Source organism: Botrytis porri, assembly GCF_014898465.1.
Source record: "Botrytis porri strain MUCL 3234 chromosome Unknown BPOR_008, whole genome shotgun sequence".
Lineage (NCBI taxonomy): Eukaryota > Fungi > Ascomycota > Leotiomycetes > Helotiales > Sclerotiniaceae > Botrytis > Botrytis porri.
Window position 1 is genome coordinate 73,269 of NW_024066082.1, and position 263,862 is coordinate 337,130.

The 263,862-nt window shown below is 40.0% G+C and overlaps 62 protein-coding genes across 62 annotated transcripts; 29 read left to right on the top strand and 33 right to left on the bottom strand.

Moving 5' to 3' along the window:
* Positions 1 to 3,316: 3,316 nt before the first annotated feature.
* EAF01_006199 (uncharacterized protein) lies at positions 3,317 to 5,017 on the bottom strand. The gene is made up of 2 exons (XM_038914453.1): positions 4,313 to 5,017; positions 3,317 to 4,237 (listed from the first exon to the last, which is right to left on the bottom strand). The coding sequence occupies exons 1-2, from the start codon at positions 4,717 to 4,719 to the stop codon at positions 3,916 to 3,918; spliced, it is 729 nt and encodes a 242-aa protein (XP_038769408.1). The 5' UTR covers positions 4,720 to 5,017; the 3' UTR covers positions 3,317 to 3,915.
* Positions 5,018 to 21,724: 16,707 nt separating this feature from the next.
* EAF01_006200 (uncharacterized protein) lies at positions 21,725 to 22,736 on the top strand. The gene is made up of 3 exons (XM_038914454.1): positions 21,725 to 21,809; positions 21,943 to 22,085; positions 22,140 to 22,736. The coding sequence occupies exons 1-3, from the start codon at positions 21,781 to 21,783 to the stop codon at positions 22,151 to 22,153; spliced, it is 186 nt and encodes a 61-aa protein (XP_038769409.1). The 5' UTR covers positions 21,725 to 21,780; the 3' UTR covers positions 22,154 to 22,736.
* A 732-nt stretch (positions 22,737 to 23,468) lies between these two features.
* Positions 23,469 to 24,620, top strand: EAF01_006201 (uncharacterized protein; the record flags this gene model as incomplete). Its single annotated transcript, XM_038914455.1, has 1 exon — positions 23,469 to 24,620. The coding sequence occupies one exon, from the start codon at positions 23,469 to 23,471 to the stop codon at positions 24,618 to 24,620; it is 1,152 nt and encodes a 383-aa protein (XP_038769410.1).
* A 555-nt stretch (positions 24,621 to 25,175) lies between these two features.
* On the bottom strand, positions 25,176 to 26,995 carry EAF01_006202 (uncharacterized protein; the record flags this gene model as incomplete). The annotated part of the gene is made up of 3 exons (XM_038914456.1): positions 25,176 to 26,232; positions 26,332 to 26,828; positions 26,882 to 26,995. 3 exons carry the CDS (start codon positions 26,993 to 26,995, stop codon positions 25,176 to 25,178), a joined length of 1,668 nt encoding a protein of 555 aa, XP_038769411.1.
* Positions 26,996 to 37,120: 10,125 nt separating this feature from the next.
* On the top strand, positions 37,121 to 37,706 carry EAF01_006203 (uncharacterized protein; the record flags this gene model as incomplete). The annotated part of the gene is made up of 3 exons (XM_038914457.1): positions 37,121 to 37,238; positions 37,289 to 37,421; positions 37,529 to 37,706. 3 exons carry the CDS (start codon positions 37,121 to 37,123, stop codon positions 37,704 to 37,706), a joined length of 429 nt encoding a protein of 142 aa, XP_038769412.1.
* Positions 37,707 to 38,865: 1,159 nt separating this feature from the next.
* EAF01_006204 (uncharacterized protein) lies at positions 38,866 to 39,266 on the top strand (the record flags this gene model as incomplete). Its single annotated transcript, XM_038914458.1, has 2 exons — positions 38,866 to 38,898; positions 38,955 to 39,266. 2 exons carry the CDS (start codon positions 38,866 to 38,868, stop codon positions 39,264 to 39,266), a joined length of 345 nt encoding a protein of 114 aa, XP_038769413.1.
* A 332-nt stretch (positions 39,267 to 39,598) lies between these two features.
* On the bottom strand, positions 39,599 to 43,258 carry EAF01_006205 (uncharacterized protein; the record flags this gene model as incomplete). The annotated part of the gene is made up of 1 exon (XM_038914459.1): positions 39,599 to 43,258. One exon carries the CDS (start codon positions 43,256 to 43,258, stop codon positions 39,599 to 39,601), a length of 3,660 nt encoding a protein of 1,219 aa, XP_038769414.1.
* Positions 43,259 to 46,627: 3,369 nt separating this feature from the next.
* EAF01_006206 (uncharacterized protein) lies at positions 46,628 to 47,447 on the bottom strand (the record flags this gene model as incomplete). Its single annotated transcript, XM_038914460.1, has 3 exons — positions 46,628 to 46,937; positions 47,025 to 47,135; positions 47,209 to 47,447. The coding sequence occupies 3 exons, from the start codon at positions 47,445 to 47,447 to the stop codon at positions 46,628 to 46,630; spliced, it is 660 nt and encodes a 219-aa protein (XP_038769415.1).
* A 272-nt stretch (positions 47,448 to 47,719) lies between these two features.
* EAF01_006207 (uncharacterized protein) lies at positions 47,720 to 48,257 on the top strand (the record flags this gene model as incomplete). Its single annotated transcript, XM_038914461.1, has 4 exons — positions 47,720 to 47,767; positions 47,827 to 47,841; positions 47,956 to 48,172; positions 48,232 to 48,257. 4 exons carry the CDS (start codon positions 47,720 to 47,722, stop codon positions 48,255 to 48,257), a joined length of 306 nt encoding a protein of 101 aa, XP_038769416.1.
* A 1,339-nt stretch (positions 48,258 to 49,596) lies between these two features.
* EAF01_006208 (uncharacterized protein) lies at positions 49,597 to 53,660 on the top strand (the record flags this gene model as incomplete). The annotated part of the gene is made up of 3 exons (XM_038914462.1): positions 49,597 to 49,659; positions 49,722 to 50,238; positions 50,287 to 53,660. 3 exons carry the CDS (start codon positions 49,597 to 49,599, stop codon positions 53,658 to 53,660), a joined length of 3,954 nt encoding a protein of 1,317 aa, XP_038769417.1.
* Positions 53,661 to 54,588: 928 nt separating this feature from the next.
* EAF01_006209 (uncharacterized protein) lies at positions 54,589 to 56,181 on the top strand (the record flags this gene model as incomplete). The annotated part of the gene is made up of 2 exons (XM_038914463.1): positions 54,589 to 55,161; positions 55,270 to 56,181. The coding sequence occupies 2 exons, from the start codon at positions 54,589 to 54,591 to the stop codon at positions 56,179 to 56,181; spliced, it is 1,485 nt and encodes a 494-aa protein (XP_038769418.1).
* A 1,362-nt stretch (positions 56,182 to 57,543) lies between these two features.
* Positions 57,544 to 58,674, bottom strand: EAF01_006210 (uncharacterized protein; the record flags this gene model as incomplete). The annotated part of the gene is made up of 3 exons (XM_038914464.1): positions 57,544 to 58,096; positions 58,177 to 58,210; positions 58,266 to 58,674. The coding sequence occupies 3 exons, from the start codon at positions 58,672 to 58,674 to the stop codon at positions 57,544 to 57,546; spliced, it is 996 nt and encodes a 331-aa protein (XP_038769419.1).
* A 1,848-nt stretch (positions 58,675 to 60,522) lies between these two features.
* On the bottom strand, positions 60,523 to 61,774 carry EAF01_006211 (uncharacterized protein; the record flags this gene model as incomplete). Its single annotated transcript, XM_038914465.1, has 2 exons — positions 60,523 to 61,340; positions 61,399 to 61,774. 2 exons carry the CDS (start codon positions 61,772 to 61,774, stop codon positions 60,523 to 60,525), a joined length of 1,194 nt encoding a protein of 397 aa, XP_038769420.1.
* Positions 61,775 to 64,321: 2,547 nt separating this feature from the next.
* Positions 64,322 to 66,099, bottom strand: EAF01_006212 (uncharacterized protein). Its single transcript, XM_038914466.1, has 2 exons — positions 65,600 to 66,099; positions 64,322 to 65,496 (listed from the first exon to the last, which is right to left on the bottom strand). The coding sequence occupies exons 1-2, from the start codon at positions 65,909 to 65,911 to the stop codon at positions 64,546 to 64,548; spliced, it is 1,263 nt and encodes a 420-aa protein (XP_038769421.1). The 5' UTR covers positions 65,912 to 66,099; the 3' UTR covers positions 64,322 to 64,545.
* Positions 66,100 to 67,006: 907 nt separating this feature from the next.
* Positions 67,007 to 70,414, bottom strand: EAF01_006213 (uncharacterized protein; the record flags this gene model as incomplete). Its single annotated transcript, XM_038914467.1, has 4 exons — positions 67,007 to 67,173; positions 67,294 to 69,751; positions 69,804 to 70,347; positions 70,404 to 70,414. 4 exons carry the CDS (start codon positions 70,412 to 70,414, stop codon positions 67,007 to 67,009), a joined length of 3,180 nt encoding a protein of 1,059 aa, XP_038769422.1.
* A 1,796-nt stretch (positions 70,415 to 72,210) lies between these two features.
* Positions 72,211 to 73,228, bottom strand: EAF01_006214 (uncharacterized protein; the record flags this gene model as incomplete). The annotated part of the gene is made up of 4 exons (XM_038914468.1): positions 72,211 to 72,475; positions 72,587 to 72,908; positions 72,980 to 73,101; positions 73,179 to 73,228. The coding sequence occupies 4 exons, from the start codon at positions 73,226 to 73,228 to the stop codon at positions 72,211 to 72,213; spliced, it is 759 nt and encodes a 252-aa protein (XP_038769423.1).
* An 809-nt stretch (positions 73,229 to 74,037) lies between these two features.
* EAF01_006215 (uncharacterized protein) lies at positions 74,038 to 74,846 on the top strand (the record flags this gene model as incomplete). The annotated part of the gene is made up of 3 exons (XM_038914469.1): positions 74,038 to 74,099; positions 74,164 to 74,457; positions 74,609 to 74,846. 3 exons carry the CDS (start codon positions 74,038 to 74,040, stop codon positions 74,844 to 74,846), a joined length of 594 nt encoding a protein of 197 aa, XP_038769424.1.
* Positions 74,847 to 75,240: 394 nt separating this feature from the next.
* Positions 75,241 to 76,937, bottom strand: EAF01_006216 (uncharacterized protein; the record flags this gene model as incomplete). The annotated part of the gene is made up of 3 exons (XM_038914470.1): positions 75,241 to 75,919; positions 76,124 to 76,448; positions 76,574 to 76,937. 3 exons carry the CDS (start codon positions 76,935 to 76,937, stop codon positions 75,241 to 75,243), a joined length of 1,368 nt encoding a protein of 455 aa, XP_038769425.1.
* A 934-nt stretch (positions 76,938 to 77,871) lies between these two features.
* Positions 77,872 to 78,147, top strand: EAF01_006217 (uncharacterized protein; the record flags this gene model as incomplete). Its single annotated transcript, XM_038914471.1, has 1 exon — positions 77,872 to 78,147. One exon carries the CDS (start codon positions 77,872 to 77,874, stop codon positions 78,145 to 78,147), a length of 276 nt encoding a protein of 91 aa, XP_038769426.1.
* Positions 78,148 to 81,104: 2,957 nt separating this feature from the next.
* Positions 81,105 to 82,999, bottom strand: EAF01_006218 (uncharacterized protein; the record flags this gene model as incomplete). The annotated part of the gene is made up of 3 exons (XM_038914472.1): positions 81,105 to 82,232; positions 82,287 to 82,672; positions 82,729 to 82,999. 3 exons carry the CDS (start codon positions 82,997 to 82,999, stop codon positions 81,105 to 81,107), a joined length of 1,785 nt encoding a protein of 594 aa, XP_038769427.1.
* A 3,666-nt stretch (positions 83,000 to 86,665) lies between these two features.
* Positions 86,666 to 87,469, top strand: EAF01_006219 (uncharacterized protein; the record flags this gene model as incomplete). The annotated part of the gene is made up of 2 exons (XM_038914473.1): positions 86,666 to 87,339; positions 87,388 to 87,469. 2 exons carry the CDS (start codon positions 86,666 to 86,668, stop codon positions 87,467 to 87,469), a joined length of 756 nt encoding a protein of 251 aa, XP_038769428.1.
* A 2,984-nt stretch (positions 87,470 to 90,453) lies between these two features.
* EAF01_006220 (uncharacterized protein) lies at positions 90,454 to 92,010 on the bottom strand (the record flags this gene model as incomplete). The annotated part of the gene is made up of 1 exon (XM_038914474.1): positions 90,454 to 92,010. One exon carries the CDS (start codon positions 92,008 to 92,010, stop codon positions 90,454 to 90,456), a length of 1,557 nt encoding a protein of 518 aa, XP_038769429.1.
* Positions 92,011 to 93,651: 1,641 nt separating this feature from the next.
* Positions 93,652 to 94,724, top strand: EAF01_006221 (uncharacterized protein). The gene is made up of 2 exons (XM_038914475.1): positions 93,652 to 93,848; positions 93,914 to 94,724. Exons 1-2 carry the CDS (start codon positions 93,764 to 93,766, stop codon positions 94,576 to 94,578), a joined length of 750 nt encoding a protein of 249 aa, XP_038769430.1. The 5' UTR covers positions 93,652 to 93,763; the 3' UTR covers positions 94,579 to 94,724.
* Positions 94,725 to 95,622: 898 nt separating this feature from the next.
* EAF01_006222 (uncharacterized protein) lies at positions 95,623 to 96,177 on the bottom strand (the record flags this gene model as incomplete). Its single annotated transcript, XM_038914476.1, has 3 exons — positions 95,623 to 95,847; positions 95,872 to 96,023; positions 96,147 to 96,177. The coding sequence occupies 3 exons, from the start codon at positions 96,175 to 96,177 to the stop codon at positions 95,623 to 95,625; spliced, it is 408 nt and encodes a 135-aa protein (XP_038769431.1).
* Positions 96,178 to 96,318: 141 nt separating this feature from the next.
* EAF01_006223 (uncharacterized protein) lies at positions 96,319 to 96,855 on the top strand (the record flags this gene model as incomplete). The annotated part of the gene is made up of 2 exons (XM_038914477.1): positions 96,319 to 96,430; positions 96,494 to 96,855. 2 exons carry the CDS (start codon positions 96,319 to 96,321, stop codon positions 96,853 to 96,855), a joined length of 474 nt encoding a protein of 157 aa, XP_038769432.1.
* Positions 96,856 to 97,892: 1,037 nt separating this feature from the next.
* On the bottom strand, positions 97,893 to 98,510 carry EAF01_006224 (uncharacterized protein; the record flags this gene model as incomplete). The annotated part of the gene is made up of 1 exon (XM_038914478.1): positions 97,893 to 98,510. One exon carries the CDS (start codon positions 98,508 to 98,510, stop codon positions 97,893 to 97,895), a length of 618 nt encoding a protein of 205 aa, XP_038769433.1.
* A 1,765-nt stretch (positions 98,511 to 100,275) lies between these two features.
* EAF01_006225 (uncharacterized protein) lies at positions 100,276 to 101,767 on the top strand (the record flags this gene model as incomplete). Its single annotated transcript, XM_038914479.1, has 3 exons — positions 100,276 to 100,747; positions 100,851 to 101,669; positions 101,748 to 101,767. 3 exons carry the CDS (start codon positions 100,276 to 100,278, stop codon positions 101,765 to 101,767), a joined length of 1,311 nt encoding a protein of 436 aa, XP_038769434.1.
* Positions 101,768 to 103,222: 1,455 nt separating this feature from the next.
* EAF01_006226 (uncharacterized protein) lies at positions 103,223 to 104,739 on the top strand (the record flags this gene model as incomplete). The annotated part of the gene is made up of 5 exons (XM_038914480.1): positions 103,223 to 103,331; positions 103,489 to 103,862; positions 104,142 to 104,294; positions 104,363 to 104,428; positions 104,536 to 104,739. The coding sequence occupies 5 exons, from the start codon at positions 103,223 to 103,225 to the stop codon at positions 104,737 to 104,739; spliced, it is 906 nt and encodes a 301-aa protein (XP_038769435.1).
* Positions 104,740 to 106,423: 1,684 nt separating this feature from the next.
* EAF01_006227 (uncharacterized protein) lies at positions 106,424 to 108,855 on the bottom strand (the record flags this gene model as incomplete). Its single annotated transcript, XM_038914481.1, has 3 exons — positions 106,424 to 106,442; positions 106,599 to 108,666; positions 108,771 to 108,855. 3 exons carry the CDS (start codon positions 108,853 to 108,855, stop codon positions 106,424 to 106,426), a joined length of 2,172 nt encoding a protein of 723 aa, XP_038769436.1.
* A 9,141-nt stretch (positions 108,856 to 117,996) lies between these two features.
* On the bottom strand, positions 117,997 to 119,250 carry EAF01_006228 (uncharacterized protein; the record flags this gene model as incomplete). The annotated part of the gene is made up of 1 exon (XM_038914482.1): positions 117,997 to 119,250. The coding sequence occupies one exon, from the start codon at positions 119,248 to 119,250 to the stop codon at positions 117,997 to 117,999; it is 1,254 nt and encodes a 417-aa protein (XP_038769437.1).
* Positions 119,251 to 120,352: 1,102 nt separating this feature from the next.
* EAF01_006229 (uncharacterized protein) lies at positions 120,353 to 121,744 on the top strand (the record flags this gene model as incomplete). The annotated part of the gene is made up of 1 exon (XM_038914483.1): positions 120,353 to 121,744. The coding sequence occupies one exon, from the start codon at positions 120,353 to 120,355 to the stop codon at positions 121,742 to 121,744; it is 1,392 nt and encodes a 463-aa protein (XP_038769438.1).
* An 859-nt stretch (positions 121,745 to 122,603) lies between these two features.
* Positions 122,604 to 128,837, bottom strand: EAF01_006230 (uncharacterized protein; the record flags this gene model as incomplete). Its single annotated transcript, XM_038914484.1, has 5 exons — positions 122,604 to 125,912; positions 125,962 to 126,972; positions 127,021 to 127,124; positions 127,177 to 127,888; positions 127,941 to 128,837. 5 exons carry the CDS (start codon positions 128,835 to 128,837, stop codon positions 122,604 to 122,606), a joined length of 6,033 nt encoding a protein of 2,010 aa, XP_038769439.1.
* A 659-nt stretch (positions 128,838 to 129,496) lies between these two features.
* EAF01_006231 (uncharacterized protein) lies at positions 129,497 to 131,629 on the top strand. Its single transcript, XM_038914485.1, has 5 exons — positions 129,497 to 129,802; positions 129,853 to 130,135; positions 130,227 to 130,774; positions 130,826 to 130,959; positions 131,016 to 131,629. The coding sequence occupies exons 1-4, from the start codon at positions 129,594 to 129,596 to the stop codon at positions 130,854 to 130,856; spliced, it is 1,071 nt and encodes a 356-aa protein (XP_038769440.1). The 5' UTR covers positions 129,497 to 129,593; the 3' UTR covers positions 130,857 to 130,959; positions 131,016 to 131,629.
* Positions 131,630 to 133,185: 1,556 nt separating this feature from the next.
* Positions 133,186 to 135,018, top strand: EAF01_006232 (uncharacterized protein; the record flags this gene model as incomplete). Its single annotated transcript, XM_038914486.1, has 2 exons — positions 133,186 to 133,310; positions 133,386 to 135,018. The coding sequence occupies 2 exons, from the start codon at positions 133,186 to 133,188 to the stop codon at positions 135,016 to 135,018; spliced, it is 1,758 nt and encodes a 585-aa protein (XP_038769441.1).
* A 1,287-nt stretch (positions 135,019 to 136,305) lies between these two features.
* EAF01_006233 (uncharacterized protein) lies at positions 136,306 to 139,914 on the top strand (the record flags this gene model as incomplete). The annotated part of the gene is made up of 3 exons (XM_038914487.1): positions 136,306 to 136,627; positions 136,712 to 137,655; positions 137,707 to 139,914. 3 exons carry the CDS (start codon positions 136,306 to 136,308, stop codon positions 139,912 to 139,914), a joined length of 3,474 nt encoding a protein of 1,157 aa, XP_038769442.1.
* Positions 139,915 to 143,253: 3,339 nt separating this feature from the next.
* EAF01_006234 (uncharacterized protein) lies at positions 143,254 to 147,277 on the bottom strand (the record flags this gene model as incomplete). Its single annotated transcript, XM_038914488.1, has 2 exons — positions 143,254 to 145,013; positions 145,072 to 147,277. The coding sequence occupies 2 exons, from the start codon at positions 147,275 to 147,277 to the stop codon at positions 143,254 to 143,256; spliced, it is 3,966 nt and encodes a 1,321-aa protein (XP_038769443.1).
* Positions 147,278 to 147,786: 509 nt separating this feature from the next.
* Positions 147,787 to 149,061, bottom strand: EAF01_006235 (uncharacterized protein; the record flags this gene model as incomplete). Its single annotated transcript, XM_038914489.1, has 4 exons — positions 147,787 to 148,053; positions 148,108 to 148,407; positions 148,459 to 148,859; positions 148,914 to 149,061. The coding sequence occupies 4 exons, from the start codon at positions 149,059 to 149,061 to the stop codon at positions 147,787 to 147,789; spliced, it is 1,116 nt and encodes a 371-aa protein (XP_038769444.1).
* Positions 149,062 to 150,455: 1,394 nt separating this feature from the next.
* EAF01_006236 (uncharacterized protein) lies at positions 150,456 to 151,387 on the bottom strand (the record flags this gene model as incomplete). The annotated part of the gene is made up of 2 exons (XM_038914490.1): positions 150,456 to 151,259; positions 151,316 to 151,387. The coding sequence occupies 2 exons, from the start codon at positions 151,385 to 151,387 to the stop codon at positions 150,456 to 150,458; spliced, it is 876 nt and encodes a 291-aa protein (XP_038769445.1).
* A 2,531-nt stretch (positions 151,388 to 153,918) lies between these two features.
* On the top strand, positions 153,919 to 155,632 carry EAF01_006237 (uncharacterized protein; the record flags this gene model as incomplete). The annotated part of the gene is made up of 2 exons (XM_038914491.1): positions 153,919 to 154,321; positions 154,506 to 155,632. The coding sequence occupies 2 exons, from the start codon at positions 153,919 to 153,921 to the stop codon at positions 155,630 to 155,632; spliced, it is 1,530 nt and encodes a 509-aa protein (XP_038769446.1).
* A 4,851-nt stretch (positions 155,633 to 160,483) lies between these two features.
* On the bottom strand, positions 160,484 to 162,179 carry EAF01_006238 (uncharacterized protein; the record flags this gene model as incomplete). Its single annotated transcript, XM_038914492.1, has 3 exons — positions 160,484 to 161,359; positions 161,433 to 161,753; positions 161,802 to 162,179. The coding sequence occupies 3 exons, from the start codon at positions 162,177 to 162,179 to the stop codon at positions 160,484 to 160,486; spliced, it is 1,575 nt and encodes a 524-aa protein (XP_038769447.1).
* Positions 162,180 to 164,001: 1,822 nt separating this feature from the next.
* Positions 164,002 to 165,372, top strand: EAF01_006239 (uncharacterized protein; the record flags this gene model as incomplete). The annotated part of the gene is made up of 4 exons (XM_038914493.1): positions 164,002 to 164,127; positions 164,182 to 164,786; positions 164,836 to 165,303; positions 165,357 to 165,372. The coding sequence occupies 4 exons, from the start codon at positions 164,002 to 164,004 to the stop codon at positions 165,370 to 165,372; spliced, it is 1,215 nt and encodes a 404-aa protein (XP_038769448.1).
* A 335-nt stretch (positions 165,373 to 165,707) lies between these two features.
* On the bottom strand, positions 165,708 to 166,618 carry EAF01_006240 (uncharacterized protein; the record flags this gene model as incomplete). Its single annotated transcript, XM_038914494.1, has 3 exons — positions 165,708 to 166,087; positions 166,176 to 166,493; positions 166,558 to 166,618. The coding sequence occupies 3 exons, from the start codon at positions 166,616 to 166,618 to the stop codon at positions 165,708 to 165,710; spliced, it is 759 nt and encodes a 252-aa protein (XP_038769449.1).
* A 699-nt stretch (positions 166,619 to 167,317) lies between these two features.
* On the top strand, positions 167,318 to 168,901 carry EAF01_006241 (uncharacterized protein). The gene is made up of 4 exons (XM_038914495.1): positions 167,318 to 167,829; positions 167,876 to 167,928; positions 167,978 to 168,390; positions 168,444 to 168,901. The coding sequence occupies exons 1-4, from the start codon at positions 167,661 to 167,663 to the stop codon at positions 168,694 to 168,696; spliced, it is 888 nt and encodes a 295-aa protein (XP_038769450.1). The 5' UTR covers positions 167,318 to 167,660; the 3' UTR covers positions 168,697 to 168,901.
* Positions 168,902 to 172,686: 3,785 nt separating this feature from the next.
* Positions 172,687 to 173,298, top strand: EAF01_006242 (uncharacterized protein; the record flags this gene model as incomplete). Its single annotated transcript, XM_038914496.1, has 1 exon — positions 172,687 to 173,298. The coding sequence occupies one exon, from the start codon at positions 172,687 to 172,689 to the stop codon at positions 173,296 to 173,298; it is 612 nt and encodes a 203-aa protein (XP_038769451.1).
* Positions 173,299 to 177,775: 4,477 nt separating this feature from the next.
* EAF01_006243 (uncharacterized protein) lies at positions 177,776 to 178,260 on the top strand (the record flags this gene model as incomplete). The annotated part of the gene is made up of 2 exons (XM_038914497.1): positions 177,776 to 177,790; positions 177,925 to 178,260. The coding sequence occupies 2 exons, from the start codon at positions 177,776 to 177,778 to the stop codon at positions 178,258 to 178,260; spliced, it is 351 nt and encodes a 116-aa protein (XP_038769452.1).
* Positions 178,261 to 179,909: 1,649 nt separating this feature from the next.
* On the bottom strand, positions 179,910 to 183,033 carry EAF01_006244 (uncharacterized protein; the record flags this gene model as incomplete). Its single annotated transcript, XM_038914498.1, has 4 exons — positions 179,910 to 182,270; positions 182,334 to 182,416; positions 182,472 to 182,612; positions 182,664 to 183,033. The coding sequence occupies 4 exons, from the start codon at positions 183,031 to 183,033 to the stop codon at positions 179,910 to 179,912; spliced, it is 2,955 nt and encodes a 984-aa protein (XP_038769453.1).
* Positions 183,034 to 185,994: 2,961 nt separating this feature from the next.
* On the bottom strand, positions 185,995 to 187,345 carry EAF01_006245 (uncharacterized protein). The gene is made up of 2 exons (XM_038914499.1): positions 186,666 to 187,345; positions 185,995 to 186,613 (listed from the first exon to the last, which is right to left on the bottom strand). The coding sequence occupies exons 1-2, from the start codon at positions 186,736 to 186,738 to the stop codon at positions 186,423 to 186,425; spliced, it is 264 nt and encodes an 87-aa protein (XP_038769454.1). The 5' UTR covers positions 186,739 to 187,345; the 3' UTR covers positions 185,995 to 186,422.
* A 2,420-nt stretch (positions 187,346 to 189,765) lies between these two features.
* On the top strand, positions 189,766 to 190,128 carry EAF01_006246 (uncharacterized protein; the record flags this gene model as incomplete). Its single annotated transcript, XM_038914500.1, has 2 exons — positions 189,766 to 189,879; positions 189,984 to 190,128. Exons 1-2 carry the CDS (start codon positions 189,833 to 189,835, stop codon positions 190,126 to 190,128), a joined length of 192 nt encoding a protein of 63 aa, XP_038769455.1. The 5' UTR covers positions 189,766 to 189,832.
* An 800-nt stretch (positions 190,129 to 190,928) lies between these two features.
* EAF01_006247 (uncharacterized protein) lies at positions 190,929 to 192,736 on the top strand (the record flags this gene model as incomplete). The annotated part of the gene is made up of 3 exons (XM_038914501.1): positions 190,929 to 191,711; positions 191,779 to 191,894; positions 191,947 to 192,736. 3 exons carry the CDS (start codon positions 190,929 to 190,931, stop codon positions 192,734 to 192,736), a joined length of 1,689 nt encoding a protein of 562 aa, XP_038769456.1.
* A 6,835-nt stretch (positions 192,737 to 199,571) lies between these two features.
* On the bottom strand, positions 199,572 to 203,588 carry EAF01_006248 (uncharacterized protein). The gene is made up of 4 exons (XM_038914502.1): positions 203,132 to 203,588; positions 201,350 to 203,024; positions 200,721 to 201,292; positions 199,572 to 200,657 (listed from the first exon to the last, which is right to left on the bottom strand). Exons 1-4 carry the CDS (start codon positions 203,476 to 203,478, stop codon positions 200,102 to 200,104), a joined length of 3,150 nt encoding a protein of 1,049 aa, XP_038769457.1. The 5' UTR covers positions 203,479 to 203,588; the 3' UTR covers positions 199,572 to 200,101.
* Positions 203,589 to 203,850: 262 nt separating this feature from the next.
* Positions 203,851 to 205,567, top strand: EAF01_006249 (uncharacterized protein). Its single transcript, XM_038914503.1, has 2 exons — positions 203,851 to 204,281; positions 204,408 to 205,567. Exons 1-2 carry the CDS (start codon positions 204,133 to 204,135, stop codon positions 205,147 to 205,149), a joined length of 891 nt encoding a protein of 296 aa, XP_038769458.1. The 5' UTR covers positions 203,851 to 204,132; the 3' UTR covers positions 205,150 to 205,567.
* A 681-nt stretch (positions 205,568 to 206,248) lies between these two features.
* On the bottom strand, positions 206,249 to 207,403 carry EAF01_006250 (uncharacterized protein; the record flags this gene model as incomplete). The annotated part of the gene is made up of 1 exon (XM_038914504.1): positions 206,249 to 207,403. One exon carries the CDS (start codon positions 207,401 to 207,403, stop codon positions 206,249 to 206,251), a length of 1,155 nt encoding a protein of 384 aa, XP_038769459.1.
* Positions 207,404 to 210,182: 2,779 nt separating this feature from the next.
* EAF01_006251 (uncharacterized protein) lies at positions 210,183 to 215,839 on the top strand (the record flags this gene model as incomplete). Its single annotated transcript, XM_038914505.1, has 6 exons — positions 210,183 to 210,542; positions 210,831 to 211,889; positions 211,966 to 212,523; positions 212,574 to 213,244; positions 213,529 to 213,567; positions 213,972 to 215,839. The coding sequence occupies exons 2-6, from the start codon at positions 211,087 to 211,089 to the stop codon at positions 215,837 to 215,839; spliced, it is 3,939 nt and encodes a 1,312-aa protein (XP_038769460.1). The 5' UTR covers positions 210,183 to 210,542; positions 210,831 to 211,086.
* A 4,426-nt stretch (positions 215,840 to 220,265) lies between these two features.
* On the bottom strand, positions 220,266 to 221,369 carry EAF01_006252 (uncharacterized protein; the record flags this gene model as incomplete). Its single annotated transcript, XM_038914506.1, has 4 exons — positions 220,266 to 220,497; positions 220,692 to 221,118; positions 221,183 to 221,306; positions 221,367 to 221,369. The coding sequence occupies 4 exons, from the start codon at positions 221,367 to 221,369 to the stop codon at positions 220,266 to 220,268; spliced, it is 786 nt and encodes a 261-aa protein (XP_038769461.1).
* Positions 221,370 to 237,034: 15,665 nt separating this feature from the next.
* On the bottom strand, positions 237,035 to 237,622 carry EAF01_006253 (uncharacterized protein; the record flags this gene model as incomplete). Its single annotated transcript, XM_038914507.1, has 2 exons — positions 237,035 to 237,437; positions 237,516 to 237,622. The coding sequence occupies 2 exons, from the start codon at positions 237,620 to 237,622 to the stop codon at positions 237,035 to 237,037; spliced, it is 510 nt and encodes a 169-aa protein (XP_038769462.1).
* Positions 237,623 to 239,488: 1,866 nt separating this feature from the next.
* Positions 239,489 to 245,368, top strand: EAF01_006254 (uncharacterized protein). The gene is made up of 2 exons (XM_038914508.1): positions 239,489 to 242,370; positions 242,417 to 245,368. Exons 1-2 carry the CDS (start codon positions 240,108 to 240,110, stop codon positions 244,888 to 244,890), a joined length of 4,737 nt encoding a protein of 1,578 aa, XP_038769463.1. The 5' UTR covers positions 239,489 to 240,107; the 3' UTR covers positions 244,891 to 245,368.
* Positions 245,369 to 245,772: 404 nt separating this feature from the next.
* On the bottom strand, positions 245,773 to 247,432 carry EAF01_006255 (uncharacterized protein; the record flags this gene model as incomplete). The annotated part of the gene is made up of 8 exons (XM_038914509.1): positions 245,773 to 245,826; positions 245,935 to 246,038; positions 246,257 to 246,719; positions 246,780 to 246,818; positions 246,874 to 246,879; positions 246,933 to 246,968; positions 247,047 to 247,139; positions 247,229 to 247,432. The coding sequence occupies 8 exons, from the start codon at positions 247,430 to 247,432 to the stop codon at positions 245,773 to 245,775; spliced, it is 999 nt and encodes a 332-aa protein (XP_038769464.1).
* Positions 247,433 to 248,091: 659 nt separating this feature from the next.
* Positions 248,092 to 250,669, top strand: EAF01_006256 (uncharacterized protein). Its single transcript, XM_038914510.1, has 3 exons — positions 248,092 to 248,737; positions 248,788 to 249,808; positions 249,909 to 250,669. Exons 1-3 carry the CDS (start codon positions 248,306 to 248,308, stop codon positions 249,929 to 249,931), a joined length of 1,476 nt encoding a protein of 491 aa, XP_038769465.1. The 5' UTR covers positions 248,092 to 248,305; the 3' UTR covers positions 249,932 to 250,669.
* A 1,461-nt stretch (positions 250,670 to 252,130) lies between these two features.
* Positions 252,131 to 253,485, bottom strand: EAF01_006257 (uncharacterized protein; the record flags this gene model as incomplete). Its single annotated transcript, XM_038914511.1, has 3 exons — positions 252,131 to 252,184; positions 252,292 to 252,384; positions 253,141 to 253,485. 3 exons carry the CDS (start codon positions 253,483 to 253,485, stop codon positions 252,131 to 252,133), a joined length of 492 nt encoding a protein of 163 aa, XP_038769466.1.
* A 2,970-nt stretch (positions 253,486 to 256,455) lies between these two features.
* Positions 256,456 to 258,681, bottom strand: EAF01_006258 (uncharacterized protein; the record flags this gene model as incomplete). The annotated part of the gene is made up of 5 exons (XM_038914512.1): positions 256,456 to 256,896; positions 256,982 to 257,397; positions 257,511 to 257,574; positions 257,878 to 258,199; positions 258,254 to 258,681. The coding sequence occupies 5 exons, from the start codon at positions 258,679 to 258,681 to the stop codon at positions 256,456 to 256,458; spliced, it is 1,671 nt and encodes a 556-aa protein (XP_038769467.1).
* Positions 258,682 to 258,718: 37 nt separating this feature from the next.
* On the bottom strand, positions 258,719 to 259,108 carry EAF01_006259 (uncharacterized protein; the record flags this gene model as incomplete). Its single annotated transcript, XM_038914513.1, is given in 3 exon segments — positions 258,719 to 258,888; positions 258,983 to 259,022; positions 259,040 to 259,108. The coding sequence occupies 3 exon segments, from the start codon at positions 259,106 to 259,108 to the stop codon at positions 258,719 to 258,721; spliced, it is 279 nt and encodes a 92-aa protein (XP_038769468.1).
* Positions 259,109 to 259,692: 584 nt separating this feature from the next.
* On the bottom strand, positions 259,693 to 259,893 carry EAF01_006260 (uncharacterized protein; the record flags this gene model as incomplete). The annotated part of the gene is made up of 1 exon (XM_038914514.1): positions 259,693 to 259,893. One exon carries the CDS (start codon positions 259,891 to 259,893, stop codon positions 259,693 to 259,695), a length of 201 nt encoding a protein of 66 aa, XP_038769469.1.
* Between the last annotated feature and the right edge of the window lie 3,969 nt (positions 259,894 to 263,862).

The following is a 263,862-nucleotide window of genomic DNA, read 5'->3' on the forward strand; positions in this document are numbered from 1 at the left end:
CGCTCTTAATGGAGGACCCTGGACTGGGTGTCCTACGTCGCCGGTGTTGTTCGCGTTCAACTCTCCTTGGCGCGTGTTACGTCTCGCGGACGCCTTGAACGTGTCGTCGTGACCGTTCTTGCACTGATCAAATGTCACTGTCTCTTGTGACCAATCTATCTTAGGATTGTGTGCCTTCAACCATGGCATCCCTAGGATGATTTGTTGTTGGCCCAATGGCACAACGTCAAGCTGTATAACCTCTGAATGTTGGGTTATGTTCATTTGTACTGGTCGTGTCTCCTGTGAAACATTCCCGTCAGATCCTGCTAGTTGTCCGTCAACTAACTGCAATTGGTAGGGTTTTTGTTTCTTCTGGAGTGGAACTCCCAAGTACTTTGCAGCTTCTGGTGCAATAAAGTTTCCTGTAGCCCCTGAATCTATCATGGCTTGCTGTATTTGTCCGTTTATTTTGACCTTGCAGTATATCTGTCCTGCTTGTCCTGTAGCATTCAATTGCTGGGTAACTTGTTTTTTGTCTGTTTCATTGGATTGTTGGTTCCTTGTCTTTCTTTTCTTGGGGAACCATCCGGTTGCTTCTTTATCTGATCGATGGATTCCGCAGAATTCATCATAGCAAGCAGTCCAGCTCATCATCGCGTGATCTGCTGGTATCTCTTCCTTAATACATTCTTCCGTTACCGACGGTGATGGGGTTCGGTAATACTCCTGTTCCCACAAATCTACTGCATTCATACCCTCTTGGTTTCGTGGTAACTCATCCAATAATTTCCGGAATTCTTCACTGGTGAAGGTCTCAGTTTCTTCGGTCTCAGCTGGATGTTCCTGGGATACAAAGGTAGCGTTAAGTTGGCCTTTGCCGAACTTGGGTTTGAAGTTGCCTTTCTTTCCTCCTGTCTTCTTACTTCGGCAATCCGCTGCCCGGTGCCCTGTTTTTCCACATTCAAAGCATAAGTTGTTTTCTCGTCTACGTTTCTTTTCCTGATCATCATTCCTGTTTGCGTGGTGCGTGGCGTCTAACTCCATAGGGTCTCCGTATCTCTGTGGATTGTATCGTGGTCTACCCTCGTTCTTGCGGTAACGCCCTTGGTTTTGATTTTCTTGAGGTTTGTATGATCTTTGGCTTTGCTTAAATCTGTAGAGACGATCGTCGGCTTCAATAGAGTCCTTGATTAAGTCGTTCAAATCATTACTCTCGCCGTCTCGGTCTAGTTCCAATCGTACTTCTGGTTTGAGCCCTTTTCGGTAATGGCTCATGATGGCGGTCTTATCCCATTTGGTCATTCCTGCATATCTTCGGAACTCCGTAGCGTACTTGAGGGCTGATCCTGTTTGCTTGATGTTAAAGATCTTTTCCTCGGCTATCTCTAACTCGTTGGCGTTTCCGAAAATCCTACGGATTTCTGTTTTGAACCCTTCGAAGCTCTCGAAGATTACTCTGGTAGGTTTCATGCGGTATCGCTCGCTGTTCTCGAAGTAGTCCCGCAAGTATGGCTGAATCCATTTGCCTGCTTCTCCTCTGAGGTATGATACGGCCCATACACTCTTGGATTCCTTTTCGGTAAACTTGTCTTCGTTGAATCTGAAGTAGATTTCAAGTTGCAAGAGGAAGGTGTCGAGTTCCTGTCGACTTCCTTGGTATTTGTCTGGTAAGGCAATCTTGAGTGTTTCGTTGATGGTAATTTCCTTGGGAGCATCGGTCATCTCGACATCGTCGGTGTCGGGTGCTTGTGCCTGACTGCTCGCGGATGCACTGGTGGGTGCCATATCGTCGGTTGGTATTGAATCGGTACTTGAAGCAGAAATGGTGCTCAAAGTGTTACGGGAGCTGCCTCTAGGGTCACGTGGAAGTGTCTAGAGATCTCTCGAGGTGGTTTAGACTAGACTTCAAGTAGGAATTCAATAAGGTTGTAACTGGTTGCAATTCTCGTAACTATAGTAATGAAACTAATGATTGTTCTTGAGCACGAAGCTCTACACTGTAATGAAACCCATTCCTTTATATAGACCTTCGTTCTCTGTGCTCAGTCGGATCACAAATGATCCCTCTGATCCGATCAACTGGATCACTAATGATCCCTCTGATCCGGTTACCTAAGCGTCGGGGTCACGTGACGTCTATTGTGGCAGACCATCGTAACAATTAGGCCTTTTTTAATATTCTTATTTTAATAACCAATCATTATTTTAAATAAAAAAAGAATATTAAATAATTATATGAAAATAGATTCTTAGAAATCTAGTTTTTATATAAATATTCCTATTAAATCTTAGAAAAAGTGAAAATTGTTACGATTTTCATTACAAAATAGTTATTTCTATAATAACTACTTTATAAATTAAATTTTTCTTAAAATTAATTAGATTTTTATAATTTATATATAATTAAATAATTTATATTAAATTTTCAGAAATTTTAATCTATAAATAAAAAAAATGCACAATTACACACAAACGAATTTTGTATATAAAATAAGTGGTGCACGTACTGATATAATGCACGCACTGATAAATTATGTTAATTAAAGATTGAATTCTAGTTTTGAAAATAAATATTATTTTATAAATATCAAATATTAATTTTAGATATTAATAAAATTAAAGAGATTTATAAAGAATCTGAAACTAAATCATTAAAATCATTATTAAAATTTATAAACAAATTAAATTTCAAATATATATTAATTTTGATTGATTTATTAATAATGAATTTTAAAGTAAGTGAGTTTTAGTATCGAAAGATAAGAAAAAGTGCTTTGCGCACAGACCCGGCATTCGTCAAAAACACGAGCTCGTATAACGTGGTTTATCAGTGAGTGGGTCATATCAGTGAATGGGTCATTTGAAAATACATCAAAATTAGGTCTTTTTAAATATTCTTATTTTAATAACTAATCATTATTTTAAAAAAAGAAAAGAATTTTCAATAATAATAAAAAATCAACTTTTTATAAATCTATTCTTTATATAAATATTTATATTATATTCTAAAAAAAGTGAAAATTGTCACGATTTTCGTTACAAAAAAATTATTTTTATAATAACTACTATAATAATTCAAATTTTTAATAAATGATTAAATTTTTATAATATTTATATAGTTGAATTTCAATATTTTCAGATTTTTTCAAATTATATTATCAGATAAAGAAAGTGCACGGTTACGCACAGACGAATTTTGTATGTAAAATGGGTGACCCATCCACTGATATGACCCACTCACTGATAAACCACGTTATTAATAAATTGTTTTAGGGTCTTGAGACATGTATGCAACTGCAACTGCAACCAAGCGTAGACAAATCACTTCGAAGTGCACAAAACTTACCCCATTCCTTGACACTGATTGTTTGAAGGAGTTTACATATGTATAACAGCTCCAAAGCCAGCAAGGTAAAATACCTTACTTATCGTATCGATATACGACGACAAGGTTCTCACAGACGATTTTATATTGGTGTACGGACGGGTTTGGTAGAAGTGGAGGAACGTTGCATTTGTGAGTATGAATTGGCATTGTGACAGAGAAGGCGTCAAAATGCTGCGATAATTCATAAGCAGTATAAGAGAAGTAGAATGGTTTTATCAAAAACTTGGTTCAACTCATATTTTAATTTGGCGATTGGAAATATAGTTACAAGGTGTCTTTCATCATCTTTGACCAGCTCTCTACCCAGCCATCTTTCTCGCAGCATCTATCTCTACCTCTACCTCTACGGTTCATCAAACTCAATTACCTGTCGAAAGTCCTAGTTTTCGTAATTTACTCGGCATCGCAAGCATCATCTTTTCCAGTTAAAGCAGAGGTGGAATGAGGAACGGCGACATTGGTCTTTGCGAACCTAGGTGCTACAGCAACAGAAGAGGTCTTGGCAGATGTAAAGTGCTTGCAACTGGGGAGGCGGATACACTCCCCTAAGCACCTGGAGCTGGCATGCTTGAATCATCAGCTCTCTTGCATCCAGTGTTCTTGGTCAATGCTGCTGGACATGCGACTTGTTTGAAATTGACAGCTGGGTTATTAGCACCTTTGAACCAGTTGAATCTGAAGTTGCAACCTGGTTGAAGGGCAGCTGGGAAGGTTGCGCAGGCGGAAGCGGCGGAGACACCACCATATTGTGCACCCCATCCTGAGGGAGGAGCACCGAATTCGGTTGTACAACCATTGAAAATTCCAACACCTCCACCTGGGATAGCCAAATCAAATTGGTTTGAGCCAAGATCACCACCGGTGTTACTACATTCAAGGTAATGTTAGAAGACGAATTCAGGGGTAAGGAAGTGATATGAATGGAAAAGGGATTCAACGTACGTAGCTTGAACAATCATCTTTTTGCCAGCAAGAGCAGTGCTGGTGAAAGTCAATTCATAACAAGCACAACACCACGAAGCCTCGCTTCCACCAGCAATGTGAACGGCAGCATAACCATATGCCAAATTATCGTTAACTGCCCAAGGAGATTGGGTTGAGCACATGTAGGCGCTTCCACCGTTGCATCCAGATGCAGCATTTGCAGTAGGGTCTGAGAGAGGGGAGTTTTTAACATTGCAGGTTCCGACTGGTCCAGAGCCAGATTGGAGAGTAGTTTTGCCAGGCCAGGCGCAAGATGGCTTGCAGCAATCCCAGTAACGAGTGGTGGTACCAGAACCAGAAGCTTGAGCACTGGCTTGGAGAAAGAAGGGGAGGAGAGCGACGAGGGTCTTGATTGGGAGCTGCATTTTGAATTTGGTTGTGTGATTGAAAGGGTGGGTAGAAGTTTTTTTGATTTGGTTTCGGACTGGAAATTTAGATATGTACTTGAAAAGAGTGAATGAACTTGACTTGGAGTTATATATGAAAGGTGCGAAAGGCTGTCGAAAAAGGCGTGATATTCAACAGTGGACGTGAGGAGCAAAGGTGCTTAAGGAAGTGAAGAAGAATGTGCTGATGATGGGGAGAGATTGTTCCTTATAAACATGTAGGCATACCCTAAAATTGCCCAGAAGGTTTTCTATTCATCTCTCCGATTGCATGCTGGAAATAGTGGCGTATGGAAGGACCGGTAATCGACTCGAACTTCAAATGAAAAGCCAATTGAATGACGGCCAAAATAAACATACCCATGATCCCAATCCTTATGACAGACAAGAGTTAGATGACCGTTTGTTCGGTTCTTTCGAATATGATGAATTTAGTTTAACCGACCCAGTAATATATACTCATGTACTTTAAGGTTGGGTCTCCTTAATTATCTCGTCGTTGGTCCCTGCATATAGTTTTTGCGGACTGTTATTTGGCAATTGGATCATGCCAAGTGATAGGGAGAAAATCGATTAGCTGTCTAGACTCCAATGTTTTCTTGATCTGCTTAGAAGCAAAAGCAAATTGGGAGATTGAAGTGGATTTGTGACAAGCTATACATCCTGTATGAAGTATTGTTGCTTTTGTAACATAAATCTAGACTGACTCAGGATTATCCGTATTGGAATTGAATTAGGCGCTGCTTCATTCTGAATTTTTCAATTTAAGAAGAAAAAGCCAACAAGTACTTTTGTTGATATCCAAACTCGGTCAGGTCATTCCATTCCATGTAACTGGAGGCTGAAGTGAGTGTAAACTTCACCGTTAACTCAAAGATGAGATTGAATATGAAATCTGTGGCATAGTACCTAATCTCGTTTCTTGATTCTGAACCTAACAACAGGAAGCCGAGGGAAGCTCTACGGAGTACATCGTACTCTTCGCCACCCCCACCATGAATACGCGCATTAAGGTAAGCACTTGATTATAATAATAAATTACAAGGTAAAGATGAGTATTATAATATGAATAGGTTGAATTCCAAGTTTTTTTTTCAATTTCTCAAAACCGTGTTTCCTAAAGTTATGCATATGAAAAACTCTTTAATATTAAAATAATAATTGATCTAGTATTAATTCTATATTAGTGCTTATAATAGAATCTCCTTTTTGATATTTTCGTTTTTGAAAGCTTTACAACTATTTAGAGATTTAAAGCTATTTAATAGTAAATTGTTATTATACTAATATTAATTTAAAGCCTTATTAAATCCTATAGTAATAGACTAGTATTATAAGAATTATATTCTCATTTTATAAGGTTTAATTTCTTTATGACTCGAAGAAAGTTATATTATAATATAAAAGTGTTAGAAATCTATTCATGAATGCAAAAATCGAAAAATAAATTATTTCCCTTTCCTTATTTTAGTAATATCGATTTAGTTTTAATAAAGAGATGAGTTATATTTAATAGTTTATATGATTAATTATATTTACTAGAGTCATCTTCTTCAGTAGATTTTCGTTCTCGAAAGTATATAAAACCTAAACCCTGAAAAATTTTGAAAAGTTTTTGAAAGTTAAAGAGGCGGAGCTCCATTAGCTTTCCGATAGAGTATTATATTGAAATCGAAAAGATTCTAAAAAAATTAAAAACTCTATTTCCTTCCCAGTTCGTATAATCAATTGTGTTTAACAGGGTTGTCTTCCTCTTTAGGCTTTCGTCCTCGGAAGCTTTAAAACCTAAAAACTATGAAATTAGAAAATTAGGAGTTAGAAATCGATAGCATTCCGCTAGTATGTTATGTGAGAAAAAACTAAAGAGATCCCGAAAATCCCGAAAAGTCATAAAAGTCATGGAAATCCTAGAAGTCTCGAAATCATAGGAAAGTTCTAAAAGATAAAATGCGGAGTTCTATTAGTTTTAGGCTTTCGTCTCCGAAAGCTTTAAAACCTAAAACCTAAAATCTAAAACCTAAAAACTATGAAATTAGAAAATTAGGGGTTAGGAATTGATAGCATTCCGCTAGTATATTATATGAGAAAAAACTAGAGATCCCGAGAATCCCGAAAAGTCAGAAAAGTCACGAAAATCCTTAAAGTCTCGAAACCCTAGAAAAGTTCTAAAAGTTAAAACACGGAGTTCTATTAGTTTTCCACTAGAATATCATATTGAAATCAAAGAGATGTTGAGAAATTTCGAATTGTTGGTTCGAGAAGGATACGGAAGACATAGCACTCACAATATTCGTAAATCCTAAATGTCTATATTATATTCTATCTCAAGAGCTAGCTAATTATAAAAAGTTTATAGGTCTTATATAGATGTTATAAGAGAAGCTAGTCTTTTTTGCTTTCGCTTGAGGCTATTATATCCCATATTTGCTAAAGACTATAATATAATAGCTAATAAATTGAAGCTATTCACTAAATCCTAATGATCAGTGTTCATACACTGGAAACTCTCTCTTATAGTTTCAATTCATAACTTTACCAGAACTTGCGGGCAGATGGGTGACCGAACCGTTAATGTATGCGTCGCAGTTCGACCTCTGTAAGATAGTATTCTTTATCATTTATAGAATAATCAATTAATTCCTGAATATTGAGATTTCAAAGTAGAAACACATAACTAAATCATTAATAAACGGGATAAACACTTTTAGATTAAGAGATAAGGCCCCAGCTTATTACACACCATCCTTTTTCATGACAAAATCCCTACAAAAATGTTGTTTTCCTATATAAATTAATTATTTTTATAACTCTTTAACTTTTTGAAGAATTGATTTGAAAATTATATATATAAGAAATGACTATATAAAGAATATTCAGTTTAAATAGTTCTCTGAAATTATAAAAATTGATAAAGTTATAGGTTTTCAAAGTTAAAATTTTTCAAAATTTATAACATGTAACGCTTTTCCCATATAAAAAAATCACTTTTTTTAAGCTTTTTAATATTTTCAACTTCAAGAACCTATAACTTTATCAAAAAAATAACTGGAAATATTTCATTCGTTTTTTTGAATTATTTTAATGATTTTTAATCTGAAATATTATTTTTATAAACTTAATTTATAGTTTAATTAAATTAATATATAGTTGAAAAGTTGAAAAAATGAGGGTTTTTGGTGTGTTTTCGCTTAGTGTGCGATAAGCCGGGGCCTAAACTCTTAGTAATAACATTATTAAGATTGTTATATTTAAATTTGAGTCGATTTATATTTATTAGATAGAATAGAAATAATATATTTGCTTTTATTATATTCTATTTTATAATATTGAATAGAAACTTTATTTAAAAGGAATTAATAGAAATAATTACTCTAATATTATACTAAAGGGGGGGGGTAGGTTTTTATATCTTTTTCCTATCTACTTCATTCAATTAGACACAGATATGTTACGACGGCATCCAACATACCGCGTCACATGACATAAATTACACGTGATGGAGCGTCAAGGAGCTTCAGCGCTCCTGGAGCGCGTTGCGATCCTTAACGATCCAACATATAGGAGAGGTCCTAGGGACCAGGAGAGAGAACGAAGGTCTATATAAGGGAATGGGTTTCATTACAATGTAGAGCTTCGTGCTCAAGAACAATCATTAGTTTCATTACTATAGTTACGAGAATTGCAACCAGTTACCAACCTTATTGAATTCCTACTTGAAGTCTAGTCTAAACCACCTCGAGAGAACTCTAGACACTTCCACGTGACCCTAGAGGCAGCTCCCGTAACAAGATACAGGCGCATCGCATGGTCTTAGTATAGCTATATAGATCAAATCGATTATGAATTTACTACTACTACTATTATACTAAACTATTACCTAATTAGTAATAATTTAGTTATACTTAATATCCTTAATCTTTTTCTATACTAAATATTAATTATATTTAATAATAGATCTTCAAACTACACCTATATCAATCATAATTCTAAAGAATTTATTCATATAATATCTTTTATTACTTATATCTTATAACTATTAATATATTAGTACTTACTATATTATTAAAAGTGATTATTATTAAAGAATCGTTATAGGTACCTATTAATACAAAGAATGCTCTGAAAACTTCTTTAATGTTGTTATTATTAATAAAATATTAATTAATAAGATAACGTAACGTATGGGGAACTCGGACATATGGGGAACTCGGACACTTTTAGCCCATCACCAACTTGAAACCGCAATAACTTTTATTATGCATACCCAATCACCTTCTACATCTGCTCAAATTGAAGAGAAGCTTCAAAAGGCTATAATTTCACTTCAATTGAAAGAATTTAAATCAATTAGAAAGGCTGCAGAGCATTTTGAAGTCCCTAAGTCTACCCTAGCTGATAGGCTGGCTGGGAAGAAAACACGTTCCCAAACCCACGAAATGGCTCAAATTCTTTCAAACGCAGAAGAAAATACTCTTGTACGATGGATTTCACGACTTACCATCACTGGATTCCCTGCTACACCTATGTTGGTGAAGGAAATGGCCGACGAAATTCGTCTTCGACGCGTTCGGGTCGCGTCATCTCGAAATCCTACCTCGACAGAAATTCCACCTATAGGCCACGAATGGATCTATAGATTCCAAAAACGACATCCAGAACTTAAAACATGCTATTCACGTCAATTAGAGTCTAATCGGGCTAAAGAAGCAACTCCGGAGAATATTCAGGCTTGGTTTGACGCGTTTCGCACGCGTCTTATTGAGCGAAAGTATGAATTAGATGATATGTATAATATGGATGAAACCGGATTTGGAGTTGGAAGTACTCAAAGTACGCGCATTATAGTCGATTCTACTCAGAAATCGAATTGGAAAGTTACAGCTGGCAAGCAAGAATGGATAACTGCATTTGAATGTGTCAATACAGCTGGAAATGCTCTATCACCTATGGTCATTTTCAAGGCTCAGAATACGAATTCTGCATGGATTCCAAAGGACACACCTCAAAGCTGGCAGTTCTCTACTAGTACAAATGGATGGACCTCAAATAGCCATGGATTAGAATGGTTAAAAAGGGTTTTCGAACCAGAATCCAAGAAAGTGTCAGGTGACCGACCTCGACTTTTGATCATGGATGGCCATTCAAGCCATATTACAGGTAGCTTTATTGCTTTCTGTATAGATAATGATATTGATTTACTTATATTACCTCCTCATTGCTCTCACTTGCTTCAGCCACTTGATATTGCGGTGTATGGGCCAATGAAACGATATCATGCTTTAGAGGTCGATCGATATTCTCGAGCTGGTGTAAAGCGAATCCAAAGAGCTGAATGGGTAGAACTCTTTCAAAATATTAGAAAAAAAGCATTGAATTCTTCTAATATTAAAGCTGGCTGGAGAGGAGCTGGTTTAGTACCTTTTGCCCCACGAAAAGTACTCGATTCATTACCATTTAACTCCTCCCAGCAACCTTCTACTCCACAAATGAGAACCCCCAATCAAGACCTAGACTTGTCTATACTCAGGAGTTCTCCTCCAGATGGAACAGAACTAAGGCAAGCAAATCAGATCTTTAATACAGCTCTAGCAAGCAGTGGTTCTCCTGCATCGCCAACTCGTCGATATGCCAAGAGAATGACTAGGCTTGTAGAATCTCAAAATGCTGAGATAGCCCTACTTCGGAAACAGCTCTCTGATGCTCAGGAGGTAATTGAGACTCGAAAGAAAAGAACTAAAGGCAAAAGAGTCAAATTACAAGGTCAATTTGTCTTTAGTACTAAGGAAGTATTGAAAATGGTACGTGAGGCGGAGGAAAAACCGAAGGAGAAAAAGCCACGAGGACGGCCACGCAAACGCCCAATTGAAGAATCAGAAGAAGAGATTGAAGAAGAAGAGCTAGAGAATAGTTCAAGTGATTCGGAATTGGAATTGGAGGATTGTGTGGCTCGTAGAACAAGATCGCGTGTAGAATAATTGAAAAAGTGTCCGAGTTCCCCATATGTCCGAGTTCTCCATACGTTACGTTATCACAAATTCATTCTTTTTGAAGAGAATTAATAATAAACATCTAAAATAATCAGATTAAGGGGAGCTATAGGAAATCTTTTATTATCATATATCAAAAAACAATGAGGATCAGATTCTGTTTCTTTATAAAAAGATTAAAAAAGAGTACTATATTTAGATTCAGATTATATTATTATTATTAATAATAGGAATAATAATAAAAATAATTTAAGGGATGTATTAATACATCTTATAAAAAGATTTACTTAATAATAAAATCAAATCAGGAATTAGCGCCATTTATCTAAAAGAAGAAGAGCCTTAGCGAGTAATATTAGAAAATGAGATTATTTAGAATAATAAAAAAGAGTAAATTATACTATAATTGAATATTATAGAATAAACAGAATAAATATACTACAAAGTCAAAATAAACGGATAAATACAATAAATTATAATAAATTTAAAGACTATAGGAAATTTTATTATATCAAAAGTTATAAAGTACTTAGAAGTTTTACTTTAAAAAAAACAAAACCCCTATTAATTATAATTAATTGATGAATAACTAATAGAATCTAACAAGAATGTTTTACAGAAGATACAATTAATATGAATAAATATAACCTAATATTTGGAGATTATATAGCTTGATATTATACTATTGGGTCAATAACAAATTATCTTAGGAATATTATAGTTGAAGGTATATAATTTCAAAATAAATTAATTATAAAGAACAGTAATATTTAATCAATATAAGAATAGTTATAATAATATGTTTAAAGTATTTATAAAATACAATATACATTAAGAAGAGTTGAATATAAACAATATTAGCGATATAGAACATTTAGTTTAAGATTCTTTATTAAAAGCAAAAACTAGTATATCTCCTTTATAAATATAAAAGCTAATAATATAGCAAGAAATCACAATTAAGGTAAAAAAGCTTATAATATTAGAACAATACAAGAAATACAAATATGTTTTCAAAGAATTAGGGATTTATAAGACTTTATTAGAATATAAGCTATAAGATTATGAAATAATATTGAAGGAAGACAAAATGCTTATATACACCTCAATTTATTCAATATCAGTTGATAAGCTAAAAACGTTTAAAGAATATATTAACAACAATTTAATTAAGGGATAAATCAGAGAATTCATATTTCAAATAGTAAATCCAATTATATAAATATCTAAAAAAGATAATATTAAAAAACTAATTATAAACTATAAAAAGCTTAATACATTTATAAAGAAAAATCGATATTCATTTTTATTAGCTATGGAATTAAGAGATCGATTAGACAGAGTAATAATATTTATTAAAATGAACCTATGAAACAGATACTACTTGATTAGAATAAAGAAAGGTAAGGAATAGAAAACCGCTTTTAAGATAAAATATAAACTATATAAATATTAAGTTATATTATTCAAATTAATAAATATACTAGTTATTTTTATAAGACTTATAAACAATATATTATTATAATATCTAAATATTTATTATATATATTATTTAAATAACATTCTAATATATTCAAATAATAAGGTTTAATATATTAAAGATATTAATAATATTTTTGAAAATTTAGTTAAAGTTAATTTGCTATATAAACCAAGCAAATGTAAATTCCATATTATAGAAACAGAATTTCTAGAATTTATTATATCAAGCTAAAGATTCAAAATAAATAAGGATAAGGTTAAGGCAATACTTGAATAGAAATAATCAAATATAATTAAAGAATTACAATTCTTTTTAGGATTTATCAACTTTTATTAAAGGTTTATTAAAGGTTATTTAGGAATTACAATATCCTTAATTAATTTAATTAAGAAGAATCAAGAAAGTTTCGAATAAATCATTAAGATGTAGAAGTTATTTGATACACTTAAATAAGTAATAACAAAAGAACTAATACTATTAACATTCAATCCTGAAAAACTAATCATAATAAAAACGAATTCCTTAGATTTTGCTATAAATGTAGTTTTGAGTTAACTAAATTAGAATAAGAAATAATAATCAATTACATTTTATTCTCAAAAACTATTATTAATTGAATTAAATTACAAAATATATAATAAAGAATTATTATTAATAATTAATATATTTAGAAAATAGTAAGTTTATTTAAAAGGATTAAAATATTTAATATAAATATATATAAATTATAAAAATTTAATTTACTTTATTATAATGAAATAATTAAATAGATAATAGATTAAATAATTAGAAATTATAATCAATTATAATTTTAAGATTTTATATATTAAAGGATTAGAAAATACTAGAGTTAATATTTTTAATTAAAAACTAAAATATCAAGAAAATAAATCGTATGAGTTATATATAATATTCAAGAAAGAAGGCGAATTACTAGTCTATAATATATTACAGCTTATAACTACTTATATATTAAAAGATAACCATTTCAGAAACCAAATCTAATTACATTATAATAAGAATATTACAATTATATATATATATAAGATAGTAGAACTAGAATACATAATAGAAAACAAAACTATATACTTTTATAAGAAAGTATACATTCTGAGTCAAATGATTAAGGAATTTGTAATAGAACAATATAGATTATTAATATATAAATATTAAGGGATTACAAGAATATTTATAAGAATCTAGGAAATTAGTTATTTCTTATAAATAAAAACAATAATTAAAAAAGTTATTAGAAATTATAATACCTATATACACAACAAGTTATTACAATATACTCTATATAATTAACTTCAAATCCTAAATATATTTTCTCAATTATAAAAGTCTATTACATAGGACTTTATAATTAAACTATTATTCTCAAAAGATTTTATTATAGGAATTAAATACAATATAATATTCAATATAATAAATAGGCTAATCAAATTTATATATATAATATTATGTAAAGAAATATAAGATATTGAATAATTAATATATATATTTCTTAGAATTATAGTAAGTATATATAAAGTATTAGATAAGATAATCTCGAATCGAAATAAGCTCTTTACCTTGAAATTCTAGGTTATCTTATTAGCACTTATGAATATTAAAAAAAAGCTATTAATAACCTTTTATTTACAAATAAATGGTCAAATAAAGAGAATTAATCAAATAATGAAAATATATCTTAAATATTATATAAATTATCGATAAAACAATTGGGTAGAGCTATTACTTATAATATAGTTTATATATAACATATTAGAAATAAAAACCATAAAGATAACATTAGTATATGTTAATTTTAAGTTCAATTCTAAAGTATATTAAATATTAATATTATAAGAAGTTAATACTAAATCGATAATAATATAAATCAAACAATTAAAAGATTTATAAAAACAATTCATTCTTAATTTAAGATTTATTTCTTTTAGAATAACAATCTATTATAATATAAAATATAATATAAAATCTATATTTAAAGAGAGGGATAAAGTTTATTTACTATAATGGAATATTAAAACTAAAAGATTAAGTAATAAACTTGATTATAAAAAACTAGAACTATTTAAGATTAATAAGATAATAGGAACAATTAATTATTAATTGAAATTATCAGATATAATAAATATTTACTCAGTATTCTACATATTCTTGCTTGAATTAGTATTATTAAGAATACTTAATGTATTATTTATAGAAATTGAATCAGTTAATTTAGAAGCTATATATAATATTGAAACAATATTAGATTGTAAATATATTAGAGATAAGATTAAGTATTTAATCAAATAATTAAATTACCTATATTCAGAAAATATATAGGAACTCAAAAAGGATTTCAGCTACTCTAAGAAGTTATAGGCATTCCATCTGAAATACTTATATCTATTAATAAAGTCTTGAGCTTAATGTTAAACAATAAAGGTAATAAAGAATTAAAAAAATCGAAGAAAAAAGAATCATTAGGAATGAGTATGATTATAACATTTGCCTTTTTCTTTTCCACACATTCTTTTTTCAATCTTTCCTTTTCCTTTAAAGCATCAAGTTCTTTTAGCATACAAACATTACAACGAATCATTTCTTTCTCTCATTTTTACAGGAAAGCCTGTTGTTTATATAAACGAAGGATCTTAACCATGACCTTTTTCTCTTCTTAACAAAGGCATTCTTATTAACAATCCAAAGACTTATAGATCGACATAATTTCAGGATTAGGAACACAATAACCTTTTTTATTACGAATATATTCAGTACAACATCTCGACTTAGAGGTATCAACTAAACAATAATAATCAGAAATAATACATGGTAAATAAGAACCTTGTTTAATACTAGAACATTTAATTCGATAGGCTAGGGAAATAACAAAGTGTATAGAGGTTGATAGTACTAATGGTATATTGTAAGAATAAAACAAACATTCTTTGAAATAATATATTAATATAAGGAATCCCGCTATATAGACGTTTGGGACAAATGTTAGTTTAGAAAAGGGATAGTATTACGGAGGTACTTGTATTACAATATGGATTATAAGATAAACCTAAGGCTTTAGTATTAAGACTTACGGAAATAATACTATAAGAATAATCGAATTAAAAGATAATTAAAGATAATAATAATCAAATGAATAATTAATAATTAAAAAATAAGTACTTATCTTTTGTTATTATTTATTCTATAATGAGTATAAAATAAGCAGAAGTTATAGGTTGATTAAAGAGTATAGATTAAATAAGTAATAACTTTATTACAAAGTTATAGAGTAAATATCATATAATTAGGAAATCGATTTATCGAAATCAGCTTTACGATAATTGACTTGTCGATTTATAAAGTATGAAGATCTATATAAGAGAATGGATTTCATTATAATATAAAGCTTCATACTCAAGAACAATCATTAGTTTCATTACTATAATTACAAGAATTACAACCAATTATAACCTTATTGAATTCCTACTTGAAGTCTAATCTAAACCATTTCAAGAGAACTCTAGATATTTCTACATGACCCTAGAGGCAGCTCCCGTAACATATTTATTATTAATATAAACTAATTTATAGTAATATTTCTGATTATTATATTTTAGCGATGAATTATTAAATCAATACTTAAAATAAAAAGAATACTTAAAGTGTTATAGAAACTATCTTTAGGGTTATATAATAGTAATTAGAGATCTTTTGAAATGATTTAAATTAAACTTTAAGTAGGAATTTAATAAGATTGTAATTGATTATAATTCTTGTAATTATAATAATAAAATTAATAATTATTCTTAAGTATAAAGCTTTATATTATAATGAAACTTATTTCTTTATATAAATCTTTATTCTATTTGAACAACTGGAATAGCCGATTGCTTTTAAAGCGTTATTATTCCTAAGCTGTTTATTATGAGATATTAATCTTATAACTCTTAATATTCTAGTTTATTCTTTTATCCTGAGGCTAATCCTCTAGAATCTTATTAATTTTAGTGAAGTTTTTTTGTTTATTATATTCTGCCTTTTTAAAATCTATTATCCTAAAAACTATGTTTTATATTTCTAGAATATCCTGTAACTAATATTATATATATACCTAAAGCTTTTCTAAATGCTTAATATTCTTTAGTAGATTGTAATTAAATTACTAAGGCCTATAGTATTATTATAATCTATATGTTGGTGATTCTATAGCCTGTTATTAATCCGTTGTAACAATTTCTTTATTAAGAATAGTATTAATTGTAGAAGTGATTATTATATTAATATTAAATCCTTAGATTAAAATGAATAATTCTAATTATTAATAAAAAAAGATATTAGTGAAAACAACGATTTTAAATCCTTTAATAGAATTGTCTTTTTATTATTTAATATACTTATTTAATATTATAATATTGTCTTTATTAAATTATATGACTTATATTATTATAAATAAATTAAAAGATATTTTGAGTTGATATATGATTATAATATATTGATTATATATAGAAATATACTTTCGAACCTTATTATATATATTATTATTGGGACTACTTGAGGGGGGGAGCCGTCAACTCGAATCATCATATATAGTATTGTATAGACTATATAAAATGAATAATATAAATTGAAATGATCTAGAATAAGGTATGATTCTTTCTAATATATATATAATAGAAAGAATTATATGATTCGCTTAAGTATATGATTGTATATTTTAAATATAAATAGAATTTCCATTTATAATGAAAATTCGGAATATATAATATAAAGAGCGAATTGTATTAGCTAAACCCATCAAAATCTAAAACTAACCTAAACTAAAAGCACTCTTCCTCTTTCTCCTCCTTATCTCCTTTATTCTACAATTAAGCTAAGAATGAGGGGAAGGGAAAAGAATGAATTGAATTGAAATTGCATATAAGTGGGGAAGAGTCTTATTTGCAAAAGTAAAACAATCGAAGAGGGAGAGAGGATGTTGAATTAATTCGATTAAATAGGATATTCATATTTAATTAAATTTTGAAAGAATTGAGAATAAAAGGGGAGATTTAATTATTATATAAGAATAAATAGAAGTAAACCTTTCTTCTATTTCTTTACAAAATTTGAAATATAGGAGATTGAGTTGTCTTCTTAATAAAGAAATAACGATCTAAAGTTTGTAAGATTTCAATTTCAATATATTTTTTTTAAAAATATAAATGAAGATTGAATTCGTATAGAATTTTGAAGTTATTTTATTAAATAGCTATTTGTATTATAATAAGCTCTTTAACTTTATAACCTTTTTCTTTTGTCCTTTTGAGTCAAATGGATTAGATTTATTAAAGATAATAAACAAATCTTTTTCTTTAATTTAATAGTTATATGAAGAAGAGTGTTTTGGATTATAAGATGAAAAAGGAGGGCCTAATAAAAGGGTTTTAATAAAAAAAGAAGCAATAAAATAGTTCTTTTCATATAATAAAGGAGAATTTCGAATTCGAAAAACATATTAAATTCTAAACAGAAAGTAATGGATATAAATTGAACTATCGATTTATCGAATTTTATAAATATAATAATCTAGTTTATAAATTAATAAATTTGTTTAATTCTAAAGAAAAATATAATTATATAAAGAATATAGTATTCTAATCTTTTATACAAATCATATGTAAATATAATCTAGTACAATTTTGTTTGTTTTTTTAAGAATATTTTATCGAATGGTTTAAATTATTTTTTTCATTTTTATATAAATATCTTATATAAAACCTTAAAAAGTAATCTAATTTATAAATATCTTTAAAAAAAAAAGGTAAATATTAATTAGTATCAAGATTATTTGGGAAGAAGGAGTCGTTAACTTAAATCACTATATACAATATTATATAATCTATATAAAATGAATAATATAAATTAAATTAATCTAGAATAAGGTATGATTCTTCTTAATATATATATAGTGGGAAGAATCATATGATTCGTTTAAGCATGTGATGGTACGTTTCGACAATTATGAATATTTAAAGATTCTTATATTACTTTTTCTAATTAAAATAAATATTATTACTCTTAAGTATAAGAATAACATTATTAAACTTTGATAAATAATTATAAATAAGTTTCTTATAATCCTTGATTATAAAGTTAGCTTATTTGAATTATTTGTTCTCAATTTACATAAACTTATTATTCCTAATAATCAGTACTAATAATAAGTATATTATCTATTAAAAGGTTTATAATATTAAATTCAATGTTCTAATTATTAATATGTAAAAGGTAGAGGTTATATATAGATTGTCATATTTTAAGTTTTTTATAATAATAAATATAATATATTCTAAATTAATAATTTTTTATTTTCGGAATATTACATGATAGATTTATAATAAGTAAAATCATATTGATTAATAGATTTATTTCTTTCAAAGTATATATATAGAAAATGTAATATATATTTAAGATCGATTGAATATATGTTTGAATAATATTACGAATATATATATTTATTTCACTTTCTTTTCAAATACTTATAACCAAAGAAATTTAAATATATTAATATAATTACTGAATCGTTAATAATTATATAATTCTTTTTTTCCTTATAAGGAAAATAAAAATTGTATTTAAAAACAAATCATTTCAATTCATATTATTCATTTTGTATAGACTTTTATAATGCTTTATTTAGTAATTCGAATTCGACCTCCCCCCCCCCCCCCCTAAGTGAAACCAACAGAATAATAATAACAATAAGAATTAACGTAACGTATGGGGAACTCGGACATATGGGGAACTCGGACACTTTTTCAATTATTCTACACGCGATCTTGTTCTACGAGCCACACAATCCTCCAATTCCAATTCCGAATCACTTGAACTATTCTCTAGCTCTTCTTCTTCAATCTCTTCTTCTGATTCTTCAATTGGGCGTTTGCGTGGCCGTCCTCGTGGCTTTTTCTCCTTCGGTTTTTCCTCCGCCTCACGTACCATTTTCAATACTTCCTTAGTACTAAAGACAAATTGACCTTGTAATTTGACTCTTTTGCCTTTAGTTCTTTTCTTTCGAGTCTCAATTACCTCCTGAGCATCAGAGAGCTGTTTCCGAAGTAGGGCTATCTCAGCATTTTGAGATTCTACAAGCCTAGTCATTCTCTTGGCATATCGACGAGTTGGCGATGCAGGAGAACCACTGCTTGCTAGAGCTGTATTAAAGATCTGATTTGCTTGCCTTAGTTCTGTTCCATCTGGAGGAGAACTCCTGAGTATAGACAAGTCTAGGTCTTGATTGGGGGTTCTCATTTGTGGAGTAGAAGGTTGCTGGGAGGAGTTAAATGGTAATGAATCGAGTACTTTTCGTGGGGCAAAAGGTACTAAACCAGCTCCTCTCCAGCCAGCTTTAATATTAGAAGAATTCAATGCTTTTTTTCTAATATTTTGAAAGAGTTCTACCCATTCAGCTCTTTGGATTCGCTTTACACCAGCTCGAGAATATCGATCGACCTCTAAAGCATGATATCGTTTCATTGGCCCATACACCGCAATATCAAGTGGCTGAAGCAAGTGAGAGCAATGAGGAGGTAATATAAGTAAATCAATATCATTATCTATACAGAAAGCAATAAAGCTACCTGTAATATGGCTTGAATGGCCATCCATGATCAAAAGTCGAGGTCGGTCACCTGACACTTTCTTGGATTCTGGTTCGAAAACCCTTTTTAACCATTCTAATCCATGGCTATTTGAGGTCCATCCATTTGTACTAGTAGAGAACTGCCAGCTTTGAGGTGTGTCCTTTGGAATCCATGCAGAATTCGTATTCTGAGCCTTGAAAATGACCATAGGTGATAGAGCATTTCCAGCTGTATTGACACATTCAAATGCAGTTATCCATTCTTGCTTGCCAGCTGTAACTTTCCAATTCGATTTCTGAGTAGAATCGACTATAATGCGCGTACTTTGAGTACTTCCAACTCCAAATCCGGTTTCATCCATATTATACATATCATCTAATTCATACTTTCGCTCAATAAGACGCGTGCGAAACGCGTCAAACCAAGCCTGAATATTCTCCGGAGTTGCTTCTTTAGCCCGATTAGACTCTAATTGACGTGAATAGCATGTTTTAAGTTCTGGATGTCGTTTTTGGAATCTATAGATCCATTCGTGGCCTATAGGTGGAATTTCTGTCGAGGTAGGATTTCGAGATGACGCGACCCGAACGCGTCGAAGACGAATTTCGTCGGCCATTTCCTTCACCAACATAGGTGTAGCAGGGAATCCAGTGATGGTAAGTCGTGAAATCCATCGTACAAGAGTATTTTCTTCTGCGTTTGAAAGAATTTGAGCCATTTCGTGGGTTTGGGAACGTGTTTTCTTCCCAGCCAGCCTATCAGCTAGGGTAGACTTAGGGACTTCAAAATGCTCTGCAGCCTTTCTAATTGATTTAAATTCTTTCAATTGAAGTGAAATTATAGCCTTTTGAAGCTTCTCTTCAATTTGAGCAGATGTAGAAGGTGATTGGGTATGCATAATAAAAGTTATTGCGGTTTCAAGTTGGTGATAGGCTAAAAGTGTCCGAGTTCCCCATATGTCCGAGTTCCCCATACGTTACGTTACTATAGTTTTCGTAAATAATAAAATTATTAAAAAGATAAACCTTCAATTAAAATGTTATTCAAATAATATATACAATAAATATCTAAATATTATAACAATGTATCATTAATAAATTTTATGAAAATAACTAATATATTAATTAATTTAAATGATATAACTTTGAGGCACTCTAGAGGACCGAACGATCTCCGAGCGTTTGAAACCATGCGATGCATATGTACAAATGAGATCCATCGAACAGATCTATCGAACGGATGTATGTCGATGTTTCAATCGTTCGATAGCACCCGTTGTCTCGTAAAGTATCAAGCTTTAGTATATCTCGCAATAGATGAGCTGTGGTTAACCATTCATTATACGCTGCGTAATGTGTAGAAGCTATCAAAGCTGCAAAATGAAATGACGCTCCGCTGGCTCTCCGAGGGCCACTGCCATGGAGGCAGACTATCTGAAAATAGATATCAAGAATTGAACGTTGCCTATCTGCCTGTCGATATCAATACATAAATCCATACTTGGTAGATTATAATGAATATATAAATGATATCATGTGGATGCTGATATAGGTAAAGCGAAAATAGATCCGCACGTGATCTGATCATTATCTCTTATCTATCTGTTATCCCTGATCTCTAACGCTTCACGCCCTCTCATTCGTCCATTTTCCCAATTCTGGGGTAAGTACGGGCCCAGGAAAGATACTAGCTTGAATTGGTCAAGGCCCGCGTGCTTTTTCAATCGTGGTACGAGCTTCTAAACTTATGAGGTCAACATCGAGGCATTTCACTTTCACATCTTCCGAGGTCTCCTTCATCCGCGATTTCAAGTATCAACCATCAATCCGCTCACCCGCAACTCATTCGTGGAACCATCTTCCTGTTCATTATTCATATTCAAGTAAAGATCAAAACAACAAGAAAAGAATTGTAAAGAGCAATACAACACAAGACAAACCCCCGAGAAAGCAGCAAAATGGCGCCACCAGCTCGAGCCCTCTTCTTGTATGTTTATTTCCCCCGTCTCCCTTCATTTCTCGTCTGCCTTGCTATGTACTCGATACTTGTTATCTTCAACTCGATCGTTTTCATTGACAAGTGCTACCAATGTACACATGTGCTAACTTCACATTCGCAGACGTCAAAGATTGATTCTTGGTACCTTTCTTGGTGGCGGAGCTCTTTTCGTCAGTATGAAATGGAAAGCCGTCATGCAAAGGAGTGAGGCCGCGAAGATTGCTGGATCAAAGCAGAATTTTGCTGTTGCTGCTGCTAGAAGCGGTGAGACGTTGCAAACGCCCTGGATTGGTGATTGATTACTGACTGACGGTGAAGGTGGTGGAATTTGAACATTCTTAATGGATTCGATCGATGACGAGTCAAAATTATAAATCGGGAGAAAATTGGCACACACGGGATCGAATATTATCCCATGGCAGATATGAATAGATGATAAACACGCACATACAAATGAGGTTGCATCAAGTTCACGATGAAACAGAAGAGACATAGTCTAGGGCGTTTGGGAATCATTCTGGTGACGAAGAGAAAACCATACAGAAATGCCTTAAGCCGGATGATAAGATCATTATGTTACTCCCAATCATGACATTTGACTGACATGCTCGTACTGATAAATATTCTGAACCTTCCCAGATACCATTCCTTTCCAACGCTTCGCCAATGGGTTTCTTTTGGGATTTTTGTCTGAACAGGAAACTCATGTCATTCAAATGATAACATGAGAGTATATCGATTCGATCTATAGGAATAGGAGGAACAGATTCCGAGCAGAAAAAATACAAATTCTGTCCCGTCTAGATTCTACTTGAGATCAGGGGGAGACACGCTCATGCACAGTGTAAAGTTACCTTCAATCCATTGACATGGACTTCACATCTTTCAATTCCATCACGCAAGTTTGTCAAAGACAATTCGTTATCATCTCTCTGTCTCCCTCCCGGCTTCCTCTTCCTCTTCCTCTTCCTCTTCCCCTCTCTCCCTCTCTTCCTCTTTCTCTATGTGCGTGTGTGAGTATCATTGGAATATTCTAAAATGTGAAGCATTCCTTGACACCTCAGGCTTATGAATTTGAACGTCACAATTTTCCATGGTAAATCATGATTGATTGAGTTCTGACTTAGCGAACACTAATAGGTAGGTAGTACACTTCAGAGACTGCTGAGCTAATGTCATTAGCCTGGCGCACAAATTCAATTGACCAAATCTTTCAGATCAAATCTACTTCTACCTACATTTCATATATATTTCCCTTCTCCCTTCAATATTCTTCCTTCTTAATTCTTCAATCATTCTTTCTCATTCTTCCTTCGTTCTTCATCCATTCTTGATCTTTCTTTTATATCCGTTTTCTTATAACTTTTATTTAATACACTTATAATTCTTTGACCTACACAGGATCAATCTCATCTCACAAGTTTTCTACATTATTCATTTCTCTCCAAATATACCACTGGGTGGTCAATTGGCTCTATTCCTTTTACATGTTTCTGTTCATTTAATCATAACTATTGCTCATCATTCTCATCTTTACATCCCTCTTGTATATCAAGATAGAGAGCGAACAGTCCACATTTTACCAAACCAAGCAGGCACCTGGGATTGATATCTCATCATATCGAAAAATCATCAGAAAATTTCATAATGGCTTTTAATCTTCCTGTAGAGATATGGTTGTCAATATGCGATTACTTACCTCCTATATCGGCAGCTGCTTTCTCCATATCTTGTAAGTCAGTATATCATAGTTTGAAAGGTCATTCTACCCAAGATTTGAATGAAGAAGATAAGTTAGCACTCCTGGATTTATTGGCTACTGAGGATGAAATCGGCTGCCCATACTGTCTTCGTCTACATAGTATGTCAAATGCAGCAAAATATAGCTTGCGGTCAGTGAAGGAGAGAAGCCAGATCCAGAAATTGGCTCCGTGCGTTTTATCTTCCTTCAAATCTCTAAGTCATAGGCCTGCCAAAGTTTCTGGTGTTATCTTCAAAATGGCCATGAAACGTCATCAGTTAAAGCCAGAATGCGATGAGCTGTTGAAGATATTGTCAAGGAATTCATCAACTCCAGAGATCGATAATAGTGATGGTGTGTCTTGGCAGATTCGGACAGATTTTAAGATTACACGAGGCTTGATGATCTATCGTAGACAGGAATCGGTCCTTTTCTCAAATCTCATGGTCGACAAAGATTCTTGGCACGTAGACATTGAGGTTTGCGCGCACCTCACTATAGCTTTGAACGCAGAGCGTGCACGGCTTTTGGACTTGGGCAATAAAAGACTATTAAATTCCTTCTCGGAAGTATTACCACTGCCATTTTCACAGCTTCCACATCACATTCAAGCATCACAAACTCCCATACCAGCAAGACCAACATGTGTCCGATGGCAGACGATAGCCGGTAAGGCCAATAACAATCCTGATTTCAATTGGCCAACTCACAGCACAAGAGAACCTTTGAAATGCGATGATTGTCCCACCGAATACTGTCTCGAGCTTGACTTTAATGACAGCCGAGGGGTTTTTGCAACAGTCACTACGTGGGCTAATCTAGGAAGTGGGCCTCATGACTGGAGGTATTCAATGAGAAACGTTGAGCCACATGCTGCACATGAGCGTAGTTTGAGTCGAGGCAAAATTTGCTATGACTCCTCGCATCAGAGCCATTGGTCTGCTTTTCAGACTGAGGAGGATGGAGAGACTAGCTTGCTTTCATCGGAGGAAGATAAGGAGAGGATGTACCAAGCACAAGTTGACGGCGCTATGTCTTCCGATGAACAAGTTGATTAGACCGTCTGGTGTCAGAAATCTCTACATTATAATGTTTAGTTTTGGTCATCTGTCCCAATTTGGACACGGATCATGTCATATTGATGAGATGGTTTTGGATTTTCAGGATGGATAGACAGAGTGACAGGAGCGGTCACTCTATGATAGTACGAATAATCAATTGTTTAATTTTAATTCCTTGACTTTATTGTTATGCAGTGATCATGCATAGTCTGAATAGAGGGCATGTCATTTCCGCCTCGGTGCCAAAGTTACTTTTTCCGTCCGATTGAAATATGCGAGACTAAAAAAGTTCAAATGTATATTCAACTAACTCCTTGGACCACACGAACAAGACATGCAATAACTTCGGACTGAAATATTATATATAAATTCTCAATATCTAGTGAAAGCAATTTATCTTCCAAGGTGGATCTATTATCTGAAGCCCTTTGAAAAATCTAGATGGGTACGATAATGCAAGGCTTCTGATTGTCGAGTTGCTATCCGTCCCATTCGAAACACTGGATATAGAGAATAACGAAATGTTCAGAACGACGTCTTACAAAGAAAATATTACGCCGATGCCTCACCCTTTCTGAACGTCACTCTGCAAGGAAATCCATCTGCAGGATGGGCAGCTCCTCCATCAACCTGATATGATCTTTCTCCGTCTATTTCTTTGATCCCCTTTTTGTTACCAAATTCCTTATCCCATTCTTCATAAGCGTCTCGTACATCCAACTCTCTCACCACCATGGACAATATAATCTTCAACTCTATCATGACCAAAGCCTGCCCTATACAATTCCTTGGTCCTAGCTCAAAGGGTCTCCATGCTCCCTTTGTATCACAATACAATTCATCGCCCGGTTGTGCCAGCCATCTCTCGGGCAGAAACTCTTTGGGACGTACCCAATATTTCGGATCATGTTGGATTGGCAAGTGGAGCGTGTATACCATGCAATGCTCAGTCGGATATATATTTCCCTCTTCATCAACCAAGTCTACACCTTTCAGTCCTTGTCTAATACTCGATGCGGGTGGGAAGAGACGAAGACTTTCTTTGATGACAGCGTTTGTGTATGGCAATTGATTGATGAGATTCGAATCCCCTTTGATAAATTTCGGAACAGCGGTAGTATCAGTTCCAAATACTGAATCGTGTTCTTGGATGAGTTTTTCGAGGGCGGAAGGATTTTTAGAAAGAAGATAGTAGCACCACGATATGGCACTACCGGTTGAATCATGACCGGCGAAGAGGAGGAGTCGGATGTTGCGGGTAGCGATAGTGCGGAATTCCTGGTCAAGACTGGTTGCATTGAGTCGAGCAGGATCAGCCATGTAGTCCTCGATAACTAGATCAATGATTGATTTGAAGGGTTCTTCTTCTTCGTCTGAATGACCATTTGTTTCGGAATTCTTAGATAGCTTGTAAGCTTCAAAGCGCGTGTCAAGTTCTACGTTGATATACGCATCCATTTTCCGACCATTGCGCCACTCTTTGATTGGACGCACGAAATTGAGCCATTGAAGAGGGTTTACTTCTTGATTTGCAAGTTTACTTTTGATTTGATTCAACATGGTATCTGCAAGAGGGTTGTAACCTCTCTGCGCGTTAAGCTTTGCGTTCCTAGATTGTGTTAAAATGTCTCACTCGACTATTTTGACTCTCCTGTTCCACGCATGCCATCTTTGTATGCAGTGAATGTAGCGGTTTGAATTGACTTACAAAGCAGTATTTCCAATCAAATCAATCATAAATCTCAAATTAATCCCATCTAGTTCAATCATCTCCCCACTTCTTGCCTTTTTTCTTAATCCCTCCGTATAGATTTCAGCCTCATCTGTGATACCAGGAACCAAATTCATTAGATACTTGTTGCTGAACCCCCTGGCGAAAAGGCCTCGTAGATCCTTCCATTCATCATATTCTGCATCAAACATACTGATGCCACCGGCGATACTCCAGAACCAAGTTCTCAGAGCATCAGGCTTGCGATATGCTACCGGGGTAGATTGCACAGCTTGATTTGCGAGGAGCGGAGAAGTGATGATTAGGAATGGGGCAGCGAAAGGATATAGATCAAGGTAGAATGCACCATTGCGGGAGTATTTGCGGGCGAGAGCAGCGAAAAGGTATACTTTAAGTGCATCTGCTGGGAAGCCTTTGATAACATTGGCTAGCTCGATAAGATGGCCAACAAGGAAATTATGGGGTGGCATTGGCTGAGAGGAGATGTTAGTGTAACTGATCACGTTTGAAAAGGGAAGGAACTTACCAAACCACGAGCTGACAATTTTGTGAAAAAATTCCGCGTGGTATATAGTTTGGGTAGAAGCCATAGTAGGAGAGAAAAAAAGGATAATAAAATCGTAGTCCATATCAAGCCCATGATCGCGTTTTCTCCCGAGGGGAGGCAATCAATCTGGAACTTCTGGATTTTGTACTTGGAAATATCCAAGAAGATGCTGAAGAAGACAATTTAATGGGAGCTGACGGAGCGGCTTGAAGTGATGCGATGAAAGTACTGGCAATGTACGTACAAAGTTATTCTGTAAGCGCCAATGATGATCTGAGGATAATGTAGTCTCACTGAGTGTAGTGTAGGGGACACGATCACAATAACTATCTGTGAACGAAACTCAAGTCATCACACCCAAAGACCTTTTGACGAGGCAATTGAGTTCAATGTAGCATTCCCATCTTACTGTGTCTTCCAGAGCATAATAGAATGTAACCATATCGTCGCCAGAGTCTTCAGAAAAATGCGGATCTGGCACGTTCCAACAGTGATCTACTAAAAATGTCGGAATGTAAATGGATAACCCTGTCTTCACGTAATCGAAGAAACGAGCGGAAATTGAGTGCCCCCAGGGAGAACTTCAATAATTCGGGTCTCTCGCCAATATTATATTATGTACAGATAATTCTAACAATTGATATAAAGAAAGCTCACACGTTCGTTTGGCTTCTTCAGATGTTGGTATATAATTTGAAATGAATTTATAATCCAATTAAAAAAGTCCTTCGAGAATGTACTCAAATTCCGCCTGTATTTTTCGCTTACGCAGCAGAACCTCTTTATCTACATTCCCCTTATGACAATGTTATTTTAGTATTAGTAGAAAGTGTGCGACTCCATTGCTGAGGAAACAATGTTTGTCCTCTTGTGCTCTGTAATTTACTGACTTGGCACCGTGCTAGAGACATCTAGCTTCGGAGCTGCGACTGTTACATAAATTCTTGCCCCACGATCGCGAAATTCTACAATCCGACTTCTGCAGGGGAAATAGGTTACTGTCAAGTAGGATTGGGCATTTTCATGATATATAATCTCGCATATTCGTCACTGAAATTTAATATATAATATTAATCAAAATCCATTATTTTTAATATAAAAAGTAAGGATTGAAGAGATTTATTGAAGATATTTTGAAAGAAAAGTTTTGAATTAAATTATTAAAGATTTATTAATTTTGTTTAAAAATTGTTTTTAGAAAGATTCATACTTTTAAAAGTTTTAATAATATTTTGAATTTTAGGTTTTAAAATAGTATCAAATATAGCATTATTTTTTAAATTTAAAGTTAAATTCTTTTTCAATTTTTTATAAATACAAAAAAGAAGTTGTTTTTTTCTTTTTATAATTTATAGTATTTATGAATTTATATATATATATATAAATATCCATTTATTTATTATTTTAATAGAAAATCGATTTTGTAATTTAATTAATAGATAAAGAAAGAATATAATAATAATAATAATATTATTATTATTATTAAAAAAATGTAGGAGATTAAGATTAAAATTTTGAAAGAGATTTTGAATATGTTAAACAAGATAAATGAATTTGATTAATTGAATTAATTTATTAATTTTTTTAATAATCTAAGCTTTTTTATTATTTATTTAAAAGTTTTTTAGAAATAGATTTATTTTTATTGATTTAATCAACTTGAAAGATACATGAATAATTTTGGCATAATATTTGATTATGTTCAAAAAGTATAATAATATAGAAATATGTATTCAACCCCCGGTTTATATAATCCGCCCATCCCTACTGTCAAGAGTAGTGATTAATTCAAGTTGAAGCTTCTCTTGAAGCTTATACATGGACTCCGGAGTAATAAGAACTACACTTTTCAAGCATGGGAAAACTGCGAACTCCATAGGAAAGCTAGAGCTTACCCTTATATCGTATAGATGGACGTTTAACGTTCATCCATAGCCATCTCTTGTCGATCTTGTATGGGTGTGATTTTCACATTCTAGATTCAAAAAAATTCTCGAAATCTATCACTCACGGCTGGATCGATCCTTAAGTCTCATAACCCCAATCTACAAGGCCATCAAGCTTAGTTGAAACACTTTTACTTATGTTTGACTTCGGGTCTCGAACAACGCCATCGATTATTAAAGTTCTATCTCTATCTCTACAAAGGTAGGTCACTTATTTGAATGAGATTCTCAAATTTCGCCGTGGAAATGAATATTGAGAAGGGTGTATGTTTTTAGTATCCTAGTCCTCCGGTCCTGCTGCAAGGCACAGAGTCAAAGTAACTTGAGCACACCAGTCCACACGGGATTTCATCCACAGCTGAACTATGAACTTCAAAACTCGGCTGAGAACACTCGTTATTAGAGCATTTTTTGTTGAGCCCAGTAAGTATAATCAGGTAACGAAAACTCAGAATCTTCCGGAAGTTACCATTAGACAGGTGGTGGTTGACATACGTTCTGGAATACAAGAATACGATGTCCGCACGTGTTCCGATAAATACTTTCCATTGCAGATGAGATGGAAGTACTCTTTCGCCTCTAGTTCATCTGGTAGTTGAGAACCATCATCTACTAACATTAAATCCTTTTTTAAAATCATATATCAAACAAATATATAAGTTTCTCGAAGAAACATATGGATAGGCATTTTAGGAAGCTTATAAGTGAAAATCTCGAGAATCTTATTATAATATAGTGATTCGTTCATATCGTTTCATTATGAGATTACATTGAAGGTGTTTTTGAAAGGGAGCGATTGAAATAACAACACGCTAATTGAACTTAAACCTAATAAGGAATTGAAATAAAGTATGTTCAAGATTAGGTTTATATATATATATAAAGAAATACTACAAGGTTTATTTAAAGCCTTATGTTTTAATGTACGAGGCTTATAAATCATATTTTCTTTTTCTTTTTAAATTATAATAAATCATTTGTCTTTACTATCATATAATATTATATTTCAACGTTATTCTTTATTCGAATTAGCTTCATTACCTTTTACAATATTATATATAAAATACAATTTAATTTAACTAATGATTGATAATGTTTATTTTATATATAGATTATATATATCAGCGTAGAATAGGGAATAAAAGATGGAATCTATTCTTATTAGATTAAAGAAAATAATGGGGAGTGTAATTGTGTGTTTAGTAAGCGGTGGCTTTTTTTGTATAAGTATGTGTTTTCAGTATGATTATATTTCTGTTACGACAGACATCACATGACACATTCGCGTGTCACGTGAGGGAGCCTTGGGGAGCTACGGGCTCCAGGAGCATACGGATCCCAGGGGCTCCAGAGGACGAAGGTCTATATAACAGAATGAGTTTCATTATAATATGGAGCTTCGTGCTCAAGAACAATCATTAGTTTCATTACTATAGTTACGAGAATTGCAACCAGTTACAACCTTATTGAATTCCTACTTGAAGTCTAGTCTAAACCACCTCGAGAGATCTCTAGACACTTCCACGTGACCCTAGAGGCAGCTCCCGTAACACTTTGAGCACCATTTCTACTTCAAGTACTAATTCAATACCAACCAACGATATGGCACCCACCAGTGCATCCGCGAGCAGTCAGGCACAAGCACCCGACATCGACGATGTCGAGATGACCGACGCTCTCAAGGAAATTACCATCAACGAAACACTCAAGATTGCCTTACCAGACAAATACCAAGGAAGTCGACAGGAACTCGACACCTTCCTCTTACAACTTGAAATCTACTTCAGATTCAACGAAGACAAGTTCACCAAAAAGGAATCCAAGAGTGTATGGGCTGTATCATATCTCAGAGGAGAAGCAAGCAAGTGGATTCAACCATATTTACGAGACTATTTCGAGCATGACGACCAGGATCGCATGCAACCCACTCGAACAATCTTCAACAGTTTTGAAGGATTTAAGACAGAGATTCGTAGAATCTTCAGGAACTCCAATGAGCTAGAAGTAGCGGAAGATAAGATCTTCAACCTCAAGCAGACAGGATCAGCATTGAAGTATGCTACGGAATTCCGAAGATATGCGGGAACAACCAAGTGGGACGAAACCGCCATCATGAGTCACTATCGTAAAGGACTCAAACCAGAAGTCAGACTGGAGTTAGAAAGATCTGCCGAGAGTGTAAACTTGAACGACCTAATCCAGGACTCCATCGAATCAGATGATCGTCTTTACCGATATCGACAAAGTCAAAGATCATACAAACCCCAGGGAAATCAAAAGCAAGAGCGTTACCGCAAGAATGAGGGAAGACCACGTTACAATCCACAGAGATATGGAGACCCTATGGAACTCGACGCTACGCACCACAAAGGTGGGAATGATGATCCGGAAAAGAAACGAAGACGAGAAAATAACTTATGCTTTGAATGTGGGAAAGCAGGGCATCGGGCAGCAGAATGTCGAAGCAAGAGAACAGGGGGTAAGAAGGGCAACTTTAAGAATAAGTTCGGCAAGGGCCAACTTAATGCCACCTTCACGCCACAATTGTGTGCTGTTAGCATGACAGGGCTAGCCACGCCACCACCAGCTTACGAAGAAGAAGAAGAGGTCGAAGGCCTCTCATGGGTAAACAAAGACCCGCAGTTAGGAGAATCATGGTCTATTCGAGAAATTGACCAATGGAACCGTCGCATCTGGAGATTTGAGAATACCGATGAAGGAACCATCAACTATGACCTCAGTGTAGCAGACGCTGAGGAGGGTGAATCCTACGAGGTTCGGTACGTCGACCAGCACCGAATCCTATGGTTCGGGATCACTACAAACACATCCTTCGTGGAAAGAATTAGTGAAGAACACCTTCAATGTCCAGGCCAAGGGGAGCTATGGGAAGTATTCTACTACCATATATCTGAGAGAAATGAGAGCCAGACTCTGTTTCTTTGTAGAAAAGTTGGAGAAGAATATTGTGTCCAAGCCCAGGCCATATTACCACCACCAGTCGTGGGTACAATAATGAGAGTAACTCGAGGAACCTCCCGATACACCTTATGGAAAGACTTACTCGATGATAAAACTAGATCAGGAACGAACGCCGTTTATTTAAAAAAAGAAGAACCTCGATGGACAACATTGGATGACGAGGTCATTCAGGACAGCAAGGATGATCAAATTACACCACAGCTGAATGCTACAGGACAAGCAGGTCAAATATACTGCAAGGTCAAAATAAACGGACAAATACAGCAAGCCATGATAGATTCAGGGGCTACAGGAAATTTTATTGCACCAGAAGCTGCAAAGTACTTGGGAGTCCCACTCCAAAAGAAACAAAACCCCTACCAATTGCAGTTAGTTGACGGACAGCTAGCAGGATCTGATGGGAACGTTTCACAGGAGACACGACCAGTACGAATGAATATGACCCAACATTCGGAGGTTATACAGCTTGACGTTGTGCCATTGGGCCAACAACAGATCATCTTAGGAATGCCATGGTTGGAGGCACATAATCCCAGAATAGATTGGTCACAAGGAACAGTGACATTTGATCAGTGCAAGAACGGTCACGACGACACGTTCAAGGCGTCCGCGAGACGTAACACGCGCCAAGGAGAGTTGAACGCGAACAACACCGGCGACGTAGGACACCCAGTCCAGAGTCCTCCATTAAGAGCGAAGGCCAGTACACCTCCTCTACAAATGCAGAAGCCAACGACACGGCAGGAAATCGCAATCAAGGCAAAGGAGCCTATGATACCAGAACAGTACAAGAAATACGAACATGTTTTCAAAGAACCAGGGATCCATGAGGCTTTACCAGAACACAAGCCATGGGATCATGAAATAATATTGGAGGAAGGCAAGATGCCTGTGCACACCCCAATTTATTCAATGTCAGCCGATGAGCTAAAGACGCTCAAAGAATATATCGACGACAACTTGGCCAAGGGATGGATCAGAGAATCCACGTCCCAAGTGGCAAGTCCAACTATGTGGGTACCTAAGAAAGATGGTACTAAGAGACTAGTTGTGGACTACAGAAAGCTCAACACGCTTACCAAGAAGGATCGATATCCACTTCCATTAGCTACGGAATTAAGAGATCGATTAGGCGGAGCTACCATATTCACCAAGATGGACCTGCGCAACGGGTACCACTTGATCAGAATGAAGAAAGGCGAGGAATGGAAAACCGCTTTTAAAACAAGATACGGGCTATACGAATATCAAGTTATGCCGTTCGGGCTAACTAACGCACCAGCTACTTTCATGAGACTCATGAACAATGTGTTGTCACCATACTTAGACACTTGTTGTATATGCTACTTGGACGACATCCTAGTATATTCAAACAACGAGAGCCAACACATCAAGGATGTTAGCAGCATCCTCGAAAGCTTAGCCAAGGCAGATTTGCTATGTAAACCAAGCAAATGCGAATTCCACGTCAAGGAAACAGAATTCTTAGGGTTCACCGTATCAAGCCAAGGGCTCAAGATGAGCAAGGACAAGGTTAGGGCAGTGCTCAAATGGATGCAGCCAACCACAATCAAAGAAGTACAGTCCTTCTTGGGATTTGTCAACTTCTACAGAAGATTCATCAAGGGTTATTCAGGGATTACTACACCCTTAACCACGTTAACCAGAAAAGATCAAGGAAGCTTTGAATGGACCGCCAAGGCGCAGGAGTCCTTCGAAACGCTCAAACAGGCAGTGGCCGAGGAGCCAATACTGTTGACATTCGACCCTGATAAGCAAATCATAGTGGAGACGGACTCCTCAGATTTCGCTATAGGGGCAGTTCTGAGCCAACCAGGTCAAAATGAGAAATAGCAACCAATCGCATTCTACTCTCGAAAACTATCACCAGCCGAATTGAACTACGAAATATATGACAAAGAATTACTGGCGATAGTCGACGCATTTAGAGAATGGCGAGTATATTTGGAAGGATCAAAATACACAGTACAGGTGTATACGGATCATAAGAACTTGGTTTACTTCACCACAACGAAGCAGTTAAACAGACGACAGGTCAGATGGTCGGAGACCATGGCCAATTACAATTTCAAGATTTCATATGTTAAAGGATCAGAAAACGCTAGAGCCGACGCTCTTAGCCGAAAACCAGAATACCAAGAAAATAAGTCGTACGAATCATACGCAATATTCAAGAAAGAAGGCGAATCACTGGTTTACAATGCACCACAGCTCGCAGCTACGCATATATTGGAAGACAACCATCTCAGGGTCAAAATCCAATCACATTACGACAAGGATGCTACGGCTATACGCATACACAAGACAATAGAACTAGGGTTCACGATAGAAAACGAGACCATATACTTTCATGGAAAAGTATACATTCCGAGTCAAATGACCAAGGAATTCGTGACGGAACAACATGGGTTGCCGGCACACGGACACCAAGGAATTGCAAGAACATTTGCAAGAATACGGGAAATCAGTTACTTCCCACGAATGAGAACGATAGTTGAAGAAGTTGTTGGAAATTGTGACACCTGCATACGAAACAAGTCATCACGACACGCTCCGTATGGCCAGCTCCAGACCCCAGACATGCCTTCTCAGCCATGGAAGTCCATTACATGGGACTTTGTGGTTAAACTACCACTCTCAAAAGATCCTACTACAGGCATTGAGTACGACGCGATACTCAATATAGTAGACAGGCTAACGAAATTTGCATATATGATACCATTCAAGGAAACATGGGATGCTGAGCAGCTAGCATATGTGTTCCTTAGGATCATAGTAAGCATACACGGAGTACCAGATGAGATAATCTCGGACAGAGACAAGCTCTTTACCTCGAAATTCTGGACTACCTTATTAGCACTCATGGGTATTAAGAGAAAGCTATCAACAGCCTTCCACCCACAGACAGATGGTCAAACAGAAAGGACCAATCAGACAATGGAAGCATATCTTAGATGCTATATAAATTATCGACAGGACAATTGGGTAGAGCTATTACCTATGGCACAATTCGCATATAACACATCGGAAACGGAAACCACAAAGATTACACCAGCACGCGCGAACTTTGGGTTTAATCCTAAAGCATACCAAACACCGATACTACAGGAAGTTAATGCCGAATCAGCAATAATACAAGTCGAACAATTAAAGGATTTACAAGAGCAGCTTGCTCTTGATCTAAGATTCATATCATCCAGAACAGCAGCGTACTACAATACGAAACGTAGTATGGAACCTACGCTTAAAGAGGGGGATAAAGTTTATTTGCTACGACGAAACATCGAAACCAAGAGACCAAGCAATAAACTCGACCACAGGAAACTAGGACCATTCAAGATTGATAAGGTAATAGGAACGGTTAATTATCGATTGAAATTACCAGACACAATGAATATCCACCCAGTATTCCACATATCCTTGCTTGAACCAGCACCACCAGGAGCGCCAAATGCGCCATTTACAGAAATTGAACCAGTCAACCCAAACGCCATATACGATGTCGAAACAATACTAGACTGCAAATACGTCAGAAACAAGGTCAAGTATTTGATCAAATGGTTAGACTACCCACACTCAGAAAACACATGGGAATTCAAGGAAGATCTCAGCTGCCCTGAAAAGCTACGGGCATTCCACCTGAAGTACCCACACCTGCCAATAAAGCCTCAAGATCCGCTTCGGACAACTCAGGCAAAGAAGAATCGAAAGCAAAGGAGTCGTCGATAGGACCAGCAACAGAGGCAGACGTCATTTCTTTTTCTCTCTCAACACGCTCTTTCTCTAGCCTTTCCTTTTCTTCCAGAGCATCAAGCTCATCCAAATATTTTAGGCCACGGTCAGCCATTTTCTTCCTACGTTCGCGAAGAAATTTCTTTTGTTTACGAAGGCGAACCACCTTGGCCATCGCTTCTTGGGAAGCCGCGACCGCGCGCTCTTCCTCTTCATCCAATTTCTCTTCTTGACGATCTAGGGAAGCCCAGTCAGAGGCACGAGGAACTTCTCGATCCCAATCATCCTCCAGAGCAAATTCAGCATCACAAGAAACTCGGGAGCGCACGCACTCCGAACAACGAGTCCTTTGGGGATTGCCGTAATCCTTAACACAGCGCAAACCTTGCTCACGGCAATGAGAACACGGAGACATTTCGACACCACAGGAATCAATCAGCTGAGCAAGGATTAATTGTTCTTCACGTTTTCTGGCTGTTATTCGAATTTTATTAACAGTTGACGACATAGTTAAAAGACAAGGAGGTACGGTACGATATGAACATCATGTGGGGACAGGTAGCACTATATTAACGCTTGGGACAAGCGCTAGACTAGGAAGGGGATAGTGTTACGACAGACATCACATGACACATTCGCGTGTCACGTGAGGGAGCCTTGGGGAGCTACGGGCTCCAGGAGCATACGGATCCCAGGGGCTCCAGAGGACGAAGGTCTATATAACAGAATGAGTTTCATTATAATATGGAGCTTCGTGCTCAAGAACAATCATTAGTTTCATTACTATAGTTACGAGAATTGCAACCAGTTACAACCTTATTGAATTCCTACTTGAAGTCTAGTCTAAACCACCTCGAGAGATCTCTAGACACTTCCACGTGACCCTAGAGGCAGCTCCCGTAACAATTTCGGGGAAATAGAGGAGTTTGATTGGCTTGAATATACTGTAAAATTCGAAGAATATAACTTTGAATTATATATAGGTATAAAGAAAGTAAAAGTTGATAAGGAATTATATGATATTGAATTAGATAATATATATATAAGGCTGAATATAGAAAAGTGATTAGAGTAAATTAGAACTAGATTCTTTAAATTATTAAAATACTCTCATTCATTGGAATCGATACAAAAAGTTATTATTATATAGAGATTTGAAGATTGTTTAAGTAAAGCTACAAACACGTTGATTAAGTTTTCGATTAAAGATTTCATTTTAGAATTGTAATGTAGATTGTACTTAATAGAGTTTAGTTTTCTTAGTGTGTTGCTATTTCAATCGCACCCTTTTGAAAGGGGGTCGATTTTGACGAGTTTGATGCCCCGCTTGCCCCGCACACTATTCCGCCCTCATTATATGAAGTATGCGAAACGTACATACATACCTACGTGTAAACCCATTTAAATACTATCTTTACATTGATTAATAGAATTTTATACTATACTCTCCCTATTCCTCTAATATCAATCACATCTCAACCCCCTATCTTATCCGAATCTCATATCAAAAGCCCAAAAGCTATCCATACCTGAAAAGATGGAAGGGACATGTCTCTGCGGCGCCATAACCGTAACAATCAAGGATTCGGAACTCTTCTCTCGTCCAAGAGGTCATTTATGTCATTGTCTGAATTGCAGGAAGACAGCTTCCTCAGGTTTGTGGGAATATCTCAACTTATGAGACAACAATTGACAATGAGACCAGCATTCGGAAGTAATCTCACAATCGAGAGTGAAAAAGTGACGATTAACGGAGCGGAAAATATGAATGTATATGAGGACTATGATACCTCGAGCGGAAAATGTGTTAGGAGGCACTTTTGCAAGACCTGTGGAAAGTGGGTTCCCATCCCATTCCATTGCCAGTTCATATCTCCGTTTTATATCCTTTGAAGCTTCTTTCTCCAGATCCAATTATGAGTGGATTTGTTAACAAAATGCATAGTCCAATTCAATCAATCGCCGAAGCATATCCTGGCAAAACCATTTTGAAGATGGGAATCTTCGAGAAAGTCTTGACGCCAGAATGGGAGAGCTTCGTAAAGGATAGACGTCCATGGCTACCAGCATTGGAAGGAGCGTTGCAGTTCAAGTCGAACAGTGGTGGAGAGAAAATGCAGTAATAATGCATGGTTGTTTTGATATCGAGTTTAAGGTATACCGTATATGGCTATGGATAAAATGACAATAGGTGGAACGCTTCATTTGCCATGAAATGTAGGTCATATTTCGATAATCTGAATGAACATGCATTTTCTGTATAAAATTGGATAGATGTCTCAATGATTGACCTCAGCAGACATACTAACTAGACCTAAGGTTTAGCTATGAGCTCCTGTTGATTTACCCCATTTCTTCCGTTGGGCACTATGCTGAGTTGCTCTTCAAACATGCAGTTAAATTCTGATTTGGTTGGAGTTCTACCTATCTTAGAGCAGGATGTAGTAGAACAGTTCAATTCCCCACCAACTTCTGCCTTGTGGAAATGAAGCCTGGGACAAGTGTCGTGGCATACAATCGAGTTTGCCACGGGAAGCGAGTACGATCGTTGAATATGGACCTTGTCGACCTCATTCTCCTTCAAGCGAGACTAGGTCAGGCGCAATCTCACGCTCGAAATAAGATGCATCAATCAAGGCTTGATGAATCAAACGAACTCTAGGCAACCCCCTCATCTCTACGTAATGAACAAAGCAAGATGTATAACAAGAAAAGTTTATGGTACTTATATATCTAACTATAAATCTTGCTGTATTTAAGGTATTCAAGTATTTTTTACATTACAGCGAGAATCAATAAATACAGCAAGTATTAAAGAATGAGGTATTACCTATTGTCTCAAGTGTCAAGGCATCATCGTCACCGGCGTTTCTTCGAATGGAGCCAAGGTACGGCTTTCCCCAATTGATTTTTTAAGATGTGACCAATCCGGTCAACCTTACTGGTAATACCCAGATAATATGAAGATTAATTGCGCAGTCAAATTCTATGTACAGGTAGGAACCTCCTCTTTCTAATCGCATAATCAATCGAATGACTTTTGGCACTTATCTGATATGCTGTTTGGAAGGATTTCAGAATGCGACTTCTTCATTTGGCGAAACCTACGATATCACCGTCGTTCAGGGTCAGAGCATTCGACTAGCTTGGGACTAGGAATTCATAAATAGAGCACCTCTCCTTCATTCCTTTCGTTCCCTTTTTCTTCATCTTCATGCTGTCCATCCAACAATTTTCTGTGCCAAATTTTCCTTTCAAGTCCACGTCTTCGATACAAGCATCATGTTTCAGATCTATAGTACGGGCCACCAGATAGTCAGTTTAACCTTCTTTCTTCTAATTACATTCGCCACTAACAGTTTGTCTTGTAGATATATGTTAGCCCTGGTACTACAACTATAAACTTTGGTGCCCCCCCCATTCGACGTGGACCCCTAAGCTACAATTCCTTCAGATTCATTCTTCATTCGTTTCATGCCAACATGTCATTTAGAATCGCCGCCAAAGACGTAAGGCTGCTGCCAACCCTCATCGCAAAGCCATTGAACCCTTCATCCAAAATTGTCGATATTACTGCCAAGTCTCCCGAACCGATCACTCAACCTGCTGACGAGAAGGTCTCTGATAACGCTGAACTTGAGAAGAATGTGGGTGGAGGAGATGGAATTGACATTGATGCATAGAGTTTTGGGGGCGAGGACATAACACACTAGATGTATCTTAACTACACTTGCTGCCAATACAAATCTAATATTCGACCTTCCCAACCGTCTTATAGATGTAATATTGATTGAAGACTGAGGTAGACTTGCGAACAAGGAGCATTTCATCAAGCACTTGTTTCTCCCACAGATATGCATCGTAAATATATCCGTCATCTTTCAAGGGCCAAACACAACATGAAAGTATGTGCCCTGAAGATATCAAAATTCTTCCATTATATCGCCGTATTTCTACCTAAGCTAATAAGCCCCATAGGTCACCATATCGTACAATAAATACAGAGGCCCACTCCTTAACCCCAAGTTCCACCTCCACCGCTCCTACCCTGCCTCTTTTGCGCACTCAACCTCCAATCATCTTCTGCCGCGAATTTATTATGAAGAGGTTGAATCCTCTCTGCCTTCTTTCTCTTTGACAATTTCCCTGCATCCGCCACCTTGAAGAAACTTGGTGCCGCACTCACCAACCACTTAGGATCAATAGCTGTTGTGCAATGCATGTATTCTTTCGTCGTCATTACAAGGGTATGATAAATAACCCATTCGGCTTGTTTACCGAAAAGAGCGGACGAAGGATGTAAGTATACAGGTGTGCTTTCAATCAAAGTTTTGTATCCTTCCTGAGGATCCTTTCGAGCAGAATTTCGGAAGAATCCAGAGCACAGTGCTTGTCGAACTTTATCTGTGTTACGACCACAAGATACAATGGGATGCTTGTAACGTTCCATGATTTTTAATAATTGATCGCGTACATCTTTTGCGCGCTTCATACTTCGTGCTTGTATGAAATTTTCGAAACACCATGGACTTGCAAATTTATTCTGCTTCCAACTGTTGTAAACGTTCAAAAGTGTGAGATGATCACCATGAGGATCGTGAAACTTGGCCTTTTTCTGATCCGCCTGGGCTTGTTTTTCCTTGGGTCGATAAAATATAGTTGGGATGGAAATCATAGCAACAATGCTAAGCAATTCATCAGAGCAACCGAGGTCAACAGCTGCAATGAGAACTTTTGAAAGAGATGGTTCCATAGGGAAATCTGCCATCTTGCGACCCAAACGAGTAAGAAGTCCTTCGTCGTCCAATGCCGAAAGGGCATACAATTCTTCCAAGGCTGTCAACATAGTATTTGTGGGAGGTGGATCCATAAAGTCGAAATGAAGTAAATCATTGATGCCCATAGCCTTCAACATCAAAATGGTCGTGGACAAGTTTTGTCTCTGAATTTCCGGTATACTAGTAGGCAACATCTCAGATTGGAAAGCTGCTTCCGTGTAAAGACGGAAACATTTTCCTGGGCCTGTTCTTCCAGCACGTCCTGCACGCTGTTTGGCCTGTGCTTGGGAAATTGGGGTAACTATCAACGAGTCCATACCGAGTTTGGGATCATAAGCATTCTGCTTGACAAATCCAGGATCAATAACGTAATAGATATGGTCGATAGTAATAGAAGTTTCGGCGATGTTGGTGGCAATCACTACCTTTCGAGCTCCAGGGGGTGCAGGGTCAAAGATCTTGCTCTGCAATTCTGTGGGAAGTGAGGCATAGACAGGAAGGATAATTAATTCCGGAACACTAGGTCCAAGTGCTTTCATACGCTCGTAAAGAATTTCACAAGACGTGTCAATTTCCTCACTACCAGTTAAGAAGAGCAAAATATCTCCAGGAGGTTCTGTCAAATGAATTTGCATAACCGTAACCAGAGCAGCATCAAGGTAATCAGATTCAGGCTCCCTTGAGTACATGACCTCTACAGGGAAAGTTCTACCTGGAATAGAGAAAATGGGACACTCGTTGAAGTATGACGAAAATTTGTCAGCATCAAGAGTTGCAGATGTGATGATGATTTTCAGATCTGGTCGACGTTTGATCGTTTTCTTCAGTAATGCAAAGAGAACATCTGTAGAAATGGTACGTTCGTGAGCTTCGTCCAACATGATAACCGAATATCGCTTTAAATCAGGATCCATCAGTACTTCTCTCTGCAACATTCCGTCTGTCATGTACTTGATCTTCGTGGCTGGACTAGTACAATCTTCGAATCGAATAGTGTATCCAACCTCTTGACCAAGCTCGCAGCCAACTTCTTCCGAGACACGCTTTGCAACTGACATAGCAGCAACACGACGAGGTTGGGTGCAACCAATTATGCCATTGTTAGCAAAGCCTGCCTCTGCTAAATATTGAGTTAATTGTGTCGTCTTTCCCGAACCAGTATCGCCGACCACGATCAAAAGTTGATTCTCATGAACAGCCTTGATTAACTCGGAGCGGAACCTAAACACTGGGAGCGACTCTCTTTGATCTTTGATGGACATATCCGTGCGGCGACCTAGAGGTTCATTCTTATTCTGAGTAGCCTTCTTCCAAGCAGGTACAACTTCACTACTGGGTGCTTGTTGTTTTGCAGTCCTAAGATCACTAGCAAACTGTCTCTGGTCTGGATTCGCCATCGGGTCATTCCATTGTGCAGAAAGATCAACCTTCGCTCCATCTTCCGTAGCTTTGTCTTGAGCTTCCTGTTGTTTCAGTTCCCTACGGTCTTTAGCTAGAGTCGTACCTGCCATAGCGGCGCGATTAAGTGAACCATCAGGAGCCTTTACGACTCTGATTGGAGACAACTCCAAGGATTGCTTCGTTTGCCCGGCCAAGAAAGGAGGCTCTTCTTCTCGAATCTCAATATCAACATCTTCTTCTAGCTCCATTTCACCTTCGCCGTTCAGTGTCGCATTATAGTCTTCGTCTAGATCTGGGTAATCCGATGCTTTTACCACGCCGGATGCGATCAGTTGTCGAATCTCCCATCTTTCAGGAGATGTCATTCTCTTCTTGTTCTTCTTCGAATTTCGCAACATTTGTCCTTCGAATACCGGCACAGGCTCATCAATTAAACCATACTCATTCTTGCTACCAAGAGGAGCACTATTAGCCCCAGAATGAAATTTCTCTTGAGGGGCCAAATCCATCCCAGTTTCTTGATCAACCTCCTTCATTGAAAGTCCGATTCTGTTGCTCTCCACTTTAATGACTTTGACCTTGACAGGTTGGTTTCGCGAAACCAGATCCGACGGGTGATTTACTCGTTGCCCTTCCACTAATGCCGAAACATGCACAAGCCCATCAACCTTTCCCTTTACACCGTGTATATTAACGAAAGCACCGAAATCCTTAACACTAGTGACATGGCCGTCATAAATCTTCTGTAAAACAACTTCATCGTCAATTTCAGGAGTGCGTGGTCGTATGTAATCATCATCTTCTCTTTTCCTCCTACTACTTTTGTGACTCTTTCGCGTCCTCCCAAATTCGTCTTCTTCATATTCGTGCTTTCGACGCCTCCTTGGTTCATCTCCGGACCGTGATCTAGATCTATGCCTATCCCTGCGACTTCGTCCTCTGTCATAACCTTGATCTGGACTTCTGCTTCGTTTTCTGTTTGCTCTCTCAAGTTTCATCGGTTGCGCCTTGGGTGCCAAACCTTCTAATAATGCCAGGGTATCATCGACAGGCTGCGCCTTGGGTGCCAGACCTTCTAATAATGCAAGGGTATCGTCGATCGCATCAGTTCCATTCATCATGTGGCCGCTCGAGGATTCGTCTTCGTCTTGCCATGCCGGTTTCTTGTCGGGTAATGCCAGACCTTTGAAGACCTTCGTTTTCTCTTCGACTTTGAGGTTCCCGTTTTCAGCCAATGCGCCATTTCTCCCTTTGCTACCTTTGAACTTTGGATGCATCGTCAAGACCAGGCGATCCACACTCTCGACTAAACTTTGAGGAAAGTCTCCGCCGATTGCCTCGAGCTTCTTCTGGAATTCTTCGAGAGAACTGCATTCTGTACGTTGCGCAATAACGAATTCGGCGAGGGTTTTATCGCTTATTCCAAGATGATTATGCAGTTCAGAGGCCACTCTCTGGACCAAGGAAAGGATTTCGAGAGATTCGAGGTCGTCCATTTCGAAGATGGCAAGGTGGGTATTGCTGCTTGTCGATAAACTTTCGAGATTCAGCAATCAATGAGACGCCGAGGCGCGGTTAAACTTATCTCGCTAGTGAAACAAGCGCCAATCTTAGAGAGATCTCAAACTTCACTCCCCCCCTTGTCAATTACTATGTGTTATGTAACAAATCCTGTGAATTTATTCGAGCATACCTACCTACCTACCTACCTACCTTGACGGTCTCTTCATGAACACTCATGGGTATAAAAAGTATGAAGTAATTGTGATACAGGAAAGTTCCTAAAAGCCATCTATGAGCCGTGACGGATATGTAAATGCAACACAAGATGCGATGGCTGGAAAGAATTGCTTTCTATAAGTTCTATCTTTATCTCGCTTCTTGGAAGTTTCAAGAAACAGTCTTGAATTGCAAGTATAGTGTAGTACTGGTCTAGAGAAAGCGGTATCTAAGACAACTAGGTAGTGCCTATTCATTGAGACGTAATGCTGAAGGGAGAAGTTCAGTAATTTTTATATTTGCATGAATAATTTCCAAGCACGTCCAAATTCAAGTTTGTAGTACGACCTTCAAAAGGCATAAGGTATACCACACCTAGCATACTCCTACGTCTTGCTTAGTCTTTAGGCAGGAAAGACCATGATCCTTCACACCAACAAGAATAGATGTGAAAGTCTTGCCTGAAGACTTTTCTGTCAGTGGCTTGAGGTGACCGCACCGGCGACAACGAGCATGCAGCACTAGCCTCGTTGTCTCTCTTAAAGCTTGGTACCAAACGTACACTCCGCCACAGAGCCACTGTGCACACAATTGTTATAAGTTTTGAAGGGCACAATTTCAGGACTGGCTATGGAAAATGGGTGGGCAATTTTCAAAATCCGGTACAACATATACTAATTCCTACTAGCATTGATGAGATCTCACTAGAAATCTAACATCAGTTCGTGTCCCACATTTGCCGGTCAGCTGCCCCTCTGTCTCTTTCACTCACCAGATGTTCGCAATGACCTTCGATAAATTCGGGCACTTTCTTATGCCGAAGCACGGAACTTGTATGTGAACTCAGAATTACTATTGCACACGAATGTTTCTGCCTCAAATGTGCTCCTAGATCACCTTGCAAGAATGGCACCCTCATCTTTGCTGCCTTCGCTGGTTGCATATTGGTTTGCCACGGAGCTGTTATGTACCACTAGTTAGTTTTCTTTTCCTTCTTCTCACCAATATAAAAAAAAATTGACAATGAATTATTGCCACACTTCTACAGCCAGCTGACAACATATTTCACTGTCCAACGCCCCATTCAAGTATGCATTTTAATACTGGTTAATTCGAGTTTGAACAGCTGTACCTTTTTGGCATCCGGCTTAAAGAAACATGGTCGAGGCAGACCGTAGAGATGTGAATCCCGGATATAGTGACGTGGTGGAGGTAATATCGGGATCTGTAGGTGAGTGAATGAATCAAATATTCGGATCCCAGAAAATACTATTGATTGCATCGAGATTTCCAGAGTCATTGATATGTCAATTGTAAATAGCAGATGGCAATCGATGTGTTTTCCATGATCCGGTACAGTTGGAACATGATCATAAGTTCTTGATGCCATAATGTCAATACCCAGAATATTGTGAGGAACTTGGAAGATGCGGAGATTGCGGCTGATATTCAGATGATTCGCAAACCTCTTTCCAGGCACTATAGAAACGACGGCCATACCCTCCTCGAATCACGTCATAGCCACCACCATACTCCGAGCACATCACGCTGAGAACCTCGAAAGCATAAATGATGAATATGTTTGCACAATCTAGTCTACGTTCACCCTTTCGAACCACTGGGGCTCGTTCGCATCCATCGAGCCCGCAATTCCATATTTTCTCCTTCATCCTCATATTTGAGGACAAAAATTCATGAAGTCCTTGCTCGATGTTGTATTTTCAAAATTTGGCTAACCATGATACTGCTTGTCCTAGAAAGTACAGCAAAATTCAGCATTGACGTTAACCATGGGAAATATGATGTGCATTATTGAAAATGGTATTTATGAAAATATGCGATGTGCAACAAACCACTTTCTGATATCACTAGCGCTCATTAAAGTTCTTCGCTTTTTGGCTTGATTTGATGACCTGATATTGAGAGATTTATCTTTAAGGGCGAATATCTACTTTTTCACTCATCTGTTCGGGATAATATTGGAGTAGGTTCTTAATTTTGCTTTTGGCATGTCAATCTAGGGGAGTCTCTTGACTTGCAGATTGCTTTTGAGTGACGATATATGAATTTGAAAAGACGGTCGCCTTTTAAGATGCGACGTGCAACAAAACTATTCTAATGTAGCTGGCGTTCTTTTAACTTTTGGAATGAAAACTTTATTTCATATCTACTAAGTTGCAATGTTTCACTTTGAACATGAATTGTGAAGACCATTCTCAATTTGGCGGTTTGATTGATACAGGATGGTGTAATTTTGCTTCTCCCCATGCCATATATGTGATTTTCAAGAGAATTGAAGGTTTATAGAGATTTCTATGTGGATTCGAAAATCAGGCTCATTTCAAGTGCGATATGCAACGAGACAGACATTGTCATCGCTTGTGGAAACTCTATTTCCAAGTTGAAGAAGGGTAAATCATCTATTTGGCGCTTTAAAATCTATCTTAAATGTATATAGTATTATGTACTTGTAAGTTCTGCAATATAATTTTTTTTTGCTTCTTCCATTAACTAGTATATCATTTGGAGCTTTGCAGTGAATTGTGCAAGTCTGAAGTAGGTGGTTGAAGGGGGGCCTACCTTGAATTATGCGATATGCAACAAAACTTATTGTCATTAAGTAGTTGAACTTTCTTTAAGCCTTCTGTTAGTCTGGCTGTGGTAGCGGCAAGTGAGTATTTTCTAGAAAGTGGGAACTAAGAAGAACCATGTTGATCATGTGAAAAGGTCTTCTTGACTCACTTCACTCTTGATCACTTCCTAGTAGTAGAGGAAAGGAAGAATGTTATGATGAGTAGAGAAGAAGTTATGAAAAAATACAACATGGCGACGAATGGTGTCGGGGGCAGAGAACTGCGGGATAACGCGCGACATCAAGGACATCAAGTTCCAGAAACAGTAGAACTGAACAAGTACTTGCGTCAAATTATACGCCTTAGCTAGTCTGATGGTCCTCGTCGTAGTTAGTTCGACAATGCGTAGGAGAATCCCAATGTTTTTCGCCACTTTCGCTGAACAAATAAGGAATCAATCTTAAATGCATCTTCGATTCAAGCAGCTAAATATGTCTGCCTCGCTCATCCGGATATGTACAGTCTTCCTTCCCCCAGGCCCAAATTTTATCGTTTATTCTCGCCATAAATGCTCTACTTTGTCCGGATATGCTTCAACTTCTTATCACTCCATAAGAAGTTGTTTGCATATGCCTTTGGCGCAACCTTCCTGACATTTGGCTCTTGAACGAAATACTCATAACCCTGCTTCTCTGCAAACCTAATCGCATCCTCTTTGGTTTTGAAGTTTACATGTGTGCCTTGCATGAAATCGGCCGATGATTGCCAACCCATGAGAGGATTTTCCCAACGGTGGCCCTTGGACAAAATATCCCAGTCCATGCGCCAGTGATGACCATGCCAATCGCCAGATTGTGTGGCGGTTTTAGCTGGTCGATAGATGCTAGATAGGTTTGTATCAGTTATTTACTCGGGAGTTTAGACATTGGTGTGATCGTTATGTTAGGCTTGATGCTGATGGCGAACATACCGGACTGTTCGAGCTTGCAACTCGATAGGAGCACCAGATAAAACTGCAGCTGGCAGAACTTCTCCCTCTTCACTACCATTCATAACACGCTTTGGGATTGGTGTGAACAATCTGCCACTTTCCCATCAGTAACTGTCCTTCTTTCCAATACAATTTCCTGTTGCATTCCCCTTGGAAAACTCACGAAGCAGCTTGGTCAACCTCCACTCCGTAATCTGGTTGGTTATGCTTAACCAGTGTATCCTTTGATTGTGGGTGGTTGATCAACGATGATTCTCCTTCTTTACGTTTAGGGTTTGGCATGTTCGTAGGTGTGATAGGAACGCCAGATTCGCATCTCACCCCATTTGGTATAGAGCGCATTCCAGTAGGAGCTGTTGCGCGCAGTAATCGCCCTGCGATTGAAGGACGAAGGAGTGACATATTGTGTATAGTAAGTCGCAATTGAGGGGAAGATCATAGGATGTTTGATTTCGAGGTTCCTTGAGGCTCCGGGTTGTGCTTACATAAGCACACTAGACTAGTGGAGGCTTTCGGAACGAGATTTGAGGGAAGGTTGAAGACAATATCATTTCACCGTTCCTAGATTTCATCACGACGTCAGAAAAGGTATGTGTTATTGTTGAGCATATAATTAATGACATCTCTTGTTGCGCGAAGATCAATTGGGCTGATTTTTTGTGGTAGTCTTCAAGATGAGTTTCGTTACACGCAGAGCTCTTTCCACCCTCATCCCTCCCAAGGTATATCCTCTATACCCCTCCATACTTCTCACTCATGAACCGAACTAACTCGAGACTAGGTTGCTTCTCCATCTGTAAGTCATATCTCTCCGCCAACGTCTTTGTTTCCCTATTTTTCGGGCTTTCCATCGTCTACCACAACCTCCGAAACACAAGCCGCACCAATATCATGTCTAACGGTGGGTTAGGGACTCGGAGCTGCCAAAGATGCTGCCCGTATGCAACGTGTAGTTAGCTTCTACGAGAAACTTCCCCGCGGACCAGCACCAGAGGTTAAGGCCAAGGGATTGTTGGGTAGATACCAAGCCAAGTACTTCGGAAAGAACCCTTCAGCCACACCTATCATTCACGCCTTGATCTTTTTGGTTGGTATTGGTTATGCTCAAAACTACTACTTCCACTTGCGTAAGCCTTTACATCTTTGTATTTCTGTGAATTAATAGACAACTAACAATACGGGGCAGGTCACCACAAGAACAATGCTCACTAGATGGATGATCAAGGAGAGAGGAAGGTCGATGGAGAACATACGCGGGCATTGTGTTACTTAGGTGTAAATAAGGAAAGGAATAGATGAAAACCAGACAAGCCGTTAGTTGGATCTCATGCGTTGTGGTCATTATATTGGGTGTGACGCAACTTGTGCCCTTAAGCAACCCTAGCGATGATCACCATGTCTGGTAGAAGAATCCATTCCAACTTGACAAGCCAACATTTACATTTACATAGCACAGTCATCATAGGCAAGGCAGTGGCTACCACACGTACCTCTTTCGAAGCCTCTTGAGATTCATTACATGTTTGCATCCCCTCCATCAAAGTTTTGAAGGATCTAACAGGCAATGATCCCGCCAGAAGTATGCTAAACTGCGCCCTTCATTTCACATCATTGCCTTTACCATCACAGCCATACCTTATGAACTGTCTTCGACACACTAAAATTTTGAAGCAACTGTGCCGTTGGAGGAAATGAGTTCAGAAACAATTTAAATCTCATCACTACACCACGAAAATTGACTGGCTCATTGCTTTTCGCAATGTAACAGTCCCGAGGTCGCATGTGTCACCCCGAGTTTGTCCTATCTTTATGTTTTGGGTTATCTCATGGGTAGAACAGCCGATGTAGCTGTGACTCCAAACCCGTAAGATAATCGCATTGGAGTTGTGAATATAGAGAACCTTACCACCTGACTTTCGTTCGATAGTAAAACGATGAGATGAGTATATTCATTGGAGGGTACCTATGTATGCTAGTGTATATTCTTTACTGCATTGATCCAAATTCGAATTGTATAGAATTTTGTCATATTAGCAAAGATAAAGAAGTGATATATGATTGATTCACAACATGACATTACCAAGGGTACACACACTGACCTTACTTTTTGTTCATATTAAAATTCACTTCAGCCTCGAGGAGGTTCAAACGCTAACGCTTAACGTTATCACGCTACTGCCTAAATAGGTTAGAATCACAATTTGAATGGCCCGTACCTTAAACATCGACATGATACATAATAGTGTCCGTATCGTATGAAAGTTTCCCGCAAGAAGATAAATCAACATCAATACTTCCTCCCATTGACTCCTCCCTTCCTCTACCTCTCCAGATTCCAGTTACCTAAGATACAAGATATTGCGACCGCTTTTATTGAGGATATCTGACCTAATTTGTCGCAAGCTAACCTCATATTTACGAAAACGAATTCCCCCCCACCATATTTACATCTTCAAGGTCTAGAATAGAAAGCTTGTATATTCACGGAATACGATCGGGTCAACGTATGCGCAGTCACTTCGATACCAAATAAACATTTTGAAGACGTATGATGGCAACTGAAGCTACTCCTCAGAACTTCGCGACGTCATCTACAACTCCTGATCATGAGCTGGTTAGTCTATATATTCAATGATCCCTTGCAGTTCATCGAAAAAAATGCTGACATGCGCCTAGAATACTACTGAAACTAAGAGTCAAGATGTCCCCTCCGACAAATCTCTCTCTGTAGATGGAGCGACTGCCGACAAAGATGGAAGCAAACGAGATTCAGATTCTCTCGAAGTCACCAACAATAACTCGGCGGAGGTCAGTATTAATGGAGGATCGGATACTGAAGCTACAAAAGCGGAAACCTCGAAAATTGGTGATGACAAAGCTAGTCACATTCGAACAACCTCGACCCTTAAAAAGCCAGTCCCATCTTTCAAAGCAGTTTCAGTGAACAAGACATTTTTGGCATCGAAAGCTTCCACGGCTGCAGTCCCGTCGAAGGTTGGAGACAAAGGTCCTACAGTTTCTAATACTGCGCCAACGACTTTGACGGCTTCAACCTCAACTACACCAAAACCTAGATTGGTCGCAAAATCAGGAAGTGGCCTTCGTGATTCAACTCCACGAACTTCAGCTACCGCAAATGGTGGAAAAGCTGGTGGCGCTCCGGATGCAAGTGCCGTGTGGAACAAAAACAGACGTATGTTACACAATATGTTGAAAGGGGGAACATTCTAACACAAGACAGCTGCTGCCCCCCCCGAGCCGAAGCGATTTACGGATGAAGAACTCAAGCAACGTTATGGTATTCATTTAGCGACTAGATTACAATCCGATGACCCTGGTAAGCAAGCAAACTGGGCAGATATCGACGATGATGATGATGACTGGGCACCTGAATCAATTGAATGGACGGATGGCACGAAGATTACTCTACCGCACGCGGATGATGCACCCCCTCCACCTCCCGAACCCGTACCGGAGCCTGCGCCAGTTGTGAAGGAAATCAAAAAAACCGAACCCGCACCCAAGCCATCAAAATCACCAGCACCCCAGGCGATAGCTGCCCCTGCTCCTCGACTTGGGTCCGGAAAAGCCGGATTGGTGCTCAAAGGTGCTCCCGAAAAACCTACTCTCGTTGCAAAACCACCTGGACCTCCAACACCTGTTAAATCTCCATGGGCCCAACTTCCTCCAGTTGAAAAAGTGGCGCCTGTCGCAATTGATGCTCCCCAACAATCCTCACAACAATTTCAGCAAAATAGATTCAATCAACGCGATCCTCATGGATTTTCTGGTATGCCACAACCAGCTGCGAAGGAAATTGCGGCCGATGATTTCAGCCGAACATGGAGAGAAAGCAACGCACATGCTAATCGGGAGCTCTATAATTCTCAATCTGGTCGGTATGAGCCTGTTAATGAGGGTCGACGTGGGGTTTCTAGATCCGATGGACAATCTCGTGGTCCTGCAGTCCTCCAACGACCATCGCACCAAGATGGGCCCGCAGAGCCATCCGCCGCTTTTCAAACTCATCACACGAGCGCACAACAAGGAAACTACGGACGCCGTCGCACTTCTTCTAATGTTAGCGGGGGGAGTGGAAATTTTGCTAGGCGTATGAGCCGCGGTCATGATATGCCACCACCTCCCGAAATGTTAAACGCACGCAGAGGCTCATTGGCAGCTGTGAGTGATGCGCCGTCTTCACCAAGAAATTTCTCACCGTCTGGTCAAAATTATCCAAACCAGCAACATCAGCAACGAGGTTATCAGAATCAAAGCCAACCATGGCAATCACGCGCATCTCCAGCTGTTAGTCATGCATCTCCTCATTCTACTTATGGACAACTCGCTTCAGGTTCAGGTGAAATTCACATGCATGGTCAAGGTCCGCCACAGGGCCCACCAGTGGGCGCTTCACGTGACGATGATGCTTTGGAAGAACAAAAGATTATCATGAGACGAACCCGTGAACTTGCGATCAAGAGGAGACAAGAGGCCGAAGCCAAAGAGGAGGCTGAGAGAAAGGAGCGCATTCGCATTAAGCTTGAAGCAATGGGTCCACCTCCAGAGAAGAAGAAGGTTAAGGACGAGCCGGTCAAAGAAGAAAGCGTTCCTACCTCAATTCAAGCCCGCGAAGCAAAAACACCTGTTCTGGCTAAATCGACGGAAATAGAAACCTCTAATGATGCCCACGTGCCTAAATCGGAAATCACGAATGAAAATGATGATGCAAGACACATTGAAGGAAACTCTACTGGCTCGGATTCACGATCAAATGGTGTCTTCCAGCCCAGTACTTCGGCGCCTACGCAACAAAACATGCCCGATAACCGAAACTCACAATCATGGCAGAGAAATTCAGCTTCAAATTACCCCGCTGATAGATTCACTTCATGGTCGGCTGCCCCCCCACCACCACAAAATTCATCTTCGCGGATTTGGGGACCTCCTACAAATGAAAAAACAATCGGAAACGGTACTTTTAACCCAGAATTGAATAGGCTTCCTGAGATGTCTCGCCAATCACTCTCAGATATGCCTCATTCATCCGCTCATCCAGGACCAATTGGACCACCAGGCGCAAACCGCGGTAATGGTTCTTATCAGGCAAATCGTGGTCAAAACCAATACAATTCCCGACCACCTCCAATCGGACCTCCATCGGCGAACATAGTGCCTCAGCCAGCAAGATCATACGAAGATGAGCAGCGAAAAGCTATGGCTAGACATGTTTGGGGCGGCGTACCTGATAGGATATCACAAGAGGATGTAATTCTTCATCAACAACACCAGGAGGAAATGGAGCGCAAACGTGAATTAGAAGCAACTGGAATTGTTGAGGAGCTTCCTCAGCCAGTCTACGAGGATACCTGGAAGCAAGTTACATTAAATGAAGATGGCACAAGAAGTAAGACGAAGAAGGTTTCGACTGCTTTAGTTGATGGAAGATCGTCGACTACTTCAGTTTTGACCGAGAATGCTTCTCGCGGCAATGCTCGACCCGATTTGTCTCGAACACAGTACAATAATAATGCATGGCCGGGTCAAGAGACTAACGCATCAAGTACACATCGAGAGTCGAAATTCTTCCCAAGCCACAATCGTGATCTTCGCCTTGAAGAGTTGAATGGCCATGGTTTTGAACGATCATCATCACCATCTCCACCTCCACCTACCATGGCTGGTCACCCGGCTTATGATAGCGACTTTGCACGCCCACATGTGGCTCTACCACCTCCATTACCTGTGGTTAGATTGCCACCTCCGACCATCGTTGCACCGCTTGCTCCTCCTCGTCCAACATCTTTTGCAGCCGCAGCCGCAGCCCCTGCAGTTCCTGCCATCAGTCAAATTCCTGGTCTGGCAGCCCGTCAAGGACTCGCGCGAGCTGGAACAACTTCTTACGACATTCGTAGAGGTGCACCTTCATCGACCCAAACAGGAGAATGGAAGGAAAAAATCGATCAATTGTTCGGCAAGAAGTCTCCACCAAGAACTCATGCTCTTGCCGTTGATTCGTCCAGCAGACGCGCATTTGATCATTCGTCAGAGTCACATACTTCTACTGCTACCGTCGTTTCCCTCCCTGGCTCCGTCAACGATAATTTGATTGGCGAACAAGAATCACTAGACACAAAGCCGGCTGCGGAGGAATGTTTTGAAGAACAAGAGATGGGCTCGCTGCCTGTCATTAAGATTCCACAAACCACGCCACCAAATGCCTTTCAACTTGCTCTCCCTCCAAGAAACATTCCTCGAAAGTTCCTCATGTCTGATACAACCTCCGCAGAATCAATGCAATTTCCACTGGAGATCAGCAACAATGCCGGTTCTCTTACAATTTTGCTACCCGGTCAGGAAATGTCTAAAGTGGTTCAACTTCTAGCATCTCGAACTAGAAGCAACCCGCGACGTGGACGCGGCGGATCAAGACAAACTTCGTCAACACATCCAAGAGGTAGCCGTGGTGGAAGAGATACCAACAATGGCTCTTCCACTCCTCGTGAAACCCAACCTTCAAATACAAACAATACTTCTGGACGTGGCCGTGGTGGAAGAGGATTCGGGAATAATACTAGCTGGAGCCGCCATGCTGCCACACCAGTTCACACTTAAGTGTCAGGATAGTTCAAGACACGATAACGTTCATAATATTCTTTCACGGATATTGAACCTCCAACGTGTATTTATAGGAACAACCTTTTTCTTTCTACACAGCACCACTTTTTTTCTTCAAGATATCTACACTTGTAACTTCAAAACCCTCATGAGTGGGTTTTTGTCTCGTCAGCGATCATTAAGCAATTCGAGTTGCATTATGGATCGCAATGTACATTTGCACGCAGTCATGACTTGCTTGTTACTGTTTTTCGAGAGGCATAGGCATAGGTTTGGATGACATGAAGGTCATTATTTACGACGATATGAGGGGTCACAAAAAGGGATCATCTGGACATTGAATTATTCATGAGGATTCCTAAGAAACACTCAATCATAAGTACTTCATTGCAATATGTTTTGCTCTTTGGCTGTACATTCGGGATGACAGCAATGCCAAATGGAAATGGCTTCTTGACACAATTTTCAGATGAATAAAATACTTAAAATCATGAAAACATATACAAACTTTTGATGAGAAACTATGAATATGATGTGATGTCTATGTGAATAAAAAAAGCGGTACATTCAATCACCCAACTAGAATCATAAGGTTAGCAGCTTAGTTTCTTTCGCGGTGAAATGATACCTGGACAACAAGGAGTCTTTGTTACTATATTTTCAATATTGAGACATCCAAAGGCAATACAAACACGTAGAAATGATTTATTGTTATACATTGCCGATTACCATTTCCAAGTACCCTTTTGTGTTGTCTCTCTTCCTATTAACGTCTATCATCGTTGATCAGCCCCCCTGCCCCCCCACTTCTGTTCGATTAAAGTTGAGGGGCGCTGGATGAGTCCGTGCGCACATTATTATATCATACCATCAGCTATCAAACATCGAACATCTACCTCAACAACCACATTACACAACGTCCATCATGACCAAAAATCATCCCTCAGCCTCTACGTCTTTGATTAATCCACCAAAGAAACAGATTAATCTACTGAGAGGATGGCCTCACACTTCTCTTCTTCCCACTTCGTATATTCAGAATGCAGCAAATAAAGTCCTTACCAACCCAGATCTAGCTAATCCGGGATTGTTGTATGGACCGGATCCAGGACCATCAAGTTTGCGGGAGAGTGTTGCGGTATGGCTTCGAGAATTTTACTCTGAGTATTATCCTTTCTCTGCCTCTAAATTAGACGAAGAAAAGAACAATCGGGCACCATTGAGTGAAGATAATCAAGGCACACAGACAAGTCCAGAAGCAGATAGAATATGTATTACAGGAGGAGCATCGCAAAATCTAGCGTGTATGTTACAGACATATACAGATCCACTAGTTACCAGAGTGTGGATGGTTACGCCTGGATATTTTTTGGCGGGAAGAATCTTTGATGATAGTGGGTTGAGAGTTAGAGCTGTTGGGGAGGGTGATGAGGGGGTGGATTTGGAGGAATTGGAAAGAATGATGAAGGAGGCGAGCAAGGAGGATAGTGGTGTCGAGGTATGTTAGGTGCTTCACGTGATTTGAAAGATGTCAATGGCTGTTCTGGAGTTGTAAAATTTGGTGTATGGCAGAATGGCAAGGAATGAGGCTAACCAACGTGAATAGCCTATTAAAGACTTAAAATCGAGAACATGGGGTAAGATATATAAAAATATTATCTACTGCGTCCCAACCTTTTCGAATCCGTCTGGGAAAACAATGACACTATCATGTCGCACTTCTCTGGTTAAATTGGCTCGTAAATACGATGCATTAATCGTCACAGACGATGTCTATGATTTTCTCCAATGGCCCACTTCATCCTCCTCCTCTCATGCTCCTCTCAAAAAAGCTTTACTTCCCCGCCTCGTCGATATCGACCGTACACTCGAACCTATCCCTGATGCAGCCAGTTTCGGAAATGCAGTAAGCAACGGCTCATTTAGTAAAATAGCGGGACCAGGTGTTCGAACCGGATGGGCTGAAGCAACTCCTAAATTCGCGTTAGGGTTGAGTCTAGTGGGTAGCTCGAGGAGTGGTGGATGCGCAAGTCAATTGACTGCTACTATTATTGATCAGGTTTTGAGATCGGGAGATTTGATGAAACATATTGAGGGGGTACTTCAACCGGCTTATAGGGAGAGATGCGAGAGGATGATGAGTGCGATTAAGAGGGAATTGGGTCCATTAGGTGTGACGGTTGAAAATACGGGCATGAAATCGGGTGAAATGAAAGTCTTTGGAGGCTATTTCATTTGGTTGAATTTGCCAGGTGGAATAGATGGTGATTTGGTAGCGCAGATGGCATTGGAAGATGAAAATCTTGTGGTAGCTAAAGGAAGCATTTTCGAGGTGCAAGGAGATGAGAGTGTGAAGTTGCCTAGGGGATTGAGACTTTGTTTTTCGTGGGAGGAGCCGGATGATTTAGAAGAGGGTACTGTGAGGTTAGGGAGAGTTGTTAAGAAAGTTTTGGAAGGAGGTGGCCTAAGAAGTGGGAGTAGAAGGGGAAATGGAAAGAGTCTTGCTGAGTTCAAGTGATTATGATAAGATTAGAAGCAGGGGTTTTGAATATCATCCTCTCTTCAAGAAAATCGGCTTCAGTCAATCTTTAGCGAGTTGTTAGATATCAGAATCCAAGTCCTACACATTCCTAAGATTTAGCGGTGTATGATTACTGCCAACTAGGCTCACCTATCTATCAAGCGACAACTCAGAGTCTATCGATATGACTGTCGATTGCATAAGGAGAATTAATGCCATAGCTATTCTCAAGACAAACTTGTATATAATAGCAATAATGCGCTTTATTGAAGGATACCAAGGTGCCAGTTGAAATACTATTATGCTTTGAAGTTGCAAGTGCAGATACTTCAAAAATAGATGACGGAGACCATACAAAAAGATGATTCTAGACGAGAGTTTTCTTACCTGATTTTCAGAAGACAAAGTCTACAAAGGCTCGAAAATGGCTAGGTTGATTGAATGTTTTCGGTAGCATCTACAAGTACCTATGCAGAGCAAGTAATATATGACTGAATCAGTGAACTTTAATTAGCCTCAAGAAAAGATCGCATGTGTGATGATGTTTCATTCTGGCTATTTTTTCCACGCATCCATATAGCCCAAAGAGTGCAACCCCATTTCGAAGAATAAAATAAGTCCAAGAAGGAATTTAATATTAAGTGGCATTAGCCCATTCCCCAAAAACCTCAAATATGAAGCGATGGAGTTAAATCTGTCCCTTAATTACCAACTAACTGTAGCTGTAAAATCCGGAGATGAGTATCCGCTTAGAACCATCAAGACAATCATTTTGAGAATCTCGAGTGCATATCAGCTCTGTTCTATTTTGAGGAAAAAGGGTTACATATGAGTTAGTGGAACGAATCTCATCTCATGGAGACTATTGATTGTCATACATTGGATCCAAGAAATGATGGAGATTTATGATGGAGCTAGCTGGAACAATTATAATAAAGCTCTAATACGTCCTTCTGGCACACATCTTCATGTGGTAGAGATGTAATTGCATCTTTCTACTGGTGAAATAGACTTTCATCGAAGCGATAACTTGCACGTCTTGAAGTGAGTTAGAAATGAATCTGATACCCTACTATATACACAGAAATCAAACTCTATATACTTTAAGCATGAATCTTCAAATGCGCCAGCAATCATGGTAGCGACTGCACCTCCCATCCCGTCTTCGTCTTCGTCTCATATAAAAGTCTACTGGACAGCCACAAAACGAGTGCACTAGCTGTCCTATCTAATCTCATCACGTCATAATACTCAGCATGAATCATCGGCCAGCAACTCATACACCCTAGAGAATTCAATCCCACATCCCCAACTTAACTCCAACTCTTCTAAACCCCCCTCCCCCTCCTACATAACCCCCTATTGTTGATAAACCTTAACCGAGTTAATCAACCAATAAGCCGGCGCAAACACCGACGGATTCGCCCCTACATACGCGTTACAAGTACTCGCAAGACCAGCGCAATTCCCACTAGACCAAACCGATCCCGCCCAGTCCCCACAAAACGTCGTATCGAAAACGATTTGCTGATTCGCAAAGAAACTGTCCATATTACACCCACTTCCTCCATTGAATGCGACGAGGGGTAATCCCCAATTACCCGTTACGGGTTTTCCGGCAGTGACGTCGGCGGGTACACTGCCTCGAGGCCAGAACCAGACGTAGATACCGGAAGATTCCCATTGCATGGCATAGACGCCGCCACCGACAGAGTTGAAGCCGTTTCCGTAGGAATTTGCTTTGTTGGTAAGCACACTGCAACCGTTGTAGCCACTGTTGGAATTGCAATTTGGGTCACTTAAAGTGATACCGGGTTGGGATCCACCTGTGTTGATTACGCAGCCGGGTCCGGTATGTAGGGTCATGCTGTATGTGCCGGCGAGGTTGACACCCTCGATGACGTCGATTTCTCTAGGCTATGGTCAGAATTGCAAGTGCGGTGGAGAAGTCCGGTGATAAGCGAGAGAAAGGAAATATTCAAAGAGACTTACCCTCCATATGGCCAATTAGGGCCGACGAGCCAAACTAGAAGCAAGTATTAGTCAACAATCTCACCTAAACTTTCGAAAGAATCACTCACAAGCTGGCCAGACTCCGCAGATTGACCCAGGCATATGAGCAATATCAGCAATGAAGAGACCATGATTATATGCCTTATTACTCGTAAGTCTGACTGATGCACGACCAGCTGAAGGGTTAACCGTTTTATGATCAACACCTAAGTAGACTTGGCCATTATTGGTATTGATCAAACCTTGTGCCGAGGCAGCTGATTGGGATTGATATGATACATATCCATGAGTAGGATCTGCTGCTGTGAAGAAGCTAAAGGAGGAGAAGAAGTTGGCAGAGTTGTAGGTGTCCTTGAGGTTATAGGTAGCACTTGCATATTGCTGATAGGTTCCTTGAATATATGGGGCAAGAGCGGTAATCGTGAGGGGTAAGGATAGTAACAGATTCGTATAAAGGAAGCTAGACCGAGGAGACATCTTGATTGTTTAAGGATAGATGTGTGGAATGGAGATGATTACACAAGCATTCGCAGAGGCTGTAAAAGCCAGTGAATATTACGCTTTAAGGAAGGGAAATTCAAGAAATCAAGTCAGAAGGAGTGTAAGATCTGCCATTAGAAAATTCGAAGTGGATAAGATGAGCACTTATATGCTCACTGTAGAAAAAGCTATCACCTTCCCAAGACGAGAATGAGTTTTTAATTCGATCACTTGCCATGAACCGCACCACCGAGTCTAGAAATCATTTCCGTCTTGTGAGTGTAACATTCTTCCTTGTTCATCAGAGTTACAAGAGAAACACAGCGAGGTATTGCGACGTAATCAGAGTATCTTCTGATATCAAAACCATGTAGGAAAATCCGGGGTAGTGTCCCAATAGTCCGGACTTCAGTGGGACATTGAGAAACTTCCAATTTCTCATTTCAGTTGAATGATTCAGATAATTCGGGGTACTCCACCTCGACTGAGATATTCCTTTCTTTTTACACAGAAAGTCCTCAGTTGATGGAACAATTCTGAACATTGTATTTCCTTCCAGACATCAAGAAGTTGCATTCAGTCCACTCGTCCGGACTATTTGATGCTCTAATCCGGGGTATTTGATCATCTCAATTCTTGGCACGTCAGGACCTGAAGGACTCAGTGTTCATTGGCTGAATTCCACTTTCCAATTTGACTTGCAACATCCGAATCCATGAATATTATGCTGGAGAAGAGACGGAAGGCAGAAGGCAGGCAGTAACACATATGAGTGACCAGAACATGCGAACACTGTTCCCACGAATGAAAGTGATAAGAAGACTTATTATATCTCATCGTTTACGCCAGCATCGCAAGCCACAGTTTATGTAGTTCGATGTTGATCGTTTCCCATGTATACTTTTTTTAGTTAAGGGGTATAGCTACGGAAGATTTATAACCACTTGGAACACAACGATGTGAGGCTCAGCCACTCGACAATCTGACAGAAGTAACCCGAACACCAAGTGAGCCCTGCAGAAATTACAGATTACCTATTGAATTGCCAAATGAGTGTTGAAGATTCCGTTTCAAAGAGTGTCAGCAGCGTAGTATCGATCTGTGAATTATGCGTTGTTTACCCTCGTGAACCAAATTACCGGACCCTTTTATACATCGGCTGATATCTTCATCGAGTAGTTCACAATCATTTGATCGTGTATTACCACCGAGTATAAGTCCGAAAGATTTATTTACACTTGTCTTGTTCTTTCTTGGTATTTCTTGACCATGGGGAAAGATCCTAGAAAACGCGGGGATGTAAGACCTCGGTAGTGGTTGTGTGTGGTATCGTGGCGTTCATGGCATGAAAGGATACTTTGCTACTTATAAATTTAAGCATATTATAACCCCACAAGTAGTTCCTTACCGTGCCGAGTATATCGATCCTTCCGATGTACCGGATTCAGTCTAGTTCACGTTCCCGTTCATATCTAGTGATAGGTATGGGTTGTATTGATTGTTTTAGCGGAACTGAGTCTTATTAACCTCATAAAATCTTGGTAGTGATTCTCCTTCTCGGCGCAGTAAATAGATCTAATTACATTCTAGGAATTGATCATGAAGATCCGATCACATTAATCTTGCAAGGCCGAGAACGGTTAGTTGCAATTCCAGAGAAGTCCACGGGTATCATAGTTAGATGCTTATTTGGATACTTCTCTTGAACTATCAAAAATTAGTGAGAAATCTTTTCAACCTTACTATTTTATTTTTATTTTTTGGTTAAACTAATACTACACGCTGGTTTCAAAGCACTATTTATCGCTGTTGGTCGTATAATACTTCCACCCCATAACCAATTCATTATGGTGTCCAATGATCAGGTCCATACCAAGCTGGATCATAAAAAGTACGTGGTTGTACACCTTCGCTTCTTTCATTCCTTAAATGACCACGACTAAGAGAATTCAAAGGCAAAGTTACAGCCTCAGTTGGATCTTTAGCAAGGGCAATGCAACTACACATAGTATCCTCGTCACTATCAGTATCAACAAATCCTCCCATACAAAGTCTAAATATATCATCGGTCAGAAGATCTTCATGCTCTTCCAGCCTTGGCTTCCTCCGAATAGGTCCCCCTCTAATTCCATCCATTTCCCACAACGACCCATCTTCCCCCCTCACAAAAGCCACAAAATGCCGGCTCGACTTATCAAATTTTTCTGTTGATGCTTTATCGCCCAAAGCAGCAATAGTCTGGTGAGCATATTCGAACTTTTGGTCATTATATAACATTATTGCTCGGTCGTCAGGCCACAAAGGAATTGATTGCTCATAGAGTCTAGATAATATGGTATCGGGGAGAACATATCTATGGGCCGGTCCATTTAAAAGGCAATGTAAGAGACCCATAGAGCCATCAGCATCAGCAATGGCTTGTTTGAACCAAATCACAGGTTGTTCAGGCCCGCTCCCTTTATAAGGTGCTTTTGCCATTTCTTTTGCACGTGTGATTGAATCCCAAGTAGATGTGAAGGGTATGGAAAATAGAAGAGCATAGACTGGACGAGGTATATTCTTGAGTGAATCCGGTTCGGCAAGTGAACAGAAATCATAAAACTTGAGAGCGGGAGAAAGCCCAAGTTTAATGGCAAGCGCATTCATCACCTCTGATTTGTTCTCTGCTTGAATGTTAATATGTTTTAACAAGAACGGATGAGAATACAACTGTTTCCATACCGATTTTCGTAAAGGTCAGTCTGTTGTCCATGATTCTTGCACCTGATGGTCTTGAGATTATTCGGGGAGTCAGATTCAGAGAAGTCCCAGAATCGAAGTCCCTCGTATCTGGCGGTATCAGTACTGCTTTCGAAGAAGCCCCAGGTTCCGAATCCTGGGACCCCAGTGGTCTTGTCGGGAAATCCTCAAGTTCCGCATCTGACGATACCAGTGTTTCTTTCGGGGAACCTTCAAATTCCTGTGCCATTTTAATAGTAACGACCTTATCTTTTGGATCATCGAGATCCATCTTTTGAATCGTTGGCAATAACATATTCAAGTCATCATCAAGATCAAACACCGTGTCTATAGCGACTCTCTTCGGATTGAAGGTCATGATGAAAAGAATGTATAATGTGGTGATTTGCAAATCTACTTAATGATATCGTATTGTCCAGAATTGCTGGATCTACAATGTTGATTTGAGGAGTAATAGGTGTATTGCTGGTGATTATGACGTTGGGATAGTATGTAGAAAGTAGGTATGATAAAAAGCCATGTCACTTCCTTCCTCTTTAATAGATTCTCGGAAGGGTTTTAGTTAGTCTACACATTTTCCAGAAAGGAAGGCTCAAACGACTTGCTAGAGATATTTTTTCAAATATGCCACCTTGAATCAATTCAATTTTCATTCATGACATACACCCCGAATTATTTACACTAGAACCACGTCAATTAGATCATATATCATTCAACCATAATCATAGTAACCTTCTCCCGTATAAAACAAAACTAGTACCGATCCATGGTCATCAAACCTCATTACACATAAATCATTGCCTTGCACCTTCCACTTTACCAAAGCACAATTCTCCCCTCTCAATTCTCACCCCAATTCTCCTTTCCAATCTCACAGCAACCAGCAACCCCAACCCCAACAAACCCGCCGCCAACACAAACCCACCCTTCTCATCCATCCAGCCCCTTAAATCCCACCTAGAAAAATCCAAAAATCCACCATTCCCACTCATCCCCTTTGCGAATCCTAAACTCCATACCCCAAACAAGCACCTACTTGTTCCAATATCCCCATTCTCACATAGTATTTTTCTATATTCGATCTTCCAACCCATTTTCCTTTACAGTTAATTCCATCCACTTCCGATTCCAAATTTTGCAAGACACTTCGAGCTGTAGATATATATCCCCTATCTCCCACATATCCTCTTCCTCAAAATCATCCAAGCCTCCTGAGCCCAAATCAGAAACCAATTCACTCCCCCAAGCAAGCAAAGCAACCTGCACCGGACTCCCCGCCACGCTTCCTCCAATCGCCAACCAGAATACTGCTCCTCTTGTCGTTGGAAGTGCCAAGAGTGTTAAACTTATAATATTAGCTAACAACCTCCATTTTAGAACTAGAAAATCATTATCCTTATTGCATTCTTTCTCTTTCTTCAATTTCCTCTGGGGGGGGGATCAAAGGTCTAGAGGGAGAATTGTTAATGTGTTGAAATTTTGTGGAGTATATCAAATTCCAGCTCTCGCTTAGACAGACGACTTGAAAAGGATGGATGAGGAGGTACATAAGATTGGATTTTATACACAAGAGGAAATGCTTAATAGAAGCTTATGCTAGCAAATAGAACATGACAAGAATGAAGTGCATCTGACTAGATAAGATGGGATGAAAGTAATGTAGTTACACAAGCACAGGCACAAGTATACAGGTACAAAGTAAGAGTTTGAATCATTACTCACTACACACTAAACGATTTCGCAACAAAATCCCTATAAAAAAGCTGTTTTTTTATATAAACTATAATATTAAATAACTTTTTAATAAATGAGAAATAACCATTGAAACTTTGAATTATAGTATTTAATTATGATTTAAATCAGAAAAAATGATTAGAATATTACTCGCTATTTTTGTAATTCAAAAAGAAAGCTTTAAAATTGAAATTTTTCAGAATTATTAACTTGTAATATTTTCCTTATACAATATAAGCAATCTTTTGATGATTTTAACATTATTCTTTTTTAAATTATAAAAATCTTATGAGATAAAATAATAATAAATAATCAGCAAATTTTTTAATATTACTTAATCGATTCTTAATAGATCATTAGATTTTTATTCAATTTCAATTATATTTAAAGGGAAAAAACAGGGGTTCAAAACTTGGAAATATAATCATTTTTGGTGTAAAATGACCTAGTGTGTAGTGAGCAATGGCCTCAACTCTTACAACGGATTTCGAAAGGTAAGATCTTACATTCCCACGCATAGAGCACACTCCACAAAATAGACACCGACTCGCCGATAGCAAAGCATGCCTTCAGCAGAACAAGGTGTTCATGTATCGAAAAAATCGATTCTGTATTATTCCAACTCCCGCTTGATATCCATCTTGCCCCTCGGTACTCCACCAACTCCTCCCTCACTTCCTCTCAATCCCAATCTCAGCCTCTCTCAATCCCGAACCTCCACCCCTCCACTCCCAACCCCCAATTTCCAACTCCCATCTCCCCATCTCACAAACAGACAAACAGACAAATAGACAAACCCACAAACCTCATACATCCACCAGCTCCCCTTCCAATCAAATCAAATCAAATCAAGAAAAAACAACCTACCCCCCTACAAACCCATACCCATACACACTACCAACTACACCCACAAAATATGCAAGTAACATCTCAGCTGAAAATCTCAAGACGACGCACGACTTCGCTTTTGTACCATTTTACTGTCATGCCAACATCAAGAATCTCAATCTGATTCTTCCTTGTGAGATGAGATGCAAACCTTGGAGAATAGAACGAAGATTTGAAAACCGAAAAAGAAGATCCGCTTGGTCTACTGTAACCGCCCCCCAAAAAAGTATTCACATCTACATGCTTCAATACAAAACGACAACAGCTGATATCAGAATCAACCTAGATGATACATAATTCCCATTTCTAATTCTAAAGCTTCGAATTTTCGTATCAATGTTCCCTTCCCACCGGATCAATATCCCAAGAATGTCCATCCCTCTTCCCATCTTCCCAATGAAAATGCTTACATACAAACATACATACAATATCAATACCACGAAACACAACACTACTCCAAAATCTATCAAGTGCTCTTCCCTTCTCTTCCCATCTAGACTCTCCACCCTAAATACCCAACCATCCCTTCCCCCTCTCATAAACATAAAAGCTCACCGCAACCATCGGCACAACCTTCACATAACCAATCGTCAAGCCCACAAAGAAACCTCTCCACCCCCTCTCCCTAACAATCATCCTCGCCGTCTCCCCAATATGCAGCCTCCTCCCATCTCCCACCGTTCCCCCAACCTGCATTCTCCTCCTTATCACTTCCAACGGATACGCGCTCGTTTGGGACACTAATCCTGCTACACCACCCGCGAATAATTCCGCCCACGATCTAAGCGGCGCGGGTTTATTCTCCGCATAATGTGCTGGTTTCGGAAGTGTCGTATACTGTTTGATACTCTTGTGTCTTAACAGATCTCCCGCGGTATCATGCGTTAAAAATGACATTCCAGCATATGGCAACATTCCCAATATCGTTGCCGAGAACCCTCTGTAAAAATTTGCCAATCCACTTTTGGGTACAATAATCTGCACCGCATTTTCTGCCCCGGCAACTAGACTTCCTGCTCCAGTCGTAGTAGATAATTTAGGCTGCGGCGGAACTTCATGATATATCCTCCTACAAATTTCCCCCAACCCCGCGCTCCGTCCTTTAGTCTCGAACGCTAATCTAACCCTCATGACCTCCAGGGGATAGGTGAAAAATACACTCGTTACTCCCGCCAAACTACCACTAATCAATCTTCTGAACGGTGTCTCGTATTCACGTTTTGGTATGATCGCTGCGCGGATTTGTTCATATGCTAGAAATTTAATCGCAGCGTATGGAAATATACGGAGGATAGTCGCAGAATGTCCGCGAAAGAGTCCGCGCAGTCCCTCATCGCTGTGAATGTCTCGCATGGCTGTGATGTAGCCAAACCAGGAGCCGGTATATTTGGCGAATTGAGGGTTGCTGGCTTGGAAGAGGATTTTTACTCGGTCGAGGGGGGCGACTACGGTTTTTGCCTGGGGTGAATATTGTTAGCTACATCGTTCTTGATGCTCAAGATATTTCTTCCTGTAGAATCCGCAGATAGAACTCGCAGAAACTTGTTAAGAGAATACATACCGCACTACCAGCCAAACCCCCCGCCAACCCCGTTCTCCAAATATAATCCCAACTTTGTTTATTTCTGATCTCCTTCCCCGCAGTCTTTGACCTCCCCTCTTCTCCAAGTCCCTCCTTTTGCCCCATCCTCGACTGCTTATTCCCCAATACTACCGTATCATCATCCGTGGGACAGATAGCTGGCGCGGATTTTCTCCTCCCATCAGCGACTGCGCTCGCCATTGTTTCGACTGTATTGTTGTAGTTTGTCTCTCGTGATCCGTTCTGTTCTGTAAATATATTTGTTGAGCTCGATGAGGCATCCTTGGTCATATCATTCCCATTCGTTTGATTCTTATTCCTCTCTTCTCAATCAATGTACCATAACGATTTCTCTCATTCCATGAAGCAAAGGTTCTTTCAACACTCCATCTGTAAAATTGCAAGTTATATGCAGAATCTCAAGAGGCCGAATTGTTCGTAGTGTTTTGAAGAGAGATGTGTATATGTATCGTCTCTATTTTCTGTTTACACTCTTCTGGCTGCACCCTTCACCCGCAAACGTCATACTAGCGCCGTACAATGGGTCGGTACTCGGTAATCTTCCCCTCGCAGAAATGAATGCGTATATGGATGTTGATTTTGCCATCACCAAATATACACTTCAAAGGGTTGAAATATTGCTTCACTACTCACGAAAATTACGAAAATTAGATCAAAACAGAGAACTTCACTTATTATCATATATTTTCTCTCGTGTAGACAACGAATCTCATTCTTCAAGACCGAATTGTTCCGTAAATCTTTTTCACACCTGTCTAATAACATCGAGACCAAATTCTCAATATCAAACCTCGGGTCTACGGTATTCATCGGCTTAACTTTGTGAGCGTGATCGGCCGAGAGTTGATTCGTTAATATTTCCCCAGATATCAGAGAAGAGCATGCTACCTATCTAAACGTCTAGCTAGTAGTCTGCGAGGAATGGATGAAAGTTGATCGATTGTCAATAAACAGTCTATCTACATGATAGTATGTATCAGGAGAACTCCAGAGATGAGCTGAAACGTCAGAAGAAGAGTGGTATTTGCAAATTCAAATATTCGTATACATCCTCAAACTTTTTCATCAATGTGAACCACCCACCCTTATGCCCATTCCCATTCCCATTCCATTTTCATGCCGAATACCTCCTGTAAAAACGATAGATGAAGCAAGTAATCAATCATCATCGACCAACCCATAAAAGACAAAATGGACCAGTCATCACACAAATTATATACGTTTTTCCAACTCCCCATCCCCATTCCTGTTTCCATCCCATCCGACCCAACCAACTTTTTATTATTATAAAGATTCACTCCCTGCCCGTCCCATATGCACTTAATTCATCCATCCATCCATCCAATCAACACAATAACTTTTACTTTATACAAATGCCCTCAACCCCCTCAATCCACTCCCCTTTTTCTTTTCCTTTGGACTACTCTTTGAACTTTCTTCTGCACCACTCCCACTTCCCTCTTTCCTCCCTTTGTCTTTATCCTTTCCATTATCCCTATCCTTCTTCACTGCTCCGATATTTCCAACTCCTCCTGTTTGAACGTTAGACAATGATTATAAAGATTCAGAAAACACGAGAGAGAAACTATCATCTTTCCCCAACTTTGAGTTCAATGTACGATTTACTAGATTGGAAATATGAGTGTACTTACCACGACCATAACCCCTCATTTCACTTGCCGGCTTGACCTTTGGCTTGCCCTGGGCTTCCAAAGAGTCCCTATCACTACTATTGCCATCTCTACTCATCGTCCCGTCCGAATGTGACGAACCTGGCGCCGGATCGAAGTTACTTGAATGAGAAAATCTACCTCCATAAAAATCCGGACTTGGAGGTGTACTTGTGGGCGTTGACCTAAATGCATGGCCTGATGTTGGGCTGTGAGAATCTATCCTAGGCCGAGCAATAAAACTTGATGTGCCTGTGAGTGGAAACGTTGCTTTAGGTACAAGACTTCCCGGCCTCGTCGAATCTGAATAGCTATGAGTTAAGCGACGATGATCTCTTGGAGGAATATGTGGTCCGGGGGATCCATCAATACTCATAGGTAAATCAGACACCCTATCTTGTGCGGTAAGTGCTTCCAGGTGGTCTTGCTGTAACTTGGTATATCGTTTCAAAAGATTAGAATGGGCTTTCTTCATATCATCCATGCGTCTTCGCGACCCAGCTAGTCCCTCATCAATAACCTTTTGTTTTGCAGGATCGATTTGTTTATAAACAGTTTGGTTGGCGTTTTGTGCTTCTTGAACCTCTTTCTGGAATTTGACAATCAATTGTTGTATTTCCGCATCCTTGGCCTTTAACTTCGTATTGAGGATCTCGATAGTATTGTAAGCTTGTTCTTCATCCTGCTTCGCCTGGTCCATTTCAACTTCTCGAGCTTCATATCTGCGTAACTTCGTAGTGAGCTTTTCAGCCTCGATGCGCAATCGCCCTAATTCTTCCTTATTTGATTCCACCACTTGAATCTCTTGAGTAGCATGAGAGACCTTGTATTCGGCTTGAACGACCAGCTGCCTTAAATTGTGTATATCAATTTTTGAAGCAGATAATTCACGCTTTAACTGATCGCCCTCCACTATCCACTTCTTTTGTTCCTCCTTCAATAATCGCAGTTTAGCCGTCAAATCAGATTCCCATTTTCTAGAATGATTTCGACTCTTGTCGAATTCTTTCTTCATTTGTACCATGGATTTCTTGGCATCTTCCAGCTTGGCTCTCAAGATTTTGTTAGAGTTGATCAAGTTCTGAGTTTCGGCTTCGACTCTTGCTTCACGGATAGCCTTTCGACGAAGTTGTCCAATATGAGTAAGATGTTGCTGTTTAAGATAGCGTTCAAAATTCAAGTCATTTTTCAATAACATAATATCTCTCTGTAAGTATGCAAATTTCGTAGAATCATTTGTCCCGGGTCTCAAAGAAGGCGAGCGAAGGGCGTGTGCACGGGTGAGTGATTGTAAGTATGAATCAACATGAGAAGTATTATCTTGGGCATGATGACTCAACGCAAGTGATTGCACGCTATCATTCGTCAAAGTTTGATAGATGCCACCTCTGATTGAGCCAGCTCGTTGAGAATCCAGCATATCTTGTAAATGAGTGTGTGAAGGCGACGTAGCCATGGCTGGAGGTAATGTAGGACTATCTAATCGCCTTTCCGGTCTCAAGATAGGGGAGTCCGCAATCGAAGGCATTGATTGACTTGTGAAGGATGCCCTTCTCAGTACAGAATTACGTAGTGCTTCCGGTGACGCAATGGTAGGTGGTCCAGCGAATCTCCAACTCGTATGTCGGGATTGAGCAGGTGTGAACGCATTGTGTTCTGTCAGTGGTTGATCTGGAACGTCGGCATTAGTGTCAATGTGTAGATTTGGTAATTGTGATCTTGATAATGGAGCTTGTTGAGCATATCCTGGTATGTATAGTGCCATGCATTCAGTCACAACATCCGATGCTTCACTTTTCATCCATCGATGTGTATCTGATAATTCCTGATCAATAGTCATTGTGAAGAAATTTGGATGTAAAAGATGGAGTTGTCTGAAAGGTTCAGATCGTTGTCTTATTTCCATAGGTTCAACTGCGAATTCATTGGCTCCTGGGAATCCTTGATGCCTTAGGAACTTTTGAGGTTTTCGAATGTAACTCATGAAATTCATCGGATAGAGGCCGTAAAGAAATGTGTAATAGTGCAACAATTCCGGAACTGACACATCTTCCGAATCCAGCAAGTAAGATAATTTCGTCCATGAACTTGTACTGTGAGTACTTTTGTCATCTTGATCGTCAGATACCGAATTGTCCTCATACTTTCGTTCCCTATCCCAAAAAAGCATTCTACTGTAGATATTGAAAAGCGCAGGGAGATGCTTGGAGAGAGAGCTTGGGATGTGAGGTAGAAACATAATCAAAGCTGTCATAGCCAATGATACCACTCGAGTCGAAGTATCGATTTGTAAACATCGTAAGAGATTCTCGAAGAGAGGGGTTTGAAGGAGTTGATGTAGATGAGGGGGTTGATGTCGAATAAATTCGCATAGTAATGAGAGAGCGAGAATTCGACTGTCTTTTTTGACGAAGAATTGGTTGATGGCAGTTAAGAAGTTCTATAACTCGTCAGAATTTCACCTCCATTTCCAGACAATGTAGTGTACATACCTTTGGTCTCTTCCTTCCAAATGATATAAGTATACTCCTTAATTGACTCTCGATAAACTTTGAATTCTCATCAAGGTTTGTAGCGATACTGTTACACTTCGCCAACCAAATAGAAATTAAATTCTCCGCCACAGTATCTGAAGTAGTAATCGTATCATCTAGATGATCCTCGTCTTCGTCGTAAATAAGAATATCCAGTAACGTATTCCTGGCTTCCAAAGCCAATCCTTTCTCTTCTCCAAGATGACTCAATACTGGTATACACAATTTGTCCCACCATTGTAACATTCTACCACCACCTTTTATCGAGGTTCGTAGTTTTCGCAGTATGGATAGAAAGGGGGCAAAGCGGGTAGGATGGTCACAGATATCCTTTTCGTAGATGGAGAGCAATTCCTCCTGAATTTTGGTGGCGTCGGATTCATCGTGGGTAGGATGTTTCTCAAGGCAGGTATGGATAATTCGCACAAGGTCGTCTGGAAGTGGTAATCGGGTAGAAGTTGTTACTGATGTTTTGATCGCTTTCGTTAGGTCCTTGAGTGAACTGTGTTAGATATTGTTAGTCAAAGACATATCACCGCGAACATGGGAATACCATACCCGGAAGACATCTTGTCTTCTTCATTGATAGCCTCTAGCAAATAATGCTCCTCTTGAATGCTTTACCAAGCTTTTCTGTCATGCCTCTAAGCTCTTCTAAGATGCGGGGTCCAGATCCTCTATGTATGTCTATCTTTTTTTTTTTTTTGTTCTTCGAATCCGTCCGTCCGTCCGTCTGATGAATCAATCAATCAATCTGTTAATCAATCAATCGGTTGGTTTCAATTCCTTATCATGTCATATTATGGAAGGAAAAAGGCACCGTCTACCACCTCCTCGCTGGGCACATGGGGAGTAAACTCATTGAAAGAAATCTAGAAATAAAATTCCGGTACTCCTATGCAACAAGGTATCGTAGATCATCTGCAAGTATTCATGTTTGGGAAAAAGTGGTGCGGAATCTGGTCAATAATCTTTTGTTGCTGACGTTGGAAAGAAAATGTCCCTCAAGTACATGATTCACAAGGGTTCACCTTATTAACCTCACCTCCGCCTTGCAGGAGCTTCCATCCTTGTCCATTTATTTTTTCTTTCTTCATGGAACTTTATATGGAGAAAATTGATTTAATTATTTATCATTTGTCCTGATAAGATGGAGAAGCGAGCGAAAGAAAGTGTGATGTGGTACTTCGTAGTAATTACTGTAGTAACACTACCGTATTCTTATCGCCGAATCAGCTGACGGGAAGGTGGTTGTGATAAGGAGACAAGTTTGTATTAATAAAGATGCACATATGAGAGATCTCACGACGTCAAGTACCTGATCTTGAATTTCCTATCATGTGGATTGAACTGTGTGATATCCATGTGGCATGAAACATGAAATAAATACCATGATGACAAACAAGTCTGAGTAATCCTATCTACTTTAATAAGTGAGGGGAGGGGAGGGGAGGGGAGGGGTGGTAAAAGGTTAGGTGTTAGGTCTATACATTATACATTTTCATATCTACTACTTGATTAATCAGTAAGTATCCTTAAGTTAGAACGTTTCGTTACATCATATAACACAATCAACCCTCTAACTTCCAACTATCATGCCAACCGAAGAACTCGCTCGCCCTTAGACCTACCTCCAGGCCAATTCAAACGACACATTCGTATAGTATGACAATCCATCTATCCATAACCAATCCAGTAAAATCCACAATACTCCATCAATTTCCCTCGTGTCCCAAACATGCATAGCCAGAGACAAACCCTTCAGGAAAAAGAAATAGGATAGTCGATGATATTGGTCGGTCCTTAGCAGATGTTATGGCGGGAAAGAATTCAGTGGAGCGGATAGCGGGAGCGGGAATGGGAGCCGGGACAGACTGTATGTATTAGGTACCTACCTAATATAGAGATTCCCCATCCCATCTTAGCATAAATATTAGGTTATATCTATAGTAGTGATGGTCCATTAGATATGCGTTGAGCACCGTGAATGCGATAATTGGACACAATCTAGTGTATTCTCGACCTCTTTGTTTGGGTGTTGTAAGAAGAAGAACTTGCAGATTCTCACTTCCTCCCATGATTAACCTCGAACTAGAGTTCCCTCTGTTCTTACTCCCGTCGCTTGTTGTGATTGCATATAGTGTCATTTCGGATCGGATTTCATAGAAGTAGTCCACTTGCATGTCAATCTTTCGTACCATGGTTTGAAATTCATAAATATTCATTTATTCGTGTTTCTTTACGCTCCTCCTCTATAGAAGCTTGCGTACGACTTCCTCTGAAGATTTCTCTTCCCCGTTACGTCTTTCACTCTTGTACCCTCCTAACTCTCACAATTTCAACCTCAACCTCATTCTCGCTTTCTTTAAATCAAATGCTCATCAAACCAGGTCACAGCCTGGATAAAGGCCTGTTCCTTGGCATATTTCTCCACCTTCTTGCTCAAATCGCATCTAACCGAGAAACCATGGACAGTTTGACTGTACAAATTGATTTGATAAGTAGCGCTGATTTCCTTGAGGATTTCTTCTGATTTGTGACGTTTCTCGACTGGGAAAATTTCGTCGGTTTCAGCGGCTGCGATGGAGAAGGGTCCCTTGATTGCACGGAGTTCATCTTCTTCGACGAACCTTGGGAGTTTGTTAGCTTCTTACTTGAGGGTTGGGATTGAATTTAGAGTATTCTCGGGAATTGGATACAAGGAAAGGAAGGAAAGGAAGGAAAGGAGATGAAAAGCATACGAAGGATGAGCAACAAATCCCACATCAATACCCTTTCCTTCAGCCATGAATCTAGCAACATATTTAGCACCAAAACAGTATCCGACAGCTCCAATCTTGGCGTATCCCTTAGACTTCAAGAATTCAATGGACTTTTGAACGATAGGATCAACTTGTGGAAATGTATGTGGGTTGTTTCCATCAGAACCCTTGGTCAACCATTGCATGATGTCGAAACCTTCAGGAGGATTAAGAGACATTGGGTCGCCGTTAAAGAGATCGGGGATGATGGTGTAGTAACCGTTGGCGGCATATTGATCAGCCATCAATTGGGAGTTTTGCCCTGGTGGGGGGGAATTTCGATTAGTTGCTTGACATTGGAATCATTGTGAATATAATGGAGGAAATACATACAGATACCGAAGACATCTGGAAGGTAAAGAATAGCAGTATCTTTGTGAACCTTTTCTTTAGGCTCAGCAACATAGGTCTCAATGGTATCAGCAATCTTGATAGTAGATCCAGTTGGTGTACCCCTGAGATAATATTTCCGTAAGCTTCACATTCACCGACCCGAAGCCCACCCAGAGCTCATCGAGAGGATAAATCTTACTCGTGCTTGACACCTAGAGTACAGCATCTTTGCGGTGGGTTTGAAGCCATTTTCAATATGTATTGAGGTTTTAAAAGGTAGATTGGAATTCCGATTTTGATGTAAAAAGGTGAAGAAATCCACAAGATTATTGATTCAAAAGACAACAGCAACAATCGATACCTACCTACTTATAATAAAAAATTACGCAGGCACGCATAGATCTGGAATGACCCAATCTACCCCTCCACTACAGAGTAGACTGGACTGTTTTACTACTAGGTGGAGCCGACGGGGCCATTATTGTAAATGCTTATCAAATTCACACTTCACAACTGGGAAGGAAAGAGGTTATATCCGTGGCATTATCTCCGTGGCATTATCTCCATCACCGTGGTATACTTCGTAATTCCGAAGGGAGTCATCGGAGTAATAAAGGATTGCAAAGCTCGCTTTTCGCGGTGAATGCTTTTGTAGGAAAGTCATTGCGGGAAATTGTGGTTGATGCGGGAAGGAATCGTGAAGATCAATAAAGCCATACGATTGGTGATTTGCTATGAGATACCTATCTAGGTAGTACCGGTAGACGGGTAATTAATGATGGGATGGATGACGGATGACGATGATGATGATATGTGAGAATAAAAGTCGTTCCGGGTTACTAATAAGGAAAGTATGAGACATGATTGGTGGACGTGCACGTGTTTATGAAGCAATGATTAATAAGCAACACAAGAGAACCTCAACACCAAGAGAAAGATACTCGCGGTAAATTGTGCTTATCGCGTCAAACCATCCTGATAATATTTCCCGCGCTTAATTTTATCTGATACTGGTGATTTCACTCAAATAGCTTCCAATCCCAAGATCCACAGCAACAATGGCAGCACCACTTGCAGCCGTCGCTCGAGCGCCCAAAATGGGTCGCAAAGAAGTATTTCTGTACGCTTTGCCCTCACCATCCCGCTTCTTGCCATCTGGAAACTAATTCCTCTTCCTACTACAGTCCCAATTTCACAATAACTCTTCTCCGCACACCAAATTCACCACCCTCATTCGCTTCCTTTATCGTACCCCTCAATTTGAACAAGTTGGATTTAAGAGATTATTTATGGAATGCATATGGAATAGAGGTTCGGGGAGTACGAAGTTATATCCAAGCGCAAAAGTTGAGGGAAGGGAAACCAGGAGCGAAAGTACCAACGCCTAGGAAATGGTTCAGACCGAGGAGTATCAAGAGGATGATGGTGGAGATGGATAGACCATTTGTGTGGCCTGAAGAACCTAAGGACTTTTCCGAGTATGTTTTATTTTCTATTTTGGAGGATTTCTGCATCTTTGGCGGGGAAGTGATTGGTGTAGTGGGAGACAGTCGAGGGGATGGAAGTTCAAAAGATAATATCAGATTGGGAAACTGGAATACACAAAGGCTAATCATACGGTACTCATAGTTGGGATCAAGAAGGAGTCAAGAAACGTCAAGAATACGAACAAGAACTACAAGCAAGCCAATATCCAGATGCCAAACAAAAGCCCAGCAAAGATCGTCTATCAATCGCGGAGCAAGCAAGGAAAATCTTGCAAGGAAAGGAGAAATGGGCACCTACGAGAGATACCTGGATGAATGTAGGAGAGGAAGTTGAGGTTGAGACGGATGTGAAGGTTCCTCGTATTGGAAGACGGGAATAGATGAAGATTTGAGAAAGTGTAAGCATTGATCTTTGGAAGAGCATGTATATTGCGAGATACATTGTATGAATAATTCATTGAATGGGGTATATGAAAATGATGAATAAAAAAACATCTATACACCAACCCATTTTGGCACTTTTGGTTCAGGGTCTCTTTTACCCACACAAATTTCCGTTGTTTCCCACTCGCAACTGTGTTGAGTCCTTGGGGTTTATACCCTGCATATTCTAGAAAGAACTCGATGGTGGTGCTGTACCTGATCAGAATCTGCTTGGCTGCCTTGCTCAAATTGTCCAATTTGTACTTTGACGAATTAACATTATTCATATAGTTTCCCACCTATATCAGCCCAAACGTATTTCCGAATTCGACAATTGACGTGTCTCTCCGTTCACCCTCCATGGTTCTTCTCATCTTTCCTATCCTGCGCATCCTTCACTTCCAATGCCTCATCCTCTATTTCATCAACAATATCATCACAGCCTTCCTCGACAACCCAAGCCCCATCATCCTGAAAGTTCAAAACTTCGTTTCCCCACCCCCACCACCCGGCCGTAAGATTCCTCGCGAAGATTTCTAAGCCTCTATATTCTTGCAGTCCTAGCAGTTGTTCAAAAAGGAACCTCAGATTAGGTTTTCGTGAATGTAAATCTGGGACTCCAATTATAATTCTTCGTTTTGTGGGAAGATTTGAGATTTCAGCTTGGAATGAGGTTGGTGAGGGTGAGGGTGAGTATTGATTTAATCCCTCAAGGTCGTCTTTCTTCTCAACATTCAATGTATCATTCCCAGCAGACTTCTTAAATCCTGGGTCTCCTTCCCCAGCACTTTCCCTCTCGCCCTTCTTCCGTCCCACAAGTAAAATCTCCCATGGCTTCCTCCACGTCCCTGAAATCTCACACATCGGTTCCCCACTCGATGTAACTTTAAGCCAAATCCATTCTTCTACTAATTCAAGACCCCAGTGGTCGAACATCCCTCCTTCGTCCAAGAGCATGGAGCGGAAAGCGGGTTTATTAGTTATCCATATTCCAAAGTAGCCATTGTTTTCTATCTTATGACATGGTAGGCTGTATTTGGTGAGTATATTTAGCTTGGGACTTTGGAAGAGGGTGGGGTTTATAGATTCGGATATTAAATGATGATATATATGCAAGAAGAGATGTATATCCAAAACGCATCAGACAAGATAAAGTGTAAAATCAGGGTAAAATCAGGGTAAAATCACAGCCAAGGGAGAGCGTCGAGAGGAGAACAAGGAACTAGAAACTTACGATCTCAATAGACTCTCTATCCCTCCAAATCTCGAAGCAGTAGCATAAGAATCTTTCCGTAAAGCAGATCGATTAGGCCAAGGTGGATCGGCAATTATCACATGAAACTTCGGAAGGTCTTCAGATATTTCCACATTGGAAGAAAGATTACTTTCAGGTATATTGCCATATATCATTGTAGATTTAGGTGGCATTGTCCCCGAAACTCCATCGATATCAACGCGTTTTGGAAGCTTGGAGACGTTTTCAACTTTGATGACGTTCTGCAGAGACTTCCCTGCTTCTTCTGGAGCCGATTTCCTCTTTCTCTTCCTCTTCGATTCCTCTAAATTTTGGCGATGTCAGTCAACTTTCCAAACAAATCTAGAATTTAAACAATTTCCTAATCATCCTAAATCAGAATGAATAAACAAAAACAGAAAAATATAAAAACAACCTTCAAAAACTCACCATTCTCTCCCCAAATCCTCTCTAAACAAACTTTGCCCTCCCATCTTTCATCCCCCGTCATCTCATCAAGCGCAAGTTGAACATAACGCTCCAACATCAATTCTTCAATCCTTTTCTCTGGAGCATTTCTAAGAGCCTTTGCAGATTTGGGTTCAAGTGATGCATAGGGCTTATGTATTGGTTTACAAGATATCAACCTCTTCGCGGTCTTTGGACGCGTAGTGTGTTGTTCGGAGGATAGTGATTGAGCATCTTCGATTGAACGTGGGATGTCGATTAAGGTGACGGTTTTGCTGGAATTTTGATAAAGGATGTGGGATAGGAGTTCGGATGTTTGATTACTTGGAACTGTCGACTTGGCCATGATCCTACATAGCTTTTCGCATCAATGGAACTCCTCCATAGATGTAAGGGTTGTATCACGTGATGCGATATCAAGTCAACCATTCGCGAGATTTGTTCTTTGTGGTTTGGCTTCAATCCGTCACAACATGTTGATAGCACCACAACTCTAAATGATATTCTGTACGGTCTCAAACTACTGACAGTGATGTACTCCGTTTTGAAGTTTGATTTGAGTATTCAGTGTTAGAGCTAAGGTCTCGTTTCTGACACATTCCCCACAATGGAGCTCGAGGCCTCCCGCCGCGCGCCCTCATTGCGAATTAGCCTTGAACATTATCAGTATACCCACTAGGTAATGCCAACAAGCTAAATCGATTGAGGCCAGAGTAAATTTCGAAGTTTGGATTCTACGACTAAAACGAAGGCAATTCCTGACACACACCGTGAATTCTGTCAAAATGGAGTGACTTTGAACGTATTGAGGGCCTCCAGTTATATATATACATAAGGCTCTGAGTGACCTTGCACACCGGGATGTCTTCTTCTTATTATTCGAATATACTTGTACCTTCAAGAGGTCATTTTCGAGGCATCTGAAGGACCATTGTCTTCTTGTCTTCTACTCACTGGATCTATCTTCTGATTGTTGACCTTCAGTTTCAACAAACAAAAGTTACCTACTTTCGTGCCATCAATCACGTTCATACTCGGACACTTCAAAATGAAGGTTCAGGGCTTCCCCTCCACTCTATCACCAGGTCTCCTTAGCATTCCTTTGGAGCTTCGCACAGAGATCTTCAAATACTGTTTGGGAAGTCGCATTGTCTATAAAGGATTTAAATCTTATACCGATAAAAGAACCACACTTCTACAAACCTGCCGTCAGATTTATGATGAAGTCAAACATACTATCTTGCCCACTTTTTTGTTCCATTTTCGCCAGTACTTTCTTTATGGTCGATACACTTATTGGATTTCCAGTGTCTACCATCTCTCAAATTCGACATATTCGTGTTAGAGGATACCCGTTTTCGGTAGCCACGGATTTTGAATGGTATAGCGAGAGAAATTACAACGAGAAACGAGGAGTTGAGCAGAAATGCGAGGAGGAAGATGATATGGTCGGGTGGGATCACAAGAACAGGGCTTTCGAGGCATTTACCACTTATCCAATGGCATACACTCTCTCATTGTTTCCCAGGACTACAACTCGACAAGTTGATAGTTGAAGACCTGCATCATGTTGAAGGTCAATACGTGGGATTTCTGGCAGATGTTCAGAGATACAACGAGATTCAACCTTTAATTCGGCAAAATGGATGGAGGGAATTATGGTTTTTGACTTCAACAACAGATTTTATAGAAGAGGGGAATGGTGGATCATATCGATTCGAACAGCCAGCTGGATGGGATAAGGTTATTTAAAAATAAAAATAAAAATAGATGGTGCTCGCTCTAGCGCAGTGTGTAAGATGTATGCCGTTGAGAAGTATGGGCAGGACGAGACGCAAGAAGAGGCAGACGACACAAAACAGGCCACACGATAGGCTTGGGAGATCGAGGACTCAGAAGTCAGATTGCCGTGGATAGAGATCCCAAAAGATGACCATCACGGCCCGCAGCAAGCTTTCCATCGGCAGGTACTCGTTGTCGTGAAAAGGGGAAAAGAGGCTGATTATATGAATGACGGGAGCCATGAGTGTGAGAAATTCGAGGCATTGTTTGATAATATGACTTGAGATGAGATCAAACAGACCAACTACCGTCCGCCTAAACTTGAAACAGCTGCTCGTCTAGCCCGGTGGCTCAATATATTATGTTAGGATTATTTGACTACGATTGCTCCAACACTTCGTTGGAGAAAGGCGGACGATACGACTTTTTATTTGGTATGGGCATTATAATTCGGGTAATCGAAATGATGTATGTTCATGATTATACTTCAAATTAAATCAATTCCTACAATCACGATGTAACTTTAGGTATTCGCCAAGAAAAGTGACATTGGATATTGACCACTTTGGCCGAAATCTAATTCATCAGGAGAGTTTGCCTTCTTCCGGGACATTAGAGACCACTGACCACAATCCCTTCAACACATATAAATTCATTTCTTCTTTCTTTTCAACCAACTTCATAGCCTAATCCTCGCATATGCAACTCTGTATTAAGACCCGGGAAAGTTCTCTACCGGTTGCTATATGTACCCCGGAACACCGACATTGAAAGGTGTGCCCCGCATTGCGGAGATGCGGGGGGAGCGACATTCTTGATGACCCTTTCAGAATGTAACGACATTGTTCCCTGTATTTGCCAAAGCTTCTAAATGAAATGGAGATGTCCTTATTCAGTACTGTATTTACACCCGCCAGCATGGATAATCAATTAGGAAGTGTTTGGCTAGCACCGGTTTATTCACGGGCGACCCCCATTCATCTGAACTTTAATATCACTACGAGTATAGAATGAAGAGATGCTCGAAACATTTGCCTGTAAATAGTCAGAGAAAGTTTCGTTTCATAAGTTTCGACATTCAATAGGTTTTCACCATCACTTCTCCTCGCTTATTCCTCCCTATTTCTTCCCACGCTATGCTCTCCCACTCCCGCTAAAAATGGCCTAGTAGTCCAAACAACTAGTGGTGAACTCCACGGCTTCATAAACCAAACCAAGCCACAAGTTCGTCAGTTCCTAGGAGTACCATACGCTGAACCTCCCGTCGGAAACTTGCGATTTGCAGCACCACAAACGAAAGGTAAAGGATCCGCAGTTAACGCTACAACGCTCCCTCCTTCGTGCATGCAACTTGCTAGTAATAGTTCGACGATATATACAAATATTGTACCTCAATTTCTGATTAATGGAGGACAAAGCGAGGATTGTTTGCATTTGAGTATTTAGGCTCCTACTACACCGACTAATCAGAGTCTTCCTGTGTTTGTGTACATACCAGGAGGTGGATTTACAAGTGGTGAACAAGATTCGCTGTACAAAATTCCGGATCAATGGGTTCAACAAACTCAATGCCATATTGTGGTTGTGATGAAGTGAGATTTTTATACTCCTCCTTCCGCTGATATATCTGTGCTGACTATAGCCTAAAAGTTACCGTGTGAATGTTTTCGGATTTCCAAATGCAAAGGCTATTACGGAGCATCGAAACCATAGTTTACTTGATCAGAGAAAAGCGTATATCCATTTAGCTCTCCTTGCATTATCAAGTGACTAACACATTTCCAGAGTCGAATGGGTTCACGAAGACATTGTCTCATTCGATGGAGATCCCGATCGCATGAGAGAATGTAGGCTTATCAACATACCGCTACCAATACACCGGTAACTTTACCAGCATTTCCCTCTACCTTGGATGGGCGCATACCACAGCTGTATATTTTTGCCCTCTCATTTCATCTAGTTACCTCCATCCGTCCCACTAACAATCCCAGCCGAACCCCCTCTCCTCTTCGACACACATTATCTATACCGTGGTAATTCCACGCGTACGAATACGAAGTTGTGAACACAATGCAAGCACTGTGGCTTTCGTTTGCAAATGATCTATAGAAAGCACTATTGACGAGTGAGATAACGTGGCTGGTGTATGACAGTGGGCAGGATAGTATGCTTTTATTTGCGGAGGGGGATGTGAAGACGCAATTTGTGAGTGGGGAGAGAATTGATGGGAATGGTACTTTTTGAGAAAGGAGGGCGATGATGAAGGAAATGAGGTATGTTTTGATGGGACTGCGATGGAATTATTTTGACGTGGAGATCTGTACGATTATCACATAATTTGGGGTAATATGAATGTCTATTTTGGATACAGAATTACGTGTCTTCAAAGTATAAAAGCAAAGAAAATAATTTGATCAAGCAAGGCACATTGCAAACTGATAAGATTCAAGTGAGGTTCATGAAAATTTCATTCCCTTAGTATGCCCATAAACATAATTTCCTCCAGTGATTAACTATATACATCTTCGATCAACGACATTATCATACGTAATACCCGTGCAGACGATGCTGCTTCCCAAACGCCAATATATGCATGCATTACTTAAATCCACTCATTTATCATCCACTGCTCTTATCCCTATCCCCTTTTGTTCATATCGTATCGACATATACTCATTCACCCCTCTTCTCCTCCTATTCAGTCATCCCTAGTATAAAGCTAAGCGAAAGCTTAAGCGTTCATAATCTCAGGCTTGTTTTCATGAGCAGCAGTCTCGGGGAACATCCTCTCGTCATGCTCCAACATTGGTCGACCAGCCATCTCACTCTTCTTGATATCCTTTCCACCCTTGGTCAAGAACATACGATCGGTATCAACACCGTTGACACCTTCGGCACCAAGAGACCTGGGGTCCCAGCTGGCGGATGTCAATGGGTTGACGTGGAGAACGTACATGGTGTCAATTTCCTCCAAAGAACGATCCTTGGTCTCGATGACGAAGAAGAATACAATCCAGAAGAGAGCGAAGAGAGAACCGGCGAAGACAAGACCATAATAGTAATCGATATCGTTGGTGATGAAAGTGGTGAAGAAAGAGATGAGGAAGTTGAAGAGCCAGTTGGATGCGGTAGCGAGAGCCATGCAGGAAGCTCTGTAACGGGCTGGGTACAATTCTCCGACAATAGCCCAAACCAATGGTCCCCAAGTGGTAGCGAATCCAACAATGTAGATACATGTGAAACAGATGAGAACGGCACCAGGAGCCTTGGCATCGGCTTGTCCTTGGATTTTGAAGTGACCGACGAAGGAGTAGATCAACATGCAAACGAACATCTCGGCAGCACCAACCATAAGAGCCTTTCTGCGACCGCAGTTCTTAACAATCCAGAGACCACCAATGGTAGCGACGACGTTGACAGAACCAAGAATGATAGAAGTAACATAGGAATCAGAGATACCACCAGACTTGAAAATGGTAGTACCGTAGTAGAAGAAGAAGTTAGCACCAGTCAATTGTTGACCAGCTTGAAGAACCATCCCGAGAAGTGTACGGTACAACATTCTTGGTCCGGTGAAAATTTCGTACCATGGGTGATCACCACCTTCTCTCTCGGCTGCGAGCTTACTTTCGATTTCGAAAATTTCGGCATCGATGAGTGGGGAGTAAGGGTCGACACCGTTAAGGAGAGCCATGTTTTTGCGGGCTTCGTCTTCACGTCCAATACGGTATGCGAAACGAGGAGATTCAGGCATGAAGAGGACAGCGGTACCGAGGAAGATGGCCCAGAGTGCAGAGAGACCGTTGGGAATACGCCATTGAGCACTGTTGGTGTAGGTAGAGTGAGTTCCGTAGTTGATCTGTTTGGTGTATCAGTAAATTAATTTTCCTCCCGATAAAGAGTTTTGACTTACCATGTAAGCAGTCCAGATACCAAGAGTAATCAACAATTGATAACTGGAAACGACGGCACCACGAATGTTCTTAGGCACAGACTCGGATTGGTACATAGGAACACTAGTACTCAAAGCACCAATACCCAAACCAGCAGTGAATCTTCCCATGGCGAATTGAACCCAGTGAGTAGTTGAAGTAATTTCGATAATAACACCAATAATGTAAAAGAATGCGGAACTGGAGATGGTGTAACGACGGCCGATTTTGTCGCAGAGGTAAGAAGATATAAGACATCCAACGAGAGTACCGGCACAGAGAATGGCGACAATGGTTCCTTGACGGACAGCAGAGAGTTCGCCATTTTCACCAAATCGAGCTAAGAAATCGGACATTTGTACGAAACCTTGAATTTTTGTTAGAATTTCATCGCTCCTGCACTATATTGGAGTGAAAACAAACCTGAAATTTGACCAGATTCATAACCGAACATGAAACCACCAATAGACGCGATAGCACCAAGAGTAATGGCCAACTTAGTGGCTGGAAGGTCGTCGAGTGCTTCTCCAGGAGAGACATCATGATGTTCTGGCGCAGAACCATTTAAGGATCTAGCGACACGAGGAGTATCGGCTGGGGTGTGTGCTGCTGGTGTTCCCTCTGCGCTGCTGAGGTTTTTGTCAGAGACAACAGCTGACTCTGTAGCCTCCTTCTTCTTATTGAACATCCCCATGATTGCGGTTCTCTAGACTTCTATTGTGTAGATATATGGAAGTTTAAGTATTGATCAACAGCTTTTCTCAAAGGCGCAATGATATAGCCCCAGATAGAATGAGAAGTTGAAGTGTTAACGACGCGGAGAATGGAGAGAGGGGGATATGGGGATGAAGATGATTTTATATAAAAACAAACAATCGGAAATGGTAACGGATGGGTGTGGAGCACGAATCCGTCAAAATATCTTATAAGGGGGCCCCGAGGTGATGCCTCCATGATTTAGCCCACATTCCCATCATTTTGTCATGCGGACCAGATAGAGATTGGAAAAATGACTCTGGCCCCCAAACTGGGGAAGCTAGTCAAAGAGGTCTCAAGACATTGCAAGATTTTTCTTTAAGATGGAGAATGTTACCAAAAGAATGTTTGGTGGTGGGTGGAGTGAAGAAAACAGAGACCTAGTCAAAGTGTTCAATATTAGCCATAGCTCCCCGTCCCGCTAGTCAGCACATTGTCAGTGGTCACGACAGAGTAGGGTATTGCTTGTACAGCATCGGGTTTTTAGAATTTAGGAAAATAGACGATTGCAGACCGTGATTGGTATGATGGCCACAATGGCCGAGAGCCAAATGGTTTGATTGTCAAATCAAACCAATATGAAGAAAATCGGGTCCATCTTCAAGTGACGACCGCGATAGCACCGAGTACTAAAGAAAGGAGCGTTTAATCCCTTATTGTGGGATGTTTTGTGAAATTATGAAATCCGATTGATGTATGTTTGAATCATGTTCATTTCTACGTGGCACTTTGATCCTAGATCAACGGTTTCGTGTCATTGTTGGAGCATAATGAAGAATTTCCTCACATATCACGACTTTTGAAATGCCGTCTGAGATATCAACACACAGATATGAGGTCGGAGCATTATGATGATTTGCCGATATCACTTGCCCCTTTATGGACTAGACATGTCGATTGAGTGGATATTGAGGCTCAAGGCTTGTCCTTTCGGATAGCACGATCCTCACTTCACTTGGAACGGCTTAATTCCTTGGACCCATAAAAACAAGTAAAGCCTATGAAAATTGAAGGAAAAAAACAAGGTTCCACGAGTTTGCGGCGGGAACGAAGCGGCAGTCAAGAAAGGTTCAGCCAAGCAACTGTGATCCGACAAGCGAGTGAAAAAAAAGGATTAGATTTGCATGGCATAAGGATCTTGAATTGGCGCCCGTCATCCAAGACTGCATCCTTTGAGAGGGCTGCGTGTCATGCGTATATCGCGTGTTTCTTGATATTGTTTTGGTTTCTAGAGCCGAGCGGATGAAAAGGATAGAGTGGTTTCGCAGAAGAATCCGGTTATTGAGTTTTCCCAATTAGCCATATAATTCTTTTTCTCTTATCAGTACCCCCCGAGGACTAACCGATTGAGTCGCTCATCTATTTCCCAGATTAGCACAGATATCACCCAGAAAAAAACAAGGCGGACTTCGTTTTTTTTTGTTTGTTTGGTGAAACCCACATGAAAAAGGTCATATTTCGGTTTTATTTCAACGACAGCCCATTCAAAACTCCACCTCGTGGATATTCTCTCGGCCATACTTTCATCTCCAGAGATCAATCATGTAACGCATACCAGTGTGAAATCTCCAGACAATCAATATACGGATACATACGTAATTACCATCCAGAAATCCATGAAATTCGGCCGAGATGTGTTGTTCGATGGAATTCTTTTCTTCTTTTTGTGGTACCACGGCGACAAATGTACCACATTGTCGCCCATGGGACCTCCTCATTTTCTCCCAACTTTGGATACCTTTACCCATGGGACACGAGAAATGGAGTATGCAGTTTGGGGTGTAACACTGTACTCCGTGCAATCTGGATTCTCGGGGCCCCCCCTTTTCTGACACCTTTGATGCAGATGGTGCCGTGATGCCGGCGGGTGGGAGTGGACGACAGTGACGATATACATTTCGGGGGTTTGCTTCAAAGTTGATGAATGAGGAGATTCTCGGAATCACCCCACCGATGAATAAGTCATATCACGTGAGATCTTCAAACCCCGAGTCATGTTTGTTGTGAAAACTTTTTCTCTTTTTTTGCCTCCCTCGCGTGAAAATCTGTTCGCGAATGTGTCTCGTCTCGAATATTCATTCGGATGGAGTTTAACAGTCAAAGAAAAGTCTTGAGATCGAAGGACTATGATTCGGTTATTTCCGTACACTTTCTTTGACATATGGTCCCAAGCTCTACGACGTCTACGTACTGGAAATCCAAGTCGCAGTTGCCGATTAGCGAAGGTTCTTGTCGATTGAGTCATTCCCTTGAAATCCATATTAAATAATCTCTTTAAAAAAAATGTAGATAAAGACATAGGGGAATCTTATTGTCGTCATGAAATATATCTACTTCGTTTCTGGTTGAATTTTTATAGAATCTAATTACTGATATCAAAGTGATCAAACCTGGCGTGTTTTTCTCACATGAAGAGCCAAGCCAACAAAGCCACACACCATTGCCCTGACTATCAATCCTTAGTTGCCGTTCAAGTTCCATGCTAAAATCACTGTATCGTTCTAGAAAACACCAAGAGTCTGGTTTCTTGGACCCTTGGAATTTGGCGGTGAGTTTTAGAATTTTGCATGACTTCTTGGAGTTCTTGTATCCTTTAGTGCATATAGTCGCTCAAAATAGAAGTGATACCACAAATATTAAAGGAAAAAGAGTGAAGCGTTTTAACTGGCATCGAATATCCATTGGAAACATTGAGTCTTTTATTGCGATGTAATTTTCTTCAGTAAAGTCTGCGACAAAATCATTATCATCATCGTCGTCGTCTCCATTGCTTCCCTTTATTAGCATCCTCAACACTCAAAGATCCATGGGTCCCTTACCACATATATAACATATAACTATTATGCCTCTTTCACATTATTGTATGCGTTCTGTAAGCTTAATGGGACATTCGGTATAATGCATCAAATTGAGGAAACGGGACAACTGGTTTCCGATATTGAAGCCATTGGAAAGGGGTTTGAATAAGTATAAATATGACGGTAACCCTTTTCTTTAACCATATACCGCAGTTTCGGCATTGCATATGTCAATCGGTCTGATACTTTGTATCCTTAACCTATGGACTTTCTGATATAAAGGCCCCACTCGGTATGTATAAGTGAGGCTAACGAGGGTCGGCAATCAAGCTTAAAAAGATAGATGAGAGACTACCCTCTGCCTTCTTATTGAAGTACAAGTTTCAATTGCCAGTTTTTCATTGCAGAATACTGTAATTCTTACAATGTAGTAAGCTTATCGTCAATGGAAAGATGAACAAGACAGCAAAGGGGTGGGCATACTTCCAGGCTACGAGATTGAGGACATATCAATTCTTTTAATGATGGATCCCACCAAATAACTCGGGTTGTATCGAAAGCTCGATGCATCTTTACACATTAGGAATGAATATTGTTATCTTGTATCGTACTTGGAAGATGATATTCCATAGATAAAGAATAATGGGTTGTGGTAATTTTGTATTGATCGTTCTTGCCTGCAAGCGAATCGCCGCCAACGTCTTAATTTGTACCTTCACTACCTCACTCTTTTTTTGTCACGTCGCAGTTAATCACTTCACCCCCAACTATAATATTCCCAGGAGAAAAGCAATTATAGATCAAAGATGTCAGACTTTTTGAGATCTTCATCAATTTCTTCTCCTTCTACTCGTTCTGCATTCTCTAGACGTCGATTTGTTACTCTTAAATTAGCCGACCTTCCATTAACCGCTTCTTCATCAATACCCCCACTATCAACTAGGGCTTCAACAGCGACTTCTTTATCGGTTGGACCTTTGTCCGTTGGATCATTACCAGCCGAACTTCCACTCCCATCAATTGAACCTTCATCAAAAATATCGATTTCAGGTAGATTTCCATTCCCTGAACCTTCATTAGCTACATCCTCATCTTCCGGTACTCAATTACTTGAACCTCGATTACTTGAACCTCGATCTTTGGGAACCCGATTAGATGGTCACCCCATAGATGGTCCGGACTACCAAGTATCAAATGGATCAAAACCTGAAGTATATCACATTGATGTGAAAACATTCCCAACTGCTTCTCCATGTACTGTCTATAAGTTGCCAGCTCTTGGATACGATGCCTCTGATATAATTGCTGTTATTGGAAAGGTGCCGGGTTGGGCGACTTTGAAAGTGATGCTTGCCACCGCCGTGCTAAAATTTGGGAGATGTGCACAACCCCATCTACCTTCAAGATTTTTTCTGAAGGTACAGAAGGTGTCTTGGGTACCCATGAAATTTGAGAAAAACTTTATCGAAAGGCGGAATGGGTACGTTTCTATCATCTCTAGCTTTATTGCAGTTTTTTTCTATTCTAGAATCTGGCTGTGCTGCAATAAAACCCTGAATTTTTCCGGTTGTTTACAAATTAATCTGAGTCTTGAGATCGACTTTTTTTAAGGATACGACAGACAGATGAAGTATACTATAAACCCTATCTTGCTTTCAAATATCGACCAAGAAACATTTGATAACCACAAGAAAAATTTGCAGGGCGCCATTGTCTAGTGTGCCTGTGTACTAATTTATCACTTTCATTGCTACGTGCTGTGCATGTGTACGCGTACATGAATCTTCTCCAAATCGTATAAAGAGTAGAGCGTGTGTCAAAATCACGAGCTCGAAAACAGACAATAAATAAGGTGCATGTCGAATAATTAGCGAAGTTGAAAAAGGGGCAATGAATTTTTATTCTGGTATTAGTTATCAAGTGAAGAAATCAACAGTAAGAGATTACAAAATTTAGAAGACTTTAGAGCTGGGTTTGGATTGTGATGTGTGAGAGATGTTCTCGAGACTTACATGGAGGTCTTTTTCTTATGAGAAGTCAAGAGCAAGGGAAAGGAAAGATTTAAGCATTTGGATATATGACGGAAGGGTAGTTTCCTGCGGGATGAAATAGAATCGGATAAGGAATAAGGTAAAAAACAACCTAATGACGACGATTACGCATTCTCGTTTTCTGACAGTAAACAAGTCCGGAATGATATCGACTAGATCACGACACTGACGAGGCGGGATATGGAACACCAATTTCCTTCGCACGCCAGTCCCAGTAGATTATCCGACCATACTGATGAATGAGGTCAGATAAGTCTGGTGTTGATGGAAGCCATTATTCCATTTTTACGTAGAACTATTATAATCTACGAGAAATTCGGATGAAAGAAAACTTCTATTTATAGACTCTACTGGTGAAATAAAGACTTGAAGGTTCGAAATGTAATCTTACAAATTGTTGAAATATAGGAGCTTCGATTGGATACACCCGGCCATACTCAATAGAAAAGGAACCGATTATTCAAAACAAGATGACAGATGGTAGGTAAATGGCAATACGGTTCCATGTGGCGGAGGTTTGAGGAGCATTTAACCATCTCTGAGTGTTTGGCTTTGTTATTCTCGTTCTGAGGGGTATTAAATGCCGTGTTGAGAATCTCATCTACTTAATATTTGAGAGCCTCAAAAAGTATTGATAATTGACAGCGAGAACAATATGCGACGATAAAATGAATAGGAATCTGATCCGATAATTCCCACTCCCTAGGTATTCACAGTAGAAGGTATAGATACTTCAGACGATCCAAATATCACACCTAGAATCACAGTAGAAAATTCCAAAAAACCACCCTGATAGCATGGCACTAAACCCGCAGTCCATCCAGTCACCTCGCCGTCCTCTCTTATCGTAGACCATTTCCTTGATTTTCATTCAAGATGTAGGAGATTGTGAGAGATAGTGGTAGCTCTTATATATCAGGAACCTTGAGATATTGGTTTGGGTAGAATATCATCAAGTACCTACGTAGGTAGTAACACATGTTGAAGAGACTCCACTTCCCCCGCGAATTCACCACGTCTGTTACCCCTCCCTCCCAGGAAATCCCTACTAATAAGCAGCCCTAGTAAAGTTCATGATACACAGAAATCTCATACCGGAGCTCTGTACACCCATTCACTCCCGAAGATTCAAATGACAGGAACAAAGTAAACAACTCTGTAAACCTAAACTTAACATCTCAACATATATACGGCGTACTAGCACCAAACACCAAATCGCCACAGCAGAAAAAGGTAAATTGAGAGAAAGCTCGAACAGGTCGCCAGCTCATCACTTTTCATTCTTTCCGTCAAATACCCAACGATAAAATCCGAAGCGAAAGTAACAGTAACAATAAGAATAAAACCCAACAGAACCCAACCAAACCAACCCTGATATCAAAAACAACAACAACATCAATCAACCCACTAAATCATCGCGTCAGCGACCTGGTGATCTGAATTCTCGACTTAACCACCAATTCATAAAGAACTATTCTATACCAGACCCCTAGAAATCTAACAAGAAACACATAATCCTCCTCCAACCTCGCAACACGTTGATTCAACTTGATTGTTCCGTGAAAGAAAAGAGTGACAAGTGAGCTCCCGAAGTCATTTATATCAGTACAAGGCGAGTATGTTGTGATTCACTCGGATCGATTTATCATAATAGGTATCTGCATAACTATTTCCAGATTTCAGATTTCGAGATCCCCACCCCGCGAATTGCAACCAGCCAACCTCAACCAATCCACAATCCTATACCAACCCTTCCTTCCACTTCTACCTCCCCCTCCATATCCTATTCCCAGTATACATACTTATATAACCCCCCACCCCTCCTACACCACAAACCCCAAAGTCAACCATATACGGATATCTAGAACGCTTACTTGTTCTTCGCGGTTAGATAACCCTTGATCTCTGAGTAATTTAGTATTTGCCCTTCCCCGCCCCCCTCAATCAGTCAGAAGGGATCAAATATCAAACCGAAAAAATGCTTCTTCTAAATTTCTAGATAACAAAAAAGACAAAGAAGTGAAAAAGAGACAACAAATATGTCTTGTCGAATTGTCGATACAATAGAGGGAAATGGTTACATAGCGAAAATGTCAATTGGGCATAAAAAGTCAACAAGAAATAGTAATGCCGATCAGACGCCGAACGAATGACAATAGAAAATGATATTTGGCCTTACTCATACGCGAATCTTCTCATCTCGGACCTATGTAGTATTCACAATTCCTACAATGAATGAACTGTATAATGCGACAGTACTCCGTTGAGTAAAGACATGACTGAATGACAAGGTTTGTAGCATGGGAGTGATATTTTTCACCAAATCAAGGGACTAGAAAACATGAACGGCGTGAAAGGCACAAGAGTCAAAATATAATACTCAAAAGACAAAAGCGCTTTTTTATTATCGGTATATTAATGTACAGGAGAATTATATGTAATCGCCACAAATCATATCATATCATATCATTAACCTCATCCACCAGTTGCAACTATAATACAAAACGTTATTTTTTTTTCCAGATCCGAGGACTTAAGTCCATTTAACCAGCTTGGTACATGGTCAAAGCAGCCACATGTGGGTTGACATTTGATAAGTTGAAAGCAGTGTAGGTTTGATTTGTATCGGTCAAAGCCAAAAACATAGTACCGTTGATAGCTGGATCACCCTCATAAGTGGAGACATCCGGTTGGATAGTCATAGCATAGTTAACACCATTTGCCGATGAAACATTCATAAGAGGTGAATATGTGACATTTAATTGGGAAACCCACATTGCCCATGATGGTGTACCAGCGCTGGTGGAAGTAACGTAAGAGTTATTTGGTCCAACGGCTTGACCGGGGTTATCCCATTGAAGGTAGACCTCGCGTCCTGGGTAGGAAAGAGGGATAGATCGGTTTTGGGAGATAGATGCTGAGCAATCAAAGCCAGTGACGTTATTACCGACACATGAGTCGATTGGTGCCAACTTTGAGTCACTTGGTGCAGCAGGACCAAATCCTGCAGTCTCGTTGAAAGCAGTTTGTGTGGCATTACGACGAGCGATGTTTGGTTGGTTGAGAACGGTAAGTTGTGGGAAGTTCTGCCAGACAAGACGCTTGGAGTTGGATGGACAAGAAGAAATATATGGTGCGAGAAGAGTCCACGCCCAAGATTGAGGAATACCAGTTTCGAACCAAACTGGCATAGGGAAGAGACCAGCAAATTGACGGAAAATCATCTGTTGACGAGCTTCAGTCGCAATGGATTGGTCAAGAAGTTGTGCAACTTCACGTGAATCGAGATGAGCTTGGAAACCCCATACTCCAGACTCTCCATATCTAGTAAGCTTTTGAGTAAAGTCAAATGCTTCAGTAACGGTAGTGAAAGGATAGTTGTATGTGCATTGTGGGGTTGCACCTCCTGGTCCTCCAAGTAAATTCGAAAGGAGAGTAGCATGACCTGCTTCTTGATCGGCCATAAACTCGATGAGGAATCTATCGCTAGGAGTGAGACCAGCAGCGGTGAATTCTTCTTCGGAGAATGTGGCTAGAATGTTATGGAAGAGATCGAGTTCAATCCACTCTTGATAGAGACCTAAGAGAATTGATTGATAATCGAAATCAGACTGAACACGATAGACTGGCTCAGTGCCATTGGTTCCTAGACCACCAGCTGGCTGGTATGGAATTGGTTGAGGCTCATGAAGTGTACCATCTGGTACATATGTTGTCTCTGCTTGTCTAGCTGGCAGGATTGGTACCTCGCTGGCAAGTGCGATGGTACTTAAAGCTCCAGTGGTGGTAGGTGTACCACTGTATGGGCCATGGCTTGTGACACCAGTGACTTCAGGACTGATAACTGGTGCGACTGGAGCAGTGGCACCTGGAATTTCTGATGCTGGAATTCCAGCAACTGAAGCGACTGATGAAACTGCTGCGCTGTTTACAGCTGGCTGTTGATTGTAGGAAAAGACGCCGAATGGTGAAGCAGATCCGGAAGCTGCTGGAGCGCCTGTAGCAGCTTGAATTTGGCCATCACTGATTTGGCTGATAGAAGCTGGAACAGCTGCGACCGCTGCAACAAAGCTAGCGGTGATGCCTGCCTGATAAAACATTTTAGAAGTTCAATGTGAATGAACAAGTAAAAGGCAAGGAATTGTTGCTTGAATGAAACAAAAGCTCAATGAAAACAAGTAATTGATATAGAAATTCGATTGCCACGAGAAAGCTAAGGAGCTTCATGACGCTTGTCATGGAAAGCTCTTGTGGAACTATGAAGTAATGAAAAATAACAAATACATCTTAGCGTGTCACAATCGTAACTGCTGATTGGTTCCAAGAAAAGCAGTTTTTAACAAATCGTGGAAATCTCCAATGTCATCTTTTACGTCAACACATTAGACGGAGAAAAGCTGTAGAAAGCGGTTTGGTACATGGTGGTACGCAAGCGGTGGGAAGCTCTAGTCTCGGCATCGGCATCTAAATCTTGGTTATGGGAAAAAAAGACCTTAAAACGTGGAAAATGCACGGGTGTCAAAGATTGTGTAGCAATGATTCGATTGATTGATGAAAGGGATTTACTCCGCTCTTGATAGATAAAGGGGGCGATTGACTGGTTGCGCCAGGAACCAGGAACGGTCAACAAAGCCTTCTGAGGAGTAAATGTTCCGCGCATATAAAATATTAGCAAAAGGGACTCAGTCGAACGAAATTTCCATATCAGAAAACTGGAGGGACATAGAGAATCCGCCTCAAGCTGTGTGAGTATTGGGAAAAGGTGTTATGCTCCATTCTATGAAGAAAGCTAACAAGGCTAGAATTCGCGATTCGACATTAACGTCATAGCTACTTGTATAATCTCCTAGAATCTTTTTAGTGACTTGATGAGAATGTCGCTAGGTGCTGTGCAACAAAGTTGTGCCCCGTGGGTCACAATATTGCACGTTCTCAGCTAATAGTCAACCCCAGAGTCCTCATTGTATTTTGGACCTAACGGCGGTGCGAGAGATAGCGTTGAGTTAGTTTCCTGTATCCAGCTAAATCTCTTATCGAGATACTGCTAAGTATTCTGCATCATATCGCACTAATTGATGATATATCGAAAACTCGTTTTCGGACCTGATACTTGCTTTTTTGGTAAGCATTTTGCAATCATTTGTGTATGTTTCTCCACCAGTACTCGAACCAATATTTCTGTGTATGTATGAGTTTTCAGTACAAGCCAGTACCGGTATAACTGCCATGGAGAGCAGACCGATGTGGCGAATTCCGAACCTCGAACTTTGTCCGATGTTATGGATTTATGATGAGATGAAATTGCCCCATGTAGATGATCAGCACAGGGAATTCAAATCTGGTTTTATCAAATCCCATTTATTTAACAAATGCCATAACATCAGCCGAACTGGCGGTCGATGACGCTTTGAAGTTGATTTCTAAAAGGAATTCCTTGCCGATAAGTTATAACGCTGCGTTCTTGGATCTGCAAAAGACTGTGCGAAAGACTTGACCATGGGGGGGAAGAAGTATTCTTACCGCGCCAAAGGTCTTATTACTCTCGTTGTACTCGAGTAAAGAATGAGGAGTGGAATGGCAGAGAACAAAGAGAGAATCGTCAATCTTGACTTGATAATCAATAAAGATCTTTGAGATCTTTGAAGTTGTGTTCGTGATTGATATCTTTTTCCGTAAGTCCTGCTTGTTTGTGAAATGAAAATCCTGAGCTACGGAAAGATGGTGAGGTCGACTTTAGCCGAAGATAATCCGTCCTCATTATTAGAGTCAAGCATGAGACGACGATAATATTAATTTTTATGAACATCTCATCATTCCCACCTCCAAAGATATATCGATTTCGTTGTATACCACATGAGATTGACGTCGAATCTTCTTTTTCGTCCCTCACTCCTCAAAATGGCCCTTCATCCTCCCCCAAATAGCTCGAAACTCATTTGTAAGTTCTACCAAAACCCCTCCATCACTACCCACCTACATATCTAATCAAGAGTCATACCACAGTCGCACCCGCCAACGACAAAACCAATGCTCAGGCAGATCAATTCGTAAAAGGCGCACTCGATCGTAAAGATCTCGATTCCAATCCTCTGACACAATTTCATTCCTGGTTTTCCCACGCACAAAAAAATGGCGTTTATCATCCAGAGACCGTCTGTCTCTCAACTGCCAGTTTACCTTCCGGTCGCGTATCAGCACGTATGGTATACTTGAAAGAATTAGATGCAAAAGGAGGATATGTTATATATAGCAATTGGGGCACGAGTAAAAAGGCGAAAGATATTGCGGAGAATAAATGGGCAAGTCTTACCTTTTGGTGGCAAGAATTGGAGAGACAGGTTAGAGTTGAGGGGAAGGTGGAGAGGTTACCTAATGAGGAAAGTCAGGTCTATTATGACTTGAGGGCGAGAGGTAGTAGGATTGGTGCTTGGGCTAGTCCGCAGAGTCAGGTATTGAAGGGAAGGGAGGAATTGGAGGAGAGGGTTAAGGAGGTTGAGAAGAGATTCGAGGGTCAGGAGAAGATACCAGTGCCGGAGTTTTGGGGAGGGTTAAGAATCATACCGGAGATGGTCGAGTTTTGGCAAGGGAGAGATAGTAGGTTGCATGATCGATTTCGATATGAGAAGAAAGAGGATGGAGAATGGGATATTCAAAGGCTAAGTCCGTGAGTTGGGGAAAGTCAGAGATGTAAGGATTAAGATGTGTACAACACCACTCAATTGAAGTATTACCGTTTACATGCTGACCACAGAGCTTTATAAATTCACTGTGCACTGTGTGCTTTTTGTTTTTTGAAATTTGGGCAATACATAGCATTATCGTTCATTTTCCACAGAAAGTTCTGTGAGCAATATCAAGCATTACTTCCTTTGTATGTTCACGTCATCGCTTGGATGCCGAGAATCTACAATATAACAACATCTAATGTGTCCTCTGTCACATACGACCATAGACTGAAGAGAATTGGGCATCCCGTCCGCTCTGCCATACACAAGCTTCAGATCGGTGGATTAGTAGTTGGGTGGGTGACCACCAGCGAATCCCCACTGTTGTATGTTATCTTTTTGCTTCTTTTTGCCATCTCACCAGGTTTGAATATTATAACTTTTTTTATTACAGAGAATAAACTGAACTCTGTCTCCTAAGATGATGACATTTATATAGGTATATCTCCAGACAGTTGCATCGATCGTTCCGCATAAGTAACACCATACTATCCACTGCCCTTGAGACAGCTAATAGCCAACGCAATCGCCCTCAGCAGGGCCATCCCTCTTTTTACCCTAGGAATGTTACACGCTCCCGGTGGGGTAGCCACATTATCTCTCGGTATAGCAAAACCATGACCACACCGATTTAGACCAGTAGACTTCCTATACAACGGTCAATTTATTCTCCTTCCCGAAATTATACGATTCGGTCGTATATTCGCGAACCAAGCATTTACAATCACCAGTGATGAAGCTGCCATTGTCGAGCGCAGCTGTCTTGATATCAAGGACTGTACTGGTGATCACCCACTACATTTTCCTTCTGTTCGGAAGACGTGTTTGCCGCTTGGCTGACTTTGTTGATATGGCTTGAATAATCAGCTTTCGATTGATGTCATCAGGGAAGAAGTATAGCTCGTGGAGAAGTAGGTAGCAACCGAGACTAAGCATTTTATACGATACGATACAAAGAGATCTATTGGTGTGCCGCAATTTATATCGTCAAATTTTGGGTATGCATGCATAAGCATCATAGCATTGGTATCGCAGAAGTGCATTTGTGTTTGTGGTCCGTCGATCGATTTGTTGGTTGGTATATGCAAGAGGTTTCTTGTTAGGGTTCAGTCCGCTACATTGTTTTATCATGGTCACTAGATGGTCTTCTGGATGAACATCGATAGCAGATGATATATCGGCGCCTGTTGAAACTCGGGGGATCATTGGTGGCTGGTACAATCATATTTGGAATACCTTTTTGACGGCATCTTTATGTTCGGGTAGGAAGTATTTGTCAAAAATAGTATTGTGTGTAGCCGTATTGCTGTTGAGGCCCTGGTTTACAATATATACCATGTCTTCAAACGCTTGGGCGAGTGCATCCTTTTTCGTGTTGTCTGGACCATCTGTTGGCTAATTAAAGACGGATAGTTGACGACGAAAGATATGAGCTGGGATGTCTGATCGCTCACCTGCCGCACTAGCAGTCAGTAAGAACCTAATCAAAGAGACGAATCACCGTCTCATACCAGTGTCATTGTTCGGTTGCGCCGCCTGCATTATTATAGCAATTGGCTTATATGTGCTAGGTATATATATATTGTACGTGTTTAAAGCATGCATCATCTACAGATCCAATTATTCTTTTGTTTGTTTATATCGGACTCCACTCAGTCAACTTCATTACATTTTCATCAAAAAATGAACAAATATCCTCATCGATTCAACGGCCAGCGATGGCAACTTTACACAAAACCCAAACTCCTAATTACAGCATCAGTTTGGTCGCCTTCATCTTCACTCTCAAAGTCCCGTGAACAGCCCGTCATCATCGATCTTACAATTATCCTCACAGATTCCACATAAACCATTACAGTCAATATCAATGATATTTTCCTAGCACCCGACAGAGGAAATCCCGTCAGCAGTCCCTACAGTCTTACTCATAAAGACACTGGTAGACAATCATCCAAAATCTACACGAACATCGGTTTAGCTACCACCAAAATTACTATCAATCCCGATAATGATATGGTGAATATGTATCCCGGGAAATCTTTCACCACCCAGGTACGCATTGGACTTGATATATTCTCCACTGGAGAGATTAGGGCTAGTACCATTGCGGATCCATGTCTTTATGCATCACCATTATCTTGCTTGAAGGCGGGAGAAACTTATGAAGTGGATTATCTTCTGAGAATAGTGGTAGACCAGAGATTATGTGTTGAGCTCTAAGGAGTCGCGAGAGTACCGTGCAAGAGCGGGTATAGTGGTGGAATAGGTTATTGGGAAACCATTAATTTGTAGATGAAATGATGTTCATCTTATTTTAGGTCCGGTGGTGAAGCTTTAAAGTAGAGTGAGCGAAACGACCTGAGATTATGATTGAAGTAGTGATGAAAAAGAAAATTAACGGAGAGGTAGATGGTTTGTATTTGAAAGATTATATAACTCTTGCTATTTTTTTTTAAATTCTGATATCGCTGATCTTGTTTTTCGCAGCTAATGGTCATGGGGAACTTTGTCAATGCAAATCGGTTTGAAGTTAAGTATACATATATGTACAATTTTCCACTTGGAAAAGTACAACAGGGAAACTATCTACAGGATATAGTAAGGAAATTGAAATCAGATTAAGTGCAAAGATCTTCGTTAACTGGGTTGCAGGAGGGTAATTGTGTGATGGCGAGGGCGATAGAGGAATACTAGTAGATGTGTAGTGTACAATACTGGAATCAGTATTCGGGATACCTGGATGCGGGCCTGGTAGATTTAATCATGTGATTCACCTCTTCTCCCGTTACCGTTTCGTATACGGACTTTCAGTTGAAGCTGGTGTATGGTAGATTCAGGAAAATTGGTCATCCTATCCGCTCTGCTATCAACAAGCCTCAAATCGACGAAGCTAGTAGCTGGATAGGTGACTACCAGCGACCCCCAACTGTTGTATATTTTAGTTTTTCTTGCTTCTTTTTGCCATTTCCACCACTTTTAGAGGTATCATGTCTTCTTTTATTATATTAAATAGTAGAGAGATTCTACTCGTCATCTTCACTTGCAATGAATCAGTTGAAGAACCTCGAAATGAAGAAATCGAGGAAATACAAGGATCTATTCGTGGCTGATCTTCATAGTACCCCTTCAACTACATTTTCCTCCCAGAATTTCGAAGCTTGAATCAACTATATCAAGCAAATTTTAAGAACAATAGAGCATCCGAGAGACATTCCAAACAAAATTGCATCAAAGCAGACCTGTGGGATCTCACCATCTTATACTTCAAATTCCGCCCCTTCACTTTCATAGTCCTCTCTCAGAACATTGGCTTCTGTCTTCTTTGCTTCTTCCCTATCCCCAACCAGAACATGCATCCAGTAACCCTTCGCTTTCACCACATACTTCTCACCACCCTTTAGTACAACTTCTGGAGCTTTTATCTCGATCTCCTTTGTTTCTTCAGCACCCGCAGCGATAGTAATTATATCATCATCCGAAAATACACCCTCTCGTGGCATCTTTCGATTAAGTTTTAAACCTAAACATGGAGCGAGATCTCTCGTGGCCAACGATTTGAATTCAAAAATTCCCATAGGAACAGCTCGTAGGTCGAAAGGGGTAGACCATCTGAGAAAGGATACAGTTTGATCTGATGGGTTACGTAGTGTAACTTTCAGCTTGATGATTGGTGAATCTTGTGGCTCGCTGTCGATTGTAGTAATGTCTGAGATTGATATTTGAATGGGAACATTGTGTTGATTTGTCGAGGGTGATTCCATTCTGATGAATAAGCCGCACAGTATAAGAGCGACAAGTATAATGATAAGCTTTGGGTTTATTGGGAATCTGCGCTGAGATGGAGTAATCGGATATTGTTCTCGACGATGTAACATTTCGCAAAATTTCTTTTTCCGTGAGTATGAGGAATGAGATACTCCAACAAATGAAGAATTGTCTCTTTGTTTGGCAAAAGCCAAGATAGACTATCTCAAATATAGAAGGTCGGATATTGAAGTGTGGGGTTGTTCCCGCACCCGCCACAACTTTATCCGAACGGTAGTTTCTTATCCAGATCAAGAGTGATCAATGTAGATGTTCTGCATGTCGGAATGATTCATTGGTTGTCGTCCCTTTGAAGTGGATTTTTCTTCTTGTTTAGTGACAAGTGAGAGACCATGATTTATAAGAGCGCAGATAAATAAAAAAAAGTCGAGATCCGGATAAATGACTGAACATCTTAATCAAGAGGATACATTATCAACCTGTTGAAATCCCGAGTCCAAGAACCTTAAACACTCGAAAACTTTACTCTCCATTGGTTTACCCATCTTTGCTTCTTTTCTACCCTTGTACACTCTCGTCAATGGTCGAGGCTTTGATTGAGGATCATATCTCTTTCTAGAAGGTGAAATCGAGCCAGCAAATATATAAAGACAACCGCCAAGCCCATATCTTCATTGAAGCCAAGACACACATTGTCTTGGTCTTTCTTGGATTTCTCAGTCGCTTGCAGTCAATGGTCAATCAATTGCCAAAAGTAGGCATTCAAAAGTTCAACTCCCGAGGCCTAATACCTCAACTTCACTTGGCGCTCGAGTGCTACCTTTCACGTCTAATGAAACGGCATAATCTTACATGAAAACGATAGAAAATTTGTTGATCGATTTCAAACTGCTTGGCCGCAGTATTCCAAGCGCCCGCATATCGCCAAAAGCTTCTAATATATCGTCTAAACTCGATAAACTTGGAATCTACCTAGTCATATTTAGTCTAATATAAAAGCCTTATCTTATAAACTAAAATGAAAGGAATAATTTTGAAAAACTTTAATAAATTATTATTAAATCAATAATTATTAATTTACCCTAAAGTTGATAAGTCTAATAATATTCAATAATAACAATGAAATTAAACTAAAAAGGATTTTCATTTTTGATTATAAAAATTGAGGTTCTATAATTTATGTGCTTTTGATATATGAATCATTGGAAAAAGTAGAAAAAAATTGGATTTCAAAAGATCTGACTAGGGAGATTGGCGAAATGCTAGGCTTAATACGGCTAGGTAGATTCCGAGTTTACTGAGTTTAGACAGTAGGATGTCTTGGCCTGATATCTAGTAACAAATTTCTCTAGCTTCCTATCTCGGTTAAAAGTTCATTCATCTTGACAACAACGACAGTTTGATTCACGATACTTGAGCACACTAATCATAATTCTGAAAGATACTTCCAATCATTCATTGCATTGGCATCGTATTCAGAGGCAAGCACATGGATCATGAGTGGAATTATATTCTTCATCATCACATGGGAGCTTGAGAACGCCAGTGCAGTTCACCGATGAGGCAGGCAGATTCGAATTTCGGCCGAGAAATTATGTGAAATGACGATCTGTTGAAGACAATAGATGAATTATTCTTATCAGTTACTCCTACCTTCCATTTATGACTACAAAGATCTATGTACCGTATTCTACGGCGGGAGAAGTCTTCCGAACTCAACAGTTCGAAAAGGAACGATGGTTAGTCTTAGAAGTGTCTATATATGAAGGGTCGATTTCCTTCAACTTCGAGTAACTCATCATCATCTTCAGCATCTCAAGTCTCTGAAAAGATAGCATCATTCTGATCTCTTCTCATCCCTATATTCAATTCAATATGCGCACTTTCTCCAAGATTTTGGCGATTGCCAGTTTAGCTGCCATCGCCAACTCTGCAGCTGTAAAGAGGCAAGTTACAATCTTCCAATTTTCCAATTTCTCATTCTCTGGGTTTCTGTTCAGCAAGGAATGGTCTTATACACCGAATTCATGCTGCAAGTTGATATTTTTGGCGCATTTCATTTGGGGATATTCACCTCATTTGGGACGACAACTCAGAAAATCAACTTGTTATATCGCGGACATCTCGAATTTCTCGAAACATCCGAGTCTTGATGATCGCTATAGCAAAAATCAAACTAACAATGCTTCTAGAGATAATGATGTCCTCGAAGTCACTTTGGTTGCTGGTGATAATGCTTTAGTTCATGCTTCTGTCAAGAATGTTGGAACTGAAGACTTGAACCTTTTGAGCTATGGAACTCTCTTCGACACTGCTCCAGTTCAAAAGGTCAACGTTTATGAAGGCGGTAAGTTTCCAGTATTTTGATTGCTCAAAATATAGTTCATGAATAGCTGTTCTCGGTATTTCATGTCTTGTATGTTCAAAGATCAAGAGCTAACATAAAAAAGAAACTGCCGTTCCATTCAAGGGAGTTCTTCGTTCCATTCAACGCACAGACTTGGCCCCAGAGGTTTTCCACACTCTTGCAGCAGGTGAAACCTTCGAGACTACGTTCAACGCAGCCGAGGTTCACGATCTCTCCACCTCAACCTACACTTTCGTAGCTGAAGGTGCCATTCCTTTTGCCAAAGCTGGGTCCACCGAAATTAGTGATTCCATCATCTTCAAGTCCAATGCCATCACTGTTTCCGTCGATGGTGAAGCCGCCAAATCCGTCGCAAAGGCTATCCCAGCCTCCATCGACCGCAGAACTGTCCTTCAATCAGGTTGTTCCACCACCCAAAGATCCCAAACCACCCAAGCACTTTCCTACTGTGCTTCCCTTGCTAGAGCAGCCTCCACAGCCGCATCATCAGGCTCCGCTACCAAGTTCAGCGAATACTTCAAGACAACCTTAGCTAGCACCCGCTCCGTCGTAGCAGCTCGTCTTAGCGCTGTCGCTTCCCAATGTAGTTCCCTCACCTCTGGTTCTACCAAGTACTACTGCACTGACATATACGGATACTGTGAATCCAACGTTCTCGCCTACACCATCCCATCCACCAACGAGATTGTCAACTGTCCTATCTACTACTCTGCTCTTCCAACACTTTCAGGCACTTGCCATGCACAAGATAGAGCTACAACCACTCTCCATGAGTTCACTCACGCACCTGCTACCTACAGCCCAGGAACTGCTGATAACGGTTACGGATATGCAGCTGCTACTGCTTTGACCAGTGCAAGAGCTGTCTTAAACGCTGATAGTTACGCTCTTTATGCCAATGGTAGGTTTTTCTATTCTTCCTTCTTTGATTTTTGTACAAGAAATCGATTATTTGAATTGTTGCTAATTATTAAAATAGCTATCTACGTCGGATGTTAAATCTGAAATGATTTTAACATCTCCAATGACTTTGATATCCAAAAGACGGTCCAAATATCAAGCTGTTATGTTTTATGATGGATGTTGTGACGATTACCTTCACGAAGTTTCTGGTTAGTGCTTGGGAATAGATTGATGAGGGTATACATATATATATATATATTCTAGCTTCAGTCAAATCTGTATATCTCATCGGTTAACAAACCCTTTATGGTCTTCGCTTTAATAACCTTGCTGTTCTAATTGTTGTGTCATATTTGCAATTATGATAGATTTGATTGATATTCTAGAGGCTGTAGGCCTAGGTATAACAATTTATCAAAATACGATCTAATGGCTTTGTACTTCGAAACCTCCCTTGGTAATTTGTGTGTAGTTTCGTCGATTAAGGAGACAAGCGAGGAAAGAGAAAGCACATCATTCTATACCTAGGGAAGACTGCAAAGCTTCATACTTCAAACAGAATTGAACAGAATATCCTTAACTCCATGTTCCACAAATTCCACTGCCGAGAACCTCTACGTCTCATCACATCTTTGAAGTCTTGAAGTCTGAGTATGTACAACCACGTGCTTATCAGACAGCACATTAGAAGTATATAGCACATGATCATTCCAACCACCACCTTCGATAACCACTCAGTATTACTACGAGAGCACTAGCTCTCTTCTTGAAGCTAGATCCACAAATAGCAGTCGACAGCCTCAAGCATCAACTTAAACCGTTCCTCCCCATCTCACAACCAGTCAACCTTACAAGTTACAACCACTTAACGACCTCATTCCTCCAAACCGCACCGCATCAATCCTGCTGTATCGCCTTCGTTTGTAGATTTCTCATGCACCGAAATCGATTGTGGTGTCATTCTCAGAATATATGTACATTTCGTGGCTATCTACATATGCATCGCAAGGCTTGGTGTTAGTGAATACGTTATTTCAATATGCAACGATGTCGAATTAAGTTGCAGTGGAACGTGGAATCAGGATTTTCCCCGCACTCTCGAGAGGCTATTGATTTTTCTTCCCTTTGAATACACTATTGTTCCCGCTCGATCAACTTCACCATCAATCTCGTCTTCACAGAGAACAGGTATCAACAACCGAGTTATCCTAAGCATCATTCGGTTACTTCCGCGGAGTTTAAATTTCATCACCCATTACCCACTTTGGAGAATATGCCATGTCACTGGAACAGATATTCAGAAGGAGGATTAAGTTGCGTGAGGGCGAAAGTTCCAGGAAATATTTATTGCATTCAGCGTACGTCATCCAAGCCCATAATCTCCCAGTCAAGCTTTTTATGGACTCTATTCTCTAAATTTTAAATTACTGATCATTGAGATAGACAGATGTGCAAGATGTGGCCATTTTATTGAACTTCCCTCAACTTTTTGTTCTGAACTTAAGTTTTTTGCTTTGAACGTTAAATAGAGATGTAAATCACTAGGTCGATATGTTGATCGTGGGAATAGATAAACAGCTTGGCGGCAGCACGACTAAATGTAGCAAGACTCAATGCACCAGACCTGCTATAGGTAATGGAATAAAATACTGCTCTCACCGTAAGTGCCCAATTACAGCTTTTGGTGACCCCCTATTCAGAATACCGCCCTCGATACTGATCAAAAGATAGATAAATACCACGATCAGAATTGCAACAAGCTGAAGTGTGCTAACATTCCATGGTGTTCAGAGCGTAAGGATTCACTTTCTGTCAAGTCAGAATGAAATTTAAGACTGATGTATTTCCCTTAGATTCAACATACATCAGATACAACTATTATTCCTTGAGATTTGGCAAGACGATAACTTGTACTGCACACAATTGTCAAGAACTTACTTGTGGTAATTGCCAATTCGATCTCTCAAGATCTTGTGTAAGCCATAAGTGTCATTTTGATGGGTGCTTGAGGAAAAGGTATGCAGACCATCGCGTATACTGCGACCTCCGTAAATGCGCCATTGGCTCACACTGTCTAAACTTGAAGGAATCAAATAGAGGGAGAATATTTTGTCTGTCTCATAATTGTGCTATATCAGGGTGTTTAACATCTAGAATGAAGGAAGCAAATCTTTATGAAGATCATGGCCGTGTAAATTAGGTTCGGAAACTCACCAACTATCAATGGAAGTGAATGAAAATGTCTAATCTCAAAGTTATATAGCTAGTAACTGAAACGAAATAAATACATTTTTCTCTATACATATTCACTTCCCATACACGCAAGTAATCTAAAATCCGACCCTCACTTTAGCTGGACTAATTTCCTTCTTCCATTACAATCAGCACTTGATCACTCCAAAAATTTCTTGCCTCACCTCACCTCACCGTCAATTCCGCTCTCCATCCTTTATAAGAATCAAACCTCAAGTATTCATTCTTCCCAACTCCCATTCCACTCCCCCCAAAAAGAACCAACCAACAATCAACCACCTCAACTCCAAAATGCCCTGTCATTGGCAACCCCGCGGAGAAAGACGCTGCAAAGGAGCCAAAGAACTCGGAACCATTTTCTGCGATCAACGTATGTATACCCTCACTCCTATCTATCTATCTATCTTTCAATCCCAATCTATACTGATCATCTCAAAGATCTATGCCGCAAAGAAGGATGCCCCGAGCAAATGCTCAACTACGATACATAGTGGTGTGAAAAACGTACGTAGCATTCCCCTTAAGTCCCCTTCCCCTCCCCCTCTCCTCCCCCTCTCCTCCCCTCAAATCCCCAAAACCCAAAAAACTAACCCCCTCTCCCATCCACATAGACTCCCCCTGCACCCTCAAATCCTGCTCCACCCCACGCCACCACTCCTCCCTTACCTGCGTCTCTCACAAATGTCTTTTCCCAAAGTGTCCCTCCCCGCAATTCCTCCCCTCCAAATACTGCAGCGGGCATAAATGCCACATGGACAACTGTTTACGGATGCGCACGCGCACGAATCGATTTTGCGATTTGCACGAGTGTTTGATGGGGGAGTGTTTGAGTTTGAAGGATTTTACGGGCGGGAGAGTTTACTGTGGTTTGCATAGTTGTGGGGTGCAGGGGTGTTTGGAGGGGAAGGGGAAGGGGCATGGGGAGTTTTGTGAGGGGCATGGGGGGGTGAAGTGCTGAGGTGATTGAGGTGATTGAGGTGATTGAGGTGATTGAGGTGATTGAGGTGATTGAGGTGATTGGGTTTGTGTATCAAGGATTGGGGGGGGAGTAAGAAGAAGTTGTTTAGCGATAATGGGAACTAGATATCGAATGAATAGAACTGGAAATCATCACCTTTGAGAGGAGATATACAAATCTAAGAGCAACTTGAGACACAGGAACTCAAAACTAGAGGCAGGAACTCATAGAGATACAGAAGAAGTCTATACTTCCAATACTTATGTACAGACTTCACAATACCCTCAAAACATTCCACCTAAAACCTCCATTTCCCTAAGATTACACTTTTCTGAGTTCAGTTCTCTTCTCTACAATACTCGATACCGTTTCTGAAATTTTAATAAACCTCCTCAAGTCAAGATCGTAGTCCAACAGAGACGCGGGTATTAAATTCCCCCCCCATGTTTCCTCTGGTCTAGACAACTAGCCATCCGATCTGGTCTATTTCTCGACATTCCAGTTGTGGTAGTTGTTTCCATAGCTACGCACCGAATCTCCCATACAAAGTACTCAATTAACCAAACGGATTCTTGTACACAAAATACGATATAAGATATCTCATACCATTCAAGCCGTGCCATCGAATTCGCGACAGTCATCAAATCAACATTTCTATACAGATCGCTACGATAATTCACTCCAAAGCTCAAAACCATACCACCCTCCCTAAACTAGGTATCTATACTATCTACTTATATATCCCCGACTTAAGTAAACAATTTATCACTAGGTATATAAAACCCAGCTTCTTCTTCATAACTGAATTTTCCCTAATAATCATCTCATCTCTCATCTCTTATCCTATCTCTCATTCCTCATTCCTCATTCCTTATCTCATCTCATCTCTCATTTCTTTCCCTTCCCTTCCCTTCCCTTTACCAAACTCATCGATCTATTGTATCCAATATACTATACTAACAAGCAAATAATAATTTGAATTCCCTTCTCTTCTCTTCTCTTCTCTTCTTCTCCTATCCCGTTTCATTCCATTACACCCCCCCGTCTCCCTCATCAACAAAATGATCAACAAATCCCATTACCCCCTCATTTCACCTTCCTTACTACTCCTCTCCTCCTCACCTTGAGATTCGCCTCAAATCAAGTATCTTACAATGCATACATACATACATTCACCATCCATCAATAGAAGTTGTATTAAATTGATTGTTTTATTCTTCGCTATTTCTTGTACATACAGATGTATATGTACATGTACTTAATCCTCCTCAGCCCCGATCTTCACTTCCCCTCTCCCCCTCTCCTAATGTCCTATCTCCTCCTCTACTTCCTCTACTTCTTTCCTCTACCCTCTAGTTCTCCTTTACTCCCTCCTCTCCCAATTCTCACATAAAACTGAACTCCAATTGCTATTCCTATTCCCAACCTTAATCCTATTCCATCCCATTCCATCCAAACCGAAACGCCAAGAAATGAAACAATGGTATCGGAAGTAGAATTTATACGTCCACTCGTTTATTCGTTCGTATTTATTCGTATTATTAATCTGCTTTAATCGCACTGTCATATTATTAGCTTCATATTCTCGATGATATCAACCTTACCATAAGCGAACATATCATCCGTTCTTCCTTTTTCTTTTGGAAAAAAAAAGGATAAGCACCATGTGATACCTACACCAGACAGGGAAGAAAAAGAAAACTTTGAATAACTCACCCATAAACCCTTCTCACAAACCAAAAACTGGTCAAAAATCCTACTGTTCCCGTCGCCAATCCATAAGTAACAGCCACGACTCCACAATAACTAAAAAACAACATTCCACTGACAAATCCTTCAATATGCAACCTTCTCATGTAAAACCACACACAATATGCCATAACCCAAACTGCTGATCCACCTCCTACAAGGAAAGAATGCCACCACCAATTGTAATCTTCAGCACAAAGTTTAATGTAAATGGTAACGATTGTGACTTCCGCAATGGTGATCATGAGAAGAAGAGTGATGAGTGAGAGAAACCCGAATACGTAGTAATAACCACTCTTATCTTGCCAAAGTGATTGGAAGACAAAAAGAAGCTCGATGAAGATTACTGCGAAAGGAATGAGACCAGCCAGGAGAATTGAAGAGGTAGAACGGATATACCAAGGTTGAATTGGTACTTGACGAGGGATAATAGCCGTTTTTGTTGGGGATTCCCATGCTCCGGAACGCATGTAACCGTAGTAAGAACCGGCATAGACGAGAGGGAGTTGGATGCAAAGCCATAGAAATACAAGTGCGATGAGGGTACCGAATGGAAGGGCAGTACTAGATGCTTGGGCCCAGACGAATAAATTGAGGATGAAGACTAGAGAAAAGAGAAGACCGGGGAAGAGAATCGCTGTGATTAGCGTATTCTTGCGCCAATTGAGACCTCCAAATGTTTTGTAAACACGCGCGCTGAAATAACCGGAGAAAACGCCTGCGAAGATGAAAAGACCGATTCCGACACTGATGAATCCACCACGTAAACTAGGGTTCAGTATACCTAGACTACTTAAAGAAAGTAATCCAAAGGCCATGAAAACGAGTTGCATTCCAGATCCAATCAATGGTGCTAGAAGATACCCATAAGGAGGTGGACGGAAAACATCTCCATGAAGTAATTTCCAACCGGTAATATCTTCTAGTTGCTCATCATCAGAAGAAACGTCGGCATCATTCTCAGTATCAACCTGATCCAACAAACCAAGTCCAACTTTTTCCCCCGTTTTAGGTGATCTCGCTCCACTACCAGGTCTAGATCTTCTTTTTGGTTTCAATTTTCCATCTTCTCCCGAGACATCCTTTGTATATGCTTTAATATCTCCTCGAACGGTTCTGGCTAAGATCATAGCAACAATGCCACTAAGAAGACCTGAAATAATCAAAGAATTGACAATAGCCAACCAATGAATTCTTGATCCTTCCTCTTGGTTAACAAAGTATAGATCCCATCGATTTCTCCATTCGACCTTTTCATCCTCACGGAAATAGACAGAGTAGGTGTATGGAATCTCCATTGTAGCTCCATCATCTAAATCTATTTCCTTTTCCGGTGGATGATATGATGAAAGTGGGTATGCGAGGGCGGATGAAGGATCGGTATGATTCGGGGCGAGATATAATTCAAATGGTGTATCGACATCATTTAAATCCGCAGGACATCCCGATTCCACTCTGTTATCAGGTCCAACACTCTTGGTATAAACTTCGAATCCAACAATAACCTTTCCACCCTTTTCTCCATCCTTTCCTGGAGCTTTTCGATATCGGAGAACGATTGTAAGATGATTGTTGATGAAATATCTCGCTTTGCCAGTTTGGGAAAAATCCTTATAACCCAATTTGAATCCAGCAGCGTAATACTTCTTACTTTTATCTGCTGTCACAAAACTCGTTGCTCCAGGTAAATTGTCCACAATCCATTCCACAACATATCCATCTTTAACTAATTCTTTTGCGCGCTTAAGATCTCTTCGGGTGACCGTTTTGGAACAGAGGAAATTACATTCTTGATCCTTTCCCATAACCAACTCGATATCGGATTGTGTGATTCTGTCCCCTCGTAAGACTTCGCCGAGATTCAATGATATACTTTGGCCGCTGAGTAGGGAAGATCCGGCATGACGGACACCGGTTGGAGGACAGACGAATGGAAGATCGTAGTAGGCATATTGTAATTGTGTATTATCGGAGTAAACCTTGTTGACTAGCAAAGGGATTGCCTCGCTATCTTTGTAACTTTTAATCGACCAGCCTACACAATGGGAGAACCGTTAGATTGTAATCCGGAGTTCAACATCTAGCAGATCAGGGGATGAGACGGGATAGGATGGGTATGGCAGAAAGCGGCAGACATACCTGGTATGTAAAACGCATCTGTTATTGAAATTGCCAGAAAGAATAATAACCAACTTCCTATCCTCATTGAAGAATTGGTAGCCATATTGTTGATGTTATCTTGTCCAATAAATTGTTCAAAGGTGTAAGTCGCTCAATAAGAATTTGAATTTCCCCCAGGTTTGAAGTCCGTAAGGTCCGAAAGATCCGTAGATGTCTTGGGATGACACTCGCACCAAATGGAGTTGTCGAGATTGAATTGAAAATAGTCTTCTTATCGATGAAAGAATGTATTGATCGCGTGTTTCTTGTCTCCTTCTGCTTCTCTTCTCGGAATGAAATAAAAAGCTCTGTTGATCACAACTACCTCTTCCTTCTTTCCTTTTCCCCCTTCTCTAATCTTTAGCCAAGATGCCGTATCGCCCCTGTTGTTCCTTCAAGATGGATGCGCAATGGCATAAAGCGTAATATGGGGATTGGGATTGTATTTCAGATAAGAAGCTTAAAACCTACAAGGATTAAGTAAAGTCCTTATTAATAACGAGCGCAATTGGTACAAAGTACCTCTGGTGAAGAATTTAAATCGTGATGAAGGTGATTGTGAAGTTGTTTTCTCGTGAACGAAAGGAGATGGAGACGGAGGTATCGGTGAATGAATTATATGACTCGATGGTAGAGGATTGAAGAACAAATACTCCCTAGACGATCAATATTCTCCACCCAAACAGCTTGAGCGGGTTTGGAGTGGGAGGTATGGCAAGGGGATGGAAGATGGAGAGATCTAGAAGGATCACGATGGTGTGGTTGGTATACGATATACACAGTAAATAAGAGTAAAGAGTACAACAAAGAGTAGATATATTCACGTTTCCTTCTACGTGATTAGTACGGAACGTATTGTCATATCTATGGTTGTATTGCTATGGAACAAAATCCGATGCATCCATTCATTTATCCATCTACGGAGAGAGGATTCTTCCATTCATCTATCCATTTATCCATTTACAGAGAGAGGATTCTTCCATTCATCTAGACCTTTCCGAAACAAACGACCTTCCCCTTTCCATGGATCCCGAATATATCGGATATTAATCGTTAGATCTCGGATAGATATTGTTATAGAAAATGAATAAATTGATAATGACCAATTGGAAGTAAGCCGAGATATTTGTTCATTCATTTCCCCTATGTATCTATTTATGTACTAATATATACATTATGTATTTATGTATTTATATAACTATTTATTTACTATTTATGCGTTTATGTATGGATTATTATATATTCATGTCTAAAAATAGTCGTCATTACGACACGTGAGATGTGGAACTCCTGTCTTGTCTTTGACCATCTCTTGTCCCGAGCCTCTTTAGATCGAAAAACTTCAAACACGACGACAACATCAAATCGTCAGAATGTCTTCATCTCATCTCTTTTCTCTGAAACAAATGACATCCGTGTTTGAAAACTATTTGTTTATCAATCTTCCCGTCAGAATCTTCCGTCATCCCGTCATCACGTCTCAACCCATCACACATCACGGCACAGCATGTATCGCTTGCAAAACGTACATGTCCGAATGAGCTTAGGGATGACGAATCTCATGCCTGTGCTTGCATATCTACTACGCAGTTCATGTCGGCGCTTTCAAACAGGCCGTAGATCAAAATTTGGAGCGGGAGTACGCAATATGTGGTTTCTAGAGTTAGAAACGCGAATAATATGTATGAATATTGACTTGGGTCTTTCGTATTGCCACAAATCGTATCTTATCACGGGAGAAGTGGTGAATCTGGATGAAAGATTGACTCGAGGCACACTGTTCCTCATCTTAGAACGGACAATGTGGGCGATGTAATATGCGTTTTCTCGAATCTCGATAATTATTCATTCCTCTCAGGTCTAGAACTTCAAGTTGATGATCAGCACCTAACAGAGCGAAACGTTACATTGATAGCCCCTCGAGAGCCCCCAATCAATTGGTAGAGATTTCAACATAAAGTTTCTTACTTGTCAATCTCTATCCTCCATCTTATTAGTTTCTATCTGTCGCCTCTGATCTTTTACCCGTCATGGTATGGTTTTGTTGTCGTTCACGTGATATGTTTCTCGTAAACTCATCTTCTTTCGGTTGCTATTTGTCTTGTTGCACGTCTGTTTCACTTCTAGCATACACATCAGAGGGATTCTCCTTGTCTTCTATTGAATCGAGATGAATATTCTCTTCTGACCCTCGTGTATAGCACGTGATTGCTGAATTTGCTTGTATTCATGGTACATTGCGTATCCTGGGATTTTCTCACCGTTACGTTCTGTAAAAAAAGCAATACTTAGACAAAGGATAGTGCATTGCCGGTGCATTACCGGTACATCACCGTTACATCACCATTCGATGGCAAGTGCGCCGAATCTTAAAGACCATGTGTTCAGATTGAAACTACTCTTTCGTCACACAATTTTCACATGATAGACAGGGAGTCGATCATATATCGCTTTCTCATCAGCTCCAGCACAATGATTTCAATTGCCACCTAGGATGTATCGGCTGTGTATATCATAGCGACATAGTGATAGATCATCTGAAGCGTGGGTATTCACACAAGAGAACAAGATCTTGGCGACACATTGCCCCTTGATTTTGTACTATACACCACAAATAAATCCCTCCAGTCCAATGAAGATGTCAGAACTCGAAATACAGAAAGATCTCCGCTCAGAGTCTTCATCTGTCAAAGACCAAAGACCGAGTTGACAGCAGATCAACAGAAGTCGTATGTCCCCAAACCTATTTTGCATTAGCTCTCGGTCTTGTCCGACATTTTCTCTCCTGATTTCTTAGGTTTGACTGTTCACTAGAGAGTTTGCCTAGATTTTGGATAGTTATCTTGGTATGATGTCAAAATTTTATACTTTGAATGGTCTCCACTCCGTCTGAAGAGCGCGAGAATAGTTTCTGTTCGTCTATTTCCCACTGATTGTCTCTTTATTCCCGTTAGCTAGAGTTTTGAGGATGATCATCTAAAGATATCAATGCCGCTATATTCGAAGCAATCTACAATTAGCGGACGAAATTCGAAACATGGTGTTGATATGAGGTCGAATTCTCTGAGCATAGGGCTATCAACACTAATTAATCATGATTCGTGAATAGATATACACTTATGACTCCGCAAAGACTCAAAGTGCCCAAGCTTTATCGCTCTCATTAGATCGACCTAGATCACTGATTTTCAGCACTAAGAACAAAGGGTACTAGTGTGAGACTTTATGCTGTCTATCATATTCCGGATTGTCATAAGCTTGGTAGTTCAATGCCATCTCAAAAGCGGATACATATCATGAAGATTTTAGGGGGCCGGTACTCAGATCCGTCCTTGAGCCATCCTACCATGAAAAATATTATGTGAATATGCAACGCACTCACTAGAAGATAATTCTTCATTCAGCTTATTGTTCGAGTTATCGATTGTGATAGTCAAGATTTTCAGTATCAGGCTAGTTGGCGGGAATAGATTTAATTTATTTATTGGACGCGTATGTTGTAAGGAGGATGAGGAAGTACCTTGCAATATTTCAAGTCCTTTTGATCTCCTGTTATCTCCCTTTCATTCCCGTTAGTGGGAGTTGCAGAGCGGTAGATATTCATCTGCCATACCTTTGATATCGTATCCCTCCACTCAAAGCATAATCCTCATAAAACAAAACATAAAAACAAAACATATTTCCAACGTTGTACTCAATTTTCAGGTACCCGAATGCAGATGATTCAGCCTTACACCACATAGTATGTTAGTAGATTTACGAAATCACATGGTCTACATGTCAAAACTTGTTTAAAATGCGCCACCCGTTGCTTATCTCTTCATAAAATCCATCGCAAAACTAGCAGCCTGAGGGAATCTTGTTAAGGATATCATGTAGAAGATTTGTTCGTACATGATTACCTTGTACTATACATGTTTGGTTAGACGGCTTGTATAATGTATTATGAAAAGCTTGTCAAAGAAGATCATCATTGCAACCTCGGATTGGCCGTTCTTTATCCATAATTCTTTACTCCTCGCTCTTCGACCTCCATCTATCATTGTCATCCTGGACCATATCCTCCACTCACAAACAACTTCGTACATGGTCCAATAGGAAGTCCCACAGCTTTCGACTTAACGAACTAGATGACAAAGTATTACTATACAAACCGTTACTGTCCTTGTGCATCATAATGTCTTTCATTTAATTTACAGATTCAGATCGATCGACGTTGCATTAGTGCAATCTCAGTCTTCCATGTATTATTCATCGTATCCTTCTCTATTAAATCTTGACTTTTGAAGCCCAAAGTTTCGGGGATGTATTTGCGTATCGTATACATGAACTCTATCACCACTCGCAAGCAAATGCACTCCGCAACATCCTTCGATAACCGTTCCATACCAAGCTACTAGTGTCAGTACAGCTGCAGGTATATATTGTGTCTAGAGCTAAGGACAAAATGTGAACCTTCAAGCTTCGGTTGTACCCATTATGTCACGAGCCACGCCATCCGCCATAACCGCGTGAGCTAGATATGGAATTTCTGTCGCATACTTCAGCCTATCATTGTCTCAATGTACAGTAGTCATACAATGATCAACAAGTTCATCTACCAAGTCTAGAAGCTATAGCCATTTGCAGTTGGCCAATGCTTGTACCTGCGTCTGTGCGTGAACTTTCTTTAAGGTTTGTATTAGTAAGGTTTTTGGGACTCCAATCGTTCGTGTAACCGAGATGCAGTCTTCCAATCAACCTAAACCCAAATGTTTCTGCACCCCGACCATTCTGCGCCTTAATCATACATTCTGCCTAGTGGACCATCAACCTTAGAAAATCATCTAGTTTACAAACGCCCGGCTTGCTTGAAAAGTTTTTAGATGCACAAGCTTCATACAAGGCCAAGCTTATTGACTAAATATTTTATAGTTTTCACGTACTATGCTTAGCAAACGCATCAATCAACAGATGACTTTGATATGTAGTCAAATTCGAGATCTCTCAACTAAGGCTCGATCCTGGGCACGCAGACTCCGAAGCAAGCGCCATGAAATTATTGTTAGTGTGTGGATAGATATTTCCTTGATATCTAGAGCTTGCGATCGTTTAGTCCTTAGCCAAGTGAGTGACACATGAGTATCGTACGGTTATGGCAAAGTAAGTATTGGATAGAGTTTCCGTGCCTGAAGCTTGGAGCATTCAAACGTGGTATTTCTTTTTTACTTATATGGCATGATTTTCCTAGAAGAATGGGAAGACCATTTAAGTTCTTACTTATACCCGTCGATATATTTTTGGAAATAGAGAATTCCTTTTGAAATCATATCATTCCAATACACACAAGTTGAACACTGAATCTCTTCAATCTGAAATCAAATTACATCCCTGTGCACAATCAAAATGCCTTCCTCATCATCATCATCGTCATCGACGTCCAATATCCAAAAAATAAAAAAACTCTTGTAAGTTCACCCATGCTATATCTTTCCTCATATTTGACGCTAATACCCACCCTCCAGTAAGCTCAAATCTCTATCTTCATCACGCTCAAACTCGCGCTCTACAAGTCTATCCACAAGTCCATCCAGCACCTCTCTCCACTCCCCCCATCCCTCACCCACCTTCGACTCCAAACCCCGCATCCACTCCTCCTCAACCATAACCTCCATCACCTCCTCCCACTGCTCGCACTCCTCCTACTCCACCTCCCGCAAAGGATCTACCTCCGGACTCTCCACCTCTGGTCTCTCCACCGCAGCAGCATTCTCCCTCTCATCCTCTAACCACACCATCCTCGAAGACTCCCGCAATTCCATCGATTCTCGGAATCGCATCGCGGGTCTCGGACTCCGCGGAAGTGGGATTGGTATGGCGATGGGTGGGGAGGCAACTAGGTGTAATAGTCTCTCATCGATGATTTCGATTGGGGAGTTAGAGATTGAGAAGACGGAGACGTTTGGGGTGGAGTTTGAGGAGAGGGGGTTGGGTTTGGATTTGGATGAGGAGAGGAGGAAGGAGAGGAGGAGGGGGAAGGTTTGGGAGGGAGAGTTGGGGTTGGGGCAGTGGATTTGTTAGGCTTGGGTTTGGAGGTCTCGCTTGGGTTTTGAGAGAGGAGAGAGGGGTGGGGGAGAAATCAATTCTTGGATTGGAAAGCATTCATTCATTCGTGATAATCTCACAGATTATCAATTTCTTTTGTCACTTTTCTTTTTTGTTTGGAAGGATAGCGTCGTCATCGTCATAGCTGGATGGATGACAGCATGGGTCTTAATAAAGACCGGAATTGAGAAAAAAGCATGGATGGATTGGATATGAATATGGATATGGATATATAAGTATCAAGGGCTGATTACTTGAGTATTGCATTGATGGGATGGATTGGACGGGATGGGATGGGTACATCGGACTTTAATCGAGCCGATTTTTATTTTTTTGCTTTGTTGTTTTTGGGGGGGAGAGAGGAGGAGGTTAGGATATGGAAGGGAAGGGAAGGTGGGGGGGGGGGGAAGTGGGATAGGGAATGGATGTTATGTATTATGAATATGATGATAATGCTTTTTCTTAAGATATAACATTTGAGATTATGTGATTATGTGATTGTTATGTAGTTCTTGATATGAGGGGGATGGTGATTATGGCTGAGGGGTTATGTGTCGAGAGTTGTCTCGAGAGTTATCACTGTACTTTGGAGATGGAGATGTAAATTGGAAGGAAGGTGGTATAGTATTGTGATATGTATGTATGTATGTTTGTATAGAATGGTATATTGATTGACATATTACTAATGAGTGATTCTTGATAGATAGATAGAATAGGATAGCATAGGATAGCATAGGATAGATTGGAATGGGATGCCGGGGGGGGGAGTATATGATTGTGGGTTACTATTGGTTACGGGGTTGGTAGGTAGGTACGTATGTGTCCAGGTATTTCATTGGAAGAAAGATTCTTTGGTAAAAGCGTAGGAAGGAAAATCTATTGATTTCTTTACTTGTGCTATTTATCTTTTTGAGTCCTTCCCTGGAGAAAAGGAATAAGAGGAGACTTTAAGGCTCATATGGTTAACTCTGACTTTAACTCCGAAGAATGATATAATATGATTTCTCCATCTAATACCTAATTTGGCATTCTATGACACGGTACAGTAAAATAACATCACTATCTAACCGCATAAAGAAACCCCGCAATCTCAGGTTCGAAAATCCCATCTCGCACTAAGTAGTCTGCGGCTTCTACAAGCCATGATTGACAATCTTTCTGGGTTAATTTTTTTGCCTGTTTGGGTTTGTGTCTTGGAGGAGGAGGGACGTGTTAGTATGGTATGGTAATGTGTAATGTGTAATGTGATGTGGATGTGAATATGGAGTAATCTGCTGTGGTGGAGGAGGGGGTAGAATAAAAAGTCTCGTTCACTCGAACAGAATTAAATAACTAACATAAAAAATCTCACAAACCTCATCTCCCACAGAATTCAACGTTTTCCTCGGTACCTCTGCTTTTTCTACACTTTTCTCAAATGCACGAATCGTTCGATCGTACATATCTGCATCCACATCCGTCTCACAATCCTCCTCATCCAATTCTTTTCCCCCATCAACCCATTGCAGCGGGATCTTCTTGGTAGGAATATCCTCCGTAGTATATAAATTGTACCCCTTCTGTATCTCAAAACGAAATCCATTCCTCACATCTCCGGTGATGTGGATACGAAAAGGGGAGCGGATGAAATAGGCCCAGTGGTCTTTATAGGGGTGGCCGTTGCAGGTGAGGAGTTTGGAGAGGAAAGTGTTTGGGGGGGTGAGGGGTGAGGGTGATGGATTGGAAGGTGGGTTTGTGGGAGTGAGGGGTTTGGGAAATGGGGGGGGGGGGAGGAGGAGGGGGTGGTGGTGGTGCAGGTATTTGAGGAGGGATTTATGTTTTGGAGATCTTCTAATAATGGACTGGAGTGATCAATCTCTGTTGATTCACCAATTATCGTAGAGTCCCTATTCTGAACGGGTATATGAGAAGGGGTCTGAGAGGTCATAATGATAGCATCAATCTTTTCAATGTCGCCAATAAGGTTATGTACACATTTAACAACGCAACTTTAACCAAAAAATCCGCGACGGTCGAAGTTCGAACAAAAGAAAAAATAGCTAAAGAAGTGGCACAACCCAAAAAGTAAATAATTCTTGGAAAAAGAAATTCAAAAATTCCTTTTCAGTAGAATTTCTAGGCAGTCGTTAATCACTGTAGGTTAAATCAGCCTTATAAAAATGGGTCCTGATACTGTACTGTCCGGGATAAGCTTAGGTTAAGGGGTCCCACAAATTTGTGCCGTGAATGTTGTTGGCGCTTTTGCTTTACATCACTTATGTTATGTGGCTCGTGGGTACGAGTATGTGTTTTGGGGTTTTTTGGATGGTGTTTCTGGGTGATGTGATTTTTGGGGGTTGAGTTAGAGGGTGTTTGATGTGAAAAATAGGAGATTTAGTGAATGTGAGGAATTGAGTAGATGAAGGGTTGAGAATTTTGAAACAAGATGGCATTGATATAAGCGAGCGGATTTCCTACATCATTAATCCACAAGAAAATGGTTCGATAATGCTGCTCATAAATTCTCTAATTAAACCAATATTGAGTGAGATAGTATTTAAAAACAAATCAAATTTCACTAAGCTATTCAATTACAGCGAAGCCGTTCCAGATTTTCACTTAGAAATTTTTGCCGAATTATGTTCATTAGGTCTGTTTTTTTCGGTTCACCAATCATGCGAACACCAAACCCTAATTTTAAGGAATATCATTGTCTGGGCATTATCCGGTATATTATATATTATTACACAATGTGAGAGCTTCAGAACGGATTATTTGCGTTCCGTTCCGTCCCGAACGGGTAGAAAAATACTATTCCGGTCCAGAAAATGACGTATATAATATCTTCTTAAAAATCTTATGTTTCGCAGATTATGATTTTCACTATTCTTGGACTTTGTTTTGTGTTCAAGAAAGAGGACATGGTTTCCGAATAATTGTCCAATCTATTACATTACTATTGACATCCGCTATTGATATCTGTAGGTGCTATGCAAAAATGATATAAGTACATAAGGTAAAGTGAAGAAGATTCCAACTCTCAATTTTGGAATCATCCTGTTACAAAAAATCAACTTCGAGAATTACAAAAAGATAAACGTTGTTCCCATTCCAAACTCCAAAAGTGAATAGAATCGACAATTTAGTTTTCAAGAAGATGCTTTCTTTTTCTCTCACGCAATAAATCAAGAACGAGTCGAATTTCATGAATATCCCATACCAAACAAGACGATTCTAGAATCTTTAGAACCCATTCAGACTCTATAGGACTTGTCGTGCGCGCCTGAGCAATACCCTTAGGATATAGAAAATTGATACATGCTAGACGGTATGGGCTTACGTCCCTGTGATTCCTCCAGTAGTTGATCCATTGATCTTCATTCCTCTCTACAGGCAATGCCACGAGACTTTTGTCTACCTCGACATTTCGTAACAGTTGCTCTTCTGCCCACTGCTTTCGTGCGTTCTGTTCTTCTAATGTCAGATCATCAATCATGTCCCTGAGAAATGAAATGTTCCCGTTAGAAAAGATGCCGCAATTGATGTCTGTAGCCTTGAGAACATAGAGGCCGTTCCAATCCAACTTCGCACATTGTTTCGAATCGAGATGCTCTCTCAATGGCTCGAGAAGTGACATTACAGTATTGAAGCTCGCGCATTCAAATTTGTATCGATCGTAGTCTTCATCTTCTTCTATGGGGTAGTCACGGTCTGGCTGAACACACAGGCTGAGCTCGAGTATTTTCCTCGTTCTTGGTGTTCCTCCCTCCCCGTTTCCCAAAATTTGCCCGATAACTTCTTGGATTCTCCCCTCAAACAGTCTGTAAGAGTCCGCGTCCTCAGTTAAGAGTGAGCCAGCATAATCCCCAATACTACTGATGTTCAACTTGATGCGCCTGATTTGACTGCCTTGATGAACTAAAAAGTGGTCCAATCTCTGTCGATCACTTTCACTTCGGCCAGGGTGATTTTCATGCTCATTCTGGGCCAGTATTGCTTCGAAATTGAAGTCTGCCGCTTCTACTGTATCTATCCAGCCTCCGTCCGATTCGTAAATCTCAGGAAATCCCAGATAATCAGATTCCTCGAGGTCCAGTGTAATCGGAATGAGCGTTTCTCGATAAAATTCTGGCAAAAGTCCAGCTCGCACATCCTTGGACATCGATAGCATATTGAGTGCATCCTTGATATGTCTCGTTTGAATTCCATAGTTAGAGAACCTTGAACTTTTGTCTTGAGCCTCCTTGAGAAGCCGTTTGAATATAGTTTGTGAAACTTCGCTTGGAAGATTGAAAAAAGTCAAGCGTTCGCTTCTCTTTGGAATGGAAGCAGAGGTCAGATTTGAGTTTTCGCTACGTTTGTTGGTGAGATTGATGATTTCATCCGAGGAAGACATCTTGTAAATGTGTGAAATGATAGGAAATTATAATATGATACCCGCGTATACAAGTATGAGTAGATACGAGTGTGTAAATGTCTTTGAATGTACGAATAAGTATGAATATATGAACGTATATGAATACTTGTGAACGTCTGATACGGAGATGTCAAAGTGTAACAGAGGAGCAGGTAATCTATTGAGAGAGAAAAAAAGTGTTGAAGATTCTCATATGTCATTAGAAAGTTGAGAGAAAACTACACCTCATAGTACATTTTTTGGACATGTCTGGTTCAGACCGGAGCATCACTAGTCTATAAATCGATCAACTAGATGGCACAGATCGAAACACTCTAAGATTCCTAGTGTACTTATCTTTCAATTTGTTGTCAAATCGTAGACTGATATCTCGGATTCTGATCCGATCAAGCACACAAATGAATAAGTGGAAAATGAAGCATGAAATGAACACACAGAATGATTTCAATACCTAAGATATCCATGATCAAATCCAGCCAGATTGTTGGAAACTTAGATATCACTGTTCTTGTCATGAACTAGTCATGACTTAGGAGACCTAGCTCCCAGACTAAGTACATGAGACAGTGTGAGCTACCCCAGGTTTTTTTTTCGAAAGTAGAAATTTGCGGGGCGCTCTCGGCAAACTAGGCGAACTTGGCGAACCATAGTTGCACGTGATTGAATTATGTAATCACGGACTTCAATCTCTCAACCTCGGCATTGCAGCCTCGCGATACATTCAGACATTGAGAGCTTCTCATTAACAGATTCTTATAACATTCAACTTCATTTTCATATCTATCTATAATGTCTGCGGCTGTTTATTATGCCATATGAAATGCAAATAGTGTCAATTTTAATATCTTTCAATATTCATCTGATAGTCTCGACGTTGGCGTCTCTCTCAACTACAAGCTCATCACAATCGAATCGCGAAGTCGAGAATTGAATTCACACGAACTTATAAGAAACCCACGAATTTAACTATCTGCATTGTATATCAAAGTCTGCCATTGCAACTCAGACTGTCTAGTACAGCTTCTTTGAACCCAAGCAGCCATCCAATATCTCACACAACACACCTCACCGCGCATCCACAATGTCTTCCGAACCACCCCTCGACCCCTACAAACCCTCCCTATTTGAACTCCTCTCCTCAACTCAACTTTCATCTCTTCTTCCTCCATCGCTGCACTACCTCCTAACCGTCGCTACCCATCGACATCCACGGCATCTCCTCCCAATCCTCAATTCTTTCCACGAACTCCACGCCCTTCTCTTCCTAGCAATCGAACACCACTACCTAACAACCTACTCCTCCTCCTTCGTCGAAAACTTCTACTCTCTAAAACGCGAACGAGCCTTACCCCCTGCGATAGGCTCCTTAAAATTGACTGCCGAAGGCGCCAACGCCAGTCTACGAGAAGCAACAAAACTCACAACAAAAGATGTATGGAAGAACCTCGCCGTCTTGGTCGGAATCCCCTATCTCAAACGCCGTCTCGATGAATCCGCAGAAATAAATGCACCTCGCGCTCTGCTCGGCGCAAATTACACCCGCATGCCACCAAATCCTACACTCCGCCAACGATTTCTCCATTACTATCGCTGGTTTCTTACAAATGTATACCCCAGCGTCAACGCCGCGTATTATTTTAGCATCTTAGCCTTCAATCTACGCTACCTGTTTTCCAATTCCAAATCCGGTTCAGGAGTTTACTCCGACCCCTTTCTCTGGCTTATAGGCACTCGCATACGACGATTAAGTCAGGCAGATTTCCAAGCATTCGAAGCTCTTGCAAATGCCCCTTCATCTACGACACCAGGAAGTAATTTGGGTATAAGAAGTTTGTTGGATCCGAGATTAGCCATGGGAAGATTAGGGGCTGGATTGAAATTGTTGTTACCAACGAGTATTTTTGCGCTCAAGTTCTTGGAATGGTGGCACGCGAGTGATTTTGCGAGACAATTATCGAAGAAGGCAACGGAAGGATTGGAGCTACCACCGCCTATCATTTCATACACACCATCTGCCACTACTCCCTCCAAACCATCATCCTCATCAAAGCCAGAAATCGCATCTCCAACATCCCCAGAAGATAAATCCTCAGAGGAGCCCACCAACCCACCCATCTCAACTCTCACCCACCTCCCCATCTACGTTGTCCCTGCGCCTTCCTCAAGCACCGAGTCTCTCGAAAACTGTCCGATCTGCTTGCAAGAAATCACTACCCCGACGGCTTGTCAAACGGGTTATGTATACTGTTATACTTGTATTCATCGTTGGATCGAGGGGGTGCATGAGTTACAAGAGACGTTTATGAAAGGAGGAGCAGAGGTGGTAGCGAGTGGTGAGAAGGAAGATAAGATGGAGAAGGAGATATATAGGGAGACAAGAGAAGGGAAATGGGAAAGTGGCGCGGGTAGATGTGCGGTTAGTGGAAGGAGGGTTTTGGGTGGTGTGGGGGGGCTGAGGAGGGTTTTGGTTTAAGGAGGAGGATACATATTGGAATGGAAAGTCGGAGGTACGAGATGAGGTGAGATGAGATGATACGCCTCCCCGAAATTTCGAGATCGTATCATACCATACCATACTATCATCCGTGGTCATCAAGAGAAGATACGAAAACCCACAACGAGACGAAATAATGTCCCTTTTACAATTTTTTAGAAAGCGAAGCAGGAGCATTTCAAATCGGAGTTTGGATCTCATGCCATGTAAAGTCACGAAATTAATAGCATTCTGGCGTTGCATTTCAATTTCACTTCAATATTTACTGAGATATCACATATACATATATAATGAAACCATCAAGTCAGTCAAAACCCAGTCACCACCCCACAAATACATAAAGAGAAGGTTAAGCTATATCTCTTTGCTATTCAACTATCATTGAAGAACAGGCTAGCTAGCTATGTATTATCCATGCTGGTATGATATAACCTAAGTGAGGAGAACTCGCCATCATATCGCGGCACACATCGCATCTTATTGTGATCGATGAAAAAATCGGCCGTGTCCTCTGCAGAGGATATCTCATGTAAATATGCTTTCAAGCAAAAACACCTCATTGGATCGAAATAAGAAGAAACTCGCTGGTGAAAAGCTTTTGGAATATTATCGTGTCTTCGCCCCCCGCTCACTAGAAATCTAAGAAATCATCTGGCCGTAAAAATCATGGTCGTGAAATTCGTGTCGTGAATTGCGAGAAACTCAATGCTGTCTACCCATCATCGCAAACAAAAGGCTAAATCATGTCGAGCTCGTATCGTGATCGTAAGATCGTGCTTGAAGTATCGAAAATCTCTCCGTTGTTGTTGTTGCTGCTGCATGCCTATAACTTCACGCTTCAAATCTCCAGCAATTCTTGTTTTTGTGCTGTCAAAGACCCCGCAGCTTCATTTGCCCTTTCACCTCCATTCAAATCACCCTCAACTTCCTTCAAAATACTGCCAACAACCTCTTCTCGATATCCCATACTAACCCCCTCCATCCCATCTTCACGCTCAACAAATTCGACATTACCCTCTTCATCAAAAACATCCCCCTTACATGAACATCCGTATTCTTCTCTGAATTCTCGGACACTCATCCCCTCCAATTTTACTAAGGCTTTCCTAGCTGCTCCTACCCTAGCATATCTCATACTTTCGGCAGTGGCAGTTGATACTACCTTATTATGCACAATGACGCCACAAATCACAACGTTCTTTCTACCATCCTCTCCAGGTACTTCCTTACTGACTGGTGCCCAGTCTTCACATCCCATGTTCTTTTGCAAGAAATTTGTTAAGAAAGTGGTTGGATGCTTGTTAGCATAGGTATCATAAATGCTCATATCATCAAAGTACCATCTAATATGCATTTCAAAGAATTTTTCAACTTCATCGTAGTCATACTCAGAGTCGACAAAAATGACACCAACGAATGCTTCTACGATATCAGGAAGACATTTAGGAGGTTGACGAACGGCGATCCAATAATCACGAGCGTAATCATCTTCTGCTTTACCAGCTCTCTTTGCGTCTGCTTTGGCTTGAATGAGGGCTTCATTGATATCTGAGGAATAATCTGCAATCATTTTTTGGACTTGAGAATCGAGTGTCAGAAGATGTTTATGGAAGCCTAATTTAACACAAAGAGCTCCAAGAAATTGGTTGGATACCATAGCCATCTTGTGCTCAGTGAGCCACTGAGGATCTTTGGTTGGATGATTGTGAAAAAGGAAGTTGACACATGCCATATCGAGCAGCGAATCACCCAAAAATTCGAGACGTTGATAACAAGGAATTTGTTCGTAGATGAACAAGTATGCCGGATGGATGAAAGCTGATCTTAACAGGCGTGGGTGCTTAAAATGATATGGATGTTTCGACTCAACTTGTCTTGCCATATCAATTTGTGCAGCTGTAGCTACGGCAGTTTGCCATTTTGGTTTCTCATACAATCTGTAATAATCAGACCATACAACAGCATTGTGGTTGTCACTATTGACGACTTCGGTAACGGCACGAACTGCATTATCCATGGATTTGCTTTCGTGATGACTTAGTAAAGCAGCGCCAATCATTGCTTCACAAACATCTGCAACTGACTTATCACCGAGCTTGTGGGTATTTGGTGCCGTGGCTGTCTTTCCTCTTAATAACTCGGGACCTTCGGGATACCAAGCACGTCGGTTGAAGGCTGCTGACCGAATGTATTTGTAAAGCTCCAGTTTCAAAGCCGTGTTGAACAGATTTTTGTTGCAAATCAGACACATACGATCAACATGGTAACGAAATTCGTCACTATCAGGGTTCAGACCGTATAGGGATATTGATGTTCCCATCTTCAGGAAACAATCCCCAAGAAACTCCAATCGTTCATAATTGTTGCCCATTCCTCTTTGAAAGTTTGTTTGTTCCTCACCATGCTCTCCAGAATTGTCGGAATCTTTGGTAACAGCTTCGAGCGCAAGATCAGGACGAATGTCAAGATGTAATAAGTCAGTTACTTCAAGAGCAATGAGATATGATTCAACTCGATGAATGATAGCAGGCAAAAGATAAGCCATTGCAACCACAGTAGTTGGAAGAGGCGATACCTTTAACGGTTCCAGAATAACAAAACACTTCTTTGAAGTCTCGACCTCTCCTCCATCAAACTCATCAAGTAAATTTCTTCGAAGTGAAATGTAGGTTGCTTCAACAACAGGCTGTTCTTCATCAAAAGTTCGTCTTGTTCTAGCTTTTGCCCAGAGACTACAACTATACTCCATGATATTACTATTGTTCTTTCTAGCTCCGTTCCTGGGGGCTGTATTTGGTGGGACTGGATCTAATGGTTTGTATTCTTTTGTGATACCAACGGACCACAATTTCCGAGATCCATCAAAAGGATCAGTTATAAATTTGTCCTTGAAATAATCATCGGGCTTTCCTAACCATGGCTTGTGCTCCCATGGTTTATCGGCTTGCTTGTTCTCAAAATCTTGGACATATTCAACTGTCTCCCAATCAATTATTGACATTGGGATTTGTGATTTCCAGTCGACGATGGTGTTCCGGCAGTTGACAGGAACTATAAAGTAGGGCATACTATCGGGGTCTGATTTGTAGGCTTTACTGAACACATCTTGGAATAAACATAGGGTGAACATATTGACTTGGTCAAGCATGTTTCCTTCGAGCGTAATTGAGGAAGCGAGAGGTACGCACGAGACTGGAGAGTTTCGTCCTCCTCCGAAATGAAGAACAAATTCTGGCAAATCAGGCAAGGGAGATCTTGTCAGCAAGCCCAAGGGTTGAGATACTTTGTCAAGACTATCTGGAGCTTTGAGAGACAAGACGGTCATATAAAATATGCCTTGTTTCCCCTTGGAAGACCATAAAGTTGGTTTAGTCTGCATATCATAAGCTTCTCGCTTTTTTCCATCCACAGCCAAAAGTGCATTTCTCATCATGTGTGCCGATTTTTTGAATGTAGAAAGTAGGTAGTCGTTGATGTACCCTTTCTGATGCAGAATAACACACGTTTCAAAGGCTGCGGAGCATTTGGCCACTTGCTTGGTTGTTGCTGGTCGACCAATTGCTCCACGAATAGGTGCTTCTTCTGGTAAGATGACCTCACAAATAAATTGCTTATCAACAGTTGTGACGACATAATCCACCCGAAGAACCGACTCTGGGGCTCGAGGAAGTGAGTCGACGAAGGCGGATAGGACTGTTAAACTCATTCTATAAGTAAGCTTTGCGTCACTATTTGGAACAGAGTAGATTCGGTGGCTTCGTTCCTTCTTAAGGAAGTAATCCATATTGAAATTGTTTCCGGTCAATTTCCTATCTTCTGGAAGTGCAGAAGCAAAAAGCTTTAGCATTTTCTCATGCTTCAAAACCTCTTTGATTGTACGAATCTGTTCCTCGTTGTGGTTCTCTACCATGTGGTAATACCTTGAGTTGACATGCCTAGCACGACCTCTGGATTGAATGTACTGAATGACTGTATTGTACAAATCGAATCTTACAACGAGGTTACAGTCAGGAATGTCGAGACCTTCTTCAGCAACTGATGTTGCGATAAGGCAGTTGATTTTGCCATTGCGGAAATCATGCATGGTGAGGGTTTGCGATCTAAAGGTGATGTGCATTTCTCCGGCTGAAGCAGACGTAGTACCAACCTGTAAGAGTGTTATAAATTATATTCAGTGAATAGAATCAGTTACATACCAGCGGTGCAACCTTTAAAAATGGTGTACCGGCTTCAGGTGTGGAGAGGAGCGAGGCTAGAAGGCGTGCGGTATATCTTTCTCTGACAAACACAATACACTTGTCATTGGTGGGCCGCTGGAAACGATCTTTGAGGATACTTAGAAGAGCGACCACTTTGGTAGATAAATTGTTCGAATAGTGAAACTTTGTTGTAAGATCATCAGATAATCTTGATGCAAAGTGAGGTGGCTCGAAAGTGTGATTTTTGACAATGGATTTGGCTTCTTCAAGTTGTTCCTTGCGCTTCTCTAGCACTTCAAGTGGCTCCTGGACTCTTTTCTTATGATGAGCCTGCTCCGTCTTTGCTTGTAGTTTCTTAGACTCTTCTTCCTGAAGACAGAAAGTCCAGATCTGGTCAACACACCAAGATCCTAGAGTCCTACTAGCTTCTGTCCCGAATACAAATGGCTTCCGAAAGATAGGATTGTCCTTTAGAAGCGGGAGCATTTGAAGATAAAGAGGAGTATTAAATTTCGGGCCCAACGGATCATAGTAGGCAATAGTCTCAGGTTTGCCTTTGATTGAGTATTGCAGCAAGCTGGGATCTTCTGCAGTGCAAATTTGACTCTGTAACAGACCTTCGAGTTCCTCAGCAGCTTTCTTGACATTATCTCTAGCATCTACAGGTGATGCTGTCATCCCAAATATCTTAGGCAGAGCGAAATCTTTTCCCGTGTCATTGCGATAAAAATCCTTAATAATCCTGGCATAAGGATGATCCTTCTTTGCATGGTGGGCTTCATCGAAAATTAGCAGATTTATTTGAGCCATTGTAACAAACGAATGGTGCAAGCATTGACGTAAAATTTCTGCAGTGCAGACAATGACCATGTTCGCATCCATTCGTTTCTTCCACTTTATGTGATCGGACAGATCAGTTCCCGTAAGCCCGCAGATCATGTCTGTTGGCTGATTGAGATTGTTTCTGAGTACCGAGTGTTGTTGGTGACAAAGGGTCACAGAATCAACCTTGTTTAAATGTTAGAGTTGATCTATCAAGTATTATGACAGACTTACCAAGAAGAATGAAACACGATGAGGCTTGCCAATAGCTCTATCTTCAAGCTCTTGGTCTATGATCCACCGAAGTAAGAGAACTGCAATGAATGTTTTGCCAGACCCTGAAAATATTAGCTAGATTGAAACGAAAAGAACGACCCAAGAAGAGCTTACCTGTATCAAGCACAGCTATAATGTTCTGTTTCTTTGCCTTTTCAAATAATTCAAGTTGATAGTCCCTGGGGCTTTCTATAATATGCTGTTTTTCTGCCTGGTCTATCAACCACCGAGTAGACTGAATCGCTTCATCATTCGCATGTGAAATCTTTTCCGTCTTTGGCTGTTTATTAGCTTCCTTGAGAAAAATGTCAAATATGGCAGCATTCTTTTGCTTTCGTGCCGAGATACGTTTAATATCGGGGATGGCTTGGTTCATGTCCTCTTCCTCTTCCTCTTCCCCATCCTCTTCGACAACAGGCAGATCTTTTTGGTTGGAACCTTGACTATTGTCTAGAACTCTATCATTTGTGTTCGAATTATCAAGAGAAGAGGAAGGTGTATCGTCAACCTGGTGACTTGCTTGATGCAAAGGCAGCCTAAGCTCTGCGAAGACATCATCGGTTGTTCTTGTAGCAAGTGCAAATGGTGCAGGGACTTGGTTGATTGGCGACAAATTAGCAGAATGTTTCTCCAGAGATGGTGAATCAAGCTGTAAAGAAATGTTTCCAGAAGGAATTTCGTTTCCAGAATTAAATGGTACAACAACGGGAGAACCTGCCTCGTCATTTTTGGCGTGTAGAGGGACTCCAGGATCTGGCATCTTAGAGCTTTTGGCTGAATTAGGGGCGATTATTGCAGACTGCTGTGCAGGAACCAAGTCAATGACCTGTTGAGGACCCAGTTAGCCAATACGGAGAGTCTGAATACATAGAACTAACCGTCGTCGCAACCACATCCGCATGGTGAGGACCTTGTGACAACACCATCTCCGCGGTCTCAGCAAGGAAAGGTTTATCAAAGGTATTGGCTTGAGGTATACCTATTTTGGAAACCTCTTGAAAGCCTTCGCACTGGTGAGTATTGATTATAGCTTGTTTGAGTATCTGTGAATTGAGACCTTTTGGGTTTTCGATAGGAGAAGGAGTCCAATTTCCCTTCAACCCCTCTGTTGTGCGGGGCAAACTTGAAGAAGGAAAAGGATTCAATGATAAGAACGCGGTTGAACTGAAATTGAGTTTTGAGGCGTGAATTTGGGCGAGGTTTTTAGCTTTGGGAATTTCCTCTTTTGGCAAATCCTGCTTTGGGGGAGTGAATTGGATAAGATCAGGACTTGAAGATCTTGAAGACTCCTCTGGTAAACTTGCTTCGGGCAATGGTATAGTCGTGTTAGCAATCGGCGTGGAGAGGCCTTGCCCTAAATTAGTGAAAGATTGTTGAGCAAACAAACTCGAAGCTTGAAATGAACGAGAAGATTTATTAAAGAGTGGTCTCTCTGACTTCCTTAAGGGAGGTCCAAAGATAAATTCCACTTTGCTATCAGGTGAAAGAGGAAGAGAACTTTTGGCATCACCTTGATTGCCTTTTGAAGTTGATTGCAATTGGGTAGAACGAGAAGATAGGGAAGCCTTTTTGAGACAACCACTGTTGACATCTACTATAGCATTTCCATTGCCATTTGCAGAAGGTATATTATCTCGAATTGTATACTGAGTGACAGAAGAAGACAAGAGTTCAGATGGAATGGCAGTAACAACATCATCAAATGATAAAAGGTCCTCTTCGTCTAAAGGAGCTATTTCTTTTCTTCCTGCTTGTTGATTTCTATTAGTTTCCATTGTTAATGCTGTAGAATTGTTTGATGTTGCATTCATGCACCTCTCCCAGCGCATGCTGCAGGGTGGGATGAGGTCTATAGTGCAACACTGGTAGGCCGAAGTCAAAATATAGAAATGATGAACAAGAAAACAGGAAAAGAGGAAAGAGGCAGGAAAAGCGCAACTACACTGTTAAGGGATAAGGAGAGGGTTTTCAAGATGCAATAGATATTTGCAGAGTGATGAGAGGTGAGAGGTGAGAGGAATTGAATTCTTGCTGTCTGGTTGTGATATTGAGAAGAAGTGAATTTCCCCTCCATGATAACCTTAATCAAGACTTTTTGCTGCTGATAAGTTTCTTATCATCTGTGGGGCGTCATTCACTTGTGGCTGAAATATGCTAAAGATCTTTCCCCCGATTTAGAAAGAATGAAGATATATAAATTGTAGCAAAGAATCGTATAACGAAAGCGCGACTGTTGTTACCCGATTAAGCTATTCTTTGAGATTCATCTACTATGTAGAGTGCCTACCAGGTAGATTTACTTACCTATTGTGGAGAAATTTGTTACAGATCTGCCAAATTTGATCAAATCAGGAAGGCGGTCTGACATCCATCGGAGGCGGCCGCATTTCTCCAGCAATTTTGGGCTTTACAGCTAATCCCCCACTACAACACCACACTGTTGCCCTGAAGCTCTCCCAAATTATTCATCGTATACCTAGTATCTCCCGACTACCCCCAAATCCGCAGATATCCTTGGAATTAACTTGAGTATGGCAGATAGTTCTCTCAAAACCCTCTTCAGTTCAGCAGAGCGCCAAAGACTTGCTATTGAATCATCATGGGATACAAATACAGAAAAATATCAGGACGATGTTGCGAGTGCGCTCACTGCATACCAAGAATGTCGGCAGCTTGCAGATAGACTTGCATTATTCAGCCCAAACGAAACTTTGGAAGATATCAATTCTAGTGATATACAGTATGTTCATACGCATGGATTTAGGGCAGTAAGCTGATGACCCTGTTTAGATATTTGGTCATTCCTTACAGGATCGCAGATTTGGGTCAACGTCTTTCCACAAATACTATTGATCGAAAAGTAATTTTGCAAGAGGCAAAAAAATGTTATGAAGCATTTTTAACTCAACTAGGATATTATGAGATGCTATCTACTGCAGAAAAGAAGTTGTATGCTGAATATCAAGAATCGCCATCTACGTTCTCAACCATTTCCACCACAGATCCAACTGCAAGAAGGAATGCAAAAATCGCAAATTTTAAGATGGAGAAGGAACTTAAAAAGAAGCTGGATGTATGTGTCGCCGGCTTACGCAGAGTTTATTCTATGCCGAGCAGCCCTCATACATATCTTCTGATTTGGTGCAACATGCTAACAATTGTAGTTTCTGGCAGCAAATCCAGCCTATCTACAAAACGACGAAGACGCCATTCGCGAATTAGAAATTGCTAAACTATCCTTGTGTTCGCACAATGCCTTTCAATCACTCGAATCCATCAACCGCGAACTCGAGATCTTGGCTATGGCACCTGTGGGACCACAAGTTCCCCAAGGTCAGCAATCAGATAACAGAGAACGAATTGGAGGTTTACGTGGACCAGACGCAGGATACTCGGATCGCTTGGATATGAGAGATATAACTACAAATAACAAAGGGCCAATCTTGAGTACCGGAGGGAAGCCATTACGGCCATTTACTCTGCTAGAAAGTAGACAAGCATTACAAAAGGGTGTATTCAGACCAGGGCATAATCTACCAACCATGACGATAGATGAATATCTGGAAGAAGAGAGAGCGAGAGGTGGTATAATTGAGGGCGGTGGAGAGGCAAGTGGTATTATACCTGAGATTGATCCTGATGATTTTGAGAAAATGGACGAGGAGACCGAAAAGGCTAGAAGGTGGGATGAATTTACAGAGGATAACCCAAAGTAAGTTGGAGCTTTTCCAGTTTTAGGAATACACACTAATGATGTCTCTAGGGGCGCTGGAAATACCTTAAATAGAGGATAGGCTAATGATTAATGAATGTGATACCAGTTGGGCTAGGCATCGATACCTCTGTTTCCATCTTACTGCCAGGCGGAGATATTGGTAAAATGTGCATCCGCTGTCGGTTTGTAATCACATACAGTTTCATGCTGGATTATGCAGTTCTGACATGCAAGTAAGCTTCAAATTAAACTTCGATCCGAGTTCTATCTGCAAAGCTGTCAAATTCGACCGCAATACACGTTCAATTACCAAAAGCCTGTCATTAAGCAACCTCGTCATCACATCACGCGCGTTACTCATTTGCTGGTCAAAAAGCTCATCACATTTCGTGTAACCTTGGGCATCCATATCAGCTTGCCATCTTAATCGTGGCCCTTTAACATTCATCTACCATTCCCATCGTCCTCGGTCGTGCATTCATTGATCCGGACTAGACGACTATCCTATGTGTTGGACAAATGCTAACCACACAGATCAAGGAACATTCCGGAGTGCAGTCGTGAACTGTCCATCTTATAATTCATGGGCACTCATTAAAACTGAAGTACTGCGTGCCTGCTTCAATTATGTTCAAGGCCTATAGGATGCATTCATAGTCCTCGAATTCTTAACGATAAACTAACCAATAGGAATCACCACCGAACACGACGGTACTCGGCGGACATCTAAGACCTAAATAAAAGCTCCCGCCACTGGGCGACATTGTAGGCTGAGCTAAGGTCGAATGTAGATCACGTCCACCACGACTATAATATTACGAGCTATTCAACGATCTCACGAAGAAAAGTATCTATTTATCTGGTTACAAAAACCAGTATCATGTGTTTATATATGCCGAAGGAAGCATAAAAAGAATGGAGGATTAGCACCAACATTTTTCAGAATGCGCTGCATTACCAATAAAGGTTCCTGTCATTAAGTACCCCCCTGGTTGACGTTACAGCGTTCGCTTCGGCACCTCGAAGGCGTCAATCGATAGCCTTACCTTACATTGTAGTAACGGCAAAATTTGGTCCGCCACTGGAGACTGGAAGGCTATCATACGATAGAGTAGATTGGTTCAAATGGGACGGATTCAGCTTTAATCCCGCCTTTATTATTCAACGATTCAATAATGCACTTAAGAACCAACGTTTGGTTGTGTATAGCAGTCCTACCATTTGTTGTTATCGTACCTCAACTACAACCCTTGTCGAAAGAAGAGGAAGGAATCTACTGCGGTCACTCATTTTCTATCAATCCCGATGACCGGGAATATTGTGGGCAATGTAACCTCAGCACCAGAAGCGAGCATGCGCATGCGATTCCATCCGGATTAAATGTCCTGCTCCGTATAATGCTGAGCACCCCCCTCAACACCAAGAGCCGCGACTTGCCCTCAACGTTTCAATGTTTCATGCTTGCTGCATGCTTTTACTTCTCGTATTTGATATTTTCTGACCATCTTGTACACCACTTCATCGATTTGGTTTGTGGGCTTTATCAAATGGATGTACTGCGCATGCTGACAGCTGGGGTGCTAAAGCGAATGTTTCAAGTAGATTACCGCGTTTGTTTTCAGATGGAATCGTTTCTATCGCTATCGGAAAGCAATCCAAGTGCGAATACCGAGAGTCATCATTTGTAGAAGAAAGTGATACGATAGCCAAATGCAAGGTATTCTAGTGCTTACCATGATGCATTGAGGTATCACAACTTCACAAGCAGTCTAACACGCAAGCAATTGATGCAATCAAACTACTGCAGCCAGAAATAATAGGGTTACAGTGTAGACCCGCCCCGTATCCACCCACCACGTTTATTCCTTATTCGTCGCTATTACGAGGATGCATGATTGGCATATTTAATCCTTCCCACTGAGGTTAACCCTTTGGAAAGATCGACAGGACATTTCTCTCGTATCTTGTTGGTAAAGAATCTTTCTTACTGGCTAACAAGACTCAATCATGGATCATATGTCGGTCCCAACGTGGGGGTAATTGAGAGCTCATTGGTGGGGGGAACTGAAGCTTGAGCAGTAAGCGCTTGTGGGGACACTGGGGAGGAACCATCAACTCGGGAGGGAGGGTGAAAGTGGAAAATGTGCCAAGCATGGTCTAAGGTGGATGTCACCCTCTTAGTGTAAGAAGCACAGCTTGAAGATGGTGTGCCGCAGGATCGAATGGTATATGTAGGTGCCCCCGTTGAAATTAGTTCGATTTTTATGGTTCGAAATTCTTTCATACTTTTGTTGCTTTATAACACTCATGTTTGACATGTATAAGCAGAGTGAATGAGCTGCGAGAATACGATCGAGCAACCAGAAAGCTGATGATATGATATTAATCGATAGCCGGAATTTGTATCAATGGCAAACCAGATATTTGCTCTTCCACAAACGTGTCCGACATCAACTACGCCAATATCACAACCCAGAGTTAGACGCTCTCGTGCGAGTAAACCAAAGGTCAAGACTGGTTGTTTGACTTGCAAGTATGTTCACCGCCACTCTTGTTCCAAATCATGTTCATTCATACTTTCCAAGGCGATATGCTGAACAAATTTCAGATCACGAAGAGTCAAATGCGATGAGGCAAAACCAGGTTGTATGCGATGCGTAAGATTTGGACATAAATGCGAAGGTTACGCCTATCTTCACAGATCCAGTGTGAAGCCCACTGTTGGAACCAGCATCGCGCCACGAACGCTGATACCAAGAACTGGGTATCTGCCCATAAGTCCGGCTACTTCCCCCACTTCTGTGGCTTCCACGATCTCTTCTATCTTATCGCAGCCAGAATCTTCCGCTTCTCCACCCTCGACATGGAGAGATCAAAGTGCTGAAACATGTTTCCGAAACTTTGTGAGAGAGATTACGGAGAGTTCAGGTCACTTTGAAGTTTGGTGGGGTCTCATATTCTCTGGATGTCAATCGTCGTCGCTCGTTTTCGATGCTGTACACATGATTGGATCTCTCGATTTGCGACCGAAGAATCGGGGAGTTCATATAGGAACCTTCAGACACATGGCCACTTACCACGAATATTGCAATACGAAATGTTTGACGAAAAATAGAACAGTGCCATTTTCGGAGGGACCAGGAATAGGCGCAGGAATCATTGACATCGACGTGGAAAGCAGAACAACACTTATTACCCATCTACTTTCTAGTATGATGGCTAGAGGGAACGAGGTCATTAGTCATGAAAGAGTCTCGACTATGTACTTGGGATTGAGAGCACTTCGTGAGTGGGTAGTCAGGACATATATTCCCCAAGGTGGCCGTCTCGGATCGATGTCGGAAACTGCTTGTTTGAAATGCTTTTGTCGCTTGGAATCTAGAATCTTACGATACGCGGATGCAAAACCAGAACATGAAAGAAGGACAAGTCTAGGAGAACCAGATATTGAAATGATGCCGGGCCGATTTTCTAATCTTACAGAGGCGAAGAATGATTTGGAAAGGGTTATGGTGAAAAGTATGGAGTGGTTGGCTTCGACTCTTAAACGACATGATTTTTCAGCATGCCACAATGGCCAGGAAAATAGTTCTCACGATAATGGATTATTCTTTGATATTGATCCTAAATTTGAGGAGGTGAAAAGAACATTAAGGGAATATGAACGCTGGAATCGATCTTTCTCGCCTCTTTTTGAAGACCGCCAAAAGAAATGCCAATCCAACGATAAATTCCACTGCGATAAAGATGCGGATTTGTTATTGGCATATTTGTTAAGACTGAATTGGCTTTCCGGATACATCCTCATTGCTTCATCTAATCATCTTAATAGCCTTGACGTTGCCAAAGGAAGATTTTCAACGCAATTACAAGAGCTAAAAGAAATTGCTAAAATACTACGCTCAACCCCGACTTGGAGGAAAACTTTAGAGGAAAACGGAGATTTCGAACTCGCAACTGTGATACCATCGATGGTTGTGGGATGGGATGTTCGAGATAGAGATTTAAGACGAATTGCAGTTTCGATGTTGTTGAAGGGGGGAAAGTATGACCATTTGAGTGGGAGGGGAGTAAGAGGATTTTCTGGGGCGGTGGGGAGAGTTATGGAGAGATTGGTGGAGATAGAAGAGGATGGGCTAGAGGTGGATAGAGTTCTAGAGGAGGGTGCATCGTTAGCTGAGGAGACTAAGTGTAGGAATATCGAAATGGGATGGGATGCGGCGGCGAGAGTGGCTTTATGAGGTGCTGTAAGGGAAATCCGAGGCGATTGGGACTACCGGGATTTGAGGGGAGGAGAGAGATTGTTGTTCAATGTTAGTTGGGAAGAGGGGACTGAGGTGATGTATTGATTAGGATGGAAGTATTGGAAGATTGAGATAACTGTAAAGGTTCCAAATGTTATAATGGGATGGGATGGAATGGAATGGAATGGAATGGGACAAATTGGGGTAGGATAGGATAGGCGTTAGATATCATGGGAAAGCGGGGTCTATAGATTTATCACGAGGATCCACTTCAACACTTTACAGGTAGTTTATCAGCCAAAGCATCGAACCTAGATTTCTTAGAACTTAAGATTACTTCTCTATATGTAAATTTCACTTGCTTGTACATTTTATTAGTAATTAGTACCTATTCAAATATATACATCCAATTCTACAACACACGATTTTGATAACTACATCTAATCAACATAAATCAACACATCTGTTTTCCATTCCTAGATCCATCATAGATGCCATCCGAATCCAAACCCACGTTCAAATTCAACGAAGATACAGTTGTTCAATCAATCCAACTGAGGCTCAACTAAAAAATGACGGATGCTCGCTCGGTCGCAATCATCAAACACACTATGCATCATTGACAGGCTTACCATAAACCCTATAAAGTCTGTGGCTTGTGATCGGATTAGCCCTCTTTACTAATGGCTAGGTTTGGGGATCCCTGTGCTAGCTAGTCTAATCTAGCTTACCCCGCCTTATCACGTTGTAGGTAGCTTGATTCTTTGGATGAATGGTTGGAAGAAGGCTTACTCTTTTTCTTTCGAACGGTGTAGAATGGATTAGAGTCCTGTTTGTTGATTCAATCTTATTCATTTGGTTGTGATGTTGTGAAGATATACTTTATTCGGAATCTTTTTGATCTTTGACCTCTTTTTGTTTGATTTATACTAGATGTCGTTTTGACGAGGCGGTCGTGTTGTTGCCTAGATTTACATATATCTATCTTTACCTCAGCCTGGTTGATTTCTTACTCTTACCACGGATTTGGATTCGTGTACTGGACTATCAAATACCTTGGATTGGAGAGTCTAACTGATAATTCATATTGCTGGCAATTGCCACCAACTGTCATCACTTTGGCGAGACGGTCTCATGGTTGCCTAGATCTACATTTACCCTCAGCCTTATTGATATCTTACTCTCGCCACATAGCGAAACCAAGTATCATCTCGTAACTTCAGTTGGACGACCAAGTCAACGAGTTTACTCTCATTCACTCAGGCACTCCTCTCAATAGCGATAATGGAAGCCTCCGGATCCAACAACAACCGATCTACTGCTGGAGAAATCATCTCGAATGCTTCCCATGACATATTCGAGTTTTCCAATATGGAAATTGAGAATGCTGATTCGAAAAAGGCAGTTATCAAACAATCAACTACTAACGAGTTTCGTGAAGGATCAAAGCTTCTCGGGGAAACAGAAAATATGGAACGGAAAGATGAAGACGAAATTCCGCTTATGACATTCCATGATAGATATCAAGACGGCTTCAGATTTCCAGGTCAAATAGATCAAGTGGATCAAAGTATTGGTCAAAAAGGTGACCCGAGTTTAAATGATGGTGTGTATCTTTGAGTAAATCATACTTCACATCTGCCTGTCCTAATAAACTTTAATTCTATACTAACGAAATACCATCAAATAGTGCGACCCCATTTGACTTCAGCGTGGGGGGCTGCGGGTGAGCAACAACGCAAAGCTCGACAAGAGCTACATGAAAGAGATCACAATGCAGTCGAGTACAGCAAATCGCTTTTAGATGAAGGCGATACTCTGGTGTACGTCTCATATCCTGGAGGCATTACTTTCTACGACTCCAGGGGAGAACCACAACCATACAAAATTTATCGAGCAAGTAGCGACAAATTAAAAGCTCTTGGTTCAACCAAATTCTCTCGGATGTTCGAAGAACGGCCACAATATTGGGTGAGAAAAAGAAAGGGCCTTCTACATTATCTTCCAGAAAATATCAGATATGTGATTGATCTTACACCACTAGAAGAAGGTGACGAGGCAGTCGAATTGGTATCAGAGTTATCCTGCTCTCCAGGAATCAGGAATTGGTACTTGGCTGAAAAGCGATGTGGCGTCGAAAAGCATCTGGTTGCCGGTGATGATGATATTCCTGGACCTGCCATTGTACCAGCTAAAACTGCCGAACAGTTTGGATTAAAAGTCCCGGTAGACGGATACATAACCTTCCTTGCTTCACAGTCGAGAATGAACTCGTCTGTCAACGATAAATTTGTCTTTACATCTTTGGGTCGTACGAACCCTAAAGAGGATACTTTTGTTGATGGTAAGTCTGTCCAAGATTCCAATATGCAGAGAGCGATTAAGAATAGCTTGGAGGATAGTCATTTGTTTATTGGGCCTTCGGGAAATGCCCCGGTGGGAACTGCTCATGATGACTCTACCGAGGTAGCGGGGTCAAAGAAAAAGGTTCTAGATTATTGTCCGATCCGTCATCGATTTGGAGTCGAAAATCTTCTTAGGATCATTCAAGGTAAAGCACCTAAACTGGATTCGGCGCCTAAAGTATGGACACTATTTGTTTTGGCAAAGTATTATGAGTGTACAAGTGTTGTGGTAAGGGATCATTCCTTCATTTCAATATTTTTAAGTCTAACTTTATTTCAGATTGACTACATAACCTCATGGATCATGAATGGAAACAATATCAAATTCCTCGAAGTTCTTCCCGAAGCCAGTATAAACTTTGGGCTTGGATTAAAATCACCCATGATTACAAGAGCTGCGTTCTCAATTCTTGTTTCTGAAGAAGCGCTCAATGTGGCTTCAAGAACTTTTTGTGAAGGTCTTGGTAGGCGAGCAGACTACAAGTATCTTCGACCTCGTGAAGAGCTTGATGAAGATTTATGGAACGTTATTCAACATGCCAGTCAAGACTTCTGTGATCGTGTTCAAAAAACAATTACCGATTTGTTGGATGAAAGAATGGCATGGTTTTTGAAACTTCCAGAGTACAGGAAAATTTGCAAGTTTGAAGACTATTGCTATAAGAAAAAAGATAAGAGCAAGAAAGACGAAGCCATATACGAGAGAAGAAAGACGGTTATTCAGCAGTTACTCGTCAATCTTCGTCGATTTGTTCGAGGGAAAATTATTACTTGTCTGAATCAAGGACTAGAAGTCTTTGAGATCACTATGGCAAGTAAAAGTCAACGCGAAGCCCAATGGGAATTGCATGCATCTTCAGGAGTCGAATCGATTGAGGGTCCAGATCCAAATTACATTTACAACGGTCTTGGTGATCGTGAAAGAGTCTTGCTACCACATTTCTGGCGTCGTCTTCGAGATGTCTTTTGGGAGGATGATTTTCAGAGCCCTAAACTTAACTTATATGATCCGCAGCTAATTCGCTCAGGCAAAAGTCTTGTGGACAGAGATGATATCCGCCTGATAAATACTTGCGACCTGGAGATCTATGCCAACGACTTTAATCGTGAAGTGAGCCTTGCGATTAATAAGGAGAATTACAATCCATCGTCACCCTCGAACCCGTTACCTGCTATCTCACCAGCTGAAACGAAGAGCCTGGATGAAGACAAACCTAATTATGCATTTATGAGTGCATATAACCAAGACCATGCATATCATCAGGCACGTCTATCGGGAATCAGAGCATTAGAACTTGAGCTTGCCGAATTTGATGAGAAAACAGATGATACAGCATCAAAATACTCCGTCTCAACTGACGCTTCGACTAAACCATCACTCAATCTACCTTTTCGCTCGAAAGGGAATAAATTTGCGGTCGAAAACAGAAAGAATGAATATGATCTTAATGCTCAACCGGGACCTTCAACCAAGGCAAAAGAGAAGTCGAAGAAATCTGCACCAAAGGTTCTCGAGAACTTCTTGCAGCATATGGGACAAAAATCACTTGATGATTATAAATCATACAGGGCCGCTCCACTCATAGGTGTCTCACACCCAAATATGGACACTGGTTCTGCTATGCTATCGAAAGATATCCCAAACTTTACCTTCGCCAATACATCCACACCCTTCTCCGCCAACTCCAACCCTTATCAGCTAAGCGAATCTCCTCACAATTTCAAACTCTGTTGTTTCCTCGACGAACTAAAAGCTTACACGGACCATATTTGTCACTCCATACTCTCTAAATCAGACGGATCGGAAAACAACATGTTGACAGATACATTGCTTTGTTTGACCGATAAGGAATGGCAGTATTTACCGCTTTGGGCAGGAGGGAATGATGATGGCAGTGGTGGTGTGACGAGCGCGGACGTACCACCCGATTATTATTCTAATGTGGGAGGATTGACACCGGGAGTTATGTATAAAGGGTCTAGGGGATTTGTGGGGGTGGGGACAGGAATGGGAAGTGAGAGGAATAGTAGTCTGGATGTTAAGAATGGGAGTGCGAGGACTGAGACAGAAACGGGAGCTGGGAGTCAAGCAGGGAGTCAGATTAGTATATCGAGTGATGATGACAGTGGAAGTGATACGGGAAGTGTTTTCTCGACAGGAAGTTATGATATGGCTGCTATTACGCCCACGGGAAGTGGAAGTGAAAGTGATTTCGAAATTGTTAGTTCTGGAGAAGATGAAGGGGTAGAGAGTGGTGATGATTTTACGATTGATGGGGATAGTGTTAGTATTAGTGAGAGGGAGATGTCGGATGGTGAATTTGATGAGGATGATAGGGATAGTGAGAAGGGAAAGGGGAAGGGAAAAGAGATAAAGGATGAGATGATGGATGAAGATGGGGGTGATGGAGAAGATGATATGGATTGGACGGATCAGGAAGATTTGGTAGTGGAAGATGATTGGGAGGGTTCTTTTACTGATTTGTAGGGTAGAGAAGAGGAAGGTAGGTTTGGAAACGATGGAATAATGAAATTATGATGGGATGGGATGGGACAGGGAAAAAGAGAATCGGGGAACTGGGTAGCAATGATACAATGAAATATACGATATTATTCACCGGGGCAATGACAATATAGTATCCCAAAAGCGAATTTGAACCTCGTGACAGAAAGATATATCATGATTCATAATTTAAGAAGGGATCGATAATCAGTTTGCGGGCATATGTTAACTAGCACTATAAAGACAGTTCATATACTCGAGTATAGTTATAAAAACTTTAAAGTGTGATATTCCAACTTTAGATCACTCTGGATTCTGTGAAATGATACCTCTCCCCTTTTTTCCCCGCCATTCTTTTGATCTTTTTGAAGTCAACTCTGGATTCGATAGTTAAGAATAGCTTGTATTATTGTAGAATCTGAAGGATACTGCTATGCTGATATTCTTCTTAAGACCTCGACTTCGAACTTGTAGTTGAGATGGAGAGAGTGAGATGTTGAGTTTTTATTTGATATGTTTGTTAATGTGGATATTTAGGATTGATGAGTTGATGGCTTTATAAAGGATAAATTGATGATGGATATGATTGGAGAGATGAGTAGCAAAGTATCGGTGTTGGAAAAAGGATTTTGGGGAGATGAAGAGAGGTACGCAGTGCGAGGAAGGCATACTTTATTTTGGGGATTCAAAAACTCAGAGGTTGAGGATAGGATGAATTTGTGGTTTTTACTTGTAAATTAGTAGAGTGCAAAATGCAGTACTTTGTGTTTAAGATTTAATCAATGGTTGTTAGTTAGGTGTAGCAATGGTAAAGTACATTTTATGTGATAACATCCTTTAGGAATAGATAATAAGCTAACCTGATTCTTTAGGATAATCGAATTTTTCAATTCAAGATATTTGGCATACAGTTCTTCTGAGAACATCGCGAAATTTGATAGGGAGATGGTTCGTCCCAGCAAGTACAGGGATAACTCTATAATTTCCTATCAAGATCAGAGCTCAAAAGAACGAATATCGTCTTCGATACAAACATCACAGAATTAGTACGCATACCTACACATGGTTATCTGTCTTGGTACTGTGCCTGATCGGCCCCATTATGTAAAAGTGATGACTGTTCGTCTCATCCCTCGCTCTCTCATCTAACTATAAACCTGACAGATCACCACCCATCCCAAAGAAGACCACGAATATCTTCCCATCGCCCCCGTTCGCAAGCATCCCTACCCCTTCTAAATCAAGCTTCGCAATAACCGTAGCTGGGTCTGGTCGCGCGGCCAACAAACTCTCCTCATCACCACTCTTCCCGAACCCTCCTATCTCAAGATCGACGAATTCTATGAGGTCCCCTTTCTTGCGCTCAGGGAAGTCAAGGATAAGTACGGTATTTTATTATCCGTTCCGGCGAAGCATCGTGGAGGTTTAGCCGAGCTGAAACTGCACATTCGTCGTCGAGATTCGGAACGCGATTATGAGAAATTATGTCGCGGTGTGTAGAATGAAGATGGTTTACTCGAAACGATGGGAAATCTAAATTTGGATTCTGAGGTCGAGAAATTGGGTTACTCGTGTCAGATCTTTTGATTCCCTTCCCTAGGCGTCTACCGACATGGTCACTAGATAGGTTTCATATTGTAGTATACCATGGTGTATCCATAGATATGTATTTGTTCGATGAACTGAGCAGATAACTCAGCTTCGGCTTCGAGGAGCTTGTTGGTGTGAGCAAGAGGCTGCTAGTTAATCTAGTATTGCTTGCTTGACTATGCAGTCATTCTGGTTGAATAATAATGGCATGCTCGGAGAAAGGAATCGGGTTTGAACACTTGAAATGAGGCATTGTGTGGGATGAAGGAAGAGATGGATGGAATTAAATTACGAAAGGATTACATCCGTTTGATAGGTTTCAAGATATTAATTTCGTGCTTAACACATATAAACTCTTTTACGAATTCCCCTGAATGTGGGAGAAATTCGGTTACAGTTACATTCACCACATATAATTTTCTTGATGTAGAAGATATTTGTAGCTATTCGAGAGAATTACTATCATTACTCAGTTCAACGTGAGAATTAATCCACTATGAAATGTTTGAAATGCAAGAATCACTATCTACATACGTCTTACATAGTACCCTCTCTGGATTGTTTGATCCGCTTGTCCTTTAAGTCGGGTACCCTACTTTCGGGCCACCTCCCTTTTGGGCCATTTTTCGTACCAAAAATGGAATTTTTAATTTTCTTATTTATGAATAGAATTTATTAAAAATTTATATATATATAATTTAGATCGTTTTGAATCTAATCTGAAATTTTTAGATTTTTAGGATTTTTTTATATTAAGATTTAAAGCTTCAAAATATCGATTTTTAAATTTGTATGAGAATCACATATAAATTTAAAACTTTTATAAAATCTTTAATAACTTTTTAATAAAAATTGCTAAAAATAAACTAAAAAGTTTTATTATAAGTTTATAGTATATTTACTTTAAAAGATAAAAAAAAATAGAAAGCTTCTTATAAATAGATATTTAAAAGAATACCCTCAAAATTATAGGGATTATTTATATTACTTTAAACTTACTATATACTATATCTCTATATTTGTTAATTTTTTTTAAATTTTTTTTTTTGAATTTTTATATAAATTTAAGTTCAAAACTTTCAAAAAGATATATAGTTTTCTTTTAATAATTATTGTTAAAAAGTTATTAAAGATTTTATAAAAGTTTTAAATTTATATATAATTCCTATACAAATTAAAAATTCAATATTTTAAAGCTTTAGATCTTAATACAGAAAAATCCTAAAAATCTAAAAATTTCAGAATAAGCCTAAAATAGCTTAAATTATATATATTCAAATTTTTATTAAATTAAATTATATATTGATAGAGATATTAATAAGCCAAAAAAGCGATTTTTGATATAAAAGGGTGGCTCAAAACGGAGGTGGCTTGAAAGTAGGGTGGTCGATTTATTCGCTATATAATCCAGCGGGAAATTGTGTATAGATACAAACTGGTAGGTACGCGTTCTATGGTTTACTTTAATCCTCCCCATATACGAAAAATCAAGGAGTTGCGCGCTTAAACCTGTTTTGAAAACTTCAGACGGATTTTTGGTGTAAGGATGAAGATTGCAGAAAGGATCAGAAGAACGAGTAGTCTGAAAGTCTGGACGAGAGAAAAGATGGGCTATTATAATAATTCAGTCTAGTGGCATTCAACACACACACAAAAACTCAAACGAGTCAAAGATGCATTTCCAAGACTTCAGATTATTATCCACTGATCCCCCCCCCCCAAAAAACCACACTATCACAAACTTCTATTCAATCTTTTCCCCTTCTTCACTTTCCCAGTCTCAACCTCACCCTCACTAACTTTCCTCTTCTTTCCCCCAACCGCCCCATTTCCCCCCGTCTTCTCCATCTTCCCCGTTTCCCCCTTCCCCAACCCCCTCACCAACAACTGCCCCGTGTAAACCGGATACGGATTTCTCGTCTTCCTACTCCCCCTCAAACTCACCTCCTCTCCCACTCTACCCATTTCTTGAATCGGACTCTCCTGCGCGATCTCCACATCCGGTATCTCTTCATCTTCGCTTTCTACTAATGTCTCGACTTTATGCGGGGGATCGTATTCGAGCTTTTCTTTTGCGTGACTTTTCTTTTTCGCGTGCGCTTTAGAGGTAAGTCGGATGGTTATTGAAGGTGCGGGAGAGGGCGATGGAGCGGGATTTTTTGAATCTATTTCTTGACGCAGGGAAGGGTTGTGTTTAGGTTGTGGTTTGAGGGGATTAGGGGACTCTAGTTCTTCGTCTGAAGCTTCGGAATCGGAGCGTTGAGGATGATAGCGTGGATCTCGCGGGATCTTTGTGATATTTTTCTTTTTCGGAGATTTGGTTTTGAATGTCCTTGACCGGGGCTCAACTGTGAAAGGTGGAAGTTCAGGTTGTAAAAGTTCAGTATCCTCAGTTTGTGTTTCCATGCTTGTAGATGTAGGTGTATCTGTTTGTGTTTCCGCATTTTGCTTATGCGTTATACGTTGTGCTTCCACTTTCGCCTCCGCATCTTGCAATTGTTTCTGCAAATTTTCAATCTCCCCCATGCTTTCTCCAGCCACAATTTTCCATCTCGTAATCTCGACTTCGAGATCGGATAATCGTGTGGAAGTCTTGATTGAGATATCGAGAAGCTCGGTCACTTTTCCTTCGCTGGTTCGGTGTAGTTCGTGAAGTCTCTTGATTTCTTCGCGGAATTGTTCGTCTTCGTTTTCTCTTAGTAGGAGAAGTTCGTGTAACCTCTCGATTTCTACTCGGTATTGTTCTTCTTCTTCATCTCTTAATTTCTTCAAGAACTCAGCCGTCTGTGTTTCACGAGCTTTGAGAAGATTCTCCAGTCTTTCGGCCTCTGATTGCTGGGTATCTTTTTCCAGTTGTAAATCTCGAATTCTCTCTTCGGCTTTCCTGAGTTGTTCTTCGAGTTGTGTCGTTTGCGTCTCGCTAGCTCGAAGAAAACTTTCTAATCCATCAGCTTCAGCTTTATTTTCATCTTTCTCCCGGAGCAAGTCTCGTATTCTTTCTCCATTCCTACTCAATTGTTCTTCCAATCCCGCAATCTTCGCATCCTTCGTACCCTCACTCTTCATCTCCTCCTGTGTCGAATGTAAAAGCTTAGCGAGCGCCGCCTCCCTCTCTTTGCTCTCCTTCAACATTTTCTCCAAACTCTCAAGCGCCCAATCACGTTCTCCATCTTTTTCTTTCCACTCATTCATTTTCAATTTCAATTCCTCCCTTGCCTCTCTCAATAGTCTCTTCAAATTATCCCACGCCTCTTTTTGACTCAACGGTCCATTCACCAAATCCATACAATCCTCCAATCTCCTCTCCGCTATCTCCGCCTTCAACCCCTCCTTTTCATCTTCCGCTTCCCCCTCCGCAACATCATATTTCTGACATATAAGCTCCACCAAATCATCCGTATCTTTAAGCTGAACTTTCAAATGCGCAATAACTTCCGGATCAGTAGCATTCGGATCAAGAGGAGATCTATGTCTATTCAATCTCAAAGATTCAACTCTCGGATGCGTATTTGATTTATTAAATGATAACCCAATATACTCATCCAATCTCACTTTCGACTTTTTTCGCCTTCTTCTCCGCAGATTTGATATCGAATTGCGCTTTCTGAAGCCGTTTTTCCAATCCATCAATTTTCCACCGGAGTCTCGCAATCGTTTCTCCGTTCTCCAAATCCATGTCTGTGAAGGGAAGTTCAGGATCGCGATCGGGATGTCGTTTCAGGGTGTATATTTTCTGCTCCAGAATTTCATTGTGTTGCAAGACGGTCGTGAGACATCCCACCGCACTCTTGGTAAGACTATTCCTCTGTATCGTTTTATTCATCAGTTTTCGCTTCGTTTGGTAGAGTTCGATCAATGCTCGAGCTAATCTTGCGCTCATTGAGTCATCGTGGACATCACCGGTAAGGTCCTCATATTCCATGTACTTCTCTTCCAGAAATCTTTCGAGAGACTTGGTTTTTTCTTTCTCGTCGCTCAATTCACGCTGGCATTGTCGGTAATTTTTGGTCATTTCCTTGCATTGTTCATATTTTTCCTCGTTGGGATAGACGTTAACATCGAGTTTCTGGGATAATTGATCCATGAGTTCCTTGATGGATGTGAGATTTTCCTCCACGTGTGATTCCTCCATAGCTAGATCTCTTTCCTTTATACACCATTCGAGCTCCGCTCTAACTCTTGTTAACTCCCTCTCCGCATTGAAATCGTTTGTATTTTCAGCAATACCAAATGCCAATTGTTCTCTCAATCCTAATGGACCATCGATTTCCTCTTCCAATTCCCCCACCCGCTTCTTAAGAAATTCCCGCTCCTTGCGCAATTCCGAAACTTCTTCAGCATCGACATCAGCACCCGTCTCTATCATCTTCATCACTTCATTTTCTGCCTCCTCATACAATCTCCTGTAACCATTCGAGGCATTTTCATTTGCATCATGCTGAGTTTGTGTGAATATAAAATCCTGTATATCCCCCATATCTTTCTCCTTCTCCTTGCTCCTTAGATCCGCCAATACCTGCAACTGTTTTTCGAGCTTCCGATTTTGTCTTCGGAGAATCTTACGTTCCTTGTCCATGATATCGAGTAATACCATTCCCTCTTTCCTCTTAGTCTCTTTGCGTTCACGATATGCTTCGAAATGAACGGGTGTCAGACTGAGGATTGCGCGTGTTACGTGTGCCATGTCATGATAGTGCTCAAGACGCAGGTTCCTTGTCTCGAGTTCTTTGATGCGGTTGACAAGTCGCTGGTAGTGAATATCTCTGTCTTTGCGATAACTTTCCAGCGATGTGTCGTTTTCGTCTTTTTCGATACTTTCTTTTAGAGTTTCTTCTTCTTTTTCTTCGTCTAGTTCTTCGTCTTTTTCGCCATCGCCTTCTTTCATTTCCATATCCTTTTCTGAATCTTCATCTTCTACCGATTCGATGGTAGATGACTGTTGTCTCAAAGGAGAAGGGGCATGCAAGATTCGTCTACTGCCTTTGAAATTAGCACTACCTAGGCCGGCACTGGGACTGAATCTACCAGGCGGCTGCTCTGAGGGCCGCTCTGGTGTTCCTCTCTGTGATGTGTCTTCTTTCGACGTAACCTCTTTTGGCGTAGTACCCATGAGATTCTCAGTCAAGATCTCCAATTGATGTCTGAGATCATCCCTTTCTGCCATCAACACATGAATTTGTTCTATGAGAGCCTGTACTCGTGCACTCACTACTGGTGGCGTCTCCGACACTCTCGCCGACCTACTCCTAGCCTCTTCCTGTAAATGCTGTACATGAAGTTCTTTTCCCCTAATAACCTCCTTTGCTTCCTGAAGCTCCTCTGCAATCCTATCTCTCTGCTGCTCAAGAGAAGCATCATCCAATTCTCCTTTCTTATCTTTCCCCTCTTTCAAATTTTCAACTTCTGCTTGCATTTTCGTCGCCATCTCCCGTGTTTTCACAACCTGCTCTCCCAATTCTTGAGTCTTCCTCTCTGCCTCAAGTTTCTCCCTCTTCAACACCTCTAACTGTCCACTCATTTCTCTCGTCGCATATTTTTCCCCTTCATCGAAAGCTACATCCCTTTCATCTCTCACCTGTTTTATACGATCTAATCTTGTTTGCGATTCCTCTTTAGCCTCGAGAAGCATACGATTGAACGTTTCCAGTCTTATACGAAGAGATTCATTTTCGCGCTGACAAGCTTCCAGAGGATTTTCTTGGAGATGCCGGATATGCTCTTGGGTAAATTCCGAGTGGTCGAAATTGTATTCCGACATTTTCATGAATGGCGGGTAGATATGAATGATTTCTTGCGAAAATTCATCTTTCTCCAAAAAAAATTGCGTTTGAAAGTTCTTAGAATTTAACAAAGTAATAACCTACAGTAATCAAAGAAATTCACTGACCAATTGTAAATGTCGAAATTAGGTAGGTGTGGGATTGTGAACAAAGTGGGATGACTCCTTTGTTCACTAGCGAATGTTGTAGCTGTTTCCAATTGAAGAATATGATGATAACAAAGGCATGAAATATGGGCTGAGACATAACCATTAGTAGCCAAGAACTTGTAGTGGTTAGAGAATCGTTAATTATTTGGCAAGCATCATCTTGTAAATATCAAACATCAAATAAGATTAATATTTCAATAAATTGATGAATATGTATGAAATGAGATGAGACTAATACAAAATTTTACCCTAAAAATACAAAATGTTTTCCAACAGAATGAATGCGTTGAGACAGACACTCGTCCTCACAATCAACTGACCATGGGCACGATTGACCATTAAGCCTTATGAGCAGCCTTCTTAGCATTGCTTGGAAGCACCTGCTTGCTTACACCACTTGGACCATCACTTTTAGGAGCATCAAGAGGCCTGTTAAGTCCGACACGATCTTGAGTGTTATAAGTACCAATTCCACCATCTTGGTCTGCCTCAGTAATGAGTTCCTTGCGACGTGTGTCGACGAGAAGACGGATGAGATCAGGTCTCATGTAATGACCACCGAAGTCTCCGAGAGCCTTTGGGAGGTGTGATTGATCGAGATCGATCTAAAATATCGTTAGTATAGAATTTTTTAATGGGGCAAATGCTGGCTATCTTACCTCGACGAACATCAAGCCCTCAAATTCCTCATCAGCCTTAGCAAGGCATTGTCCGTCGGGTCCGAAGATTCTGCTGTTGCCGTTGTAAAGGTTGTGATCTTCACGCTCAACTCCAGGTGGAGTGCACTTGTCAACACCTTCCTTGGAAATACGTTGGAATGGTGCGAGAACGTAAGTTGCAGTCTCAATAGCGTAGGCTGGAGAAACAATATCGGAGTTGGGGTTGCTAGTGTTGGTCCATGGGTCTAATGGAGTGCGAGTTTCCTCATGTGGGTAGATTGGCCAGCCAGCAATGTGGACCTGATGATTTGTGAGACATATTTCTTCAAGTACTTGTGAATGCGATCTTACCTGTTCTCCCTCGGAAACGTTCATTGCCTTCAAGAATGGGTTCATGTTTTCCCAGCAGTTCAATTGCCCAACTCTTCCGATGTCTGTCTGAACGACACTCTTGAAGGTATCTCCTGATCCATCGCCGTAGACAAGCTTCTCAACATGAGTAGGCTTGATCTTTCTGCGGTGGTTGAGAACTTCTCCGGTTGGGGAAATCAGAACTTGAGAAATGTAAAGAGTTGCGAAATCGATTTCACTGTATCCCAATGAAACGTAGATAGCGTTTTCGCGGGCAGCTTCACGAATTCTGCGCATCTCGTCTGAGTCAGACGCAAGACTGTTCTCGCGGTATGCCTTAAGCATAGGGAGAGATTGTTGGTAGTTGACCTTCCATGCCCAGTATGGATAACCAGGAATCCCTATGAGTGCGTAAGTAAATCGCGAAGAACGAGACCAAAGCTAGATATACTTACAAACTTCAGGGAAAGCAACAAGTTTGCAACCTGCTTTTCCAGCTTCGTTGATCCAGTGAATGGTCTTCTTGACAGACAGTTCGAGATCGAACCATCCAGGCTCAGCTTGGACAGCTGCGGCCTTGTACTTCTTGATTTGAGCAGGCATTTTGATATCTGATATGATAGCTGTTTGTTGTTGATTTTTTTTTTGGACGATTGCTGTTTGCTATTGTTGGATGTTGAGAAGATTGTGTGGAGAAATGAAAATATTTGGATGAAGTCGAGCTCTTATACAACTCAGAAGTTACCCCCAATACCAGGAAACTGTGATTTTGATTTCATGCATTTCGATCATCATACGATTGAGTTCAAATCCCGCCCCAAATTTGGGACGGCAATACGTAGGGAGGATGAGGGGTAGAAACATGACGACGTCGCATGCAGGATGCCTTGCAACCTTATGAGGATACTGTAAGCAGAAAGAATTAGTAACGACATACAATGAAGTTATTTCTAAAAAAAAAAGCTGCTTCATGCAGCATCTACAATCTGGAAGATTAGCCGTTTGAACTCGTTTTTTGATTGTATATCGGTGGATGCTCGGAATGTAGTAATCGCTTCAAACATGCTCCCCGTATTTCTGGATCTGCCGTGAAGATCACGAATCGGTTTGCCCCGAGATAAGGAAACCAAAATTCACGATCACGGCCATAAGACAAGACTTACTAAAAGCGACTTCGAGCCATCTTAGAAACCTGACCAAGTTGTGAATGTATATGTGAATATCTAAACTGTAGAAGCAATTGCCTCAAATCCCAACACTAGCTGGCGTTACAACAGGTGTTTGTCCACCACGATAAAATGTTCAAAACAGCTCCGAAAGATAGAATGGAGCATATTCTACGGAGATCATCTAGGTATAGCCTGCAAGCTGATGATTGTGATGCAACGCAATGTTGCAGCACCTCTAGAATTTCAAATCCCGAAATGATGACCATATGCAAATGCAGCAATCATACGATCGGATCGCAATTGACCCAGAAGAAGGATCAATAATCACAACCCAGCAAGTACATGGACTCCATGAGAGACGAACCTTCGATGATATCTGGAAAGAGATTCTTGCCGTTGCAGTCCTTTCGTTGTAGTTGGAGAATTACCCAGGTGTTGGAGACTGAAGTATGATTATGTAATCGACAGACGGTTTGTACAATGCCGAGGACCAGCCGAGATCACGAGCAAATATGGGATAGCATCGGGAACCAACTTCGAGCAATACACCTAATTATTGTAATTAATTCACAGAAATTAGTTAAGAACCTGCTGCTTCTATGACATTAGACTACGAAGAAACATCGCAAGAAATCAAAAACGAAAGGCATAAATGAGTAAAATACAAAGACAAGACTATGGCAGACTTTACATATAGAAACATTGAGATTGTTTTTAAATAAAACATCAATCCGTTTTGATTAATTATCTCATAGTCATCGTGTCTATGTACAGTGTGGAGCTAAGTAATACAGATGGGGGATATTATGTGAAGTGTACAAGATACATCTATTTCATGAAACCAGCCTTTCCATCACCATCAGCATCGACCTTTGGGTTGAGCTTGTCCATCAAGCTAGGCTTCTTGTGAGACTCGGTGGAAGAGTGGGAAGTAGTGTGGTGGGCATCGCCAGCAGTACCAGTATGTGAGTGAGAACCATTGAGTGAACCGTTGTGTGTACCGGTGTGAGCACCAGTGTGTTGTCCGTGGATACCTTCTCCCTCAGTCAAAGAGGTAGTACCTCTAGCACCGTCGCCTCCGAGAGTACCGCCAACAGACTTTGGCTCACCTTTGAAAGCATCAGTGCGCTCCTCGCGGCCTCCTAGGGAACCTCCTTGAGCTCTGAACTCGCTCATGCTGACAGCAGGGAGAGCGGTGGCAGTGTGGTGCTTAGCCTCGTTTTGATGAACCTCGTGGACTGGGACGGTAGTGTGGACAACAGATGGTTGAATAGTCTCCTTTTCGATGACTGGTTGAATGGTCTCGTGGACGTGGTGATGAATATGCTCACCAGCAACGGTGGCACCCTTGGCTGCGGTGTGTTGAGTCTCTCCGACAGTTCTGGTGTTCTTGAATTGGGCTTGTTCAGCAGCGAGACGTTCCTGAATCTGCTTGTCATCTCCGTGCTTGACGTTACGGTGCTCAACGGCTCCGAGTTGATGGGTGTGTTGCTCTGGAAGGACTTCACGGTCTCGGATAGGCTGAACTGAAGTGTGATGGTGATCTTGGTGAACCTCGCGGTCAATAGCAGTCGTTGCTTCTTCGTGGCGGGTCTTGGTTATGTGCTCATTTTGAACGGCTGGGTTGATTGTCTGCAATAAATCATTAGCACTTTCTAAGCTGCGGACTGAAGGACAGGAACTCGTACCTCGTGAACAGTGGTATCATGCTTTCCATCCTTGGAGAGGAAATCACTGACAGCTGACTTGGCACGATCCATTTTGATTTGATGTGTATATGAAGGTAATTAGGTGTTTGTTGGGTATAGTGGATTGAGTTTGAAGATTGTTGATTGTTAATTGCTTGATTGTTTGTGTTGAAAATGCAAATGAGAACGAGATGGGAGGATAGTCTATAACTTATAGTCCCGAGAGCCTCGAGATGATAGCTCCTCCCCCGCACCTAGCACTGTCTACATCATCATACTAGATACAATAAGTTGTACTTTCCAGATTGGGATAGCTGTGTCTTGCAAATACCTGATTTTGTGAGATCCGGAGAATGCGTTACCAAGTGGGCTGTGTATCGATGCTGAGAATAAATCAGCGGAGGTTCGTATGGAATTGTCTAGTCCTTACATGGTAGACAAAGGGTGGGAGGATGTGCCGTGAGGTCAATTGGCACTACTTACGCACTTTGCCTCCACTTCTAAATCATATTGCCTTCCAGATGTGCCTTTGGTGATTGGGTGCCAGTCTTTGCCCGATCAACGTCAAAATCCCATGTTGGCATCTCAAGTATGGTATTGGCAGTTATGTAAGAGTGGGTTTCGGTTGTTGCGCGAGTAAAAGCGGAAGGATCTATGATTTCCATTTCCAAAACAGCTGAAGTGAGAAATAGTTTGTGAGATAGCGTGCTGTATTCATGATCCATACTAGAAACTTTATTTGAGTTACGGATCCTGAGAAGAAAGTCTAACTACTAGTTATTTGTGCTGTGGCTTCTTGACGCCATGAAACTTGCAAGATTACTAAGAATTTGAATTTTTGAGCACAAGCAGAGCCAATCATGTATATTGAGAGTTTTTGAGTAGTGCAAAGTAGCTGACAGTCCGAGACTCGTATCAATCTCCTCATTGTTGAGTTCTGCAGAAATGTTAATTCTTGAATGTCATTCTTTGATGGTTGTTGATTTCGCCATGATCGATTTGATGGGAAACTTAAAGCTGCATCATTATGCCCCGCATCGGATTAAGCCGCAACACGGGAAAGGGGGAATCCACCAGATCCGCTGTACAAGATTACTAACCTTAAACAACGCAGCCAGTCATATGTACTTTTCGACTCCAAGTGGCCAGGTGGGATGAGCTCATCTTCGTTGCTTCCCTGTCAGCGTTTCATCACTTTTTCCAAATATCGATGATTTGCATTACATGTGGATTTCTGCCGCAATGAACCTGGATTGTGATCGAATAACGTACATATCACATTCAACAATGTAACGAAAAACAAGGAAGTCGAAGCTTTTGACGCCGGAAGTAGGTAAGTGACCTATTAGCCAGCGTTCCAAAATTCCCAATATGTGAGTGGACGGAGATCTAGTGTACTAAATAATCTAGCTTTTCGGTCAAGGGGTCCATGCCGCGTTGCTGCAATGAATCAATGATCTCTATTCTGAAGTTCTAATGGGTTTTAACTTCTCATGGAGCAGTAGAATAGAATCGTGCAGAATATTTCTCTTGCCGGTAGGTTAAAATCTTGGAGATCGAGTAAACCTACAGTCGGGGACAAATTGAGTGCGGGTTGGAATGGAAGTTCGCCAATTATTTCATCCCTGCTATGTTTGCATCTAAACCACATACTTGGATTGGAAGCTTTGGTCTGTGAAATTGATCTCATGTCGATGTTGTCGTTGTTTGTATTTGTGTTGTGCTTTGTTACCAATACGAATACCAAGTAAAGGGGTTGGGCAAAAGAGATCGTCACAGGCATTTCGAAGATCCCCCACCGGTAAAGCTATCTCCGAACACCGATTGTTTACTTCAGACATGCTGACCTATCAATGGCTTCCAGAATAAAAGTTTGGATCTTGAAAGGGTTATCATCGACATATGATGCTCAAGCAAAAGGTTCAGATTCACCTGTTATCGATACTAAATTTGGACAACAGTTGTCAATTGATGATGTACCAAAATCTTCCAAAGCATACGATAGTGACGATAGCCGTGAAGAAGCGAGTAGATGCGCATGACAATTTGAAAGGTGGACGAGAGAATTACAGGAATCAGGAATCTCACGATGGTTCCTGGAGTAAGAATCTATGGAAAATCTCAAGTAGATCCCAGCAATTCCCAACATAGCTACGATATTTGAGATCGAGATTTCTTGGTGTGGCTGAGACTCAAGAGTCTAAAGATTCTAGACCTAGACTTCCGGAATTCATTCCTACGAAAAATGACGACACAAAGACACCCCAACAAGATCCATCCTACATCCAAAGTGTATCAGAATCTCTTTTTTCCCCGTACCAGATCTCCACCAGAGAGGATATTGGGTTCTGCAGAATACGCTTGTTCCACTAGCACCTGCCATAGTAAAAGATGGCACGGCTTCTGATGGTCATGCAAGTAGCGTTGATCGTCGTTAAGGGAATCTAGAAACATTACCATACAATTTCGAAGCCACAAACTACACTTCATCAATTCGAGAGGCTCGTCGTCGAACATTTGTTTTTGCACAATCGCATCCAATCCATTCAGTATCACATCGTGAAGCATCAAATATTATCAATTCGTCAAGTAGCACTTTTCCAATGAAGGATACACTACGAACCAATTCGGTGCGGGATCGAGGTACTTCTCATTCAACCTCTACTACCACTACGTTGAGGCACAACAACGATTTGTCTTCAGAAAATGGCGTTTCTGGTAATGTCTCTAACAGAACTCCTCGATCAATGCCATCACCGTCAAAATATACTCCTTTTTCTACAGACAAAAATGTAGAGGCTAAAGGCAATGGGACCGACATGCATGTTGATGGTACCAAATTTCCCATTGCAGATGGGCAGAAGCATACGTCCTCGTCAATGCCGGATCATTTTGGGATGAATGGCTCATACCTTATTGGAGAACGGGCAGAGCCCATAAGCCTTGAAGGTGTGGTAGATCTTAACAATACTGTAGATACTACTGTACGCGAAAAGGTTGCACCCGGTACATACAATCCCTCTCTTACTCGTCGCCGTTCAAAGTCAAACAAATTATCACCTTTGAAACTCAACCCCTTATTGCCAGATTCACCTGCTTCACCATCTTTTGTCCGCCCAGAAAATTGGCCATTTGTATCTGCAGGATCTACAGTAGATAGAAGCAGAAGCTGATTCATCTTTCTCATTAGCTGTTGTTCATGAACATATCTTGCCGACCTCACACGAAATTATCACAAAAGAAATTCATCGAGAGATCCATCAACATCATTGGTATCATCGAGTTCTTCCAGTCATCGATACCGAAGTCCTACCAGCCAAACATTACGTTTATGGTGATGATGGAGATACGCTGGTTAGAATACCAGAGTCGATGGTTCGGGGTCATACCATTACAGGAACATATACTCCAAGCTGGTCTATTGTACATCATCATTCGCAAGCTCCAGCTGAAGATCCCTTTGACTCACCACTGTTCGGAGTCGAACCAGAACTACCAAACACAAAATACACGACACACTTTCAACCAAATTCGCAAGGTGGGCTTCAGTGGTCTCATATACCCGGTGAGCCCGTGAAAGTCATGGAACGAGAGTATATCACCGCAGAAGGTTTCCCTCGCAAAGAAACTTGGTGGAGATATCCACCCGTCATGGCGACTGCTGCTCAGGAAGCCGGTCTAACAGTACCCATGTATTGGAATCATGTACCAGCTGGAAAAGTACAAACTGTTACACAAGCACCAGTATCGACCCCTAAAAAGGAGAAGAAGATTAAGGAACTTCGTGATTTGGAACATGCGCAAGCAGCTGAATATAATAGCATCGATCACATCGATTCCAATATGCAAAAGCTTCGCGAGCAAAAACTTTATGATGGTCTTTCGGATTCGGATTCAAAACATGCTCGAGAACTTAACGGTATGCAATCACGATTAGTTCCGAGAAAACCAGTCGCAAATCAACAAACATATGAAAGACCACCAACTAGAGATTCAGGATATGGTGGCTTGGATGGTTCTCCTTCATCCGATGGAAGAGGACCATCGCATTACAGAGATACCTCAGGCTCGAGTATATCTAGTCTCTTAGGTAGAGTACGTGGCGAGGACGCAATAAAGTCCACTCCTGTAGATGGAGAAGCTACTAAATACTTACAGAGAATGAGAGAAAAGAGACGAAGCTCAGGTGCTTCTTCAAGGACCACTTCTAGGTCTTGGAATAGAAGAAGTGAGGATTTTCAAAGAGGTCCAAATTTTACCTTGCCCGAGAGACCAAAAAAGCCTGAACATCATTTTGGGGCTCCGACGGCATTGTAATAAACAGTATGGATTGGTACAAATGAATTTTTGGGTTTGGGTTGTAGGGTACATGGAGAGACGCGTTCATTTCACGTTTATACATTAATTATCACAGAAATCCTGTATAATAGCAAAAAATAGAAAGCTATGTAATTTTTAGGAGTTATATTCTCTAGTCAAATGTTTTCTTCATCGTCGATTTTCTCATCTCTGCTCAGAAAATCATCGGCGGCAATAACCAATCCTCACGATACACATTTTAGCATCAAAACTTCAGCTGGGAACTAATGTACCAGTTACCTATATACACCCCATTTTTACCCTTTGGTCGCCGCTCGCTAAACATACAGATAAACAAAACCTCCGCAGATCGCCACTAGGTCATGGTCGACGCATCTAGACTGGAACTAGATGGAACTAGACTCGGGGCTAAAACTAGCGTATTAGCCACATCTATGCGGATTGGGCTCGTTCCTCTTTCCCGTCTCCTCATTTCGCCTGCCTCTTAAGTACAATGAAGTCATGAATCCATCGATTTAACTTAGACCCCGAGGGTGCAAAAAGAAAGGTTCATGTGGAAGTGACAGGGAAGATCTGCTAGGAGATTGCTACGACTGAGAGACTCGTATTTGCTGTGTGTGCACTGTGCGTGGTTGTTTGGGTTCATTGAGAATTGGAATTTGAATTCGAATTGGGAATGGGGATACGGTTGAGTTTGAGTTCGAGGTCAATTTTATACGAGATTCTCTGGGTTAGAAGAGCCTCGTATATTAACATTGATGTGTCTGCGGGGAAGAAGAAAAGATGTCTGAATTGATTTCTCTTACAAGGTTTTTATATTCCAATTATTGGTATTGATATCTACTTGAAATGTGCTTTGATATGGTCACGAGCTCTAACTCAATGGAAAGGTAAATTTTCGATTTTTTGTTGTGAATCTTATGGGTTTAGTTGGAGGTGTTTTTGGTTGATAGATCATTGATGAAATGGTAGGGTTTACTTCCGGCTTCCAATTGCGTCTCTGCGAAGGGTGTGAGGAGGTTACTACCTAGATTGGTTTGGGGTTTTGGTGAGATGAAAGCTTGGATTGGGTTGATGGGACGGGATGGAATGGGAATCTGAGATGGGTTTTTGAGGTTCGTGCATTTGGGTTTGTGTATCTGAAGATTCGAGCTTGGAGGAAGGTAGGTTTGCAGTTGATGGGTGTGATATTCTGGATGAGGTAGGTGGCGAATTTATGAGGGATAGGTAGCTCTTGAGATTTGAGTTGGGAGCGTTGGAGCTCGCGTGTAGGTGACGTTTTGTATTGCAAAAGGTAGCTTGTGAGAAGAGGAAAACGGGAGGTAGCAGCACGTTTCCACGTGATGATCGACACTGGAATATCACGTGTTTGTTGTACAAGTTAGATATCCCCGGTTGCGAAGTAGAGTTGAGAAGGGGCTCAATCATTGTTCATGAAATGGCTGTGAATGCTTCCAGGGACTTGGGAACGAGATTCGTTATGGATGACAATAACATTTCACACAAGAAAATTGCATGAGGAAAACATATCCCGACGTTCGGGCAGCACTGGAAGTGATTATCGTTTGTTTATGTTGCATATCATGCCTTGAGAACGCCGGAACTGAAATCAATCAGCAAACTTGATGAAGGATTTATAGAGAAGACTGAAGATTCGATGGATGACGATGCAGCTATTCACTGGGAAATCATTAGGAAGAAACAGAATTTATCAGAGTGCATAGTGCAGGACATCGGCTACTTGAAAACATTGACAAGAATAAAATAGCATGCACAGATGATACAATTCGTCGAGCTGTCTACAACGTTTTTCTTCTCTCGTCTTTCATGACATCGACGTGAGAGTGGTTTGCTTGAGTCGGAGTTCGCACAATGAATGGTACTTCTCTGAAGTTTTTGACAAGATACCTCATACCGTTGATTTTATGTTGAGAAATTGGCGTTATCTCGTCTCAAATTCCTCCGCTGATGGTTTTAATTTTCGAGGGAGGTAGAGTCCTTAAGTCTATCTCCTCTCAAATCCTATTACCAGTGTAATTCGTTGTTCGTGTTAAGTACGAATGATAACAAATTCTTCTCAAGTCGAGAAACTACAGAGGTAACTAAATCACATAAGATTGCTACATTACTGAGAAATTTATCTTCCAATGCTTCTTGGATTTCACTTCACTTGAGTAGAATTGGAAGAGCTCAGCAAGTGTCATCGGGTGAATAGCTTTCAAACTCCCTACTCCGTGCAACCATCAAGTACTATCTTCCGAATTCAAGAAACACATAAAGCTAGAGTTTCGCAATTGAATATGATGATCTAGGGATTATTGTCGATTGTCAATAGATAAAGGTTGATCTTTCTCTGTCCCCTTGATGACTCTCAACATATCCTGGAACAACACATAAGGGACATACATACCTTATGACACCGGCAATGTTGATGTCACCGTGATGAAAAAGGGCGTCATTATGTCTATAGCAGTAATACTAATGTAAATATTGAACAAGGCCATCTTGCGGTACATAAGCTAAATATCATCATGCATATGAAAGGATTGTTTTATCGCCACTTCATAACATACTATCTAATTATACGGCCATAGAAACTCGAACTCGCAAGTGTAAACTCCCATATTGAATCTACATATCTGCAAAATCTATTGTTCCCATAAAAGAACTCTTTTCTAACCCAGAACTTGCAGATAATGGTTTAAAGGTCACTCAAGTAGTAAAAGAGAACGGAGAACTTTATTCGGCTTGTTGTGTAAGCGTTCGCTTGGAAAGGGGTAATGACATAATTACTTAACATCAATACTGATCATTCACTTTCTACACATGAACATTTCGGTTATTATCTCTGTATCGGGTTCTTCAAACTTCTATTCCATGAGATCCCCGGACACTTGAACGTTCCCACTCACAACCTCTCTTTGACTGGCAAGCCTGTGTGCCCAGAATATCAACTGGGGGGGTTTTTTTTCTTCCTCTTCTTTCTCCTTTTGTTCCCTTTCCTCCTCTGCCTTCTTGGCCTCTTCCTCCTCCTTTTTTCTCTTCTCCTCCTCCTCTTTTCTCGTCTCCTCCTCCTTCCGCCATTCCGCTTCTCCACTCCTGAAACTAGTGATTATCTGTTCCATTTCGCCCGATAAATAATGCCTGTCATCAATTTCACTATCCTCGGCTGCAGCTCTTGTCATCTCGGCGGCCATTCCATTAGGTGAGTGATCAGCGCCCTCCACATCCCAGATAGTTATGAATAGACTTCTCTCGCGCGGCGTAAGGTTATTCATGACGAAACAAATACGTGCGTGTGCTATGAGGTGTGTCTAGAAGGGTGATGCGGTGTAGAAACTGATTTCTCTGAATTTTTGGAATATCGAGCCATGATTACACAGGGGTTTAAGTAAATCTGAGAGAACAAAGTGATAATAATGATCAAAAACATATGGCAGAGCAAAGAAAGTCATGGTGGGTGCTGCTTTGTTAAGTTGTTGTTTGGTGAATAAGAGAGCCTACTTGTTGAACATGTTCTTTCAAGTTTAGAATGCATAGTTCACTCATTACCACTGTTCCAAGCTTCATGTAGTTTGATTGATTGAATGGGGCAGTTTTGGTTTTTTTTCTCTTTTCTTTATTGGAGGGCTTACTTCTACTCCGATTATTCCATTATCTTCCTTCCACTTTCCCACCAGAAATTCACATCTAGGGCTGGATGAAAGAGTTTGAGTTTCAGATTGTCAAAATCAGAACATATAGATTTGTTCCCCGTTGTCTAAATGGTATCTACATAAATCCACTGAGAGCTTCCTTCATCCTAGCCACTCCCTTAGAGGACTTTGTGACTATCTTCTGTTGATCAATTTTTTTGAGTTGAAACCATTGGCATCTCTCGGGTATTAAAAGTGGCAACATGCATGACTTTCAAAGCTATTTTCTAGAGTCTGAACTTTACTGCAATGCAGTGATTATCCTTGCATTCTAATAATGAATGATAGACCTGTGGTATTGATTCTACGTTATGACTAGATATCCTTTGACATTTTCGTGTAAAATATATTGTTACATGAGCCATTGTCAAGATCAGGAAGCCTGAACAGTCAAAACTGCTACAGATTAGTGAAAAGATTTAGCGAGTGTAATCTGAAGCGATCAAAGCTAAGAAGCAAAGGAGGTGGCTGAAATAAGTTTGATTCCATTATCTATTAGATCCTCAATCACACCGGTAAAAAATATTACATCGTAGGGTCACTGAAGAATAATGTCTTAGAGCATAGGATTTTCCTAGGATTCTTTCTAGTCTACAAAGTGAGCATCATTCCATCTCTTTAAAGGTTGCCGACCCTTCCCCCTCCCCTTTTTTTATGTAATCTGATCAAACTACAAACTTCAGTCACTAAGCCTCATACATATAGATTCCGCAATATCAGTTTCCCCCCTATTTCAATGCTAAGAAATAACCACAGTACATTTGGACAAAAATGATCCAGAAAGGAAACTCAACTAAACATGAGGAAGATTCCCCATGAGATTTAGCGCAGGAGTTTGATACACTCCGATTGGTACATGGCGCAAAGAAACAAAAGATTCAATAACGATGTACATACGAGCAGCAATATATGCTGTTCCTCCAAGTCCAAAAACCAACAATCTGATGTAATGGAATGACGAAAAAGCCCCAAGAACAGATTTCTGAACTTTACCTTCAAACTTATAGCCATATTCACCCCTAAAAACTTCCCATTTATCAAGTGGGGTACTTTTCATCTTGAACCAGCGAGCAATCTGTTTGTCCATATATTTCGAAAAAGACTAGGCACCGAATAGACCGGCAGCAATAATCAGATAATAACATGATAATTTCTAGAGTAATCGTTCTATCGTACTTGGAAACAATATAGTGAGGGCGCCAAGATGGACGGATCCGTATAGCGCCGGAATAATAGCCATGGCTGCAGAGAGATATGTGGCCTCGTTTTGCGCGCTCTTGAATATTGTACCGCTCAGATTTGGAGCCTTCAATGCAAGGGGTGTCTTCATGCCTTTTGCAAATTTAAATATTGGTTTCAAAGAAGCTTCGATCTTCTCATTGAAAGAAATTTTGTTACTTTTGTGCGGCCCTCCTTTAAGCTTTGATGATTGCGAGGATTCCTTAACGTATTTTGCAGCCAAGTTGAGCCTCCTAACGTCCTTGTATGTGAAGGATACTTTAATGGACCTACTATCACATTTTGTGTCGTGGCGCATTTTACCCGAATCATGGTTTAAACCGGGACCAAAGCCGGACTTTAATGACTGGCCTGTAACCATGGTACAAACGATTGGCACATCCGTAGCCGGCTTATATTCTATACGCGTTTGGCGAGCCCTACATGATTCAGGGAGGCTCTTGATTTCCTCTTCCGATTGTACAAAATGTGTGACGATATTACCGACTTCCTGCCAATGGTCGATAGATTGATGGTCCGGGTTGAAAGCTGGAGAGACGACCTCACTGGCAGCAGCATTGCTAGAAGTAGCATTTGCTGATATTTGCTGATCAACTTGATAAATTCCCATCTCAGGTTCACCATACACGTCGTCCGCTGGCTTTGTACGATCATGGATCGTAAATCCATAATGATCTGACGGCGATATGTTGTACCATTTGTTTCTTGGGTGAAGTTCAACCGAACGAGGTCCTTTCTCGGCCCCCACTTGCAGCATAAAGGCTAGATATTTCTCATCCGCTTCATTGAACTTCATAATGGTAGGTACCCCCAACACTTAGCGGTTTCGTAGCCCAAAGTATGTATAAAGCGAGGGCGCACACAACATGGACGATGGTATGCACTTCGAGCATAGTGGTAGGATAGCCCGAATATTTCCGCTCAATTGCTTGACCAATGCTCCAGATACCTTGTAAAGAAGCCAACATTTTTCCAAGTAGGTCTGATTTACTCTTGTCTTCAATCTCTTCTTTATCGAGATGCGGCGCCAAGCCAACACTGGATAGGAAGAGGATACCGTCGGTAGTGAAGTTTACTGTTTTGAGAACATTGTGAAGATGGCTAACATCTGCAGCAAATCCGCCCATCACCGTATAATGAGCATAGACCATGTCGAAAGTAGGTTTTGCAGCAATGTTCTTCGTCTGCATGATATTAGTGCTATACTTTTCATGGATAGAAGGTTGACCAACCCTTTCTTCTTCTTGAAGAACCAACTTCTTAAGGAACTTGCGACCAAGATAATATTGTTCAAAAGCAGTGTATGCGACAATTTCTGGAGCTAACAGTGCAATCATAACCCACTTTGCCTTCCTTGCCCAACCAAAATAAGCTTTTTCGCCAGTAGGTGAAATGTTTAAGTGAATTGCTGTATATACACATGCGACTAAAGTCCCGACACAGCTGTATAGCAAGCCCCAAGTGCCTCTACCATCAGGTTCTGAAACCCAGCCAGGAGCAAAATCTGTCCGTAAGGCTGTGATATTGACATCGCTCGAGCTTGCATTAGCCATAGGATATGCGCTTATTGGAATGACATATGGAGTAAATATATATATAAGCAACGACATTTTTGAAATTTAGGACTGCAAAGTTGATAGAAAACCCTTGTTGGAGATAAAGAAACTTACCATGACGAGCGGATACGACAATGGTAATATTTCGGGGCGAAGATGTCGAGTCTGTACAACGTTCCCAAGTATCACAAGCGATTGGAGATGCACCGACATTGGCAGAGGCTTAGAATCGGCAACCTGCACATGTATTACCATCACTCGATAAAATGAGAGGCCTGAAATACTCTATTGTCATAGGCATTGTTGGCGCAGCTTCTGCTGTGTCCATAGATTACGCTGTTGGTGATGAATCCGTGGTTCTGCACAATGAATCGCCGAACAGCGTGATTTTAACAACATTTGCTTGCATGAAGAATGATGCTATGCAACTGATACTTACGAGCTGTGAATTGTTTCGTTGAGATTTATACTTACACGCTCTACAACGGAGATGGAAGTCGCCCCGGCATCCGTATTTAGCTACATGAACAATCATGCATCGGATACATATCAGACTTTATAGAGCCGAATCCATCTACCGTTTAGAGTTAAGATAGAGATCGGATCTTAAAGACACCAGACTGGAAATTTCAGACCTCTAGATTTCTCTCAAACAATTGCCTATTTTGGGATCTGAATGAGTGAACCAGTTCGGGCATTTGCCTTTTATGATCTGACCAAAGTCAATTGGAAATAGTAGGGTCTTCGTTGAACAATTAGACTTTGGTGGTCTCTCGTCGAATCTAACCGTGAGAGAGAGCTGGATAGCATACAATGGCTACTTATCTCACCTCCTCTCGGAAACCCGTCGACTAGATGGAGCTGGAAATCCCATACTATACAGTCTAGTAACTTTGGAGAGGGACAGTGATTATTCGAAAAATAACCAGATACTGATGATCTCTAATCCAATCTTGCCAAATCGAGAATAGCAACTTGGTACGAAATCAGAATTGTTTATCCCATCTAATATCAAAAATTGATTGTTTATCGTTGAGGTGCTCAATTTTGGTTTCTGGGGGAACATTGGAGAAGTAGATGATTATCTAAAGATTGAAGCTTTATGGGACTTCCATGAGCTCTCAATCAGATGAAACACATGATGAGAACTTGTAGGGTAGATCCAATACTCGTCTTATTGTCTCATCTCAAGCCATTCTGCTCACATGGATTCCCTAATTCGAGATATCCGTCAAAAGAAAGCAGAAATGCTTCGTGAATCCAGCTTCACGATGATAACTCATGGCCTAAGAAAAATGCAGCACGGGTTGAAGCTCGAATAGCTCTCAATCCTACGATCTTATTCCTTAAGCTCCTTCAAATGACATTGGAAACAAACTTTTTCCTTTCTCTCAAAGATGACCTTCAAGCTCAGGGAAATATGCATAGTCTTGCTTGGCCTTGACACTGCACTTGCAGCTGCTGAAGGATCATCGCCCTGCTAGTGAACCAAAGATGACAGATCTCTATTTGGCTGGATGTGGCTGACTGACCATGGGTGAAGTGATACATCTTATTTTCTTCAATGGAATATCGACCTAAGAATAAAGTCTTGCCAATGAGCAGACTCAAGGAATTCCAAGGTAATTAGTATCTGCCCCTTTAAATTTCTGTAACGAATATAATAAAGATGATGATTAGCATCGTCATGCACTAATATTCACTAACCCCTCGGGGCCAAGAGACCCTGTAAGGCTCAAAAAAATAGAGGCTCCACCTCGCTAAACGCCGTCCGATATCATATCATTACATACTGATAATCTGATAATCTCTCTGTCAAAGCTGGACTGTCCCTCTTTCTTTCTTCTCCTCCCAACATACATTTTCCCAAACCAAAATGTCGTTCTTTAGTCCTCGTCGTGTTGCTCTTTTGCTTTCAATTGCAATTGTATGCGTATATGCTCAAGGCCATGCCACATCTGTTGCGAGCATGAGCTTGCCTGAAATCGAGGAACAGCTTCAAGTAAGTTCTCACGATAATCTTCCTGGGCCCCATCTAACCAGTGTTACTCGATAGCAATGTCCTCTTGTGCAAGATCTCAATGCATATAAACAAGTCACATCTCCAATTACTTCGACTCTTACTTCCCGCATATTCGCAGTTCTTTTCCCTTCCACCCCCGCTGTCAATGCACTTCTCGCAACCCTTTACATCTCTGGACCCCCCAATTTTCTCCTCGCATTATGTCCACCGAATATCGATCCTTCTTCTCTTTCCGTAATGGTCGCATTTGCAGTTGGTGGTCTTTTGGGTGATACATTGTTCCATCTTCTTCCTGAAATCTTCCTTGGCGAGGACGCCCATGAAAATGTGCGCTTCGTGTTGGTTGAACCAAACCGCAATTTACTGTTGGGAGTTGCGATTATGGTTGGATTCGTTACATTTGTTGCTATGGATAAAGGATTGAGAATTGCTACTGGTGGACAAGGCCACGAACACTCGCATAGTCATGGTCATGAGAGCGAGAAGGAAACTTCTGCTATTTCGAGCAATTTGGATGGTACACCTGCCAAGAGTACTAGATCAAGAAAGAAGGATAGCGGAAAGTCAATTGTTGAGGTTGAGAAGACTGAAAAGGAGATCAACTCTAGTGTCAAGCTTGCCGGATATCTTAATCTCATGTACGTTTTTAGCAGAAGAATACTAGAACCACTGCTAATTCTATGACAGCGCTGATTTCACTCACAATATTACTGACGGTCTCGCCATGTCCTCTTCCTTCTATGCATCTCCAACAATTGGCGCAACAACAACCGTCGCAGTATTCTTCCACGAGATTCCCCACGAAGTCGGTGATTTTGCTCTCCTAATCCAATCCGGTTTCTCCAAACGTGCAGCCATGGGGGCACAATTCGTAACCGCACTTGGAGCTCTCCTCGGCACACTCATCGGCATCATGATTCAAGAATATGGTTCTAGCACAGATGAAGGCGGTATTGGCAGATTTGACGGTCTCATGGGTACAAGTTTGGAATGGGGTGACATGTTGTTGCCATTTACTGCTGGAACATTTTTGTATGTGGGAACTGTAGCTGTTATTCCGGAATTGTTGGAGACTGGAAAGGATAGGGGTCTAGAATTGACGAAGACCCTCAAGCAATTCATGGCTATGAGCGCCGGTGCTGGAATTATGCTTTAGTAAGTTTGCGATCTTTACAACTGGTTTTGGTACACCTGCTAACGATTCATAGCATTTCTTGGTCGTAGAACGACTACATAAACGAGATATTGTGATTTAAGGGGCTTGAATGGATTTGAATACATGGGATGACTTCGCACTTGAAAGATTTTGTGATATCAGATACATCAATAGAGGTGAGATGAGGGGATTTAGTCCTTGGATAAAGACATCGCGTTAAAAATTCTAGACATGTCATGGTATCTAAAGTCAATAATTTTAGATACCTTTCAAAATGGGTGTAATGGTTTGACACCCAGATTCAGCTGTTCTGTGACTGCTCATATAATGTAATGCAACGCCAATATTTTCTTCCGGTCCCTTCAAAATAGTTCATGATAATCATAATCGTAGCCAACCCATTTTAGTCAAGACTTGGTGCCAAGGCAATCAAGCTAAACCTCAATTCCGCACCATTTTTCTCTTCTCTCTTCAAAAATTTCCTTACGCCCCAGTCCAACGCCTTTTCACCCAGAACATCCTCATCCTCTCCCAATGATCCCAACTCAAGTGGACCTCTTCTCCTTCCATCCATTTCCCACAGATTGTTCTTCTCATCTTTGACGAAGCATACGTAGTGTAAATCGATGTCATCTTCGGCATTAGGTGTAGAGGATTGTCCTTGTGTTGCGGCGTTTTGATGGGCGGATTCGAGAGCTTGGGAATTGTAGAGGAGATCTGCGCGATCGATTGCAGCGAGAGGAATGGCATCTTTAATTAGTTTGTCGAGAGCAGAGTCTTGTTCTGCAAAAGAGGGAAATTGTGTCAGACATTTACGTTTGACAGATATGAGAAGAGGGAGAAGGGAGGGGGAGAGTAGAATAAAACATACCAACAAAACCCCTCGCAGCACCATTGCTCACGGCGTGTAAAAGGCCAATCAATCCACACGCATTCCTGATAGTCTGTTTATACCAAATAACTGGTTCACTCTCTCCCTTTCCTGTATAATCTTCGCGGTCTTTATCCTCTGAGTAGCGGAATGCCTCGTAGCTTTTTGAGACGGGGAAAACGAGTAAGAGGGCGAGTGCGGGACGAGGGATAAAGGAGAGGAGAGAGGGATCTTCGATGGAAAATACGTCGTGGAAAGAAAGAGTGGTGGAGAGACCGAGTTTGTGGAGCAGAGAGGACATTACTTCGGGGTTGTTTTCTAGGGGAGGAGATATTTGGTTAGCTTGGAGAGGGATGCAGAGGAGGAATGAGGGAAGCGGTACCCAAGGGAATGAAAGCCTTCTTGTTCGAGGGAACATCTGGATTATCTGTTGCTTCCGCCATTTTTACTTGGTGGTTTGGAGTAACTGGAAATTTCTAGAGATTGGTTTGTTTGATGAAGGTATTAATAAATGAAGGAAACATTGAGAGCTCGAAAGGCAGCTCCTGCCACTACGTAATGTAAAGTTAATACTGTAATTAACCTAAGGTTACCCCACGATTCGGATCATCAGATACGCCGGCTTCCGATTCTGTGCCCAATGTACTTCGTCTCTACTTATGATCTGATATGATTATAATGCACTTCGAAAGCTCGTATATTGGGGCTGAAATGTAACATGTTAATTGCTGCTTCTTGCTTATATGTTTGATTTCTTCTAAATTGATACTATCCACGACTGATCTAGATCTGCAGATCCTAGGGGCCCAGACCCTTGAGAACCCATCATCTGCTTGTTGCACTCCTCCTCATGGTAGTTCTAGAAGAGTTCCATATCTTCAGCTCTTGAATTAAAAGTTCATTCCCGCTGGAATACTTTCTACAATCTGAAAGACTAATAAAACATTCACCAAACTGTAACAAGAGACTGTGCAACTTTACCATGAACCGAACCATCCGAAATTACAAGTCCAATTAAAGTTTTCTTGAAACGGGTTTGTCTCTTGGTCTCCGGATTTTCAATTTATAGACCGGCATAAACCCATTATTTTCACCGCAATTTTCATGGTTGGCGCTTGGAAAGCAGTTCTTATGGCTCTTCTTGTGTCAATTTGCGCTTCATGTTATGCGATCCGAAATAATGAAGGATCTCGTCTACCAGGCCATAATCTACTTGAGGAAACTTTAATAGTAAGGTAAATTCAACTTCTTTGGCGTAGCTTTATGGAACGAACCATAATAGATGAGATAAGGAATCGCGTGGAGTCGTAAAGTAGACCGACTATATATATATATCCCTATATGAACTGCGCTATTCGGACCACGTACCCTTTCATCCAAAGTATCGCTGTGTGACTTTTTGTCAATTCCATTCTTTTTAACACGTTATCAAATATCAATACATTCTTTTCTCATCACATTCCTTTACAAATTTCTCCATCAACCATGTCGCTTCACTCATTTCTCGGATTGTCATTGTTGACTCTCGCTTCTGTAGCCCAGGCGCAAGATTGTCCTCTTCAATTTGAAGGACGTGTACCAGTAGGCACCACGCCAACTGCATTTGATAACTCCAATACAAGTCTCTACAATCCCAGTTACAACTTTGGTGCCAGTAGGTTTGATTCCTTCCTGTAAAGCTCTTCTTCTAACATTTCTAGATCTCACATGGAGCCAAATTATCAAATTCCCAACTGATATTCCTACTTCTTTGGTAAGCCATCTTGGGTGCTATACTGTATCCACGCCTGACAATCTCTCAGTATGATGGAAACTCAACTACACCCTTCGAGGTCACCCTCTCTGATGCCTCCATCTTTGCTCCCTCATCAACCAATGTACAAGTTGGATTTCGTCGTGCCGAATTGTTGCCATTATCCAATAACGGTAGTGATGCTTCCACCACAGGCATTAAAACTCTTCATTTCTCCATCATGAAGGATGCCTCTCGTCCATTGAATCTCAGTCACGAGTATCAAATTGCTTTCCTCGAAAGTGCAGATTTCAGCACCAATCAATTTGTGTTGAAGACAGGTACCATTTTGGGCACAAACAACACAGATTCCAATGTTTTGAGAGTCGTCGGAAACGTGAATGAGGGAGCAACCGAACTTTTCACCACTGCTTTTACCGATGGATGGCACAATTTTGGTTTGAAATTGGACTTTACCGCAAAGTTTGTTTTCCTCTCTTGTTTCCAGTAAATATCCCCAGCTAACCTTGAATCAGCACAACCCAAGTATTCTACTCTACCTCCTCCAAGGCTCTTAAGTCAGTGACTAAAGCTTTAACCAATGATATTTCTGGACAAGGACAATATCACTTCGGTTTATTGAAAAAGCCAACAGATTTCGCCGCTGGTGCAGATGTGTCTAAGAATGGATTCCAGGAAAGTGGTATCAATGAGGGATTGATCTTTGGTGGTATTTTCATGGAAGATAGCGAGAATTGCGATGCAGATGTGTGTGTTGAGACTGAGTAGGATGGGTAAGGAGGATTTTGTTTCTCGACCACAATCATTCGCTCTGGTAGTGTAACGCTGAATCTTGAAATATTATCCAACCTTTAATACCTTGGTATTGATCTGATTGTATATACTGGCTTTTTTGGAAATGCTACGTTCTACGCTGTAAATTTGCAAATATAGACGAATAGACACAACTCGAGATCTGACGTTGATCAAACCACTTCTCCGGCGAGCTCAAAGATCCTCGAAAACCGCTTTTCTTATATGTTTATCTAGTATTTTTCACTCTCGCATTGTATTGTTTGATTCCTACCTAGACATTTCATTTAATCAATTATGTGATTCTTACAAAATACCAAATCTTTCTCCAATGATTATTCATCATTCACTAAAAAATAAATCCAAAAAACCAAAAAAATACCTATTTCAGTACTCAATCTAATCGGAACAAAGGAAACATAACCCCAGCCAGTAAACTCCCCCTTCCTTCCCCTCTCCCCCACAAAACTCAATCTAACCTAAAGCTATATATACTCAAACAATGCCTTCCACAACAATAGTCACACGATTAAGGACCGCTGGCGCAACGGTAGCGCGTTCGACTCCAGATCGAAAGGTTATCCGTTCAAATCGGGTGTGGTTCAATACCTATCTCTTAATTATGGGACTATTGTCTTCTTTTTGTTTCCGAGGGTGTTCTTGAGGTGGCGGGGGAGGTTTTGTAATGAGGGTGAGGGGAGGAGGTGAGTTGGAGAGTGATAATGTTTTGGGTTTTGGATGCGGTGAGAGTTTTTGGATGTGCTAGGTGGTGTATCTATTGGGAATTGGAAATGGTGGATTGGATTGAATGAAGGGGTTGTTTGGTTACGATACTGGAGTGGAGTGGGTGTAGTGAGCTCTAACATCAGCGAAATAACAAGCGGCAATTAACCACCAGTGAACTTTAATAATTCTAATTTCTTTTCGATATAATATACTCAATTTCTTAATTAGCTTACAAAACATAACCTTTTTATATTTTATTATAAACATCTAATTATTATATTTGAATATTTGAATTTATAATAATTTTATTAATTAAGCTTCGATTTAAATAAGAATAATATTATATAATAAAGAATAGTGGAATAATTAGTATTATCATTTATTTTATTTTTATTTCATTTTAAATTATATTAATTAAAATAGAAATTTGAGGATAAAAATTTGAAAATCAAAAGGTTTATTTGAAAACTAATTATAAAGATTATTAATATAGTAAATTATTTTAAATTACTTATTAATTTATTAATATAATTTTGAATTGCTTTAAATTTTAAAGAATAATTAAGTTAATTGATATTTTTTCATTTTGAAGCTATATTAATAAAGTTAGAATTTCATTTTTAATTATTTTCAATAAAAAGATTGTAAGACTATAAATTCATGTTTTAAAAGCTAGTTAAGAAATTAAGTATATTAAAGAATGAAAATAATTAATATTAATACGAAGAAAAGTTGAATTATTATTTGGTCTTTTCAGAATTCGATATTTATTTTGAATTGAATTAGCATTTAATAAATAGGTGATTTTGAAATAGATAGACTCAACGAGGTTAATTTCCGCCTGTGTTTTTCGCTTGTATAGAGGTGGAGTGGGATGGTTTAGGTATGATTTGAGATTGAGAATTGAGATTGGAATTGGGATTGGGATTTTTGGAGTATAGAATGACTTATTGGGGTTGGAGTCGGAGATTGGAATTCGAGTAAAGTAATTTTTAGCGAGAGTTTTATTAACAGAGACATAGAGAACTGTGAATTGATTTCCTCGAATCGATCGATATATTCTCGTGGTAGACTGGTAGTATAGTGATTTGTATAGGAAAGAGGGAGAGGAGAAGAGATGATGAATATGTAATGTGTAATAACGTGGTTCATCAGCATGTGAGTCATATCACTATATAGACTACTTTGAAAATGTATCAAAATCAAGGTTTTCTTAATATTTTCATTTTAATAATTAATCATTATTTTTAAAAGAAAAAATTGTAAAAAGTTATAATAAAAATAGAACATTTATAAGATTTAGGTTTTTTTCTAAATAATTTATTTTAGCTTGAAATTGTTATACTTTATGGTACAAAAACTCTTTTTCTTTAATAACTGTAATAATAATTGAAATTTAAAAAAAAAATTAATTTTTGAAATAATTAAAAAATTAGGTTTTATATAAGAAGTTTTTAGAAAATTCTATTGACTAATAAAGAAAGTATATGATTACATACAGACGAATTTTATATAGAAAATAAAGTAGTTCATATAATAATATAATCTATATGCTAATAAACCATGTTATATAATATATGATATTTATATATATAAATATTATACGAAATTTTGATCCGGGGAAAGAGTTAAAGTGTAGAAGGTTTGAATTATTTAAATTATTTTTTACTGGTTGGTTTCTGATATAGCTCGTGATACTCATTCCTTTTAAATTGAATCTTTATTAGATTACTTAATAGTCGCTTGGTTTCCCATGTATTCGTATAAATACTCGGGTAGTTCTCATTCTTGAGTATAAGATCTTTATTGGTTTGAAAAGGATACAGATAATAGAGCATCTACGATGGTAGATACTAAATTTTGATATTGTATTCTAACTAAAAAGCTAGCTATATACAGGGAATAATAATCCTTATATGAAGTCTGTTAGAAAAAGCTAATTTCTCTCGTGTTCGCTTAGTACTATTATATAGTAATATTGAATTAAAGTTATTCACTAAGTTTATACAATCTTTATTAAAACGTTCTATGAGGGTTTCCTTTCAGAAAATAGAGGCGGGGATAGATACTTCTGTATCGGGTTAGTGGTACTCAAAAGATGGGAAGTAGGAGACTTGGCGCTCGTAATAGTGGTTATTTTGATAGATAACAGCAGCGAGGATAGAAATACTTAAGGATACTGGATATAGTGATCTTACAGTAATTTTGGGAGCAGATAAGATCTCTAGTAATGGCGATATCTGGTGATACGAGACTTTTGTCCAATCCCTACTTTTCCACCACTCTTCACGTCCGGAAACACTTCTCCCGAATATCTCATTCTCGAAGCAAAATATGGAGGAAACCTAGTGATAATTGGAGCTTCCAGCTCTCGTAATTTCACTGTCATCTTACTACTAGAAAGAATCTATAAGCTCACTCAAGGAGTGATAAGTTCTCGAGACATGTCATCGAAGTCCACCGATGTGATGAAATATTGCGCTCGTGTTTCGTTGATATCTTAAGAGATTTGTCTTCTGCAAAACTCCATTTGTAAGGACATTCGTCTAGTGAGCCTCATGAAAGATTTGGAAATGATGGAGATGTATGAGATGAAAAGATGAGCAAGGGAGGGTTCGGTGTTGTTTGAATAGACCTCAAGTTTCCATTCCTAGTATTAGCTGTATAGTTCGAGAAATGAACTGGACTAAGAGCTATAATATTCAATCAAGTATGATTCTAATATCCAATCTAGTTCGAAAGATAAAGACGATCAATCCACAGGAAAGAGAGTTCGAGTTCTCTCTCATCTTAATGTCATTCTCCAACCCCTCCTCTCAATACCCTCGTTCTAATCACTTCTTTGATCAATGTACACCAAGTCTATTGCTTAATAAAGAGAAACCCTGAAATCGACTCAACTCAATCCTCCAACATTCAGAAATGGGGGTTCAAAGTATCATTATATAAATTAGCTGATTCATTACACATTATCCAAAATCCCTCAAAGAATGGCGGTACTTTGGTCCAAAGAATACTACAATGCATATCTGAAATGAATAGAGAACTCTCCACTATCATCTGGTAGGCCAGCCCGTTTTCCAGCTTATTCGTAGAGTTCTCTTTATACTGCCATCACTACTTCAACCAAATTATTATCGCTGTGAAAGCTCACCATCTCATCATCTACTTGCCCTTCAATCACATATCACAGTAGCTCCTCACAGTAACTCCTCACAGCACCCCCCTACTCAGCTCAACATGCCACGTAAAAACCCATTTAGAATGTGGACGCAAGCCGAAAAAACCCGTCTCCAGCAATTACTTCAAGAAAGATACGATGAAGGGAGATATTGGAGAGACAGTAGAACCAGTAGAAAGTTTCTCACCAAGAAAATGAACGAGGAATTTCCGGCGAGAGATCAACCTGGTGGTCGGATGTTTTTTGAAAGACATGTGGAGGAATATTTGAGGGAGTGGGTTGAGAATCATAGGGATCCGAGGCTGGTTGAGATGCCAGAGAGGGAATCGGAGGAGGAGGAGGAGGAGGAAGGGGAGGATGAGGGGGATGATGATGATGATGATGATGATGGAAGCAGAGATGCAATGACGAATGAAGTGCCAGAGCGACAAGGAAAAGACAGACAGGATGTCCAAGACGCACAAGACACAGGATATCAAGCCGAAGAGGGAGAAGACAGTGATGCAGATGCGGACGAGGAAAGAGGGAGAGGGCGTGAAAGAAGAGCAGGAGGGAAGAGCGGTGCAGCGGAAGCCCGAAAGGCGAACAAGAAATTGCCGAAGCGAGAGAGAGCAATAGTTGATGATATGAAAACTGTTCAGGCGTCAGCTATTGAGAGGATGGGAGATTGAGATTGAGATAGTGTTATTGGTAGCATGTGGATAGATGTAAAATGATGCAAAATGATTCCATCGATGGGAAATTAGTACTAGCACTCGCACACGTAATTCTGAGGTTGGGTGGACGGTTGCAAAAATCTCAAGCCTCACGACATCTTTCGGTAGGTATCGAATAAAACAGATTCACTGCTTTGTCGCTACCGAATTATGAGCGGTCAAAGTTGCGCCGCACTTTGACTTTTCTTGGAAAGAGGATGCGTGCTACAATGTTATGTCACATTGTGTATGCGTATTGCAACAAGTATTCCTCAAAGCTCGCTTGAACCCAACACCTTTCTCAGTTCAAGCTACCCAGCACCTCTACCCCCTCCAGCATCTTTTCCCGCAGCTCTGTAGCTACAACTCTCCAAGATCCCCCCAAGTTCCCTCAAGATACCAACTCTCAAAAGTGTCCATTCCAAATCAGAAATCCTTAATTCCCATTCCCATTGATCTGTAAGAGAACCGAACCATTTATCCCTACCTCTCCTCTTAGTTTCGCGAAAGACTCTTTATTGTATGTTTACGGAGGCTTACATTGTAATAACTGCTGTAATAAGAATATGGAATTAAGAGAAGATATATCTCCTGATGACGAATACTGAACTAGTATATGTAAGGATAGTGAATCCATTCAATACTATTACTAAAATGAGGGAAATGTCTAGATATGAGGACCACTATAACTATAATCATTATGATTATTTCCCAATACATAATTCTACTCCCTCGACTTCTATTGCCGTGCCTCTAAGCACCACCCTTCAAGCCCAATGCGAGAGATGATGATGATGTGCATTCGATCCGACGGTACGGCAAACCAACCACCGAATACCAAGCCATTTGCAGTCACTCGACACTTGTTTGAGATATGGTACTGAGTATTCTTATGATTCTGTTCTAAATACGAAGAGTAAGAAGCTGCTGAAATATGAGGAAGAGATTCGCTAGTCGTGTTTATAAATGATATATTTCTCCTTCCCCAGGATATTCTTAACAAAACAGTATTCGCTTACTTGACTTTGCATTATTATGAAAAAATTGTAGGTATCACCTCGATGGTGATTATAACGTCTTCATAATCAATTTCATGCATTGATTGATATTGTGTGTATTGTCTTGTGCCTAAAACTACTATGTTAGTACAAAATACTGTAGATAATAGTGAAAAGCATTTCGGAACACAATCCACACCCACTCGATTCTCCGACGATCTGGCTAACTCTCAAAATCACATGAAACAATCCATGCTCAAGCAATCTAACAAACAATCATTAAAAGCATTCTGATTGATTTAGATGTTGATTGTATAATCAAAAGTGAGGATGGTACCAGCTCTTTCCGTAGCGCCTATATAAGGCCCAACAACTTCCTGTACATAGCTAGCTCTTCAGAGAGAATCCAATATAGACATTTAGGGCCTACAAATTCGTGGGTGCTACGTCTTCCGTATCCTTCTCAAACCAACACCTATCAAAGTACGTATTCGTATTACATTTGATCATTAACATCTTTAACTAATAATCACTGTAGAATTCCGCACTGTAGACGCCCTTATCCGTGTAAATGGCGACTCCTTTCTTGTGGCAGTGAATTCCAGCGAAGGTGTTTCGCGTATGAAGGCCAACCGGGACGAGGATTGGCGAGGGCTAACTAGAGATGTCTTTTATGAGCTTTTCGATTTCGACGATGGCATCTTGAGTTATTCAGAGACCACTAGTGGGTGTACAGACTGACGGGACACTCCAAAAATGGACTTGTAGATATCTCTTGATATATCCAATTTTATATTTTAAGAATTATTAAGATTGTTCATTCGAGATGAAACAATTAAAGCATAAATTTTAATATCAAACATTTGAAGAATGAATTTGTCAAATTTTTTGAAAGTTAGGATGTGTCCCGTCAATCTATACACCCACTAGTGGACCGAGCTACTTGCTTACATAGCAGCTGCTTATCAACAACCAGTGATGAAATTACCGACAGCGCATCAGTTGAACGATTTGAGAAGAATGGGAATCGGTAGAAGACAACGTGGAAGCGTCGTTCACTTGCTTATCATGTGGCAGAATGGATGGGAGTGGATGCACAGAAATGGAAAACCATCAGAGATTCGATTGGTTGGGGCGAGGAGATCCAGAGGGAGTGTAGAAGCTAGTCTCCAGATCATATGCCACCATAATTTCCATGCCAATCTATCATCCTATATTCTTGCTGCGCTACCCCTTTCTTCTGTTCTCATAAATTCAACTCCACTAGACCACACGCACTATCGTACAAAGCACAATGGATCATATTTCCTCACTAAACATTGGAAGTATATTAACTATAGTATCATCTTTCAGACTATTCGAGATATAGCTTGTGTATCCCCGGTAACCTATTTAAACATTTGCACTGATATTTTCATCCCAAGAAATGAGAGTGCCACATTTTAGAGCCCACTTGGGTACTCATCAGTTGTTGTCGATGCTCGTGGAGATGAGAAGATTGAAGCTTTTGAACCTACAATCTTGTGTATTCAACAGAGCTAGAGCATGTATTCGTATCTTTTGATCACAACTGAATGATTCTAGTATATATTCGGAAGCTCTCTCATTCATTTTGCATGTATCATTACATCGCATTACGATATCGCTCCATTTTCGAATGAAAGTCTCGAGGGAGATTGATCTTCTCAGAACGCGGACGGCGAGTACTTGAATTCTAAAAGCGGATCAGAGCACACCGAATATCAGTCTCCCGACATCAACTCCGAGTAGCCATCAGAAGAGTGAGCTTGGTTCATCTCATAACGAGCCTAGCGTGTTGAGGAAACTTCCATCTGAGCCGTCCGGATATGATAATCCGTAAAAATCCCATGACATCAAATGCACTCGCTTTCCACGAGCCGATAAAAGTACGAAATTCTTCTCTCTACCTGATGATAAATGCATTAAGAAACGGGCACCATGGCTGAAACTGACGCCTGGCACATAAGCCATACAATTCCTTACCATACCATTTGAATGTCTATATTAAATCAGGACATCAATAATCGATTATCCAATTCCACCTGAAACATTTGTGGCCATCGTTGACAGTAGAAAAAAACTTTGACAAATCATTTGCAGGTATGACAAAACCAACATTTGCCGAAAACATCACACTTGCAATATTTTCCTCGAAGCTGAAAGAAGATTCAGAGTCCAGCGACCACAAACTCAAAGACTGTGTAACTTCCATTCCCACGCACTGCTTCAATTATCTCGAACCGTGATTGTTACAGCACTCGCAAAGGTCGAAGACAACAATGCACTGAAAAATTCCCTTATTCCACCCTCCCAACCACAGTTCAGCTTTCATTCAAAGCCTGCGAATGACCTACCGGCTGAATGTTCAGTGCAACACTTTCTCCAATTCCGTAGTCCTACATACTCGTTATCGAATACCAAGCCTTGGCCAGTGCAAACAGCAATAAACACAAGCCCAGGCAGATTCTCAATGAGACACAAAATAATGAATTCCAGATCGTGCAATTAATAAATCGCACAATACCTCGGGTCACACACTTCAAGCCAGCAGAAGCTTACGCTCCACATTCTGCACTTTATCTATGAAGTCGCTTGCCAAGTACAATACAAAGCCAAAGTCGTTTATTGACTCAGCTAAACGGCTTCTTGAAGCCCAGAATCCGGAAGGCGACATTTCTCGATATTAGATACACATTTTCCCAGCTAATCAACGTACCGCCAAGTGCCTTTACCACGCGGTACTCGCTGGTACCTTTGATGTGACACGGCGATGAGAAAATCGTTGCCGGGAACCTTCAATCTATCATTCTTAATCGCTTTCTCCAAGAGTCTTGGGGTCTTGGTAGCATTGAATGATGGCGTACTTGGCGGCCGAGCACTCAAACGTTCACCCTTTCATGCGAATCGGCACTCGCAAATTCACCAAAGCAGAATCTCCCGTACCCAAGTTTGTCCCTGAATTGTCATTTCATGAATCTCAAGACTATTTCCTTATTCTCCAGAGTTGAGCCTTGACTTCGCAATTGTGAACTTTGGTCGTTCCAATTAGTTGCATATACATTTGTGGTGACTTGTTCATTCATTAATCCATTTTCATAACCAATGTAGCATAAGTGAAAAGGAGTAATTTTGCAAGTCAATGCACGTATTGCGAGACGGTGAGGCTTTGATGCCACGACATACTCTGTATACTGTGGGAAATGGCCCCCAACATGCCAAGAGAATTCCCCAACCTCCTTCCCCTTGTTTTCTCACCATCGACAACGAAATGCATCGTCATCCAATTTCCCCTATCCATCGCATATCGATACTCACCGTCCCTATCATCGTATCAATATCGATAGCGACAAAGTAAGACATATTAACCTTATACTTATCCCGCATCGGTATTGCGATCCGCCCATTGGGAGAATAGCGGATAATGATTCTCAATAATGCCACAGCTTGCGGTTAGATTCGGGCTCCACGCATTCTATCCACGCTGCCACGAAAGTTTCCCCGTGCCCAGATTCCTACATTCTCCATTCTCCATTCTCCATTCTCCATCCTCCACATTTCCAACTTCTTCCAAATTATCTTCTAGTACGGAGTGGTGAGTGGAGACCCCGACCGAGGAAATACAAGATGCGGATGGGGAATCGAGATGTGGACGGAGCATCAAAAGGAAAATCTCTCAAGTTCCTCGGCGTGGAGCATGAGAAAGAATAGCGGGCGCGGGCCGATTGCATTCATTGGTGCGGTGGAGCACGTTTTATCGATGGAGTTCGAGTCCAGGAGCGGTGGATGGATGACTATGGGAACCGAAAACGTGTGGCAATGGCAGAAACCATTTGTCCCCGTGCCATCCATTGCAACCATTCACCGCTCGCACTCGCATTCGCACTCTCTGTCGCTGTCGTTGTCGTTGTCGTTGTCGTAGCTACGAGCGAGCGAGCGTATAAACCCCCATTCAGCCATAATTAAAGCATGTTGCGCATTGGTACTGTATCGTATTTACAAAAATTCTCCGAAGATCTTCCACCCATCACAGACAGAGGAAGACATGGTCGCGATGAACACCAACTACAGCAATAATATTCGAACTTTTGAAGAGACAGACCCTCACAAGCTCCTTCCCCCCAAACACTCGCACGGAAGCAAACAATCTCTGCCCCACCATAGCTACGCGCATTAACCTCGAGCTTCTCTACCAGCAGGAGCAAAGAAGGCACAAACGAGCAAGCCCCCCATCCAGAAAACGCAGCCATCTCCGCTGTGGACCATTCCTTTTCCTCCTTCACGCTTGTACTTTCGTACACTCGCTCCAATTTTCAAGGCACGCTATGGATACACCATTGGCTACTCCGTACAACAATCACAATGGAATCCCCCATATCGCTAGCCCAGCAGGCAGAATCCCCTGTCAATCTAGGCCCTCCCCTGGTTATCGTAGCATCCCTCCTGTTTCCCGGGTGACATCGTAATATTTCCCTGCCAGAATTCACCACGGTTCCTGCAAATGGCCAGGTCCTCTGCTATTAAATTACCCACACATACAGCAAGTAATTTTGTACCTGCCTTAATCACCCATCTCCAATTCAAGCGTCCGCGAACCAGCGGGTCTCAATCTGTCGACTAAGTTCAAGATGGGATAAACCAGGCACCAAATCCGTGAGGAAATTTCAAATTGTGGAGATTGGATTATCTTCCTTTTGGTATTGGAGCTTGTACGGTAGACTACAAGGTAAAGAGATGTTGAAAATGATAATAATAATTTAAATAATAAAGGAATGAAGTAAATCTATGTTGATTTGGGGGTTGGCTGTACGAACTATTGGTTAATAAATGGGTAGCTTTGACATACCTTGGAAGGTTATGAGTGAAGAGTGAAGATCTGTACCAAGGAGAGAGCCTAGAAGGGAACGGAAATGAAACGTAAAGGAATAGGGAGTGAAATGGATAGAGCCTCAGAATTGCAAAAGGAGAAAAAGGGCGCTGGAAAACGGCAGATAGGTTTCGCATCTAATTCATGGTCAAAGCAATCAAGAAGCAGAAAAATCTGGCACAATTATATTCAAAGTCACAATTCACAAAATTTAGCACACAGGCACAAATCAAATTATTGTAATGAAGTCGTTCCATTTCTCAGTATATACATCCAATCATCCTCTTCTGCTCCTGTGACATAAACACATCCCTGGAATATCCCAACCCATTTACCCATCTATAGGTACTATTCAAACATAAAACATAAAACATAATTGAAAATCTCGCATCTCGTAATAAAGGTCTATAAGGTGTAAAAAGTATGGATTAAGGTGAGGCGACAATTAAAGGTGTATAACGACAAGTCAATGTGAAGCCGAAACGTTTGCAGCTCTGTACTGACAAACCATGTTGACAAGATGTTTCGCAACCATAATGACATTGCCGAATTGAGGATGACGAGGGGATATTAGGAACGCCTGTCTTTCTCCATATTCTCCATGTGAAATTTCCAGATTTTTTGTGACTTTTAGATATATTTTTTTACTTTTCATCTGTCTTGTCTATGCAAGAGAGAAGTGCTCAAATTAGGGGTGAGATAATCTAATCGTCATCCTCAACCTCGGCTTGCTTTTGAACAATGTGGTAACGGTGGACACCGTCAACTTGGGAGTGTTCAAGAGCAACCTTGGAGAGATGAGCGATAATGTTCTCCATTTGGGTGTCAGCGTGACTGCGTCTGGCACGTCCAAGGTTGTCCAACCAAGACCATTGGTTCAACAAGAAGTAGACAATGGCAGTGACAATGGTGACACCGATGGAGTAACCCCAAACGATGACAACAGTGACGATAGAAGTGTGACCGTTCTGGGAAAGGAGAACGTTGCGGGTAACTGGGTCAGATGGCTCACCAGCTCCACCACACAACCAACCGAAGACACAGAAGAGAGTAGCAATGACATCGACAATGAAGATGGCAATAACCAATTGCCACGATGGCCAGGTGTTACCACCACGGGTGACGAAGATGAGCCAGTTCTCAGTGAGGGAGACTTCCAAGAAGAGCATACCTTGGATGGATCCAAAGTTCTCGATGAAACCACCGTTTGGTACGAAGAGAGCACCACGCATGACCCAGGTACCGAGAGCAAGCAGAACACCGAGGACGACAGAGATAATCCAGATCTTTGGCAATTGCCATTCGACAGGGCGTTGCTCAAAGTGAGCATTGTCATAAGCAACAGCGATGGTAGCCAAATCAGCAAAAAGAGCGAGGAAAACAATGAGCTCGACACGGATAGTCTCGTTGATGATAACCATGGAGGTGACCAAGTAGATTTCCAAATGGAGACAGAGAGCAATACGGTATTGAATATAAGCCTTCATACGTTGGAAAATTTGACGGGCGATCTTAATGGCGGAGACAATAGTGTTGAGACCAGGGGCGAGGAAAACGATATCAGCGGCGGCTTGAGCGGCTTCAGTAGCACCCTCGACAGCAATACCACAGTCAGATTTCTTGAGGGAAGGAGCGTCGTTAACACCATCACCAGTCATAGCGGTCAAATGTCCACGTTGTTGCAACATCTCGACGACTTGGTACTTGTGCTCAGGGAAAACTTCAGCGAAACCATCGGCGCGCTCGACCAAGTCGTGTTGAGTAGTACCAGTAAGACCACCGTGAATGAGTTTGTCAGAGTTGTAAACCTTGGTACCGAGAGCCAACATCTTGCAAGTTTCCTTGGCAATTGCAATAGCGTCACCAGTCAACATCTTAACGGAAAGACCAAGAACTTGAGCTTCGGCGATGGTGGCAGCGGTATCCTCACGGGGAGGGTCGAACATAGGAAGCATACCAAGTAATTGCCATGGTCCGTTACCTTCCTTAACAGCAACACCGAGAGAACGGAAACCACGACGAGCAAATTCCAAAGTCTTAGCCTTGTACATGGCGGCAACCTCAGCGGAACATTCAGACATTCTCAAGATAGCACTTGGAGCACCCTTAGCACAGGTCCAGGTGACACCATCCTTGACGACGATAGCAGTAATACGCTTGGAGACAGGGTCGAAAGGAGCGAAGTTCTCAGTTCTCCATCCTTGTTCGAGGATCTTACGGGCAGCTGGGTAACGCTTCAAAGTAAGAATGGTAACTTTATCGATAGGATCCAAAGACTTGACGTTGTGGGAAGAAGCAAGAGCGGCGACAGCCATCATCCAGTTAACATCGACACCCTCAGCGACGAATGGTTCACGAATGGACAGTTGGTTGGCAGTGAGAGTACCCGTCTTGTCAGAGCAGAGAACATCAACACCAGCAAGGGATTCGATAGCGGTAAGCTTTTGGACAATAGCCTTCTCCTCAGCGAGGTAAGCGGCACCGACAGCAAGAGTTGTGGTGGTAACAACTGGTAGACCGACGGGAACACCGACAATCAAGAGGATAAGAGCGTAATGGAGCAAGTTGACGGAAGAGTGTTCTGGGGTAGCGAGCTTCAAGTGACGGAAGAAACCACCGATCCAGGCGATCAAGATCCAGCCAACAACCAAAACCAACAAAGACGTACCGATGGAGTTCATGATAGCCTTGAAATGACCTTGATCTTGAGCACCAGTAACGAGGGAGGCAGTACGACCGACGAAGGACATGCGAGCACCGTGGGTGACAACGGCATAGGCCTTTCCACGCTTGCAACCAGTTGTGTAGTAGATAACATCAGCGACGTACTTGTCGACAGCTAGGGATTCACCAGTCATTGCCGATTGATCGATAGCGAGAAGAGCGTAGCCGGAACCGTGCTTTCCTCCGTGTGCGTCATCATCATCATCCTCTTCCTTTTCGCTCATTTCGTGACTGCGTTGGTTGAGGAGTTCTTGTTGGTAAGTTTCGTATCCGTTAGGGTCGTCATAAGCGCAAATAATTCTAGCATCGGCGGGAACGACATGTCCATCTTCAATAATGATCTATTGGCAGATTGTTAGTAATGTGATCGTGCATTGATGCGATGTCGATGTGGTGTAACTTACAATGTCACCAGGAACCAATTCACGAGCCAAGATTTCAACTTCAGCACCATCACGAACAACAGTAGCCTTCAAAGCGATGTCACCTATGATTGAGGTCAGCAATGAGATGGGAGTGTGCGAATTGATGCAATGACTGACCCTTCAAACTAGCGACGACATCGGCAGCTTGTTTTTCTTGATACCATCCGACAACAGCATTAAGCATAAGAATACCGATAATAACACCGAAATCAATCCAATCACGCAGACCAGCGGCGAGGAGGACAGCGAGTTCCATAACTATGGCCGAGATTAGTGGAATTCATGTAGGGCGAATTGAAGTCAACTTACCATAGAGCACAGGACCTTTGAAGAAACCGATGAACTTCCAGAACAAGCTCTCGTTTTCAGTGGTCAATTCGTTCCATCCGGTCTTCTTACGACGGTTCTCGACCTCGGCAGTAGAGAGACCTTGTCGCATACCGGTGTTGAGCCAGTCATCTGGGGTCTCGAAACCAGCTCCATCACTGCCCTTGGACTTCTTGCCCTTCTTCTTGCTAGCGTTGGCAGCCTCTTCTTCTTCGGCGGCGAGCTTCTCTCCCTCTTCTCTTCCCTTATACTTTGAAATATATCGTACGAGTTGTCCATATTCTCCGAGCTTTTCGTCTTCGTACTCTGGTCTGGCCGCCGAAGCGCCGTTTTCAATGTCTCCGTGAGCCATTGCGCTTTAGGGTGGTAGGATGAAGGAAAGATTATTATTAACTCCCACCGTGACAAAGGCAAACTGAGTAGACTGGAAAGAAAAAAGAAGTGACAATTGGGGGACGGTCGCAGATTATATATCTTAGAGACCGAGTGTGATCAGCTATCCTAGTCCCAAGCAAGATTGGGTAAGGTCGATTTTTGATTTTTCTTCTTCACCCTTCGGCGTCATCCTCGGACGGTGGTCACAGACAATTTTGGCGGCATGACTTGTGAAATGGAAAAGAGGCTACTGGGGGGGCCTTGAACTAGATCCATGGGTAAGCTTGAGTGAAAGTGTGGTATATCTGGCGAGGGTCTGGGGCAGAAACCAACGATGAGCTTAGGAGAGTTTTCTCTCGCTTGAAGTTTAAAATGGTCACCGTAATGATAGAGAAAGTGGATGATATTACTTTTAGCGTCATGGTAGTTTATGGCGGATTATTTGGATTTTTGGTGAGGGATTTTCCAATGATTTCCTAAATGCTCCATTAAAAACCTTGCCTCTTAGCTGGACTGGGCTTAGCGCTCGACTGTGGCTCCCAATGAGGCCAAGATTCCTTCAATGTCCGATTAATATCCTTGACAGATCAACTTTTTGCGCTTCCCTTCATAATTACCTAGGATCTCTCGACCTGGGAAGAGAAAGCCGAGTTATCCAGTATTAACCTGTGAACTATTGATCATCTCGCCGGCTAGTCTCGACTAGGTAGTATTATCTAGCCTCACTCTCAGCGTCACCTCCCGATATGTCCTCTTGGAGTAATTGCCCATACGTCTTGGATTATATTGAGTTTAGATCTATTCAGTCACTGCGAAAGTCAAGTGCAGGTCCTGGTTAATGTATCGGTGAGTCGGAAGCTTGGTCGGCTCAGCGAATGACGGCTCTTCATTATCAGATAGGAAGTTATCAATTGGCCAATCAGCAAGCTAGCGGTGCTGTAGGTATGACAAGAAAAATGGTATCGGTATCATATATCATCGTGTATGGCATATAACATTCTGGTTCATGAAAACCGGTAGTGTTGGCGACGATTCAATCCGCTATATCAACAGATTCATTGCAATTGATACGTAGGTAGGTACTGTAGGTAGGTCGTGGCGAAGAGCATGAAGGGGTAAAACACCGGGGGGGGAGGAGGGGGCAATCATTCGGCAGATACTATAGGGGTTTTCGGTGCGCAAAGATGTAAGAAAAGAGACTGGGTGACTGACGGTTATGTACTCCCGATTACTACTGCAAGATCGAGATGCATCATGAGAATCACTGCATGCATCAAAGTATCGTAAATACACGCATGTACTGTACCACATTGACTGTACTCATCAGCATTGCTGAGATGACTACCTACAGACTGCAGAGCTGATAGCGCACTGTTGACTGTGCAATGTCAAGGCTTGAAAGCTGCCTGCTAAACTCGCTCCTTTCCCAACCTCCTCCTACAATTGCCGCGTCTACTCAGCGTTTCGAATCTAGCATGGAATAACGTATCATGGATTTCACCCTTTTGCTTATTCTTCTTCAATAAGCGGCGAGTGTGGGAAATCTCGGTATGCCTTCGCCAAGTACTTTTGGTGAGCATACTTCCCCTTCTATAGCCCCCTCGGCGTGATTTGCCTGTTGTGTGAGTAATGAGTAGAACGCGTCGTTGTCCAGTATCTCATCTCTCCATTGCCAACTCACTTGCAACTACGAGAAAAATTAAGATGAGAACTCCATCTCGCGATCTTCATAATTTCCCAAATCATAATTTTATACCATCTAGCTTATCTCATTGGCCAAGACTCCGCGAGATTCCAAAATTGCAAATAGTAATTTGCAACTTATCTTCACCCACACTTCCCTATCCCTCTCCCAAACGAACGGTCCAATGATTGACTGTTGGCATTGGTTGGCGGATCAGTCAGTTTGTTTACTTCATTTTACAGGCAATAGTGGATTGGGGCAGAATACGGTAGGTAATGGCTGTTGCGGGATGGGAATGGGTGCTGGGACCTGGGTCTGGAGTCTGGACGGGCAGACCGTAAGTAAGGCGAACAGCAGGGTACGGGGGAAGATATCATCGATGGCAGATGGCAATTTGCAAAATTGAAAATGGGGAATTCGAGCCATGCAGTTCTTTGGCCCTAAGGAAGGAAGTAACACATTTTCGAGACTATTGTACCGTACCTACACACACAAGATGAATTTAAGGCTTTGATTACATTCTGCTTTGCTGTTGTTTTCTCCAGGGTTGACCGTTTCTACGTGGCTGTCAAACAATCCCAATAATCCGAGATTTTGATCAAGTCACTCCCTGCACAATACCATTCCTTCACGAACTCAAACAGTAAAACCGTAAACAAAACAACGTAAACAACGTGGGATTGATGACGGGCGGCACAACATCAATATGGGAGAGACCTAGTTTCAAAACATCTCAATTCGAAATTGATTTCAAAAAGTATCTGAATCGTTCAAGTGACCCAAGACATGGAAATTCTACTCAGGTTCTTACTCTCATCTCATCGGCATTGAATATTACTCGGTATTGACTGCTGCCAAGGTGATATTCCTTTGCACCACGGTGCACCTATTGTGTTGGCCAAGCATCAAGTCGTCTTGTCCTCAACCAACATCAGCGGAGATCTTCGTCCAAGCCATTCTTTCAGAAACGTAAAAAAACTATCGAAATGGGTTATGAAACTTTGACTTCAGTAGGTGCGAGGAGCCGCGCCGCTGTCTGGGCTCGAGGAAGGTTCTTCAAAAGGAGATACACACTAGAAACAATCAATGCTTACATCCCACGCTCAAATCCCACACAGATACGGGCAAGTTGAACGCCATGGACGCCACGAATTCTATCCCACACGCCTACGCCGAAACCGCCGCTACGCTGGGGGGGTTTTTTTTTTCCCACCAGCGATACACTTCTAGAATTTCATTTTTCCCCTTCATTTCTCGCTTCCAATATTTCCATCCCCAGCCCATAGATTTTCCCCCTTTCACTCACCCCTCTCCCCTCACCGTACCACTGCACTGCAATAACTTCCACTCCACTCATTCACTCTCATCTCCCCCGGCATGGCGGCACGATTACAATTGCGCTAGATATGACGTTACAAAGGCTTCTTATTTACGAAGTAGACGGTCACTCTTGCAATCGCAGGTTGCCTCTCCAGAACCGTGCAGCTATTCGGCGGGTTGCTATTGAGACAATACGGAGGCATATCCTGGGATCATCAGATCTTGCATCAATTCTCATGTCAATGACAAGGGAAACCTGGGCGAAGATGGAGACTAATGGTTTAGGGAAAGCTTGATTGCGAAATTGACATTTTGGAGGTGGAGCAATCGAACTGGTTTATTTACTTGGGCCAAACTTATTATTATACAGCACTGTACAGAGTACTCTGTAGTAGATAGTGATCTGAATAACCTGGATGTGAATTCATAGATGCTGCAACTATTTTGGGTAATATTAAGTTATCGTCAAGAGGAGTGCGTCTGAGTACGGTGCAGGGTAAAAGGGCTTCTTCCTCCTCTGACCGGCACTCGGCCTTTCTTCCCCCAAGAAACACTGGAGAAAATTCAATCAGAAATAACACATAACGCGGTCAAAACATACGAACCTCGTTGCATACGACTTGCAAATGGAAAAGACGCGACGGAACCTACCAACTGCGCATCGGTAGCCTCATGCATCTCTCTTGGGCAATACGATGGATGGGTGGATGAAGGAAGTGTTCATCCTTCCGCTAAGGTTATCCAAACCTTCTTGTCGCTGGGAATGTCTTTGAAAATTAGGTCAGCGCGACCAACGTCCAGTAAGCGCTCTCATGTGCACCTCCACTTTTGACCGGTGTGAGGAATACTGGTAATGGAAATACCGAAAGGATACCCGTAATAGCCGTTCAATTCCCTCAAATTCCCCATCGCAATTATAATCGTCGTCTGGTCGGCTCGAGGTAACGACGTAATTATCCAATATGTAGTGATACCGTTACATCCCTTTCATCCCATTGCAATAGCCTCGGAACTCTTACCGTCAGTTCCATTTGAGCGCCTGGAACTAAAAATACCTCAGGTTACCTGAGTTGGCTCCGAAAGCTGGCGACAACATCATTTCTCTGGTTGCACTACAATAAGTCCTGGGCATGCTTATCTTTGGCGTGGCATTTGCTTGGTAGAAAACTTAAGTTTCCTCCTAATTTCTTCACGCAATCTGATCTGTAGCATCTCGAGGAATTAGATAGACACGTTGGTAGGATTGACATATCACACGATAACAATAGTGATGTTGTTGACGGCGTAGTATTCAGGAGTCTACAAGTGCTAATATCATATTGTTACGAAACCACTGGCCCTCCTTACGTTCAGATGTGCCCATCCAGCAGCACCAAGAAAACACTATCAACGTCACAAAGCTGTGTTAGCATGGCGCAGCCAATCAAGACTGTGTCAAACATTCCTCTCTCATCCATATCAAATCTGCCCACTGCCCAGAATAGATTCACCCACCTTGATAAACTTCGGACAAATAATTGACACTCAGGGATTCGGTTCTGTTTCTGAAAAAGGGCCTTACTTTTTGGGGTACTCCGTATTTTTCCTTGGGGTATCAAACTACCCCATGGATAGTCGCAGACGCTCCAAGTCTTTGGTTTCTGCTCGCCAACAGCGCTCTTCCTGAGACTTCCTCCTACATCCTTAGTCAGACTACTCGCATACCGTAAAAATCCTAGTCGAATAATATTGGCCATGAAGCAGTAGAGTTTTCGTCTTGCAGCTTGATCCTCATTCTCGGCCGTTTGGTTTGGTTTGGTTTCGCCTCATCTCATCGGTCAAATTTGAACCCTGCAGAATTTTAGATGCTGCAAAGTTCAAACGCAATGTAACTCTTTTACTTACTCAATGGGCCATTTGCGGATGCGAAATTGGGTGACGAAAGGTAAATTTTGTTATGATCACGTGAATATCCGCTTCTACGAACAGCGCATTTTAATTTCTTTTGGGGTGATTACACAAGGCAGGTAGGTACAGTGAGAGACATACGTCAGAATCTGATCGGGAACTGGGACCCTGGTCTTGGAGGGGGGAAGGGGGGGGCAAGTCGGAAATATTTTATATCCCTCATTCGCAAGGGTTTGAATGCGACAGGCACGCGAGCAAGCAAGAAGAAAAAAATACCATGATTTGATCGATTAATTGATGTAAGAATTCGTATGTAAGTCAGAGTGAACCATTGGAAGTTTACGAGTTTGCCGCCATTTTTCGTTTTCCAAGCTCAGCTTTCTCAATCTGTCTGCAATGTCTGGTTTGATCGCTCTCTCTGATGAGATGAGATGAGATGAAAACAGAATATACTGTCGACGAGATTCCAGATTTCGAATTTCCTCATGCACTGTGTTGGTGTGTAGTACGACTTCAATACAGCTGATTCTAGGCGTCTTCTAGGCGTTCAAACCTATTAGCCAAGCAGCCATGACCTAAAAATGAGAAAGTCGAGTGTTATCTAGGCTATACGCAGCCTACGCCAGCGCCGGTCAATCCGACAGGACCATCGACGAAACGAAGAACAAATTTTTATCTCACTACTGCATGGAAGGAAGTCTTGACAGATTGCAGACATTACATTCTTCCAATAACAATCGAGCAAAGGATGATTAGTTTCTCAGCTTCTTCCCAATTTTTCATTACTCCTTGGGGAATTGATTTGATGGGTGCACGAGCATACAGTACAAACCACCACGAAAGCTAAGTGCGAAATTAAGCGACAATGAAGGGGAAATCCTTGGAACCGTTGGTTAATGTTTCCAGTTTCCTCCGACGCCAATCTGCACCTCCACGGACCTTATGGTACGAAATCTCTAGGCCAATGGACTTGTTTAGACACCCCACGAAAGTATGGTTGACTTTCACCAACAACATGATTTGTGTTCACACATAGTGGTCTTTCGAATTATCTAGTCTATACAGTAAATGTCTTGACGGGTGAGGATTTTGGAGTGTGAGATCTCTAACAGAGTCATTGAATACGTACGGTAGGGCACAAATTACCAGGAAAGACCTTACAAAACTTGTTAAATCGTGCTTTGATCTAAAATTCCCGAAGTCGGCAGCGGGATGGGCTGCAGATGGAGCTAATTGAAGGATGTGTATCATTTTCAATTTCCATTTCAATTCACAGCTGTAATGAAAAGTCAAACAATTCAAATCAAATGCCGTCTCATCTCTCATCACGCTTTTCGTCCCTTCTTCGGACCAAAGTCAATTTTTTCCTGGTGCTTTCGCTTCATGTTACTCCCACTCTGCCCCCCCTCAAGTATCTCTTGTGGGATTGGTTTCGAGAGAATTTTTTTATATGCAGATCAAACGATATCAATTCTTGGATTCATCTATTCCTACAGAAAATCCTAGACGGTAGGAAGGAATGAGCTGATACCAAGAAAAACATCAAATGGCATCCATGGAATGAGCGAATATCGTCCTATTGAGCAGCTCAATCCTCCTTTTTTATCGCGACAAGTGTCTCGATCACATTCCAAAATTCAAAATTCTAAGCTCAGAAAAAATAATCAAACAAGGTGCCAATGTTCCATATCCGTTTTGACACATTCGAAAATATCCCAACCTTCAGAAGTAACATCAATATCAAACTCCCAACAAAACACACAATTGACTTTCGTCTGAAATTCGCCCCGCCATAACCTTATAGTTTGGACCCCATCATTGTGAAGCTTCCAAGAAAAGGGTCTGTATGCTTGGCCTGAATTATCCTACATGTTGAAACAAAAAAATGAATATCTGGAAATGTGGTGAAATGAAAATTTCAAACAGGATAATGTATGTTTGGTGAATTGGTTTGTCGTTTCACTGATTCAATCGGAATTTTCAGGACACGGTAACAACCCCAATGACACGGTTTTAAAAATCCAAACCATTCTCAGACATCCCAAGCATACTCTCCCAGCACTTTTGTCGACGGTAGGGCATCTCTTTCTCGATCGGAGTCAAGATGGAGGGCGCTTGTTCGTGCGCACGGGAAGATCTGTATATGGCATGCAAATCATCTCAGGAGTCGGTGGAATTTAGCGACGGAGCTACAAGCTCGGTCCTCGTTCGTGGATGGAGGAAGGATTTACTGGGTGTTTCATGTTTTCTTGGAGGAGGAGGAGGAGAAAGAAGCGATTGTGTTAGGGCTGGAAGTGGCGTTGGGATGAGGATTTGGGGTTTGGGAGTTGCTTTGTTGGAGTTTGATAGGGTGAGGCTCTGTTGGAGAGGTGGAGGATTGAGATTGAGGATGTGGTATTGGGATGTGATATTAGGATGTGGTCTACATTCTATAGTAGAATGGCTGATGGTAGGTGATAACCAGTGGTTCCAATGTTAGAGTCGTTGAGAATGGGGATTTTTCTACTTTTATCAAAAACTTGCCACAGAGACCCAATTACTTATACCACTGGTTTCCATAACCAATATCTAATCCATATCACGGATTGAAACTTCCAAATCAACACATCGTATCAATTGTCGTATGGATTTCTAAACCTCAATTCGCGATACCCTTATATCTCTACGAACAATCGTTGAATGTTGATTACGTGAGTTTTTGTTACACAGAAATGCCCCGCATCTTCAAAAATGAATGGCAATTACCCAAAGAGGAAACTTCAACTTCCAAATTTGGAATTTTGAGGATTCGATAAGCATGAAATGTTTTCAATTTGTCTTTGTTACCTGTGAAAAGTTTTCTACCTCAAATATCTTCATCTTGACCGTGATCTCTTGTATACTCTTTCTTGCAACGTGAGAGGGCAAGAGTATTACTCATCTTTTGAAATTCCCTCATTTTTGCATTGAAGATCTTGAATTCAAGTTTTATATCCCTCACCATGACGGATACCACACAGCTTATAAGTACAGATGGTCCCAAAATCAATGTATATAAAAATTGGAATGTCCCAGGTAAAATTCGGTGGAAAGACACCGAAATTTCCTTCAAAGAAAGTCAGGTGGAAAGCAAATCCTCAACACCATCTCATCCTTCATCGACCACCAATATCAACTGCAATGAGGGAGGATCGAAACAAAAATTCGCGTTTGTCAATTCATCGCCTTCTGGAACCAAAACCGATGTCAATATACGAAAGTTCGTACGGAAGCATGTGAGGAATGATTCCCTAAGCAAAACAATCCGGAAAAGTAAAGAGGATCCGAAAGTCCGTTCGAAATCTATAAAATCTTTCGTGGAACCCAACTCTGTCATATCTGATTATCACCAACATAATGGTCTTATTATTGAGGATCTCATCGGGTTTCCGACTGCACTCAGCCTGTCTCCATGGCCCATTGAAATGACAACACGAACGCACCGGTTGCTGAGCAGATACTTTACGCATGTTAGTTCGAGAATGTATCCATTGTCCAAATATCTTTCTTCCAATCCTCTACGTTCAGATGAATGGTTTCGTTTTACAATCAACGATGCAGCAATGTTCCATGCGATATTGTATGCTGGCGCAATTTATCTCTCCTTGCTTCAAGGTGGGAAAGACTCGGAAGATTCAGTGTACCACCTTGGCAAAACCTTGGAAATCGTCAAGGAAAAACTTCAGAATGGGAAACCAGCAGACGATAGCACAATTGCTGCTTTGTCGTGTGTAGCTTTGGGAGAAGTATGTTTGAATTTTGATAGCATATTTTGCTATGTGGTTATTTGATGTCTACTAAACTTCCACTTAGGCAAATACAGGCCATTCGGATTTATGGCATATTCATATGCGGGGTATACAACAAATGATAAATACACGAGGCACGATGTCGTCTCTTCCCATGATTATACAGACAAAACTTCGTCGGTAGGTGATTTTGCTAAGATGTAAGAAGAACCACATTCTAATTATCCTCAAGGTCTGATATCACTGGTGCGATTGATTATGCTGCTGAACCATATCTCTACTATAAACCACGAGATCATTCTGAAATATCAATATCTAAAATTCTACCGGTGCATAGGAAGCGCACCATCAATAGTTACATTGAAACTTCCCTCGCTAGATGCGGTATTCACTCAAATCTCAGACAAACAATGCAATATCTAGCTATCTTCTACCAGTCCATACAGTTCGCCTCATCATTCAAAGCTCTTCTTGACCCAGGAGATTTTCTTGATGATATCTACTGGATTGAGTATGAATTGTTATCATTTCCCCTGTCTCTAGAAACAGATCAAGAATCTACTATCGACAAAGCAACTCGTATCGGAGCTCTACTATTCATGAAGTCAATACTTGAAGAATACCCACATTCCTCTACTGGTCCTTCTATCCTCTTACAACAATTACAAGAATCTCTGTCCACAATTGATACCGCGACAACCACAGAACAAACATGTCAATGGCTGATTTGGTTATTTACTATTGGCGCTGTTCATTCACAGCGGGATCATATCACACGAACTTGGTTTGTGGAGCAATTGGCGGGGTTGCATATGGAGCGCCTGAAAGATTTACTAGTTGACGGGCAAGTACATGCAGAGCTACATGCAGAGAAGTTAGAAGAAAAAGAAGACGAGGGAGAACTTCAATTGTGGAGATTATTGGAGCTGAGACAAGTGATTGGAGAGAGAGATCTCTTCCTACTTTGGCATGATGTTGCTCGGTGGAGACGAGAATCTTACGGTTTTGGGGAAGGGAATTGAAAGATTCCGGGCTTGATGATTTCTTGGGGCTGGGCTGGCTACTGAGGGATGGTACGCTACCAAGTTACCTTAGGATACATGCATGTCTGCAAAATCACCGCTACTCATGTATCTTTCTGGACAAATCAAACCAACTCAAATGATGTCGTATGACAGGGAAAATATGGAGATAGTTCGGGGGAGGTAGCACATAACACGAATCAGCCCTGTCCACACCAAGAAGATTCCATGGCTTCCAAGATCCTTCTAGACTATTACCCAAATGAGTCAATTAATATAATTCAGATATCAAGAGAAACCCAATACGCAAGTCTACGTGGCGAATTTTGAACGATGGGTCGTTCGTTCGCCTCAAAGTTCAAAGTCAAATCAAGTTCCGCGGTTTGTGGTTTGTGGTGGGGAATTTTTGTATGTATGTAGGGACATAGCTTATACATACCCGGGGATTGCTATAGGCTATCCAATCATTTCACTTGTAGCGTTACAGCGTTACAGGCAGTTTAGTGTGGGTTGCCGGTATTGATTTATCGGAAGATGTCTCAAAGACTCCATAATATTGTCCACCGGAGAAACACAATGAATTGACCGATCGTATGTGCCGTTCTTACCGCGTGGAAGAACATCTTTTTCAATGAGGGATTTACTGGGATACAATCTTTTGCAGAGAGATTTACATATGTGGGCTGGGAGCCGATCGTTCCGATTTCTTGCTGTGATTCGTGAGACGGAAGTGAGACGCGTCGGTAGAGAAAGCTTTCCATGTTGGGTTACGCGACAGGATTGAAGGATTTATTTCGCCGTCATATGGAATGGAGGGCAATAGTAGAAGTCCCGGTTTTGGGGCAGAACCAGTAGGAAATATACCTCAGTGGGTACGAATGTACAAAGCTGGATTTAGATGGACGGATAGACGAATAAGTGTGTCTGTCAAATTTGGAAATAGATTTGGCACAGGTGGTCTAGATTTCTACCACTTTAGCATTTCGCGACATGAAGGGGTGAGGAAATGTTCGGATGGAACTCTACATCGTATAATTGCTCAGTCGACGCTGTCGATTGCAATTCCGCTTGCGAACAACTCCGTTACCGCTAAATGAGGATGTTTTCGATTATCTCTGGTTACATCCACAAGTAAGGTCTCCTGAGTAGCGAGACTTTGATGGAAAATTCCCGTTCAAGCAAACTTTATGATGTAAAAATTAGGCTGTGTCGGCGACTTTTGCATCAATTCCTTATTTCACCCCAGGGCTAGAGAATGTTGATAAACTACTCTCGCTGTCACTACCTCTGTCACTGGCACATAAACCGGTATTGGCATACGGTACCGACCGTACAAGTGTTGTTCGAACTTTATTCTCTGTTCCGGTGATGGTCTTAGGATTGTACTGCGATCGCTTCGCAAGTAGGAAACAAGCCAAATTCTAGGTTGGAGAACAAAGATGTCATCAATGATAACATTGGCGCTGGCCTGCTTATCCGGAATTGAGAATTGGGTTGAAGTTCGATTTTAGACCGCTGTGGTTCTTCTCATTGATGAAAGCTGGATTCGAAATGGGCATGGTGTGAGAGGAAGGGAATTTTGTTGCGATGATGTTAGCTCTTTTGATAAGTGTCGTTTCCTCTAAGATAGCCTGGCTCTATTTTTTGTTCTTGTTGGTTATTAGGTGTTGGTTAAAGTGTTAATAATTATCAAATAGTGTGTACGGAGAGCAATTTACTTTGTACTTTCAAGAACATTTTTCCCGTACCTAAAGTTAAAAAGGTCCTTCCTCTGAGATTTACTAGTTCATGAGTGTTGGTGTATACTATGTGCGGAGAGAAATATACAATATACTAGTCGAAATACCTTCTCTACTACGAAGCGAACTAATTTCTTTCACCACGTGTACTTGCATTGGATTATTTTCAGCTCTACAGATAATTTTTTGACCTAAATCATCGCGTACGAGATAAGAGAGGAATACCTACTGTACTTTCAAAGATTAAACTTCCTCCTACTATTATCATGAGCTTGAAAGATCGCCAAAGCCAACTCATATTCAGCTTCTTCTTTAGACTCAGGTTGCGTATCAAACTCCCCCCACGCTTCTGGAAAAAGCTTGACGTCGACGTCGATCTCCCAAGTACTTCGGAGTATTTCCTTCTTTCTATTTTTATTTCAGCATACGCAGACTTAAGCTCATGGGTATGTGGTACTTGGCATCGACTTGGCTTCAAACGGTGTCGATTGAATCATGCATATTGATATTATTGTTGACGTCAACATGACGTTTCTTTTTTTGGGATACACGTCAGTATGGAGAGTTTTTCTCTCGCTACTTGGGGATTCTGACAGCGTTTCGAATATGGGGGATCGACATATTACATCTGTTTTAGTGGGATGTTGGTCTTTGTGCTTCTTGGAGTCTTCGAAGTATGCTATTGTATGCTAGGGAGAGAAAATGGTGGGATTTTATCGGGTGGGGAGGGAGTTTGAGGTACTAGGGATTGCGTGGATGAGAGAATGCAATTACTTAGCTCTAGACTCTTTTCTCTCTCTTTTTAGGTCTGCGACTGGGGGGTTGTGTTTTTGTCCTATGAGTTTGAATTCTTTCCTGATTACCTTGTACTGGTAGATGAATGAATGAATTGTTGGGGTAGGTAACTTTGTACCGTTGTGGTAACGATCGCTATTTTAGAGTCTGCCTGCTTCTCGTAGTTAATAAGCAGGAAATTTTCCGACTGATGACATCTGACATCTGGCTGGACGGACTAGTTTAGTGGCATTCTTGTGTTACTTTGCTTTGGGAGATTTGGGTTTTGCGGGATTGATTGGTTGGTTATTTGATTGGTGTTAAAGTGGTATTAGTAAGGTGAGCTGTGTATATCTGGGGAAGTTGTTTCGTGTACTAGGATTGGTAGAGTAGAGAGAGGGGATTACATAAAGCTGGAATGCGTTGTGGTGTGATGATGTAGGATTGGGATGGGATGGGATGGGATGGGTTATATTGATGGTGTGCTTTAGGCTTTCCATGGCGGTTGCGATGATGGGTGTGTGGTTTAGTCGAAGTAGCACTTGGGATGAGATTACTAGCCTTTACGTCTACAACAAGTATATCTTTGCCCGGAAACTGACGAGTATCTATTGCGCCATCTGCGCTAGAGAATTTCGAACTTTCTATTCTTGGACTGACTGGAAAGGGAAACCTACATGTAATAGATGGGAGTATACTGATAACGGCTGTTGAAGATAGAAAGATTTCTTTCTACAAGTAGAATGATAACATCATTGTTACTCTTCTCGTCTCGATCTATTGAGATTCAGATTTCAGGTATGAGTATGAACATGATCACAACTTTCCTGCTAGATTATATGCGTCATCTCGGGTGGTCGGGAGTTAGGTTTGTTGTAGGTTAACTTGTATTAAAGTCTACAACATCCACATGTCCGGATAGTAAAGTTGCATTTGGGGGAATTTCGATGATGATGCTGGGAGTCAAAGGTAGGTAGACTTAGGATTGTTTGTCTTTATTCGCATCTGCGATGGGTGCTATCCTGTTCATGGATTTGCTTTACTTTGAATGGGTTGAGGAATGGAGTATTGTGTATTTTCTTCTGTATTGTTGAATTTGTATTGATTTTCTGGATGTATGAATGGATATGTAGATCATTGGCTCCAAGGTTGAATGAATGAGATCGTTGCACATCTCTGTGTTCCGCAATTCCTAAGGTAGTGGTTGTATAGCACAGGAAAGGAGATGGAGCGGGAGGGGGGCATTGACGCACATTACCATCTAATATCTATGAATGTGGGTTGTTTCATTGATTTAGATGGATATTCTGTAAAGCTTTCTTTACCAATTGCGGATCATGAAAACAAGATAGCATGTTGAAGTGTTCATCATATTATCTTCTACGTCTTCAATTCCTATGTGTCCGGTGGCTGTCTATTCTATTGCATCTTCTGGCACGTTGAAAGGATAGTATGTTGCATATCTTTTCTGAATCTGTGTCAGAAAATGTTTCGAGAGTTTTGCATTACATGTTTCCTGTTGACTATTTATCATGATAACTTCATGATAACTTTTTATTGCATATCTCATCCCAACAATTTGTCAAAACAGCATTTTCTTCCTGCAGAAGGGAAGATGTACAGTATGTAATGAAACCTTCACAATAACTTCCTGCTACAGATCAACTTTCAATCATTTGTCACAGCAACCACTCAAGTATACATTCGTTGCACATCTCACCTTGATTATTTGTCAAAGAACTCTTGAAAGCTAGCGTCATGATAGTAGGAACAGCACTTCACACTTCCAGTATACAATGCGGTTCTTCAAAGACACATATCTATTTGGTATATCTTACCAAACAGCCTCCTATTGTATATCCAGTTATCTCCGATACGAACATGAAATTTGGTGTTTACATTCTGCTCTTTACTTTGTTTATTGTATTCAGTTGACTAGCTGATAATTTTCATCTTTATGGTACACCTACCTACCTAGTTTTCCGTGTATAAGTGATGAGAAGCGATGTTTCTGATGTACGCAAGTTATACACAAGTCACTTCACATAACGCGATTCTTTTCATCAATCAACCTCTATATCAGCAATTTGATTCACCTACTTGAATGTTGAAATATATATAGGTATCTTGATTACATGTCTATCTTTTTATACAAATCAGTCTTGTATGAATCATTGTATGGATATCCTGTTCATCTCACTCAATTTCAAAAACTACGAACTGATGCATCTCTTGACTTCAACTCATCTAGCTTCAATTCTTCTGACCTAGCTTACTAGCGAATATCTTTCTTTTCCTTCATTCATATCACGCTCAATACGAGCATACCCGATTCCTCAATCATTGCGGCTCCTCTTCATCCCTTTCCACCTTCATATATCTAGTATACTCCACTGAACAAATTTCTGCAATCGATGCAGCAATATCCTCTTGGTTTAGTTACCAAAGTGGCCTATATTAAAACAACGTGCGGACACATGAGTGTTTCTGCATATTCGAAGTTGATCCATAAGTCATGATGACTCACAATGATACAGAGGAGGAGTAAAGCACGACTATGAATGGTCTCTAGCGCGGATACGGCTCCTTCTAAACCTATATTCGCTCTAGCCGATTTCATCTTTTGATCTTGCTTCTGGCAATTAACAAGAAAAAAAAATAGTACATACAAATCCTTGGACGCATTAAAGCTCTTTTTGTATATCTAAAACTCATCTTAACACAAGGAAGAGAAGATTTCTATGAAGGGGCAGCGCACTAACCGAAATAGATTTTCTAGATACATGCAGCTTTCTATACAGAACTTTCAGTTCAACAATACGGGACGAGGAGATCTCGCATTCTCCTTGTATTATATATTATATCGTAAGTTAGCAGAGCTGATGTGTAGTATGACTGCCAAGTACGAGAGAATCTTGGAATGTATATCTACTATCTAGACCTTTACTCCCACTCCATACCCATAGTCCGTGTATAACACCAAGCAGGACAAAACCCACCATGAAAACATTCAAGCATGTTACAAGCAGCCCTTCTATACAAATATATCGGACTCAATCTACCGCGCATACATCGTATTTACTACCTCATAGTGCACATTACGAGTCAACAAAGCTGAATTCTAGTATGTGTTTCCCGACAGTCGACTGAGTCTTCATGTATCCAGAGTTACATCCTGGTAGTGATGCATCACAATCGGTAAATGTGTAATGTGAAGAGGAGTAGATACATAGCATAAAATCGACTTCTTCAGAAGCAACATCATTCAAACCTCAATCGACAGAACTAGCTCTCGTCAAGCTCGCAATGAGTACAACAGATATACAGACAAAAAGAAGTCAAAAGCCAAAAGAGACAAAACCCCATACACTTCTGCTCCATAAGCTTTTAAATTGAATTTCATCAATAGAACCCCTCCCACCAACCAACATCCAACGTCCAACATCCCTCCTTTCCAACTCGAACTCAAACTCCAATCCCTTCACTCTTTCCTCTTTTCCCATTCTTTGTTTCCCTTATTAGAAACAAATAAATAAACAAAAATATCTATCAATTATATATTTTTATTATTATATCACTATATCATTACAAATCTCAATTTCTAATAAAATCCTTCTCTGCTTTCTCTCCAGACGAGACTCTTCACCTCTCAGATATAAATACTGAAAACCTCATTCGAATGATTTGACTCTGCCTTTCTTTCTTTCTCCCTTTTCAAGAGATAATTATGATTTACAATTTCCTCCTGTAAATTTATTCCCAAAATTAGATTGCGATTTTCATATTTCTTTTTCTCATCATCAACACATGCGTGTATAGTTTAGAAGATAGATGTCGTCGGTAAGTGAAATCAATTACACAAATACACACTCATTTCTCTCTCTCTCTCTTCCTCTCCTCTCCCCTCCATTCCACTCCACATATTCCATCCATCCTACCCCACGCCACCTCTCCTTTCCATCTTCTCCCCAAAAAGGAGAACAACAAAAAGTGAAGGAATAATACATATAATATAGCTTAAATACTCTCATTCTTTACATGCTAGACTCTTATTTTACAAAACAATTATATATTCATCTACTCAAACTTTTTATATCTTTTTATTCTAGATATCACCTCTAATCCTTGTAGTCCTATATTCTATTGACTATTCACTATTATTATTACTTAAACCCCTATATCTCCATCTCCATCTCCATTCTCATCTACTTATACAATCACACATCTACAATCACACATTTACATCTACACACACACTCATTCACATGCACCCACGCCAAACAATCAAAGAATCACCCCAAAACTAAACAAAACAAATAATAAAATCTATGAATAATTTATTACTACCTTCCCACCTCCTACCTCCTACCTCCTACCACCTACCATACTAATCCATCTATCCCAAGCTATTCAATCCCAAGCTATTCAATCCCATCGTATCCCCATGCATACATATATTTAGCAAACCATCCATCAGACCCCATCCATCAAGCTATCCATTTACAACATATGATAATTTTTTATACCCAGCCCATGCACCCATCCACCCATCATAAGTATTTACTTTTATTCTTAGCTCAAGAATTCCCCATAATCATCATTCAAGTCATGATTTCGTGATACAGATCACTCGCATTCATTCCTCCACAATGGAACGAAGAGACTGCCGTGTCTGAATCCATTGGATGTCATATTATACCATGGAATAGAATCCTGTCTGCGCACCAGCCAGACAGGCAAATTACCCATTGATTTACCTCAACATGTCATCGTAACATCATACGAATCTCCAACTACCCAAAAATCATCTATCCATCACAATCCTATCTCACACATCATCTCGACTTATCAATTAAGCTCCCTGAGCCAATTCTTGTAACTTAACCTTCTCCTCATCCGATAAAGCCTCATAAAACTCATTAAATCCTCCTACATTTTCTCTTCCAGCCTTAACAAAGAATTCCGTCAAGTAAGCTTGAGTTTCATCATCTCTGTTTCTTCCAAAACCACCTCTTCCCTCTCCATATGCCATAAGATCTGCCTTTGTACTCGACAAACCTAGATCAAGTACACTTGGAAGATCTTCCCATGAGTCATCATCTCCATCTTCGTCCGCAAATTCTGCTGCTGCTGCTGCTGTTGCTGCATTTTGAAGTCCTGATGCCGACATAAGTTCTTCAATTAAGACTTTGATGATTTTCAACGATGCAGGAATAATAGTGAATTGATCGGGGTCTGATTGTCGTGTTAGTTGTGGTGGGGGCGTGAAGTATGATCCGTCCTTACTGAGTTTGGCCTTAGATCGAGTCATGATCCGATTACTGGTTGGAATGATTAGATCACCCTTAACCATGGTTTGATTAACACGTGGATCATTGAGACTGAAAATTTTGGAGAGTGCGATGACACTATTTATGATTAGCCTTGGACAATGATTGAATCTGCGAACAGAATGGGAAAGAGAAACATACTTTTGTCTAATCTCATCATATCCTGCAAACACAACTGAATGCTCCAACCATTTGCTCAAAACAACTTGTAAACCACTTTGACCATTGATTTCAATTTGGTTCAAGAATTCAACAACATCGTGTGCTCCGACCAAAGATAAGCGAGCGAAAACTAAAATCAAAGATTGGATGAAAGGAGCAGCTTCTGCTGTAGCAAGACGTGTCGCAACAGCTCTCAAGAGTTGTGGTAAGTATGGACCAAGGCGTTCTTGACCAGCTTTCTCAACAAGTTCAGCTGCAAGTCCTCCAACTTCTGAAGCAGAATTATCTTCCACTTCAGGACCAAGTAATCTATCAATAATGATTAGACAAACTTCCAAACCTGTTTTATTGCTTTCATCATGCCAAGCAAAGACTTGCTGATGATCATGCATAAGCATATATTTGATTGCTTCAGCACCTGGTCGTAAAATACCACCTTCAGTTGTGGTCATCAAAAGTCGATTCAACTTAGGTAACACGGCAGCAACATATCCAGCTGGAAGGGGTTCCGATCCATTCTCGGTAAGAATAGTAAGTAGGTCTGCGGCAAGCTAGAAGAAAATATCAGTATCGAGCATGGGAATATCAAAAGCACCAGAAAGTTTTACCTCTACCAAAGGATCATCATCAGTTATAGATCCCACATCAAATGCACCGATCAATGAAGGCAATACTTTGGTACATAAAGCTGTGTAACCCGGCCCACCAGTAAATGACTCAACAATTTCTTCAAATGATTCAGTGACCAACATAGTCAATTGAAAGTTCGAGGCACCATGTTTTGCAAGAACAAACAATAAATCTAGAGCTCCACCTTCATCTGCAAGTGTTACTCTTGTATCCATTTGAATTGCAGATCTCAAAGATTCCACCAAGGTAACCAGAAGATCATCTGCAGATTCAAGTTCTGTAAGATCCTTTGAGTGAAGAAATTCGGATATGGAAGCAATAATTGGAAGTTGTCGATCAGCAGGTACAGTATGAGCTAGAATATATCCTTGTATAGATTTAATGCAAGAAACCTTAACAACTTCGGCCTCATCCACATTGACACCTCTGACTGTACGATCAAGTAATCCAAGAGAAACCTGGGGTATACTTTGTGCAAGGTTACCAGCAACCAGATATCCTCTGGCACGCAATAAGGGCTCTTCCTCTCTGTTGATAGAATAATCGATAAAAGGTAAGAAAGCTTGGGAAACCTCAGGGCGGATCTCTTTGTCGCAATCCAAGAAATCGTTTGTAAGTTGAGTCAGAAGGAATAAAACTGCCTCTCTCAATCTCCATGAAGCGGCGTCCGAGGAAAAGATAATTTGGGTATAGGCCAATAAGCCTTCCAAAGCACCGTGAGACAACCACTCACCAAGTTTGATGAGGAGGTCTCCACAAGACATTCTGAGAGTGTATTGTGTGGTGACAGATGATTCCTCTGCCAAGAATAAATTGACATCGATATCCCATAATTCTTCCTCCTCCTTGAGAATTTGTGCATAGTTTACAGCAAGCTTCATGACATCAACAACCCAAGGGGTCATAGCCGCACCAGCGTTTGCTTGCAATTGACTTTCGAGTTCTTTTTGTACTGGTGGAGCTTTCAAGCATGATTGTAAAAAGTCGAGTTCTTCCAATACCAAGAAATCCAAAGTATATGGCAAATTATCCGCATCCTCCATGCGACCTGGCATATCATTATCGACATACATCTCTTGGAATATAGGTTGTGCGATAGACAATTCTGCCCAAGTAGCGCTGAATAAAACTGGACTTTGTGGAAGTAATAATGTTGGGAATACCGATTTGATCTTCATCAAAGTCTTGACAACTTGTAACTTTAATGCAATAACTCCACGCCATTGTTGATCGACTGGTCCATCCTCTTCAGATTCGTTTGGTGGTGGAGGTAAAGGTTGCTTCATGATAGCCACAAGGAATGGTGTCCAGTCCTTTAGGACCTCCTCTGCAAATGCTTTAACTTCCGTTCCATGTTCGTCCTTGACCATTTCCATAATATCGAAAGTTCCTCGGAAAACGGATACTGATAATGCGCGTAATTTCCCTAGACGTGCCTCATTGACTGCTACACCATAGACCGTATTGACAATATCTCTTGCGACGGAAAAGAATTGATCTTCACTCAAACTTTCCTCGACAACATCTGCTAATACTTTTAATGAGCCATGCAATTGTAAATCTGTGCCGGTTTGAATAATGTGTAGAATAGTTGGGAGGAGATCCGGCCATTGATCTGGATAATCGACATTGGCAATTTTACTAACTACCATACTGTTCATTAAGTTGTAGATTAGTATATGCGCTTCTCACGAGATCAAATGCCCCTCCATCAGCATATCCAAGACCAAGAACATTCAAGGAGAAGTGTTTCCACAAACCTAGCTGCACCCTTAATCTTCCTTGAATCTGTATCACTTGTAGCAATTCCCAGCATTCGTGCTCTAATCTCTGCCTTTGCGCCCTCCTCGATTTGAATGGTAGGGTTGCCATTATCATCATGACCGGTCCAATTCTTGCTAGTAAAGTTCTTTAAATTTAATAAAGCAGCTTGTCGAAGTTCTGAAGGGACGGTAGCATGCGAAGCAATTGATGCAAGCGTGGAAGGAAAAGCTGGATCGGTTTGAGCAGATTTCAGAAAGATTTCAGCTTGTCTGCGGGGTCCATCTGCAGATGATTGTGTGTCTGCTAGTATTTGAAGAAGCTGTGCTTCGTGCTGTGAGGCCATATTTGACTCTTCAAATTAAGAAATCGAATGTAGAAATGAAATAAAATGGAAGAAACAAATGAAGAGGGATTGTAAGGAATTGAGTGACACCTTTTGGAGGGGGGCTTTGTAGAGAATGGGATGAGGGGGGGGGGGGTGAATAAATTTAGGAGAGGGAAGTGATGGAATTTATTCGTAGTCGGTATCACGGTAAAGTTGATCGTCGTGGTTGAAATTCACGTTTGGCAGGTAAATGGACACAAATCATTGGTCGAGATTTTAGAGTTTGGTGGTGGGTAGGTTGGTAGGTAGGTAGGTCGGTAGGTAGGTAACTAGGTCGGTAAATCTTATCGATTAGATTCTTGAGTTTTCCTCCAAAAGATTACTAGGAAACTCTATTTCTCTGATTCCACCATGATTGACATCTTGTTATGCAATTGGAAACAACGAACTTTCCAAAAAGGATTTCAAATACCAAAATAGTCATGTTATGATGGAGTAATGATAACTACTCGATACTACCATATACCGACGGCCAAAGTCCCAAGCAAGCCAGCCAAAATTCCATATCAACCACCCGGCACATTCTCTACCAAGTCGCCCCTCAATCGATAAGCTCTTCTACTATTCCAAAGAGTAGCTCACACAACTCGATAACCATCTTTTCCATCCACAATGCTGGCGCGTCCTCCACCTCTCAGTACCCCTCACTCACTACACACGCATCTCCTCTCCTTCCTCACTCTCTCAATCCATACAATATTACACGCGCGCGGTCTCTATCCTGAAAATACCTTTCTCTTGACGCGCGCTTTCAATTTCCCGTAAGTTTGCTGGTTTCCTTCTTCACGACTCTACTTCCTATCAGTGTGAGGTCTATCTCTATGCCAGATCCTCAATCTCTTCCCTATCTTTTTCCCTCCCCAAACTCCCAAATTAACACTTTTCAGTGTCCCTCAGAACCGCCACCCTGAACTTTGCGCCTACATAAATTCCTGCGTCAGCGCCATAACCCCTCATCTCCAAGCTGGAACCATCAATACCGTCTCCATAGTAATCTATTCCGATTCTCCCGCCGTCGCATCCTCTTCCTCTCCCAACGATATCTCCTCCTCCCCCCCCACAGAACCTTACCCATCTTCCCCCTCAGTCCAAATACTCGAACGCTACATTTTTAATCTTTCCTCTTTTCCCTCCATCCCCTTCAACGAACGCTTTACATTCCTCGAAGGGCGCGCTCCTGCCGATATAAGTACCATTCGCAATGTTGACGTCGAAGAAGAATTACGTGCTTGTTTAAGAAAGCTAGCTTACAGCGCGAGTAAATTGGAAGACTTAAAGAATCCAGAGGAGTGTACGTGGGGAGTTGTTATGGAAATGAAAGAACATGAAGGAGAGGGAAATGCGCCAATTAGACACCCACAGCGCTGGGAACCGGCGGTCGCGGAATTGCAAATCCCAACTGGAGGCGCGACAGATGTAAAAGGAAAGGGAAAAGCCAGAGATGACGAACCGGTAACTAGGAAAGAGAGTAGAGTTGGGAACGCGAGAGGAGGTATAAAGAGTACGGCTATCAGGGCAGTGGAAGTGGGAGATTTCATCATGGAAGCTTGGATCGAAGAAGGAAAAGCCAAGTTTGAGAATCGAGAATGGCGCTCCCAAGATGAGGGTCGGCAACATGAGTATGAATGATGGGTCATCATTACCAGCCAAATGAACGAGATAAAAGGACGTCTACGCCAACAAAACTGGTACTCTCAGAGGAGGAAATCAATCGTAAGATACGTGCGCCATGTAGTTATCAGCCGGCAAATGTAGGTCTCGAAATCGTAAAAGTATCCCTACTTAGCACAATCCTCTACGCAAATGACTGTACTTTATTATGGACATACAACCCCTCAACACAGTCGGAGTATTCTACTCCATCCCTCCCTCAAAACCCGAAAGACTCAATATCTACACCGAGGATCTAATGGGAAGGGATGGGAGTTAAGAAAGGGATTTGAAAATTGAAGCGAGCAGGTATACCTTGGTAGGGTAGTGATACATGCTTGAAGTACGTGCGTAAGAATCCCACTCTGCGTAGAGATTGAAAGATATCCAAATCCATCCATTCCTCGAAACCAAAAAGAAATCATCGATCATCAATCACCACCGCCAAGTACCTACCTACCTACCTACCTAGATAGTATCACCATGTCACAGTCATGAAATATCATACGAGAATTTGAATAATGTAACATCATATTATAATGTATATAATATACGATGAATACCTAAACTAACACTTTTTTTTTTGCAAATATGTATGTTTTTATGTTTGGGTGTTGTATTTGATACCTAAAAATTCGATTCTGATGTATATGCGATATGATATGATATGATTCTAGATATCTCTCTCTCTCTCTATCTTTCGAGCTCTCTCTCTCTCTCTCTCTCTCTCTATCTATCGAGCTATCGAGTCAAAATGTTACTGTTCGCTCCATCCTATTCATCCTATTCGTCTCATCTGTCTAGTGTAGTGTAGTGAAGTAGCGAGATCAAAAGAAATGAAAAGAAATGAAACAATCTGAGATACCGTGGTATGTCATGCCATGCCATGCTCAATGCTAAATGTGATGTAATACGATGTGATGCAATGCAATGTGAAGAGATCCGCTGCCGCCCGCCCATGTCAAAAAGTGAAAAAAGCTAACGCATTTCCCTTCCCTTCCTTTCCTTTCCATTCCGCCGTTCCCCTCGTTACCGTATCCTCTCCTTCTCCAACCTCTCCAACCCCCCACAAACCCAACTAACACCACCCATATTTTTCATTTCCCCACCACTCCACCTCCTCCACCGTCCCCTCTCCCTCCCCATACCACATCAGACTCGCTACACTCTCCTCCTCCCTCTCGACTTTCCGGTGGACCCCCTCCCCCCCCAACTCGGACCTCAATAACAATTCCTCCACCAACCTTGTCGGATTCCAAAACTGCACATCGTTCATTTTCCACTCTCTCGCTTCCCTCTGCGCCTCCCGCAATACCGCTTCTAATTTCTCCGCGTTCGCCGCACTATTCGATTCATCCTCGAGTACTAACCTCAAAATATGTAGACAATTTCCCGAGGAGGGGGAATCAATGGGGCCGTAGTAGCCACGGGTCCAATAGGCCCAGACGCGGGAACCGGGGGTTCCGGCAAGAGCACCTTTGATTTCGGGGGCGCGGCCGAAGATGGAAGTGGACATGACGTTTTCGCGGAGGTGGTGCCATTGGATTGTGGGGTAGTCGGGGAGGAGCGCAATGTGGGTCTTGTGGTCGTTTGCAAGGGAGAGGACGCGGCGGATGTAGGTAGTGTCGAGGTCGCAGAGAGGGGGTATGTCTTCTTCTTTTAGGAGGGTGGTGAGATGTGAGGAAGGGGTGGAATCAGCAGAGTTGGGTAGAGGGGGGAGAGAAATGTGCGAGGAGGGGAAGGGATGCCAGCCGTGGTTTGCGTAGAATTTTTTCCCTATATCTGAGAAGAGGATGGAAGCGGGAGTCTTTTGACGTCCGGGGATATTGGGGTCGAGTTGCCATGTTTTGAGGATGCTGCCCAAGTCCGTCATCATTCGAGAAGCATATTTACGGCCTCGATTTTTGGGAGGACAAAAAACAGATCCAATCGAATGAATGATAACTTCTTCCACTTTTCCTTCTTTAGATATAAAAGCTTTTTTACGGAGGGATTCGCAGGAGGCATAGATTTCCCGGTGATTTGGAGGAGAGGATTTATTGACTAGACACCAGTAGGTTATCCCATCTTCTGAGGTTAAGGGGACGCTGGCGAGATATTGCTCTCGATGAAGATAATCTGATTTAGAAAGTGCTTTGCCCCATTCTTCATAATTGAGATGCCACGTTGCTAGCTTTTCTTCTGGGGTTGGATGAGCCAGATGAAGATCTGGGGAACTGTAATCTGGAAACATGATTGAAGGGTAGGAAAGTAGAATGAATGAAAGGTATCTATTTAGGAAGATAGATGTATGAATAGAAACTTCTTTGTGAGATTTGACACTCTAATAAAGTTATTCTGATCCCTCTATTGTGGGGAATTGAACTTTGATAAGAAGGTAGATATGTGGTAAATCCTAACAAAAGAAAAGTAGATCGATGATAGCATGCATTTCCTGTGGGGAAAGGGTCCTCTTTGAGGGAAGGGATGCAATATCTACCTTCTCAATACGTCTTTTAGGTAAAACCATTAGACTCACTAACGAGCAAACATTGATTCGGAAGTGAAGGATTAGCAATTGGTGAATACTTCCACATCAAATGATCATAATCTCCGCATGAAGCTGAGTTAATCTTAGTCACAGCTCTTGCCTTTCAAGGTATTGATGACTAGGTATCGGTATGTTCAACCATTGACAAGTTCGTATAGAGGAAGTTGATGATTTGATGGTTTGGTGGTTTGGTGGTTAGACTTTGAGGAAGAAGAACGGTGAGATCCGGGGCCGATAATAACCGGATTTATGGAGGCCTAGGCTGAGATATACTTTGCGCTATGTCGATCACGGGATTGTTGGAAACAAGAGAAGCTTCATGATCTTCTTGAATGTTTCTTCAGTTGTTGAATAAGAAGAGATGTTCACCTAGGTAGGTATGTGAGGACATACTTATGACCATGGGTTTCGAATCAAGTTGAAGTTGTACATGTAATAATTCCATATATAACAATCAATTGGAGAAAATTAACTAATTAGATGAAATTGGCCAGGATAAACGGACGGTTAATCTCGGGGAATCGATAGCGATAGCGATAGCGATAATGATAAGAAATATATCATCATGTGAAAACCTGGAGAGAAGATGATCTTTTTTGTAAAAGCATTAGGTAATGAAGGGATCAGAGGGGTCAGAGGGGTCAAGTTTCATAGAGTTAGTGACAATATGAGGTGCATTCACTTCCTTGGTATTGGTGGTATCTAGTAGAATCTCCGATCAAAGACTTCAAGTAATGTAGTCGACAGGTATATTGTTGGTAGTAGATGTAATAGAGATAGAAAGAGAATATCTACTCTGTAGTGAGATTTCAAGGGGTGGCTTCTATTATACTCGATCGCAGTAACTTACCTCGTCTAGCTTGAGTCCACCTGATAGAATGTCTGGAGAATACCATGTGCATTGGTAGGTATGTACTCGAGTATAGATAGATAGATGAATGTCGATAGTAGAGAACATCATCGACAATAGAGAAAGACAGAGATGATGGGTTAAGTGCATCTCCACATTCATTCCCGTCTTGCCAAACCCGAAATGTCTCTCTCTTTCTCTTTCTCCTTCTCCTTCTCCTTTTCTTCCTCTCTCTAAACTCACTCCCAAATCCCGGGTGAAAAGAAGAGAAATGATTCCAAACCACAGTACAATCGATCGACCAAAGTAATTCTGATATTCGTATGGATTTCCCAATTCCTCAGACCTGAGTTATGAGTTGAAGATCTAAATATGTGTAAAGAGTACCAAATTGTCCCGTCTGACAGCACGTACAGCAAGTGCGACGCAAAGAACGTGTTGAATGTTTTCACTGGACCGATTCAATACGATGGTGGCATCCTTCATATGCCGTGTTTGGATACTCCCATCCCCATGAATGAGAGATGCTAAGAAGAATTTCCCGATCAACGATACTGTACATTATCGGATGTCGTATGGGGGTGGAGGATGTTGTGTCTTTTGGGAAGAATCAATTACTTTCTTCACTACATGAGAGATCTCTTTCCAGAATGATTCCATGGGTAATGTGCGTGGGTAATGTGCGTGGGTGAGAATTGAGTGAAGGATTGATGATAGGTAAGAAGATAGGGAGTTTTCATATCTCTATTCTATTCACAATGCTCTGATTAGAGTGAAGTTAGAAAATGATTTGATGATGTAAAATCTAGATTGTGATTGTGATTCTACTCGAATAGTAAACATAAGTCATTGGACACTCGTTGTACGTACCTACGTACCTACACTTCCATTGAATAAGGTTACAGGCCCTTCTAGAAGAATTCCCGTTTGTGTTTCTAGGTACCGTCCCTACACTTCCTATTTCATCCTTCACCCCTTCACATTTCACTTCCGCCCTTCACCTTCACTTTCACTTTCACCCTTCACCTTCACTTTCACCCTTCACCTTCACCCTTCACCTTCACCCTCACCCTCACCCTCACCCTCACCCTCCACACTCTTCTCCCACTTTATCGAGTGATGCATCATTTTCCCAATGTGGGGCTCTTTTTGCTTCTTTCCCCTCGTCCACGTCCACCGACATCCAGATCAGCGACCCTTGCTTGGTCTCAGAGGAACAGTCTGTGCTTCATTTGACAGGACAAGGTAACCTTAGTCAGAGCTCTGACCAACATGGAAATGTGGAAATAAATAGCTACATCGAGAGGATGATCGTAATATCGTAATATCGTTCCTATCCTGCCTATCGACTCTCGAGCTACCCTGGTAAGAGAGGGGAGAAAGGTGGAGAGAATTATCATGTCCAACCTATGATATTGCATCATTTCATTTCTCAATATGCATGCTAGGTAGAGAGGTCTTGTACCTAGCATGGAAATTAAAAATACCGGTAATCATGATGAACCATATATCTTAGCTTCCTCTTCTCAACTCTACCTTCCATTTTCACTCATGTCTGCCTTCACTTCACTCTTGACTCTTCACTCGTCACTCTTCACTCTTCACTCGTCACTCTTCACTCTTCACTCGTCACTCGTCACTCTTCACTCTTCACTCTTCATTCTTCACTCTTCACTCTTCACTCTTCACTCTCTTACTACCTACCTACCGTCTACGAGGCAGGTATGAATAACAACATGACATTTGGGAACATCTTCTTAATCCTAACTCTGTTGGCAAGTTCAACTTCTTCTCTTCTTCATACAGTACTTTCCTATCAAATCAGTCCACAATATACTTGAAACTTGACTTCATTCGTCGTAAGGCTACAATATAACACAATCTAAATTTGGAATACTCTACATACGGTTGCATCATACCTACATATGTTGGACTTCATTCATAACCCCTCACTCTTCCAAAAAGGTACCACTTGACTTATTACCTGCCCAGGTGAATCCCATAATTCTTCACTTTTTCATAACATGATCTTCTTCATTACTTTTCATCTTCTAATCTTGAGACTTTGAGAGTATACATACCTAGCTGTCCTTTCACGTTGATTCTTCCATGCATGGACAGACCATATACTACTAGATATTCTCCGTCGAGTCTCTACTAGTCTAAAAATCACACTCAAAGTCCGATTCCTTTTCGGAATCTGCACATTCACTTCGAGAACCGGATTCGATCCACCCAAAGCTTGAAAGAAGAATCTACTAACGTCGGATCATCTACTAGTACACTCCTAGTGCCATTACGGTAGATTCTATAGAGCGTCACTCGGCTCACCAGTTCTCCTTACTTGATATTCACCCCACTACCTACCCTCGACAAGTTCAAACGTCTTGAATATGCAAACGATCATTCTCACGACACTCTTTACCAATATTCCCTCTTCAACAATCTACATTATTCCAAAAAAACCAACTACCCAAGAATTCATTATATTGACCAACCGCCAACCGCCAACCGCCAATCAATTCACTGTGTCGACATGAGTCAAGCAGCTCCAGTGAACCATACAAATGGTCCACCGAGAGGTCAACAACCCTATATTCAAAATGGAGTGAATAACGTTATCGAGATTTCGGATTCGGACTCCGAAGACTATGAAGATCCTTTTGATGTACCTCAAGTCCCCGCACACTCCCCACATCTAAATTTACAACACCATCAACTTGGAGGATATTTTGGTGCCAATAACCAAATATTTGATCTCGAGGATAATAACCCAATGAACCCAGGTCGATTACCTCAACCTGCAGTGGCAGCGGCACCCGAAAATAAAGCAATGGCCAGAGATCCCTCTTTTGTCAAGAGTGAAGAAGGGGAAATGAATTGGGCTCAGTGGATGGATGAGGAAAATGATGAAGGTATCAATCGTGTACTGTTGGAAGATTATACCTTTCGAGCGGAATACAATCGAGCTTCACACCCTTCTCCTTCGTTTGTTGATCCTTCACGTCTCCATCAACCTTTTCCACCACCACCAAACAATTCACATCAACCTATCATGGAAACAAAGACGGAATGTATTGATGCAGTTGTTGCTGTCTTCCCAGAGATTTGTAGGGATCATGTCGCTGGTCTATATGAAAAGGTATCTCTCACTTCTGATCGATTGATTGCTCACATACTGGATCAAGCGGATACTGGAACTCCTTACCCAAAAGCAAAAGATGTCCAGAAGCAATTGAAGAGAAAGAGAGTGCTCACCGAAGAAGAGGAAGCTATACAAAAATATGAAGCTGTCGGTCGCATCGTTGGCCCTGCTTTATATTTGGAGCGGACACTAATGTGAGTATATATATGCTTCATCTCAATTACTCATCCACTGCCTCATCTTATTCTTCCTTTGCTAACATTCACCTAGTCGGAGCATCCTTTCATTTGAGTTTCCAGTAACTCCATTGGCCTTTATAGATGAAACACTCCGTTCTACTGGTCATCGCCTTTTCTCCGCCTATCGCACACTCGAGGAAGCAGATCGAACTTTTGATGCTCATAATCCACCATATAGGAGAATTAAAACTCCAAGAAAAATGCCACATGAATACCGAGATGGTAGAATTGAGGAAGCCATTCAAAAGAATGAATCACCTGAGAAGACGGAGACTTTAAAAGAACTACTCGTATGTCGGAAGATTCGAAAGACTGCAGAAAGTCGTCGCCTCGCCGAACAAGAAGCAATTCTCGCCGAAGAAGAGAATCTCAAGAGAGCTGAAGCCGAGGGAACCATGTCAGAATGCTGCTGTTGCTTTTCGGACTACCCACTCAATCGTATGGTGCATTGCAACAGTGAAGAAGTCCTACACTGGTTTTGCCGTGGATGTGCACGACAATCAGCGGAGACCGAAATCGGAAATTCTAAATATCTACTCATGTGTATGTCCACGGATGGATGTGAAGCGGGATTTTCTCTTGAACAGAGGTGAGTATTCTTAATCATTAGCTCTTTAGATATATACTTATCTATCACAGAAATCAATTCCTAGACGAATTAACCATCGTCGCCTTGGAACGTAACGAAGCAGAAGCGGTCTTACGAATGGCTGGTATCGAAAATCTTGCCAGTTGTCCATTTTGTCCATTCGCAGCAGAATATCCTCCTGTCGAAGTTGATCGAGAATTTCGATGTCAAGCTCCTGATTGCGAAAAGGTCAGTTGTCGACTTTGTAAATTGGAGTCACATATTCCTATGACTTGTGAAGAAAATACCAGGGCAAATGGTCTCTCGATCAGACGACAAATTGAGGAAGCAATGTCTGCAGCAATGATCAGGACTTGTAACAAATGTGGTACTCCATTTGTAAAGGAAGAAGGTTGCAACAAAATGACATGCACACGCAATGGATGTTATAACGTCCAATGCTATGTTTGTTCTAAATCATGCAATTACGATCATTTTAATGATGTAAGGAGAGGTGGTAAAGACGGAAATTGTCCACTATTTGAATCAGTGGAGGAACGACACAATGAGGAAGTTAAGAAGGCTGAAAAAGAAGCACTGAATAAAGTTCGAGCAGAACATCCTGAATATTCCGAGGAGGACTTGAGAGTTAAGATGTCGGAAAATGTCACCAAGGATGATGAAAGAAGAAAGGCCACGGATCCAAGAAACCCTTGGGCCATTTATCGACCGGTAGCAATGGGTTAGTACTTCGTAATGATTTTTTGTCGTTAATTGATACCATAATGTTACACGATCTTTGGCTTTTGGCAATGGGTGGGTAAATCTTAGAAATAGTATTCTATTCTTTCTTCTTTTGAAATCAGATACTAGATAGTAAGATAAATACCATCACCAAAGGCTTTGGATCGGATGGATATTATGTGGTTATTCTTGCTTCCCTTGGAGTAATCATTTGATTGCGATGCATGCACATCGCAACAAAACTAAACATCAATGCATATTTGCTGACTAATGAGTACACAGCACAACCACAAGAACAAGGAGCATGGCCTCGTGATCATGGTGAGTTTTATTCGTTTTTGGTTTTTTTTTGGTTTTCTGGTTTTTTGGTTCTTTCTGGAGGGGAAGGGGAGGAGGAGAGGGGGTTTTGGCGATCTAAAAATGGTGGTCACTAAATATATGTGTACTTTTTTATAGTTCTGAAAGGGGTGGTTTCAAAGTTGAAACAGAAAGTTGAGACGTTTTTGGGGGGGGATTGAGGGGAAGGGTTAGAGGGGTGGAAAATTGAGGTGGATTGAGGTAGATAGGTATATTGAGAGATGGGGGGGGGGGGATTGTCTTGGATATTTTTCTTTTCTTTTCATTTTTTGGTTCTTGGATATAGAGAGGGAGGGAAGGATGTGGTGCAGAAGTTTCTGTTTCTCTTTCTCTTTGGAAAGACATACTAATTTGTTGTGCGATGGTAGAGCTGTTTATGCATCGTGGGCGTATGTTTCAGGATAGGCTTAGGAGGCACCGTCAAAATATCAGAAGGGTTTTGAGAGGAGAGGGTGGAGGGGATAGAGAAGATGGAGAAGGAGATGAAGAATTATTTCTCCAGAACATGGAAGATGATATGCTTGGGGCACCGCGGCCTGCGAATGGTGGTGGGGATGAAGGTGGAGGTGAAGGTGAGAATGGGGATGAGGATGAGAAAATGGATGAGGATGAAGGGGAGATACAACCTGGACTCCCTGCTCAGCAAATGGAGGCGAATTACTGGAATCAACCTTTCGCTCCACTTGCTCGTCATTACCTCGAAGATGCGAGAGCGATGTTTGGAAATGTGGAGAGGGAAGGTCCAGTGGTCCTTCCGGGATTATTTCCGGCTCGTGTTCCGGTTCCGGCTGCGGTGTTGCAAGAATATGCTCGGGTTCCAGGCCCGATTGCAGCTCCAGCTCCAGCTCCAGCTCCGGTTCTAGCTCCAGCTCCGGTTCCAGCTGGAGCTCGAGCTCCAGGTTCAGGTTTAGATCTAGGTCCAGCTCGAGTTCCACTTCACTTACCCAATCCAAAACTAGAACACAGACAGCGACATCTGATTGCGGATTTGCAAAGGCAAAAATTGTTGTTGATGAGAAAGGTTCATGGTCGGAATGGGGGAGTACAGGCTGGTGCTTTTGAGAGGAGGGGGTTGAGGGGTCTGGCGGGTCAGATTGATGAAGTTCTGGAAGCTGAGGATGAGGGAGAGGATGAGGATGGAAAGAAGAAGGAGAAGGAGAAGCTTCCTATTCCTCAAATGCCCCAGGCCCCACTTATTGTTGCGAGGAAGGGAGATGAGAGAGATGGAGGTGAGCTACAGGGAGAGTTGAGAGAAGAACAAGACTTGCTAGGTGAAGACAGAGAAGAGATTATGAATCTACCAAGTCCTGTTTTACCGATTGCTCTAGCGCAACCGGGTGGTGCGAGAATGGGTGAACGAAATCGAGAAAGAGGAAGAGAAGCTCAGGAAGTTGTTATACGACTTCGTGAGAGGTATGGTTTAGGGGGTGAAGATGGCGATGGAAATGGAAATGTAGATGGAAATGAGAATATTCTTCTCCCAGGCCCTGGTCCACGGAATGGAGGTGGACATGCAGAGATGGACGATGCCCAAAGGATAGAAATGTATTTAGAAAGGCTTCGACGATTACACGGATTCAATCACCCTCAAAATGCGAATGGAAATGGGGATGCAGATGCGGCTGCAGAGAGGGAGAGGGAGAGACATCAACAAAGAGAAGTCCAGCAAGTTGTTCGACTTCGTGAAAGAAATCGAGAAAGAGAAGGAGAAATTGCTCGACTTCGTCAACGGTATCTTTTTCAATATGCGAATGGAGATGGGAATGAGAATGGAAATAACCAATTTCCCAATTATCCTCCTCTACCTTTTCCTCGTCCTCGATCTCCAGTTGCTGGACCCCCTCGTTTGGGAGGTTTGAATGTAGGAGAATGGATAGACATTGGGGATCCTCCTGCTGCTATTCTTGCTCCTCCTGGTGCTGCTCTTCCTCCTCCTGGTGCTCTTCCTCTTTTGGTACAGTATGCAAATCAATTTGGCAGGGATCCAGATGGTTTTGCTGGACATCGCAGACCAAGAGGAGGGATCGATATGGGAGTTTTTGCTTTTGGACATGAAGGTGAAGGGAGAGATGGAGATGTAAATGCAGATCTCGAAGAGCATTTTCTCCCTGGTATGGATCCGTATGGTGTTTTGAGGGAATTGAGGAGGAAGAGAGAGGTGGAGAGGGGACTTATTGAGGGGATTCCGATGCCGGAGGAGGATGTGTTTAGTGATGAGGAGGGTGGGGGTTGGTGAGTTGGGGGAGAGGGAGGGGAAAGGGGATGGAAAGTGAATGGAAAGTGAGGAAGAGGGATTGTATAATTTGGAGATTGATAGTGGGAATTGGGGATGAAGTCGGGGTTGAGGTTGGGAGAATGCAGAAATTTGCTGAATATTAGTATAAGCTGGCTGGTAATGATGGATATCTGGCTCTCTCGCTTCCTGCTCCCTCGTTCTCCCTTTTTTCTGCAGATAGATGCACCGACAGACCGACAGACAGATGTAAAGACAGACAGGTAGATATATAAATAATTAGATTGATAAAAAAAATGAATAAAACAGATTCACAAACAAATTCATAGGATTGCAGGTTTCTGAAGGCTAGAGATGGAGATGGATTGGAGAATGAAGAGAATGAAGAGAATGAAGAGAATGAAGAGAATGAAGATTAATTATACGATTAATACTAGAAATAGTACTTTTTTATGTGTTGATATTTAAAATGTTTAAATTGATATTTCTTTTTTTTTTTAGATTGGTATTTTTGATATTTTTGTTCTGAATATATTTTCCAAAAATGATTTTTTTGTTTTAAATTCTTTTTCATTATTTTAATCTTGAAATTAAAAATTGAAAATTATAATATTCTAGATTTATTTTTAAAACAATTTAATTTCAAAAAGAAATATTTCTTTATTAAACAAATTAGTAAAATAAAATAATTTTATTAAATCATATTTTAAATCATGTTTTAAATTATATTTTAAATCATATTTTAAATCATATTTTAAACTTTATTTCAAACTTTATTTCAAACTTTAATTTTTAATTAAATAATAGTATATTATAAGATATAGAATTATGAAATAAATCTTCATTTTTCATTTTTCATTTTGATATTAAAATATTCTTCTTTTATTTTGAAATGAGAATAGTATTTTCTTAATTTTTAAGATTAAAATAATTTTTAATAAGAAGTTGAAATTGAGAATAAAAATATCATTTTTTGAAAGTATTTAAAACAAAAATATTAAAATTGTTAGTTTTAAAAAAAGAAAGATTAATTATAACATTTTAGATATTAATATATAAAAAAGTACTATTTCTAGTATTTATCGATTATAACTATAGTATTAGCGTACTACTACTAGTTACTTATTAAAATCATACCTAAAAAAGCTATTTTACTACTTTTGTTGTATAATAGTAGTAGTAAATTCTTAATTAATTCAATCTATCTATAGTCAAGCTACGCTAACTATATAATACACCTAAATATATTTAATTATATAAAGTAAATAGAAAAAAATAATAGAACCTACTCCCTCTTAGAGCCCGTTTAAGTTTATTATAATAAAGTCCTATTATATCAATTATATATATAACTCATAATATCTATACTTTCGAAAACAATTAATATAATACTTCATTTTCAATCTATAAGTTAGTAATATATATACTACAAATACTCTTTAAGGTATTAAAAATTTCCTTCCCCTTTCATCATCGCATCGTTATATATTACTTCTCTTTTTTTACATAATTCTATTATTATCTATTATCATTCTATAGTAACTATATCTTTATTTACTTCTTTTCTTTCTTATTGTTTTCTTTTATAATACGTTTTATTTAATCTTTTATATATAATTCGTTTATTCTTTATATTATAGTATGTTAGTTATAATTCTTATATCTTTTAAGTATTTTTCTCTTTATTATCTATAAAATCAATAATTTTATTTAAATATTTTATTTAAATTTTAATATATATATTATTTCGATATTAATATTTAATAAAATCATATTTTTAATACTTTTTAGATCTTTTTAAATTGTTAATTATATTGTTTAAAAATCTAATTATAAAAGTTTATTATTTTCGCTTATTTTACTAATAAATTTTAGTATTTTGATTTTTTTTTCTTTTAGTTTTAACTTATTACTCTTTAATATAGAAAATGATTAAAAATAAATTATATAATTTTTAATAGATTCTATTTGATTTTTAATCTAATTATATAATTGTTTATATAAACTATTGATTTTACAATCTAAAAATTAAAAGTATATTTGATAAGATTTGATAAATTTTGGTGTGATTCTGACAGGTGGCTAGTAGCAGTACATGGTGACTATATAATGTTGTTTAGAGGGGATAAATATCGAGGATGGTTAGAGAAAGCTCTCAGGCGAGGTATATGAAATTACTTCTTTTGTGAATTTGTTCATTTTGATTGATGCGTGGCAGATGCCTTTCTTGTGCGGTGAAAGTTTCGCTTTGATGTTTGAAGAAAGTGGTGAGATGTAAGTACAGGATTCTAATGTCGAATCCTGATAACTATCGAGTCAGTCGAGTTCCCAGACAGACAATTTGAGTTTGGGTCAAATATGCTAGACTTATAAATCATGGGGTTGGCAGACATAATGTACGAGATTCACGAGCGGTCGTGAATATACCAGAGCGGTGTTAGGGCGATACCAAAATCATGCACATTTTTAAACCTATATACTGCACACACAAATTTGGATGTGCTTTGTCTACAAACTTTCGTGGAGTTTACTCAAGAAACAGAAGCGAAGAAGTTCGTTGCTACTAGGTACTTGCTATCTGTTGGGACTAAGCAGAATGGATCTGATTGATTAATAGTCCGTCAATCCATGAACATCGGACCAAGTTGGTAAATGGGTAAATGTAACACGATATCCTTCCCCGGCACAACTCCCAATTGATTGAACTTCTCCACTTCGATGCTGCACCACCAAAATGTGGCGTGTGATTTTGAAGTAAAAATTCCACGGTCATGTGCGTGTATCTCTCGCGAAGAGCCCCCTTTCCCCACTCGATAAGCGAGCGACTAGTATCACTAGTGTCATTGCCAGAATTTCCTTGGTCATTACCATTTCTCTTCTTGCTTATCATCGTCAAGATGAGACTAGCAGCAGATAGAGCTCTAGTATGAAAATACTTCCAGGTTATGAGCTTTTGTTGAGTATGGAGCCCGAAGATAGAGTGTTGCTGGATGAACCATCAGGAAACTTGAGAGCTCGGTGATCATGACTTGGATGATGACAAGACAGATAGAAGGCGAAATGTAATAAGAGAATAGTGGAGTGGTGGAATAGTGAGAAGTAGCATACTTTGAGTCCCGTAAGCATAGCTCCGTCTCGTGATTTATGCATCCCCGCTTTTGCCGTTGAAGACCAAACGTGATCCAAAAGAGACGTTTTCCCCCAAAACCCCACGCGCTCATACCTGTTTGGGAGACTTTCATAAGGGACGAAAATAATCGGCCCCACCGATAGACATCGCGTTATATTGACTATCAATGGACCAATGACCCCTTCTATCCTCGTGAGTCTAAAAGCAGACATCTACATTATTGTCGTCAACATTATCTCCTATGATCTTAAAGGGGTCATTGGTATTATCGTTCTATACATTAGTAACACGAAAACCTATAATCTTAAGTATTATTAGGACATACGATAGTTTGTTGCTTTAGTTCCTTGTTGACTTTATTGTAAAGCCAAAACTCCACTTTCTCGAGATGGGTTTTTTCTGGGAGGCTGGGAGTTCTCGGAAATGTAATCGAAATTGAATGTATTGTTTCATTCTAAAGATTATCACTTATACAATTTCCTGATTCGATAAGCTTTGGTTTTTGTTTCTAGACCGCGTACTGTCTTACCGACTCGGAATAGTGTTGCGGACACATTGAAACCGGCGTTGACTTCTCTTTGAATTTCAACTTCGTTCGAAATGGTGATGAGTTCATACTCAATATCGGGACTAACATCGGAGATTTAGGCGTCAAATATCTCTAGAGCTGACGTAAAGGCCTGACATCGTAATGGATTCTAAGCAGCTTCGATCCGATATCTCAAGCTGTCCCAAGTCGTTTGCAGCATTATGTTAGTAGACATTCCGAAGAAAAGTGATAAAAACGCGGCAGGGATAAACCGCAATAAAGAATTATGGGTATAGTGAAGTTGGTCTTATTGATTTGAGGTTGATGGGCATCGCGAGAATTCTTTTCAAGAGTGTAAGCGACTCCCTATGACATCAAGACGCTAAATCGTCAGCTTTCCACAACCGGAGTACGCCGATAGCGGTGACACAAATTCTCTCCGGCGCGAGAGATTTGTTATGAGTCCAGTCCAAACTCATCAGTCGAGCTCTGGAGCCTGAAGTCCCAGTTGTTAAGCTCCAAATTAATTTTGTTTGCCTACAAAAAAGGGAGTTGGCACATGGAATGCGCCAATGGAGGCTGCTAGCTCCTTATTGAAGATTTGAAACGATCTGGCAAATTGAAACAGAGAAAGACACAAGTATGAGATATATCTTTACCTATGTTCGATAGATTCAAACATTGTAAAATCTATTGAAACCCCCAAATATATACTTCCGCATCCAAGGCAGTACACACAATATATTAATTAAGTCAAATGTGAGACACCGTTAAAACGACATCGTACTCTCCTCAAAAGTAATCAGGGGCTTTGACGTCCATTCCATATCTTCCAGACGAGCATATCCAAGTTTTCGTAGCCGTACAATGACCTTGCGACAATCATTTGCCAGTTCTCTGACCAGTACGTGTAAGAATGTTGCTCGATAGTGCTTTTTCGCTATTTGTGTTGGTCGGCGACCATACAGGTTCTTCACAATCTCAGTCACTTGATCTTCATCGCTGTGTAAGTTAGCGATACCGTTAGACTTCATAAAGCACAAGGCTATATAGTACACTATCTTTTCGAGGTCTTTATTGACCTTGTTATTGATAATCAAAACTGTAAGTCGATGATTAGCAATAATGATTTTGATATTGACTAAGAAGCAGTGTCGAAGTGCGATAATTCAAGAGGGTGTGAGGGATAGTTTAACATATTGTTCTGTGACTCCGCCTTTTCGAGAAATTTGATGAAAGTAATAGAAGATCCGGCTCCGATTGCAGCACCACCTGCCATAGTTGTAAAAGCGGCTCCAGACGATAATGCTGCTTGAGTGGCTGTTAGAGTATCAGTTTCAGCTACCGCGGCAGTCCCGCCTGCGACACCAACGCTTGTACTGCCCATAGCTGACCCAGCAAGGGCCGCGGCCGTGGCCGCAACGGGTGCGACACAGAATAGAATGCCCCCGACAACGAGAGTACTGATACCACCAACAGCAATGGTGCCCCATACATATTTCTGTTGTGCCTTCTTATCTGCGAGTAAGATCAGAACAGCAGTAAGCCCTGGTGTCCTTCGTTTAAGCTGGTATATCTTTGAAAGCACGTCGCAAGTTTGACGAGGAGATGGCTCCCTCGACTCTGTTTTGAACACAACATATCAGAATGAAGCTACTAACAAGACGTTCCGTAAAATTTTACATACTGGTATCCATAGCCATGTTCTCCAAAGCGTCCAAAACTTCTTCCATACATCTTACCACTGACGGGGTATATTGATGAACTAAATCATCGACAGTAGATCGATCGAGATCTTGCAACAAAAGACGCTGCTAATAGTTAGATTGAAATTTCCGTCTTTACTGGTTCTACATGCTCAGGGGAAAAACCATTTCCATTAGATCAGGTAACACCCCAGCTGCTGCTTGTGCGGCGGCCAGTAGGCTGCGCAACGGGTACCCGCGGGACGGATAATGGCCTCGACAGATAATCCGCGGATAATCCGTCTGCGGAGCGGATAATTTAGAATCTGGACGGGTAACCCGTGGGGCGGGTACAAATTACCCGTGGATATCCACTTACCTATATATTATATAACTATTCATAATCTTTTATAATATTAGTATAATTTTATGATTAATATAAAAATTAATATAAATCTAAGCTTGGATTACTTTTAGACTGGAAAATAATCTGGGAATAGCTTCATATTTTAAGCGAATCTCTACTTTTTTCAGAGAATCTATATATCCACAGATTATTTATAAATAATCCACAGATAATCCGTCTATTTATATACTTACAGATTATTTACAGATAATCTATAGATTACTTATACAGAGCAGGTAATTTTAAAGCCTCAACAGATAATCCATAGAGCAAATAGAACCTCTGATAGATAACCTGTAGAGTGGATTATCTACAGATAATCCACAGGTACAGATAATTTGTGCGCAGCCTAGTGGCCAGTCCTATGTTGGCATTGGAATTTGGAAAACTATATATTCTATTATTTTTAGTAATATATGGAATTGTATCCTGGACTTTTGCTGGGCGGAAGAATAGATAGATGGATAGTATAGGTTGATTGTCATATATATACATATAGACAAATATATCATATACCCTATATGATGACATTTCGTACTTGACAAAGCGATCGCTTCATCAATACAAGAAAAACTTTAATACTTTCATAATACATTGAGAAAATGGTTTTTATAGTATTAATCTGATTAAGCTTTTTGTTGTATATAATATAGCTTATTCTAATCAATAAGGTCTTGATGAATTTCTTGAATTTTAAAAGTTTTATCGAAAACTTTAGCTTAAGACAATAATTTGATATATAAAAAGTTTCTAGATTTTACTTGTTTTTCGATCCCCTTTCCCCTTTCCTCTTTCCCCTTTAAAGTCTTTCTTTCGAATCTATATAAGAATTTTTCTATAATTAGATACACTTGGGCGCATCGCATTGTCAGTGTAGCTTAGCCATAGCTAGACTGAATCGATTAAGGATTTACTACCACTACTATAAGAATTATATTTACTTTTATATTTTAAATAAATAAGAAAGTTATTCATTTACTAATATAATAACATGAAGCTTTTAATAATTAGTAATAATATAATATACAGTATAAAGATTTTCAAAATAAACTCGAATTCTTATTCGAATTTAATTATATATATATTAGAAATAAATTGAATTCTTGTTTATAGTACTAGAGTATAGATAATAACCGCTTATCTTAATCATACTAAAAATAGCGATTTAATAGATCTTATATAGTAATTTATTAGTATTTATAATTATATTTTTTAATTGAAACTTTTCAAATGAGTTATTTATATAATAAAGGCTTATATTTTTTAGTTTTTAGTTTTGATATAAATCATGAAATTGTTATTTTATAATTAAAATAAAATCTTATAAAAGTTCTTCAAATTTCGCTTATTTTACTAGTAAATTCTAAAATTTTCAAATTATTATATTTCAAAGCTGTATAATATGATCGATAAAAATCCTAAAAATAAACTATTCATTTTTTTAAAATCTATAACTAGAACTCAATAGAATTCTATAAGTATATATAATTAACTCAGATATAATTGTTATCGGAACATACGATCACGTGCTTAAGCGAATCACATGATTCTTCTCTTTCTTATAAGAAAGAGAAGAATTACATCTTTATATAAATCATCTTTATTATATTTATGTATGTCGGAACACGTGACCAACAACGTGACATTACATGTCACGCTTTACTTTACATATGCATGAAATGTGTAAGTAGGGGTAGTACACATATATAGATATAGCAATTCCCTCTTCATATAAAGAGGATAAATAGAAATAAACAACCTTTTTAACTATACATATTATATATACACACCTTACCAAGTCTGCCCAATAATATATTTTATATAGACTTTTATAAAACTTTATTTAGTAATATAGATTCAAATTCCCCTTTTCAAATAATTCAAATATTAATTAATATTTACCTTTACTTAAAGATATTTACAAATTAAACTATTATTCTAAAGATTTATATTAAAACATTTATATAAAAAGTAAGATAATAGTTTTAATTATTTGTATTGATATTATCACGGGGATAATGAAGTCAATATAGTACTATGGTTCATATTATTATTATATTGCTTGAGGTTTTAAAAGCTAGGCTTACGAAATATATTATTATAATATCGGAAGATACTAACATAGTTTATCAGTGGGTCGGCTATATCAATGAATCGGTTACTTTTATCTTGAATTATTATTTTATATTTAATATACATTTTCTTTATAATTAATTATAAAAATTCATTTTAAAGAAATATATATAATCTTATTATTTAAGCTATTAAATCAAATAAAAAATTATCAATTCAAAAAGTAGCTTAATTTTATTATATATTTTGAATTATATTAAGTAATAGAATTTAAAATAAATCTAATATGATTAAAAATTAATTAAAAAGTTATAATTTAATTGAATTAAAAGAGAAGGTATTTATTCAATATATTCTTAATATGAATTTGAAAGATTTTTTATTTAAATTTAAGAATATAGAAAATATAATGAATTATATTCTTAAATCAAAAGATATAAAATATATTAAAAAACTTTAGGTATATTAATTTGTAAAGTATTGAATTGAATTAAAAATATATTTTAATTATATTTATAATTTTCAAAAAACTTTTTGTAAGGATTTTAAGCTTATTGAAAAATGATTTCAATTAATTATAAATATATAAGTAAAATATAACATTTTGAATAAAGATTTTTATAATTTTGATGAAACAGACTTTATAATAGGAATTATATATATAGTAATAATTATTATTAATACTAAGAAATATAGTAAAAATAAATTTATATAATTAGATAATTGAGAATGAGCTATAATAATAATATATGAAAATAAAGAGAACAAAATTATTCTCTTATTTCTAATAATTTAGGAATAGATTCATTTTTTCAATTAGTATATCGAAATTGATCTTCTTATAAAATAGATTATTAAATCTATATCTAATAAATAAACAAATAATGAAATAGATTTAAAATAATTAAAATATTTTAATAAGTATATTAAAAATTAAAGAAAGAGTAAATATCGAATATTAATATTAGATGGGTATAAAAGTTATAAATTAATAGTTTTTTAAATATACTATAAAGAAAATAATATTATATATTTATATTTATTATTATATTTAAATTATTTAATTCAATTACTTAATATTAATTGTTTTAGTAATTTAAAACGTTCATATAGTGGTTAAATTGATGGATTTATTAAAATATATATTAATTATATTTCAAAGATTGAATTCTTTATAGCTTTTAAAGTTATATGTTATAAGGAATCAATTATTTTTTAAAATATGAAATTAGGATTTCAAGGAATAAGTTTAATCTTATTCAATTTTGAAGCTATATTCTTGAAATTAGATATTCGAATTTGTATATCTACTCTCCCCTTTTTCAATTTAAATCAATAAATCTTTTAAATCCTTTAAATCCTTTATAATCTAATTAAAGCTCTTTTTTAATCAATATTAATTAAATCTCGAATAACTTGTTATCAAGTAAGTTTCCCTATATTTATATTTGATATTATATTAATTCTAATTAAAGATATAAAAAGATTAGCTTATAAAAACATACTTTTAAATATAAAGAATTATATATTTTAAACAGTAAATAAAGTATTAAATAAATATTAATATAAAAAAAAACCTAATTATATTAAAAAGAAACATTTATCAAATAAAAGGCTTTTGATATATTATTTTAATAAGAGATTGATATTTAGATTTAATATAATAAGTATTAAAAAGGAGGAAATTCTAATAAGAAAGTATTTTCTAATCGATATTGTAGTAAATATAGAAAGATAGATTACAATATAAGAATCTGTTAAAATAATATAATAAATTCTAGATTATTAGATTCTTAATAGTTTTAATTAATTGATTTAATTGTTGTTAAATAATATAGCTTTGAAGTGACAATTCGAGGTAAAAGTGGCCGATCCACTAATATAACCGACCCACTGATAAACTACGTTAGCATTAATGCTAGTATAATTATATAATCTTTATCCTAATATTAACAACTCTTTAAAATCACTAGATCATATCCTTCTAACTAATACCTCTTTTGCCTATATAACTACCCATCCTTTTAATCTCTTTCAATTTATTTTATAATTTTAATCTTTATAGTATTATTATTAATTAAGTTTTTTAGGGTTTAATATAGCTTGGATTTAATTATTATATTTATAAGATTAGAATCTTTATTCATTTATTTGATCTTTATAATCTCTTATTTCTTATATACTTTTTGGATTATTGTTATATTAATTATTAATCTCTTTTTATTAATAATTTTAAGTTTTATAAAATAGTTATAAAATGATTTAGAATTGATATATATAATTAATTGTTACGAGAGCTACCTCTAGGGTCATATGGAAGTGTTTAGAGATCTCTTGAGGTAGTTTAGACTAGACTTCAAATAGAAATTCAATGAGGTTATAACTATTACAATTCTTATAACTATAATAATGAAACTAATAATTATTCTTAAGCATGAAGCTCTATATTATAATGAAACTTATTCCCTTATATAAACCTTCGTTCTTTATTATTTTATTAATCCTATTATATCCTATTAGATAAGAGTAATAGGATTTAATAGAAGTCTCTAATCCTATGACTTTCTAATTATATAATATAATATATTGAATACTATCCCCTTCCTAACTTAATACTTATCTCAAGCATTTATAAAGTAAGTTTTCCCTATTTGACTAATTCTGTAATACCTTCCTTTCTGTTTGTTATAATATCCGCTATTCGTTTTTTAAAATCTATTATTAATTATAAAAATATTTATTTTTATTTTAAAGATAAAGATGTTATTATGTTTTATAAGTATAATTACTATTTAAAGAAGAACCTTGAGTATTAAATACTTTCAAATACTATATATTATAATGAATATATAAAGAGTATGGATAGTGATTGTTGTAATATATATAATCATTCTGCGGATAATTAGTTTTGTATTAATTTTGAGAAGGAGCGTCTTGAGTTTGAGGAGGAGAAGGCTGCGAATACCATAGTTGAAGTAGCTGCTCGACTTGCTCGGTTACGAAGGCAGAAATGCGTTTTGCGGGAAAAGGCTGGCAAAATGCTTCAATATGATCTTCATACTATTAAAGCTCTTGAAAAGTTTGAGGCTGAGGAATAGCGATTAGAAAATGAGTATATAAAGAAAGAGAAGGAACTAGCGTCTGCTCCTATTACTGGTCCTAGTAACGATTCTTTTGCTTTCGACTCTTCTTCTTTAGATCCTTCGATTCTTTCAAAGAACCAGGGATCCATGAGGCTTTACCAGAACACAAGCCATGGGATCATGAAATAATATTGGAGGAAGGCAAGATGCCTGTGCACACCCCAATTTATTCAATGTTGGTCGATGAGCTAAAGACGCTTAAAGAATATATCGACAACAATTTGGCCAAGGGATGGATCAGAGAATCCATGTTCTAAGTGGCAAGTCCAACTATGTGGGTACCCAAGAAAGATGGTATTAAGAGACTAATTGTAGACTATAGAAAGCTCAACACATTTATAAAGAAAGATCGATATCTACTTCCATTAGCTACGGAATTAAGAGATCGACTAGGCGGAGCAACAATATTTACCAAGATAAACCTACAAAACAAATACCACTTAATTAAAATGAAGAAAAATAAGGAATAGAAAATTGTTTTTAAAACAAGATACAAGCTATATAAATATCAAGTTATACTATTTAGGCTAACTAATGTACCAACTACTTTTATAAGATTTATAAATAATATATTATTACAATACTTAGATATTTATTATATATACTACTTGAATAATATTCTAATATATTCAAATAATAAGGTTCAATATATTAAAGATATTAATAACATTCTTGAAAGTTTAGTTAAAACTAATTTATTATGTAAATCAAGTAAATATGAATTCCATATTATAGAAACAAAGTTTCTAGAATTCACCATATTAAATCAAGGGCTCAAAATAAGTAAGGATAAGGTTAAGGCAATACTCGAATGAAAACAGTCTATTATAATTAAAAAAGTACAATCCTTTTTAGAATTCATCAACTTCTATTGAAGATTTATTAAAGGTTATTTAGGAATTATAGTACTTTTAATTAATTTAATTAGAAAGGAGTAAGGTATATTTGAATAAAGCGATAAAGCATAAGAGTTATTCGATATACTTAAATAGATAATGGTCGGAGAGCTAATACTGTTAATATTCGATTTAGAAAAGTAAATTATAATGGAAACGAATTCTTTAGATTTCGCTATAAGAATAGTTCTAAACCAGTCGGGCTAGAATGAGAAATGACAATTAATTGTATTCTACTCTCGAAAACTATTACTAGTCAAATTAAATTACAAAATATACAATAAAGAATTACTGATAATAATTAATACATTCAAAGAATGGCGAGTTTATTTGAAAGGATTAAAATACTTAGTATAGGTGTATACAGATTATAAGAACTTGGTTTACTTTATTACAACAAAATAGTTAAATAAACAATAGGTTAGATAATTGGAGATTATAGCTAATTATAATTTCAAAATTTCATATATCAAAGGATCAGAAAATGCTAAAGTCGATACTCTTAGTCGAAAACTAGAATATCAAGAAAATAAGTTGTACGAATTATATACTATATTCAAGAAAGAAGGTGAATCACTAGTTTATAATACATTACAGCTTATAACTATGTATACATCAGAAAACAATCATTTTAGAACTAAAATCTAATTATATTATAATAAAGATATTATAACTATACGTATATACGAGATAATAGAATTAGGATTTACGATAGAAAATGAGACTATATACTTTTATAGGAAAGTATATATTCCGAATCAAATAATTAAGGAATTTGTGACGAAACAATATGAGTTATTGGTATATGAACATTAAGGAATTATAAGGATATTTATAAGAATATAGGAAATCAATTACTTTTTATAAATAAGAATGATAATTGAAAAAGTTGTTGGAAATTATAATACCTATATATAAAACAAGTTATTATAATATACTCCATATGGTTAGCTTTAAACCCTAAATATATCTTCTCAGTGTTACAACGGATTAGTAACAGGCTGTAGAAATCACCAACTTATAGGCTATAATGGTATTATAGGCCTCAGTGATTCAGCTGCAGTATACCGGGGGACACTAGGCATCCAAGGAAATCCTCAGGCATGTATATAGTATTAGTCATAGGATACCCTAGAAACCTAGAACATAGTTCCCAGGACAGTAGGTCCTAGGAAAGACAGAACACAGTAAGCAAGAAGGCTTCACTAGGATTAGTAATGTCCCAGGGGATTAAACTCCAGGACAAAAGGACAAGCTAGGACAATAGGAATCACGGGACAAGTGTCATGTGATCAAAAGCCGATCGACTTATCGATCGACTTGCCGGTCGACTTCAGAACGAAGGTCTATATAGGGAATGGGTTTCATTACAATGTAGAGCTTCGTGCTCAAGAACAATCATTAGTTTCATTACTATAGTTACGAGAATTGCAACCAGTTACAACCTTATTGAATTCCTACTTGAAGTCTAGTCTAAACCACCTCGAGAGATCTCTAGACACTTCCACGTGACCCTAGAGGCAGCTCCCGTAACACTCAGCTATGGAAATCTATTACATGAGACTTTATAGTCAAACTATTATTCTTAAAAGATTCTACTATAAAAGTTGAATATAATATAATATTCAATGTAATAAATAGATTAATAAAATTTATATATATAATATTATTCAAGAAAATATGGAATATTGAATAATTAGTATATATATTTCTTAGGATTATAGTAAGTATATATGAAATACTAGATGAGATAATCTCGAATAGAGATAAGCTTTTTACCTTGAAATTCTGGATTACTTTATTAGTATTAATGAGTATTAAAAGAAAGCTATCAATAGTCTTTCATTTACAAATTGATGGTTAGATAGAAAGGATTAATTAGATAATGGAAGCATATTTTAAATGCTATATAAATTATTGACAGGACAATTAGGTAGAGTTATTATTTATAGTATAATTCGCATATAATATATCGAAAACGAAAACCATAAAGATTATACTAGTACATACTAACTGTTACGGGAGCTGCCTCTAGGGTCACGTGGAAGTGTCTAGAGATCTCTCGAGGTGGTTTAGACTAGACTTCAAGTAGGAATTCAATAAGGTTGTAACTGGTTGCAATTCTCGTAACTATAGTAATGAAACTAATGATTGTTCTTGAGCACGAAGCTCTATATTGTAATGAAATCCCATTCCCTTATATAGACCTTCGTTCTCTGTTGTCCCACTGCTTCCCACTGTGTCCCACTGGGCCTTACTCAGTGGGACTCAGTGGGACACCTTGGTCAGGTGATATTTTAATCAATCTAGTCATGTGACGACCTCGGTCGTAACACTATCCCCTTCTTATCCTAGCGCTTGCCCCAAGCGTTCATAAAGTAAGCTTCCCCACTCAGGAGTTCGCTCTCTCTAATGCTTTTGCTTTCTCATTATGCCAGCCATTCGTTCTGAAAAATCTGCTAGCAGTCGAAAAAACATTTATTTTCGTTCCAAAGAAAAAGGAATCATTATGCCGTTTAGGTGTAGTCGTTGTGTTGATAAAAATCTGGAATGTAGGGTTCTTCCTAATAGTTCTCGTTGTGGTGAATGCGCCAAAAGCGTAGGAAGTGGTGACTGTAACGTTTATGGTCATTCTGCTGGTAACTGGGCTCGCGTGGAGCGTGAAGAAGCTCGTCTTGAAGCGGAGGAAGAAGCTGCTGCAAAACTGGAGCAAGAAGCTTTTGCTCGTCGAATGAGAATTCGTAGGCAACAAAAGATTCTTCGTGAAAAGGCGGGTAAGATGTTGCAACATGACTTGCATACCATCGAGGCCCTTGAGGAATTTGAAGCCGAGGAACAACGATTGGAAAATGAACGTCTAGAAAAGGAGAAGGAACAAGCTTCTAGTTCCTCCGTTGTTGCTGGTGACGATTCTTTCGATTTTGGTTCTTCTTTGGATCCTTCGATCCTTGCTTCAATGGATTCTCCTTCTTTCTGGGCAGATCCGGGTATTGTTGATGGAATGCCTCCAACTTCTCAGGGCAGTTGAGGTTTTCTTTCGGTTCCCATGAGTTTTCGGTATGTGGATAATCTAACCATTTGATCAAGTATTTGACTATGCCTCTGACGTATTTGCAGTCTAGTATTGTTTCGACATCGTATATGGCGTTTGGATTGACTGATTCAATTTCTGTAAATGGCGCGTTTGGCGCTCCTGGTGGTGCTGGTTCGAGCAAGGATATGTGGAATACTGGGTGGATATTCATTGTGTCTGGTAATTTCAATCGATAATTAACTGTTCCTATTACCTTATCAATCTTGAATGGTCCTAGTTTCCTGTGGTCGAGTTTATTGCTTGGTCTCTTGGTTTCGATGTTTCGTCGTAGCAAATAAACTTTATCCCCCTCTTTAAGCGTAGGTTCCATACTACGTTTCGTATTGTAGTACGCTGCTGTTCTGGAAGATATGAATCTTAGATCAAGAGCCAGTTGCTCTTGGAGATCTTTCAGCTGTTCGACTTGTACTATCGCTGATTCGGCATTAACTTCTTGTGGTATCGGAATTTTATACGCTTGTGGATTAAACCCAAAATTAGCCCGTGCTGGTGTGATTTTCGTGGTTTCCGTTTCCGATGTGTTATATGCGAATTGTGCCATAGGTAATAGTTCTACCCAATTGTCTTGTCGATAATTTACATAGCATCTAAGATATGCTTCCATTGTCTGATTGGTCCTCTCTGTTTGACCATCTGTTTGTGGGTGGAAAGATGTCGATAACTTTCTCTTGATACCCATAAGTGCTAATAAGGTAGTCCAGAATTTCGATGTAAACAGCTTGTCTCGATCCGAGATTATCTCATCCGGTACTCCGTGTATGCTTACTATGATCCTAAGGAATACATATGCTAGTTGCTCAGCATCCCATGTTTCCTTGAATGGTATCATATATGCAAATTTCGTTAGCCTGTCTACTATATTGAGTATCGCATCGTACTCAACTCCTGTAGTAGGATCCTTTGAGAGTGGTAGTTTGACCACAAAGTCCCATGTGATGGACTTCCATGGTTGAGAAGGCATGTCTGGGGTCTGGAGCTGACCATACGGAGCATGTCGTGATGACTTGTTTCGTATGCAGGTGTCACAATTTCCAACAACTTCTTCAACTATCGTTCTCATTCGTGGGAAGTAACTGATTTCCCGTATTCTTGCAAATGTTCTTGCGATTCCTTGGTGTCCGTGTGCCGGCAACCCATGTTGTTCCGTCACAAATTCCTTGGTCATTTGACTCGGAATGTATACTTTCCCATGAAAGTATATGGTTTCGTTTTCTATTGTGAATCCTGGTTCTATTGCCTTGCGTATGCGTGTAGCTGTAGCATCCTTGTCGTAATGTGATTGGATTTGGTTTCTGAGATGGTTGTCTTCCAATATATGAGTAGCTGCAAGCTGTGGTGCATTGTAGACCAGTGATTCGCCTTCTTTTTTGAATATTGCGTATGATTCGTACGACTTATTTTCTTGGTATTCTGGTTTTCGGCTAAGAGCGTCGGCTCTAGCATTTTCTGATCCTTTAACATATGAAATCTTGAAATTGTAATTGGCCATGGTCTCCGACCATCTGACCTGTCGTCTGTTTAACTGCTTCGTTGTGGTGAAGTAAACCAAGTTCTTATGATCTGTGTACACTTGTACTGGGTATTTTGATCCTTCCAAATAAACTCGCCATTCTCTAAATGCATCGACTATTGCCAGTAATTCTTTGTCGTATATTTCGTAATTTAATTCGGCTGGTGATAGTTTTCGAGAGTAGAATGCGATTGGTTGTCATTTCTCATTCTGGCCTGGTTGGCTCAAAACTGCGCCTATAGCGAAATCTGAGGAATCCGTTTCCACTATGATTGGCTTTTCAGGGTCGAATGTTAACAGTATTGGCTCTTTCGCTACTGCTTGTTTGAGTGTATCGAATGACTCCTGCGCCTTGGTGGTCCATTCGAAACTTCCTTGATCCTTCTTGGTTAGGTTGGTTAAGGATGTTGTAATCCCTGAATAACCTCTAATAAACCTTCGATAAAAGTTGACAAATCCTAGAAAGGACTGTAATTCTTTAATTGTATTTGGCTGCTTCCATTCAAGCACTGCCTTGACCTTATCCTTGCTCATTTTGAGCCCTTGGCTTGATACGGTGAATCCTAGGAACTCTGTTTCCGTAACGTGGAATTCACATTTGCTTGGTTTACACAGCAAATCGGCTTTAGCTAAGCTTTCAAGAATGTTGCTGACATCTTTGATGTGTTGGACCTCGTTGTTTGAATATACTAGTATGTCGTCCAAGTAGCATATACAACAGGTGTCCAGATATTGCGACAGCACATTGTTCATAAGTCTCATGAAAGTAGCTGGTGCGTTCGTTAGCCCGAATGGCATAACTTGATATTCGTATAGCCCGTATCTTGTCTTAAAAGCGGTTTTCCATTCCTCGCCTTTCTTCATTCTAATCAAGTGGTACCCGTTTCGTAGGTCCATCTTGGTAAATATTGTTGCTCCGCCTAACCGATCTCTTAATTCCGTAGCTAATGGAAGTGGATATCGATCTTTCTTTGTAAGCGTGTTGAGCTTTCTGTAGTCCACAACTAGTCTCTTAGTACCATCTTTCTTAGGTACCCACATAGTTGGACTTGCCACTTGGGACGTGGATTCTCTGATCCATCCCTTGGCCAAGTTGTCGTCGATATATTCTTTGAGCGTCTTTAGCTCATCGGCTGACATTGAATAAATTGGGGTGTGCACAGGCATCTTGCCTTCCTCCAATATTATCTCATGATCCCATGGCTTGTGTTCTGGCAAAGCCTCATGGATCCCTGGTTCCTTGAACACATGTTCGTATTTCTTGTACTGTTCTGGTATCATAGGCTCTTCTGCCTTGATTGCGATTTCCTGCCGTGTCGTTGGCTTCTGCATTTGTAGAGGAGGTGTACTGGCCTTCGCTCTTAATGGAGGACCCTGGACTGGGTGTCCTACGTCACCGAAGTTGTTCGCGTTCAACTCCCCTTGGCGCGTGTTACGTCTCGCGGACGCCTCTAGCGTGTCTCCTTGACCGCATTTGCACTGATCAAAGGTCACTGTCTCTTGTGACCAATCTATCCTAGGATTGTGTGCCTTCAACCATGGCATTCCTAGGATGATCTGTTGTTGGCCCAATGGCACAACGTCAAGCTGTATAACCTCTGAATGTTGGTTTATGTTCATTTGTACTGGTCGTGTCTCCTGTGAAACGTTCCCGTCCAATCCTGCTAGCTGGCCATCAACTAACTGCAATTGATATGGTTTCTGTTTCTTCTGAAGTGGAACTTTCAAGTACTTTGCAGCTTCTGGTGCAATAAAGTTTCCTGTAGCCCCTGAATCTATCATGGCTTGCTGTATTTGTCCGTTTATTTTGACCTTGCAGTATATCTGTCCTGCTTGTCCTGTAGCATTCAATTGCTGGGTAACTTGTTTTTTGTCTGTTTCGTTGGATTGCTGGTTCCTTGTCTTTCTTTTCTTGGGGAACCATCCGGTTGCTTCTTTATCTGATCGATGGATTCCGCAGAATTCATCATAGCAAGCAGTCCAGCTCATCATCGCGTGATCTGCTGGTATCTCTTCCTTAATACATTCTTCCGTTACCGACGGTGATGGGGTTCGGTAGTACTCCTGTTCCCACAAGTCTACTGCATTCATACCCTCTTGGTTTCGCGGTAACTCATCCAATAATTTCCGGAATTCTTCAATGGTGAAGGTCTCAGTTTCTTCGGTCTTAGCTGGATGTTCCTGGGATACAAAGGTAGCGTTAAGTTGGCCTTTGCCGAACTTGGGTTTGAAGTTGCCTTTCTTTCCTCCTGTCTTCTTGTTTCGGCAATCCGCTGCCCGATACCCTGCTTTTCCACATTCAAAGCATAAGTTGTTTTCTCGCCTTCGTCTTTTCTCTGGGTCATCATTCCCGTTTCTATGGTGCGTGGCGTCTAGTTCCATGGGGTCCCCGTAACTCTGTCTACTGTAACGTGGTCTACCCTCATTCTTGCGGTAGCGCCCTTGCCTATGATTTGTCTGAGGCTTGTATGTTCGTTGGGTTTGTTTGTACCTGTATAGTCGGTCATCGGCATCGATGGAGCTTTTGATTAGTCCGTTCAAGTCATCGTCCTCCCCTTCCCTATCAAGTTCCAAACGTACTTCTGGTTTGAGTCCTTTACGGTAATGACTCATGATGGCGACCTCGTCCCATTTAGTTGTCCCCGCATATCTTCGGAACTCCGTAGCATACTTCAATGCCGATCCTGTCTGTTTGAGGTTGAAGATCTTCTCTTCCGCTACCTCTAACTCATTGGAGTTTCCGAAGATCCTACGGATTTCTGTCTTGAATCCTTCGAAACTGTCGAAGATGGTTCTTGTGGGTTGCATGCGTTCCCTGTCGTCATGCTCGAAATAGTCGCGCAGGTATGGCTGAATCCATTTGCCTGCCTCGCCTCTGAGGTATGACACGGCCCAAATACTCTTAGATTCCTTTTCGGTGAACTTGTCTTGGTTGAATCTAAAATAGATTTCAAGTTGTAATAGGAAGGTGTCGAGTTCCTGCCGACTTCCTTGGTACTTGTCTGGTAAGGCAATCTTGAGTGTTTCGTTGATGGTGATCTCCTTGGGAGCATCAGTCATTTCGACATCATCGAAGTTGCTTGCTGGGGCCGGTTGGCTTCTGGAAGAACTGTTGGCTGCCATACTGGCGGTTGGTATTGAATCGGTACTTGAAGCAGAAAGGGTGCTCAAAGTGTTACGGGAGCTGCCTCTAGGGTCACGTGGAAGTGTCTAGAGTTCTCTCGAGGTGGTTTAGACTAGACTTCAAGTAGGAATTCAATAAGGTTGGTAACTGGTTGCAATTCTCGTAACTATAGTAATGAAACTAATGATTGTTCTTGAGCACGAAGCTCTACATTATAATGAAACCCATTCCCTTATATAGATTTTCGTACCTTATGAATCGACAAGTCGATTACCGTAAAGCCGATTTCGACAAGTCGGTTTCCTGATCACGTGATGTCCATCCCGTGACTGGTAATGATGCCACCGCTTATCTAACCTGTGCTCTCTAGCCGACCTGTGACTGCTGCTTACCCTGTGCCCACTGTAGGGTAGGTAACAACAAAAGATAGGTACCTATCTTTTAATCACTGATTACTTATCTGGTTACCGCTATCTTTCGTTACCCTTCAATTCAACTGTCCCTACAGTGCTGTTTTCGTAGGTTCCAACACCAAGGCCTTAGGTTTATCTTATAATCCATGTTGCGGTGCGGGTACCTCCGTAACATAGCAAAGCTTATATTTAAAGAATAATCGAAAGTAATATACTTTAAATAAAGAGTTCGCTTTTCTTTAAACTTTTAACTAATACTTATTATCTACTCTTTAGTCTTTATACTCGTTCTCCTTTTCTTTTTAGCTTATATTCTTTTTTTAACCTCTACGCTTATATTCTTATACTTATATCTCTTTATTTATCTTTCTATAACTTTTAAAATTAAAAGATCTTAAAAGCTCTAAGACCTCTTATTTTCTTTTTTCCTATAAAATTTAATAGTAAACGAGTCTCATCTTAAACTAATTATATTCGTTACTAGCGAAGTAAGCATTTTGTTTATAAGGTTAATAAAAAAAATATTAATATTATAATATATACCTTAAAAATTATATGAGGATTTATATTAAATTTCTTTTCGTTACTAACATTAACTTTATTATTATAGGGATATCATATATATAAATCTAGCTATCTAAATCGATGATGTAAAGATAATTCGAAGATGTCATTTATTTTAATTTATTAAAGACTGATTGTGTATATATCTTAATAGGTTCATCTAATATGTATACCTTCCTAGGATTTAGTTAGAAACAGATATCCCTAAAAAAAGAAGGAAATTCCTCTACTCCATTATGTACTCTATTCTATTGTATACCCTACTCTATTAAACTACTGTGATTTGTTTCGGTTTGTTTCGTTCCCGTGATCTAGATATATGGAGGGATAGATAGATAGATAGATAGATAGATAGATTAATAAATATGATTCTATTTACATTTTCAATTCATCTTATATTTTGCCCGATGAAGATTCCGAGTTTGTACTCGTGTCAAATAGCCAGCCAGCTAGACAGATGTAATATCATACAACCCCTCCCTTTTCCTCTCCACTCCAATGCAGAGAACAAGAGAACAGAAGAAAAGAAGAAAAAAAAGGAACAGATTAACCTTGTAAATGACATGAATTGCTAGATAAAATTTAATGACCCAACACAACTCAACCCGATGTCCCCTCTCCTCCCTCCCGTTCAACCTTTCATATTCACATTCGCATTAGCAGCATTCCCTCTACTCTTAGCGAATTTTTCATGCCATTTATTTACTTTTCCCGTGGCCGTCTTTTTCGTGACTTTGGGCTCTTTCTCTTTATCGTTTGCTTCTCCACTAATGACCTCTTCTTCTTTTTCGATTAATTCAATGGTGTCGGATATACTTCCTATTCTCGTGATGCTTGGTTGAGGAGTGGTGGAGGGAGAAGAAAGGTGAGTAGAAGGGGAGAGAAGCATAAGCGGATTGGAAGTATTTTTTTGGCGGAGGAGGTAGATTTTTTTGGTGGAGGGAGGTTGAGTGGTTGAGGTGGAGGTGGAGGTGGAAGGAGATACGAGGAGGTGTGCGTGGTGCGGGAGTTGGGGAGAGGAAGTTAGGAGGAGGCTGTGGGTGGAGAGCGGTGTTAGTGTGGCTGAGGGAGGGCTGGCGAGCCGGGCGGAGAGAAGAATGGACGTGGCTTACGTGGGAGGAACATCGGATTCTAGAAGGGTGAGGAGTTCCGGTGGTAGTTCGAGGAGTTTGAAGGGTTGTTGAGTGTGGTTTGCGGTGAAGGGGATTTCGGTTGACATTTTGGGGGGTGGTGTATGGGTGGTGGGTTGGAGAAAGATGTGTTTTTGAGGATTGGGTGATGGTAGGTTGGTGGGTTGGAGATTGAGATGGGAGATTGAATTCGGTCTGGTGGATTAGGTGTTGTATTGATTTGATTTGATTTGATTTGATTCGATTCGATTCGATTGGATGGTTGTATTGATTGAGAGGTTGAGAGGTTGAGAGGTTGAGAGGTTGAGTGCACCGAGGTTTGAAAGAATCGGAATGATAGAGGAGTGATTGATTTCGGCTTTTGTTTAGGGATTGGCCAGCGGGTGATGGTTTTCGGGAGTGAAGAATGTTCGGGATTGGAATTGGATATATCTCATTATCTTATCGGGATGTTAGATATTCCGAATCATAATATAGATATAGGTATCTAGGTAATAGGTATGGAATAATAAAGTGGTATTAAAATCTATCTCTCTACTCGTATTCTCTATCCATCTATGGTAACATCCGCCGTCTATAATCACTGCCCCTCATTCACCCCTAGTATAAAAGATCATCATTACCAAATCTCCTCTTGACCTCAAGATTTACCAATTCCATACCCATTCCAATCTTTCCTCTCCAATAATATTATTCTCGAATAATCTTTTTTTCCATTTCTCCCTTTTAGTTTTAGTTTTAATTTTAGAGTATGTATGGCGTAAGAGAGGGAACGAGAGGTCACTCAAATTAAATTGATTTAATCAAAGACAACTCAGCCTTAAGTAGATCACCAACCTCTTAATTTTTTCTTGGTGTAAGTTAAGAGAGAAAAAAAGAAATCTCGAAAAATGTCAAGTGTAAATGATAAGTTAAGTAAACAAGCACGCTCAGCTGGACGGCGGGGTAAGGAAGTGGACTTTGGGAAGTTTTTCGTGTTTGATGGGAAAGGAGTAAGAAACCAATCATCGCGTGGAGAATAAATCGAGGGGCTGGACGCTGTTACATGGGATTGATGGATTGATGAATGGGTGGGAGGGATATGAATATGGATGTTATACAATCCTATGTACTCTGTACTATGAATTCTTTTTATAGAGAGAAGAGAAGGTAAGAGAAGGAGGTAAGAGAAGAAGGAAAATAGAAGGGAGAGATAACACTAATAAAAAGGTCAAGGAATAACGATGAATATAATATATGTCATGTTCTCAGCTGTTCATATAAAATGTTCAATATCAATAAGACCAGCCATCATATAATATACCAACATGTCATTTTGAATACTAAGAGATAGATCCACAATCACTTGATGGATGTTTGAAGTGTTGTACATACATATATACATATCTACCTCCTACCTCCTACCTCCTACTTCCTACATACATGTATACTCATATACTCGAAATGCGCCACAATGCGTTTTTTTCCTTTGTGCCGTCAAGAAATGTTGGAGGAACATGTAGAAGTTGATCAGTAAAGGGAGAGAAGAGAAGTGAAGGGGTGAAGGGATGAAGGGGTGAAGGGATGAAGGGATGAAGAGGTGAAAGGGAAGTGAAGCAAGAGAAGAAAAAGGAGAAGGTAGAAAAGACAGAAAAGACAACAAGAACAAGAACAAAAACAAAAACAAAAACAAAAACAAAAACAAAAACAAAAACAAAAACAAAAACAGAAATATAATGTGAATATCAAAATGATGATGATATAAACAAAGTCAAGAGATTGATAAAAAATACTCTGTTTGTTTTATTTGTTATTTCAAAAGGCTATCTTGCTAATAAATAAAGTCAATACCTCATGTATTATCATATTTATCATATTTACCGTATTGTGAATTTTTGAATTTTACTTTATTACGCCGGCCTTCTTAATTATTATTTTCTCACGTTATCCACTCACTCAACTCATTCATCATCAAGCAAGTTCATCTCTGCTGCAATAATTTGATATCACCACCATAAACCCCCCTCCACTCCACTCCACTCCCCGTACCTTACCAACCCTCCCCAAATTTTATGATACAATCCTTCTCTCCATCTGTCTGCCTGTCTCTCTGTCTTCTGTCTTTTGTCTTCTATCTGCTTGCTGTCCATCTATTTGTCTATTTGTCTGCTTGTCTGCTTGTCTGCTTGTCGGTTTGTACAATATCAAATACAAGCAACCAGTCGGGTTCAGACGAATTCTATACCACACAAATCAAATACCCACCACAAAATACTTTACCTTCTTTTTGATTTATTAGATTGGTCAAAATACATCATCACAATCAAATCTTTTCAAACAAACAAGCAAACAAACAAACAAGGGTAAAGTAATCATCTGTTCTTTTGATCTTGTGTTCTTCAACCTCTACCAAATAATATATTGAGAAGAAAGAAAGAAAAAAGGTCATATATTTCATTCCATTCGCCATGAAGGAGGCCACACATTAAAGAGACCCACGATTTCGGAACCACACCATCCAATACCATACCGTTCATACTCTCAAATCCCAATCCGAATTCAACATCTCAACAACCTCTCAAATTTTCTCATACAATGGTTCGAGTTACAGATGAGCTGGCTTTGTCACTCGATCATCTAAATCTATTTTACACACACGATCCTCATCTTTCGAATCTACCCGTCCTCATATATCATGGTCCCTCTACCACCACCAATTCGACCCTCAATAGTTCACGAATTCAACTTCACATCTTCACCGCTGCAGGTTTCCAATCTTACCAGCGCATAACCATTTCACCAAACTCACCGCTATACGAATCTGTGAATTATCTCCCGCGCGATAAACAAGGAGATGAATTATGTCGCGGTTTGGCGTTCGGTCTCTTCAAATATTTCAAGGAGTTGCCAGAGGTGGTGAAGAGTGGATTAATATTACAAGTTGCGAATACATCAAGGAAACAAAGACCCGGTTCGGCGCCGACATTATTCGGCGAACAACATGCGGCAGATTTGGCAAGTTCGATGGTGAGGGTGGAAAATACGCCAGATGTGACGAGAGATATTGAAGCGGCTTTACGAATACAAAATATAAATTATGTGGATGTAGATTTGGTTCTGCCGCCGGGCTCGATAGCACCTTTTCAAGAATTGGAGGGGGATTTGGATGAGGAAGAATATCCAGATCTAACACTGAGGCAATATGGATCATATGCATCATTGGTCAAGGTCTTTGGAGAAGTGGCATTCCTTCCTACGTCGAAATTACGTCGAGCCCCTTCGAAACCGACATCATTGAATCGAAGTAAATCATTTCAGAAGGATCAAAAGATGGCTTTGCGACGAGAGATGGGAGAATTGGTCGATACGGAAGAACGTTATGTGATAAAGATGCATGAATTGGTCAATCATATCGCAGATGATTTTCGAGCTAAAGCTAAAAGTCGAGCATTTGGAAGTTTCAGTCCTTCGGAAGATGATCTACAAAAGCTATTCCCACGATGTTTGGATCGAATCCTCCAGATAAATTCAACCTTCTTATCAGCGATACGAAAAGTGATGGATGAAACCGAGGAAGAAGCCATGCAAGATCTGGAAACACCAATAGTCAGCTCCACCTCATCTCGATATGGTGGCTCGGGTCGTTTGAAGGACCCTACGGGTGCACTGGCCTTTGCCAAAGTCTTACTTGAATGGTTCCCACAATTTTCCGAGAGTTACCAACAATATATCCATGCTAGCCAGGAATTTCCACAAATCATTTCGAGCTTCATGAAGCAACCAAGTAGCTTCTCAAGTCGGGTACAAGCTACAGGGGAACAACGTTTGAGATCGGCTGTAATTGAACCAGTTCAGAGGTTACCAAGATATAGTCTCTTTATCGATAACATTGTCAATTCGCTTCCAGTGCTACATCCAGCTTTACAACCTATGTTGAAGGCTAGAGATATCATTACTTCGATATGTTCACTCGATCCACCAGCAGCTGATAAGTCACAAGTGGTGAATCGATTAAGATATTTGGTTGATGCTTGGCCTTCTACATTACATCCTCAAGGACGTCTAATCACGGCAGTTGATACGATAGAGTTACCACCTCCATATCATGTTGAAGTCACGACAGGTGGTAGTGCAGGTATTACCAAGGAAGGTATACTTTTACTCTTCGCTGATTGTATTGTTTTGTTGAAGAAGAATAAGGATTGTTTACAAACAGCTCGAGGTGTCATGGCGGAGATTGATAAACCTTCTGCTCAAACCATGATGGCATCAGTTACCGCAGCAGCTGGTGGACAGAAACATCTCTATGATCTTTCCTTTACTGGCTGGCATGTTCTTGGAGATACTAGGATTACATCATCTGATGATAATCGATGTATTTGGTTAACTTCTTTACATGAGTTGAGAGATGCAAATATGGGACGAGATCGCAATCAAGCTGCTACAGTTCGGAACTTTGTTTTACAAGGAGCTTACGAAGCCAAGGCATCTAGGTTGGGTGAGGAATTGATCAAAGCTAGACTTGAAGGAAGATTTTCGGAGGCTGAACGCGAAACCGATAGATGGAGTTTACGATCGATTAAGCCGGCTGGAATTCATATCTATAGTGCTATCTTTGCTGAAGGTGTTGATGATTTGATTCAAGGCCGGAGAGAACCTGCTCCTGTTCGCTTAGTTGTTGATCACGAGAAAGGTACAAAGGGTGCTCCTGTGGGTCATTATGGTGTCGATATTGTAGCCAATGTCACAACATTAGCCGGTGGAGAAAAATACAGACTTGAGGTAGATGGACTTAATGATAGGGTTTATGTGGATGAAGTACTCCCTGAGTACTTGATGGTTACATTTGCAAGGAGGGGTAAGTGACTATGTATTATTTTTGAGGGCATGACTAACAATCTTAGTAACCGATCTACTTCGACTTCAACATAATATCAGTAATCCAGCCTTATCTGCACCTTTTACCTCTTTCTACTCGAAAGTCCTCAAATCTATCGACGTTCTGTGTGAGGGCGATAGATCAAAATCATATCGACCACACTCTCCTGTCAAAATTCTTTCTAGTTTAATCAATAGTGGTTTCGGAGGTTCACCATCAACTACAAGTCTCAATGGATTGGCATCTCCTGGCAAAATTTCGCGACCTATGATAATGGGTAAAATTCCATCATTGGAATCACCACAAATTGTTCGAACGGGCAGTAATCGATCTCTACATTCGATACAAGATTTCTCGGATGGTAAAGGCAGTGTTCGAGCTCCTTTTGAAGAGGGTAGACCGGTTAATCCACTTGTTCGACTAGAGGAAACTTTTACCGGTTATATTGCAGCTCTTCAATCAAGAAAAGGAAATGTGGTTGGAAAAAACTTACGCAATAGAGGAGCTGCTGATGAATTGGCCGTCAATGCTTTATACAATACTTTTATTGAAAATCCTTTCGATACTCGAGCAGCTTCTGAAACTTCTTTTGATGTCATTTTTGTGGCATTTGAAAAGTTTTTACGATTGGCATGGAAGGAACAAATGGGTTCTGTTATGTCACTTGATTCTCTTGATGCTTTACAAGAAAGATCTATCAAATTATTTCCTGGAGATTTCAACGAATATGTCAGATTGATATTTGGAGAAATGGCACCACAAAATAGGAGAGCATTTATTGCTATCATCAAATTATTGGCGGATCTCTTGGATGGGTGTGGTAATGACGGTGATCGTGGTTCTCTTACAGTCGCTTTCGCTGAGTTATTGGTCGTTGATGGAGAACCACATAACTACATCAATTTATTGGATCGTGTTGTCGAAGATTCCGATAAACTATTTGATGATCTTGGACCTGGACCTGGTATTGGCCTTGGAGGTGGTAGTAATTATGGTTCCGTGGCAAGTCGATCAATCCATTCAGCTACCGGATCCATCACATCAAATACATCATTACGAAGAAGATTTGCCGACACCGTCTTTCGTCAAGGTAGTACTAAAGCTGATGCTGACCATCGTCCTTCAGTTTGGAGAACATTAAGTAAAACTACTCGTAGTGTTGCTACTGGAGATCAATATGCATCAAAACCATCTTTAGGAAGAGCTCATTCAATCGAATCACCAGATCGTAAAAGTCGACCAGCATCTCGTGATAGACCTACAGTTATGGGTGCATTTGATGAAAGACCTGGTAGTTCTGATTCAATTGCACCAAAATCAAGGCTTAGTACTATCGGTGCGTCACCACCACCTGAAGATTCAAAGGATAATGGTACTACCAGATCATCGAAGAAGAAACGTCGAAGTTCTTTATCTGATCTTAAAAGTTTGATGGCTCAAGCAACACTTGGACCAATGACTCCATCTCCTGAACAACAACCTGCTACGATTACCCCACCAAATAAAAGAGCAAATTCTCCGCCAAGAACTCCATCACCTGTCAAGGTTCCAGCCTCTCCATTAAAGAGTACGAAAATTCCAGCAAATGGTTCAATTATGGATAGAGATCGATCTTTGATGTACCGAAGTTCACCTGCTCTCAAAGAAAACCTTCCCATGATCACTTCTCCTGATCGGATCGATCGCAGTATGGGTAATTTAACCGAACGAGCACAAAATATTATGTCTTCCCTGGATTCTACACCATTTGCATCACCAATCAAAGAACAATGGCGAGCCGGTCATAACAAAACAGTGTCTCTCTCATCAAACATCCCTACTCTTCGTGGAACTCCTCGCGATCCTTCTCGTCCAATAACATCTCACGCAAACAATCTGAATGGAACTATTAAGTCACCTCAACGTCTTCGTCTTCAAAGTCCACAAAAACTTCGCGAACGTTTACAAAACGAAGCCAAAGCAATAAATGAAGCAGAAGCCTCTCTTCAAAATGAGTTGTCTAAGATTGGTGAAGAAATGGCAAAATTAAATGCTGTTTCTGCGATTCCTAGAACTTCAGATATTGCTAGACTTTCTGAAGCAGTTTTACTGATGGAGACAAAGATTCCAAATATTGTAAAGGATTTGAATGAAAGAAATGATGCAGTTAAGAAGGAATTGGAAGTTAGTTTACAGGCGAGTGAGTTCAAGGTTAAAGGATTGGATCAACTTTATAAGGAGAGTAGTGCGGAGAATGAATTACTTTACGAGAAATTCAATGCCGAATTGGGGAAGATTGTTAAGGCTTTGAGAGCGAGTAGGAAGGGTGCTGGAGGTGAAGATGGAAACGGTGTGGGTGGACCGATGAGTGCTAAAGAAGAATTGGTTACGAGAATGAGAGAAAGTAGTGAGGAAGCTGCAAGGGTTAAGAAAGAAAATGCTAGGTTGAGGAGAGAGGTTCTTACATTGAGGACTTTGTTGAAGGGACAAGAAGGGGCGAGTGCAGGGGCACCTCAGTAGGTTTGAGGAGGTGAAGATGAGGATTCTGAGAATGTGGTTGAAGAAGTGACGAGAAGAGGTGAGATGAAGGTGACAAAGTAATGAATTATGCCGTTATGTCGTTATGACTTTCTTTTTCTATCGGCGGCAAATATTGTTTTTGTATCGAATTTGGCATCGTTTTGGTTTGGTTGTAGCTAAACTGGCAGGGCGTTCGACCCTTCTTTTTTCTCGATATACCCATAGCATGCGTGTATTTGGGGTTTTGGACGGGGATGGACGGACGCATGGTTTGGTTATTGGCAAATGGGGGGAATTTGCATTTAATAGGGTGATGTATGAATGGATGGAAAGATTTTGTGGGATTTTTGTAGAAGGATAGATTTGTTTGTGGTAATGGACTGTGTGATGGATTGATTGGAGAAATTATTTGGATGTGCATGCATGCATAATGTTATGATACCAAAGTTTATGTTTTTCATGTTTGGGGGTGGGGTGGGACGAGTAATGATCTGGATTTGGATTGTGGTGGATGGGGGATGGGGAATAGAGGGGAGGAGATGAGATAAAATCGAAGGGTGGAAGTGATGGTGATGAAGGTGGATAGTAGCGAACAAAAGAAAGGGGAAGGGAAAGGGGAAAAATAAGATTGGATGAGATGAGATGAAATAAATAAAATTAAATACATTCTTTGTGTATGGGCCTACCTAGGTATGTATGAGTGTATGTGTGTGTGTATGTCTTTGTGTTCATGTCTACCAGTGGGTGTGTGACCTGATCGGACTTCTCAAATTTTGAAATTCTCGATAAATCCATTCTTCAATTATTTGATATGAGAAGTTTATCTTTTCCTTTCCACCTTTCTTTTCGAATTTCTCGAATTTCTTCTTTCCTTTCTTCATCTTATGAGGTAGCTGTGTTGGCTGGAGGACTAGTACATGTCGATATGGTTGTCCACTGTTTTGTCATTGTGATTAGCATGGGTACCTACTTGACATCTTCATTTTTATAAAAAAAATAAAAAAAAAATAAAGCAATGAATGGAAGGGTGATAGGAGTACTTACGGGTAGAGAGGAAGTGGAAGTAGGGCTTCCGGAAATCGTCTCGGCTTTTACCAAGACGGGGATGATGGATCCGGTTACTAAGCTGAAGACTTGGTGGTGAAGAACTTGGGGGGGGGGGGAGTGTAGAGTTAGTATCTTGGGATGGGTTTGAAGAAATTTGGATGGAGGGGGAGGTGACATCAGGAGAAGGGGTTGAGTTCTTCCCGACGAGGTTTGAGTTCTTCCACAACGACCTTTTGACATTGATGATAAAACATCGATTTATATACGACCCACTAAAAAAGCAATAAAAAACTTCAAGATAAACACCGGGAAATCATACCTCTCAAAATACTAGCAATCTCTCCCGAATGACTTGTAATACTCAACCATGTATGATCATCACTTCCAAAAACATCATCCAAAACCTTCTTGCTTCTAACATCCTGATCGATAGAAATTTCACCCTCCAATGCCTTCCAAAATGGATCATTCTCTAGGAACCCTTTCTCAATTTTATATGAGGGGAATGATTCATGGATGAAAGTGCGGTTGCTTCTTCGATCACAAGTATGACCTGAAATACCTTCTCGGAGAAGTTCTTTGACCAGTGGTTTGAAGGGACGAGATTTAGGAAGAGGGAGGGTAGAGAATGTAATGTTGGAAGTTTGAAGACAGCGATAGAGTGGAGAGGTATAGTAAGATTGTGGAAGTGGGATGTTTTGGAGTTGAATGCGGGAAAGCCAGTAGTTTGATGCTTTTTGAGCTTGGGTAATCCCGTTAGGATCCAAATGAGCATCTGCCCACTGAAGTGTGTTAGCTTTCCTGATGGATTCAAATGTAGGTCGTGGACTGGTGGTACACACTGTGACCGTGGCATTACCATCCATTTCGGAATAGTAGCACTAAATCATTAGTTTCATCTTGCAGCTACATTTTGTTCTGACAAGAAGTACATACATTCCACTATATTACCATTAGCGATCAATTCATCATATATCTCAGTCATGAAAACTTACAGCAGGAGTTCCATAATAAGTCTCAGCAGCATTATGCTATCTTTCACCATGTCTCCCCATAAACAATACTTTATAATTCATATTCTTCTTTGAGTTCTTATTTAAAGAAGTCACATATTTCTCAAATCTTTCCCATTGACTTGTATTTTTAGAGGCATGGGAATCCGTAGGGTAAGTTCGATTTAGAAGACCAAAATTCCATTGAGTCTGTGAATACGATTAGCCTTGAAAACTTAAAATATGTGTAACAAATGATATATATCCAAGATTCAAAAAAAAAAGATAAGAATTCATACATAATCGAAAGTCGACGGAACAGTCGTCGCTTCATCTTGTAAAAAGAATCCCGGCACAGCAGTATAATTTATCCAGCTCTTACTATGAGATCCGGAATTCGATCGAGCGTCGTAGTAAGGAGCTGGAGTCGCATGAGGAAACTGAGCACCCGGAATCGCCCCCACGACTGAGAGAAAACTGAACCAAATCGTTAGAGAAAACATCACGAAAAATGATATGGTGATTAATCTCAACAATCGACAACTGAGATATTCCTTTGCCAAGAATAGGAATTCATCGTCCTTTTATATACAAATGTGAAATACTAATCTCCATAAACATCTAGGATATATATGAGAAATTGCATCCCAAAGATGGTAAAAGTAAATTATCTCTGCAGGTACCAAAAGTTCGGATGAAGTTGAGGTCCTATGGTTGATGCACGTGGAGGAGAATATACCACTTAGCTTCTTGGGGAAAAGCGGGGTATATTCATGGATATTAGGTCTTGCGGAGATGCTTCTCGGGTGGTGAGTGAAGCCGAAGGTTATACAAATTAACACGTGATTGAGTTGATGCAATGGAAGAGGATGAAGTTATTCTGAAAAGTGTTCCTCTGATATCTTTAATGGTCCTCAAAGTGTTTGTTGGCTGAGTCGAATCTATCACATCAGCGGTAGAGACCAAGAACCAAAGAGGTATCTTTCACGTGACTCTCCGAAATATCTAAGACCTCGCAGGTCCTTGAAGTGTAATTCGGCTCGTACAGTCGATGGAAAGATACAATATCATTATCAACTGCAAGAGCTCAAATGTAGAGTGATAGATGAAACCCGTTCACGAGATTGAAGAAATAAACTCGCCTTATCGGGTAAGAATATCCATCTTTCCTCTGATTCGTCAGATAAAATTAACACTTCACTACAAAATGAGGGGATTTGCAATCAAGCGCAGGTATTTCATACATCTCAACGACATTCATGCCAGCGACTCATTTGATATGAATGCATCTATACAATAAGGTTCCTCGATTATAAACTTTTAAGCTGTTCATAACATACGCAGTATTAGCATCGAATACCTCCCACTCCAAAGCCATGGCAACCTCAGAATCATATCTCGATTCCCTATGGGAAACGATTGAAAAGACCACTCACTACATAAACACAATCCGCATACCCATATTAGGAGAGTGGTCCATCCGATCAATTATCCAAATCGTACTGACATGGTATCTCGTGATCAAGCTATCAACTCGAAGTACCCAGCTTGAGGAATACAGGAAACGGCTTCAAAATGCCGAAGCTCAGATTCAACGAGATGAAGAATCCCGAAAAAAAGTTGCAGAGATAGCTTCGGATTTGAAGGGGATGTTGGAGGTAGAATCGGGAATGCTTGAGAATAATCATGAGCTGGCTTCGATTGTGGAAAAGGTGGATGGGATTTCTTTGGCTACGGCTTCTGCGCAAAATACAGATATCTCAAAATCGATATCTTCTTCGTCTGGTCCAAAAATGACTATAAGTCAAGTGAGTAACATAATTCTTTCCGAACTCACAATAAAACTAACACCACACAGCTTTACGTCTACCCCATCAAATCTCTCCGAGGATGTTCTCTCCCCTCGGCCACCCTAACCCAAGAAGGATTTTCCTACGATCGCAAATTCATGCTCCTTCGAGTCCGCGATCCCAAGTCCAAATGGGGTTCCTATCAAAATATGCACATATCCGAGTTTCCAGAAATGGCTCTATTCCATACATCCATCACAGATTCCACTCTTCACGTAACCTATCATGCCCCTGATTCCTCCTCCCAAGCCCCAACCTCGCCTCATCCCACTTTATCTATCGACCTCTCTCCCTCATCCCTCACCCGCCTCCCAGAAATCTCCATCACCATGCACAAAAGCCCCATGAAAGCCTACGACATGGGATCCATCTACAACAACTGGTTCTCCCAATATTTCAGATACCCCGTACTTCTCGCCTACGCAGGTCCCAACCGACGTCTCGTTCTCGGAAATCTCCCCGGGAAACCCGCAACCTACACCCCCCCGGCCAAAACTCTCCTCCAAAAAATCACCCTCCTCAATTCCCTCCTCCCCACCCCCAAACCACCCTCCATCATCTTCAACGACTGCGCCCCCTACCTCATCATCACCCAATCTTCCTGCGACGACGTCACCAGCCGTATCCCCTCTCCAACTTCCAAAATGGACATTACAAAATTCCGCGCTAACATTATTATCTCTGGTTCTCCCTCTCCATACGATGAAGATTATTGGGGTGGTTTAACCTTCTCCTCCAACTCCGACCCCAACTCCTCTTCCGCATCCCCCAAAGAAATCCTCCTAACCGCCAACTGCGGCCGCTGCGTCTCCCTCAACGTTGACCACGAAACCGGCACCCCCGCTCCCAAAGAAAAAGAAGTCCTGAAACTTCTCATGAAAGATCGACGTGTAGATGAGGGTATGAAATATAGTCCTATATTTGGACGTTATGGTTTCTTAGGAAATGGAGATATGGATGAAGGAAAGGTGTTGAGGGTTGGTGATGCGGTAAGGATTTCGCGGAGAAATAAAGAAAGGACGAGATTTTGTAGGTTTTTTTTTTTCTTTCCTTTCTTTCCTTTTTTTCCTTTTTTCCTAGGTGATGTCATATTATAAACTTCAAACAAACTCAACTAACCACCCCTCAGATTGGCCGGGCCTCTCCACTTAATCCAGTACATCTCAGTCCTTTAAAATCTAGTATACAGTATTTACAAACAGCCACCCCTACATAGCCTATATAATAAGTAGGTAAATCCAGAATCTAGGAAAAACAAAAAAAAACCCCCGACAGCATCAAATCTCTGCGCATTTAGTGTCACCATTCCTATTTTATACATGCAGCATGCTTCTGCGTATCATCCTGAGTAGGAATTTTTCTTTCTTAATTTCTATTTTCTTTTCTGTGACATTGAGAATGTGAGATTGAGGATTGTGATAATATGAGTGATGAGTGATGCGTGGAAATCGACTCGGGAGCGGCGATTTATAGGTTAACGACTTGATTCTGAATTATCAAGATTTCCCTTCTTTGGAATTTAATGTGTCTCTTAGGGTGGAGTCTTGTATATGCTGAGGTTGCAGAGACTGCAGAGACTGCTGAGTTGTGCTGAGCGGTATAGGAAATGGATAGCGATATCTAAGTTGAGAATGGACAGTTGGATGGCGGGAATTGAGATTTCTAACTTGGCGAGGTTGGATGGGAGGAGGTAGAGGGTGGACTTTTGGGGAGAAGTACATTTTGTGGGATGGAGAGATGGAATGAGAAGAGAAAGGGGAAAGGTGGGGAGGGGAAAAGTGTATCGTTACTATTTTATGGAAGTATTACGTGGAATGAAAATGTATAGGTGTTTGGGGAGTTGAGAGAGTATGAGGATGGAGAAGTTAGATGAGTGATTAGAGATACATGTTAATATGAGATGAAAGAATGAAAGAATGAGTAAATGATAGAGAAGAGTAGACAATCCGAAAAGGTGATTTCGATGCTTATATAGTAAAATTTAGAAGGTGGCGTGTAGTGTATGAGTCATAGTCATGTATAAAGGTAATTCAAAATGAGGGGAAAGATCGAAGTTGCGAAACTAGGAAGGGAGCTAAGTTAAGGTTGGAGGTTAGTGTCTTGAGTGGAAGGGTAATGGATTATTGACGTTTTGTTAGTGGTAGTGGTAGTGATGTTGGGACGGGAGTATGAGGGAGGATGGAGGAGGATGGAGTTGAATGGAGGGGGGGTGGGATACTGTGGGTTTGGGTCTTGTTTGTGGAAGGGGACAGAATGGGACAGAATGAAAGAGAAGGCAGAAGCAGAGAAAGAGTCAAATGCGGAAAGAGAAAGAGAGTGCAGTGAGGACAAGTAAGCTGCAAAGAGCTAAGCGAGGCCACTAGTGACTAGATCGAGATTAACCGAGGGGATTGTCTCCCCCTTAATGTCATTATGCGTATGGTGACAAGACACTAGGGAAATACGTTAGATCTAGTATCATACTTTCGAAAACTCTGTAAAGATTCTGCGTCGCTAGGTATCAGTTTGGTTGTATACCTCATGAACGAGAATTTCCAGGAAAGAGTCTAAGAAAAGTGACGAAAATGTTTCGGAATTTTGCAATGTAGGTTGGTTTCGCGGGAATAAGTATACGGTCTCTAGCTCATTGAATTACCGAGAAGTCCCAATATCTTTACTTATGAGGATAGAAAAATTTAGTCTCCGTGGGAAGCTCACATTCATTCATATCTCACAGAGTTTAATCCTATTTTATTACTAGAGAGAAATTCAAATGACATTCCATTAATAAGAGATCCAAATGAGACACCAAAATAGTACAGCTGTCAAGATGATGCGCTAAGATAGTGCGCTGGGTAATGTACTAGATAATATCCTAAATTGATAACCTTTTTACAAGAAAGTACGCTTTGAATAGACTTGAATCATAACACTGTCGTGCCTTCTTAAAAATTCGTAATTGTAAATCATTAGGTATCGCACGCTCTTATGTCCCAAAAAGGAAAAAGAAGCGAGGTACTACATCTTACCGCTTAAAGATTGAAGAATGAAAATGTAAAAATGTACTGAATGACGCATCGAAGTCATGTCAAGGACTTATGGATATCTTGGCTCAGCTGTCAAGGTAAGTTAGCCATTATACCTAAAAGGCCCTCGAAATCAAAATCGATCGTTCCTCCCTTTTTCCTCTTCCTCTCTAGTGCCGAAAATATCGAATGATCTACCGTCTAGTCTCGGTGCCATTAAAGGAAGCGTTATTGGTCAAACTAAAGCTTATTCGTACAAGAAGCTCTGTTATGTCCAATATACGAAACTCTGTTATCATTTGTGGATGTCGGAAGTAGAAAGGAGTCATCGGTGGCAGAGAGGAAGCTAATCGAGCCCATATTCCATCTCATCAACATAGGATGCTACCAATTCAAATTCCTGTAAAGGTAATACGTTAGCTTTAGGTCCCTTTTCCTTTCCTTGTCAATGGAGGAAAGGAAAATTTATCTAATGCTATGAGATTATATGCAGTAGTTGAATCATACCTCTGGGGAAAGTTGATGTTTGGCCATGAACTCTTGTACCATAGTAATGTGACAGAATGTGGCATCATTGTTGCCTTGGAAGATGGTGGTGTTCTTTTTAATAATTGTTAGCTCTTAACTTTTTCATTCTTAAAAATATGGTGAAAGGAAAAAGAAAATCAAGGTGTAATACAATAAACAGGTATGAAACAGGTAATGACCAAGAATGATAATGATAATGAGGAATAGAAGAGTCATATGATAATAACTTTATCAATTATAGTAAGTATTTGACATTAGTTAGATCAAATTCTGATTTAGTTACCCTCCGATCCTCGATGATCGTAAACTAAAAAGGGGAGGTAGTCATGTCAACCTAGTTCTCATTCTACACATATGAGCTGAATTCCCCTGTCTCTATCTCTTTTAAATATCTTAAGTACCAAATTTGTACAGTTGTTTTGTGGCTTCTCTGATAGTAATGATCAAAAACTTTCAGAGAGTGAATGCATTATCCCAAGATTCCTGTAAAGAACTTCTTGAAAGACAGACCATCTCATCGAATTGGCTGCTTTGCGGAAACATGATCTTGTATGAAGCACGAAGCGTTTGAACTCCTCTCCTGAACTAAAGGATCGGAATAGAAAAGAAAAGAAGAATTTGTACTTTCTCTCGGGTTTTGGGGGAGGGGAAGAGGAAAGGAAATAAAGGGGATTTCGAAAACTCTCATTGAATCAGAAGCTCAAGCTCAAGATTGAGGAAGAGATGTTAGAAACAAAACAAGCCAGGGGGTATACCAACTTGCATATATGACAGACAGCAGACAGCAAGAGTAACAAGAAAATAAGAACAACGGGAATTTAGACATACCACACCTCCATTTGAAGAGGATCCGGTGACCTGATTAACGACTACATAGTCATTTTCAATCATGGCAATAGAACTGCTAACTGCAGAGGAAGATGGAGTACCTAAAGCACCAACAGCTTGAGCATTGCCAACAGCTTGAGCATTGCCAACAGCTTGAGCTCTGCCAACAGCTTGAGCCATTCTATTAGCCTCAACAGCTCTGTTGGCGAGCATATGGTAGTAACGGCATCTTTGAGCTCGACCTGCAAGTGGAACATGTTCCTCGGCATTTCGACGAGTGAGACGAGGACGATGGCTCATCGGGGCTGGATGACCAGTTTGGTTGTTGTTGATTGATTGATTCATTTTGTTGGCAGGACAATGTTTTGATTGAAAGATTGATGGTTTGGATTGGAAGAAATGTCCTTTGACGAGAAGTTGGATGATTTCAATAAATCTACTGCTGCTGCGAATAATATGGTTAGCATTCAATCAAGTAAAGGACTCCAAATCCTCAGGATTCTTTAGCAATATCTACCAATGCGAGCAAGATTTATCGTCTCAAATTTATATTCTCGCAAAAAGAATTGATATCTGAAGTCCTTTTGATAAAAGAGAAAAAGGGAGAGGACAGGGAGAGGACAGGTGGAGGTATTAGAGGTATTTATGTTCGTATAGTAAGAGTAAAGCGAGATTGGAACTTCGACCCCAGACTACTATGTCGAGGCGTAAAATCTACCAATCACTGACCTGATAGAGAAAGAAGATTGGAACAGGAGAGATGAAGAGATCTCAAATCTCGTTCAATCAGTCAACCTACGCTTGTCTGGATTTACATGGATGGTCACAAATTTATGTGTTCCGATCGAGAGAGAATAGCAGTCCGTCTCTTCTCAGGTGATGATCATCAGGCCATATGAAGAGCACTACGCCTTTTTATTGGTTCACTTGGAGCCTTTCCTCGATGAATCCGGCTTTGATTTGCATCCAAGATTAACTTAAGTGCTCTACTGTATCTTGGTGATTATAGTTGGAACAATTTCCTTGCTTTTCTTATGATCATCATCAATATCATCCGGAAAATTTCCAGATGCTCCGCGACTTATCTTAGGGTCGGGTTGTTCTGCTAGATTCCGGGATAGCATCGGCACACAAACGCCTAAATGCACAGATTTGTCAAAAAGCAATCACCAAGCGAGAAGTACGGGAGAAGGACATGAGTTGACACTCCCAAAATAGAACACGAATGACAATGCCTTTTGAGGAGATTCGATTCAAAAATCAATACCAAATGTATGAAAAAGTACTTTTCATTTGAAAATTGGTATACAGACAGTTGATGCTTTTCTCTCATCGATACACTCTACAATATTCTTCTCTCATCGACACACTCTACAATGTTCTCAGTAATCAGATCTGCATTAATCACGCCATTACTACTGCAAACGAAACCTAAAAACCTAAGCTTGGCGGCTCATTGTTGGCACAGGCGATCTTGCACTAAAACTAGTTCTGGGTTAGGTGAGATAGAATGAAGCCTTTGAAGTTAGAACCCTTCTTTCAAAAATCACGTTTTGATCTCGTCACCCTACAATCAGATACCCAAATTTACTGAAAACTGATTCGTATCATGAGAGTTTCATATATTTGATATAGAAGATTTCATATAGAAGATTTCTCTCACGTCTGAGTCTGGAGTGCATAGGAGTTCATTCGGCACACTTCGTTTAAAAGCTTGGTATTATTCCCCCGCGGCGATTATCACACTAGTCAGATGTGCCAAATTTAGGCTTTCGGACCCATATACCCAGAAACCAACCTTATCGTAGTCCAGCAAAAGAGTATGCCTCAGATATCAGTACAATATAAGAGTGGTAATGTTCATGATTGTAAATGCAGTATTGTTAAATCGGATTCCACAAAATTCAAGAGATATTTGAAAGTTCTAGTTATCGGATGAGAATTTTGAGAACAATTTGAGGATAAAAAGCTGTAATGATACCAGGTGAAAATTGTGATTAAAGTGAACACAAATACAATCCCTGAGCATTTTGTATCCTTTCCAGTGATGAGAACCAATAACTTGGGTGTAAATTCTCGGTGTCTGTAGTCTTAACTCTGGTCGTCCTAATTACAAAACCCCCTCTTTTGTATTCACAAATACCATACAGAATTTTCCACCGACAACAAAAGATCGTCGGTTATGAATAATTGTTCGTACTGAGATTTACCAGCATACATACTACTCCTCAGAGTGTATTGGATGAGATCAAAAATGATACCTCGGGTCGAAAGAATCACATCGACGTACTGTATAGTTTTAAGTAATGGTTATGATCAAGTGTCAGTACGATTATCTTCGCATACACAGAAATACAGATCAATACCACAATATACACTCTATCCAAGCCATCATCACGTAAAGTTCCACCTGCCATTTTGAGAACCACCACCAGTATGGGAAACGTAATAATGAGTCAGATTAGACGCCAAATCCTGGCAAAATCAAATTCGTTCTAGTGACTAACACACACTTTCTCTCTCCTCCCCCTCTCTCTACTTTTTTCCCACGGCCACACTGCCCATCTTGTACCCCATTCATCATCCACCTCTATCCCTCTCCGGTAACCCCCTTCCTTCCTTCGAACACACCACTTCCAATCTCCTACTCAAATAATCAATCTACACACTCCAATTCCTGACTAATCTCTACTGACTCCAACAAACCCTACATTATCAGTGTCAACATCGCCGAATGATGACCCAAAGCCTGAAAAACTGGATGAACACACTTAACACAATTCAGCGTCTGTAAGCATTTTATAACATATGAACGTGGAAGATAAGTTCGTCCAAATATATGTATAATTCAGCCGACGATTGCTATTGTACCTACCAAGACCCTCAGGGTAACAGACCTGCATCTGCTCACATCATCATCAAGCATTCACTATTAGTCTTTACCAACACTGTATCACCCATCGTATCTTGCATCATATTTTGGACATTTAGCTCATTAAACGATAAATTAACTAACTAATTCCACAGATGAATCTCTGGACTATCTACTAATCTGCTTTTAAAACCGCAAAGTGTGATGTATGGTGTGATCATGTTCATATCCATATTGAGATTCATATGACTGTGCCTTGCGGTGCCATGTTTCTGGTCTATTCTGCAAGATGTCGATTAACCTCATTTCCTCTCAAAGTTGGCGACAACGTCAAGAACGACGAATAAGTCACCGGCCAAGACAAAAAAGAAAAGGCATGGCTCTAAAACCACAAAGCCGATTCAATAAAAGCCGAATCCCCTCCCATTTCATCTCATCCTACCCTACAATCCACGTTCCATCATCCGATTAGTAAGTCTCGAAAATCCCCAAGAACGAAACCGACTCATAACATGAGATGGATCTCTACCCGCACCCCGATCTTCATTCCAGTCCTCACCAGTCTCCTTCAACGTCTCCCTAGCCATTGTCATATAACGCTCCAGATCCTCGCGCTCCTTCCTCGTTTCATCATCCTCGTACTCCTCCCCATCTAAGTAGGAAAATCGGCGCCAAACAATTGCTTCAACTGCAATTTTTAGCTCATCCAAAACAGAAACACATACTCCCATGAATGAACCCGGGAATACAATTTTTCTAAGAGGGGCGTGAAGCATCTCCATCTTGCGCATGGTTGTGTCGTCAGGTTTACATAGTTTTCCTGAGTTTCGGTGGCAGGCAATGTAGGTTACGGTTGCCGCGGTGAAGATGATGTATTGAGGGAACTGGTGGACGATGGGATTAGCTTTCAAGTCTCGCAAATACAAAGAAAGAGCTAAAGAATGAAGAAGAAATCGGAAGGAAACATACCCAAGCACTTCTAAAAGCGACCGATTCGACAAAATCCGCATATATCGGAAATTCATGTTTCAAAATGGATGCTTCTTCTCCTTTCAAAAATCCCCTACGACGCGGCTCCACGATTTGACAAATATATTTACACGCATTTTCAAGCTTTCCGATCATTCCATCATCTTCCACCATATCGTAATTGGGATCGAGAAGGTATGTGCGAAGAAGAAGAATCTTGGTATGATGATAAGATAACCACAATTCTGATCTTTGTCGATTTTGGACTTCATCTAAGCCTTCAGGAAGGGCCTGAATTAATGAGGCTGCTTTGTGCTTTCCAGGCGGGAAAGGTGTTGGTGAGGTATGATTGGATAAGGTTGAAACGTTCTTCGGGTTCATATCTGTGGAATCCGTAGAATTGGTCGAGGATGTTGCTTGCGATTATTGAGAGTCTGGTATTTGGCTTAGCATTTTTTCTTAAGCCTGCAGTAGAAAGAAATCACTTACTCAAATTGCAGGTTGGATGAAAGGTTTGTGGAGAGATCACCTGGAGAAGCAGGGATGAGGTTTTTGGGTGTAAATTGTCTGTCGTTTATAATCTTTGGCAACTCCTGATCAGATTGTTAGTCAATTCTTTGATCCAAGTATATTCCTTTTGCTGTTATACCCATCCATCTCTAATATCTGCAGTGTGAACAAAGGATAGTTAAATTTCTGACATCTGCCATGATTGTTGAAGTTGATGGATCAATGTCAACTAAGCAGATTATCCGACCCCCCTCATGTATTCGGAGGCAGGTGCTCTTGACTCGAAGAAAGGGGCCAGCATCTTGACAAAGTAATGACACAACAAATATGCCAATAGAGAGTATGCAGAAGTTTACATGTTAACTTAGAAGAAATAAATAGCTTACCTGATCAATGTCATCAATCTTGAGAAGTTGTGGTCTAGCCAAAGCATAACTCAAGAATTTATCCAGATAGAAAGCTGCCCAGAAAACTCGTTTTTGACATTCCACCTCAATCAAATCAACAATACCTCTCTGGCTATAATTTCTGTTTAATCCAAGTGTGAAGATTAAGCTGACAACATTGGAAAAGGTGCTCCAGCACTGGTTGATTCGACCTCTCGCAATCAGATAGAAACATTGGAGAAGTCGTGCTTGAACGCCAGTTAACTGTGGTGGGCCAGTTTCGGATTGCAATTGTTCGTCTGCTACTTGATAATGGAGTATACTATTGAAGATGAAATGTTAGCAGAAGAATAGAAGCAAAGCATGGTTTACTGACCTGATGTCGGACGATTCCGATTTCGCACTGTAAGTTTGAGCCGAAGCAAAAATCATGAAAACGATAGCATTCCTGCTCTTGAGATAATCCATTTGCAAGAGATTGCCACCAGCCTCTACCAACTCTTCTGCCCAGCGTTCAACACTAGGTCGGTGTAGAAAGAGTATACTCGGGGAGAACTTGTCAAAATAAATTTGAACAAGTTTAGCAGCATTATCTGGGCTTGGCAAAGTCAACAATCCAGGTTGACTGATAGGCATTGGTAGATCGCCGTATGCAAGAACAGAAACAGGTGCATTTGAGTCAAACATCTGCTGAGCTCCTTGAGCAAGGTTAGCAACTGGACTATTACTCGCCAACTGTTGAGATTGTGGGATCATCTGCTCAAAGTTTATATTCTCGCCGAACGAACCTAGTACTGGTGACATTTGCGCGTCGTTTTGATTCCTTGGATGTTTAGACTTGTCAAGTTAGATCCACCAACGAAGACTTTGTGTTGAGGGTCGGGTTTGTAATTTGGATTTGGAAGGATTTTAGTTCTACGGCCACGAGCATAATCGTTCTGGTAAGAACAATCCTTCTTATCATAAACGCAATTGGTGCAAGGGAAGTTTCCAGAGCACCTAGCTTTTCCTCTGTGCGATTATTAGTAAGATCATACCAAGTTCTTTAATTATTTCCAAGTGAATATATGTTGAGTTTAGGGGGGTGAATCTCGGAAAAGCTTACTTTCTACATTGGTCGCAGGCTTGAGTGACTTTGCTTCGCTCTTTAGTTCTTTCATACTTTTTTCGTGGGGGTTTGGATGGATTGCCACGCGGGATATTTGGTGTTAGATGAGATAGTGTCCGTCATATTGAAGAAAGTATCCGGATATTGGTAGAAATCCTCAAGTTGCGCGTGGTCGTTGTAATAAATATCTGCAGATTGTATATCAAACTTGTAAAATCGAGGAAAGAAGAGCAAGAGAGTTTGGAAAGAGGAATGGTACTTTGAGAAGATATTTGTGGGTTTTGTAAGATGAGGCCGTAGGATTTGAAAATGAGGAAAACGGCAGAGGTTGTGACGAGCCGTGGAGGATAAACAATGGAAATATCTAGCGAGCTAATCCAAATTCGACAATTCCAGATATCGGAGGTGGAATGACTTTAATATATCTATACAGAGCAAGTTCCAATTCACTGTAAAGAAGAAGATACGGATATATAGAAAGAATAAATACTCAGAGAGATTTCCGGTGGTACCAAGATATTGATTTACTTGATTTGTCGAAAGAAAATTGTCTCGTCGCCTACGTGCCTACGTGCCTGCGTGAAGATTTCAATAAATATTACCATTAAGTATCGCACAAAATTTTGATGCGGCGCCAGCTTTCGAGATCAATAGAAAAAATTAGTCAAAGAGCAATGGTAAGACATCTCACTTCAAAAGATTCGCGACTAGTAGTCTTTTCCAAACATAAGACAAGTATCTTCTGGCATCTTCAAGTATTCGCTCCTCTTACCAACAGCAAGCTTCAAATTCGCTATATCATTCGACTTGACACTTTTCCGATTGCCGAATAAGTCCAACTTTTCCCATTCACTCACCTTGCCGATACTTTGATTGACTGATAAGTGAGGTGAATCAACCACCTCCATAGATTTCTCCTTCACAGACGATTTCGAAGTCTCAAACTCGCTATCTTTCCTAACTATCTCTGTATTCTCGAGATCATCCTTCTTTACCCCAATTGCAAAGCCTTGATCCGTTACAAGTGTTGGAGGTAAGTTCTAGAATATAATAATAATATTAATATTCTAGTAATAGTGGAAGACTTAGTCACTTTAGCTTGAGGGACGAATCGAATATAATATAAGAGTTAAATTGAAGACAAATTATAAGAAAAAGCTTGATTGAGCTGAATTTGCTTGCTTTTTCCTAGGTTTTCTTTAAAGAATATCCTAGGTTTATATAGTTTATAATGAAATTCTAGTAGTTTCTATGCTTATAAATAAGATCGATTTAAATCGAATCTTATAGAATCATTTTATATCATAAAAGAAAATTACAACCAATCAATTTAGTTAATTTATTAATAATCTTTCATATGATTCCATCTCATTCTATTTCATTATAAATCAATTTGATAAGAGATATAACTATATTATAATATAATAATATAATTTTATAATACAAAATCATATCATACTTATATTATTAATATATATATAGCTTGATTAGTAAGATATTAATAAGTGATTTAGTATACTTATTATAGAATCTCACATATTTTCTTAATAGGTATATTAAATTAATCTTATATATATCTTAATTTAGATTAATCTGATTCGTAAATTCGATCAGTTTAGTACAAGCTAGTGCTTTCATAAGCCCATCAGCCTTCTAGTCATTAATAAATATATAAATTAGGTCTAAATCCCCTAATTTAATAATATCTATAATAAAATAGAATCTGATTACTATATGCTTACTTCTTTTGTGGAATATAGGGTTCTTAGTAAGGACTAGTACGGCTTGATTATCTATATATAAAGGGAATTTACTTTGTTTATACAGATTAAGCTCTAATAATAGCTTTTTAATATAAATAGTCTCTTTAGCAGCTAGATTTATAGCAATAAATTCTGATTTGGTTGTAGAAAGAGCTACTACTGGTTGTAGCTTAGATTTCCAACTAATTGGCCCATTTCCTAGCATAAATACGTATCCGCTAGTGGATTTATAGGTATTCACTTCTTCCCCGTAGTCGGTATCGCAGAAGCCTTGAATATAAGGGTTCTTTATTTTATTATAATTAATCCCCTTATTTATAGTACCTTTTAAGTATCGTAATACTCTTTTATTGGCTTGAATATACTCTGCACTAGGATTAAAAGAGAAACTAACTAATCTAGATATTGAAAGGACTATATCTAGTCTGGTTCTAAGAGCTAGATATAATAACGTGGTTTAACACCGAGTGCATCATATCACCGAGTGCACCACGAATTTTACATACAAAATACGTCTGTGCGTAACCTTGCACTTCTTTATTTAATAATATAATTTTTCAAAATTTAAAATTGTAACATTTAATTATATAAATATTATAAAAATTTAATTATTTATTAAAAATTTGAATTAATATAGTAGTTATTATAGGAATAGTTTTTTTGTAACGAAAATCGTGACAATTTCCACTTTTTATAGAATATAATAGAAATTTTTATATAGAAACTTAATACTTTTATAAAAAATATTTTCTTATTAATAAATCTTTTTTGTTTAAAAAATATTGATTAAGTATTAAAATATGAATATTAGGAAAAGGCTAATTTTGGTGTATTTTGAAGTGGTGCATTCGGTGATATGGTGCACTCGGTGTTAAACCACGTTAAAGAACCTATAATTTCTTGATATAGCTTGATATCATTATTATTAGCTTTTTCTTTATTATAAAATAGCTTTATTTTAGGGTTTATTGGAATAAAAATAGGATTAGAATTCAGTATATTAAACCTAGCTAATATCTTTTTAATATATTCTGTTAATATAGTTTTAGAATATTACTAGTTCTTTTAATTTGGATGCCTAAATAGTTCTTTATAGATCCTAGATCTTTTAGATTGAATACCATTTTAGATTATTAATAAATTCATTAATAACCTTTTAATTTAAGGCTATTATAGTAATATCGTTGATGTATATGCTTAGAATTATATTCTTGCTTTTATTAATAAAGATGTATTCTTTGGTAATTAAATTTTTAAAACCTAATTTATTCAATATGTTTTTCAGAGTATAAAACCAGATTCTAGCCGATTGCTTTAAACCATATAAAGTTTTATTTAGCTTTAAAGCCTTATTCTTTAAATCTTTAAATCCTTCTGGTGGACTTGATAATAAGGGTGTATCGATATTGCCTTGTGTAAATGCTAGTACTATATCGATTTTATGAATTAGTCAATCATTTTGAAGAGCTAATACAAATAAGAACTTCTAAACCATCGATTTAACTATTGATGTATGTGTATCAATATAATCTAATCCATATAATTGTTCGAATCCTTTAGTAATGAATCTAACTTTGAATTTTATAAATTAATTTGAATCCTTAATCTTATATACCCATCTAGTTTTTAGGGTTTTATTATTATTCGAATTATCAATAATATCCCAGGTTTTATTTAATTTAAAAATATTAATTTCGTAATCCATGGCTTTTAATTAGTATTCTTTTTCTAATAAATTAATAGTTTCTTCATAGGATTTCGGTTTGATTAATATATGATCTGGTTTATTAATAATGATCTTATTATTAATTTTAAGCTTAGTATCAAAAGCTAATTGAAAATCTCCTTGGTCTATTTCGATATTCACCTTATTAATTGAATTGAAGTATCCAGAAAAAGCAAGTCCATCATATAGTAAAACAGTTTTTCCATCTTTATCAAAACCTTTATATTCAGGTACTATACCCCGAACTCGCTTAGATTATTGTATTTCAGAGTCTTCTTCTTTAGGTTCTTCAATATTAGGTTTATCGGTAGTAGGTTCACCGGGAGTAGGCTCACCGGGATCGACTTCTATATAGTCTAATGTATCATCATTTTTGTTGTTTCCAGTATTTTCATCGTTTTCGATTATTTCAGCCTAAGGTGTATTGACGCTAGTAGGGTCGTCTTTTTTTATTCTATTCTGAATAGGTTGAAAATCAGAACTTTCTTCTTCCAATAGGTTTAGATCTTGGTTCTTATATTTATCTAAATAAGTAAAATCTTTCTAAATATCGACATCTTTAGAGCTAATTATTCTCTTATTGGCTAGTATATAGACTAAGTAGTTATTCAACGAATCAAACCTACTAATACACTTTTTCGGGCTTGAAAATCCATTTTTTCCATTACGAATTTCTTTATTATTAATAATATAAGTAAGAGAGCCTAGAACTTTAATATAATTTAGATTAGACTTCTTATTATATATTAATTCGAATAATGATTTATTAATAGAACTATTATAGGTTCTATTCTTGATATAAACTATGGCTTTAACCAGGTATGACCATAAATAGAGTGGGATATCTTTTTCCTTAATTAGACAGATTAATCTTTCAACTATATATCTGTTTAATATCTTGACTATTCTATTCTGTAAATGAGCGTATAGGCTAATATATTCGTATAAAATCCCGTAATTTCGAATAAATCAGACCATTTATTCGATAGAAATTCAAGAGCATTATTCAATTGTAGTATTTTAAGGCTAATATTGAATTGATTTCTAATTAAATTATAGAATTCTATTAAAATATTATATACCTATAATTTGAATTTAATTGAGTATATTTAAATGGCTTTAGTAGCCCAATCAATAAATGTTAAAAAGTATTTTTCATTTTTAATTCTTATAGTTCTAAAAGGATTAACAATATCTAAACTGAATTTTTCAAATTTAAAGCTTATTTCAGGGATTATTGAAAACTCCTTATTTATTTTCTAATAGAACTTACCAAATTTACAAAATTCACAATTCTTTAAATTAGATTTAGATTTATCTAATTGAATATTCAAGAATTTAATAATATAATTTTTATTTATATGATCTAGTTTCTTATGAGCTAGGTT

What these genes read in the sequence shown, in the direction of transcription:
- EAF01_006199 (XM_038914453.1), bottom strand. Translation starts at nt 4,719, where the DNA reads ATGCAGCTCCCAATCAAGACCCTCGTCGCTCTCCTCCCCTTCTTTCTC. An exon ending in AAGATGATTGTTCAAGCTAC is followed by an intron (nt 4,238 to 4,312) that starts GTACGTTGAATC and finishes CCTTGAATGTAG; the next exon opens with TAACACCGGTGGTGATCTTG.
- EAF01_006200 (XM_038914454.1), top strand. Translation starts at nt 21,781, where the DNA reads ATGGCGCCACCAGCTCGAGCCCTCTTCTT. An exon ending in CCAGCTCGAGCCCTCTTCTT is followed by an intron (nt 21,810 to 21,942) that starts GTATGTTTATTT and finishes TCACATTCGCAG; the next exon opens with ACGTCAAAGATTGATTCTTG.
- EAF01_006212 (XM_038914466.1), bottom strand. Translation starts at nt 65,911, where the DNA reads ATGACCAAGGATGCCTCATCGAGCTCAACAAATATATTTACAGAACAG. An exon ending in GGGGTTTGGCTGGTAGTGCG is followed by an intron (nt 65,497 to 65,599) that starts GTATGTATTCTC and finishes TATTCACCCCAG; the next exon opens with GCAAAAACCGTAGTCGCCCC.
- EAF01_006221 (XM_038914475.1), top strand. Translation starts at nt 93,764, where the DNA reads ATGAGATTGACGTCGAATCTTCTTTTTCGTCCCTCACTCCTCAAAATG. An exon ending in AAATAGCTCGAAACTCATTT is followed by an intron (nt 93,849 to 93,913) that starts GTAAGTTCTACC and finishes GTCATACCACAG; the next exon opens with TCGCACCCGCCAACGACAAA.
- EAF01_006231 (XM_038914485.1), top strand. Translation starts at nt 129,594, where the DNA reads ATGGCAGATAGTTCTCTCAAAACCCTCTTCAGTTCAGCAGAGCGCCAA. An exon ending in AACTTAAAAAGAAGCTGGAT is followed by an intron (nt 130,136 to 130,226) that starts GTATGTGTCGCC and finishes TAACAATTGTAG; the next exon opens with TTTCTGGCAGCAAATCCAGC. An exon ending in TTTACAGAGGATAACCCAAA is followed by an intron (nt 130,775 to 130,825) that starts GTAAGTTGGAGC and finishes TGATGTCTCTAG; the next exon opens with GGGCGCTGGAAATACCTTAA.
- EAF01_006241 (XM_038914495.1), top strand. Translation starts at nt 167,661, where the DNA reads ATGTCGCTTCACTCATTTCTCGGATTGTCATTGTTGACTCTCGCTTCT. An exon ending in CAGTTACAACTTTGGTGCCA is followed by an intron (nt 167,830 to 167,875) that starts GTAGGTTTGATT and finishes TAACATTTCTAG; the next exon opens with ATCTCACATGGAGCCAAATT. An exon ending in CTGATATTCCTACTTCTTTG is followed by an intron (nt 167,929 to 167,977) that starts GTAAGCCATCTT and finishes ACAATCTCTCAG; the next exon opens with TATGATGGAAACTCAACTAC.
- EAF01_006245 (XM_038914499.1), bottom strand. Translation starts at nt 186,738, where the DNA reads ATGCATGAGGCTACCGATGCGCAGTTGGTAGGTTCCGTCGCGTCTTTT. An exon ending in TGCAAGTCGTATGCAACGAG is followed by an intron (nt 186,614 to 186,665) that starts GTTCGTATGTTT and finishes AATTTTCTCCAG; the next exon opens with TGTTTCTTGGGGGAAGAAAG.
- EAF01_006248 (XM_038914502.1), bottom strand. Translation starts at nt 203,478, where the DNA reads ATGGCCTCACAGCACGAAGCACAGCTTCTTCAAATACTAGCAGACACA. An exon ending in AAGATTAAGGGTGCAGCTAG is followed by an intron (nt 203,025 to 203,131) that starts GTTTGTGGAAAC and finishes CTTAATGAACAG; the next exon opens with TATGGTAGTTAGTAAAATTG. An exon ending in ATGATGATCCTTTGGTAGAG is followed by an intron (nt 201,293 to 201,349) that starts GTAAAACTTTCT and finishes ATTTTCTTCTAG; the next exon opens with CTTGCCGCAGACCTACTTAC.
- EAF01_006249 (XM_038914503.1), top strand. Translation starts at nt 204,133, where the DNA reads ATGCTGGCGCGTCCTCCACCTCTCAGTACCCCTCACTCACTACACACG. An exon ending in ACGCGCGCTTTCAATTTCCC is followed by an intron (nt 204,282 to 204,407) that starts GTAAGTTTGCTG and finishes AACACTTTTCAG; the next exon opens with TGTCCCTCAGAACCGCCACC.
- EAF01_006254 (XM_038914508.1), top strand. Translation starts at nt 240,108, where the DNA reads ATGGTTCGAGTTACAGATGAGCTGGCTTTGTCACTCGATCATCTAAAT. An exon ending in GGTTACATTTGCAAGGAGGG is followed by an intron (nt 242,371 to 242,416) that starts GTAAGTGACTAT and finishes TAACAATCTTAG; the next exon opens with TAACCGATCTACTTCGACTT.
- EAF01_006256 (XM_038914510.1), top strand. Translation starts at nt 248,306, where the DNA reads ATGGCAACCTCAGAATCATATCTCGATTCCCTATGGGAAACGATTGAA. An exon ending in CAAAAATGACTATAAGTCAA is followed by an intron (nt 248,738 to 248,787) that starts GTGAGTAACATA and finishes AACACCACACAG; the next exon opens with CTTTACGTCTACCCCATCAA. An exon ending in TAAAGAAAGGACGAGATTTT is followed by an intron (nt 249,809 to 249,908) that starts GTAGGTTTTTTT and finishes ACCACCCCTCAG; the next exon opens with ATTGGCCGGGCCTCTCCACT.